General features: G+C 38.8%; 1 protein-coding gene across 1 annotated transcript; it reads right to left on the bottom strand.

Annotated features, from left to right (window-relative positions):
* Positions 1 to 65,195: 65,195 nt before the first annotated feature.
* On the bottom strand, positions 65,196 to 228,126 carry tcerg1l (transcription elongation regulator 1 like). The gene is made up of 12 exons (XM_063003929.1): positions 227,905 to 228,126; positions 210,087 to 210,233; positions 207,615 to 207,789; positions 98,824 to 98,949; positions 92,736 to 92,818; positions 88,946 to 89,034; positions 77,600 to 77,751; positions 73,839 to 73,920; positions 72,791 to 72,923; positions 70,789 to 70,878; positions 68,131 to 68,249; positions 65,196 to 65,665 (listed from the first exon to the last, which is right to left on the bottom strand). The coding sequence occupies exons 1-12, from the start codon at positions 228,112 to 228,114 to the stop codon at positions 65,509 to 65,511; spliced, it is 1,563 nt and encodes a 520-aa protein (XP_062859999.1). The 5' UTR covers positions 228,115 to 228,126; the 3' UTR covers positions 65,196 to 65,508.
* Positions 228,127 to 288,358: the final 60,232 nt, after the last annotated feature.

Here is a 288,358-nt window from a genome sequence, read left to right as displayed (position 1 = left end):
AACATCTGGGAGAACTAACCATAGATCTTCTGTGGATGTAAGCTTGCTCAAATCCTTCTGTCTCTTTATATAATCCCAGACAGACTTGTTAATGATGAGATCAGGGCTCTGTGGGGGCAATATCATCACTTCCAGTACTCCTTTTTCTTCTTTATGCTAAATAATGTTCTTAATGACATTGACTGTATGTTTGAGGTCGTTGTCCTGCTGCAGACTAAATTTGGAGCCATACAGACGTCTGTGTCTGTCTGTCTGAGTGTGTGCGTGTGTGTGTGTGTGCAAAACCTTCATATATAGAAGAAGAATCATATATAGCCCTAAGGACACACAGGGTGTGTGCAAGATTAAGCAAGGGTTAACATTTTGTCTAATGTATTTTTTGCCTCGTAGCCAGTGTTTCTGGGTGCTGGAAGAGACACAGTGACACTGTCCAGGATACTGTGATTAGTGATAAATGATCACTATCATTTATCACTAATCACTGCATATGTGATTAGTCATTTATCACTAATCACTGCATTTAATCACATAAATGATCACTGCATACCAATGCAGTATCAAATCCCAATTAATACTTTATTATGTAACTATTTCATTTTCAGTAATATTAACATAATTCATGTAATATTGCTTAATCATATTAAAGCTAAATCATATTAAGCCAAAAAGACCAGGCAGCTCTAATTACATTCATTCTGCCATGGATATTTTAGCTTCTTTATCTTAGATGCTAATTGGGATTAAAAATTGCAAGGTTGTGCCAAGAGAAAGGGTTTGTGACTTTTCATATTCTAATACACACCTACACCAATGAGGCATAACATTATGACCACCTCATTGTTTCTACACTCACTGTGCATTTTATCAACTCGACTTACCACATAGAAGCACTTTGTAGTTTTACAATTACTGAGTGTAGTCCATCTGTTACTCTACATACTGTTTTCGCCTGCTTTCACCCTGTTCTTCAATGGTCAGGACCCCACAGAACCACTACAGAGTAGGTATTATTTGGATGGTGGATTATTCTCAGCACTGCAGTGACACTGACATGATGGTGGTGTGTTAGTGTGTGTTGTGCTGGTATAAGTGGATAAGACACAACAGCAGAGTAATATCCAGTCAACAGCGCCCTGTGGGCAGCATCCTGTGGCCATTGATGAAAGTCTAGAAGATGACAAACTTAAGTAGCAATAAGTGAGCGATCGTCTCTGACTTTACATCTACAAGGTGGGCCAACTAGAATGCAGTGTCTAATAGAGTGGACAGTGAGTGGACACAGTATTTAAAAACTCCAGCAGCGCTGCTGTGTCTGATCCACTCACAACACAAGCTAACACACCACCATCATGTCATTGTCACTGCAGTGCAGAGAATGATCCACCACCTAAATAATACCTGCTCTGTGGTGGTCCTGACCATTGAAAAACAGGGTGAAAGCAGGCTAAAAATGTATGTTGAGAAATAGATGGACTACAGTCAGTCATTGTAGAACTACAAAGTGCTTCTATATGGTAAGTGGAGCTGATAAAATGTACAGTGAGTGTAGAAACAAGAAGGTGGTTTTAATGTAATGGCTGATCAGTGTATATCAGTCTGAACAATGCTAAAGAAAGAAAAATAAGACATTATTCGTCTGTAAATGATATCATCTGAGAACATGAGGCATAAGCTGATTAGACCTCTGTTCTCACGCCACTCCATCTAGATTGATTGTCTGCTGTAGATTGTCATCACTTTTATTGATATAGTGCTGTTCTCATGCTCAAGGATGCTTACATTTACTTTAGTTTTTCAAAGAGGCTTACAATTTTCAAAACACAGAACAATAAAGACAGACATGCATACAAAAAAACACAAAATGTTTCGGTATAGTAGCATAGCAGCAGTAAATGCAGCCACACACAGCCAAAGATCAGAGCATTGTAGTAGTGGCATTTTTGTAAGGATTTAAAGATTGACAAATTACTAATCATTGTTATTAAAAAAGCATGGAACTGCCTAAATCATTCAAACATTTGCTTTAAATCAGTGATGTCTGCTAGGAGGTTACCAAGACTATGAATGAACTGAACCAATAGAAAAGCTGGTGTAAGTTCTAACCAACCAGTGAGTACCACCAAATTGATATATAAAAATATTAGTTTGTGCTTAAACATTATGATGTTTGAGATCACCGTCTGATTCTAAATACCCTGTATAACAACCATAGATAAATATCTGCACACCCCTTTCACCTTCTCCATGTTTTATTATGTTACAGTCTCATGCTATAATAGATTGAGCTCTTTTTTTGCCTTAAATATCTACACACAATTGCGAAAACAAGGTTTAGAAAATATGCAATTTTATTTTACTGACAAAAATAATTTATTCAGGGGTTACATATCTGTACACACCCTTAGCCTAATACTTGGTTGATGTACCTTTGCTTCAAGGCGTCTTGGGACAGAAGCTACGAGCTTGGCACACTTGTTTCTGGACATTTTTGCCCATTCCTCTTGGCATATCCTTGCAAGCTCCGTCAGGTTGGATGGGGAGCGTCGGTACACAGCCATTTTCAGCTCCTTCCACAGATGTTCGATTGGATTCAGGTCTGGGCTCTGGCTGGGCCACTCAAGGACATTCACAGACTTTCTCTGAAGCCACTACTTTGTTCACTTGGCTGTGTGCTTCGAGTCGTTGTCATGTTGGAAGGTAAACCTTCTCCCCAGTCTGAGGTCCAGAGCGCTCTGGACTAGGTTTTCTTCATGGATCTTGGTGTACTTAGCTGCATTCATCTTTCCCTCTATCAGAACTAGTCGCCCTGGTCCCGTTACCAAAAAACATCCCCACATCATGATGCAGCCACCGGCAAGCTTCACTGTAGGGATGGCATTAGCCAGGTGATGAGTGGTGCCTGGTTTCCTCCAGACGTGACGGCCAAAAAGTTCAATTTTGGTTTCATTAGACAAAAGAATCTTGTTTCTCATGGTTTAAGAGTCCTCTAGGTGCCTTTTGGCAAACTCCAAGCGGGCTGTCATGTGCCTTTTACTAGGGAGTGGCTTCCGTCTGGCCACTCTACCATAAAGGCTGATTTGTGGAGTGCTTCCTGGATGGTTGATCTTCTAATAGGTTATCCCATCTCCACAAGGATACACTGGAGCTCTGTCAGAGTGACCCTCTGGTTCCTGCTCACCTCCCTGGCCAAGGCCTGTCTTCCCCGATCATTCAGTTTGGCAGAGTCAGTGAAGGGCCTTGCTCAAGGGCCCAAAAGTGGCTGCATGGCAGAGCTGGGATTCAAACTCTCAGCTTCTCAGTTAATAACCCAAAGCTCTACTCACTAGGCTACCACTGTCCCTATTTTTATTTCATAGTTCAGCAGATGCACACAATTGAAGAGAAGCTTGGGCTTCTTGTGCAGTTAAACTGTTGAAACCAAAGGCAGCTAATAAGCTTAAAGCCATACCTATGTCAACTGGTTCAGTAAGCAAAAGAATTGAGGATTTATTGACAGAAATTCAGTCTCAGCTCTTTGACATTTGATGCATGCAGGCGGTTTTCAGTTCAGCTGGATAATTCAAGGGCTAGAGCGAATGTTGCTAAATTAATTGTTCTGGTGCAATACACATTGAATAGTAAGAATTCTAAAGCATGTCTGTTCTGTAAAAGGGTTTCAGGTAAGACAAGAAGTAAGGATTTTTAGTGTTGGATTAATTTGTAAGAGAAGCTGAACTAATCTGGGAAGATTCTACAGATGGTGCAGCTGTGATAACTGGTCATTAAAATCAGATTACTGTAGAAACCAGAACATCACTGCAACACATGATGTTACATGACAGGCACTACACTGAAGAAAAAGTGTCTGAAATGTTTTGTTTACAAAACATCTGTGCTGACTGTAAACTGTGTTAAACCAAGAGCACTACAGACACACTTGCTTTAACATTTAACATAAAAAAGAGATGAAGCTGTGCACGAGGTACTTCAGGTTTATTCTCAGGTGTATTGGCTCTCTCGTAACATATTGCAGCTGTTTTTTTCTCAGTATGGACTAAAATAAAAGAGCAGCAATGTTTTACAACCTGGTCTGTGTAGCCAAAGTAGCCCCAGCTGACTGATTTATTCAAAATTATTCAACAGCTTTAGTCTGTCTGTCCAAGGCAGCTATGTAAACTGAAAGTCAGTGCCACAATCACTGTGTTTATTAGGAAAATAAAGCTTTGGGGCAAACAACTAAATAGAAGTTCTGCAGTTTATCAGACTGACTGTATAATTATAAATTACATAATAATTACTGCATGTATACACACAACCAGCTTTTCAATTCATGTAGGGAGACAGAAGTTGGCAACATGTACCTCAATGCTTTGTGAACATTTTTGTTAATACCTCTCTGACTACATTGAGGATTGTATAGAGGATAATAGAAATTCTCAAGATGTCCTGTGATAGGGCCGCTCAGGTGGTGCAGCGGTAAAAACACACGCTGGAACCACAGCTGGGATCTCAAATACATCGTATCAAATCTCGGCTCTGCCTGCCGGCTAAGGTTGAGTGGCCACATAAACAACAATTGGCCGGTTGATTGATGCCGCCTGCACAGAGATGAGAAAAGAGAGCTCTCAGGGTGTGTGTCTCCGTACACAACACTGAGCTGCACTGCACTCGTCAAAGTGTAGGTGATAAGATGCATATGGCATGCTGCGCACAAGTCAGAGGGGGCATGGGTTAGCTTTGTTCTCCTCAATCAGAGCAGGGATCAGCATTGGTGGAGAGGAAGCATGACACAATCAGGCAATTGGACGCGTTAAAAAAAAGGGAGAAAAAGAAGAGAAAAACTAAAAAAAAAAGCAAACAAAAAAGATATCCTGTGATAGAACATTGTAGAACTACTGAAGGGAGTTTTACCTACACTGCAAAAAATGTGGAGTAAGTAAAATGCTATATTATAAAATGCAAAATAATTTTACATTATTCAATTCATCATCAATGATTACCATATACAAAAACCACTATAACCGACAGACAACATTTTTTGTCAAACTTTTTTATTTGTTTTGCTCAATTAATGGAAATGCATTTTTTTACTTACAGTTCAGTGTACAAAGTGTCTTTCAAACAGCGTGTTTTCTAAAGTCTCACTCGCTACACAAAAGTAAAAAATGTAAATGGAAAACAAACTATAAAAGTGTCACAGTGTAAGGACAAAATAAATGATATCAATCTGTCAAAAACATTTTGAAAACTTGCAGTAAAAAATAAAAATAGATGCAAGTAAAAGTTTGTCAGAAACACTTGCTCCAGGTGGACTGACTGTAGTTATCCTCCTGAACTCATCTTTCACCTAAGACAAAGAACTAAAAAATAACATAAATTAGTAATTATAAAGTTTATGTAGACCTCAGAATGTTATGTTACATATTATAATTCAGTTTTACTTTCTCAAGGTTTGCTCACAGGTTGCCTAATAAGGCACATTTGTATTTGAAAGACCTGGGACTATACAGCCTCAGACAGATTTATTTTTAAGTAGCAAAACAGGCTTTCATAATCATTAGACAAAAGAACTATTTTAGAACCAACGTTTTAAGCCCACGTTCTTTAAACGGAACAAGTTATCCCGATTAATATAACTACATAACATTCATTCTGCCATGCTAACGGATGCTAATTTGGAGTCAATAGTGTAGAAAGTTAAACAAATTTTAAATATTTATAATATTAACTGGCACGGTAATACTGTATAATTTCTTAAAAAATGACAACTTACCATAAAACAGTCCCCTTTGGCCAAAGTATGTCCTCAACAACCGAAAAACCTTGTGGTGAGAAGACTTGAGAAGATTCAAAAGTCTCAGCTGCTCGTTTTGCACTCCGTGTGTGAAACATGTTCGAACTTGCCAGGCAATGCGCATGCGTGGAACATAAAGTAATATTTACTAGAAGTTTTTAGTTTTGCTTTGCTTCAATCCAAGAAACAAAAAACATAGTTAATTTTACTTGGTATTTAGAATAAAATTTACTAATGTATTTGATAACAAATAATTACAAAGAAACACCAAGTAACACACTAAATTATATGTGACATTCTTAAGTAGCAAGACTGTACTAGAATATTCTTGTATAAAGTACTTTAAAAATCTTCACTCTATTTACTAAGTCAAAAAATCATTTTTTGCAGTGTACTACTCCCCTTATACATACCTCTGTAAACTATCATTCTAAGCAATAAATGCCAAAAAGAACACATGATGTTTTGGAAAAACACTATTAATATGGTCACCAGGAGTCTGAATCAACTTTACAGCACTTAATTAAATATGTAAAATACACATGCACATTTTCCACTAAATTGTTTCATTCCATGACATCCAGTATTAATTTAATTAATTAATTTATTAAACATTTAATTGACATGTTTGGTGTAACATTCTTTCACTGGCAGGACAGATTATTTTACTTCATTAAACATCTTCTTTTCTTTGCCCATAATGATCTTTATGTGAGGAAGTATAAGCACCACTTAGCACTAGGGTCTTAAGAGTCTGACTTTAGACCTTTCCCTTGGTTGTGGTCTGAGAAAAGTTTGGCATGTTGTCATAAGTCTGCATGGTTTTACTTTAGGATTTTACTCACCATGCCCAAAACATATAGGTTGGTTGGATGCTGTAAATGATCTCTGAGCTGCCCTGATGGATTGGTACCCTGCCCAGAATTACAGTTTTTTTTCTTTGCTAATATGCAGTGTTTTAGGTAGTGCTGGCCCACCTTAGAATTTAATGCCATCATGAGTAGAAGCTTTGCTTAGAACCACATTCAAATGGGGTACAATAAAATTGCTAAAATTTTTATTTTACAATAAAAAAACAACAAATATTCAGAATTATTCCAACTCCTATGAATATCTATGAATAATTGTATATGATTACTTTTTAAAAAATACAGCCTTTTTTAAAAGAGTCAAAAGCAATCTTTTGTTGCATTACTTCATCTACAGCCTTTTAATTGCTGCTCAGGCATTTACTGCATCTTTAGAAACCCAAAATAGGAACCCAGATGCAGCTCTCCCTCCAAATACAGCTCTATAATAATCAAGCTTCATATCCTATTGTACGCTGCAGAGCAGTCCACAGAGACGTGCTTTATGGAAGCCCTGGCAGAACATTAGAATGGGCAAACATCCATAAACCAGAGTGCTTGGCAGCCTACACACACCTCTGCTGCTGCTTTTTTTTTTTTTTTAATGCCTGACAATTCTGCCAGCAATCCTATGTGATTCTTAATCAGTCATGTGCTATTTCAGATTTCAGGTTGTTGAAGAGCGTGTGAAACATGTATGACAGCTGTGCACAGGCTGCCCACAAGTGCGACTCAAAGTTACCTTTCAGGAAAACAAGAAACGAAACCAAAAAGTGAGAGAACAGAGAAACGCAAGAGTGGGAAACTGTTTAGAATGCAACATTCAGGGTAGCTGAACAAGCGTTTACTTCTAGTTGTAATCAGAATTCTCAAACAAAAAAAAAGAGATTATCTAATCATAGTAAATTACAAATGATGATGTAAAAAGGTGGCAGTATTGTTCAGGACCTTGTGTTTTTGCCACAAACCTCTGAAAACCTGGGTCAAATCTTCTCATATGTCTGAATCCACATTGCAGTATGGCTATATATGTCTAAATCTTTCACATAAATTGAGTAAAACAAATTAAAAATGCCTTTTTATTTTATTCCCTTCTTTCAGCTGCTACCTTTTGGGGATGCTACAGTGAATCATTGACCACATCTGACTTTGTTTTTATTTGACTCAGTGACTTTAATTTCCTTTCACATCTTAAAAACTTGGATTGGCTGCTCCAATTAGGCATTTAGTTCTTCTACATATACTTTGAAGCAGAGAGTTTTCTGTAAGTCACCCTAGATAAGAGTGTCTGCTATATAATGTAAATGTACATTGCCTAGAGAAAACCATCATCCCTTTTGGCACATAAAAAGAAAAAAAAAAAGCGAACTGACACACGCCCATCTTTTCACCTGCACAAGGCGAATTCATATGCGGATCAGCTTTGTGTACAGAGAGCCACATCCTGATTGCATTATTCCTCTACTCTGTGCAGACGCTATCAATCAGCCAGCATTGGTCATTATTGCATCAGTTGTGAGGTCCCTATCCGGCTCCCTTCCTGGATGAACAACAGCCAAACGTTGTTTATATAGCCGCCTAGCCTAGCTGTATTGCGATGTATTCGAAAGCCCAGCTCTGGTGTGCTAGCATATTTTACCTTTCTTTCTTTTTTCATCTGTAAAATGACATTATAACCACCATCATCAAAGTGAAAATTTCACTTTCAAAAAGTCTGTAAATTGTTATAGTTAATTAGCAATCTGGATAACTAACCAGCCATGTAGAGTAACCATTATAAACCTAGTCAGGTACAACCAATCAACTTCCAGATCACACCAGGCCAATTTGCCTACTCATGACATCAGTTGTAGTGGTTTTGATTTATTCAGAATAAAACCAGCTGTTACTTGGGAATTCCAATACTAGTAGTGCATGACAACACAAAATGTCACCAATGGTTGGAAAGATGCTTTTAAACAGGCTCTGGGATAAAGTTGTGAAGAGGTACGAATCAGGAGGATACAAAAATATTTTAGCAGCTTTAACTATCCCTCTGGATACCATTCAGAGTGTTATCAGGATGTGGAAAGAGACTGATGGCTGTAATTTAACCACAAGGTAGCTCCACAGTACTAAATCAGGGAACTGATCACTTTGCAACGAATTCATTCTCAGAACTGTTTCTACAGTTTTTTCTCATTACCTTAATGTTGTAAGGCAAATGTGTAAATAAAGATAAAAATGATATTTTTAGCTTTTATTACAGACTGTACAACAAAAAAAGTGACAGGTTGATTTTGAAGGTTATAAAGATATCCTATAGACACTGTAAACAAGTCTGTCTTGTCATGTAATAGAATGGCACCCTTATCAAGTTGTGTATTCACTTTAAGCCCAGGCTTCAGTTCCACTCTAAGTTTGACGCAGATAAAGAAGTTATTAAAGAGAAGTGTGTCATAAATCAGGATTTCATGAAATGTCTTTACAAAGAATAAGCTAATGCATTTCTGATGCATTTCATTGGGTTACAAAATGCTGTATTATTTAAGCATTCCTGAATAAGAGTGCACGTAGGCAAAAACCTTGAGGCATGGTCTTGTGTCTGGTATGTGTTTTTCGTCTTGTACCATTGTAGTGCTGCTTTCTGTGTGCTGGCTGGATTTACTAACATCAGAGAATGTCAGAGAACTAACACACAAGATTGCACATGCATTCACTGAATCTCATGAAAGTGAATTACTGTGTAAATGATTTACAAGTTTCAAGATGAAAAGCAATACATTGAACAGAACATATACAGGCTCATCAATAGCAAGCCTGGAATCCTTTTATCACATTTCCACTATTGATATTTGTAGCCTAGCTATTATGTGCATTGATGAACATGGTTAATTGGTGTATTCCATAAGATATAATACCTTTCATCTCTCCCTCCCATAAATACCACCTTGAATAACTAGAACAATTAGTAAAACAAATCATTGCGGTTAGTAATGCCAAACTAATACTAAATCAAAGATGATAAATTAGCCGCTCAGGTAGCGCAGTGGTAAAACACGCTAGCACACGAGCTAGGATTTCGAATACATCATATTGAATCTCAGCTCTGCCATCCGACTGGGCTGGGCGGCTATATGGACAATGTTTGGCTGTTGTTCATCCAAGGAGGGAGCCAGATAGGGACCTAATAACTGATGCAATTACGACCTCTGCTGACCTCTAATTGATGGTGTCTGCAAAGAGTAAAGGAATAATGCCGTGCACAAGGCTGATTGCATATGAACTTGTCTCGTGCAGGTCAAAAGATGCAGTCAGCTACTGCTCACATGTTGAAGGGGGTTCAATTGGGGTGGGAGTCAGCACCAGTAGAGAGGAAGCATAACACAATTGGGTAAACAATTGGACGCGCTAAAATCGGGAGAAAAGGGGAGAAGATGCATAAAAAAAGATGATAAATTAAACCTTTAATTAAATTTGGTGTTGGTTTTCCTACCAATTAGGTTGTTTTAAATACAGTCTTCTGCTTTGGATCTTCAAATGAAAAATAAGATAAAATAAGTGATCTTCCGACACGACTAAGATTCAAAGAATACATCCAAAATCACACAGAAATGGTTCAAGTGTATGTCATGGTAAACTCAGTCCTCTGACCTAAGCCCTGTAGAGAAACTGTAGGGTGTGTGTAGGAGGAAAGTTTACCAAAGAGAATCTTAGAGCCTAAATAGATTGCAGTGCTTTTTTATAGGGCAGTGCTCTTAGAATTCTTGTTTTGTTCTCACCAGTTTCATCCAACATTAGGAAAAGACTTTCTATTATCTTAGATGTCAGATTGGACAATGTATTAAATAAATTTTTTAACAAAGATAAGAAAACCCTTTACCTATTTATCAATAATTCTGATTAAATAAAAGCTGACTGTATTTATCAGAGAAATTAAATACATCTCCCTGAATTGTATCACTAAAGCAAATCTTGGATTCATTAGCTGTCTGTTACATTTAGTCTTGAAGCAGGAAGCATAAACAGACTTCAAATCTCAGAAGTTGTAGCACTAACGAGTGCTAATGTGCCACACCTGATTCCAGGGCTATTTAATATAAGCCTGGAGATCAGTGCAGTGCTGAGTCATTAAACTAAGCTCACCCAGGAAGGTAGAAGGCTGATGTGTGTCCGGCCTACTTTTGAAGAGAGTATTCCCGGCGATTCTTGTGAACGCTGCTAACTGCTTCTGCATTGCTTCAATTTTAAATCTTCATGAATCTCCATGACCGTTCCTCTCATTTTCTGTGTGTTTCTATTAGCTCAGCCTTTAGAAAGGGGGATCGATTTGACATTGTGTCAGTGGGTTGGTGGACTGAGTAGCTAGCTTACTGGTCATGGTTGTGGTTTCACCTAGCCCTCTCTCCTGTTAGTTATATTTTGGACAGTGAAAGTGCCATTGCTCTGGCAGAGTCGACTCCTCAACTCGTCCTTGCCTGCTTTTGCCAAGTTCACACTACATGACTTTCCAAGTCGTCAGGTCGCTGTAGAGTTCATACTACACAACTGGATCTCTTGTAATGGGGAATCTTTCAAGTCGGTGTGGCTTTCACGGCGATAGGGGGTTTCACACTACACAATCTATCCCCAACTGGAATCACAGGCAAGCTTCTCTGGTCCCCCAAACTACATTTTTTTACGAAAACAAACGCAAGAAATGACGAGGGGTTAAATGATACCACGTCCAAAAATGCACGTCAACAAGTAGCGGGCAGTCAAAGTTTGTGCGCTGATGTGCAGCGTAAAAAACAAGTAGGAAAAAAAAGACAGCATGGATTGTTCTGAGGTTAATAAATATTTTTTGCAATGCAACGTTGGTGTTTTGTAGAGAATAATAAGGTCAGAAATACTGTAAAACTTGTGTGTGCGCCAATGTATTCTGATATAAACTATATTATGCCCCTGTTCAACATAGCACTCATTGCCAGTCAGGCAACTTGGATCCAGATATCTGACAAGCTAGAAATCTCGCTTCGGTCGGATCTCGAGCCGCTCAGATCGAGTTGTTGAGTAGTTCACACATAGCGATTAAGAGCCGAGTTTGAATCGCCGAGCAAATGCCGAGTTGCTCCTGAGCCGGCAAATCTAGCCAGACGGCGAGCGACAATCAGGGCAAAAGTCGTGTAGTGTGAACTAGGCATCGTCCAGTCGAGACTATAAAGCGTTCTTCTCTAACACTCTGCAGTCTGATATTGAATCCTGCTTCTGCTGTTTTTCCCCCCCTTCCCCTTATGTTTCATGAATAGTCTTCCTCCTTATTTTGATTCAGCCCAGCATCTGCACTTGGGCCCACTATCAGTCTGGTGTTAAGTCGCTGTGATCCCCACCACCCCTGTTACACAGTCATTTGCATGCCATTTGCTCAGTTACACTGTATTCACCAGCCATAATGGCTTCACTAATTCACTAAGATTTAATTTGTTTCTTCTTAATTGTCAGGGATTCTCATTAAGTCCAATGAGCCACAATATTACACCAATTAATGTGTTTGGTATAAATGGGGTAAAAGCCACAGTATGACGTACATCAAAATTAGATTACATTTGCTGCATATGTTATCTGAATATGGAAAGATAAATGAAAAGCACAGTTAAACAGAAAACTGACGCAAAGCAATTAATTCTGAAAGTAAAACCTACTGCAGCATTTTCTGACTCAGTAAGATAAGATTTTTGAACATTTTAAGCAGGAATATGTTTTCTGCTGCATCACTTCCATTTGTATAAAATAATGGATTTAGCAAATGATATTAAATACTTATTTCCACCTCATTTAACCTTTTAGTGCTATTGTTAAGTGATATATTATTCTAGTTACACACACAATTTAACCAGATTTGAGGAGCTTTGAAATTCTCATATATTTGCATAATACAATATGAGCCAAAATATTAAGACTGCTCACCTTATATGCTGCCAAAACAGCATGACTGAGGCATTGCCTTCACAAAGTATCTGAAGTCCTGTGGTATCTAGTACCAGGACTTAAGCAGCATGTACTGTATGTCTGTATATGTATATAAGACAAATAAAGTCATTCTATTCTAAATACAGTTCAAGCAATTAAGGGTTAAGGGTCTTGCTCAGGGGCCAACAATAGCAACTCAGCAGTGGTGGGGCTGGAACTGGCAATCTTCTCTTTACTAGTTCAGTACTTTAACTGCTGAGCTACCAGCTACCATGACAATGGCAGCTTCTTTAGATTCTACTTCTCTCTAGCACTAGCGAACAGTCACTAAGAGTGCTGAGTCACTCTCACCTAGTACTGAGGAAATTCATCAGTTTGGTCAATTGTTAATGATAGTGGTGGTAATATTATGGTCATTATTAGGTAGTATATATAATTATGAAGAGATTAAAAAGTTAAAATAGTAAAAATACAACATCATGCTCCAGCAGAATTATTACCAAAACACATTAAAACTGGTTTTGGAAAATTTAAAGTAAGCTAAGTAAACATTTTGAAGTCAACCCTATTAATAACATGTGAACCTAACTAAAATATCATAGCCAGAAAACCCACAAAAACTTTTGCAAGTAACATGAAATAAGTATAGTTTCAGAAACTTGTTTAATAATCACAGTGTTTGTACTGTCTGAGGGATAGAAGATCATGGGCGTTCAGCTTAAGCTTGCACCCTTGGCCTTTACGCACTGAAATTATTCCTGATTCCATGAATCGTTTAATGATATTATGCACTGTAGAGGGAGAATTATGCAAATCCCTTCCAATCTTTATTTGAGGTACATTGTTTTTAAACATTTCAATAGTTTCTCACACATTTGTTCTCAAACTGGAGATCCTCTGACCATCTTTGGTGGTATATTAACAAATTAAATGAAGCTGAGCAGACAAAACATGACATATCTCAGGTTCATCCTGTCTGCAATCAAATAAAAGTCAAAGTAAATGTAAGGAACACTGCATTTTTTATTTTATTTGCATTTTCCATACTGTCCCAACTGTTTATGGTTTGGGGTTGTAGTATTCCACACTTATGTGCTTTTTACTGTTTGAAAGCTTTACTTGTAAAACAAACATTATCCTTTTTTGGTGGATTACTAAAACGTTTCTTTGGGTTTATATTTTTTGTGGTGAGTCAGTGAGCCAACATTTTTAGTGCGTGTATTGCTATGAGGACTCATGAGACATAGAAGTGAGACATTACAGAGGCATGAGTTTATTACAACCTAAATAAAAAGATTTTGCTCCAGGCTTTATAGCCGTTGGCATATCCAGACATTGAGGTAAATAAGCTTACAGTAAATAACATTGGCTTTAGGCTGTCAAAAGCATTCTGCTACACCAAAACCACATTTAGAAGCAGCATTCATATTTAACAGAAACACAACAGTAATCTTATCTGAAATATTGAACTGGAATGCTTGTGAAGCCATAATTTAAATAAAAAAAACATGGGTCATAGCTGTGTATTAAGAATTTAATCAAAATATCAGCAGATGGGAGTTTTACTTAGAGAAATGTGTTCTGAAGGCAGAAAGAAAAATGATTGGTTCAGAGAAATAACCAAAATGTAGAGGAGGCGGGCAGTAAAAAGGTAAAAAAAAATAATAATTACTATTATTTGGTTTATTTGGTTATCTGGGCTTATCTTGTTGAACTTCCTTGAACCAAGAGAGTGCACCTTTAGTAGGCTAGCTAATGCTAAGTTACAACCTTAACCTTACAGTTAACACTCTTACAACCTTACAGTTTCACTATTGTCAGCCAGAATTTTGAATTTTCTGTTTGCTAACATAATTTACAAATTAATATAATCTACCTTGTAATCTCTCAGGGCATCAGAAGTGTACAGTATAGTGTAGAGCCACTCTCAGGACATCAGAAGTGTACTGTATAGTGTAGTGCTGCTCTCAGGGCAGCGGAGGTGTATTGTATAGTGCAGTGCTGCTCTCAGGGCAGCGGAGGTGTAATGTATAGTGCAGTGCTGTTTTTGGGGCAGGGTAAGTGTACTTTATAGTGTAGTGCTGCCCTCAAGGCAGCGGAGGTGTATTGTATAGTGCAGTGCTGCTCTCAGGGCAGCGGAGGTGTAATGTATAGTGTAGTGCTACTCTCAAGGCAGTGGAGGCTTATTGTATAGTGCAGTGCTGCTCTCAGGGCAGCAGCGGAAGTGTACTGAATAGTGCAGTGCTGCTCTTAGGGCAGCGGAAGTGTACTTTATAGTGCAGTGCTGCTCTCAGGGCATGGGGAGTGTACTGTGCAGTGTAGTGCTGCTCTCAGGGCAGGAGGAGTGTACTGTATAGTGTAGTGCTGCTCTCAGGGCAGGGGGAATGTAGTGTATAGTGAAATGCTGCTCTCAGGGCAGGAGGAGTGTGCTGTATAGTGTAGTGCTGCTCTCAGGGCAGGGGGAATGTAGTGTATAGTGAAATGCTGCTCTCAGGGCAGGAGGAGTGTACTGTAGAGTGTAGTGCTGCTCTCAGGGCACTCCCCCTGCCCTGAGAGCAGCACTGCACTATACAGTACACTTCCGCTGCCCTGAGAGCAGCACTGCACTATACAATACACCTATTGCTGCTGTTTGAGTTGGTCATCTTTGAGATCTTCATCAGTGGTCACAGGACGCTGCCCACGGGGCGCTGTTGGCTGGATATTTTTGGTTGGTGGACTATTCTCAGTCTAGCAGTGACAGTGAGGTGTTTAAAAACTCCATCAGCGCTGCTGTGTCTTATCCACTCATACCAGCACAACACACACTAACACACCACCACCATGTCAGTGTCACTGCAGTGCTGAGAATGATCCACCACCCAAATAATACCTACTCTGTAGTGGTCCTGGGAGAGTTCTGACCACTGAAGAACAGGGTTAAAGCAGGTAAAAAAGTAGGACTGATGAAACAGATGGACTGATGGACAGTCAGTAATTGTAGACTCTACAAAGTGCCTCTGAAATGAAGTTATAGGACACAGTAAAGTAAAATTTAGTTGTTTGTTTGTTTATTTATTTATTATTATTATTTTTTTAATGGTGGGTTTGGGGTGGGGTCAGAGGGCCAAGAAGTCACGGTTCACTACAGATTGCTGGCAGTGTGAACTAGTGCGCTTGTGCTAGCTTGTGTTATTTTTATGTAAAATTTATTCCTCATCTGTAGGCATTGGTGCTGTTCTCAAATATCAACCCCCCAAACAACAAACTGGCTATGAGCCAAAAATATTTCTTACCAATATTCAGGATTCAATTCAATGATTATGTACTGTCAGCAAATCTACAGTCTACCACCTCAGCAATCCTCATGTATTATAAATGCAAACAGCCTGCTACATTTTTCAATTTACTTGACATATTGAATTTAAAAATGAATACATTATTTGAGTTTACCCATATCCTCAGACTGTATGATGCTCAGGTGGCGCAGCGGTAAAAACACACACTGGAACCAGATCTCGAATACATCGTATCGAATTTCAGCTCTGCCTGCCGGCTGGGCTGAGCAGCCATATGAACAACGATTGGCCTGTTGTTCAGATAGGGGTGAGATTAAGCCGGATAGGGTCTCTCTCTCATAACTAATGCAATTACGACCTCTGCTGGCTGATTGATGGCGCCTGCACAGAGATGAGAAAAGAGTGCTGTCAGGGTGTGTCTCTCTGTACACAGTGCTGAGCTACACTGCACTCGTCAAAGTGTAGGTGATAAGATGTATACGGCATGCTGCCCACGTGACAGGGGGGCGTGGGTTAGCTTTGTTCTCCTCAATCAGTATATAAACATTTTTAAATGTATGCATGGATCTAAATAATGTTATGGCTTGACTTACATTTAGTAAAATGCAACAAAAAGAAGAATCTGTGAACTGTTAATTCTCTTGAATCTTTTTTAGTTGATAAAATCAGAAATAAAAGATTTTTTGAGATACAACTTCATTGTAGTTTATAAATATAAACACATTTAGAATTTAATGCAGCATGCAGCATTCCTGTGGTGTCAGACTTTTGTTTGGTTGCATAGAAAAGTCTGAATATGTCCTCTGGCTTTGCCAATCCCCATGGTCTTCCGGAGTGATTAACCATTGTTTGGTAGCTCTCTTCTTACTGTAATTAGGTGACTCTGGTTCAGTGCCATTAAACCAGACCCAGACAGAGCAGGGGAAAAAAGATGCTGGGAAAAAAAGGACTGTAGCATCAATCAACTGATCAGAAGTGCCATCATTCCTTTACAGTGCATCACCATGGATATAACTTTTTATAGTTATTATCCAATCACATCCAGTAGTTAAATAAATGAATAGTAATAAATTAATATAAATTAAGACCTTCATACTGAAATTGGAAACCAGAGCACCTGGAGGAAACCCACACGGACACAGGGAGAACGTGCAAACTCCACACAAAAAGGAGTCAAACCCAGGCCCTTCTTGCTGAGAGGTGGCAGCAATACCCACTGCACCACCTTGCTGTATAATATATAAGGAGGATTATATATTTAAATTCTTGTTTGTATTAGTAACAGATATGAGCTAAAGTATTTTATCTTTAGATAAAGGACTAACCTGTTATTACTGGATAACAGGTGGACAATGAAGTTGGTGTAACGTTAACTCCAATTTAAATATTGATATTTATAGATCCCGGCATTTTAAATAAGGGTAAAGATGCAGGCTGTCTTCAAAATGGCCTTCTGCCACATAGCTGCAGTATATACTGTATATTGCTCATGTGGTGCTGTGCTGTAGGCAGATTATGTATTCCTTTGAGAACATAACAGTAAATATAGTAGCACTGCTTTTGAAGCGTATTTTTCCATGTACTACCCCTATAATAATAATAATAACACTAAAAATAGATTTAACGCAGGTTAATGAGCATTTAATAATGTGATACCTTTCATTACCTGACCAAAAAGTCGCTTACACTAATATATTGTTAGATCGTCTTTAGCTTGGAAAAGTAAAGTCTTCTCCAGCACATTTTAAAGATTTCCAATAGGGAATGAGTCAGGACTCTGTGTTGGCCAATTCATGTGTGAAAAAGTTTCCTCACGCTCGCTAAAGCACAGTTTTAACAGGATGTATTGTTATCGTTCTAGAATTTGCCCAAACCATTGGGGATTAAAAATTAATGGTATAACCTGTTCATTCAGTACATTCACATAGTCAGTTAACTTCTTTGTCTTGCCACATTACACTGTTCAGCCTAGACCGTACCAACTGAAACAAGCCCAGATCATAACACTGCCTCAAGAGGCTTGTAGAGTGGGCACTATGTATGATGGATGCATTCCTTTATTGGTTTCTCTTCTTACACGCTTGTCACTGTAGAATAGTGTTAATTTGGACTAATCAGACCATATGACCTTTTCCATTGCTCCAGAGTCTAATCTTTATGCAAATTGAAACCTTTTTTCCACTTAGCCTCATTAACAGGTGCTTTTCTTATTGCCACACGGCTGTTTAGTCCTAATTATTTTCTCTTCACATTTCTCGTCACATTGTGTTCCTATCACAGTGTGCATGTGAAAAAGCTTTTACTTTCACTGTTAAACAAAGCCGTTATCTTTGCTTGTTGATTTTTCTGAAACATAAAAAAAATCACATATTTTCCACAACCAAGGGACACGTCCTCCAATACCCATACGGAAATGTAATATATGACATACACTGATAAGGCATAACATTATGACCACCTTCCTAATATTGTGTTGGTCCCCCTTTTGCTGCCAAAACAACCCTGACCCGTCGAGGCTTGGAGTCTGACACCTTTCTGTCAGAACCAACATTAACTTCTTTAGCAGTTTGAGCTACAGTAGCTCGTCTGTTGGATCGGACCACACGGTCCAGCCTTCGCTCCCCACGTGCATCAATGAGCCTTGGCCGCCCATGACTCTGTCTCCGGTTTACCACTGTTCCTTCCTTGGACCACTTTTGATAGATACTGACCACTGCAGACCGGGAACACCCCACAAGAGCTGCAGTTTTGGAGATGCTCTGACCCAGTCTAGCCATCACAATTTGGCCCTTGTCAAACTCACTCAAATACTTACACTTGCCCATTTTTTCCTGCTTCTAACACATCAACTTTGAGGATAAAATGTTCACTTGCTGCCTAATATATCCCACCCACTAACAGGTGCCGTGATGAAGAGATAATCAGTGTTATGCACTTCACCTATCAGTGGTCATAATGTTATGCCTAGTCGGTGTATATGCCCATATATCAATAATGGTTTTTCCACATATGTTACCTGTAAGGTGATATATTATTATAACATATATGTATCATCTGTATATATGTAGATATAGGTTTATAACATATATGAAATACCCATAATAAAATGTGTGTATGTACTGTACATACACTGATCAGCCATAACATTAAAACCACCTCCTTGTTTCTACACTCACTGTCCATTTTATCAGCTCCACTTACCATATAGAAGCACTTTGTTGTACTACAATTACTGACTGTAGTCCATCTGTTTCTCTGCATGCTTTGTTAGCCCCCTTTCATTCTGTTCTTCAATGGTCAGGACCACCACAGAGCACAGAGAGGTATTATTTGGGTGGTGGATGATTCTCAGCACTGCAGTGATGCTGACGTGGTGGTGTGTTAGTGTGTGTTGTGCTGGTATGAGTGGATCAGACACAGCAGCACTGCTGGAGTTTTTAAATACTGTGTCCATTCACTGTCCACTCTATTAGACACTTCTACCTAGTTGGTTCACCTTGTAGATGTAAAGTCGGAGACGATCGCTCATCTATTGCTTCTGTTTGAGTTGGTCATCTTCTAGACCTTCATCAGTGGTCAAAGGACGCTGCCCACTGGGTGCTGTTGTCTTATCCACTCATACCAGCACAACACACACTAACACACCACCACCATGTCAGTGTCACAGCAGTGCTGAGAATGATCAACCACCCAAATAATACCTACTCTGCAGTGGTCCTGGGAGAGTCCTGACCATTGAAGAACAGCATGAAAGAGGGCTAACAAAGCATGCAGAGAAACAGATTGACTGACTACTCCTATATGGTAAGTGGACCTGATAAAATGGACAGTGTGTGTAGAAACAAGGAGGTGGTTTTAATGTTATGGCTGATTGGTGTACATGAACATACATATTTCTATGAACATACATATTTTCCACACATATATGTCAACATGAAATTGTTCCAATTTTTAATAGGTTTCATATATAGTTTGGGCATATATTTTTTTATATAAAAATCAATAATGCAGTAGTCTAATCAATCTAATAAAATGCTTTTAAGTATCCAAACAGCAACCTTTTTGGCTAGCTAGTGTATATACTAAATATAAATATAAGGTGGATGTTTGGGTGGCATAGCGGTTTATTATTCTAGCCCACCACCATTGAGATCCGTGTTTTATCAGCCAGCTGGGCGTCTATGCAGTCATGATTGGCTATATCAATTTCATCATTATAAACAACAAAGAAGATGTTGGTATTAAATGTTCTTAGCTATTTTTACAGTATTTGTATACAGGGTGAGGCAAATAAACACACACAGAGAAAATTATCCATGTAAAGTTAGTGAATCCAGACACAGATATGCTAATATGTATCACTTGTGTATGCCTAAATATTCAGCAAATGAGATTAATGAGATGTCACTGATCTCATTTAGCATCCTTACCAGAGATAGTATGTGCTATTCAATATGTATGTTCCCCAAGCTTCAACACTACATCAGTGGTTTCTTTTAAATATAGTTTTTGGGTTTAGTATAAAATGTATAGCATTTAACAGCAACATGTTCCTAGACCTCTTATAATATATTTTAGGCTTGAGTTCTTAAGTTATCTGTAGTGGTGGGTTAGCACATTAAACTGCTGCGCCACCTAAGCTGACCATGCAATATAAATATGCAATATAAAAAACTAGTGCCTACTGCTTTATTAAGATCATGAATATTTACTGCGGTCTTAAAATGCTAATCTCGTTACTCATGGCCATGTTTCACTCTAATGCACATGCGGACACATACATGCATACTAAAGAAGGATTCGTTCCAAGGTGCCATGCACAATCTATAAATACAAATGTAACCACTATTTTGCAAGAATAGAAAATAGATTTTAGAGTAAGAGAATAAAATACATCGCACACATCAACAGGCAACCATTTCAATTTAATTTAACAACTTTATATACAAGATTGTTATGCAATATTGGGTGAAATGGCATGCTTTTCTTTAACTCTACCTTTTTTTTCTACCATATCATACTTGCTCGACTAGCAGAGCAAAAGCTGCATATAAATCAAATACTAGCTATTTTCTGCTGCTACAGTTTTTCAATTATTCTTCATAGCACATTCTCTACCTGCATTGTTGGCAGTGGTACACTATACAATACATACACAGATCAGGCATAACATTATGATCAACTCCTTGTTTCTATACTCACTGTCCATTTTATCAGCTCCACTTACCATATAGAAGCACTTTGAAGTTCTACAATTACTGTTTCTCTACATACTTTTTTAGCCTGCGTTCACCCTGTTCTTCAATGGTCAGGACCCTTACAGGACCACCACAGAGCAGGTATTATTCGGGTGTTAGATCATTCCCAGCACTGCAGTGACACTGACGTGGTGGTGGTGTGTTAGTGTGTGTTGTGCTGGTATGAGTGGATAAGAGTTTTTAAACACCTCACTGTCACTGCTGGACTGAGAATAGTCCACCAACCAGAAATATCCAGCCAACAGCGCTCCATGGGCAGCATCCTGTGACCACTAATAAAGGTCTAAAAGATGACCAACTCAAACAGCAGCAATAGATGAGCGATCGTCTCTGACTTTACATCTAGAGGGTGGACCAACTACAGTAGGTAGGAGTGTCTAATTGAGTGGACAGTGAGTGGACACGGTATTTAAAAACTCCATCAGCGCTGCTGTGTCTTATCCACTCATACCAGCACAACACACACTAACACACCACCACCATGTCAGTGTCACTGCAGTGCTGAGAATGATCCACCACCTAAATAATATCTGCTCTGTAGTGGTCCTGTGGGGGTCCTGACATTTGAAGAACAGCATGAAAGGGGGCTAACAAAGTATGTAGAGAAACAGATGGACTACAGTCAGTAATTGTAGAACTACAAAGTGCTTCTATATGGTAAATGGAGCTGATTAAATGGACAGTAAGTGTAGAAACAAGGTGGTTTTAATGTTATGGCTCATTGTAGCGCAAAAACTAAATCTTTATTTATAAAACAGAGTATATGGAACATACAGTTAAGATCAATTTTGTCTCTGTGCCAGCAGATATTAATAATATACAGTAGTTCTGGTATACTGATAATTTTGTTTGGTATAAGTTAACTTATGCTGTATCTATGCTAATAGTGCCAACATAGTGCAGCTACAAAACAAAATTACTATTCATTTGAAATCTGCTTGTGCATTGGATTTTAAGTTAATCCTGAAAATTGTTGTCCCTGATCTAGTGACTGTGGGCACTGTACAAACGACCCTGGTCATTAAAGTGGTGTCCTCACACCTAACCTCTGTAGCTACGTATGTCTCCACTCTTCTGGAAAAGCTTCCCATAAGTTTCTTTTTCTTTCTTTTTCCACCTCATTTACTCGAAGCATTTTTGAGGTCAGTCAATGATGTTAGTCAAGAAGGCCTGACTCGCAATCAATATTGCAATTCATCCCATGAGTGTTAAGTGGAGTTAAAGCTGGAGCTCTGTATAGGTCTCTAGAGTTGCTTCTCACCAAACTGATCAAACTATTTACAGACCTTTTACAGATTCAGTGCCTTATGTCTATTAGTATAAAGTAGAAATGGTTACAGGACAGTACAGCGGGGGAGGGTATTTTTGTGCATCCCTAAATAAGAAAAAAAGTTGGGACAATATGGAGAAAAACCTGCAGTGTTTCTTATCTACTTTGACTTTATATCATTGCAGACAGAATGAACCAAATATATTTGGTTCTGTCAAACCTAGTAAGCTGCCTTGATGTCTACTGCCTACATAGGCAGCTGCCTAAGTAGAGAGGATTCAGGTTGTCAGGTTATTCGGACGCGCTACCTCATGCTGTTCAAACCAATGGGATGAGGTGGCACAACATGCTAGAATGTCAACTAACATCTCCCTCAATGATCAATCAATGTTAATTTATTTACTTTGATAGCATTCGTCCCACCATATTTGTTTGAGCAATATGTTGTGCCATACTGAATGCTGGGATTGTCCTCACTACAGAAGCATTGGATGCTCCCTCATTATTCAGTTGAATTATCTTTCAAATGTAGGGTACCTTACTAGAGAGCATTTTAAGGTATTTAAGAATTTGAACAGCCTTCTTCTCAGGAGTGCACGTAGGATGACGTAAAATGATGTCTATGTAGAGAGACACATCCTTCATGTTTTATCTGGTCAACATCATTTCATCCCACAAAATGTTTGAACGATTAAGAATTTACCACTTTGTAATGTTGCCATTCCTACCCAGAACCCTTAAAAGCTGTTTTGGCACCCAGAATACCAGGCAATGAAGTGTTTTAGGTGTAATTAAGTCTTATTTTTCTTGCAAACACATCTTAAAATGTGCAACAGTGCAGGGTTGTGGTTGTCACATTCTTTGTTTCATAATTCTCCACACATTATCTATTGGGGACAGGTCAGGAATGCAGGCAGGCCAGTCCAGTACCCATACCCTCTTCTTCTGCAGCCATGGCTTTGTAATGTGTGCAGCATGTTTTGCATTGTCTTGCTGAAAAATGCATGGACGCCCCTGGAAAAGATGGAAAACATGTTCTCAATGTGCTTTTCTGGCCAAAGTGTGTTATGACAATTGTTTTTAAAGTAATTTAAACATTGATTGTAAAACAGTTTACAATATGTAACTTTTATCTTACTACTCTCCAAGGTGCCAAATCTTCACCTCAATAACTTAACAATTTGATTTTCCACCTTACTGTTGGATTAATTTCATTGCTGCTCACATACTGGCTGACAATAATAAACTGCTGAACCCTTCTCTCTAATTGCACATAATTATACTTCAACTTACAACAGATGTAACAATAAATGATAAGTATTCATGTGTGTCTGCTCTCTAAAGAAATATGTAAAGGGTATATTTTTCTTCTAACATTCTATATGCTGGTAATTACTGTTGAACAGTCTACACAACACAGTGGAAATACTCATTGTTTTTTTTACATCAGACATGAACAAAGTAATTTTCCAGGCATGAAAAACATGCCTCTTGCTGGTGACACCATCAATCACAAAACAGGCCCTATTCAAGCAGACTAATACAACCATTTTCACATTTTTGTTTGTCTCATTTCCACTTAAGCACAAAATCTCATATATTTTGTGTATATACAGCTTGTACACGACCATGGATTTTAATACACCTACTGTAAACTGCCTTTAAAAAGTAGCTTTAAAAACATCTGATCATTTTTAAAAGTGAAAGTTATGCATTTATGTTCAGCATACTATTAATAACTGTCTGTTTAATTAATAGCAATGCCAGCTGGGATAATTAGGAGGACCAGTGAAAAATAATAATGTATGTAATAATTCTGTTTATTTCTCACAAGCAGGGTTCTGAAAATGAACTATTTTTTAAGGTTACATTTTTATGGATCAGTGGTGTAAGTTACTTCAACACTTGCTCCAACACAGCCAACTGCCTGCAAAAATATGCACAAAAATACCCATACATGAATCTGCTATGTGCGACATTTGTGCTGTTACTACTCACTTTATTTCTCACTTAATGTGTCAACACAGAAATGCTTTTCATCTGAATGTATCACATTTGTATTTATAGTAGTAAGTATGTGTGTTTCTGTGCGGTTACTGCCTATTCCATCAGAATAAAATACACGTTTTCACTTTATATATGGAAACTATACACAATACCATCAGAATAGCCACAGTGTGATGATTTGCTCTAGACACTTGAAGTTTCAGACCTGACTGTGTAAGATCAAAAAATCATAGCACAATGCATCTCTTTAATTGTTTAGGTAATGTAACCTAATTTAATTATTATTAATCAGACATGTTGTATTATTAATATAATAATAATAATAATAATTTTTTTGTATGCTCTGTTAGGCTCATTTTAACCCTCCTATTACCTTTGGGGTCAATTTGACCTCATTCAATGTTTAACATCTTTAAATAAATGATGGACATCATTTTTTTCGCTTCATATTTGATGACTTTTCCTAATTTAATGGGGACAACTGGGTAAACATAAAATTAACATGATGTTATGTGTTCAATGTCCTGTACACATGTTGTACGCATCGGTGTTCTTTGGGGTCAATTTGACCCCAGTCTGTTTTAGCTGTATAAAACATATAAAAAATATCAACATTTTACACACATTTGTTTTGGTTGTTTAGGAAGATATTGAGGTCACTATGACATGCAATTTTATAATCTTCAAAAAACGTTAAGGCCCTAACCTCACATAACCATAGCTGTAGTAGTGCGAGAGCCACTAATAGTTCACACAACCTGGAGGAGGGGGAAACATCATCCTCGCAAGATTTTTCATATTTCCCATGCTGTGGGGACAGGAAAATATGGTTTCTGCGAATAGAGACAGAGGATGATGTTGAGGAGGACCCGGATTATTAGGCATGCTCCTCTGATAAGAATGAGACCCTCAGTGTTGACCCTTCTTTTGTCTCTCAACCACCAGCAAACACACTACCTTCCAAAACTGAAAAGTTATTATGGTCTGTCTCCCCACTGGAATAACAAGGCAGACTTAGTGCTGCTAATGTCAACAAAATGCTTCCAGACCCCACCAGATATGCTGTCAGTCACGTCCAAGACATAAAATCAGCATTTGAGCTCTTCATGACACCATCAATTGAAAAGGATATACTTGAGATGACAAAGTTAGAGGGGAGGCACGTGTATGGGGACAGTTGGAAAGACTTGGATGTGACCCACTTGCAAGCCTACATTGGGTTGCTTATTTTGGCGGGAGTGCACAAGTCAAAAGGCGAAGCAACAGCAAGTCTTTGGGCTGCTGACACTGGAAGGGCAATATTTCCAGCCACCATGTCTCTAAACACATTCCATGTTTTCTCCCGTGTCATACGCTTTGATGACAGAGAAACAAGGCAGGGCAGACGAGAGCGTGACAAACTTGCAGCAATATGGGATGTATGGGACAAGTGGGTTCAGCGATTACCCTTTCTTTACAATCCAGGCCCCAACGTGACCGTGGATGAATGTCTAATTGCATTTTGTGGGCTCTGTCCTTTCAGACAATACATGCCCATAATGATGATCTGTTTTACAAATAAAATCCTTCAAAATTTTTGAAATTGTGTGTGTCAAATTGACCCCAAACAGGTTACTATTCCATATAACAGAACTTGTTTTTCATTCCAAATGTTATAGATAACAAAAATAGTGATAGCTCAGTGGTTAAGGTACTGGACTAGTAAACAGAAGGTTGCCGGTTCAAGCCCCGCCACCACCAAGTTGCCACTGTTGGGTCCCTGAGCAAGGCCCTTAACCCTCAATTGCTCATCGTGTTCAGCTCATTGTGTAAGTCGCTTTTGGATGTTTATTTTTTAAAAGGCTATTTAGGTGGTAAATGAACAAACAAAAAGTATGTGACATAAATTTGGGTAACAATTTTAATTATAATCATTTTCTGGAGATTTAAATTGCTGGGGTCAAATTGACCCCAAGCATAAAAGGTGTTAGTAAATTTGAAGGTAATAGGAGGGTTAAACATGCTAATTATTTTAACAGCTAATAGCAACAATATATGATATATTAAAAACTGCTTTTGCCGCTCAGGTGGCGCAATGGTAAAATATGCTAGCACACCAGAGCTGACATTTTGAACTCGTCGGTTTGAAACTCAGCTCTGCCATCCGGCAGACTGGACAGTTACATGAACAACACCACCTCAACCCCCATACAGTATAAATTGGCTCAATGACACCTATTGCATTCACACTTCTGACTTCTCTAAAACCTTTTACACTATTTAGTCTTTAGTAGCTGCAATTAATAATAATTTACGTAGAAATATCAGGAAAACAAACAACATGATAAGCAGTTATATTAGCAATCTTGCCGAAACATGGAAAAAGTGTATTGGCTTCTTAAATTGCCCCTAGGTCTCAGTAAATGGAGTGAATGGGTCATTTACTAAGATGGATTCCTGCAATGGATTGAAGCCATGTCTGGAGTGTTTTTCTTTTCTGCAGCATGTGTTTCCAGGTAACACTGGATTTACTGCAACCATGACAGAAAGATGTTGGTAGAAATAAATAAATAAACCTTGTCTGTTTAAAGCCCAAGGTGGCACAGTGATGCAGTAGGTAGTATCATCGCCTCACAGCAAGCAGGGTCTGGGTTTGATTCTTTCTGTGAGGAGTTTGCATATGACATTTTTGTTTGTGACAGTGGGTTTCCTGTGGGTGCTCCAATTTCCTCCCACAAGTCCAAACACATGCACTTACGCCAACCGGAGCAGCAAAAAAAAAAAAAAATGCTATCAACCAACCAGCATAGGCTGTATTTGCAGCAGTGATGAAAAATCCTTTCAGCTCTCCTACTAGCACACAATAGCCAATCACGTCTGCGTGCAGGTGCCTGTCCAGCCAAGAGCAGAGCACAAAATTTCAGCACTGGTGGGCTAGTGTGTTTGGTGGTTTTCTTTTTATGTAAGGGTGCATTCACATGAGAAGCGTCTTGCGCTTCGCTCACCACAAGCCTCTGCACAAATTGCTGCTTGTCTCAACACTTGCCTTTGACGGGTGCGGTAAAACGTCGTCAAAGTGTTCCATGACATTCGTGTGAAATTACTATCAAATCCACTTTGAAAGCATCCACATACATTTGTGGTTAGCTGTATTTTCCTCACAGTTGTTGAACACTGGTGTAATAGTTCAGGGTACAAATCAGCTTTTTTAATAGAGTCTATATGGAATTACTTTGCCTCTCTTTAGCATTTCTTCTTGAAGAATTCCCCAGACTCACATTGTCCATTTGGGTTCCTTTCACCTGGAATCTGTTTTTTTTTTCTACGTCCTACAAATGCTAAACATGTAGAAGGTGAGCATGGTGGTATTTAATTATTAGGATTTTACTGTCATGTTCTACACACTTTGGTTACATTCATGACAAACAATAGTTACTCAATACACAAGATTCATCAGTTCACAAGTTTAATGTCAAACACAGTCATGGACAATTTTGTATCTCCAATTCACCTCAATTGCATGTCTTTGGACTGTGGGAGGAAACCGGAGCTTCCGGAGGAAACCCATGCAGACGCAGGGAGAACATGCAAACTCCACACAGAAAGGGCCTAGACTGCCCCACCTGGGCATCGAATCCAGGACCTTCTTGCTGTAACGTGACAGTGCTACCCACTGAGCCACTGTGCTGCCCAGCAAGTGTGCAATGCAATTGTAGCAATACTGGAGTCCTGTTTAGGATGTATTTCTGCCCTATGTAGAATTAATGTCAAACCTACCGCAGCCCTAAACAAGATAAAGTGATATTTGTAAATAAATAAAATAACAATTCTTTGTTCAGAACTTGAATAAACACTAAAGTGTTCATTTAACTATGTAAAAAATTGATTCACCGTTTACCCACAGAGACTAACAATATCAGCTTTGTTTTGGTGTCTAATTGCTCCCTTTAGGGCTCGCTGTATGGTCAGCTTTATTCTTTTTGTTACCTGAAACTAATCAATTAAACACACACAAACACACACACACAATGGTGGCTGATTACTTTTCTGTCTCTGTAAAACATCTGATTAATTAGCCAGTCAGTGTGGCACATCCCTTATCCCTTACCATACAGAGCATGCCAGAACTGAATGAGTCACAGATAAATGGGAAAGGTGAATCTGGTGAATATTTAAAGAACCGGGCATCCATTTGCTACCCAGCCAGACTGGCAATTTAGGATCTTGGCGGAGATTAGATGTTGCATCATTCCCAAAAAACATGAATAGATTCTTTAGTATCGTTTCATTTAAATGATTTATGTGAGGTAGAGTGAGTACGCATTTAATGGTCTGTCTGTCTGTCTGTCTGTCTGTCTGTCTATTGTCTGTCTGTCTGTCTATTGTCTGTCTGTCTATCTATCAATTGTCTGTCTGTCTGTATCTATTGTCTATCTTTCTATCTATCTATCTATCTATCTATCTATCTATCTATCTATCTATCTATCTATCTATCTATCTATCCTTCTATCTATCTATCTATCTATCTATCTATCTATCTATCTATCTATCTATCTATCTATCTATCTATCTACATCTATCTATCTACATCTATCTATCTATCTATCTATCTATCTATCTATCTATCTATCTATCTTCTGTCTGTATCTATTGTCTGTCTGTCTATCTATTATCGGTCTGTCTGTATCTATTGTCTGTCTGTCTCTGTCTGTCTGTCTATCGTCTGTCTGTCTGTATCTACTGTCTGTCTATCTATCTATCTATCTATCTATCTATCTATCTATCTATCTATCTATCTATCTATCTATCTATCTATCTATCTATCTATCTATCTATCTACAGGGGTTGGACAAAATAACTGAAACACCTGGTTTTAGACCACAATAATTTATTAGTATGGTGTAGGGCCTCCTTTTGCGGCCAATACAGCGTCAATTCGTCTTGGAAATGACATATACAAGTCCTGCACAGTGGTCAGAGGGATTTTAAGCCATTCTTCTTGCAGGATAGTGGCCAGGTCACTACGTGATGCTGGTGGAGGAAAACGTTTCCTGACTCGCTTCTCCAAAACACCCCAAAGTGGCTCAATAATATTTAGATCTGGTGACTGTGCAGGCCATGGGAGATGTTCAACTTCACTTTCATGTTCATCAAACCAATCTTTCACCAGTCTTGCTGTGTGTATTGGTGCATTGTCATCCTGATACACGGCACCGCCATTGGATGCACATGGTCCTCCAGAATGGTTCGGTAGTCCTTGGCAGTGACGCGCCCATCTAGCACAAGTATTGGGCCAAGGGAATGCCATGATATGGCAGCCCAAACCATCACTGATCCACCCCCATGCTTCACTCTGGGCATGCAACAGTCTGGGTGGTACGCTTCTTTGGGGCTTCTCCACACCGTAACTCTCCCGGATGTGGGGAAAACAGTAAAGGTGGACTCATCAGAGAACAATACATGTTTCACATTGTCCACAGCCCAAGAGTTGCGCTCCTTGCACCATTGAAACCGACGTTTGGCATCGGCACGAGTGACCAAAGGTTTGGCTATAGCAGCCCGGCCGTGTATATTGACACTGTGGAGCTCCCGACGGACAGTTCTGGTGGAAACAGGAGAGTTGAGGTGCACATTTAATTCTGCCGTGATTTGGGCAGCCGTGGTTTTATGTTTTTTGGATACAATCCGGGTTAGCACCCGAACATCCCTTTCAGACAGCTTCCTCTTGCGTCCACAGTTAATCCTGTTGGATGTGGTTTGTCCTTCTTGGTGGTATGCTGACATTACCCTGGATACCGTGGCTCTTGATACATCACAAAGACTTGCTGTCTTGGTCACAGATGCGCCAGCAAGACGTGCACCAACAATTTGTCCTTTTTTTAACTCTGGTATGTCACCCATAATGTTGTGTGCATTGCAATATTTTGAGCAAAACTATGCTCTTACCCTGCTAATTGAACCTTCACACTCTGCTCTTACTGGTGCAATGTGCAATTAATGAAGATTGGCCACCAGACTGGTCCAATTTAGCCATGAAACCTCCCACACTAAAATGACAGGTGTTTCAGTTATTTTGTCCAACCCCTGTATCTATCTATTGTCATTAGTCGTCACAGTGGTGACAGTGAGGTGTTTAAAAACTCCATCAGCACTGCTGTGTCTGATCCACTCATACCAGCACAACACACACTAACACACCACCACCACGTCAGTATCACTGCAGTGCTGAGATTGACCCACCACCCAAATAATACCTGCTCTGTGGTGGTCCTGTGGGGGTCCTGACCATTGAAGAACAGCATGAAAGGGGGCTAACAAAGCATGCAGAGAAACAGATGGACTAAAGTCAGTAATTGCAGAACTACAAAGTGCTTCTATATGGGAAGTGGAGCTGATAAAATGGACAGTGAGTGTAGAAACAAGAAGGTGGTTTTAATGTTATGGCTGATCGGTGTATAATGTGGGTTTATGTAGAATGAATAATGAACATGTTGTTGCAGGTGCAGTGTGATTTTGCATCAGATGTAGGATGAGACTGGAGGAGAGTAAATTAGTAGGTTGGTAGCTTAGCATCTAATCACGGCTCTGTTTCTTCCTGTATACCCTTCCTGTTGTGTGTGTTCTGGTAATGCAAGCATATAAAGTGGCCAGGAAAGCTTTTAAACCCTTCTGTGGTGAGCTGCAAAGAGAATGAAACTGCCTCAAGAAAAAAAAGCAAACTCACCGTGGGTCATTTGTTCTCCTTGATGCCTGCCAGAACTTGTCACACTTACTGATAGAAATAATATGTGCATATGTCCTTGACAACGCTTTTGTCAAGTGCATGTACTGCAAGGATGTGTGCACAAGAATAACAATATGTTTGCTTCTTCTTTCTATAAGTTTGTCTGTTATGGAGTCTCTTAATTGCAGAGCTGGTGCTTTATTAGCATTTTTAGGCTTTGGGATGAGTACTAAATTTAACTTGTCTTGTTGAAATAACTACAGACTTCCAGAGAAAAGATGACACGAAATATACACCCATCAGTGGTACCTTCACACATATGCAAGTCACCCCTGTTGTGGTCACTGATGCACCCCCATACCATGACAGTTACTGTTTTTTGTAGCTTTGGCTGATAACAGTCTGAATGGTCCTTTTCATTGTCCTCCAGAAAACAAGTTGAAACATACTGTAGGATCATGTGACTACAGAGCACGTTTTCATTGTTCCTCCAGAGAACTCAGTGATGTTACTGCAAAGAATTGATGTCTGGTATCAGGTCGCATTTCTTTTTTTTTTTTTTTTCTCCAATTTTCCCCCAATTTTCTTCCCTAATCTAGTCGTATCAATTACCCTGATTGCGTTATGCTTCACCTCTACCGATACGACCCTCCACTGCTGACTGAGAAGCTTTGCAACTGACACACGCCCCCTCAGACACGTCTGCAGTACCGACAGCCTTGTGCACAGAGAGCCACACCCTGATAGGCTTTATTCCTCAACTCTGCACAGGCGCCATCAATCAGCCAGCAGAGGTCATAATTGCACCAGTTATGAGGAACCCTGGTCCGGCTTACCCACCCTTTGAACAACAGCCAATCGTTGTTCATGTAGCCACCCAGCCCAGACGGATGGCAGAGCTGAGATTTGATATGATGTATTCAAAATCCCAGCTCTGGTGTGCTAGCGTATTTTACCGCTGCACCACCTGAGCGACCATCAGGTCACATTTCTTGATGCAGTAGCAGATTCTTACACATTGTTGTATGAGGGCTCAAAGGTCATGCACATCTAATAGTGGTTTCCATTATTGCCCTAAACAGACTGAGATTTCTCAGGATATCCTGAATCTTTTCATGTTATGTGTGGTAGATGGTAAAAGATGGTAAAAGATGTAAAAAAAAATTGCAATCTTGCATTGGCTTGCTCTGACTTTCCCTTTGGAATTATGAAAGTGATAAAGTAATCTATCTATCTATCTATTGAGAAATATTCTTTATGAAGTGATTGACAATTCTCTCATGAAGTCTGGAACACAGTGGTGAGCCATGACGCATCATTGCTTGTATAGACTGAGCCTTTGGTGGATCCTTCTTATTTACCCAGTTATGATTTCCACACCTGTTACCAATTCACTTGCTTATTGTGGAATGTATTAAAACTGTGCCTTCAATTATCAGTTTCACACATTTTGCCTCTGTCTGTTTCAGACTACAATGACAGTGATCAGTGAAAATACTGGAAATATTTTTTTTTTCTACTTTTGTCGGTTAAATAAAGATTCAAGAGAATGACCAAATCACAGATTCTTTGTTTTCCTGGATTTTACAAAATGACAAAAAAGACCAAAAAGTGTACAGGTGGCTAGTAAAAGCTGGCACAATGATTCATAGTGATTATATTACTGGTATAAAATGCAGGGATTGATTTAGAGCTTAAGACATGTGGGTGTAATTTTGTGACTTTGTATAAGCTGGCTGACTAGTGTCTCTGCGTCTGTATAATCCCTGTTGGCAGGATTGGGAGTGTTTTAGTTATCGTAAAGATGACAGAGACTGCACTCTGTAACTGCCTCTAAGCTTCAGGCTGCAGCCCTAGCTGTTATACATCAGAGACTAAGGGCCGAGTTTAATGTTGGGCTCTTCAGAGGAAATGGCCTGTACAGTGATAATCATTTATCTCAACTCTGTCCTTTCGAGTCCAAACACTCCCCTACAGCAGCAGTAAGACACAACAAACAACACAACTCCAGCTTGTTTAAGATTCCTTGGTTCTCGTCTGCAACACTCCCAGGAGTTCTATGATTCCGACACTTTTTTTTTAGACAAAAAGATGTGGGCGACTGACCAAGAGCTTGATTGCAAAACTACAGGAGTTACTATGAAGCTACACTCTGCTTTATAACAGCTTCCACGTTTCTACAAGGAATTGTGCCAATTTATTAAAGAACATTTTTAGGTTCAGTCATTGATGTTGGACAAGTAGGCATATCTTACAATCCACACCCTAATAGGAAATCCTATTGGTGTTACATTTACATTTTCAGCATTTAGCAGAAGCTTTTGTCCGAAGCGACTGAATCAATTGAAGGTTAAGGGCCCTGCTCAAGGGCCCAACAGTGGCAACCTAGCAGTAGTGGGGTTTGAACCAGCAACCTTTTGCTTACTGCTCCAGTACCTTAACCGCTAGGCTACAACTTCCCTAAACAAAGAGCTAATCAGGATGCTACATTGAGATTTTCAGCATTTAGCAGACACTTTTATCAAAAGCGAATTGAGGGTTAAGGGCCTTGCTCAAGTGCCCAACTGCAGCAACTTGGCAGTGAGGGGGCTTGAACCAGTGACCTTCTGGTTACTAGTCCAGTACCTTAACCACTAGGCTACTGTTTGGGTTTTTTTTGGTGTTAAGTGGTTTTGTGTTCAGGGCTCGGTCCAGGCCACTAGAGTTAATTCACATCAAACTCACATCAAACACAGGGGCACAGTCATGTAAAAATGGGAAAATGCCTATCCCTAACTGTTGCCAAATAGCTGAAAGCATACACTATATGGACAAACATATTAGGACACCCCTTCTAATTATTGAATTCATGTGTTTTAGCTACAAAAGTTGCTAACACATAAAATAAATTAATTATATATTCGGAAATTATATCCTTCCAACTTTGCAGCAACAGTTTAAGGAAGGCCCATAAATCAAGGTTTGTAAAGGCATGAAGAAAAGCTTGATTAAAAGAAACACCAGTGGCCTGCACAGAGCCATGGCTTTAGCCCCACTGAACAGCTTTAGAATGAACTGGAACAACATTTGAGGCTTTCTTGACCAACATCAGTGCCCAGCCATACAGATGCTCTTTTGACTGGATGGGCACAAATTCCCACAAACATACTTCCAAGTCTTACAGAAGCCTTCTCAGAAGAGTGATTGTGATAATGTTTTCTAAAAGGGGTTGATCAACAAGCTTTGGCCTATAGTGCATAATGTACAGTGGTGTTCAAAAAAATAGCAGTGAATAACAGTAAAATGTATTATATATTTGTTATTATTTATTAAAATTAAAAAACAGATATGCACTACTTATATGTTAAACAAATTAATGAGGGCGGCAAGGTGCTACCTCGCCTCACCACGGTGCTACCTCACCTCACAGCAAGAAGGTCTTGGGTTCGATCCCCAAGCGGGGCGGTCCGGTTCCTTTTGTGTGCGAAGTTTGCATGTTCTCCCTGTGTCTGTGTGGGTTTCCTCCGTGAGGTCTGGTTTCCTCCCACAGACCAAAAACATTCAGTCAAGTTAATTGGATACACTGAATTACCCTGTAGGTGAATGGGTGTGTGTAAGTGTGTGTGTGTGTGTGTGTGTCTGCCCTGCGATGGCCTGACACCCCATCCAGGGTGTTACTCTGTGCCTTGAGCCCAGTGAAAATCTGGGATAGGCTTCAGCACCCACCACCCCCACCCCCCGCAATCCTAATTGGATAAGCGGTTAAGAAAGTGAGTGAGTGAGAACAAATAAATGAATATCCTCATCCAGCCATGGCACAAATCAGTGATACATGGTACTGTAGGGCACATATTATATATTTTTCTTTTTCAGATATATGCTCACAGCTGCTGTCAAATAAAATATTAAATAAATTTTATGTACAAAATTACACAACCTTACAATGTATGCAAGGTGTGTATTTACCTTTTAGTAAACACAAAAATTAATAATGCAAACTGTTTCACAATGTGTTTAAATGTTAAATATTTCACTCTGTGTTAGATATGCACATAAGCATAAACAAAACAACCTAAATTAATTATTACTATTATTGTTTTTTAGTTACCAATACATCTGGAATGCTGCCTTTGCTGACATTATCTTATCTTCATCTATATCATTATCTTATTTTAGTCCTGATGCAGTTTTTCATTAATCTTTCATCATTAATGCAACAGGAATGCATCCATTACACTCTCCATCAGTTTTACTTCTTGTCAAGGCCCTGCTTTCCTTGCGTGACAAATTACTCAGGTTTTGCATGGAGGAGGAAAAGCTGATCGCCCTACTTTGCTGGTGTAGAAAGCTGTTTTATCCCTCTGGGCTTCAACTGGTTTTCCTCGGCCAGCCACTCTGCTACCTTTATTGTCAAATTTATCACCAGAGCTTATATACCTGATCATGTTAGCCCCACAGTCTTGACACTTCTTACATTGTAAGTCTCTTTTTTTTTTTAACATGAAAGGCATCTTTCAAGGCACTGCAATATTTTATCACTTGCCTGCTCTGCAATTTTGTGCTCAGTTCTGGGTTTTGTAGCCAGCTTTTGTTTACTGATACAATATTGTATTGATTGATTGATTTGATTTTACTACAAACCCCATTTCCAGAAAAGCTGGGACATTTTGTAAAAATGCAGTAAGAAGAAGAATCTGTGATTTGTTAATTATCTTGAATCTTTGTTTAACTGATTAATCTCATTGTATTTGTAAACACATTTAGAATTTGAAATTTAAAACTCATTTATAAAATAGGACAGAAGCAAAATAAAAGTAAGAAGTTAATTTTAAGTTACAGCATTCTGAAACATTCTACAACAAGCAGGTCAATTGGATGATTGGATAAAAAGGTAGGATCCACCAAAGGTTTAGTCTTTGCTAGCAAGATGGGTCGTGACATACCACTTTATCATATCAAAAAAGAAAATTTCTCAGTGCAATATTGCAAATCATTTACATTTGTACATAATTTAGATTGGGCGGCTAGGTGGGTAGCACTGTCGCCTTACAACAAGAAGGTCCTGGGTTTGATCCCTAGGTGGGCTGGTCCAGGTTCTTACTGTGTGGAGTTTGCATGTTCTCCCCGTGTTTGCGTGGGTTTCCTCCGGGTGCTTTGCTTTCCTTCCTCAGTCCAAAGACATGCAAGTGAGGTGAATTGGAGACACTAAATTGTCCAAGACTGTGTTCGATATAACCTTGTGAACTGTCATGAATGTAACCAAAGTGTAAAACATGACGTTAAAATCCTAACAAGCAAACACAATTTAGATCACCATCTACTGTGCATAAAATTGTAAAAATAATTCAGGGAAACAGAAAAATCTCAGTCCATTTATGGCAAAGCTGGAAATCACTTTATGTGTGTGGGCTTAACACAGAACTACGTGAGAAACTGCCATTGCCATGCTGCTTTTATTATAGCCATGGCCACAGGAGTATTCCGGAAAACCATTGTTACTTAACACAGTTTACCACTGCATTGAGAAATGCAACATAAACGAATGGGCTAACTTGACAAGAGGGGGCGGACGCACACATAGAGATGTTTTAATAATGTTTAATATTAACAAAAGGCAAGACAAACACAAGAACTAAGCTAAATGCTAATGCTAATCTAAACACACAAGAAATCTGACTAACCTATACTAGACCCTAAGCTAAGCTAACAGGCTAACACAAAACTTGAACAAGACAATAACACTAAAGAAGGTTTTTAAACAAGATTCCTTAGCATAAACAATCATGCTCTGGGAGCACAGAGGGGCTGAATTTGTGACAACTTTATTCTGTAAAGATTAAGCCATACATCAATTTTATGTAGAAACAGCGGCAAGTTCTCTGGGCCTGCGCTCATCTCAGATGGACCAAAAGACAGTGGAAACATAGTGTAGCCAGATAAGTCCACAAAAAGATGAAAAAAAAACATTCAGACTGTTATCAGCAAAAGATGCAAAAGCACACATCATCATGGTATGAGGGTGCATCAGTGACCACAGCATGGGTCACCTGCATATGTGTGAAAGTTTCATTGATGCAGAGGCGTATGTTGGGATTTTACAGACACATGCTTCCATCCTGGCAACATCTATAATTATTTCAGCAAGACAATGCAAGTCCTCATTCTGTACATGCGACAATGGTGTGACTTTGTAGACACAGAGTGCATGTGCTTGACTGGTCTGCCTGCAGTTTCAATCTATCTCCTATTAAAAATGTTTGACACTGTGATAGAACACTGTGTTTATTTTTAATTCTTAATGTGTTGATTTTACAAAATACAATGAAACTGATCAGTGAAAACATCGGAAATCTTTAGAATTTTTTCAACTTTTGATAATAAACAAATCACAGAGTTTTCTTTTTATAGCATTTTACAAAATGTCCCAACTTTTCTGAAAATGGTTTTTTTATATGCAAAATCCAAACTAGTCTTGGAATGGGTGCTCAGCTAGCACAGCTATCACTGTTATTGATCTGGCTGGATGTCCAAACTGGCACATTTAGCTGTTCCTGTGGGAGGTCTAGGGAGCTCATTACTGGTGCAATTGCAGGACCTGCAGGCTGGTCAAGGTGCCTTCATGATGGGTGGATGATTCATGGACAGTGGTATAAGACTGTATGTGATATTGCTCTCTGTGGGACTGCGACTTTGTCTGAAGTGTCAGAGGCGCATTATAATCTGCAGCTCTTCTTGGTTGTGGCCAGGGTTGTGCAGCGACGGGAAGTTACAACTAAGGAATTGGATACACTCAGACTAGGGAGGCAAAAAGGGAAAAATAGAACTAAAAAAGTTGTGATGTCCATGACAGTCAGCAGGTTAGATATTTGTAATTAAAACATTGCTCCAGCTTTAAGAAACATTTTAACTCATGTACCAAGACTTTGTTACCTATATATTTTGACCCAGAATGTTTTCATTTTGGGAAAAAAAACACAATAAACTTATGACAGAGCTAAAACTAGAAATTAAATTTGTCATCAGGACCAATCAGAAGACCGAATGTTCTGGAGAAACACTATCCATATGGTTGCCAAGAGTTAAAACTGACTTGACAGCACTTAATAATAGCAGTAGTAGTTTTGAAATTATTATTTTTAATAATTATTGTATTTATTTATGACAGAGAGGTATGGGTTTCAGTTACTGAGTAATAAAAAAAAAATCTTAAAATCTCAAGACCAGGCGCCCAGGTGGCGCAGCACACCAACACCGAGATTGTAAACTCCTCGGTTCGAAACTCAGCGCTGCCTCCGGTCGACTGGGCGCCATCTAGTGGGCATAAATGGCAGTGCCTGCAGCAGATACTAATTGGCCACCATATCTGCAGGGTGGGGGCTGGACTATGTGTGGGTGGGTGGGCCTTCATTCGCTGTGTAAGGACCCAGATTTGAAGAAGAGACTGATTTCCTGTGCAGAGTGCATGGGTGAGAAGAGGAGGGCTGTGCACGTGTCAGAAGAGGGGTGTGCAGCGACGTGCTCTCCTCGGATGCAATCTGGTATCCCTCAGCAGCGGAAGACGAATTGAGTGTGCTAAATCAGGAGGAAAATGGGGAGAAAATGCATTAAAAAAAAAAATCATTCAAGACCTTTAAAATGTATGTAAATCACATGTATGTTGACCGTAACTATAAAAAAAACATACCCTGTTTGATCTGTTATGCCTCTTATTTTGATATTAGTATAGGATAGTCTTCCTTGAGTATAAAATAGTCTGATATGATTTTATTATTATTTTGATGAATAACTTAATAAATGCTCAGATTTTTCCCCTATCCAGATAGGACAAGGACAGTGTTTACTAAAGTGACTTGACAGCACTTAATAATAGCAGTAATAGTATTATATTTTTTAAATAGTTATTTATTACGACAGATTCAAAACTCGACGTTGCCTCTTGTCGGCTGGGTGCCATCTAGTGGGCATAAATGGCAGTTCCTGCAGCAGATACTAATTGGCCACCGTATCTGCAGGGTGGGGGCCGGACTATGTGTGGGTGTGTGGGTCTTCATCCGTTGTGTAAGGACTCTGATTTGCGGAAGAGACGCCTGTGCAGAGTGGATGGGTAAGAAGAGGAGGGCTGTGCACGTGTCGGAAGAGGGGTGTGCAGCAACGTGCTCTCCTCTGATGCAATCTGGTATCCCTCAGCAGCGGAACACAAATTGAGTGTGCTAAATCAGGAGGAAAATGCATATAAAATACAGAAAAAAAACATTCAAGAACTTTTGACTGTAACTATACAAAAAATACCCTGTTTGATCTGTTATGCCTCTTATTTTGATATTAGTATAGGGCAGAGTCTTCCTTGAGTATAAATAGGACAAGGACAGTGTTTACTAAAGTGACAGAGGAGCTTTGGTATCTCATTGACTCAAATTCACAGGAAGAAATATGAAATATATGTTGACTAAAGAAATCATTTTTGGCAGTCTGTGTCTAAATGCAGCTGTAGCACTCTTAGCTTTCTCTAATTAGTATGACAGTGCAGGGACATTCACCTCAGTTAATGCTGGTCAGATAAGTTCAGATTTCAGTCTAGAATGCTCATGATCAATTATTTAAACTACTAACGTTGCATCACACAGCAGACTCCCCACCTGGCAGCCACCCACAAACATATATTTACAAATGGTCCTGTTTTTTACCACACAGATGCCATGTTAATTATCAGGAACATTTTAAATAAACTGTAAATAATGACATACAAAACCATAGCATGTAGTGTTAAAGGAAATTCAAAGCAGTGTTCACAAACTGTACTGTGTTTTTATTCATTTTTACTGAAGCATTTTTATTTTATGTGTAGTCTAGTAGTGCAGATGGAAGGGTGGGTTCTTCACACCCTCAAGGGTCCTGAGAACTTGGGTTTAACCCCTACCCTAAGTTTCTTTGTGTATGTTTCCCACCCACTGTCTAAAACTTGCAAATGGGAACCCTTGTCCCAGGTATTTCTGAGTAAGTAAATGTGTGAGTGATTACATGTGATTAATTAGTACCCTGATTAAAGTGTATTCAATGCTTTGCACTCAGTGTTTCTGGGTGGCATGAGACCAACCATGATCCTATTTAAGATTAACTGGACAATGAAAATAAATGAATCATTATTGTCTTCATCACCATGACAAAAAAGCATACATTATGTTTCATGTTTTTTTCTTTTATTTAAAGTTTTAATTAAGCATATTTATATGATTGGCTGGCATACCCAACACCATCTGCTGCAAAGTTGGAATTTGGGTATTTTGCTTGTTTCTTCTCATCTCCAAAAAACATGCCATTAGGTGAATTAACTTGTCTTTAGGTGAACGTGATTTCATGCAATGAATTGGCACACTGTCCAGGGTGAATTTCTGCAGTGAACCCAGTGTTTTAGGATAGGCTCCTTCCCCACCACAAATTTAATTAAATAAAGGAGGGCCACCTCAACTTAACATCCATTGTTTTGGAATTGGATGTCTAAAAAAGTAATCAGGTGTCCACATACTTTTGGCCACACGCCATGCCCGACCTGCTTACTCGGAATGTGTAAATAGAACTGTGATTTATTGAAATGAGCTGCACCGAGCACAAAGAAGTGCACCTCCCAGCTGCCAAATGACCAATGCACTGTCAGCTAGAATAATACTGCCAGTCAGCCAGATGAAGTGTCTTCATTTTAAGCAACATTAAGTTCAGGGGCTTTAATTTATCTTTTACTGCCAGAACTTTCAACACAGTACCGCTTCCATACGATGCATAGTGATGCAGAAATGGAAAATTCATCAAGTGAAAATAATGTGATATGCTTCCCAAATTTAGACTAACATTAGTCACAAAGGGAGGTGTTGCAGTCCACCTGGCTCCCCTGTCAATCATTTTTATGCAGTGTACTACTCTTATTGACTATTTATTCACTCAGTCACTATATGCTGTTGTGTTGATGTCAAGTCATGGCGACTTAAATATATCATCTATACAGATTTCCTTGCAGAATATCAAGACGATTTCCAGGCCCTTCCTCTGTACATGCACATTTATTCATTTATGTTAACACCTATAGATAATTTAAAGTACCCAACTAAGAGACAGTTTTCAGTTGCCGATCCACTTACAAGAATGCCGCATTTCACAATGCAGCAGTGAAGGCAGCAAAGGGTCGATACCCTATCCTGGTGCAGGGTGGGAATTAATCATGGACATGATACAAATCAAATACAGGGCTCATTCTTCAACGTGGGGGATCAAAGTGTGGCCCAACAGATGCAATAATTGAAAATGAACCCAAGTGCAATATGCTTGACCAAGGTAGAACAGTGTCTGAAAAGCATAATGTGGCCAAAACATTGGAAACAAAGTAACAAACGAAAGACACAAAACCCACAATGAAAAAAAAGTGGATAGAAAAAGGACAGAACAGAGATGAAAACTGGTTGTCACAATATGACAGGCTGCTCCGGCCTTCTTCGGCAACCCAGTTATCAACAGAAAAAGATAGGGAACAGTCAAAACAAGCCGAGGACAGCAATAAATGAACAGCAATCCAACCCAAGTGAGGTCAGGCACTAATGTTGGAAGAGACGGCCTGGCTTACAATCTAAGTTTAATTTATTCCAAAAGTGTTCATCAGGGTTGAGACCAGGGCTCTGTGTAGGCAACTTAAGCTCGTTTGCAACACCTAGTCAAACCACGTCTGTATCAGGCTGAAAACATTTACATTTTCAGCATTTAGCAGACGCTTTTATCCAAAGCGACTTACAGTACTGTGACAGTATACAGTCTGAGCAATTGAGGATTAAGGGCCTTGCTCAAGGGCCCAACAGTGGCAACCTGGCAGTGGTGGGGTTTGAATTAGTGACCTTCTACTTACTAGTCCAGTACCTTACCTGCTAGGCTGCCCTATAAGTACAGGTAGACATCAATCAAGCAACAGTTTTTAATCACTCAAACAGATAAACAGCAACCTAAACTGTTGCTACACTGTTAAAACAAATCATTTGCCTTCTATAATGTATTATACACCTGATACCAGTGAATGTGGCAGTATTAACTAAATTTAATCATTAGGAGGGGTGTCCACACACTTTTGGCCATATAGCATATCTAACTCCACACTAAAATTAAACTAAAATTAAGTCCTTACACCAGACAACCCAGATGCTGTACAGCTGTATTACTTACTGTGCAATTTAGAAACCAGAATACATTTAATACAAACTATATCCTGGAGCATTTTCAGTAAAAATATGGCAGAACAGGAAAGCTGCAGCATAAATATGAAACAATTACATACTGCAAGCTCAACATGTACAGAATTTTTAAACAGATGCTTTTAACATCTTGTTAAACCCATACCACAATAAATGAAAGCCTCTCTAAAAGCAAGTTATGTATGAGTGTGGAGTTCCCAATGGAATTGCAAGTGAGTGTATCAGATATCCTCTCCCCCATACACACACAAAACAAACAAACAAACAAACCAAAGTCTATCCCTTACTTTTGTATGTGTATTTGTGGTAAAAGAGTAGTGGGTATTGAAATAGCTGGCAAGCAAGCTAAAAAGTTTTTTTTCTTCACATTACTTTGCCCCTTGTCAATAAAACTGTTGATTAAACACTTAACTCAAGCATGATGTTTTGTTCTGCTTTCGAGCGGCACAGGAAGAAGGTCCAGGGTTCGATCCCCAAGTGGGGCGGTCCGGGTCTTATCTGTGTAAAGTTGCATGTTTTCCCCGTGTCTGCATGGGTTTACTCTGGGAACTCCGGTTTCCCACAGTCCAAAGACATGCAAGTGACATGAATTGAAGATACGAAATTGTCCAAGACTGTGTTTGACATTAATCTTGTGAACTGATTAATCTTGTGTAACCAGTAACTACCCGTTTCTGTCATGAATGTAAATAAGTGTGTAAAACATGACATTAAAATCCTAATAAATAAGTAAACATTCTTCTTTCCAGTAATTTAGAGTGGCTCTTGACCCACTAGAGCTCAGCAAGAATAATTGCAGTAAAATGTACCCACTGAAAAATATAATAAGAAAAGAATATTATAAAACTTACATTATAAAGGCATAACACAGCAATGACTTCACAGTCCATGTAATTACAACTGGTGTCCAGAGTATTCCTAGTTCTATAGGGTAAAATGTAAAAATGATTCCCTACACCAGTAAATCTCTATGTAAAAGATTTGTGTTACTTGTATAAGGATGCAGAGAAGTTGCTGTTAAATGCTAATTTTGGCATTTGAGTTTTGTAAAAACCTGTATATTGTATGGTCTTAAGGTCTTTTTATTGGTCATTAAATAAATGTGTAGGTGTGTAGGTTTTTTGAATTGACATGTAACACAGAGGTAAAGGTAGAATGAATAGGCTAAGAGGGAACTAAAAGCCAGGGGTAGGAGAGAAGTAATAGTAATAGTTGAAAAGTAAGAAACAGACTGTAAGTGTGTAACATATAATGTGTTGGTTTTGAATAAATTATGTGGAATAAAAGGCCGAAAAAGAGTTGTCGAAAAATAATTATGTTGTCAAGGTACATTTTACTGTGAATAAAACTCTTTATTTTTGGGTTGGTGCGTAAAACGCCTGCCAAAAAAATGCAAATGCAGTAAAAGACTGTGGTAATGTCTTTTCACACAAAGTGTTATAGTTTTGCTTTATGGACAAAAATGTTTTATTAAAGATGTAATATATACTGTGTACTGTGGACATTTTTGTATATAATAACTGCTTGCACCACAATTAGTAGCAGCAGTGCTTTATTGACTCAATGTTTTTGCAGTCCAGCCAAAGCTTCTAATTGGTGTTGGAGGAAATTAAGTCTTACTGGGGTAGAGCCAATCTAAACTTTCTAAATATGGAGCACAAAGAAAGGGTAGAAATTTAAATGGATTGTGTTTTAAACTGTGCTCTATCTTACTAAATATAATGTCTAATCGATGTGTTAAAAATTGTAGTGACATACCTGTACTACCTGTACTTGATAACAATCAATGCTGGATGAAGTTAATAACCGGTGCTGTGTAAGCAAATTTAAAGGTCAAAACTAAGCTCTCATGGCTAAGAAATCACCAGATTGCCCATTAAATATGAATTTGTATTTTATGAGTGGACATTACTAACTGCTTTATCTTGTTCAGAGTCATAGTTGGTCTAGTTCCTCTTGGATAAACCAGCTACAAGCCAGGAACACACCCTGAATGGGGATTGGGGGCTTGTCACTGGCAACACATACTTACACATGTACTATATTAAATGTTAAAAAAATAAACAGTGTTTGTAAGACATAATGTACAAAATCCAGCTAATCCCGGTTGCAGGATCTTGCTTCATTGAAAAATTGAGGTGAATGGCATATAATGTATCAACAATATGTACAAATATGGAGTGAGTCTCACAGAGTGTCTTGAAATTATAAAGTACGTTTGTTGAAGTGTCATACTTAAGGTTTTTGATCTGAACCTGCAATCTTTCTATCATTAATGCACTAAGGCACTATGCCCTCACTACCAGTTGTATAAACAGCCTCACGATCAATATTCACCACAGGGTACCTGCAGGCAGATCAGGTTTATAAACATAAACTGCACTTATTCCAGCGCACTAGGAAAGCATTAACCTTTGTGACATTTGAAGGTTTCTCTTTTCAACTCTAACATTCAGAATACTTAATAGGAGCAGGTGTTACAATCACTGACTTTTACTTTGAGTGGGGTTAGAGATGTCCACTTGGGAGTAATTTAGTGATCTCTCAGTGATGTTTCCAGCACTATGACATTTCACAACATCAACCTTAGTCTTGATGTCCATTTCTTTTTGTGAATGTTAATGAACTCACCTCCTTGTTTCTATACTCACTGTCCATTTTATCAGCTTCACTTACCATATAGAAGCACTTTGTAGTTCTACCATTACTGACTGTAGTCCATCTGTTTCTCTACATATATTTTTAGCCTGCTTTCATCCTTTTCTTCAATGGTCAGGACCCCTACAGGACCACCACAGAGTAGGTATTATTTGGGTGGTTGATCATTCTCAGCACTGCAGTGACAATGACATGGTGGTGTGTTAGTGTGTGTTGTGCTGGTATAAGTGGATAAGACACAGCAGCGCTTATGAAGTTTTTAAACACCTCACTGTAACTGCTGGACTAAGAATAGTCCACCAACCAAAAATATCCAGCCAACAGCGCTCCATGGGCAGCATCCTGTGACCACTGATGAAGGTCTAGAGGGTGACCAACTCAAACAGCAGCAATAGAAGAGCGATCGTCTCCTGCTTTACATCTACAAGGTGGACCAACTAGGGAGGAGTGTGAGGACAGTGAGTGGACATGGTATTTAAAAACTCCAGCAGCGCTGCTGTGTCTGATCCACTCATACCAGCACAACACACACTAACACACCACCACCATGTCATTGTCACTGCAGTGCTAAGAATACCACCTAAATAATATCTACTCTGTGGTGGTCCTGACCATTGAAGAACAAGGTGAAAGCAGGCTAAAAAAAGTATGCAGAGAAACAGATGGACTACAGTCAGTAGTTGTAGAACTACAAAGTGCTTCTATATGGTAAGTGGAGCTGATAAAATGGACAGTGTAGAAACAAGGAGGTGGTTTTAATGTTATGGCTGATCGGTATAGTTCATATAGATTTATTCTGTAAAAATAGTCGTCTTGATGTCTAGTAGCTGTGGCGCAAAACATGGATCAGATTAACATCTGCCCTTTCTCTTTAATAATATATTTGAATAAAAACCTAAGGCCTAATAAATCAATATGGTAGGTAAAAAAAACATACATAACTTTCTGTATGCATATTAAACACAGTGCTCTGTAGTGACTGTATGTCATCTAGTGTATGTCAGTGTAAAGATTTGTGTGTGTGTGTCTTATTATTACATTTTAAATTTTTAAACTAAGTATGTTTTAACACTGATTCTGACTGATTATTAATCTTTAACACTGTAATGAGCTTTTCAACTCTCTTTGCTAAAAACTCCTAATAAAAGAGGAAAAAACAACTCCCAATTCACTTACCAAGAACCAAAAGCCAGAACGTGTGATATAGTTTATTTCACCAAGACTGCAGTCATTAATTCCACTTGTAATTAACACCACAGACACCTTGTCATTTCAAGTCTAGGAGATAAATGAAACATTTGTAGTTTGGATGACACCACATTCATATGCTTTTTCTTTAAATGAATTAGTCACTTGCATTAAAGAGGGTCTTTTAATCAAGACGTTTTCTTAACGGTACACATTTATTTAAATTATTTCATACAGGGAGGGTATCTGGAGAGGCAAGATAAGCTGTAGAAATGTTTCTGAATGAAGGCTTTTCTAAAGGCATCATGTTTAAATGTAGCAATAATGCATGAACACATTGTTCATTGAGCAAAATATTTGACATGCTTAACCACTCTTCTGCTAAATCTCTAATCCACTTTGTGTTTGTGCACTAGGTATGTGATGCCCTTTCAGTTAATCATGGCTAATTACATAGCACAGTAGCAAACATGGGTTTAAAGGATTACTCTTCGGGAACACAGGGATCAGTGGCTCCTAGAGCAAAGTCTTTCAACCATCAGCAGCAATACAGGGACCAGAGGCTTATAGAGGACAGTCTTACCACCTTCAGCATGCAAACCACATGTCAGGATAGAATTACACAGAAAGCAGATTGTTCCTGTGCTTTAAAGAGATATACAAGGACTCCATAAATCTCAACCACACAGATCTGTCACACGTTTTAGGCAGCACCTGAATTCAGTATGATTTTACTGTGAAACTAGATAAATGGAATCTATTCAGCTGTGCACTACTCGTAAAGAGTCCACAAAGTTGAATCAGTTCATCTGGACACAAGTTTGTTGTAGAGATACATTTCGTCACTCATCCAAGTGATTTCTTCAGTCTGAGCTGGTGGTGAATACCCCAACCTTATATGCAGACGATTTGCATAACGACTGATCACCGCCCATTGCATAACAATGAAACCAGTGATCAGGTCCATATGCAAATCACAATGACCTTTCAGTTAATAGAGATAAATCTCCTGTCAAGAAGGCCCGGGGTAAATGTGGTTAACCCAACTGGGCATTCGTAAAAGCTGGAAAAATGCCCAAACACGGCTCCAGTGGATCGAAGGGAGGAGAAGGACAACCGCTGTCTAAGCGCAAACCAGTGGTGATTCCGTATGTGGCGGGAGTAGCAGAACAATTGAGACAGATATTCTCCAAACACCGTGTTTCAGTTGCTTTCAAACCCCAAAACACGCTACGCCGGAAATTAGTTCACCCTAAGGACTGGGTCCCTCGACACAAACAGAGTAACATCCCTCACCATCTTACAACGTCGTAATAGGAGCTATACCCCAATCATGTGTGAAAGGCACACATGGCCATTGTAATTAATGGTCATTGTGATTTGCATATGGACCTGATCACCGGTTTCATTGTTATGCAATGGGTGGTGATCGATAGTTATTTAAATTGTCTGCATATAAGGTTGGGGTATTCACCACCAGCTCAGACTGAAGAAGTCACTTCGATGAGTGACAAAACGTATCTCTACAACAAAGTTGTGTCCAGATGAACTGATTCAACTTTGTGGATTTTTGTACCTGGATTATTGAACATGCATCAAGATACTCATAAAAAGGATAAAGGGAAACACTTTCCTCTCATCGTATCTAAAATATTTTTGTCTGGCTTAATTTAAGATATGTTTCTCTTTTCCCGATTATTTTACCAATTCTACCACTAAAATGCTTCAACTTGAATTCTTAACACTTTAAGGATTACAGCTACTAGAGACTGTTTGGGCATTTGGTTATTTCTAAATGTAAAACATTGTAACATCCATCCATCAACTGTTTAACCACCGCTTTATTCTATTTACATTTACATTTTCTGCATTTAGCTGATGCTTTTATCCAAAGCGACTTACAGTACTGTGACACTATATTATCTAAGCAATTGAGGGTTAAGGGCCTTGCTCAAGGGCCCAACAGCAGCAACCTGGCAATAGTGGGGCTTGAACCAGCAACCTTTTAATTACTAGTTCAGTACCTTAACCACTAGGCTACAACTGCCTTTTTTAGGGTCACAATGGTTCCAATTTACTGGGTGAATTACAGGAAACACCCCAGACAGGTTGCCAGTCCCTCATAATATATTACTAGTGTAATAAAATGCATTGTGTTGCATTTATGACACATACCAGTTGACAGGCAATACAAATACCTAACGCCAAGCAGTGTACACACACTGGTCACTTTTTAAGGAACATTATACTTTATAGAAACCCAGTATGCTATTAGAAGCTTCTAAGTTATTTGTGGCATAAATTCCACAAAGTGTTAAAAGCATTTCTTTATGATTATGATCCAGGCTGGCATGATTGCATCATTTCAGTGCTGCAGATTCGTCAACTAAACATTCTGCTGCTGTTGTCTTGCTTTATTAAATCCCATAGAAATCTAAATCTATCTAAACAACAGGCCAATCGTTGTTCAAGTGGCTGCTCAGGCCGAGCCGGCAGGCAGAGCTGAGATTTGATACGATGTATTTGAGATCCCAGCTCTGGTGTTCAGCGTGTGCCACCTGAGCAGCCTTACGCACTGGCCACTGTATTAGGAACATTATACCTAATAGAAACACAGTATGTTATGAAAAGTATTTAAGTTAGTTGTGGAATGGATTCCACAAAGTGTTAGAAACATTTCTTTATGATTGTGATCCAGGTTGGTATGATTGCATCGTGTTAGTGCTGCAAATTTGTCAACTGCACATTCATGCTGCAGATGTCTTGGTTAACCAAACCCCATAGGTGCTGTATTAGACTCTGTGATTGAAGTCACTGTATCATTATGCTTTGTGACATGATGCATAATTATGCTTTAGGTAGCCATTATAAGATGGATAAATTGTGGCCATAACATGATGAAAATGTTCAGCAACAATAATTGGTATTAGGGGGAAACATTTCCATCATAATTACAACACCATTAGCAGCTTGAACAGTTGACCTAAAACAAATTGCATCCATGGGTTTATGCTGTTTAGATCAAATTCTAATCTCACCATCTGCGTGCCACAGCAAAAATTAAGATTCAAACAACGTATTTCCAGAATTAGGCAGCATCTTTTTTTTTATCTTCAGCTGTCCAGTTTTGGTGATCTTGTGCCCAATGCACCCTCATATGGTCCTGGTCTTAGCTGACAGGAAAGGAGCCTGGTGGCTTTTATAGTCTGTGTGCTTGAATGTTTAATGTGTTTTGCATTCTAAGATGCCTTTCTGCTCACGACTGCTGTAAAGAGACTCTAGCCTTTCTGTCAGCTTAAACCAGTCTGGCCATTCTTATCTGGCCTCTCTTATCAACAAGATGATTTGTTCCCTATTTAATTTTATTTGCTTGTTTGTTCTTTGCAGCATTTTGAGTAAACACAGGCTATAGTGCCTGCAAATCACAGGAAATCAGAAGTATTTAAAGTATTTACAATACATAAGCAGGTGTACAGGTTATTATCCCAATAATAAATAAACTTTCCATTGAAAAAAGATTATACACTGATCAGCCATAACATTAAAACCACCTCCTTGTTTCTACACTTATTGTCCATTTTATCAGCTCCACTTACCATATAGGAACACTTTGTAGGTCTACAATTACTGACTGTAGTCCGTCTGTTTCTCTACATACTTTTTTAACCTGCTTTCACCCTTTAATGGTTCTTTAATGGTCAGGACCACCACAGAGCAGGTATTATTTAGGTGGTGGATCATTTTCAGCACTGCAGTGACAATGACATGGTGGTGGTGTGTTAGTGTGTGTTGTGTTGGTATGAGTGGATCAGACACAGCAGCACTGCTGGAGATTTTAAATACCCTGTCCACTCACTGTCCACTCTATTAGACACTCCTACCTACTTGGTCCACCTTGTAGATGTAAGGTCAGAGATGATTGCTCATCTATTGCTGCTGTTTGAGTTGGTCATCTTCTAGACCTTCATCAGTGGTCACAGGACGCTGCCCACAGGGCGCTGTTGGCTGGATGTTTTTGGTTGGTGGACTATTCTCAGTGCAGCAGTGACAGTGAGGTGTTGAAAAACTCATCAGCATTGCTGTGTCTTATCCACTCATACCAGCACAACACACACTAACACACCACCACCATGTCAGTGTCACTGCAGTGCTGAGAATTATCTACCACCCAAATAAAACCTGCTCTGTAGTGGTCCTGGGAGAGTCCTGACCATTGAAGAACAGAATGAAAGGGGGCTAACAAAGCATGCAGAGAAACAGATGGACTACAGTCAGTAATTGTAGAACTACAAAGTGATTCTATATGGTAAGTGGAGCTGATAAAATGGACAATGAGTGTAGAAACAAGGAGGTGGTTTTAATGTTATGGCAGATCAGTGTAAGTTGTTCTTTTTACATTGTCTCAGTTATATGTAAGTGTGAAAGAAAATCATGAGTTTATGGTTTGTTGTTTTGAAATGGATTGCAGCCTGTCCATGGTGTATTTAGGTGTTAGGCCTGTTGTTTCATTCACTCTTTTATTTTACTAATAACTTTATGCTGACCAGTGTCAGGTAGGGTCCAGCACTATCTGGAAAAACAGCACAAGGAAGGAACACATTCTGGATAGAGTGCCAGTCCATTGCAGGGTTACACACTCATACATTTACTCACTTACACACACAATTTAATCCTCTCAGACAGTGACTAAAAGTGAGAATCAGATCCAGTGTACCAAACAAGTCTAGCAGATGTGCCTAATTTGTATACTAACAAATGACTTGACTGTAATAACCAACACTTTGCTCATTAATCATCTGTTTTAAAACTAAACATTATCACTATGGTGCTCTTTGATATAAGCATGTATAACAGCTGGAAAGCACAGAGCAGACCAGCAGCACTTACAGAGTGTGCCATGAATCACTACGTCAACTACAGCTTTGTCGAGGGAGAAAACTCACAAGGGAAATTAAATCAGGTTTCGTCTGAAAGAGCAGCTCAGAGGTGATTTACACATCTTTAAAGCATGAAATTTACCAGTGTTTGGTTTGGCTGGATTCACACAAAGGTACAGAGGGAAAGATAAGAAGAAAAAAATCATAGATATCTACAATGTAGGTAAAGCAGCATTATCATTAATTGAAAAAAGAAATAGTGGAAACACACACATATTAGGCAGCAAGTGAATATTTTATCATCAAAATTGATGTGTTATAAGCAGGAAAAATGGGCAAGCGTAAGGATTTGAGTGAGTTTGACAAGGGTTAAATTGTCATGGCTAAGCGACTGGGTCAGGGCATCTCCAAAACTGCAGCTCTTGTGGGGTGTTCCCAGTCTGCAGTGGTCAGTATCTATCAAAAGTGGTCCAACAAAGGAACAGTGGTAAACCAGCGACAGGGTCATCGGCGACCAAGGCTCACTGATGCATGTGGGAGCAAAGGCTGGCCCGTGTGGTCTGATCCAACAGACGAGCTACTGTAGCTTAAATTGCTGAAGAAGTTAATGCTGGTTCTGATAGAAAGGTGTCAGAATACACAGTGCATCACAGTTTGTTGCGTATGGGGCTGCATAGCTGCAGACCAGTCAGGGTGCCCATATTGGTACGTGTCAAAGTAATATCCACATGGATCCACAGGGGTGTCCACCGCCGAAAGCGCCAACAATGGGCACGTGACCATCGGAACTGGACCACGGAGCAATGGAAGAAGGTGGCCTGGTCTGATGAATCACGTTTTATTTTACATCACGTGGAAGGCCAGGTGCATGTGCATCGCTTACCTGGGGAACACATGGCACCAGGATGCACTATGGGAAGAAGGCAACCTGGCGGAGGCAGTGTGATGCTTTGGGCAATGTTCTGCTCGGAACCTTGGGTCCTGCCATTCATGTGGATGTTACTTTGACACGTACAACCTATACCTCAGCATTGTTGCAGACCATGTACACCCTTTCATGGAAACGGTATTCCCTGATGGCTATGGCCTCTTTCAGCAGGATAATGCGTCCTGCCACAAAGCAAAAATGGTTTAGGAATAGTTTGAGGAGCACAACAATGAGTTTGAGGTGTTGACTTGGCCTCCAAATTGTGGGATGTGCTGGACAAACAAGTCTGATCCATGGAGGCCCCACCTCACAACTTACAGGAGTTAAAGGATCTGCTGCTAACATCTTGGTGCCACAGCAGGACCAATACAATATTAGCACTACACTGTTATGCCTGGTTGTTGTGTGTATATATATATATACAGTGGGGAAAATAAGTATTTGATCCCCTGCTGATTTTGTAAGTTTACCCCCTTACAAAGACTTGAACAGTCTATAATTTTTATGGAAGGTTTATTTTAACAGAGAGAGACAGAATATCAACAAAAAATCCAGAAAAAAAACATTAAATAAAAGTTATAAATTAATTTGTATTTAATTAAGGGAAATAAGTATTTGATCCCCTACCAACCAGCAAGAATTCTGACCCCCACAGACACAAAAGGCACACAAATTAGTCCTGTCCCTGTATAAAAGACTCCTGTCACAGAATCTTTTCTTCCGTTCAAATCTCTCGACCACCATGGGCAAGACCAAAGAGCTATCAAAGGACGTCAGGGACAAGATTGTAGACCTGCACAAGGCTGGAATGGGCTACAAGACCATCAGCAAGAAGCTTGGAGAGAAAGAGACCACTGTTGGTGCGATAATTCGAAAATGGAAGAAATACAAGATCACAGTCAATCACCCTCACTCTGGAGCTCCATGCAAGATCTCACCTGGTGGGGTAAGAATGATTCTGAGAAAGGTGAGGTCAGTCCAGAATTACACGGGAGGAGCTTGTCAATGATCTCAATATATATATACAGTATATATACTGTATATATATATATATATTTTTTTTTTTTTTTTTTTTTTTTTTTTTATATATTTTTACATACTCTTCATAACTAAATGTTATTGCTCAGTATGACTGTAGGTCCAAGGCATCTGTACACAGTACACATAAAGCAGAAACAACCAATGTCCACTTCATCACAGTTCAGCATTGGCTGGCAAAGTTCCAGTTAATTTCAAAGGTGTTTAATGGGGTTGAGGTCAGCTCACAGGAGTTTATTTCACACCAAACTTCCTCTAATAAAATGTATGGCCTTGTTTTTTTCACAGGGGCGCAGTCAGTCTGTCTGATCAGAAAGTACATTTTACAGTACATCATACAGTACATTTTATATAACTGATTTTTATAAACCCAGTAATTAGCCAGGGTGCCCAAATACTTTTGACCACAGAGTTTGTAGTTTAGAAAATAATTAGCCTCCTTTGAAAGTTGCTGCTATCTATTCTTCATCCATTCTGGTCCAAACTGTAAACAATCAACGGAATTATGTTTGAAAAAAACAAACAAACATATATATAAGGATTTGTAAAGGCAGTACATTATTAGACTGCAGTGCTATTTACATGAGAATATCTAAAATCCCATTAGCGCTGAAATATGCAGGAAGTGATGCAGCACACTCCTCTTCATTAGAGGCATCTGTTTTCGTACTATTCTGCCAGAGCTGGGAGTATTGTTGAGGTTTGGGATGCAATTCTGATGCTCATGCATATTTTTTTTTCCACTCAGGGGATGTTTCAAATTATTCAGTGCTTATTTCCAAAGAGTTCAGTTTAGTCTCATGTTTATAGCTTATTACTGCTTATCCTTGTCTGAGCATACACTCGATTCTCACATATTTTGATTTAAAAGGAACTGGGTTGATGATGGGTGGCATGGTGGCTCGGTGGGTAGCACTGTCACCTCACAGCTAGAAGGTCCTGAGTTCGATCCCCAGGCGCCCGTCCATGTCCTTTCTGTGCAGATTTTGTATGTTCTACTTGTGTCTGTGTGAGTTTCCTCCAGGAGCTCCGGTTTCCTCCCACAGTCCAAAAACACGCAGTCAGGTTAATTGGAGACACTACATTTCCCTGTAGGTGTGTATGTGTGTGTGTGTGTGCCCTGCGATGGACTGGCGCCCCGTCCAGAGTGTTACTGTGTGCCTTGCACCCATTGGAAAGCTGGGATAGGCTCCAGCACCCATTCTGTGCTGTGTGGTTTCTTATTTGCTTACAGCTTATTGACATTAACAATTATTAGAAAATTATAGTATTGATCTTTTCTTTCTGAAAGAGACTTTCCTTAATGATAATAGTTTTGTAACCCTCAAAGCCTCTCCTCCACATATTAGGTACCTAAAGAATGGTGGTGTGGACTATATATAACTGCACCCTTGATTGTAATCAGATCTCAAATAGGGAATTGTCCACCCTTTGAATACGGTACAACTTAAACGGCCTGTGATCGTCCTGTTCTTTTACTTGTCATATACCATCCACCTTGGTATCATTCAGACTTTCTTAATGCATCTGGAAATACGCTTTCTAGGGTGACCATAGATTTTGACAGTATTTTAATCACTGGAGACTTTAATACTCACAAGGACAGGCTCACTCATCCAGTCATTTCTAACTTTATTACACAGGTAATGTCATTTAATGTTTTACAGCATGTGTCAGGTCCCACACATAAGCATGGGGATATCCTAGACTTATTTTCAGTGGTGGCTGGTGTTTTTAAAAGTAGAAAAGGAAGGTTAGCTTTATGACAAAGGTCTTTTTTAGTAAAAAGGAAGCCCCCTGGAGAAACTCAATTAAAGCTTTTAGCTTATGTTGCAAATTTAAATATAAAAAAAACAATGCAAATAGTAAATCCTGCCGCATCTAGCTCAGCAGAATTTCTCTGTCCTGCTGAATGTAATAATTTGCAGCATTTTTTAATGATGAGGTTGAATATATTAAGCTGAGGACACTGAGCATAAATAGTGTTGGTCTGATTGAAATGCAGGTTGGAGAGTCATTTATTGTTTTGTGTTATAGCTTAGTTCATGTTTAGTGTTAGTTTTGTGTTAGCTTTCAGGTTATGCAGTATAGGGTTGAGAATAGTTTAAGTTAATGTTTTATGTGTGTTTAGATAAGTGTTAGCAATTAGGTTTTATCATAGTAGTTAGCATAGTGGGTAGCATAGTTTGTGTGTCTTGTTTTGTCTTGTCCTGTGAAACCTAGTCTTGTCCTTTGTAATCATGAATAAACATGAATAAATAATATTTCTGCATGTATTTCCACCCTCATCTCTCATCTTGAGCCCAGGGTTACATAGTTAAGCTTTGAACTGACTGGATCAGATACAGGTGCAGTTTCATTACTAAACCCTGTGACCTGTGCTTTTTATTCGTTAACAATTACATTTTTCAAACCTTTTTTAAGCTTAGTTTATGCTGATATTGTGCATGTTGTCATGACAGCAGTTATTAGGCCACTGTTGAAAAGCAGCAGTTTTGATCCCACTGTTTAATAGTTGCTGGACCAATCTCTACATTCCTATTCCTTGGTAGATTTATTAAGAAATATTTGATCATATTAAGTGATCGTGACTACTAAGCTACACTGAACAACTGTTCCAAACATCATGCAATTACCTATGGAATTCCTCAAGTATGAATCCTGGGCCCTTTGCTATTTAATCTGTATGTTTTTCTCTGCTTGCTGTTAAGAGACATAACATAGCACCAAATTGTCTGTTTAATAGCATTAGTTACATCAATATGTGGATGTCTTGCAATTTTCTGCAGTTAAACAAAGATAAGGCACACATTCTGCATACTGAGAGAGACGGAAATCATACAGGCTTAACTGGATTCTATACATTTAGAGGCCAAACAAGAATCTTTGATTGTGAGCTTAGTTTTAAATACCTGCTGACACTAAGAAATTAGTGCATATTTATTTCATTGGTTTTTAAATGACTTTTTTCTTACTCCTCCTTATTAGACATGTTACAACCAGGACTCTTGGATCATCCAACAGCAATATTATAGTGGTTTCCAAAACATGATCAAAGAGCGGGGAATCTGCACTTAGCCACCATGCCCCAAAGCTCTGGAATTCTTTCTACAAGTAGCTGAGAGCCGCTCAATCTTTACACACATTTATAAGGGTGAAAACATCTCTTTAAATGAGCATTGATATGACAGTATAGAGTTTATAGAATTTTATAGACAGTATAGAATTTTCTAAAACGAGTCTAGGGTTTTATTCCAAGCAGATTTCCTCCAATTTTAAGTTTTCCTCCTAGTGAGATGGTTATTCTCCATTTTTCCATCCAACAAGGAGACAGATCTTATACAGATTTTACATGAGAAAACAATCATAACTCAAATACAAGTTATCAGTCAGAATACAGGGTTCGAAAAAAGTCGTTATATGTGTGGGGTTAAATCCTCTAGAATAACACAATACTGTAAATGGAACAGGTTAAAGCTCTGCTTTATTTAAAATTCTGTTCCAAAAATTGGTGGGCCAAAGTCCCAATCTAAGGAGTACTGACCACTGCATGCAATCTACCAATGTTTTTGGTCAATGCTGTGTGGGAGACATTTCTCCACAAAGCAAGACTAGCTTGAAATCCTGGGGTGTCAGTGACATGCTAATTTAAGTGCATTCATTCATTCATTCATTCATTCATTCAGTTTTAATCAAACATTTCTTGTTACTTGACTCTATATTATTTTAATGAATCTGTAGTTTCTTTGCCATTTTCTGTCCTGTAAAGCATTTTAAACTGCTGCTGTATGAAAGGTGCCATATAAATAAATAATAATTATTATTATTGTGCCTGCAGGCCCATTGTAGGTGCTTTTGATATGCACATGAGTTGAAATGGGCTCTTTAACCGGTGTGCAACTACACAGTCCCATATGCAGAAGCACTGTGATGTGTTATGACACATGAGGTGTCATCACCAGTATTAAAATTATCTGCAATGTAATCCACACAAGTTCTGCTGGTCTGTAGCCCTAATTTCTTCTGGTATAAATGAGGCTTGGCTGCCCAAAAACTCAGTGGTTTGTGGCTTGTGCCTTTTTGGACAGCTGTTAGTAGGTAGTCACCACAGCTGCCTGTAAGTAACTCTTGTTGTTTCAGAAATACTTCAACCAAGTCGTCTGCCTGTAAAGTTTTGACCCATATCAAAGTCACTCAGGTATTTATGCTGCTCATAACTGCTGGATTCAACAAGTTAAACAAGTCAACATGTTATTAACATGCAATAATCATCAGCCCAATATTTAATATATCCTCGACTGTGACACAACTGTTACAAATTAGGCATTGGTGGTGTCTGGCAGTAAAATTGAATGCCTGTCATTGATTCAGAGATGCTGATTGTATTACTTTATTGCATTATTTTATTTTTTCAAATGTATATGAATTAAAACTTTTTCAAGGAGAATCTGTAATATGTATTTCCACATGTTTTCACATAGCCATGGAACAGCAATTTATTGCTCAAAGAAATGATTAAAAAAACAAAAGGTTCTCATTGCCAAATTCCACAGGAATGTCTCTATCTCTCCTGCCCTCGTTTGTATGCCATTTAGAACAAATGCAATTGCTGTGTGAAAGGAGATATGATCTTTCTTCACTGCCAGCTGTGCTCCACTGTTTCTGCAGTATACATGTTGAACCACATGGTGTTTTAAATAGGACCTTGATAGATGCATAAAATTAAATCGAAGGGTCTGGTGGCCTTCCCGAAGAACCTCAATAGATTTCCATTGCACACATTGCCTACAGCACTTGCTTTACTTAACGCTTTGTTATAGAAAGCTTGCAGTGATTGAGAGGACTTGATGTTTTCTATGGTTGAAAATAGTTTTGATCAGTGTAGGCTGGCTGCTGTATCTCTCTGTTCTTTTTATGTATCATTTTGTCCTGTTTCAAAGCAAGAGAGAGAGATGCTATACCACTTATTGCCAGTGTATTTCCTAACATCTTGCTGATAGTTGTTTGTAGTCAAACTTGCCAGGCATCTTGCCTATTAGAAAAGTTTGTTGTTGTAGATCATTATTCCTTCTAGAGTATTTGTTGCTAAAGCATTAGGTTAACCAGTAATGAAAGGTAAAGTTACACTTCAAAATAACCTTTTAGTGGTGCTTGGGAGACACAGTGGTAAACAGTGCTAGGCCACTACACCTGAGATTGAGCAAATAACATAAAAATGCAATGTTCCTTACAATTACTTTGACTTTTATTTGATTGCAGACAGTTTGAACCAAAGATATTTGATGTTTGTCTGCTCAACTTCATTTCATTTGTTAATATACCTCCATTCCTGCATTTCAGGCCTGCAACACATTCCAAAAAAAGTTGGGACTTTTTTAAATAATTATGTGATTCCAAACAGGTGATGTCAACAGGTGATTGTAATCATGGTTTGTTACAAAAGCAGCATCCAGGAAAGGCTGAGTCTTTGATGAGCAAAGATGATCAGAGGATCTCCAGTTTGTCAACAACTGCAGAAAATGTTTGAAATGTTTAAAAACAATGTACCTCAAAAAATATTGAAGGGGTTTTCCATATTTCTCCCTCTACAGTGCATAATATCATTTAACCATTCAAGGAATCAGGAGGAATTTTAGCGCGTAAAGGCCAAGGGTGCAAGCTTAAGCTAAACGCTCGTGATCTTCGATCCCTCAGACGGCACTGCATCAAGAACCACCACTCAACAATATCTGATATAACCTCATGGGTGAGGGATTACTTTGGCAAACCTTTGTCAAGCACTACAATACAGAGTTACATGCACAAACGCCACTTAAAACGTTACTGTGCAAAAAGAAGCCTTATGTTAACCATGTCCAGAAGCGGCGTCGACTACTCTGGGCTCTGAGGCATCTAGGATGGACCAACACAATGGAAACGTGTATTGTGGTCAGATGAATCAGCATTCCAGGTCTTTTTTGGAAAAAAATGGACACCGTGTGCTCCACCATGACCATCCAGATTGTTATCAGCAACAAGTCCAAAAGCCAGGGTCTGTCATGGTATGGGAAAGTGCATTGAGATCTTAGAGCAACATATGCAAAATATTACAAAGTGGTAAATGCTATGCTGTCCCAACTTTTGGAATGTGTTACAGGCCTGAAATGCAGGAATGGATGTTTATTAATAAATGAAATGAAGTTGAGCAGATAAAACATGAAATATCTCAGGTTCATCCTGTCTGCAATCAAATAAAAGTCACTAATGTAGGAAACTTTGGAGCCTATCCCAGCTTTTCAATGGGCACAAGACACACAGTAACACCCTGGACAGGGCGCCAGTCCATCTCAGGGCAGGCACAATACACACACACATACACACACCAATTCACCTATAGGGCAATTCAGTGTCTCCAATTAACCTGACAGCATGTTTTTGGACTGTGGGAGGAAACCAGAGCTCCTAGAGGAAATCCACACAGACACGGAGAGAACATGCAAACTCCGCACAGAAAGGACCTGGACCGCACCACCTTGGGATCAAACCCAGGACCTTCTTGCTGTGAGATGACAGTGCTACCCACCGAGCCACCGTGCCGCCCCATTAAGGAATTCATTATCTTATAATTATTATCTAAAGCTTAATAGAAGCTGAAAGATGAAATGACAAGTTATCTTTAATCTAAAAGCCTAAGAGAATCCAAAATACTACAGTCAACATTTTGACCTTCTCCAGATCTGGGATGCTTGACCTGTTGCTACTCTGTTTATACTAATATAAGTAATTTCTCTGATGTTAAGAAGTAGCTACATTTGAGCTGAGGTAAATTACTGACCTCCTAATGTGAAGAAGAAATATGAAATCATTATTTGGCCATAATGATGTTTTGTATTCACTCATCTATTATGATCAGCCGGTCTTTTTATTACGGGATGCTATTAAGTCAAGCTTTTGAAAAAAATATTATTTTAGTCTCCAGTAATAAAAAATGCATTTTGAATTTCCATCACACAATAAACATGTCTCATGGTTTCTTTTTAAAATTATCAGATGTTGGGAGGAATTGTTGGCTGGATAATTGGAAAATTACATTTTGACAGTCTGGTTTGACAGTCATTTTTTAATAGGAAAAAATATTTTAAAGGCAAACGTTTTCAACATGAAAGTAGTTTGTTTTCCAGCCTTATTCTGCTGTCTTTACAGCTTCAAAGCTCAATTAACCAAAGTTAAAGCATTAAGAAAGCATTTTTTAATTAGTGCTCTTTTTTAAAGTCTAAACATTTAAACGATTGAACTATACCAGCATTTTAATCACATTTATTAACCATTCTACCATTTTTTCTCTTTAATAAAATTTTTTTTTTGTTTTGTTTTTGGGGGATGGTGGCTCAGTGGGTAGCCCTGTCTCCTCAAAGCAAGAAGGTCCTGGGTTTGATTCCCAAGTGGAGCGATCTGGGTCCTTTCTGTGTGGAGTTCTCTACACTATGTTCTCCTTGTGTCTGCGTGGGTTTCCTCTCACAGTCCAAAAACATGCGGCCAGGTTAATTAGAGATACAAAATTGCCCTTGATGTGGACGCCTAGGTTCGAATCTCGGCTCTGCTACCGGTCAGCTGGGCGCCATCTAGCGGGCACAATTGGCAGTGCCTGCAGCAGACACAAATTGGTCACCGTGTCTGCTGGGTGGGGTAATGACTGGACCAAGCGGTTGGGGTCTTAAAACGCTGTGCAAGGACCCTGGTTAGCAGAGTGTTTGCCTTGTGATGGACTGGCGATCTGTCCAGGGTGTTTTCTATCTTTTTCCACACCCAGTGCATTGCAAACTCTATGACCCTGATCAGGGTAAAGCAGTGGTAAAACAGACAATGAATAAATGTTTTAGATGTTGTAGTAAGTTAGTAAGAAAGCTGTTTATTAAAAGTTCAAGTGTGTATAAGTGTAGGTGTGCAGTTCAGTAGAAAATAAACTTAAATGGTAACATTGGGAGAGAAAGTGTCATGGGATGGAAATGGTAAGCTAAATGGATACTGTTAAGTAAGCAAAAACAACACATTTACTCATTACACAAAGTTTATCAGTTCACAAGGTTATATCAAACACAGTCATAGGCAATTTAGTATCTCTAATTCACCTCACTTGCATGTCTTTGGACTGTGGGAGAAAACCGGAACACCCAGAGTAAACCCACGCAGACACAGGGAGAACATGCAAACTCCACACAGAAAGGACCCGGACCTCGAACCCAGGACCTTCTTTCTGTGAGGCGACGGTGCTACCCACTTAGCTGACACTAAATGAAGTTGTGCATACATGGTTGTCCATCCAACAGGCTCTCCAATATCTGCACTGGACATTAAATGCTCATGTCCTTACTTTGATCATAGGTTCTTGCCCTAATTTATATATCTTGCCATAACTTCATTGGTTTAGTTCATGTTCTGACAATGCAGTGTAAATTGTGGTCTGTTAGATCAGATGTGTGCCTTCCAGTCTATGACCTAGTTGCTAGAGGTGGATTCCAATTCAGTTCTAGAACCGTCTTGAGGATTTTTTAATCAAATGTGATGATAATAATCATAAAAGTAGACCAAAATTTCAAAAAGTAGACCAACATTTGGAGTGCCACATGTAAGCTAAATGGATACTGTCAAGTAAGCATAAACAGCAAATGTATGGGTCTTAACAGCAGCTTCCATGATGACACTAAATAAAGTTGGGCATAAATGACTCTCCAATATCTGCACTGGATATTAAATGCTCATGTCCTTACTTTGATCATAAGTTCTTGCCCTAATTCATATACAGTATCTTGCCATAACTTCATTGGTTTAGTTTATGTTCTGACAATGTAGTGTAAATCGTGGCATTTTAGAACAGGTGTGTGCCTTCCAAACTATGTCCTTGTTGCTAGAAATGGACTCCAATTGAATTCTAGACCCATTTTGAGGATTTTTAAAGCAAACTTGATGATAATAAACATAAAAGTAGATCAAAATTTCAAAAAGTAGACCAAAATTTGGAGTACCACAGGAAAGGTCAAAACAGATTTATGAGTAAGAGATTTTAGTGTTTGATTGTTAATTCATTATTGTAAAGCTCTAAAAGGTTTTATTTCACCATAATGGGTGATTGTGTAATTTGTAGGGCTGGCCCGATACCACTTTTTTATGTCCGATACCGATACTGCAAACTGAGTATCTGCCGATACCGATCCGATACCGTCATTTCTCCTCTCAAACAACTAAGCAGTAATAATTCATGTCTTAATGCACCATGGTTAAACTAGCTATCTAAATAACAATGCTCAGACTGTGAAACAAATATTCTAAAGGAATAAATACAGAACCTACAACATCACACTTATACAAAACTGTTGTTTTTATTTTAATATTTACACACAGAACATTGAGCAGCGTTTTTGGCTTGTTTAACAAAAGTCTCTACAATTGGAAGATGTGGATGTCAATCAAACGCGATGGACCAATTAGAATTGACGCAGAGTTGAGTTTTTTTCAATAAAGTTTTGTCACGTTTTTAGATTATTAAAAACCAAAGTGCGCTTATTAAAAAACCCTGCTGGATTTTGAAGAGGAAAATGGGAACCGGTGTAGTTTGTTTTATTTCATAACACTAATGTATTAATCGTTCAGGATGTGAGATTTCTTCAAGCCAGGACAAGACGATTTATCCAAGTCAGATTTATCATTTATAAAGCGATTTATAAAGTGATTTTTATTGTGTTTAAACAGTGTTTTTAGATGTGGCAGAAGAAGATGATTTTTTAAAATGCTAAAAGTTTAAGTAGATCAGTGTGTTTTAATTTTTGAATGGCTGTTGCGGATGAGCTGTGGATCAGTGGCACATGTTAATTATGTCATCAAGCATGAGTGGCAATAAACGACAATTACATATACAGTGTATCACAAAAGTGAGTACACCCCTCACATTTCTGCAGATATTTAAGTATATCTTTTCATGGGACAACACTGACAAAATGACACTTTGAGACAATGAAAAGTAGTCTGTGTGCAGCTTATATAACAGTGTAAATTTATTCTTCCCTCAAAATAACTCAATATACAGCCATTAATGTCTAAACCACCGGCAACAAAAGTGAGTACACCCCTAAGAGACTACACCCCTAAATGTCCAAATTGAGCACTGCTTGTCATTTTCCCTCCAAAATGTCATGTGATTTGTTAGTGTTACTAGGTCTCAGGTGTGCATAGGGAGCAGGTGTGTTCAATTTAGTAGTACAGCTCTCACACTCTCTCATACTGGTCACTGAAAGTTCCAACATGGCACCTCATGGCAAAGAACTCTCTGAGGATCTTAAAAGACGAATTGTTGCGCTACATGAAGATGGCCAAGGCTACAAGAAGATTGCCAACACCCTGAAACTGAGCTGCAGCACAGTGGCCAAGATCATCCAGCATTTTAAAAGAGCAGGGTCCACTCAGAACAGACCTCGCGTTGGTCGTCCAAAGAAGCTGAGTGCACGTGCTCAGCGTCACATCCAACTGCTGTCTTTGAAAGATAGGTGCAGGAGTGCTGTCAGCATTGCTGCAGAGATTGAAAAGGTGGGGGGTCAGCCTGTCAGTGCTCAGACCATACGCCGCACACTACATCAAATTGGTCTGCATGGCTGTCACCCCAGAAGGAAGCCTCTTCTGAAGTCTCTACACAAGAAAGCCCGCAAACAGTTTGCTGAAGACATGTCAACAAAGGACATGGATTACTGGAACCATGTACTATGGTCTGATGAGACCAATATTAATTTGTTTGGTTCAGATGGTCTCAAGCATGTGTGGCGGCAATCAGGTGAGGAGTACAAAGATAAGTGTGTCATGCCTACAGTCAAGCATGGTGGTGGGAATGCCATGGTCTGGGGATGCATGAGTGCAGCAAGTGTTGGGGAGTTACATTTCATTGAGGGACACATGAACTCCAATATGTACTGTGAAATACTGAGCAGAGCATGATCCCCTCCCTCCAGAAACTGGGTCGCAGGGCAGTGTTCCAGCATGATAATGACTCCAAACACACCTCTAAGACGACCACTGCTTTATTGAAGAGGCTGAGGGTAAAGGTGATGGACTGGCCAAGCATGTCTCCAGACCTAAACCCAATAGAACATCTTTGGGGCATCCTCAAGCGGAAGGTGGAGGAGCGCAAAGTCTCGAATATCCGCCAGCTCCGTGATGTCGTCATGGAGGAGTGAAAAAGCATTCCAGTGGCAACCTGTGAAGCTCTGGTAAACTCCATGCCCAGGAGAGTTAAGGCAGTTCTGGGAAATAATGGTGGCCACACAAAATATTGACACTTCAGGAACTTTCACTAAGGGGTGTACTCACTTTTGTTGCCGGTGGTTTAGACATTAATGGCTGTATATTGAGTTATTTTGAGGGAAGAATAAATTTACACTGTTATATAAGCTGCACACAGACTACTTTTCATTGTGTCAAAGTGTCATTTTGTTAGTGTTGTCAAATGAAAAGATATACTTAAATATCTGCAGAAATGTGAGGGGTGTACTCACTTTTGTGATACACTGTATATTGTCTGGCCCTTTAAGAATGTTAAGTGTACAATGCTAGGGTATAGGGAGCGAGTGTGTAGGGAAGAGATTAGAAAATGATAGTCTCCGGCTATCCGGAGTTTTTGTGACATTAAAGTAGCGTTCTCGTGAAACCCCACTCGAATGTTTGAACATTTTACAACACCCTGTTGGAACGTATCTTCGTGTGTTATTTGCTTTACACACAAACAATGGCCTTATTTACTTTAAGTGTTATTTACATTAAGCAACAGTATCGTATCGGACTACATGTTTTTTTCCTTCCGATATCCGATCCAGTGATTTGGGCCAATATCGGACTGATACCGAGTATCGGATTGGTGCCAGCCCTAGTAATTTGATGTTGAAAAATTATATTAATTTAAAATCAAATCAAAATTTTAAAACCTCAAATTTTACTTGACTGTCTGCCTCACAGGTATCTGAATAATCAATAAATTAAGAGCATGTAATTGTGATATGAAGAAATTCAACATATACATTAGATTTTACAATAACAACGATTTTATTCACAATGGACGTTCTATACAACTTGAAAAAAATCCACCTAAACACAACTTTCTAACTCTCACAGACATGGTAAAGAATGTGACATTCCATATACTGATCACATATCCACAAAACCCGATATATTACAGTGCATGTATTTACAGTCTTTAAAAATCATCATTTTGTGCTCAGGTTGATGGCTTCAAACAGTACAATGTACATTTCTCGGAATACAGTTTTTCATTATTATGATGACATCTTGTAATGTTGAGTTTTAAAAGCTTCAATATGAAACAGAATTGGTCTCAGACTTGTATCACCCTTAAGGTCAAACAAAACTGGCACTAGAACAGCTTGTTAGTCTGTGCTTTCTTTATTTTTTGAATCCAGTGTTAAAACTGTTTGCTTAGTTAGACCCAGTGGGCAGATTGTGCCATCATGCACCTGGTCTCACTGTGAGCTTTAAGTATCAGGCTGAAGGCAATCCAGTTTCAGCACTACTTTTTTCATCTCATTTTCCTGAGCCTCATTCTGTTCTCCTTATCACGTTTCTTGAGCCCGTTGACAAACTGAGAAAAAAGCAGCTCCTGGTCCTTCTGTTTCGAGACTCGTTTGAAGCGTGGGTCCTGACCATACTTCTCTGAGAACTCTTTGAATGTTGACCTACATGGAGAAAGGGAGGAATAAATTACCCAGGTTGTCACAGGCCACTAGAGCCATCCAATTTTCCATTTCGGTGCGGTAATGATACACGGCTGCTCTTTCAAACATGCACTGCTCATCACCCTGTGCCACCTTTGTGATTTAATACTGGTTTGGTAATAGACGATTTGGCAGCTGGATAAAAACTAAGCCAAGTTATGATTTATCTTCATTTTTGGAACTGAGTAAACAACTGCAAGCAAGCAGACACACTAGCAATTCTCACCATAGCTTACTCTGCCAGTCTTAAGCTTTAGAGCCTGGTGTACTGCTGACATAAACATTACACTGGATAATAACTATTTGAAGATGGCATGTCTTCGTTTCTCAAAGGGTAGAGTGAATTTCTTCTCTCTCATATTTCCTCTTATTTTTATGAATTGGATTAAGTTAATTTTATCTAGATATTCTCACACAAGCTGCAAGCTCTATATGGGAAATGTGTCATGAGTATAAATGAATCACAAAAAAAGAGCATTGTGAAAGCAGGACTTCCACTGTGCAAAAGGAAACTTCAAACAGACTTAGATTTGATCCTTCGAGAACTAGCTAAAGGAAACATCATCAAACAGCCAAAGTCAGACAAGCATACATCAGCATAACATCCAAATTGCATCCTGTATTCTAAATTCATGAATTTAAGATCAATGTATTTTTTAGCATTTTATATAGCATATTTATATAGCATAAAGGTTGTAGATACTGATCTTATTCATTGACTTAAGATATTCAAATCACATCTATTGCAAATAGGTGTGGAAAATATAATACATAAAACAATATATTGTATGCTTCCAATGTCATAGCAACTGGAAGAACCCCAAAGGCCTGCATAGAGCCCTGGCTCGAATGAATTTAAACATTTAATGGCAATCAGGCCTTCTTGTCTAACACTATGCCTGACCATTCAAAAAGTCTTTAACTGCATAAGCAAACATTCCCAGAGACACAGAATTATGTGGAATCTTGTGGAAAGAGCAGAGGTTGTTATTGCTGGAAAATATATATTTTATATATTAGTGGCACTGGTCCAGTGTTAGGGTCTACAATATATACTTGTAAGGGACATGTGTGTCATGGCAGTACTTGTATTTTTATAGTTTTCACAGCTATCACTGGACCATACACCGACCAGGCATAACATTAAGACCACAGACAGGTGAAGTAAATAACACTGATTATCTCTTCATCACAACACCTTAGTGGGTGGGATATATTAGGCAGCAAGTGAATTTTAGAAACAGAAAAAAATGGGCAAGCGTAAGAATTTGAGCGAGTTTGACAAGGGCCAAATTGTGATGGCTAGACGACTGGGTCAGAGCATCTCCAAAACTGCAGCTCTTGTGGGGTGTTCCCAGTCCGCAGTGGTATGTATCAAAAATGGTCCAAGGAAGTAACAGTGGTAAACCGCCAACAGGGTCTCGGGCGACCAAGGCTTATTGATGCACGAGGGGAGCGAATGCTGGCCTGTGTGGTCCGATCCAACAGACGAGCTACTGTAGCTTCAATTGCTAAAGAAGTTAATGCTGGTTCTGATAGAAAGGTGTCAGAATACACAGTGCATCAAGTTTGAGGTGTTGACTTGGCCTCTGAATTCCCCAGATCTCAATCCAATGGAGCATCTGTCCGATCCATGGAGGCCCCACCTCACAACTTACAGGAGTTAAAGGATCTGCTGCTAACATCTTGGTGCCAGATACCACAGCACACCTTCAGGGGTCTAGTGGAGTCCATGCTTTGACGGGTCAGAGCTGTTTTGGCAGCAAAAGGGGGACCAACACAATATTAGGAAGGTGGTCATAATGTTATGCCTAATTGGTGTATAATAGGCCATCAGCTGAGATCAACATTATTAATTTGGTAGTAAAGAAAGTTTCATAATATTTAACATCATCACATGGCCTTCTTATTCATCACTAGTGATGATGGGGGACTTTCTGTGCCCATATGAATAGGGCTAGCACAAGCATCACAATGGGAACAGTATATGGAGCTCTGTACAGACATTAAAAAGCAGATTATCACAAGCAAGCAATGTCAATTGCTGAGAATAGGTTCTAATATTTACAGCTTCTTCAAATCATATTTTAGTAGCCATTTTTGCTAACTGTTCCAGTATTCAGTATTCACATGTTTGTAGATAACCTTGTTCTAATTGACCAAGTAGAATATGAATAGAATACAAACACTTGAAATAACCTACAGATTTATGTATCCATACAGTTCACTAATTTCTAAAATGAATAGTACCACAAGCTCAGCAGGAGATAAAGTATCAAGTAAAATCATTCTGTGCATGAATTGATCCCATTTATGCTCAGTAGGGTTCTCCACTTGGAAAATCAACTCCTGGGAATCACTTTTCATATTGATATAAATTGACTAGTCGATGCATCTTAAATGAGGCATGCACCTGCTAAATGTACCTGTATGTGATTTTGGATTCTTCAAGTAATTTCCTGAACTCCTCCTTAGCCTGCTGCAGTTTGTTTTTTCTTTCTTTGTACTCTTCTTTTATTCTGGCTTTCACAAACTGATCAAAAATCTGTGAAGGGAAAGTAAGAGAACCCAAATTACTCTGATTGAAAATAAGTAAAGCATTTTCATAAAAACAGTGTCTGGACTAAATCCAGATTTGGATTATTCATATATGTAAAGGTGTACATTTATCTTAATTTAAGATACTTCATGCAAATTGGGTGTGCATTCAAAACAATGTATATTGTGTTTACCAAAAGTAACTTTTAGCAAAGGTGGGCTTTAACAGACTATTATTACTACTATTGCTACTACTACTACTACTATTGCTACTACTGCTACTGTTACTACTACTACTACCACTGCTACTTCCTTTGCTGCTACTGTTACTATTACTACTACTGCTACTACTTCTTTTACTGCTACCATTACTACTACTGCTACTGCTCCTGCTAGTACTGCTACTACTTCTACTATTGCTACTGCTAGTACTGCTACTACTACTACTATTACTGCTGCTGCTGCTACTACTACCACTATTACTGCTATTACTGCTGTTACCGCTACTATTACTACTACTAATACTACAACCCCAAATCAAAAAAAGTTGGGACAGCATTGAAATATAATTAAAAAACTAGTGTCTTACATTTACTTTGACTTTTATTTCAATGCAGACAGGATGAGATATTTCATGTTTTATCTGCTCAACTTCATTTCATTTGTTAATAAACATCCTTTCCTGCATTTCAGTCCTGCAACACATTCCAAAACAAGTTGGGAGAGTAAAGCATTTACCACTTTTTAATGTTGCCATTCCTTCTCACCACTTAAAAGATGTTTTGGCACCGAGGATATACCATATGATTTAGTGTTTCAGCTTTTATTTTGTCTCATTCTTCCTGCAAACACGTCTTAAGATGTGCAACAGTATGGGGTCGTCGTCAAAGTTTTCCACACATTCTCTATTGGGGACAGGTCAGGACTACAGGCAGGCCAGTCCATTACCCGCACCCTCTTCTTCCACAGCCATGCCTTTGTAATGTGTGCAGCATGTGGTTTTTGCATTGTCTTGTTGAAAAATGCATGGACGTCCCTGGAAAAGATGACGTCTTGAAGGCAGCACATGCTCTAAGATCTCACTGTACTTTTCTGCATTAATGTTGCCATCACAGAAGTGTAAATGACCTTTGCCAAGGGCACTGACACATCCTATACCATGACAGACCCTGGCTTTTGGACTTGTTGCTGATAACAGTCTGGATGGTCATTTTCATCTGTGGTCCGGCAGACTCGACATCCATTTTTTCCAAAAAAGACCTGGAATGCTGATTCATCTGACCACAATACACGTTTCCACTGTGTGATGGTCCATCCTAGATGCCTCAGAGCCCAGATAAGTCGGCGCTGTTTCTGGACATGGTTAAAATAAGGCTTCTTTTTTGCACAGTAAAGTTTTAAGTGGCATTTGTGCATGTAACTCTGTATTGTAGTGCTTGACAAAGGTTTGCCAAAGTAATCCCTCACCCATGTGGTTATATCAGCTATTTTTAAGTGGCGGTTCTTGATGCAGTTCTGTCTGGGGCAGATCACGGGCGTTCAGCTTAAGCTTGCGTCCTTGGCCTCTACCCACTGAAATTCATCCCGATTATTTGAATTGTTTAATGATATTATGCACTGTAGAGGGAGAAATATGCAAATTCCTTCCAATCTTTCTATGAATCTTTCATTGTTTTTAAACATTTCAATAACTTTCTCACGCATTTGTTGACAAACTGGAGATCCTCTGATCATCTTTGCTCATCAAAGACTCAGCCTTTCCTGGATGCTGCTTTTGTACCAAACCATGATTACAATCACCTGTTGCCATCACCTGTTTGGAATCACATCATTATTTAGTTTTTTTTACCTCATTACTATCCCTAAATTGCCCCCGTCCCAACTTTTTTGGAATGTGTTGCAGGTCTGAAATGCAGGAATGGAGGTATATTAACAAATGAAATCAAGTTGAGCAGATAAAACATGAAATATCTTGGGTTCAAACTGTCTGTTAAATAAAAGTCAATGTAAGGAATACTGAATTTTTATTTTAATTGCATTTTCCATACTGTCCCAACTTTTTCTGATTCGGGGTTGTACTACTGCTACGGTACTATGATTACTATAATACATTTGTATTATTAATAATAATAATGATAATAATAGCTCAACAGTGGTAGCTTAGTGGTTAAGGTACTGTTCTATTGATCTGAAGGCAGCAGACTAAATCCCCACCATCGATGAGGTGGCATTTTTGAGCCCTTGAACAAAGCCCTTAATCATCAATGGCTTACATTGTATTCAGTTTGGAAAAGTGTCCACTAAATTCCTGGTAATGGATCTGTATATGATTTATCATCCACACAGTATATTAAATATAGTTTAAAGTGTAGTGTATAGTAAAACAACAATCAACTTTTAATGTAACTAATCAGAGATACATATGACTAAACACATTGGTAATGTCTAACAGAAATACAATCCAGATACTAAGAAAACACTAATGGGCTGCAATAGGAGTTTTGGTAAATTTAAAGTTCAAGGTCAGACCTAAAATCCTTTCTAACCTGTTTACGCTCGTCTGGACCCAGCAGAAGGTATCGTGGATCAAACACAATTTTGTGTAATTCTTTCTCCCATGTTGAGAACGCAGAGACCTGGTTTTGATGAGAAACACACATGTGCAAGTGTAAGTAATACTGAAAGCAATAATACCACATGCCGGGGTGTCGGCTCAAATCTGTTTACAACTATTCAATTCAAATAAAGTGTCTGCTGAGCAGAATCACATAAAAGGATCCTCTACACCAAGAGAAGATTACTGACCTGAGATTTTAACCCTTCAAATGTGTTTAGGTCCTCAGAGATTAGTGCTAGTGACCTTCATTTTACCACTGCAATCATCTTAAGAATATCAATATCACCCTGGAGCTATACTACATGCAATTTGGAGCTCATGTAATGTAAAGACTTATCCACAAAATATTAAAATATTTGTTTGTGCTTTGCATGGCAGCTGGATTGATCTCGCCATGTATTTTCCCCTGTGGGGGAACTTATATTGAGGACAGTAGAGGTGACACATTTTATGAGCCAAAAAACCTGTGCTGATTCAGCCTCATACCAACATTAGCAAGGAACTTTTGTTTGTTTAACTTCATTAACAGCTTTAGTCTAAGTCTACAATGGCTATAATGAAAGGTAACCAATCCATTATAGTCCACACATCCATAAACTTACCCACTAAAACTTAGGTAGAGCAGTCAATAAACCTACTGGCATGTTTTTGGAATGTGGAGGAATCCAACATTTATTCATTCTACTAGTTATACAAAATTTTATTTAATAAGATCCCAGAAAAAAGTGATCACTTGGTGAGAATGCACCCTAGACTCATACACTATACTGCCAAAAGTATTTGAACACCTGATCACATAAGCTTGTTGGGCATCCCATTTAAAAACACTCACTCACTTTCTTAACCGCTTATCCAATTAGGGTCGCTGGGGGTGCTGGAGCCTATCCCAGCTTTTCAATGGGCACAAGGCACACAGTAACACCCTGGACGGGGTGCCAGTCCATCACAGGGCAGGCACACATACACACACATACACACACCCATTCACCTATAGGGCAATTCAGTGTTTCCAATTAACCTGACTGCATGTTTTTGGACTGTGGGAGGAAACCGGAGCTTCAGGAGGAAACCCACACAGACACGGGGAGAACATGCAAACTCCGCACAGAAAGGACCCGGACCACCCCGCCTGGGGATCGCACCCAGGACCTTCTTGCTGTGAGGCGACAGTGCTACCCACTGAGCCACCGTGCCGCCCCCATTTAAAAACAAATGGTATTAAAATTGAGTGACCGCTATGTGATTTTTTTCTCAGCTATAACAGCCACTCTTTTGAGAAAGCTTCTGTCTGTGGGGATTTGTACCCAGTTAATCAGTATTTGTATGGCTAGGCACTGATGTTGGTCAAGAATGCCTCAATTTATGTCTTTCCAAAGCTGTTCAGCATAGCTGAGGTCAGGTCATTGTGCAAGTCACTGAAGTTTCTTTAAACCAAGCTTTTGGTTTAAGGTTTTGGACACGGTCATGCTGAAAAAAAGAAAGGGCCTTCACTAAACTGTTGCTGCAAAGTTGGAAACATAATTTTCTTCAAAAAAATTGATTTATTAAACCTGTTAGTGATTGTCTAATCTTGATTTATAATGTTTTCAGGACAACCTGACCTGTTAATGTCTGTATTCATGTGTCAGCACTGTTCTCTTATACTGTATACTGGATATTATTTTAACCCCCCAGGCACACAGCTGTATGCTCACATGTATGTGCTTTACTCCACCAAGTATAAACTGGCTTAAACTGGGTGAATATTAGGGAGAAGAAAACTCCTGGCACAAGAAGCACATGCTTAATATGCATTTTCTCATTCAGATACATAAGAATGTCACTGTGGATTAAAAACGTGCTGAAAACAAAAGCTTGGCAATATTAAAATGTTAAAAACTAGTCTGATTTTGTGCAGATGCATACATTCTGAGTTCCATTATTGTGCTCACCCCTCTTTCTAAGAGCATATCTCTAAAATGTGTGATCCTCAGTTCTAGTGGCAGGACCATCTGATTAGACATGCACTTCACTTCATTCTTCTCATCACTGGCATCCGCACAGTCAGTAGCTGGCTGCTCCAATCTTAAAAGGAATCGAAAGAATAAACCATCTGTTTATTTTGTAGACAGAGTAATGGGTGTTTACTTTATCTGTTGCCCACAATCTTTTATGCCCAGCATGATATTCAGATACTACAGGATTCAATCAACATTATTTCACTCTTAGTCATTCTATTAAAGCATTCTAGTCGCACACACAAAAAGAATTAAAAAATACAGAATACAAATGCGAGCAGCATCTCCCAGATCTATTTATAATGCAAATATTGGGAACTCGTTGCTCTCCCCTGGCTATAAACTCATTTTCAGAATGCTCCTAAAGGCCAAATATGAAATGGAATCATTTCTTAAAAACTAGCTTGAAGAGTGTGCAATAAGCCCAGATGGTGCAAACTTAATCACAGAGGCATGCCAAGCTTTATTAATAATAATATTCTGGAAAATAAAACCTTAAATAAATACATAAATGACTAGAGATGCTTAACAGGCACTTTGCTGGCATGGGTTAGGTCCACAACACCCTTACAAGCCCGATATAAAGAAAGCTCACAAAGCAATACAAAGCTATTCTGACAGATTATTATGATGGAGCGTTTTTGGTTAATAGAAGTGGACTCTTTCTGAATAAGAGCCCACATTACAAGGGCAAAGGTCTCGCAGAATGCTTTAATAAGAAAGAAAATGGTGTTAACCCAGGTAAAATAAACAGGTGATTGTTGAATAGGGCTCTTTACCACCTTCAAAACATCAATGAAGTGAATATCTTTTTAAAAGAATGGTGTTCCATTCGTCCAGTACAGTTCCAAAAATGTATAGTCTATGCCAAGCTGCTATGAAGTCGTCAATAAAGCATTGGTGGCTAACAGAATTGTATTTGTTCACTAATCACTATATTTGCATTGTTGTTTCTCGTAGTGTAAATTCATTAGGGACATACTTGTTGCGTTTAGATTTTAAAATATGGTCTCCCTCATCATCTTCATTCTCCTCGTCAGTAGAGGGTAAATTAGAGTCATCATCTGTAATGAAAAAAAAAAAAAAATATATATACACCAATCAGCCATAACATTAAAACCACCTCCTTGTTTCTACACTCACTGTCCATTTTATCAGCTCCACCTACCATATAGGTGCACTTTGTAGTTCTACAATTACTGACTGTAGTCCATCTATTTCTCTTCATGCTTTGTTAGCCCCCTTTCAAGCTGTTCTTCAATGGTCAGGACACCCAAAGGACCATTACAGAGCAGGTATTATTTAGGTGGTGGATCATTCTCAGCACTGCAGTGACACTGACATGGTGGTATGTTAGTGTGTGTTGTGCTGGTATGAGTGGATCAGACACAGCAGCGCTGCTGGAGTTTTTAAATACCGTGTCCACTCACTGTCCACTCTATTAGACACTCCTACCTAGTTGGTCTATCTTGTAGATGTTGGCTGGATATATTTTTGGTTGGTGGACTATTCTCAGTCCAGCAGTGACAGTGAGGTGTTTAAAAACTCCAGCAGCGCTGCTGTGTCTTATCCACGCATACCAGCACAACACACACTAACACACCACCACCATGTCAGTGTCACTGCAGTGCTGAGAATGATCCACCACCCAAATAATACCTGCTCTGTAGTGGTCCTGGGAGAGTCCTGACCATTAATGAACAGCATGAAAGGGGGCTAACAAAGTATGCAGAGAAACAGATGGACTACAGTCTGTAACTGTAGAACAACAAAGTGCTTCTATATAGTAAGTGGAACTGATAAAATGGACAGTGAGTGTAGAAACAAGGAGGTGGTTTTAATGTTATGGCTGATTGGTGTATGTATATATGCATTATAAAATAAAGTATTTATTTATTACTAGTATTTTTATACATTAGGTATTCACCACATGGCCATAAGTTTGGAAACTGACACATTCAGACAATCAGACCCAAAATATCATCAATGCCCAGATCAAGGCATTAAATTAGAATAAAATAGATTTGGTCTCTTTCTTTTGCTTCTATACTGTACCAGCCTCCATTCTTCTTCTTCAATAAAATAAAATAGTCAGAAGTCTATCGTATCCCAAAAGTCAAGGGTCGACATCTTGCCATTTAACTTTCTCTGTACCAAAGTAGAATGCTTCTAAAGGCCAAAAAAGAAATGGAATCTTTTTTTTTTTTTTTTTTTTTTTTTTTAATAGCTTGAAGAGTCCAGACGGTGCAACTTTAATCACAGAGGCATGCCAAGCTTTATTAATAATAATATTCTGAAAAACAAGAAAAGAAGAATAAACCCTTAAATAAATACATAAATGACTAGAGATGCTTAATAGGCACTTTGCTGGCATGGTGTATGTCCATCAAAATATATTTATATATATTTCGGCATTTAGCTGACACTTTTATCCAAGGCGAGTTACAGCTGTGACAGTATACAGTCTAAGCAATTGACGTGCCTGTCAGTGGTAAGGCCTCAACCGGCAACCTTCTGATTACTAGTCCAGTAACTTAACCACTAGGCTACAGCTGCCCACACAAAAACATGTAAATGTGGGGGCAACTGACACATTTACATCAGACCCAAAATATCATCAATGCCCAGATCAAGACATTAAAATAGATTAGGTCTTTTTCCTTTACTTTTATACAATACCAGCCTCGATTCTTCTGGAAAGGCTTGTCACTAGATTTTGGAGCTTGAATTGCTGGATTTACTAACAGGAGCGTTAATAAGGCTGGCAATAAAATGTAGTATATAGTCAGAAGTCTATTGTCTTCCTAAAGTCAAGGGTTGACGTCTTGCCATCTTACTTTCTCTGTACCAGACTAGCCAAACCATTACTTTATTGTTCTGCACAGGGGTTTCGTTCTGCTAAAAAAGGTAAGGGGATTCCAAAAAGTATTGACAGGGAGTTGAAAGCATGCAGTTTTTAAGAATTTCTCTGCATGTTCTATCATACTAAAGTCCCAGACTAGAACCTCAAAAACAGACCCAGACCCAAAACAGACCACTATTCGTCCTCCATTGCACTTTACAGCATTATGCTGTTTGGCATCAACCAATTCAGAATTTATTAATCTGACTACTAGACATGTCATTCATTACTACTGTTCCAGAGTCCAGTACTGGTATGTTTTACACCACCATCATTGACCAGGGATGTTGCACATCATGATTTGTGATTTATGTGCAGCCGATTGGTCATGAAAAACCTATGGTGTCTGTGGTGCTCCACATAATTCTTGCACTGTTTTGCTCCTAGTAGACAGAATTATTAATAAATGAATAAACTCATTGCATGGGTGGTATCTCATGACAGTGCTACAGTAAAAGTATTGGAATCAAAGAGTTAAACCCATCCTAATGGGAATTTACATTGTATTGTTTCTTCGCCCCTTTAATTATACAAGGGATATTCAAAAAGTTTCCACACTTTTATATTTTGGTTGGAAACGGTGATGGTGGGAGGAGTAGTAATTGGTCGTGTCTGAGAGACTGAGAGAGAACTTATAGTCCGGATTTAACGCCATCTGATTTCCTTTTTGGACCGCTCAAAGAAGCTTTAAGGGAAAGAAGATTGTCATGTGATTACGATGTGAAAGCAGCAGTGCATTTTTTGCTGATGGCATTAAAAAGTTGGTATGACACTGGGAAAAATGCATCAGAAGGTGACTATGTAGAAAAGTGATGTCATTTGTTTTATAAATTCTTAATAAATAGAGTTAAAAAAAACTTTATGAAGAACCCTTGTATGTACTTTTTTTAGAAGATGAAGAAGAAGATATACTCTATTTGTCATATATACATATACAGTTGTGCAGTACAATGAAATTCTTTCTTCGCATATCCCAGCTTGTTTGGAAGCTGGGGTAAGAGCGCAGGGTCAGCCATCGTACAGCTCCCTGGAGCAGAGAGGGTTAAGGGCCTTGCTCAAGGACCCAACAGTAGCTGCATAGCAGAACCTGGATTTGAACAGCCAATCTTCCGGTTGATAGCCCAAAGCTCTACCCACTAGGCTACCACTGTCCCTAGCAATTACAATAAATAAATAAATAACCATAATGCACAAAAATTACACATATTTAAGTTTTTCTAGTTAAAAGTTTTTCTAGTTATCCATAGCAGAATATGCTATGGATGCTACAAATACCTTCTTAAGCTTCTTTAAACATTCTTTACTTATTAATAGTGATCAAGATAAGTTATTGGCCATCTTATTTACTCATTCTGTCAACGCACTACATTAACATAATGTACAAATCAATTCCTTCTATATTGGATATAAATAAATAACAATTCACCTCTTTCACCTGTTATAAAATACAAACATCAATAGTTAATCACCTAGCAACTGCAATAAGCCTAAATCAATAAACTCATAAAATCTTTAGGGCGATGTAGTCAGCCGGGTAATAACTTCAAGACACAATCCCAACTAATTAAATATTTGCAAAGGCACTGACACCAGATTAGTATATATTAGCTAATCCACAGGAACACTGTTTGGCAAGCAGCTTCATGATTATGCAGGGATTACGATAGGACACATTTATCAAATAGTTATCTGCGGTACAGAGTTGATGTTTAAAATTAGCACCCACTTATCAAACAGATAAACACACCGGTCTGTGAAACTAATCTGTTTCTAATCTGTCCTTAAATAAAAACATTTAGCAATGACAAACTCAAACATCCAGTATGCCTGAACAAGGTTACCCAGTGAGTCCTTCTTTCGTTTATGTGGTGGGTCCTCGATGATTTTGTTGAGATCCCCCCGGTCTTTTAGATCCACTGGTTTCTCCCATACAGACAGATGCATGGTGGGGTTGAAGAAGAACACCCTGTCATCACCGGTCCAAACCACACACCTGTAATGACACAAAGACAACTGCAGTGACTTATTTGACACACACACAGAAATTGAATACTGTAATTAGACAATGATTACAAAAACATAATCAACAAAATCCTTTGAAAAATTAATGATTAAAATTATTATTATTTATTATTATTTAGTTTTTTTATGCATTTTCTCCCCTTTTTATCCTGACTTTTAGCACGTCCAATTGCCTGATTGGGTCATGCTTCCTCTCCACTAATGCCGGCCCTGGCTCTGTTTGAGGAGAACAAAGCTAACCCACGCCCCCTCCGACACGTGGGCAGCAGTTTGCATTTTGTCACCCACACCAGACAAGATCAGCTGCGGACCAGCTTTGTGTACGGAGAGACACACTCTGATCCACCTCTGTGCAGGCGCCATCAATCAGCCAGCAAAGGTTGTAGTTGTATCAGTTATGAGAGAGTCCCTATCCGGCTTAACTATATGAACAACAGGCCAATCGTTGTTCATGTGACCGCTCAGCCCAGCTGGCAGGTAGAGCTGAAACTCCATACAATGTATTCGAGATCTCAGCTCTGATGTGGTAGCGTGTGTTTTTTTTTACTGCTGCGCCACCTGAGTGGCCAATAATTAAAATTATTAATGATGAAAAATTATTTAATAAGCACAACTTGCTATTTTTGTTAAAATAAAATAACAATAATACTAACAATACCAATAATAATAATAATAATACAAATAATAATAATATCAACACAAATAATAATAATAATAATACCAATAATAATAATAATAATAACAACAACAACAACAACAAAACAACAACAATAATAATAATAATCACAGTAATAATAATAATAATACCAATAATAATAATAATAATACCAATAATAATCATCATTTTTATTAATAATAAATGTAAAATACAATTTAAAAAAAAAAAAAAAAAAAAAAAAAAAAAGTATACCTCTGCACCACCAAACTCCTGATTAATATGCTGATCTTGCCATATCAAGGACAAGCTAAGTGTTCAGATAAAAAACTTCAGTGTAAAAAATGCATAAGCATGTGCATGATATGTAAACCTTTAACTTTCATTATATGCTAATTTGGTAACGCTATGTTTGAAGAGCTGCACTATACAGCCAAAAGACAGTAATTGACTTCAGGTGTTTTAATCTCACCCACATGCTTACTTAAACTTAGAAAACTCATTAAGAGACAGACCTTCATGTCTGACCTTTTTAAACTAAATGATTAGAAATTCTCATATACACACTTGAAAATCTCTTACAGCCATGAAAGGTGTAGGTGTAGGGAATCCAGAATAATGCACATGGTTTTGGGATCTCTAACAAGCTAATGGCCATACTTTCAATTTAATTTAATTAATAATAGAAAAACAATTTTTAATAAATGACTTAAATTTGGTTTTTAATGATACAATAAAAGAACAACATTTTGGAAAGTAAACAATAAAATGGAGTTTACAGTTCCCTAAAATATCTACAGTCTGTGCTTCCTCTACCCCTTAGGCATCATCATTCCTCGGGGGTGCCAAAAGTAATTTAATCTGACTTCATGCCAAGCATGACAAACAAATTCTGACATTTTATTTAGACTCCTATCAGAACTGAGCAGTCTGCTGAACCAAGTCACCAGGTTTTCGATTAAATCCCACCTAGCAATAAAGCCCTTATATTCTATTTGTGGCATTTTTTTCTATTGCAAACAGATGACAGATGCCAATCTAATGGACTGTTTGTCCTCCGTGTAACTTTGTCGATAAAATTTCACATTTTACCTAAAACATCTGAGCTAAAAAAGAGCTTAAGGAGCTGGCGTTTCACACGCTGAAAGGCCTGGAGGCTTTGTGCTATATGAGCAATGCAGGAAGTCGATAAACACACTGCAGCTTTGGTAAGAGGTTTTTTTTCTGAGCCTCTGTCTTCCACAACATGTTTAATGTAAAGCCCTATCGAATGAATTTAGCTCCCAGAGTCAACAAGTGACAGAGATAAACCATGTTGCCTGGCCTGTCGTTTATGTGTATGTGTGTTTTCTGCCAAGTGTGATGGTGGGCTTGCATAATGGCTACACTGTTCTGGTGGAGGTTTGAGATCGAGCATTAAATGAGCAGGAGTCTGGTGCTATATACACTGATCAGCCATAACATTAAAACCACCTCTTTCTACACTCACTGTCCATTTTATCAGCTCCACTTAACATATAGAAGCACTTTGTAATTCTACAATAACTGACTGTAGTCCACCTGTTTTTCTGTATGCTTTGTTAACCCCCTTTCATGCTGTTCTTCAATGGTCAGGACTCCCCCAGGACCACCACAGAGCAGGTATTATTTAGGTGGTGGGTCATTCTCAGCACTGTAGTGACACTGACATGGTGGTGGTGTGTTAGTGTGTGTTGTGCTGGTATGAGTGGATCAGACACAGCAGCGCTGCTGCAGTTTTTAAACACCTCACTGTCACTGCTGGACTGAGAATAGTCCACCAACCAAAAACATCCAACCAACAGCACCCCATGGGTAGCGTCCTGTGACCACTGATGAAGGTCTAGAAGATGACCAACTCAAATGGCAGCAATAGATGAGCAATCGTCTCTGACTTTACATCTACGAGGTGGACCATCTAGGTAGGAGTGTCTAATAGAGTGGACAGTGAATGGACATGGTATTTAAAAACTCCAGCAGCGCTGCTGTGTCTGATCCACTCATACCAGCACAACGTGCACTAACACAGCACCACCATGTCAGTGTCACTGCAGTGCTGAGAATGATCCACCACCTAAATAATACCTGCTCTGTGGTGGTGCTGTGGGAGTCCTGACCATTGAAGAACAGGGTGAAAGCAGGCTAAAAAGATATGCAGAGAAACAGATGGACTACAGTCATATACGGTATATACTGGTGCTGGTCATAAAATTAGAATATCATGAAAAAGTTGATTTATTTCAGTAATTCCATTCAAAAAGTGAAACTTGTATATTATATTCATTCATTACACACAGACTGATATATTTCAAATGTTTATTTCTTTTAATGTTGATGATTATAACTGACAACTAATGAAAACCCCAAATTCAGTATCTCAGAAAATTAGAATATTGTGACAAGGTACAATATTGAAGACACCTGGTGCCACACTCTAATCAGCTAATTAACTCAAAACACCTGCAAAGGCCTTTAAATGGTCTCTCAATCTAGTTCTGTAGGCTACACAATCATGGGGAAGACTGCTGACTTGACAGTTGTCCAAAAGATGACCATTGACACCTTGCACAAGGAGGGCAAGACACAAAAGGTCATTGCTAAAGAAGCTGGCTGTTCACAGAGCTCTGTTTCCAAGCACATTAATAGAGAGGCGAAGGGAAGGAAAAGATGTGGTAGAAAAAAGTGTACAAGCAATAGGGATAACCGCACCCTGGAGAGGATTGTGAAACAAAACCCATTCAAAAATGTGGGGGAGATTCACAAAGAGTGGACTGCAGCTGGAGTCAGTGCTTCAGGAACCACCACGCACAGACGTATGCAAGACATGGGTTTCAGCTGTCGCATTCCTTGTGTCAAGCCACTCTTGAACAAGAGACAGCGTCAGAAGCGTCTCGCCTGGGCTAAAGACAAAAAGGACTGCTGAGTGGTCCAAAGTTATGTTCTCTGATGAAAGTAAATTTTGCATTATCTTTGGAAATCAAGGTCCCAGAGTCTGGAGGAAGAGAGGAGAGGCACAGAATCCACGTTGCTTGAGGTCCAGTGTAAAGTTTCCACAGTCAGTGATGGATTGGAGTGCCATGTCATCTGCTGGTGTTGGTCCACTGTGTTTTCTGAAGTCCTAGGTCAACGCAGCCGTCTACCACGAAGTTTTAGAGCACTTCATACTTCCTGGTGCTGACCAACTTTATGGAGATGCAGATTTCATTTTCCAACAGGACTTGGCACCTGCACACAGTGCCAAAGCTACCAGTACCTGGTTTAAGGACCATGGTATCCCTGTTCTTAAGTGTTGTGAAGAGGAAGATGCGATATGCCAGACCCAACAATTCAGAAGAGCTGAAGGCCACTATCAGAGCAACCTGGGCTCTCATAACACCTGAGCAGTGCCACAGACTGATGGACTCCATGCCACGCCGCATTGCTGCAGTAATCCAGGCAAAAGGAGCCCCAACTAAGTATTGAGTGCTGTACATGCTCATACTTTTCATGTTCATACTTTTCAGTTGGCCAACATTTCTAAAAATCCTTTTTTTGTATTGGTCTTAAGTAATATTCTAATTTTCTGAGATACTGAATTTGGGGTTTTCATTAGTTGTCAGTTATAATCATCAACATTAAAAGAAATAAACATTTGAAATATATCAGTCTGTGTATAATGAATGAATATAATATACAAGTTTCACTTTTTGAATGGAATTACTGAAATAAATCAACTTTTTCATGATATTCTAATTTTATGACCAGCACCAGTGTGTGTATATAAATATACTGTATATATACAGTATATATATACTGTATATATATATATATATGTATATATATATATATATATATATATATATATATATATATATATATATATATATATATATATATATATATATATATATAGGGGTAACCAGATGGACACAAATAACTTGTGCACAGTAACTACACAATGACCACAAAAACATAATTAACAAAATCGTTTAAACAGTCTTTTTAATTTAACAATTTTTTATTCTTTTCCTGGGACTGCAAATGATTATCCAATTCATTAAATGATTATCTAATAAGCACAACTTGCTATTTAAATAATAAAAAAATTAATGAAAAACAAAATAAAACAAGGAAAAAAAAAATAAAGTACACCTCTGTGCCACCCAAACTCCTAATTAATATGCTGATCTCATTATGCCAAGGACAAGTGTTCAAAAAATGCAACTTTAGTGTAGAAAAGGCATAAGCATGTGCATAATTAATGAAATGCCCTTTAAACAGATTTTATTGTTGACTCTGGTGTCAGAGAGAAAAAAGCTGTGTGTGCATGTTTTAATTAGAAGACAAAAATATGAACATACAAATATGTGTGCAAACCTTGTAATGAAAAAAAACATGTACTTGTCATTGTCACTGCATAATTAAGCGAGTTGAGACATTTATGTTCTGGTGCATTTAATCAATAAATAGCATAAGGAGTAGAAATCAGTGGTGCTGATAATTTGTTCATGTACGTGTCAGACATCTTTGTGTTTTTATGTATGCATGTGAGCAGTAGATACCCAAAGTAGTGCCATGTAGATTGTGAGTACGGTGGCCCGCTGAGTCAAAACACAATAACATTTACAAAACAAACGAAAGCTGACAACACAACCACAATAAGGAAAAACGCAAATACAATAAGACAACACAACAACAATAAGGAAAAACACGAAATACAATAAGACAACAAAACAACAATAAGGGAGAACGCGAATATATTAAGACAACACAAATGCTTTAAGGTGGAACGCAATTACATTAAGGGAACACAACGAAATTAAGGAAACACGAATACAAATCTACAACGGAAATGCTCCCGGTCACTAGAGGGCGTCTCTATCATTTTTTATCTGTATGAACACTGCAGCAAAAGAAGCAAGAAGAAGAGCAGCGTAGCGCAGAGCATCTGGCTTCGGTTTAACTTTAACTTTCAGGGCTGTAATTCTAAATAAAATTCAGCTTTTGATAAATTCACGTCAAACCATTTTTATACAAACACATCAATGTTTCTCACCTACTACAAACTATTTTTATATTAATTTTAAATAAATATCAATAAATCTGATCATTTTATATTGGAGATGAATTATGCAGGTCTCGTATAATTTCATTTATTAGTACAAACATCAATGTTTCCCATTTACTAACAACTTTTTTTAGTTACATTTTTAGTTGTATTTTATTTAAATTTATAGTTAAGATGTATGATCATTGTACTGCACATCTGTATAGGTATATATGACAAATAACGGCTATATTACCTTATTTCATATAGGATAATTATAAATTATGGAATTATTTGATATGATTAAATTTATTAATGTAAACTATTTTATATTTACACATACAGTACATACCCCTCACCTACAAACTTCTTTACATTATTAAATCATTTATTTTAGTTTCTAGTTAAGATCAATAATTGTATAATATTTATATTTTACAGTTATCTGTTCATTTATGTCTATATAAAAATGGTTTGACATTAATATAATCAAATAATACAAGACTTGTATTTATTTATTTGCACAATAAAATTATTATAAAAGAAAGACAATTTTTGTATTGTTAAATTTGAAATTGTTAAAAAAATTAAAAGTTTTTTTTAAACAATAGACGTAATCTTAAATTTAAAATGAAATTGCTTTTTAAGTATGTTGCCTATTTTCATGTGTAAGAATTCATAAAATAAGTCTAAAATAAGTTTTTCAAGCACTTATTTAAACTAGAATGCCGAATGTCATACGAACGTAGAATATTACTAATGGGCATGCATATGTACGCTTAAAATGATTAATGATAACTAACTAATACATTGTGAATATACTGTTAAATGGTTTATGACATTAAAACATGTTAAACTGTAAAAGCGTGGCACAATATGACAGTCCGTTTAAAACTCAAGTTAGTTGATTTTGCAAATATGTTAGAAATTTGGCAAGCTAATAGCTGCCTGATGTTTAAAAAACAAAAAAGCGTCAAACCACCGACACTAAAAAGCTCGATTTTATTTAGAATTATATCACTGAATGTTAAAGTTAAACCGAAGCCAGATGCTCTGCACTACGCTGCTCTTCTTCTTGCTTCTTTTGCTGCAGTGTTCATACAGATAAAAAATGATAGAGACGCCCTCTAGTGACCGGGAGCATTTCCGTTGTAGATTTGTATTCGTGTTTCCTTAATTTCGTTGTGTTCCCTTAATGTAATTGCGTTCCACCTTAAAGCATTTGTGTTGTCTTAATATATTCGCGTTCTCCCTTATTGTTGTTGTGTTGTCTTAATATATTCGCGTTCTCCCTTAATGTTGTTGTGTTGTCTTAATATATTCGCGTTCTCCCTTATTGTTGTTGTGTTGTCTTAATATATTCGCGTTCTCCCTTAATGTTGTTGTGTTGTCTTAATATATTCGCGTTCTCCCTTATTGTTGTTGTGTTGTCTTAATATATTCGCGTTCTCCCTTAATGTTGTTGTGTTGTCTTAATATATTCGCGTTCTCCCTTAATGTTGTTGTGTTGTCTTAATATATTCGCGTTCTCCCTTATTGTTGTTGTGTTGTCTTAATATATTCGCGTTCTCCCTTAATGTTGTTGTGTTGTCTTAATATATTCGCGTTCTCCCTTATTGTTGTTGTGTTGTCTTATTGTATTCGCGTTTTTCCTTATTGTTGTTGTGTTGTCTTATTGTATTCGCGTTTTTCCTTATTGTTGTTGTGTTGTCTTATTGTATTCGTGTTTTTCCTTATTGTTGTTGTGTTGTCTTATTGTATTTCGCGTTTTTCCTTATTGTTGTTGTGTTGTCAGCTTTTGTTTGTTTTGTAAATGTTATTGTGTTTTGATTCAGCGGGCCACCGTATGTGACGGCCTGGGTTAGGATGGTTTTTAGTCCATAAGGTTTCTTTTAGATTCTCTGTCCCCCATCTCCCAAAACATGCTGAAAATGAATATGCTTCTTTAAATTGCTTCAGGGTGTGACTGCACTGAATAAATAGGTGAACATCGTTTTCATTTGCCACTGGACTAAATGCAACCTTGACACATGAAAATATTTTTGGGTTCTTATTTTATGCAAGGCAGGATTACCCTGGACAGGGCACCAAGGTTTTTAAAGGTTTTTAAAGGTTTTCACTGTAACACCTAATTGTTTTTTGTAAATACACAAATATAGAATTTGCTGCCTGCAACACACTCACTGTGTTACATCACCTTTCCTATTGATGAAATTTTTTAATACTTGCTCAATACAAAATCTTGGCGGCACAGTGGCTTGGTGGGTAGCACTGTCGCCTCACAGCAAGAAGGTCCTGGGTTCAATTACCAGGTGGAGTGGTCCGGGTCCTTTCTGTGTGGAGTTTGCATGCTCTCCCCGTGTCTGCGTGGGTTTCCTCCGGGAGCTCCGGTTTCCTCCCACAGTACAAAGACATGCAAGTGAGGTGAACTGAAGATACTAAATTGTCCATGGCTGTGTTTGACATTAAACTTGTGAACTGATTAATCTTGTGTAATGAGTAACTACCGTTTCTGTCATGAATGTAACCAAAGTGTGTAGATTTTACCATTGTCTGATTAGTCTCTACATGATGCACCATACATTTCTAATAGGTGACAGATCTGGATGGCAGGCAAGCCAGTCGTGTACACCCCACCTGTGTCTATGAAGCTCTGGCTTTTTGCTGACAGAAGCCTGGACAGTCCATTTTATCTTTGACTCGATATCCAGTTTACCCAAAAACAAGCTGAAACATGAACTCATCTCACAACAAGATTTGTTTCCAATGTCTCTAAGTCTATCTGAAATGTGCTCTGGCCTTGCATATATATATATACAGGGGTTAGACAAAATAACTGAAACACCTGTCATTTTAGTGTGGGAGGTTTCATGGCTAAATTGGACCAGTTTGGTGGCCAATCTTCATTAATTGCACATTGCACCAGTAAGAGCAGAGTGTGAAGGTTCAATTAGCAGGGTAAGAGCACAGTTTTGCTCAAAATATTGCAATGCACACAACATTATGGGTGACATACCAGAGTTCAAAAGAGGACAAATTGTTGGTGCACGTCTTGCTGGCGCATCTGTGACCAAGACAGCAAGTCTTTGTGATGTATCAAGAGCCACGGTATCCAGGGTAATGTCAGCATACCACCAAGAAGGACAAACCACATCCAACAGGATTAACTGTGGACGCAAGAGGAAGCTGTCTGAAAGGGATGTTCGGGTGCTAACCCGGATTGTATCCAAAAAACATAAAACCACGGCTGCCCAAATCACGGCAGAATTAAATGTGCACCTCAACTCTCCTGTTTCCACCAGAACTGTCCGTCGGGAGCTCCACAGGGTCAATATACACGGCCGGGCTGCTATAGCCAAACCTTTGGTCACTCGTGCCAATGCCAAACGTCGGTTTCAATGGTGCAAGGAGCGCAAATCTTGGGCTGTGGACAATGTGAAACATGTATTGTTCTCTGATGAGTCCACCTTTACTGTTTTCCCCACATCCGGGAGAGTTACGGTGTGGAGAAGCCCCAAAGAAGCGTACCACCCAGACTGTTGCATGCCCAGAGTGAAGCATGGGGGTGGATCAGTGATGGTTTGGGCTGCCATATCATGGCATTCCCTTGGCCCAATACTTGTGCTAGATGGGCGCGTCACTGCCAAGGACTACCGAACCATTCTGGAGGACCATGTGCATCCAATGGCGGTGCCGTGTATCAGGATGACAATGCACCAATACACACAGCAAGACTGGTGAAAGATTGGTTTGATGAACATGAAAGTGAAGTTGAACATCTCCCATGGCCTGCACAGTCACCAGATCTAAATATTATTGAGCCACTTTGGGGTGTTTTGGAGAAGCGAGTCAGAAAACGTTTTCCTCCACCAGCATCACGTAGTGACCTGGCCACTATCCTGCAAGAAGAATGGCTTAAAATCCCTCTGACCACTTTGCAGGACTTGTATATGTCATTTCCAAGACGAATTGACGCTTTATTGGCCGCAAAAGGAGGCCCTACACCATACTAATAAATTATTGTGGTCTAAAACCAGGTGTTTCAGTTATTTTGTCCAACCCCTGTATATATATACATGAAGTGTGTTTTTTCTTTGAGTAGCAGGGTTTTAGGTTGCAGTACTTAATGCAGTAGTGGACTGTGGAAAAGTAACCACAAGTACTTGTGAGCCTACGTCGGTAAATGTATCCTAGTAGCATGATGATTTCTCATCCAATGCTATCTGAAAGCTCGAAGGTCTATATTGGTTTCTGCCCTATATGAGAGATTTCTCTGGATTCTCATAATCTTTTCACAACATTATATACGGTAGATTGTGAAAGGCTTAAATAATTTGCAGTCTTGATTATTTGATTGACAATTTTCTTATAAAGTTTGGCATAAAGTGGTGAGCCACAACCCATCTTAGATTGGAAAGACTGAGCCTTTTGGTGGATCCTTCTTTTATTTCTTTTAGTATCAGGCATAACATTAAAACCACCTCCTTGTTTCTACACTCACTGTCCATTTTATCAGCTCCACTTACCATATAGAAGCACTTTGTAGTTCTAAAATTACTGACTATAGTCCATCTGTTTCTCTACATGCTTTGTTAGCCCCCTTTCATGCTGTTATTCAATGGTCAGGACCCCCACAGGACCACCACAGAGTAGGTATTATTTGGGTGGTGGATCATTCTAAGCACGCAGTGACACCGACATGGTGGTGGTGTGTTAGTGTGTGGACTACAGTCAATAATTGTAGAACTACAAAGTGCTTCTATATGGTAGGTGGAGCTGATAAAATGAACAGTAAGTGTAGAAACCAGGAGGTGGTTTTAATGCTATGGCTGATCGGTGTATATTCAATCATGATTCACTTACCTGTTATCGTGGAGTGTTTCAAAACTTGAATATACTAAAACGTGTTACTTTTATTTTGCCCAGTGTGTTCAAGTCATCATATCTAAAAAACTGTTTATATTTAAAAATACATCCAACTTGATCAGTAAAAACACTGTCATTTTTTATACTTTTGTGAGTAAAATCAAGTTTTAGGATAAAAAAACAATCGCAGACTCATTTTTATTGCATTTCACAAATTGTAACCTTTCTGGGCCAGTTTTAACTTAATTTTTCTGAGTTTGGCTCCATATTTCCCAACACTGCTGTTATTTTTTGTGTGAAATAAAATTGCACCAATACCATTTGTACCACAGGGTGCATGTGCTTACAAAACAACAACAAAATGTGCACTTTCACTCTCACTGTTTACTACCTAGGCTTTTATTGTCACACAGCTAAAAATCCCCCACCGTTCTGAAAAACATGAAGGTCCCAGGAGCTTTCTGAAGCATTTCTCATGAAGTGTACACAAGTTGAGTTTTAATATGTAAATTTAAAAGCATGGGTGAATTTAGAACTAAATATACAGTAGAAACAGAAATTTATAATAATAATAATAATAATAATAATAATAAGACTTACCATGGTGATCCAGGCACATGTGTGGAGGCAACTGGCCGATTGTCTTTGGGAGAGCTGTCAATATCCATGCTGACCTTAAACTGTTCATCCTGAATACACACACACACACACACACACACACACACACACACACACACACAGAAAAAGAGAAAGAGAGACAGAGAGTAAACATTTTTCCATAACCATTAAAGCACCTATTCTTTTTATAAACTTTTATAATGTAAACAGGGAGAATCTGAAATATTCAATGCCTTACCATACTAGTTATTGTGTACAGAATTGAAATATTGATTGATGCAACCAATTTTGATTTTTTTTTTTTGCAATTTATCCCACAATTTTTTGCCTAATATAGTCGTATCCAAATACCCTGATTGCATTATGCTTCCTCTGTACCGATACCACCCTCCATCGGTGACTTAGGAGCACTGCAAGGCAAGTTCATATGCGGATCAGCCTCGAGTACAGAGAGCCACACCCTGGTCAACGCATTATTCCTCGACCTTGCGCAGGCGCCATCAATCAGCCAGCAGAGGTCGTAGCTACATCAGCTATGAGGAACCCTGGTCTGGCTTTCCCACCCTGTGTGAACAACAGCCAATCATTGTTCATGTAGCTGGATGGCAGAGCTGAGACTCAAAACGATGTGTTTGAAATCCCAGCTCTGGTGTGCTAGCAGGTTTTACTGCTGCGCCACATGAGCAGCTTGACTACATTATTCATTTTCTTTGTTCATTTGCTGTATGATTGAATCAAAAGAGCTCTCCAGACAAGTTTACGGTAATAAAACCTTTTTTTTAAGGTTAAATATTTCCAATTGCATCTGTACATGTAAAACATCAACTTTATAAATTGTGTTAGAGGTCTAAAGAATCAAATAATTCCTCAACCAAAATTACCTTGCTGAAATGTAATTGTTTTGGTGGGGCAGCAGTCTAATACACTAGCCGATGACCACAAAAACTCAAATCTTAGGTTTGAGTCTGATCTGTGCCATGGGAGCTTAACATTCTACCAGCACCACAACAGCTTCAATGTATGTGCATAACTTTAACACAAGGCTAAAAGCAGATAAATGGGCTAAAGTGAAGAAGTCCTGGGTAAAAATAAGTAAAATGTTCAGGTCTAACTCAGGTTAGTATAGTTACATTCTTAACAATTTATTTGATAAGATAAGATATTACACAAGGGAAGACAGACATTATTCAACACAAGTAAACATAACAGGGCATATGCAAAAGGTGAGACATTAGCAAAATGCATGTATTATTGCACTAAAGAGACAAAAATATATTGCACTAAAAGAGATAAAAAGACATTGCACAGAAAAAGGAAAAAACTCAATCAACACTGTTCGGGCGGCAGGAGATCCGTAGTGTTCCTGGAATAAAGAGAATCATTGTAAAGTATTTTTGCAGTGGGAAGAAAAGATCTCACACGGCGCTCTTTAGCACAGCGCAGCTGTATCAGTCTACCACTGAACGTGCTTCTCTGTTTCTCCACTGTAGTGTGCAGGGGGTGTGATGCATTGTCCATAATGGCAAGCAGCTTATTGAGTGTCCGTTTTTTTGCCACTTCTTCCAGAGTATCCTATCTGACTCCTACAACAGAGCCAGCCTTCTTAATTAGTTTGTTCATTGCACTTTTGTTGATGCTGTTGCCCCAGCACACAACAACATAGAATATGGCACTAGCAACAATAGACTGGTAGAATGTCCATAGGAGTTTAGTGCACACTCCAAAGGACCTCAGTTTCCTGAGAAAGTACAAACGACTCTGTCCTTTCTTGAACACTGCACAGGTGTTAAAACTCCAGTCCAGTTTGTTGTCCAAGTGCACACCCAGGTACTTGTGTCAACCACCTCCACTTCCACTCCATTGATTTAGTAGCCAAACCTTTAAAAATACACTAAAATAAACTAAAAACCATGTTTTACTGTGTGTACTTCTTCACCATGTAAAGCAGAGTGTGTGATCGAAGAGGTTATCAAACAGCTCACTTTACTGGCTGGCTAGTTCATAAGTGCAGTTTCACCAAGTAAATATTTACATTTTAGTACCTTTTTTTACATTATTTAAATAGTAAAGAATTTTAAAATGTAACAAATTAACTACAATTTATGTTAGCTTATGATAATATTAGCTTATATCCAGCTAGTCTAGAATTAATTAATATGGGTAAAAACAATCATACACACATTAGATGGCCAAATTAATAGAAACAAAAACATCCACAGTCTGAAGCAGAGAAATTGAATAGAACAGGGATACTGTTCTTTCTGAGAACTGGTTGTCACAATATGACATGCTGTTCTGACAGTCTCTGATGACTCAGTTCTCAGAAAAAAGGGATAAAAATAAGAAAGTCTCAGTATCTGCCAGTTCCTACAATGCATGAGCAACACTCCAACCCTACCAATTGTCACACCTCGTGCATAATGCGGATTTATGGGTGAGGTCCACTCTGAAAAAGAGACATTATGCCGCCTCAAGGGCAATCCGCTCTCCCAGGGTGGTTCCATTGTGAGGCCCAAAATGCCGCAACACTGGGGTGACTATCCAGAATGATAATGAATGATGGCTTACACACCAGCAGAAAAACCAGACTTGATCGAGCAACCTGGCATCACGGGTCCAGTGAATAGCAGGTTTGCCAGACAGAAAAGCTGGTGAATTTGAGAGAGAGAAACCATGATATATAGAAGAACCTCCACCTGGAGGGAATAAATGCTCAAAAGGCGTAGGTAATTAAGAGAAACTGATACATTAATCATCCACACCTCTGTGTCCCTTTTACGAGCCAAAGAGGCAACACAAAAAGATACGACACTTAATGTGTTGAATGTATTTAGTAGATGAGCTACTTTACACCAATTTTAATTAGAATTTTTTACTCACTTAACCACTTATCCAATTGGGGGGCGACAGTGCTACCCACTGAGCCACCGTGCCGCCCAATTAGAATTTTGTATGACAATATCAGTATTTTTAGATGGTTGTTGTATTTTGTTGGGCAGAGGAAGCAGAATTTTTTTTTTTTTTTTTTTTTTAGTAAATCTGCACATTGCAGTCTTGTCTAACATAATTTGTGTGGCACTTCTTGGCTGAAGTTTCTTTTTTTTTTTCCTAAAAAAAAATTATAATCTTTTATACTTTAAATTTACTACAACTAGGCAAAAAGCCAAATATATCATGACTCATGTTGTCAAGAAGGGAGGCCTTATCTGATGTTCTACATGTTCTACAATATTTTACTGCCTGTAATACAAATAAAAAATGTAATTAACTCTCATGAAAAAAATGTGTAGGTTAACACTGAAATGTAAAGATATTACTGCATGATAAACATTTTAGATGTGCTCTGCTCTTGACAACACAGCAGTCAGTTACTCACACCAGCCTGACCAAGTGACACACATTACTAATTCTTCACACTGTCAGCTGCTGAGCATCAATGTGTCTGGCCAAATGATTTAGTGTTTTAGGTGTTTTTAACAAATCACCATGGCTGAAAATACTTTCAAAAGCCCACCCTATAGGGAACGTTGTGTTACAGTGTGCACACAATAATTTAACCATCCCTAAATCTGAGCCTCTCTAGGTTTCCAGCTTTTACTTGCAAATCAGTCTGGATTTTTTGTATGAACATTAAGAATCAATTTATGCTGGAGCCCAGATGTGGGAATTAAATGAGCTGCATGGTTATGTCAATTAAGATGCTGTTTCTGGATACAAAAATATAATGATCATGCTAAAGTAATGAGAGAGAAAGTGACTGATGATCACAAACCTCACTTTTTTCCTCTGGGGTTGAATCAGAGTGTAGCACCAAGGCTCCCGAGCAAGATGGCTTCTTCACTTCCACTTTACTTTCTAATGGAGAGAGGCAGATGTTAACTTTTCGCTTGGGTTTTTCATTTTTCTTTTCCAGGTTCAAATGATCATCAGTTATAGACAATCTGTGTAACAAGCACTGTGCTTACATCTTTAACCAGTTAATGACTATATCAAAAATTGGAGTCAAGTATGTTAATTAAAGTACTAAAGCATTGGATTGTTCTAGCAATCAAATATTCATTTACAAGCAACTGAGGCATTGTGAACAGAATTTAAATAGCATGCATTATCTATGAAGTTGAATTGTCTTGCTCAACCAGTCAAGTGCATTAATACACATAGTTGAGAGTTTGAATAAGAACATCTAGTTCTCTTGATAAATGTGATGTCTTCTTCACTCTTTTTGCCTCTTTAATCTCATTGCTCATTCATGAGCTTCTAGCTCATTGTGCATTTTGTGCTGTAAACCCAACCAAAGATTTTGTAAGGAATTAAAATCTGGAGACTGAGAAAACCACACTAGGATATTCCAGGACTGATTCCTTAACCAAGCTTTGGTTGACCTGGAGGAGTGCTTTGGATCAGTGGTGTATAAAGTAGCTGAAAGCCATACTTGAGTAAAAGTACAAGTATCTTACCAGAAATTTACTTTGATAGAAGTAAAAGTCACCTTTAATAATATGACTTAAGTAAAAGTCTTAAAATATCTGATGTTTAATGTACTTAAGTATCAAAAGTAATTTTATGATATTAAATGTACTTAAGTATTAAAAGTAGAAGTAAATGCTGTTATTAAAAACGGAAGCGGTCAGAATTTGAAAAATATGAAGATGTTCTTTTAAGCCTGTAAACCACCTTAACAATAAAGGCAACCTTCCACATACAGAAAAAAAACAGGTCTTTACAACATAGGAATTTACAGAACTAAATACATTTTCTTTCTTTCCTCTGAACATGATTTGTGCCAAATTCAGCTGTTGACATTACCTGTTTGAAATCATGTCATGATTTAGATTTTTACCTCATTACTTGCCCTAAATTGCCCTGTTCCAACTTTTTTGGAATGTGTAAAATATGCATGTTAAGAGTTAAAATAAAGTTGACCAGACAAAACATGAAATATATTGGGTTTATATAAGACCCCACTTTTAGCCCTTTAATAAACCATTAGTTTAAATCAAAATATTTGTTTAAAAATAAGCTGTATTTAAATAATCTTGTTTGGGCCGTGTCAACCAGGGAGTAGATATGTGTTAAACTCTAAACCATTGGTAGATCACTCAGATGTTATTTTAGGAAAACACCATTTCTAACTTATATGTCAACAAAGAAATAAATTTTTTTTAACATTATTTTCTTGCTGAGACCATTAAAGGGTTAAAGACGTGTATTTCCCTCAACACCATGATTTTTTCCTCTGCCAGTGTAATTTAGAAGTTAGTTGAAGAAATATTAGTCGGCAGGTGAGTTTTTAGAAATTATGGACGTGTCTTCATGAGTTTTGCACTGAATTAATTCCAATTTAGTGAAACGTATATCTGTGGTTCAAATGTAATAAAAAATGTTAGCTAAATATCTGAACAACCTTAATGCTAATTATAAGAAATAAAAAACTATGATGTTGCAGCTTTACTTTGTACTTTGTTGGGGAGTTCTAAAATGCCGATATTTCCATATCTTTGGGTAATAATAAGAGGCGCTTCACTCTTTTACTCATTTTTTGAGAACTGGTTTGCACTTGCGCATTAATGTGTTTAACCAAACACATTAACACACCAAACCTGCTTGCAGTTTGTGACACATCTCACATCATTTAGCTAAAAAAATCTTGTCGTTTTATTTTGTAGTAACGAGTAACGAATTTACATACGGCAAATGTATCAGAGTAAAAGTATACATTTTCTTTAAAAAATGTAGTGGAGTAAAAGTAAAAGTTGCCAAAAAAATTTATACTCCAATAAAGTACAGATACTCCAAAAAACTACTTAAGTACTGTAACGAAGTATTATTACTTTGTTACTATACACCACTGCTTGGGATCATTGATGGAATGGCCGAATATTAACAATGTTTAATTTCACCACAGAAAGCAGAACATTTATCCTCAAAATGTATTGATAATTTTTTGTATATGTATGACATGAAACATGAATTAAAAAAAATAAAATAAATAAGTAAGAAATGGTGTCCCAATACTTTGTCTATGTAGTGTATTTCATACATCTGTGCCATAAGTTTGGAACTTCTGGACAATACTCCCAGTGGTGTCTCTAGGAATGTGGTCTTTTGAGGTTGTAACACACCTTGAACAATTGAATCTCTGGGTGTTGTATATATTGAATAACACATCACAGCTGAAGCAAATGAAGGGTGCTGAAGGTAAAATGAATAATTTTATCTGGGGATTGAACTTATCTGCTTCCTCTCTACGGATGTTGACCTCCACTTTGATTGAGGAGAGCGGTGACTCTCCTTGCATTGCACAATGTAAACTGAAGCCATCGTTAAGTAGCATCATTTAGCCTGACTGCATGTTTTAGGACTTGTGGGAGAAAACCAGAGCACCCGGAGGAAACCCACATGCACACAGGGACAAGATGAAAACTTCAGCAAAAAGAACCCAGGTCGCCTGGCCAGGAAATTGAACACATGCCATTCTTGCTTCAAGGGATGGCGCTACTCCTGGTTTGTTTGTTTGTGTGTTTATTTATGCAGCACACTATGTGTACAATTTTACTTCATTAACTATCTGTTGGATCACAGTAAATCAATACAGTGGCAGTGCCATTGGGCTGCAATTGATCTGTAGCTCGACCTTATGCACTACAACCATTGACTTAATTTTCTCAAGATTAAATTGCTTTAGCTTTAACATTTGTTTTGCAGCAATTCAACATAATAAATGATGTTTTATGCTAAAAAGCATATGCTTAGCTTCATCTTTGTCTCTTTTAAAGCTGAACTGAGAATACACAAATGTCACTAGCTGAATTTCACTGCTAAAAATAGACATTGAAAAAATCAGAGCAGTGGCTACGGTAGTGATGACTGCACACCTAGAAAAAGTCTGTGGTGACAGGGAGGGATGAACTTAACCCTGAAATAGAAATACAGTCATGGATTACAATAGCAACAGCTTAAATTGACAACATAATATGCTGCCATTACTATATAACAGTAAAGCAATGTGTAACCTTGCCTTGCTATTGAGGCAGCAGGTATAGCCTGGTACCTGCAAGAGTGGGAAGAGTGAATCCAGCATTCAGGATGCTTAACAGAAATAAATAAAAGAAAATAAAAGCCGAATAAAATCTGCATTACTGGAGTAGGGGATATCAGACTCCACATGTTCACCCAGAAAAAAACAGGCACATAAGCCTATGCTGTCTCCAACAAACATGAAAAACTCAGAACCAACAGGAATGTTGACAACAAGTTGGCAGGAACCTATCGATTTAAAAGAGCATGTCACTGAGGCATGCACCACACAATGCCAGTGAGCCAGCAACCAAAAACCCAATTAAAGTGGTGTTTAAATGGCTCATTCAGGTGCAGCCCATTACCGTTCATGAAATGCAGAGACTGTCTTATTAAAGAGACCCCCACAGACAGTCATCTGCGCCTCCATGACCCCCGCCGGCCACTGGTGGTGTGATCCAAGGCCACTGACCTCAATGGCAAGTGTGCCCATTACAGGACAGTTGTAGCTTAGTGGTTAACATACTGGATTAGTAATTAAAAGGTTGCTGGTTTAAGCCCCACCACTGCCAGGTTGCCACTGTTGGGCCCTTGAGCAAGACCCTTAACCCTCAATTGCTTAGATTGTATACTGTCACAGCTATAAGTCGCTTTGGATAAAAGCATCTGCTAAATGCTAAAAATGTAAATGTAAAGCAATGTAAGATCTGACTCATCAGAAGGCTAACTGACTGTGGTGTTCTTTAGTGTCTATAGTCTCTATTCAATTTGCAGTCTATTTGTATAGTCACTTTGGTCAGTGTTGCGTTCTGTGTAATTGGCTGTGACCCCCACTGTGTGTTTGTGTCCAGTTGTAAATATTGCACCCCGTCCACTGTACAGCACCTCTTTTCATTAACGTATAAAAAGTCACTGCACTCGTTATGACTCAGTTTCATCTGTTCGTGTTTTCTTTTCATGTTACGACCCGACCCCTAGACGGCATGTAACATATCTTAAGCCTTTTTACATTCTTTTATGTATCTGTAACTGTTTTAGTGCTTCTTGACACAAAGTTCTTGTTAGCTTAACATAACAGTTGCATTTTCTTCCTGACCTTGGCAATGTTTCGTAGACATTGTTACAGTTGCATAACAAAGAATGAATACTAACCTTATAATATATAAAAACTAACCCTATTTATATGGATACAGAAGGTTCATAAGCACATACATACATGAGGAGGGATTGGGCAATCAGTAAGTCTAGATATTTAATGTAATAATAGCTTTATGGTGTTTTTATTATTTTTTTTTTTTTTCAAACACTGAATGTGGTCACATAAAAAAACACCCATCTCTGACACCCCATCTCACATTTCTTTCACTGTGACAGTTTTCCGACTCAGTTCGCATTACAAATACATTATATTGCCAAAAGTATTCACTCGTCTGCCTTCACACACATATGAATTTGAGTGACATCCTATTCTTAATCCATAAGGTTTAATATGATGTCAGCCCACCCTTTACAGCTATAACAGCTTCAACTCTTCTGGGAAGGCTTTCCACAAGGTTCAGGAGTGTGTTTATGGGAATTTTTGACCGTTCTTCCAGAAACACATTTGTGAGGTCAGACACCGATGTTGGACGAGAAGGCCTGGCTCACAGTCTTTGCTCTAATTCATCCCAAAAATGTTCAAAGGGTTGAGATCAGGACTCTGTGCAGGCCAGTCAAGTTCTTCCACACCAAACTCGCTCCTCCACGTCTTTATGGACCTTGCTTTGTGCACTGGTGTGCAGGCATGTTGTAACAGGAAAGGGCCATCCCCAAACTGTTCCCACAAAGTTGGGAGCATGAAATTGTCCAAAATCTCTTGGTATGCTGAAGCATTAAGAGTTCCTCTCACTGGAACTAAGGGGCCGAGCCCAACTCCTGAAAACAACCTCACACCATAATCCCCCTCCACCACACTTTACACTTGGCACAATGCAGTCAGACAAGTACCGTTCTCCTGGCAACTGACAAACCCAGACTCATCCATCGGATTGCCAGACAAAGAAGCGTGATTCTTCACTCCAGAGAACACGTCTCCACTGTTCTAGAGTCCAGTGGCGGCGTGCTTTACACCACTGCATCCGACGCTTTGCATTGCGCTTGGTGATGTAAGGCTTGGATGCAGCTGCTCGGCCATGGAAACCCATTCCATGAAGCTCTCTACGCACTGCTCTTGAGCTAATCTGAAGGCCACATAAAGTTTGGAGGTCTGTAGCGATTGACTCTGCAGAAAGTTGGCAACCTCTGCTCACAATGCGCCTCAGCATCCACTGACCCCGCGCTGTCATTTTACGTGGCTACCACTTATTGGCTGAGTTGCTGTCATTCCCAATCGCTTCCACTTTGTTATAATACCACTGACAGTTGACTGTGGAATGTTTAGTAGTAAGGAAATTTGACGACTGGACTTGTTGCACAGGTGGCATCCTATCACGGTACCACGCTCGAATTCAGTTCCTGAGAGCGACCCATTCTTTCACTAATGTTTGTAGAAGCAGTCTGCATGCCTAGGTGCTTGGTTTTATACACCTGTGGCCATGGAAGTGATTGGAACACCTGAATTCAATGATTTGTATGGGTGAGTGAATACTTTTGGCAATATAGTGTATAAGTGGTTACTGTTAGGGTTAAGCCAGAGTGAGCAACTTTTTCTATGTATTGAACTTTATAAAATTAAACAGCATCAAAGCACATTACTGCTGCTCTTTTAAAATGGATTTTTATTAGATCAGCTTTAGTAGCTACAAAAAGCAAAGACTGCAAGCGAAGAGAGGTTCACACTCTTTGATTATAGGCACAGAGCTCACCTGGAGCTTTGCGTGCTTTCCAGTCTCCAGTCAGAAGGGTCACAGTAGGAGAAGGGAGAGACCTTACAGCAGTGATCTGTGTGGGCAGGCAAGAGCTCAGCAGGCCTTCCCAAGAGCGTCGAGATCCTAGAAGTGAAACAGAAAACAACATCAGATAATCCATTAGCATGAAGTGCCCATAGCATTGCAGAGCGGAAAGAAGATAAATGAAGCTTACAAATTGGATTTTATTAGAATAAGATAAAAGTCCTTTTAAACACTGTGCAATGCTTAATGTCTGAAAAGGTTTTTATTCCCTAACCTTTATATACTGTATACACCGATCAGCCATAACATTAAAACCACCTCCTTGTTTCTACACTCACTGTCCATTTTATCAGCTCCACTTACCATATAGAAGCACTTTGTAGTTCTACAATTACTGACTGTAGTCCATCTGTTTTTCGACATACCTTTTTAGCCTGCTTTCACCCTGTTCTTCAATGGTCAGGACCCCCACAGAGCAGGTATTATTTAGGTGGTGGGTCATTCTCAGCACTCCAGTGACAATGACATGGTGGTGGTGTGTTAGTGTGTGTTGTGCTGGTATGAGTGTATCAGACACAGCAACACTGCTGGAGTTTTTAAATACCGTGTCCACTCACTGTCCACTCTATTAGACACTCCCATCTAGTTGGTCCACCTTGTAGATGTAAAGTCAGAGACGATCGCTCATCTATTGCTGCTGTTTGAGTTGGTCATCTTCTAGACCTTCACCAGTGGTCACAGGACGCTGCCCATGGGGCACTGTTGGCTGAATATATTTTTGCTTGGTGGACTATTCTCAGTCCAGCAGTGACAGTGAGGTGTTTAAAAACACCATCAGCATTGCTGTGTCTTATCCACTCATACCAGCACAACACACACTAACACACCACCACCATGTCAGTGTCACTGCAGTGCTAAGAATGAGCCACCATCCAAATAATACCTACTCTGTGGTGGTCCTGGGAGAGTCCGGACTATTGAAGAACAGCATGAAAGGGGGCTAACAAAGCATGCAGATAAACAGATGGACTACAATCAGTAGTTGTAGAACTACAAAGTGCTCCTATATGGTAAGTGGAACTGATAAAATGGACAGTGAGTGTAGAAACAAGGAGGTGGTTTTAATGTTATGGCTGATTAGTGTATGATAGTCAACAAATTTGTATCAGTTTGACTGGGATTATAATAAAATGTCAACAGTTAATAAGTATTCATACCCTTTTAGTATCTAGGTACGCCACCTTTATCTGCTAATGCAACCATAGATCTTTTTGAATTAGTTTTGTAATTTTGTCCTAATCCCCTTTATAAAAAGTGGTGGTGAACTAATGTAATGTTGAGTTAGTATCATAATTCTGACCAAGCCCCTCTAAGACATCAGTTTTTTTTTTCATTTTAAACCAATCCAGCATTGCTGTGGCAGTGTCATTACATTTGTCAAATTAATTGTCATTGTGTTAAACATGTTTTCCAGTGTAAGCGTTCTTGAGGATAGAGACCATTTTGTTGTCTCTATACAGTACACCATTTATTTATACATTAATCCTAATCAGACTGTCAATCCCAGTTGCTAAAAAGCATTCCCATAAGATGTTGCTATCTCCTTTTTGTTTGTGTTACTTGACTAATCAGGGTGCTCGGGTGGCTCAGTGGTAAATGATGCTAGCCCACTACTTCTGGGATCCAGAATTCAAATCTCCAGTGGTGCTATGGGCAAAAGCTTGAATTAATGGTCCAATAAACAGTCAAAACAAGCCCAAACAGCCCAAAAAAGATCTATCAAAATGCCTGTTTGAGTCTCTTTGAATGGCTTGTTTAACATTGTGTACTGACGGCACTGTGGATGAACAATGTTTATTTTTAGGGGAAATCCTTTGACAGAGACGTACTGTATATGGCTGTTTATATACATCCTAACCTTTATAATAAATTATGCAACATGATTTAAATTAGTACTTAGCAAGTAGTACATACAAGTACAAGATATACAAGTATTACATCTTTACACCATCGTTGTAAAGATTGGAGACGTTTCTTTAAGGAATTTCTTTTAAGGAAAAGTCAGTGTTAACATGATTGCATTTTATAATTGCTGCAATAATAATTTAAATTTTTTATATAAATCACTGTCACGGATTCAGCGCCTCTGTGCTCCCAGAGCGTGTTCTATGTGCACATGCCACACCCCTTTTGTGATTGGGCTCCAGCTAAGTAGACACAGCTGTACCTCATCTGAGCTAAGGGCATTTAAGAAGGCAGCTGGGGAACAGTCACTGGAGACTATTTTGATTTTTCTCCCAGTGCATGACTTTGTTTGTAAGCTTGCTCAGCTTTGTTTGGTATCATTTGATTTGATTTGATTTGATTTGACTCGACTCGACTCGACTCGACTGTCGGTTTGGTTTGGATTTTCTTGTTCAGTTTGTCAGGTTGGTCCAGTTAGTTAATGTTCCTGTTTGTTCATTGTTAAAAGTCTAGTTCAGTCTTGTTCATGTTCCTGTTTGTTCATTGTTAAAAGTCTAGTTCAGTCCTGTTCATGTCTAGTTTATGTTTAGAGGGTGGCTCGGTGGGTAGCACTGTCACTTCACAGCAAGAAGGTCCTGGGTTCGATCCCCAGGTGGGACAGTCTGGGTCCTTTCTGTTTGCATGTTCTCCCCGTGTCTGCGTGGGTTTCCTCTGGGTGCTTCGGTTTCCTTCCACAGTCCAAAGACATGCAAGTGAGGTGAATTGGAGATACAAAATTGTCCATGACTGTGATCGATATAACCTTGTGAACTGATGAATCTTGTGTAACGAGTACCTACAGTTCCTGACATGAATGTAACCAAAGTGTAAAACATGACATTAAAATCCCAATAAACAAACAGTTCATTAGCATTAGCTAGATTAGCTTTAGCATTTAGCTTAGCTCATATGTGTTTAGTTTAGTAGTTAGCTTAGCAGTTACCATACATCATGTGTTTGGTTTTGTGTACCCTTGTCTTACCATTAAATATATTTTTGTTAAACATCTCTGTGTGTGTGTGTGTCCGTCCCATCTTGTCCAGTCTAGCCCTAAATATGTTACAATCACTTGCTTGTTTACAATCCAAAAGATGCCCTATTGGGTATAGATCTGGTAACTAGGAAGGCTGGTGAACTACACTAAACTTAATATCAAGTTTATGAGATGATGTGCTTGGTGACATGGCATATTGTTATGCTGAGAAAAGCCATTGTGGCCATAAAGAAATGCACATCATCAAAAACAATACTGATATGATATACATGCCAAAAGTTCACTATTTTATGATTTTTTTTTGTAACAGAAGTCAAGATTTATTAAACCAGCTAACCAGTTTTTCTCTATTTATATCCTCAATCATCGTTTTCCTTACACCACCATTGAATGTCAGAATCATGCTAGAAATTTAGTGACTTAAAATTTTGAAACATCCAAAATTGTGCAAGTCCAGCCTTTGGGAGCCTAATAATACGAATCAATTAATAATAATGTGAAACATCACAGTTATTATAGATTTCACATAACACCAGCAAGAAAGCTGAATGCATCCTGAAGGAGGATATTTATCATCAATCTTTGGACCATTATGCAGAGAGATGCAGAACGCTGGCAGGTAAAAGAGATAAACAGAGGACTATATGAGAGATACACAGAGACAGAGAGAAGATGCTAGCAGGGCTGTTAAAGCTTGTGAACATGGAGTGAATAAATGATGTGAAGGAGGAAATTCTGGGTTTCTGAATGAAATAAAACAAAGGGAAGGTGTTGTATTGGATCCTGCTGTGAGTCATCTCATCGGTTGGTCAGAAAATGTGATCTGTGCCAACAGCAATATTTTTTAATATGTCAATATAATATAATATAATACATAACTTGCCTCATCAGGTTTACTGAACATGTATGCATATAAGAACGTGTAAATACAGTCTGCAGATGTGCTGTACAATTGCTACGTAACCCTTCTGTTGCCACCTACCCAATTTCATCAGTAAAACTGGATCACTATAAGACTGGAACCACTACTGGTGGACCACTTGTGTTTTTTTCCCCTGTAAATGCTTGTATAGATTTAGTTGTTTGCCCTACCAAAATATGTCCAATCAATTTACATTGCAACATGTGGTCTCTAGTTGTGTTCAAGCATAATTAAAGGAAATAAGATTACTTTTAATTTAGATTCCAAAATCTTGTCTTTTAGTGTCACAAATTAAGCCTCTTTGTGCTCCTGGAGCTCAGGTTGAGGTGCCACGCCCCTCTCTCCAGGAGCACATGTTTGGTTATGAAAGAAGCCAACACCTCCTCAATTGTGATTGGTCAATGAAGCTACTTCATTGATCCACAGCTGCTCCTCATTTCAGGTGTAACGCTCAAGGCATTTAAGGGAGCAGCTGTGGTGCCTTTGACAGAGTCAATTTTGGTTTGGTTTAGTATGGTCTGTGATTGTCATTTAGTCCACACTCTTGTTCATGCTTAGTGTTAGTCTTGTTTAGTTTTGTTCATGTCTTGTGTTAGTCTAAGATCATGTTTAGCTTAGCTTAGGGTCTAGAATAGTATATTCAGGTTTAATGTGTGTTTAGTTTAGTAGTTAGATTAGCACTCAGTGTGCAAACATTGGTCTTAATATTTTTGAATCCACTGTAGATATAGAACATTTGTTACATACAACTACTTGGGTCATTAATTATTAACTTTGTGGCAAAGCCTACAAACTTAAGTGATTATGATTTGACCGCACCGTTCAGTCTTAGTGCAGATCTCAGAAAGTGGATCACTTAAAGCTCTTTCCAAGTAAATGCAGTTCTCAGAATGATCTGTACAAACAACTGTTAGCAAGTACAAAGTGCATAGAACAGTGGTCTCGGAAAGAAACCAGTACAGTCATAAAATGTTGAAAGGAAATTTAAATATTTGGATGTAATTCAAAAACTACAGAAATCAGATTTGTCTTCATTAAAAGCTGCAGAGACCCATGTAACTGTGATTAGACATCTGGCTTGGAGTGGCACCTTAAAGTTTGGCTAATGTAGTAAGTTTTGCTGATCAAACAATGGTGGACAAAGAAAAAACAAAACAAGGTTAGTGGTTATGTAAAAGCAGTATTATGCACTAGTTGCCAGTTGTTGCCAGTTGAATTGATAAACTGCAAACAAAGTTGGAAGGAATAATGAAGGAAGTTTTCAAGGCCCAATGATGGATTAGCATTTGTTAGGGGTGTGTTACAGCCACTGATGTCAGTAACGCGTTACTCTAATCTGACCACAATTTTCAGTAACAAGTAATCTAACGCGTTACTATTTCCAATCCAGTAATCAGATTAAAGTTACTTATCCAAGTTACTGTGCGTTACTATTTTTGCGTCTCGGAGAGTGACGTCTGGCCTATGCGACAATTAAGTCACGAGCTGCATCCGGAATCGCATACTTACAGAGTATGCACTAGATTGGAGGAAGTCTGCACTACTCGGCCGGTAAAGAAGTACATACTTTCAGTACAGAAGTGTGCAGTATGCACACAACACCGCTACGTACTACACGTGGGGACGTGATGACGTAATATCACCATAGTTACAGACTCATTACAAACCCCACTCGCCAAAATTTTGGATATTTATCGTCTTTTTGTTATTTATTTGTCTCTAAAAATTTTATTTTATTTATCTTACTTACACTTGTGAACAGAGGACTTAGTTTTCCGCTATCTTTCTTGTTTCTTATTCCGCTTCAATCGCCTACGCAGCTCCAGTTGCATTACGGCAGCTGCTGAATGTAACTAATAAAGTAACTTGTAATCTAACTAAGTTACTTTTAAAATCAAGTAATCAATAAAGTAACTAAGTTACTTTTTAAAGGTAACTATGCCATCACTGGTTACAGCATTGTGCCCAGGATAACTGGACCCACTATGGACCCGCCATGACCCTGATAAATAAATGATTATGCTTTCATTGGAAAGGTTATTTAATGCTCCAATATAAGTGACCTTGTGCACCATGCAGGGAGTGTGGAGGAATTCCACTGGCCTTTCTGAGCTAAAAAAATCCTTTAAAAAAGGGAGACTGTTATAGCTGCAATGGGAGGCCACCTCATTATAAATGCCATGGATTTAGAAAAATATGTTCAACACGATAATACATGTGTCCATGTATCTTTACATGTACCTTCACCTCTTTCCAGTATCTATTTTGATGTTCAACAAGCTAATGGTCATGTGTCCATGTACCTATGTACCTTTACCTATATATATGTGTGTATATACAATATATATATATTATATATATATATATATATACAGTGTATCACAAAAGTGAGTACACCCCTCACATTTCTGCAGATATTTAAGTATATCTTTTCATGGGACAACACTGACAAAATGACACTTTGACACAATGAAAAGTAGTCTGTGTGCAGCTTATATAACAGTGTAAATTTATTCTTCCCTCAAAATAACTCAATATACAGCCATTAATGTCTAAACCACCGGCAACAAAAGTGAGTACACCCCTTAGTGAAAGTTCCTGAAGTGTCAATATTTTGTGTGGCCACCATTATTTCCCAGAACTGCCTTAACTCTCCTGGGCATGGAGTTTACCAGAGCTTCACAGGTTGCCACTGGAATGCTTTTCCACTCCTCCATGACGACATCACGGAGCTGGCGGATATTCGAGACTTTGCGCTCCTCCACCTTCCGCTTGAGGATGCCCCAAAGATGTTCTATTGGGTTTAGGTCTGGAGACATGCTTGGCCAGTCCATCACCTTTACCCTCAACCTCTTCAGTAAAGCAGTGGTCGTCTTAGAGGTGTGTTTGGGGTCATTATCATGCTGGAACACTGCCCTGCGACCCAGTTTCCGGAGGGAGGGGATCATGCTCTGCTTCAGTATTTCACAGTACATATTGGAGTTCATGTGTCCCTCAATGAAATGTAACTCCCCAACACCTGCTGCACTCATGCAGCCCCAGACCATGGCATTCCCACCACCATGCTTGACTGTAGGCATGACGCACTTATCTTTGTACTCCTCACCTGATTGCCGCCACACATGCTTGAGACCATCTGAACCAAACAAATTAATCTTGGTCTCATCAGACCATAGGACATGGTTCCAGTAATCCATGTCCTTTGTTGACATGTCTTCAGCAAACTGTTTGCAGGCTTTCTTGTGTAGAGACTTCAGAAGAGGCTTCCTTCTGGGGTGACAGCCATGCAGACCAATTTGATGTAGTGTGCGGCGTATGGTCTGAGCACTGACAGGCTGACCCCCCACCTTTTCAATCTCTGCAGCAATGCTGACAGCACTCCTGCGCCTATCTTTCAAAGACAGCAGTTGGATGTGACGCTGAGCACGTGCACTCAGCTTCTTTGGACGACCAACGCGAGGTCTGTTCTGAGTGGACCCTGCTCTTTTAAAACGCTGGATGATCTTGGCCACTGTGCTGCAGCTCAGTTTCAGGGTGTTGGCAATCTTCTTGTAGCCTTGGCCATCTTCATGTAGCGCAACAATTCGTCTTTTAAGATCCTCAGAGAGTTCTTTGCCATGAGGTGCCATGTTGGAACTTTCAGTGACCAGTATGAGAGAGTGTGAGAGCTGTACTACTAAATTGAACACACCTGCTCCCTATGCACACCTGAGACCTAGTAACACTAACAAATCACATGACATTTTGGAGGGAAAATGACAAGCAGTGCTCAATTTGGACATTTAGGGGTGTAGTCTCTTAGGGGTGTACTCACTTTTGTTGCCGGTGGTTTAGACATTAATGGCTGTATATTGAGTTATTTTGAGGGAAGAGTAAATTTACACTTTTATATAAGCTGCACACAGACTACTTTTCATTGTGTCAAAGTGTCATTTTGTCAGTGTTGTCCCATGAAAAGATATACTTAAATATCTGCAGAAATGTGAGGGGTGTACTCACTTTTGTGATACACTGTAGTGTACACCCCTCACATTTCACACTACATCAAATTGGTCTGCATGGCTGTCACCCCAGAAGGAAGCCTCTTCTGAAGTCTCTACACAAGAAAGCCCGCAAACAGTTTGCTGAAGACATGTCAACAAAGGACATGGATTACTGGAACCATGTCCTATGGTCTGATGAGACCAAGATTAATTTGTTTGGTTCAGATGGTCTCAAGCATGTGTGGCGGCAATCAGGTGAGGAGTACAAAGATAAGTGTGTCATGCCTACAGTCAAGCATGGTGGTGGGAATGCCATGGTCTGGGGCTGCATGAGTGCAGCAGGTGTTGGGGAGTTACATTTAATTGAGGGACACACGAACTCCAATATGTACTGTGAAATACTGAAGCAGAGCATGATCCCCTCCCTCCGGAAACTGGGTCGCAGGGCAGTGTTCCAGCATGATAATGACCCCAAACACACCTCTAAGACGACCACTGCTTTATTGAAGAGGCTGAGGGTAAAGGTGATGGACTGGCCAAGCATGTCTCCAGACCTAAACCCAATAGAACATCTTTGGGGCATCCTCAAGCGGAAGGTGGAGGAGCGAAAAGTCTTGAATATCCACCAGCTCCGTGATGTCGTCATGGAGGAGTGGAAAAGCATTCCAGTGGCAACCTGTGAAGCTCTGGTAAACTCCATGCCCAGGAGAGTTAAGGCAGTTCTGGGAAATAATGGTGGCCACACAAAATATTGACACTTCAGGAACTTTCACTAAGGGGTGTACTCACTTTTGTTGCCGGTGGTTTAGACATTAATGGCTGTATATTGAGTTATTTTGAGGGAAGAATAAATTTACACTGTTATATAAGCTGCACACAGACTACTTTTCATTGTGTCAAAGTGTCATTTTGTCAGTGTTGTCCCATGAAAAGATATACTTAAATATCTGCAGAAATGTGAGGGGTGTACTCACTTTTGTGATACACTGTATATATATATATATATATATATATATATATATATATATACAGTATATATACTGTATATACTGTGTATCACAAAAGTGAGTACACCCCTCACATTTCTGCAAATATTTTATTATATCTTTTCATGGGACAACACTATAGAAATAAAACTTAAATATAACTTAGAGTAGTCAGTGTACAACTTGTATAGCAGTGTAGATTTACTGTCTTCTGAAAATAACTCAACACACAGCCATTAATGTCTAAATGGCTGGCAACATAAGTGAGTACACCCCACAGTGAACATGTCCAAATTGTGCCCAAAGTGTCAATATTTTGTGTGACAACCATTATTATCCAGCACTGCCTTAACCCTCCTGGGCATGGAATTCACCAGAGCTGCACAGGTTGCTACTGGAATCCTCTTCCACTCCTCCATGATGACATCACGGAGCTGGTGGATGTTAGACACCTTGAACTCCTCCACCTTCCACTTGAGGATGCGCCACAGGTGCTCAATTGGGTTTAGTCCATCACCTTTACCTTCAGCTTCCTCAGCAAGGCAGTTGTCATCTTGGAGGTTGTGTTTGGGGTCGTTATCCTGTTGAAAAACTGCCATGAGGCCCAGTTTTCGAAGGGAGGGGATCATGCTCTGTTTCAGAATGTCACAGTACATGTTGGAATTCATGTTTCCCTCAATGAACTGCAGCTCCCCAGTGCCAGCAACACTCATGCAGCCCAAGACCATGATGCTACCACCACCATGCTTGACTGTAGGCAAGATACAGTTGTCTTGGTACTTCTCACCAGGGCGCCGCCACACATGCTGGACACCATCTGAGCCAAACAAGTTTATCTTGGTCTCGTCAGACCACAGGGCATTCCAGTAATCCATGTTCTTGGACTGCTTGTCTTCAGCAAACTGTTTGCGGGCTTTCTTGTGTGTCAGCTTCCTTCTGGGATGACGACCATGCAGACCGAGTTGATGCACTGACAGGCTGACCTCCCACGTCTTCAATTTTTTAAAGCCAACCTCTGGATATGATGCCGAACACGTGGACTCAACTTCTTTGGTCGACCCTGGCGAAGCCTGTTCCGAGTGGAACCTGTCCTGGAAAACCGCTGTATGACCTTGGCCACCATGCTGTAGCTCAGTTTCAGGGTGTTAGCAATCTTCTTATAGCCCAGGCCATCTTTGTGGAGAGCAACAATTCTATTTCTCACATCCTCAGAGAGTTATTTGCCATGAGGTGCCATGTTGAATATCCAGTGGCCAGTATGAGAGAATTGTACCCAAAACACAAAATTTAACAGCCCTGCTCCCCATTTACTCCTGGGACCTTGACACATGACACCAGGGAGGGACAACGACACATTTGGGCACAATTTGGACATGTTCACTGTGGGGTGTACTCACTTATGTTGCCAGCTATTTAGACATTAATGGCTGTGTGTTGAGTTATTTTCAGAAGACAGTAAATCTACACTGCTATACAAGCTGTACACTGACTACTCTAAGTTATATCCAAGTTTCATGTCTATAGTGTTGTCCCATGAAAAGATATAATGAAATATTTGCAGAAATGTGAGGGGTGTACTCACTTTTGTGATACACTGTATATACAGTGTATCACAAAAGTGAGTACACCCCTCACATTTCTGCAGATATTTAAGTATATCTTTTCATGGGACAACACTGACAAAATGACACTTTGACACAATGAAAAGTAGTCTGTGTGCAGCTTATATAACAGTGTAAATTTATTCTTCCCTCAAAATAACTCAATATACAGCCATTAATGTCTAAACCACCGGCAACAAAAGTGAGTACACCCCTTAGTGAAAGTTCCTGAAGTGTCAATATTTTGTGTGGCCACCATTATTTCCCAGAACTGCCTTAACTCTCCTGGGCATGGAGTTTACCAGAGCTTCACAGGTTGCCACTGGAATGCTTTTCCACTCCTCCATGACGACATCACGGAGCTGGCGGATATTCGAGACTTTGCGCTCCTCCACCTTCCGCTTGAGGATGCCCCAAAGATGTTCTATTGGGTTTAGGTCTGGAGACATGCTTGGCCAGTCCATCACCTTTACCCTCAGCGTCTTCAATAAAGCAGTGGTCGTCTTAGAGGTGTGTTTGGGGTCATTATGCTGGAACACTGCCCTGCGACCCAGTTTCCGGAGGGAGGGGATCATGCTCTGCTTCAGTATTTCACAGTACATATTGGAGTTCATGTGTCCCTCAATGAAATGTAACTCCCCAACACCTGCTGCACTCATGCAGCCCCAGACCATGGCATTCCCACCACCATGCTTGACTGTAGGCATGACACACTTATCTTTGTACTCCTCACCTGATTGCCGCCACACATGCTTGAGACCATCTGAACCAAACAAATTAATCTTGGTCTCATCAGACCATAGGACATGGTTCCAGTAATCCATGTCCTTTGTTGACATGTCTTCAGCAAACTGTTTGCGGGCTTTCTTGTGTAGAGACTTCAGAAGAGGCTTCCTTCTGGGGTGACAGCCATGCAGACCAATTTGATGTAGTGTGCGGCGTATGGTCTGAGCACTGACAGGCTGACCCCCCACCTTTTCAATCTCTGCAGCAATGCTGACAGCACTCCTGCGCCTATCTTTCAAAGACAGCAGTTGGATGTGACGCTGAGCACGTGCACTCAGCTTCTTTGGACGACCAACGCGAGGTCTGTTCTGAGTGGACCCTGCTCTTTTAAAACGCTGGATGATCTTGGCCACTGTGCTGCAGCTCACTTTCAGGGTGTTGGCAATCTTCTTGTAGCCTTGGCCATCTTCATGTAGTGCAACAATTCGTCTTTTAAGATCCTCAGAGAGTTCTTTGCCATGAGGTGCCATGTTGGAACTTTCAGTGACCAGTATGAGAGAGTGTGAGAGCTGTACTACTAAATTGAACACACCTGCTCCCTATGCACACCTGAGACCTAGTAACACTAACGAGTCACATGACATTTTGGAGGGAAAATGACAAGCAGTGCTCAATTTGGACATTTAGGGGTGTAGTCTCTTAGGGGTGTACTCACTTTTGTTGCCGGTGGTTTAGACATTAATGGCTGTATATTGAGTTATTTTGAGGGAAGAATACATTTACACTGTTATATAAGCTGCACACAGACTACTTTTCATTGTGTCAAAGTGTCATTTTGTCAGTGTTGTCCCATGAAAAGATATACTTAAATATCTGCAGAAATGTGAGGGGTGTACTCACTTTTGTGATACACTGTATATATACATACATACATACATACATACATACATACATACATACATACATACATATTGGATAAAAAAGCTGAACTAACATCAGAAGCCTTACTAATAAGAGTAGTTCATCACAATAGTTCAGACAGCTCGGAAGCAACTTGGTGTTCGCTTGGAGATCGAAACTCACCTCTCAATCATTATGTCTGAACTGTTGCGAGTGCTATGTTGAACTACAGCCAATGAGAACACAAGACAGGGGTTGAGGGGAAACCCGGGGAGGAGTTGTAAAAACGTGGGACAGGGGCGTAATATAGTTTCTATCAGAATACATTTGCAGGCACACAAGCTTATCGTACACGCTAAACCATAATATCAATGCTGCATTGCAAAAATTATTTATTTACCTTCAACTCACTACAGAACAGACAATCCCTGCTGGTTAAGTAGCCCAATCAACTCAGATTTATTTATTGTTCCTACTTGCTTTTTATGCTGCACATCAGCACACAAACCTCGCCTATTGTTAATGAGCATTTTTGGACATGGTATCATTAAACCCCTCGTTACTTCTCACGTGTGTTTTCGTGACAAAACGTAGTTTGGGAGAGCGGACAGACTCATCTGAGATTCCTCCTGGTGATAGATTGTGTAGTGTGCGACCCCCTATCACCAATCAGTCATGTAGTGTGAAATCCACGACTTGGACTCCCAACTGCAAGAGATCAAGTTGTGTAGTGTGAACTGTACAGCGATCTGACAGCTCCGAAAGACGTGTAGTTTGAACTTGGCATAACATCCTAACCTAGGTCCTCAGGACCCATGTGGCGCTACTTCATGTGTCTACTGCCCACATGCATACATAAAAACACAATGATGTCTAACACGTACATGAACATATTATCAGCACCAGTTATTTCCATTCATTAAGCTGTTCATTCATTAAATGCAGCAGAACATAAGTGTCTCAACCTGATTAATTATGCAGTGACAATGACTAGTACAGGCTTTTTTTTAATTACAAGGTTTGCACACACATTTGTATACTCATATTTCTATCTTCTACTTACTGTAGTAATGATATGATGAGATCAGCATATTAATCAGGTGTTTGGGTGGCGCAGGGGCCAATTACGCTTGCACATCACTGCTGAGATCACTGCTGAGAGTTTAAATTTGGCTGACATGTCGTCTGTTCAGACACGATTGCCAGACTGAAGGATTGGTGGCCAAAGCCCTGCTATGGATTGGCACCCTTTTCAGAATAACCCTGCCTTGTGCTCAGTGTTTCCTGGTGAAACTGGACCCATCATGACCATGACAAATTAAATTTGTTGATGAAAATGAAATGAAAGCTTATAAGTCAGTTAGTCAGACACTTTGACACTCTCTTTCTAACTTATATTTACATTTCAGAATCTAGAGAAAGAAATAAAGTGTTGTTAGAATGATAGTTCCAGATGAGCATATTCACACCAAAAGTACAAAATGTGCAAACATATGTTGTCATCCTCTCAGGTGTGAAGCAGCTAGGAAAAATAGCATGATATAGCAGGGTGTCTACATATTTTTACAGTGCCATAAAAAAGTATTTGCATTCTTACGGATTTTTCATATATAATTGTTAGTAGTTTCAGATATTTAAACTAAATACTTATAAGACAATGTAAGTAAACTTTATGCAGCTATGTGCACAAGGGTGAAATCAAAATGTCTTTATGTCTTATCTTAAGCATGTCCTGCCATAAAGATCTCATACACTTATCAGCCATAACATTAAAACCACCTTGTTTCTACACTCACTGTCCATTTTATCAGCTCCACTTACCAAATAGAAGCATGTTGTAGTTCTACAATTACTGACTGTAGTCCATCTGTTTCTCTGCATATCTTTTTTAGCCTGCTTTCACTCTGTTCTTCAATGGTTAGGACTCCCACAGGACCACCACAGAGCAGGTATTATTTGGGTGGTGGATCATTCTCAACACTGCAGTGACACTGACATGGTGGTGGTGTGTTAGTGTGTGTTGTGCTGGTATGAGTGGATCAGACACAGCAGTGCTGCTGGAGTTTTTAAATACCGTTTTTAAATACTAGTCACAGGACACTGCCTACGGGGCGCTGTTGGCTGCATATTTTTGGTTTGTGGAGTTTTCTCAGTCCAGCAGTGACAGTGAGGTGTCTAAAAACTCCAGCAGCGCTGCTGTTTCTGATCCACTCATACCAGCACAACACACACTAACACACCACCACCATGTCATTGTCACTGCAGTGCTGAGAATGACCCACGACCCAAATAATACCTGCTCTGTAGTGGTCCTGGGAGAGTCCTGACCATTAAAGAACAGCATGAAAGGGGGCTAACAAAGCATGCAGAGAAACATATGGACTACAGTCAGTAATTGTAGAACTAGAGGAACTACAAAGTGCTTCTATATGGTAAGTGGAGCTGATAAAATGGACAGTGAGTGTAGAAACAAAGAGGTGGTTTTTATGTTATGGCTGATCGGTTGGTTTAAATTTCTGTGGAAAAGACAAGGAAGTGTGTTCAAAGGGAAAAACATCTAAGACACTTTCCGTTATACAAATCTAGGAAATGAACAGGACCTTCAAAAGCCCTATGCTTTAACGTATGTAATTTGTAAGATAAGATCTTAGAACTTTAAAACAGGTTTGTGTACACCATGCCACATTTATAATATAGACACGTTTAATAATATTGACTCCATCGGCCCTTTGTAAAAAGTGTGAAAAGGGGTCAAATTCCACACTTCTGGACATTCCTTGACCAATCTAATTAACTATTTCTTCATTAATTTGACTTAAATCTTCATTTAAATCAGTGCGCTACATTTTTTAAGACTTTTTCTGTGATTTCCAGGAAAACAGACTCATCAGATGCCAAAATCAACAAGGATTGATGCACCCAAAATCAGTGCACCTGAGAATACTTCATCCACAATTACTGGACAAGCAGACTGATTTTGATGCCAGAGCTATTCCCAAGTAATGCAACAAGTGGACCCCAAAAAAACCCAAACAAGTAAGGACATATCGTCTTGTCATTTCACATGCTTTTAGTCTGCTTATTTTCTTTTATTATCATAAGTAGTAGCAGTAGTATTTACTAAAGATCCCAAACAAACATTTAAGAAACTGCAAGCTGTGCTAGAAAGAAAATGAGAATAAAATTGTTTTTATTTTGGATCAGGACAAGAGCTTGTCTTTATAGGATACTCTTCTGTATAATAATAAGTCAAAAGTGGAACATTTTGGAAGAGTGCATCTCCCAAAAAGAATATTTAAATAAAAATGCTAATGAGATGCTACTGAAATGTTGCAACTTGCATTAGGACCTGGCAGCATAAAAAAAAAGTCCACTTTTAAATAGCTTAAGTAGAAGGGTTTGTGATTTTGTGATGTAGTGCTATCTTTCACTGAGATGCACTGGCAGGACCTTAAACATGCAAACAAAGATCAAAAGCTCTTCATGTAATACAAGATTGCTCCACAGCAATGTAAAGACTGATTTAGTTGCAATTGCTGCTGCTGAAAATTACTGCTTATTATTTTTGTTTCTGCTATTTTTGGCACAGCTTTTATTTCCTTAAATTTTTTTGTTTGTAACTTTTTAGCCATAGTATTGTGCTCTTGATTAGGCATCCTGCAAATTGGATTTATTTTAAATTCTACACTGTGCCTCAGTGGCAAGCTACGAGGAGGTTATTGCTGTTGTTCATGCTGCTTTAAGTCATCCTGCAACTCAACAGGGAAATATTAACAATTAAATTATTACAAATTTTGTATAATACAACCAAATGAAAATTAACATTCTTTAAAACTTCTTGAAAACTGTTTTCCTTCTTTATTTGATGTGATGTAACGCTCATAAAAAATGAATAAATTCTTCTTTTAAGATTAATCAGTATTGGGCTGCTCAGGTGTGGTAACAACATACGCTGGAACCAGAGCTGAGATCTCGAATACATTGTATCGAATCTCAGCTCTGCCTGCCGGCTAAGGCTGAGCGGCCACATGAACAACGATTGGCCTGTTGTTCAGATGGGCGGGACTAAGCTGGATGGGGTCTCTCTATCTCATGACTGATGCAATAACAACATCTGCTGGCTGATTGATGGCGCATGCACAGAGATGAGAAAAGAGTGCTCTCAGGGTGTGTCTCTCCGTACACAATGCTGAGCTGCACTGCACTCATCAAAGTGTAGGTGATAAGATGCATACGGTATGCTGTCCACGAGTCGGAGGGGGCATGGGTTAGCTTTGTTCTCCTTAATCAGAGCAGAAAATGCATAAAGAATATATAATTATTCAATATTATAATGTAGTATATTAGACTTGTATTTTAATAAATGATGGACATTTTTTGAGGGTGGATATGTATTTCATTGTGGTTAGCACACATGATTGGATACATTTAGTCATTATAAAATATAGAATTGGTATGGCAATCTGACAGAGCAATCAAAATCCAAGCTCACTGGACTAATGCACAAAGCTGTGAAATATAGGAAGAAATGAATAAGAAAGAACAACCATCTATTTAATTACTGTAAAAGCAATCTGTTCTTAAGCCATGTGAAACAAGGTTTTTTTTTTCATGCAGAACAAATTATTTTAATCAAGAAATCAATATTTGAATAAAGATTAAATATCAGGAATCATGTAAAAATGTTTCAAATATAAAATAAATGATTTTATATATAGACTACATGCATTATGTTTATTTGAAGAGGGGGTGGCACAGTGGCTCGGTGGGTAGCACTGTCTCCTCACAGCAAGAAGGTCCTGGATCCCCAGGAGGGGCGGTCCGGGTCCTTTCTGTGCGGAGTTTTCTCCGGGAGCTCAGGTTTCCTCCCACAGTCCAAAAACATGCAGTCAGGTTAATTGGAGACCCTGAACTGCCCTATGGATGAATGGGTGTGTGTATGTGTGTCTGCCCTGCGATGGACTGGCGCCCCGTACAGGGTGTAACTGTGTGTCTTGCGCCCATTGAAAAGCTGGGATAGTCCCCCCCCCCCCCCAATTGGATAAGCAGTTAAGTGAGTGAGTATTTAAAGAGGGATTTTGCATTAAAGTTTAAAAGACTAAGTGTTATTATTATTATTATTATTATTATTATTATTATTATGTAGGTGATGGCATGTGATCAACTGACAACCTTTCTAAAATATATTCCTGCCTTGGCCCCAACATTTTCAGGTAACACAAGGTCCAGAGTGATCCTAATCCTATGGTTAGTCAAAATAAAGAAATACATAAAACTCAACGTACACTTTACCCTTGTCAGTGTGATCTGACAAGCAAGTTTTTTAAAGTAAATTGCATGGTTTTTTTTGTTCACTAGCAAAGAAGTGTGACAATCCCAACCTTCATTCAGCCAACATTGTGTTTTAGACAGGATAATACTTTAAATGAGTGAATGCATGTTGGAAAAAAAGGGATACTGCCAGTGCTGAAAGGTCAATCAAGCACCTATGGTTCTGCTAAGCACCTGATATTTTCCCCTGGCTCAGACAAATTTGGAAAATAAAAGGTGGCAGATTGTCTTTTAAGGGCTAAGTGGCTGCTGGAATTTCTCCTGTCCCAGTTGGAGTACTATTTAAAGAGCTTAATAGGCGGATCTTGCCTTAGAGAGTTGGTCTTTTGATGTAATAGTGCTTTTGTAGTATGTGTCGCAGGCCTGAAATGCAGCAACGGATGTATACTGTATTAACAAATGAAATATACATATATTTTTTTCATGTGTGTCTGTGGGAATTTGTGCCCATTCAGTCAAAAGAGTCAGTGAGGTCAGGAAGTGATGTTGGAGGAGAAGGCATGACTTGGGTTGAGACCAAGGTTCTGTGTAGGTAACTCCTTTAGACACAACTAGTCAAACCATGTTGTTTAACAGACCTTACTTTATGCATATTGGGTAAAATCATGCTGAAAACGGAAGAGAATTTTCCTTAATTGTTGCCAATATTTAAAAGAATATCATGTATCTTATAGTACTTTTTACTTAAGAAATACAGGCCCAAATCAGGACAGACCCTCAACCATAGTTCACTGAAGGCTGCAAGCACTCATACTTCAATCTCTCTCCAACTCTTCTTCCAATATATTGTTGACAACTGAACCCAAAAACTTGAAGATTTGTCACTCCATAATACTCTTTTCCAATGATCCTTATTCAATGTTTGTGAGCCTTTTCACCCCGTTCATCTTCCATAAAAGTAGTTTCTTGGCTGCTACCCTTCCAAAAAATACTATTCTTTCTTCGGACTGTTTTATCCTGACTCCAACAAACTTTACAACTGGCACGATGCAGTCAGGCAGGTAATGTTCTCCTGGCATTTGCCAAACCCAAACTTAGTCATCAGTTCCCAATACAGTATGGGAGTAGGCAGTAGTAGCCTAGTGGTTAAGGTACTGGACCAGTAATCAGAAGGTTGCCGGTTCAAACCCCACCACTGCCAGGTTGCCCTTGAGCAAGGCCCTTAACCCTGAGTTGCTTAGATTGTATAAAAAAGCATCTGCCGAAATAAATAAATAAATAATAAATAAATAAATGCCGAATGTAAAAACATTATTCATCGGTGAGTGAGCTCAGTGGTGGGGTGCTTCACACCACTCCATCTGACGCTTGACATGCAGCTGCTCAGCCATAGAGACCCATGTCATGAAGCCCCTGCCACACAGTTTCTGTGCTGCTGTCAATGCCAGAGGAGGTTTGGAACTCTGCAGTTATTAAACCAGTTGAGTGTTGGTGACTTTTATGTGCTGTTCGCGTCAGCACTCAGCAACTTTACTTTGTAACTTTATGATCTGCCATTCGTGGCTGAATTACTGTGGCTACTGAATTACTACACACACTTCCACTTTTCATTAATACCACTCACAGTTGATTGTGGAATATCTAGATAGTAAGAACTATTACCACATCCAAGTACCACACTCAAATTCAGTGAGCTCCTTAGAACAACCATTATTTACAAATGTTTGTAAAGGCAGACTGCATGGACAGATTGACATTAGAAAAATCTGGGGGATATTCTGGTTCAAAGGTAAAACCAATGTACTGGGATGTAGTCATGTTCCATTTCAGTGCCATTAAAACCCAAAATATTCAATGACATTCCACAAACTCATATTTTGTTAGAAGACTAGCGACTGGTCTAGCAAGACCAGCTCCATTTCAATGTCTGGCCAGTTTCCAGTGCTCCACTTTGATGAGCTACAAAATCACTGGCACAGCCCAGATAATTAAACAGTTGTTAGCAATTAGCAGGAGAGTATTTAAGCAATGTGAACTTGTTTTGGTTTGGCACGGCTTGTTCTTGCTCTAGTGTTTAATACTAATTCTTTATAACACCTGTAGAATGGGAGAACAGATCTAAACACTGCATTATTTCAGTTCTTGCAAGAAATTGCACTTCATTTTAAATCAATAGTGACATGAAGCTGCCTTTATGTACAACCCCAAATCACAGGACAGTATGGAAAATGCAAATAATAAAAAAAAAAAAAAACACTGAGTTTCTTACATTGACTTTTATTACATTGCAGACAGGATGAACCTGAAATATTTCATGTTTTATCTGGTCAACTTCATTTCATTTATTACTAAACATCCATTTATGCATTTCAGGCCTGCAACACATTCCAAAAAAAGTTGGGGCAGTAAAGCATTTACCACTTTGTAATGTTGCCATTCCTCTTCACCACACTCAAAAGACGTGATTTAGTGTTTCAGCTTTTATTTTGTCCCATTCTTCCTGCAAACGCGTCTTAAGATGTGCAATAGTACGTGGTCGTCGTTGTCTATTAGGGAGAGGTCAGGATTGCAGGCAGGCCAGTCCAGTACCCGTACCCTCTTCTACCGCAGCCATGCCTTTGTAATGTGTGCAGCATGTGGTTTTGCATCGTCTTGTTGAAAAATGCATGGACATCCCTGGAAAAGATGACGTCTTGAAGGCAGCATATGTTGCTCTAAGATCTCAATGTACTTTTCTGCATTAATGCTGCCATCACAGAAGTGTAAATGACCCAGCCCCATACCATGACAGAGAGGGCGACACGGCTTCTGGACATGGTTAACATAAGGTAGTTTAAGTTGAACAGATAAAACATGAAATATCTTGTGTTCAAACTGTCTGCAATCAAATAAAAGTCAAAGTAAATGTAAGGAAAACTGCATTTTTATTTTGTATGCATTTTCCATACTGTCCCAACTTTTTCTGATTCTGAAATACCAAACCAACTCACTTTAAATGTCTTAATTTATCTCAAAGAACCAGAGTTGTGAAAGAAGGACTTCATGAGTATCCTTCAGTGGTCAGCACAGAGTCTTTGATATATTCTGGTCATTTACATAATACATCTAAAAGCTAACAGAACACACTTTATCTAACTACATTATATGACTATTATGCAGTCTCAATTTGCATTGTATATATTAGTGACAGTGTCTTGAGGGAAACAGTTTATTGTTTTGTGTGGCGAAAATCTCACAGTACAGGTGTTTCACCAGAGACATCCATAAGAAAGCATTTTACAGGGATCATGAAAGGCACTAGTTGTCACTTTGTAACTGTGAAGTTATGGTGCCAATTACAGGATGGTGCCAATTAAATAAAAAAAAAAACATTTTTATCTTTCCTTAAAACGCACTCCCACTATATTTTATACCAGCCTTATGATATAACTAGGGCTGGCTCGATACCACTTTTTTATGTCCGATATCGATACTGGTACTGCAAATTGAGTATCTGCCGATGCCGATACCAGTGTGATACCATAATTTCTCCTCTCAAAAAACTAAGCAGTAATAATACATGTCTCAGTGCACCATGGTTAAACTAGCTATCTAAATAACAATGCTCAGACTGTGAAACAAATATTCTAAAGGAATAAATACAGAACCTACAACATCTGTTGGAATGTATCTTTGTGTGTTATTTGCTTTACACACAAACAATGGCCCTATTTACATTGTGTTATTTACATTGTGTTATTTACATTAAGCAACAGTATCGGATCGGATTACCTGTTTTTTTTTTTCTTTCCGATATCCAATCCAGTGATTTGGGCCAATATCGGACCGACACCGATACAGAGTATTGGATCGGTGCCAGCCCTAGATATAACTGTATCAAAACTTGAAAGTTACTGAGAAACTCAGTGATCTTAAACATGACACTGTCAGAGATTTCTACCTTTCCTAAGTGAGTTAGTCTATCAGATTGCTGCCCAGCTGCTCCTTCTCAGCAGTGTTAATTTCGTTGACGAATGATTTTCGTCATAGTTTTCGTCAACGAACCTTTTTTTCATGACGAAAACGAGACGATGACTAAATAAAAACTACAAAAAAAGATAAAAACTATGACGAAATGAATCGACACTTTCGTCAACGAATAAAAACGAGACGAAAATGTTTGGCAGGGACGACATCCAATAACTGATTTAGTTTTGTGGAAGGTAGGGACAAGTTAGAAAGAGATCCAATCAGAACTACTTTAGCGTATGTGGAGGGGCGGGACAAGCCGATTAGCCATCCAATCAGTACTAATCTTTTGCAGTACCGCGTTAGGAGCACACTCGCACAAGTTTGATCTAAACCCGGGAAGACCAGACTAGCCTGTGAACTGTCTTTACTCATGGAACCAGGTTAACTCCACAATGTCAACAGGGAGAAAGAGGAGAGACGATATCTGGACACATTTCTCATTTGACGTCGTGAAAAACAAGACGATGTGTAAACCATGTGGTGCGATCTCGGGTAAAAACAAATCTGAATCAACAAACAAATCTGGCACTGCTGGCAGTATAATGGAAACATAATGTCACAGCTGCTTTTTTGGTACCCAGTTTTATAAAGAATGTAATATGCAATTTGTTATGAACAATGCATATATTTTTCAGGCAGAGCAGGCTTACTGGTCATTAATATTTTGTTATTGTTATGCTCAATAAGCAAGGTCAGTTAAATAAAGATGTTTGAAATAAGTTAAATCTGGTTTTGTGTGTATTGCACATTCAAACATTAATAATATTCCATAACAGGTTAAAAATGTTTCATTTTGTGTAAGTGTATATAATGACTTAAATAATTTAAGGGAAGTGATAAAAAAGCATTTACATTTTACACCCTTTACATTTATTATAGGGCGGCACGGTGGCTAAGTGGGTTGCGCTGTCGCCTCACAGCAAGAAGGTCCTGGGTTCAAACCCCAGGTGGGGCGGTCCGGGTCCTTTTTGTGTGGAGTTTGCATGTTCTCCCTGTGTCTGCGTGAGTTTCCTCCGGGTGCTCCGGTTTCCTCCCACAGTCCAGAGACGTGCAAGTGAGGTGAATTGAAGATACTAAATTTGTCCATGACTGTGTTCGATATAACCTTGTGTAATGAATAACTACCGTTCCTGTCATGAATGTAACCAGTGTAAAAACATGACGTTAAAATCTTAATAAACTAACAAATATGTATTTTAGTCGACTGAATCGACTGTAGATTTAGTCGACTATATTCTTATGATAATTAGTCGACTAAAACTAGACTAAAACTAAAACAATTCAGATGACTAAATTATGACTAAAACTAAATTACATTTTAGTCAAAAGACTATGACTAAAACTAAATCAAAATTTGCTGTCAAAATTAACACTGCTTCTCAGTATGGTAATCCTTATACTACCCCTTACTATGCGACTAGTGCTCAGACTAGTAAATATGGAAACGTGAATTTTCCGACTGCATCTGACTGTTAACTGTCAAGGAATAATAGTCTGTGTGGTTTGTAATGGACTGGTTCGATTATTTCCAGCTAAATGTAATCTTAATGCTACAGCAAAATGACTATGGAATAATTTTGCTAACTTTTGCACACCACTGTATGTACTGAAAGCAGTGCTAAATTACAGCTATTTGACCAAGAGAGAGAGAGAAAACATGCTTACTTTGTCTTTGCCAGCATGTGAAAGCTGGTGTCCTTTTAGCATAAAGATGCTGCAGGGTACCTTGCTTATATATTCAGTTACTTAAAATTAATCTTTATACAGACAAGCATAAACTTTAACCACCCATTTTTGTGAATGTTTGACCTCCTGGTTGATTTGGTACTTCTGTGATTTTTTTTTTTTCTTTTGGTTTTTAAAAGAACGTATAAAGCTGAGTGCAGGGAATATATTATAAGTGTACTTTTCATATGTCAGCATTAATATTCTCCTAAAAGCTGTCTGTGTCAGACTATTTTAGCATATGCAAAGATGAGGTTATGCAAAAAGTAGAGGAGGAATGAATATCACAAAAGTCGCAAAAGTAAAATATAGCAAATGAAAGTTAAGTAGTAAGAGAAACAGTCATTTAGAAGACAAGGTAATATTTAAATCTACTGCACTAATAAGTAGTTTCATTTTCAAGTACAATGAATGAATTAATGAAGTACAGATTAACATGGATACACACACTTAGGTCAATTTTATTAGCTCCTATTGGCCCCACTGCATGGATTTGTGGAAGAAAACCAGAACATCAGACAAAACCCACATGGACACAGGGAGAACATGCAAACTCCACAAAGAAAGGACCTTGCCCGTCTGGCCTGGAAATCAAGTTAAGTCAAGTTTATTTGTATAGCCCTTTTTTTTTTACAATGGACATTGTGTTAAAGCAACTATACAGACTCCAGGACCAACGGACCAAAACCCCCTGTTTAGCAAGCCGAGGGCGACAGTGGCAAGGAAAAACTCCCTTAACAATACAGGAAGAAGCCTTGAGAGGAACTAGACTCAGCAGGGACCCTATCCTCCTTGGGCGGCCTGGAGGACAACTTAAATGAACAGAATCCACAGAGATCTTCATTATTCAGTTCAGTTTGTGATAAAGTCTGCAGTCAAACCCCTGTCCTTGTTGCTGTGAGGTGACAGAGCTACCCACTGCACCACTGTGATGCTTCATAAAATCTTTAAAAACTATTAATTAACTATTATTTTTAGCATTAAAATAAACAAATGCATTTCATTAAATGGGATATACTTTATTGGTGGGCAGTCCTTACCAAAAATGTATTGTTCCTGCTGTTAACCATATAATTAATATTATTACTATTATTATTATTATTATTACTATTATTATTATTATTATTATTACTATTATTATTATTATTATTATTATTATTTTATTATTACTTTTATTACTATTACTATTATTATTATTATTATTATTACTATTATTGTTATTATTATTATTATTATTATTATTATTATTATTATAAATTTTTAAATAATTACATTTTATTTAGTAGGACCAAATTAGATTTACAAATTGTTTTTATTTGCATATCACTAAATGTTTTAACCCTTAGAAATGAGATTAAGGTTATTACTTTGGTATTAAAAAATTACTATAATAATAAATAATTAATGATAATAATAATAAAATAAATAATGAACTTGAGACATGGCCCCATAAATCCTCATTATGATTAAGATTTATCTTAGCTCGCAAGTTTGAATCTCAGCTCTTAACAGACAATGATTGGTTCATCGAAGAGTAGGAGTGCTGTTGGGGATTCCTCATAACTGCTACAATTACGACCTTTGTGTTGATCAATGGCACCTGCTCAGAGACGGGGAATAAAGGGGATTGGTGCATGACTCTCTGTATGTGATACTAATCTTCATATAAACTTGCCTCGAGCAGGTAAAAAGAAGCAACATGTCAGAGGTGGCGTGTGTTAGTCATGCCTCCCTTTGCTCAGGAGTGGATTTAAGCAGCCGTAGAAGAAGCAAAATGCAATCAGGTAATTGGATATGACTAGATGGGGTACCTCCCATGTGGGTAAATGTATTAAAAAATCTTAGCAATTTGATCTTAAATTGATCTTAGCTAGCTGACCCATCTGTGCAGCACAGCAATAACTGCATAGTGACATGACATATAAACAGGGCTAGTTTGGCTGTACCCATTAAAAAAGTACATGGGATTAATTTTTTTTTAAAGATTTTCCAATATAGTTTACATCACAGCTATAGTATAAGAAGCTAGGATGTTCGCTTTGTATCTTTCTCTACATCTCTGTCCCAAATAAAGTTAAAACATTTAATTAATTGATGTTTAAATTGTTATCTACTAAAAAGAGCTGTGGAAGATGAAGCAGAAGGTGTTTAAGCAGAAGCCTATGGCAGACTGGCTATTTAAATCCAGTGCATTATGTGTTGTCTGTTAAAAAATTAATCTAAATCAATTAAGTCTCAGTGGGACAAGCTGTCGTCTGTCTCGTTAGCTACCATCAAGCACTGTAACCAGCAGGTGCCGCTTAGCCTTGCATGTTACACAATCAAGCTAAATTTCTTACCTTTGATCAAGGTGGGAAAAGCATACACGCTTCAAAAATCATACCTTATACTGGCAAAATTATGTGGACACCTGAATATGAGTTTGTTTGACAAAATACAAAAAGCAACCACTATCCTACAAAGGCTTTCCTTAAGATTTTGAAATGTATTTGTATTCAGTCAAAAGAGCATTTCAGAGGTCAGGTACTGATGTTGGTAGAGAAAGCCTGACTTTTAGGCTCAATTCATACCAGATGTGTCCAATGGGATAGTGGACAGTGCTCTATGCAAACCACATGTGTCTTTACGGGTATATACACTGATCAGCCATAAAATTAGAACCACCTCCTTGTTTTTACACTCATTTTATCAGCTCCACTTACCATATAGAAGCACTTCGTAGTTCTAAAATTACTGACTGTAGTCCATCTGTTTCTCTGCATGCTTTGTTAGCCCCCTTTCATGCTGTTCTTTAATGGTCAGAACCCCCACAGGACCACTACAGAGTAGGTATTATTTGGGTGGTGGATCATTCTCAGCACTGCGGTGACACTGACATGGTGGTGGTGTGTTAGTGTGTGTTGTGCTGGTATGAGTGGATCAGACACAGCAATGCTGATGTAGTTTTTAAACACCTCACTGTCCCTGCTGGACTGAGAATAGTCCACCAACCAAAAATAGTCAGCCAACGGCGCCCTGTGGGCGGCGTCCTGTGACCACTGAGGAAGCTCTCAAAGATGACCAACTCAAACAGCAGCAATAGATGACCGATTGTCTCTGACTTTACATCTACAAGGTGGATTAACTAGGTAGGAGTGTCTAATAGAGTGGACAGTGAGTGGACACGGTATTTAAAAACTTCACCAATGCTGCTGTGTTTGATCCACTCATACCAGCACAGCACACACTAACACACCACCATGCCAGTGTCACTGCAGTGCTGAGAATGATCCACCACCTAAATAATACCTACTCTGTGGTGGTCCTGACCATTAAAGAACAGCACGAAAGGGGGGTAACAAAGCATACAGAGAAACAGATAGACTACAGTCAGTAATTGTAGAACTACAAATAACTTCTATATGGTCAGTGGAGCTGATAAAATGGACAGTGAGTGTTGAAACAAGGTAGTGGTTTTAATGTTATGGCTTATCAGTGCATATATAAATGGCAAAATGCTAAGTATGTATTACATTCTGTTAAAACACTATGATAATAATAATAATAATGATAATAATAATAATGATAATAATAATAATGATAATAATAATAATAATAATAATAATAATAATAATAATAATAATAATAATAATAATAATAATAATTTGTTATTGATATACATTCACTGTACAATAGAGATGTAAATTGTCAGAATTCAGTAAGCACTCTATTCACTCTGGATAAACCACATCCATCCACTTTTCATTTCTGACTGTATTCTGACAAAATTTTAAGAAACAAAGGAACAAAAAAATTTGACTCGGTTTAGTCCCAAAGCACATTCTAAGCTGCACATGAATGAATGAAATGAGACATGCGTTGCATCCGTCTGAGATGCCAACAGTTATGCTCCTCAGAGTGGTAAGCCCCCTGTCAGAACCCCCAAAGTTACTGGAAGAAGGAGGCTTCTTTTGTGAGAATGTTCTTAATTCCCTTGTGAAATTACAGAAGAAAAAGCCTTAAGGTGGGAGGTTTTTTTTACCATGTAAATGGCATTTTCGTAGTGGTACTTAAACTCTTTCCCTAATTAATTCTAAAAGAATCAAAGTCAGAGCCTTTTGAGGGGTGCCACTTAAAAGTGTTAATGTCTTTTGATTGCCTCTTTGGATTTTTCTTCCCTTTTGAATTCCTATATTATCTTATGCATTGCTAATGTGTTCCTCTGTGTGGGAGCTTTACTTACTGAAATGAATACTGGTACAGTATGGCAAAGTTTAAACACAGACGATCAAAAGAAGGGAAGGAACTTAGGTGTTTAAATAGCAGTTTATTTAAATGTATAAAATGTGGCCATAAATGAACATTCTGAACTCCTTTTATTACATACACTTAAAGTCAAAAGTTCAGAATACACTCGTAACTCGTAAAGTGTGTGTGTGTGTGTGTGTGTGTGTGTGTGTGTATGCAAACATTCAGTTGGTGGTGTCCAAATACTTTTGGTCATACAGTTGGTTGCGTCCTGATACGTTTGGTCATGCAGTTGGTGGTGTCAGACTACTTTTGACCATGCTGTTGTTGGTGTCTGAATACTTTTGGTCATGCAGTTGGTGAAGTCAGAATACTTTTGGTCATATAGTTAGTGTATACTTTTGGTTTATGCAGTTGATGGTGTCAGTTTACTTTTGGTTTATGCACTTGTTGATGGTGTCTGAATAGTTTTGGTCATGCAGTTGGTGACCTATATTATCTTATGCATTGCTAATGTGTTCCTCTGTGTGGGAGCTTTACTTACTGAAATGAATACTGGTACAGTATGGCAAAGTTTAAATACAGACGATCAAAAGAAGGGAAGGAATTTAGGTGTTTAAATAGGAGTTTATTGAAATGTAAAAAATGTAGCTATAAATGAACATTCTGAACTCCTTTTATTACATACACTTGAAGTCAAAAGTTCAGAATACACTCGTAACTCGTTGTCATGGCAATCGTGCAATTTCTGTCATTTTCACAACCTCCATCTCCTTCCTTTTACAAATCCCCTGCTCCTACTTTGTATTTGTCTATGTGATCAGCAAAAATCTTAGCTAAGCTTTGAAGTGCAGATCTTCTCAGGCATGGCATCCTTTAAGCCCATGAAGGTCTAAAGCTTGCTTGACTGTGGACAATGTCACTTGTGTTCCAGCAACTGAAGCACTGTGTTCTGACCATCTGGACAAACTTTCTCTCAAAAGATTTGGGACAGCTTTTTCTACCTGACCTTGTTAAACACTTTTGTTAAATGTACCGTTTAATGGGTGCATAAATGTAATTGGCCTTATGGAACTTAGATTACTGTATTTATACTGTGTTACCCAGAGGGTAATTTAATCTCCCACTTTCGCTGAGATCCATAAGAAAAGGCATCCAGCGTAAAAACTGTGTCTGTTATGTGAACTAGATAGAGGAGCTGACAGAAGAAAAAATAATGATAATGATAGAGCTAGAAAACTAGAGAGGTGCATTACCTGAATAAAATGTATGAGTGTGATTGTAGCTCAGCAGTGGTAAAGTATGTGGGGTGTGAATACTTTTGCTTAGCAGGTGATTCTGTGTGTCAAGTCGGGTTTATTTATAAAGTGCCTTCAAAGACCTTAAGTGTCATCCAAAGCGCTGTACAACATAATCAGAACAATAATAAAGCAAATCAATTACATAAAATACAGTAAAAGACCTGGACCGATCAGCCATAACATTAAAACCACCTCCTTGCTTCTACTAATGTCCATTTTATCAGCTCCACTTACCATATAGACGCACTTTGTAGTTCTACAATTACTGACTGTAGTCCATCTGTTTCTCTGCATGCTTTGTTAGCCCCCTTTCATGCTGTTCTTCAGTGGTCAGGACTCCCAGGACCACTACACAGTATGGTGGTGGTGTGTTAATGTGTATTGTGCTGGTATGAGTAAATAAGACACAGCAGCGCTGATGGAGTTTTTAAACACCTCACTGTCACTGCTGGACTGAGAATAGTCCACCAACCAAAAATATATCCAGCCAAAAGTGCCCCGTGGGCAGAATCCTGTGGCCACTGATGAAGGTCTAGAAGATGACCAACTCAAACAGCAGCAATAGATGAGCGATCGTCTCTGACTTTACGTCTACAAGGTGGACCAACTAGGTAGGAGTGTCTAATAGAGTGGACCGTGAGTGGACACGGTATTTAAAAACTACAGCAGTGCTACTGAGTCTGATCCACTCATACCAGCACAACACACACTAACACACCACCACCATGTCAGTGTCACTGCAGTGCTGAGAATGATCCACCACCTAAATAATACCTGCTCTGTGGTGGTCCTGTGGGGGTCCTGACCATTGAAGAACAACGTGAAAGCAGGTTAAAAAAAGCATGAAGAGAAATAAATGGACTACACTCAGTAATTGTAGAACTTCAAAGTGCTTCTATATGGTAAGTGGAGCTGATAAAATGGACATTGAGTATAGAAACAAGGAGGTGGTTTTAATGTTATTGCTGATCAGTGTATCAAATGGTAAATAAAACAGTTGGCACAGAAAAAGTTAAAATGCTAAAACCCAAAAGCCAGAGAAAACAAATAGGTCTAATAGTTGGATTTAAAATGATCAGTTGTAGGGGACGCCTTAATAAAAAGTGGCAAGCACAGAGAAAGCCTGGTCACCTTTGGACCTCATCCGAGTGCGCGGGACAGTTAAAAGGAACTGGTCAGAAGATTAGACATGTAGGATGGGGCTTCATTGTGGGGAGTCTTAAATACAATTAAAAGAACCCTAAACTCTACACAGTATTTTACTGGGAGCCAATGGAGGGAGGCCAGGATCTGTGAAATGTGCTCCCATTTCTTCTTTCTTTGTTCCAGTGAATAACCGAGCAGCTGCTGTTTTGCTCAAGCTGCAAACGGGATAAAGTGGACTCTTAGATCCCAAGATAAAGGGAATTACAATAGTCGATTCGAGAGGAGATAAAAGCAGGGGTAACAGTCTCCAAATCTTTAAAAGACAGGATGTTTTTTTTTTAGTTTGCTGATAGTTTCCAGCTGATAACAACTTCCTCTCACTACAGTGTTTATTTGTTCATTAAATTTGAGTTCGGAATCAAAGATGATACCCAGATTTCTCAAGTGGCTGTGTACACTTGCAGAGAGTGGTCCCATCTTGTTAGCTATTGAAGTGGTGGCATTGGTATGGCCAAATATGATGACTTCTGTTTTGCCATTGTTTAACTGAAGGAAGGTTTTTGACATCCAGCATTTAACATCCCTAGGACAGTCCAGAATATGGTTCATGGCATTGTCGTTGTCAGAGGAAGGTAAAGCTGTGTTTCATCTGCGTAGCAGTGATAAGAGAAGTGTGTCTGTGTGTGTGTGTGTGTGTGTGTGTGTGTGTGCAAACGTGCAGTTGGTGGTGTCCAAATACTTTTGGTCATACAGTTGATTGCATCCAAATACTTTTGGTCATGCAGTTAGTGGTGTCAGAATACTTTTGGTCATGTCGTTGGTGGTGTCCAAATACTTTTGTTCATGCAGTTAGTGGTGTCAGAATTATTTTGGTCATGTCGTTGGTGGTGTCCAAATACTTTTGGTCATGCAGTTAGTGGTGTCAGAATTCTTTTGGTCATGTCGTTGGTGGTGTCCAAATTATTTTGGCCAAAAGCTGTATACAGGTCATGTCATCCACGTGACGGACGATGTAGAGTTGGAACAGCGTTGATATCTTGCTGATATCTCTGATAATAATGAGACTAATGAATAACAATAGTGTGATTGCCTACTGCAATCATACAAATAATAACAATAATAACAATAATAATGACAATAATGACAATAATAATAATAATAACAATACTAATGACAATAATTATAATAATAATGACAATATTAATAATAACAATAATAATGACAATAATAATAATAATATAACAACAACAGCAAACAACAATAATAATAATAATGACAATAATAATAATAATAATAATAACAATAATAACAACAATAACAATAATAATAATAATAATAACAATAATAACAATTTCAATCAAAGAATAAAAAAGTTACACTATAAGGCCAAAGGTGCTTGGACATCTTTGTTTTGCAGAGTAGTAACCTATGTACTTGAATACTAGTTACATCCAGGGCAATGTTAGCTAAGGGGTTAAGCCTTAGTAATCTGAAGGTTCCTGGTTCAAGCCCCACTACTACTAGGTTGTCACTGCTAAGCCCTTGAGCAAGGCCCAAATTGTATTCAGTCATAATTTTAAGTCGCTTTGGATGAAAGTGTCTGCCGAATGCTGCAAATGTAAACCATTAGACTGTATAATGCAACCATATTACTGATTTATTTTTTGTGACATTCTGAGTCCTTTGGTCTGAGAATTTTGTTTTGTTTATGGTTATCTAGCCATAGTGATGACAAGGATGCAATTTAAAAATGCAATTTAAAAATGCAATCTTTATGGTATAGGACATGACATGGTCATTTGTGGTTTCATGTAATAGCACAAAAAAAATATATGAAAACACGTCCTTAGGCTGTCAGATAATTATTGCCTTCTCAAAATTCCAAAGAAAATGTGTTGCTGATGTTATTGCCCTGTCTTGGCATGATGATGAGACTATTGCGTGTGTGTTTTTTAGCAGCACTTTAGCTGCACATAACCCCTCAGATGTCTGCCTTTTATATTCTCAAAGTTAAATTGTCCCCAAAATAAATGTCCCTGGTGAACCCAATGATCTATTCTACACATCATTTATACTACCAGCTTGGTAGCACCATTTAAGAAAGGTTCCTTCTTGTTCCAGCATGACTATACCCCTGTGCATAAATGAGGTCCATAAAGAGGTGGTTTGACAAGTTTAGTAAGGAGGAAAATATTAACTTAATATCCTTGTTTACATGCAGAATGATAATCCAGTAATAATCTGAGTAATAGCTTAATCGGAATAGAATATGTCCATGTGAACACCTCATTTGGAACAGATTAGTCTGATTGAGGCCATTCTGAATCAAGCCTCTTTGTGCTCCTGGAGCCATGTTTACATTCCACGCCCCTCTCTCCAGGAGCACATGTTGGAGAAGGTTTGTTTAGGCTGTTAAGCCTACGCCTCCTCTCTTCTGATTGGACTGAAGCCAACGAACCACAGTTGCTCCTCGTTTTAGGTAAAATGCTGAAGGTATTTAAGGAAGCAGATGTATTTGGCAGAGGCTATTTTGACTTTTCATGATTGTGGCTTGATGCTCATGTTGGTTTGTCATGCTTTTGGTTTTGTCATGTTCAGAAGTCTTGTTAAGTGTTAGTCCTGTTCATGTTCTTTGTTAGCTTAGATTAGAGTTTAGGTTTGTCAATTAAATTAGCAGTTAGCTTAGTTCATGTGTGTGTTTAGCTTAGCAGTTAGCATAGTTTGTGTGTACCTCTGTCACGTTAGCCCAATTCGTTACACCATGTAATCAAAAAGTTAAAGTACGTTCAGCGCATGTGCACTTGCATCATAGCAGAAGTTTACTAATCTCAACATGGTGGGAGTGAAAAACTGGTCTCCAGAAGAGACTAAATTTATGCCACAAACTTTAAAAGACTAATTATTAAAAATAATTAGCAGGATGAACAGCCGTAAAGCACTCAATACCGAGTTGTTCAGAAAAGTATTCGAGCAAGTGACAAACCGTGGGTTCAAACCAACTACTGAGCAAATTAAAAACAGATGGAATGTTGCAGAACATGGCATCTCACTCTTGACCCTTCTTTAATAACCGAATGTGAAGTACATTTTTCTAAGCAAATAATAATAAAGAATGATTTAGAAATGAAGGACCTTGTACACCGACCAGGCATAACATTATGACAACTGACAGGTAAAGTGAATAACACTGATTATCTCTTCATCACAGCACCTGTTAGTGGGTGGGATATATTAGGCAGCGAGTGAACATTTTATTCTCAAAGTTGATTTGTTAGAAGCAGGAAAAATGGGCAAGCGTAAGGACTTGAGCGAGTTTGACAAGGGCCAAATAGTGATGGCTAGACGACTGGGTCAGAGCATCTCCAAAACTGCAGCTCTTGTGGGGTGTTCCCAGTCTGCAGTGGTCAGTATCTATCAAAAGTGGTCCAAGGAAGGAACAGTGGTAAATCGGCGACAGGGTCATGGGCGGCCAAGGCTCATTGATGCACATGGGGAGCAAAGGCTGGCCCGTGTGGTCCGATCCAACAGACGAGTTACTGTAGCTCAAATTGCTGAAGTTAATGCTTGAAGGTTGCATTATATGCACATGAATTATATGAAGACGACACAGTACCATAAAGGTATGGCAATAATGTCCCATATTTTAAATATACAAGTCTTATCATCTATATCAAGTCCTATATTTTACATTAATGTTACATCATAGGTGAAGTTAAAATTTTGCATACATTTGTCCAGATGCTTTGATAAGTAATCCTAAAACGCATCTTTTGTGAACTAAAAGCTCCTAAAAATGCACGACAAACGAGAGTTAAGTTCATACATGACCTTGTGCTTAAAAACATGCAACAATTATGCCCCCACTCTTGCTTCTTTCTTTGTCCATGTAATCAGCAACAAACATCAGTCAAGCATTAGGGTGCTTGATTGACTGTAAACAGTGTAACCCATGTTGCAGCTGCTTCTAATATATAATAGATATATATTAGTAATGGCTCGTGTAATGACCATTTCAACAAATTTACTCTCAGCATAGCGTAACAATCTAGATTTTTTTTCCTGACAGCTTCAAAAGACCACATTTACATACAATTTGTCATAAGGCAAAGTCAAACTAGTCCTAAAACAAAGTGACCCAATACTTACAGAAGGTAACGCCACAAAGTTAAATAGTATTACAGAACTTTCTATATATTGCATTTTTAAATGCCAAGACTGCTATGATATATACACAGTCGAGTCACATTATTACGACCACCAGCTAACATCCAGAGTAACCGCAGTGTGCAGCACAGACAGCAGCTAGACGGACTGAGACTGACTCAATAAGATCCCGGTATCACAGGTATCTGGAGCCATGCTGACTGCAGTGCATCCCACAGCTGCTGAATGGTGCGTGTGGGAGGATCCATAGAGTGAACATGACGATCACGGTGATCCCACAGATGATCAATTGAGTTCAAGTCTAGGGAATTAGGGGGTCAGGGTAGTACTTAGAAGTCTTGGTCATGCTCTTCCAAGCAATGTCGGACATTTCTAGCCGTGTGACGTGTCGCAATGTCTTGCCGGAAGATCCTATCCACCCCAAGGAAAGACAATTTTACCCATGGTACTTTCACCCATGGCAGCAACATGGAATATGTGTGCAGACAGCTTATCGCACACCTTATATATCCACCTAGCCAGCTTACATTTGACATTTTTAGCATTTAGCAGACACTTTTATCCAAAGCGACTTACAATACTGTGACAGTACATTGTCTAAGCAGTTGAGGGTTAAAGGCTTTGCTCAAGGGCCCAACAGTGACAACCTGGCAGTGGTGGGGTTTGAACCGGTGACCTTTTGATTACTAGTCCAGTACTCTAACCGCTATGCGCAGCCGCCATCGAAAGTAGGAAGTGGTCATGATCATGTGGCTCAACTGTGTATGTTCTGTACATAAATTTGTAATCATTTTAATTGTACACGGTTTCTGTCTGCAACTGAGCCAACAACCCATTTTAGACTTCAAATTTTAGGATTTACTTCATCCCAACCCCTCAAAGTCTGCACTGAGATTAACTGGTGCACTAATCAAACTTGAGGTACTGAGACCAAACCACTTTCATGATGTAACTCTCTGAAAGAGTTACAAGTTGCAAGTTACAAGACATCTGCAGGTGTCATAGCAATGTCACGTCAATGTCATGTTAATGTATTATCACTCAAAACAGCTAGACTTTAACTCTTTCTGTGGCTTTTTCAAAGCTGTCACATTACCTGACATGTTGACAATGTTGATAACTGTCAGTTATATAAACATATTTGCTACTATTTTTGTTGTGACAGGTTTTATTTATGATAATGTTTTATGCAAATATACAGCAAGGAACTGCTACAGTATAGTAAACATGTATTATTATTATTAATCTTATATTTATTAAATTTCCCCTTTCAATTCTCTTACCAATAGTTAGGTATCACATGCTAAGAGCCACAAACTGCCATCCGTGATCAGCCACCCCCTGTGCAGCCTCTTCTACTGACCAGCAGAGGTCGTAATTCCTGCACTGACACAGAACCCTGCTTTGTCCACTGTTCCACCCTCTTTATATTATCTATTAGTAATCAGTTATTTAGCTGATAAAAGTAGAAGGAAAAGATTTTCTATTGTATTTTGTAAATTCAAACACATTTAGAATTTGATGCCTGCAACACACTCCAAAAAGAGTTAGAGGCAGATAAGAATAAAAACTTTACTTCACATTAAGCAGGTAAATAGGTAACAGGTGAGGAAATCATGATTGGGTATACAATGAAGAGCCAACAAAGAGTCTTTACAAGCAATGGCAGGTTGTGGCTCACCACTTTGTGCCAAACTTCAGGATACAATTTTCAATTAATTTAAAAAGAGCTTTTCACGATGCACCATTTACTGTTCATTATATTGCGAAAGATTCAAGGAATAAGATTAGATATCAGTCCGTGTAGGGCAAAGCCAGAAACCACTGTTGAGTGTGCATTACCTTTGAACTCTTAGATGGTATAGCATAATAAACCGCTTTACAAAATGTTCCAACTTCTTTGGAAATGGGTTTGTAATACTGATAATTATTTTACAATTTTATTTATAATTATTTTCAGCTTTATTAAATGTATTAAGCATTACAAATAAATAAATTACAAATAAATATAAATTCTGAGACTACTACAGAGCTACTTACTATACATTTGTTAACTAAGCTCATTTTTGACAGTTTTTGGACAAATAAACCCTCTTGTCATTGCTGGCCTAGATTCCTATTCACATAAATGCAATACATAAACAATATTTGCACCCATTAATCAAATGATGAGGATTATTATTATTATCATCATTATTATATAACTTCATGACTTGCCATTGCCAAGTTAAAATAGAAAGTATTTACATGTCCTGCACAGCAGTGCTCAGCAGGGGTGCCATGTATTTGCTCTGCTTTAAATCAATAACACTTTGGCCTTGTATATAATACATGCAGCACCCCAGAACACAGTTTGTAGCTCCATATGTTCCTGCCTCTATCCTTTCCAGCCATTCATTGAAACATACCAGCAGATGTGTACACCAAAGCCTACCAAGCCCCTCTGACATGTGCAGTCACTGGCTACTTCTGTTCACTTACCAGTTGTGGATTGTTTTAACTGTTTGGTAATTTTTTTAATATAGAGGGACAAGCAGGGGCGGCTCGTTCCTTAGGGCGATCGGGAAGAAATTTTTCTATCACATTCAACCAGTGTTAAACTAGCTGTGACTGTTCTGGACAGTCTGTCTTGCCTCGGAATATCGTAGTCCAATCAGCGTCGAGTTGTGTTTCGTACAGTACCGCCCCTTTTGGGGCGACTGCAGTCTAACTGAAAATCGCCCCGGATTGCTCTCATAGACTCATGTTAAAGCTCTTTTTTTCGAACTGCAGGCACTGCAATGCATTTTGAATAACTTCCGGGGAAGGCACGCACTTACGTCCTTGCGTCACACGTAATCGTTCCTTATTTTGAAACTAAACGTGGTGTTCTGTATTTTTATCAGTGGGAGAGAAATGCTGCAGATTAGACTGAGACGGGGCGATATGTATAAAACAGAAGGAAACTGCTGCTACCGTGGGAATTAAAAAGCGTTTGGTTATTATTTTAAGTAGTGTTCACTTTTAGTCTTAGTAACACCGTGTGGGCGCAGGGATATCAGCATAACAACCTGTTATTACTTCACTGTTTGAGTAGTGCAGTGGGTAGAGCGCGTCGCGTGTACTCTTCCGCCCTAGGTTCGAATCTGAAGTAAAGTAACACAAGCAGGGCTGGCACTTTTCTCACTGCCCCCTAAGCAACGCAGTCCAGAACCGGGGCTGCATGTCAGTGTGAAGATGGATTATGTAAAAATATTGTTTGCACTATTGAGAAAAAATGTTACATGATGTTCTTTATGTTGTTTTGTCTAAAATATGGTTCTGATTTATTATTATAAAGAATAAAATAATAAATGTTAAACAGCCTAAATAAAACATTTTGATCATGTTCCTATGACTGTGTAAGACTTGTTATATTTGTATAGGTGCAAACCTAACCGCCTACCCCCCGCTCCCGCTCAGGTAAACACCCGCCATACCACCCCGCACCCTATGCCTTCCACCAACCCATCAGCCCAGGGTGTTCCTTATTTCCAGTTCTGAAAGTTGGCAACCCTAATTGGAGCAGCTAGCGATCTCGTCAACATGACTACCATGACCTCAGGATCTGCTGCACCTAAAATAAAATGCTGATGATGACTGAATTAAATTGTTAGTGTGAAGGCTTTATTTAATTTTATGATTAATGGTAAAGCTGGTCTCTCCACATGTTCAAAGTTATTTGTGAGGGCAAACTGACAGATGACTTAAGATGTTAATTATTTAAGCTTTAACCCATTGAACGGGTCACCTTGGCCGTCATCGCAACAATTGCCCCCCCTGAGAGATTTGGCAGGAGCCGCCACTGGGGACAAGATACAGTTTGTTACTTGTTTTTTACCTTTGCTCATGTCAGCACCTCCGCCAGACAGCAGGCATTGTTATTGCAGCAGGAAAAAGGTAACTACTCCCTATCCAGCTTTTCTTCCCTCAGACATTACCATGTGTCTCCTAAGAGCTTAACCAGGCCAGAGGCACTGCTAGCACCTTACACCCCTGAGTAGCTTGTTATGGACTAAAATTAACACAACACAATTACTATGGACAGCAAAAATAAATAAATAAATAAATAAAATAAATAAATAAATAAATAATAATAATAAATAAAAAAATAATAAAATAATAAAATAAATACATAACAATTAAAGTAATTAAAACAAATACTGTTAAATATTATTGAGTCTGTAAATTTAAATGTTGACAAAATAAGTTAACTTATTTTTACATTATTTACAGACTCCTGTCTTCAATTTTCCAAAAGATAATGAGGTGAATGTTTACATTATAGTGGAAATATATATATAGACAGACAGACAGACAGACAGACAGATAGATAGCTATTAATTAGCTAAAACCTGTTTTCATGGCAATATAAAAGAATGGTAGCATGTACAAAACCACCGTTAACCAAAGCATACAATTTGACGGCACAGTGGCTTCGATCGGGGCAGTCTGAGTCCTTTCTGTGTGGAGTTTGCATGTTCTCCCCATGTCTGCGTGGGTTTCTTCTGGAAGCTCTGGTTTCCTCCCACAGTCCAAAAACATGTAGTCAAGTTAATAGGAAACACTGAATTGCCCTATAGGTGAATGTGTGTGTGTGTGTATGTGTGCCCTGCACCCATTGAAAAGCTGGGATAGGTTCCAGCACACACACCCAACCCCGTGACCCTAACTGGATAAATGGTTAAGAAAGTGAGTGAGTGAGTGAGTGAGTGAGGAAGTAAGTATACAATTTGAATAACTACTTTTAAAGTGGACAAAATCAAGCTGATGTAGATGTGCCAGGACATCAAAACAAGAGGTTCATGTCCAAAATTCTAGCACTGTGTGAGATTTAAAGTCATTTTTCAAAGAAAAGTAGGCTAAAATTCCTCCAGAGCTGATAGAAGTCATTACTGAAACCAGCTATTAAGCTAAGAGGACGAATACACTAAGGTGCACACAGGTCGTGCTGAAAACCTGAATTGTTCTGGAACAAGAAAGACCCTGAAAGAAAATTATGTTCAAAAACTGTGATGTGTCTGATACCTGCAGGATTTGCTGGAAATGTTTTTCCTTTTTCTTTTTTTCCTTCCCTGTCTGTGTAGTTATTTGTGAGCCATTTGCTTTGGCTTTTATGTGTCTAAAACCTATTTTATACAGCATTTTGTGTACCTAAGAAGTCTGACAAGTAAGACAGCACGCTTTATCCACTGTGTGTAGGTATTGAAAATGTCAATGCAAACTAGGTAAACAGATGCATATCCATTCTGTATTTTTGTTTTGGGTTGCCATTTCCTATTGAAGAGCCTACACAAGGTTGGAAACATGCCTTTACTTAATGTTTCTGTTATATCATGTTTAATGAGACAGAATCAGAATTTAGGGGGAATTAACTTATTGACAGTGCTGTATTTAAATACACAGTACAACAGAACATCAACATGTAGAATCAGCCAAATATTAGCTTTAGCCTCAGGGCTCTAGACTAACTTTTTGCACTGGTTGCACTGGTGCGCCTAACTTTTTTTCTTAGGTGCACCAGCACAAAAGTTAGGTGCACCCAAATTTTCAACCGCATCGCATTCAACACAGGTTCACTTTTTTTTTTTTTTTTTTTTTTAAATCGCTGTCCATATAGGCAATATTGACTTGTAAATGATTAACTAACAATCTGGTCAACATGGCCTCGTCTGATGATCTGTTTGCTGCTGCCTGCCGCTGAAAGGCAGTGGGGAGAGGGGACATTCGAGCAGTGCATTTATCGTGGCATGTAATGTGTTTTATAGATGCATTGTGCTTTTTCAGCCTTTCAATTCGAAATGTATTAGAACCAGTCACAAATACACTATTGCAGGCCATGGTCTTCCCATGCTCTTTACAGTTAATTATAGTATTATAGTCTAATTATAGTACACTATTATAAAAATTATAAAAATAATAATAGAGTAAATGTGTGTGCATGTATGTGTGTATATTTAAAATTATATGTACAGTATATATATTTGTGTGTGTGTGTGTGTGTGTGTATGGGGCTCTAGCGTGTTAGAGTGTAATCTTAAATGCAGTGCATTATATTATCGGCTTTACTGTATCTTTTACACAGAATCGCTTGCGGTGCACTCACTGTGTATTTTGATTATATGTATTCTAATATTTCATGGTCTTTTAGTTATTTTTATATTTTATTTAACGAAAATATTGTCGTGTTTTTACTTTCGCTATCGCGGCACTTTATCGTTAGCATTAGCCACTTGCTACTAGAGGGTCGGCTCACCTAGTCACTGTCCGGGATGTTACGGGTCTTTTGCTGCGTGTGGTGGTGGAGGTGTGGGAATAAAGGCACACAACAGGGTAGAGTCACTTCAAGAGTCACTTTAACTGTTTAGTCAGGACTTCAGTGAGCGTAACAACACTTTAGACTGCCTAGCTCCAGCACCCGAACTTCAGTTCTAGGGCCATCCGACGAGTCTCATATACAAAACTAACTGCAGAACGTCCGAACGCACATGTATAAACCGGGTGCTGCATTCTGATTGGCTGAGCTGAATGTCGCTCACATATCGCTGCTACAATATTGTCCCGACCCCCTCACTATCTCTGATTGGTTTAGACCATGATATTGGCCTGATGTGTGTCTGTTGTTGAACCTGAGACTTAAGTTTTCAGAGTTGCGGAGACCGTTTTTTTTCCCCTCTAACGGCTGGTCGCACCGGTGCGACCTCAGATTTTTTTTAGTGTTTCATTATCCATACTTTTAACTAAATGACTGTTGTTTGCACATTAAAAATAACTGGCATTCTTTATCCGTATAATTGCAGGACTTGTCTTTCTTATACAATTTGCTCATCTAACAGCTCTTGCATAAGATGAAAAGATCAGGGTCATCTGCCTCCACCTCGTTCATCTACAAAAGGATGCTATTTATTGTCTTTGTCTTTCAAAGTTCTCTTTCATAACAAAGCTTTGCTCATGACACACATTTCCTTCTCTGTAATTCTGAGGCTAATTATTTTAAATGTCAATTTCTGTGATTTCATTTATTCTGCATGAGCATACAGCATGGAAAGGTGACACAATTAGAGAGGACCTGGTTTCATTTCTCTCTTCTGGCCCTGTGTCTGTGTGGATCTTCTTTTAAGTACTCCCCAGAAATGCTCCAAACATTTTTCTCCAAGATATGAGAGAATGGATGTCTGGCCTTATGCCTAGTATTTTTATGATGCCAGAAGCATTGTAACCCTGACTAAGTTCAAGCAGTTAGTGAACATGAACAAATAAATGAATTATTTAGAATATCAGGGTTGTCCAGTTATATCCACAAGAGCTCTACGTTTTTTTACCAACCAGGCTTAAGCTACACCTATTACAATGTCTTTGAAGACCAAGTGCTTTTCACTAAATAGACAAAGCTCATGCCTGGTAGATATGATGTACTAGAATTCCAGAGGTGGAAAGTAACGAAGTACATTTACTCGCGTTACTGTAATTGAGTAGTTTTTTTGTGTACTTGTACTTTTTTGAAGTAGATTTTACAACCAGTAATTTTACTTTTACTTAAGTATGTTTTGTATTAAGAATTGTAATTCGCTACATTTTAAATAACATCCGTTACTCAGTAAAAAAACGCTAAAAAATCGCATCTGGGAAACTAGCAGCGTTTCAGGCAGCGAGAGGCACTACTGGATAACTATGACAGCTCTGATATGAATACCAATGATGAACAATCATGCAAATTTTGCTACCTTGCCTTAAATGTAGGCCTAATTCAAACAACACTTAAATGAGAAAAAAAGATTGTTGTCAAAAGTATACAAATTCACAAGTATATTTTAATAACAAAAATAGTTTAAAATAATTGCAATAAATCATCTGTTGTATAACTTGTAGCCAAACTGGGCTTACATTTCAAGCATAAAAAACATAAGAAACACAAAAACAATGTAGTAAAATTTACATAAATTTGCATTCAGGGCAAGTATGCATAAAAAAAAAAGAAGTTATTTGACTTTTGAAGGTCCGCTCGGTAATACGTGATAGAGAAAAAACTACAGGGAGGAGACATTCTGTGGTTGCATTTCATTTAGTTTCAGAAAAATCCTCTCTTGTGCAGAGATGTGCCTGTGTTTGTTTCTGCTAAGCGGAATGGGTGGATTACCGCCTACAAGAACTGCGCACAAATAGAAATATATATATATATATATATATATATATATATATATATATATATATATATATATATATATATATATATATATATATATATATATATATATATAACGGCTCCCAGAGGCGCGACTCGGTTTCTTACATTCATTTTAAAGGGTCGTTCAATAGAATTGGATCGTTTGCGAACGACCCATCACCAGTGGTTATACAGTTTGAAAACGTTTTATGGAATGGTCTGTACTAAAATGACACATTACACATCCCTAAATGTTTTAAATGTTCTGTCAACATGTTTTTTTCTATTATATTTTAATTAAAAACAACTATTGTGAGATTATTACACAAGAGACACCCTCTCCTGTTAAAAAAGTAACTAAGTAACGTTTAACGAGTACATTTTAAATGAGTTACTTTTTACTTTTTACTTGAGTAGATATTTAGACTAGTAATTTTATTCGTACTTCAGTAAAAATTATTCATTAAAGTAATAGTACTTTTACAATATTTTAGTACTCTTTCCACCTTTGTAGAATTCACACAATTTGTGAATTGTACTGTACATTCCTGACATAAATACATACAAATGTAGTAAGAAAGTTCTGTACTGCATGCTTTGATGACACAAAAAGTCTCATAAAAGCATCCAGTTTCTAGTCATTATTCATTAATGAAGAAATCATGAAACAGTGGAGAACCTTTCCAGAAGTGGCTGGCCAACCAAAATTTGTGAAGAACCCTAACCAGGAGCTCACAAAATAACTCAGCTAAACAGTTACAGAACTCTAGGCCTCACTTTTCTCAGATAAGAACAATGTATACAAATTTCTGATAAGAAAGGCACTGGGCCAAAATAGCATCTATGGGAAAAAGCAGAACACAAGGCTCATCTCACATTTGGCAAAAACATCTATATAAGCTCTTAGATTTTGGAATTTGTAATGGTTGCATGGTAGATATGATGCACTAGAATCCACACAATGTTTGTGAATTGTACTGTACATCCCTGACATAAATACATACAAATGTAGTAAGAAAGTGCTGTAGTGCTTGCTTTGACACAAAAAGACTGCACTGAGAATGACAAAAATACATTTCACCTGTCAGAAGTAACAACAGATAACATGCCAAGCAAAGTTTAGCTTGAATGCCTTCCATCTAGACATCTAGATGAAACAAAATCACAAGTTCTCCCTACAAGTGCATTACTCCTCACATCAACTACTGCATTGACATTACTGCTGCATGGTTTCCACTACCTGTTTTCTGTAATGCCACTGTCATGATCAAATATACATAAAAAAAGAAGAAACACATTAAATCCAGATGGGTGACAATCCAACTTATATTGGATCGCATATATGCTACACATCTGTAACTGTACTAGATAAACTAGATGATTTTATCAGACTAAGGTATCCTATTACTGTTTAACTGGGTTAAGATTCACAACATTTATATACTCTTCAAACCATTAATGACCTTACATGCAAAGAAAGTGTGATAGAAATTAATATGACTAAGGGACTTTTTATAATCATATAATTGTTGTTTCACATATTTAGTAATTATTAAGTGTAGGATGTAAAACACATATTGAGTAAGACGGTTTTTAGAGTGCTGCGACCAAGGTCACGGAAGAGAACAGAACAACCAGATAGAATGTGCAAACAGAAACATAACAAGGATGTAAAAACAAAGTATATCTAAGAAAGACAAGCTATCACATCACAAGACCAGAATTATTTACAACATAGCAGACTCTGTGGCACTATGGCACCAAGATGTATTTTCTTATTTTTGAATAACACATGTGTATGTTTCATGACATCCTCTTGATGATTCTCTTGTGTCCGACTCCGAGGAGGAGGGGTTGGCAAAAGGGTATAAAGGACCTATGTAAAATTACTTAGTAGTTCTAAGAATCTCTCGTGTCTGAGTTTGCTTTCTCACACAAAAGTTCTACCACAAAAGCCACTCCCATCAAGATAAACATGTTTAACTGAGCAAGTGATGAGTCATAAAAACTTCATATTCATCTGTAGTGAGGAGGGCATGTAGTGCCAAACCATTGTGCCTGTACATCCATAGCATTACAGAACCACCAGACTGTATCACTGATCAAGCATTTAGGCTTGGAAAAGCTGTTCTCTGTTCTCCTAGTATATGCCTCTCATGCACTTTTCCACATTTGGAGCCCATGGACAATGACTCAAATGCTTTTAATTTGTGCTTTAAAAGACAAATGAATAAAAGTAAATTTATGGACCCCAAAACAAGATGGTGACATGATAAAAAGAAAAAGCCCAGGACTAAAATAAAATAGTGTTATTTGCACAACAGCATTCCGAAAACAAGCAATGTGTATAGCTTGACCCATACAGAATAATTCATGTTATTTACTGTATATTGTATAACCACAGCACTAGCTCTAATGTCAGTAATTTATCAGAGCAACATATTTAACACCTTGCGCAGTGTGTACAGCATGTTACAGAAATAACCACCTGTAAACTGTAAGCATCTGATGCAATCCACTGCAAAAGAAAACAATACAACTGAAATGGGACTAGATCTGTTTCTAATCTTAGAGTCTTAGGGTGTCTCTTGAGAACAATTTTTTTTAAATTCTAAATTAGATAAAGTAAATTGGCACATGCAACTCATTCAGTCTGAGAGGAAACACATAAAACAAAATAAAGTAAAAATATAGTAATAAATATAAGCATATATAAGCATATTTGCAACAAGATGCAGAGTGTGGGTTCAAAAAGCTTGAAATGGAGTTGGGATAAACAATCGTCAAATTTGTGATCTATGTAATCTATGTATTAAGCATCAATTTAACAATGATTAAGCTGGTAGATGTACAGTGCTGTAAAAAAGTATTTGTCACTCATTCATCATATATGTTAGATAATCACACCATTACTGGTACTATCAGACACATGATAACTCAAGTAAACACACACACACACAGTTGTATATGGCTGATATATGTACATCAACCATATACGCATGGCTGGATTACTGACCGGGCCAGTGGGGCCAGCGCCCAGGGGCCCTTGAGGTCAGGGGGCCCCGGGGGGGCCCTGGCCCAAAACATTTTGCGATGCCTATCAACATTTATGATACAATATATTTTTATTTCCGAGGGCCCTCCATTTTAAGGATCCTCTGACTATTAGGGACTTTGACCCCAGGGCCTCTTGGGGGCCCTAGCCATGCTTTTGGGGCCCCTAGCCATGCTTTTGGGCCCTAGCCATGCTTTTGGGCCCTAGCCATGCTTTTGGGCCCCTTATGAAAATGGATGAGGCGTTGTGGCACTGCTCTGACTTCGACTTCTGGCTATTAGGGGTCCTAGGAAAGAGGGGGCATATTTTTAGAGGGCCCTGGTTATGAGAGCCCCTACCAGGGGGCCCTAGAGAAGAGCAGGGCATACCATTAGAGGGCCCTTGATCATGAGGGCCCCTGCTATGGGGCCCTTGACTTCCATAGAAGTCGTTTACCATGGCTCCTTGACTTTCTAGGGACCTACAAAGTAGTAGTAGTAGTAGTAGTAGTAGTAGAACTTTATTGTCACTATAAATTGCAACAAGTACAATTACAGCGAAATTAGCCATCCAAAATTAGCCGTCCAAACATTCAATATGACAGGGGGGGGGGGGACAGGACGGGAAGACAGGATAAGAAACAAGAAATAATAAACACATTGGGAGGATAGGAGATAAAAAAAAAACAGCAACCAGATTGTGCTCCCTGAGGAGCACATTATGGTAACACGAAAAAAAAGCTCCTTAAGCACACAAGCACATGTAAACAAAACATAACATAGTCACACAACCAGCCACGGGTAGGGATGAGGGGATCAAGAGTAACCAACTGCGACAAGCAGCCATCTGGTGATTCGCAGCCAAACCAGCGCGCACTACAGACCTGTCCTGCCGTGTTGGTGGAATTAAGCTAAGAGTGGAAAACGTTGGGTTGGGGGTTGGGGAAATAATCTGTCAGTCATTCATTCCCGTAGCAAAAAGTCTGTACAAAGTTCGCGATAAGATGGCGTTTGCCCAAGGGCCCAGACTATCTTTAATCCGTCCTTGCATATACGTACAACTAAATCAATCATTTATCCACATTTTTCCAAAACTGATGTAATCGCTGTCTAAGTAGTGCGTTCAAATAACCTTACTTATAAGTTGATGACTTATTAGAATCCTCTCTACTTAGGCAGCTGCCTATGTAGGCAGTACGACAGCAAGGCTGCTCACTAGGTTTTCGAACAGACCCAATAAATGGAATGATCATTAACCAGCTGCATTTTGTGTTTACTTGCGATGTCTTTCTCTTATAACAATATTAGTTGGAATATATGAAAACATTTAATGTAGCAATTGAGAAACTATAAGAATATAAGAAATTGGGTGAGGGGCTACTTTTTCTCCTGTATACGTGCACTATATATGATGTTATTAAAAAAGCAAAGAAGTAACACTAGCTTGAGAGCAAAAGTCCAGTTTATTGACATATTTCTTAAGGGAATAGTAAAATGCAATTGAGTTGAGTTTCAATTGAGAAGCTGTTTACTGTAAAATGTTCTTGCTGTAAGTACTTACCAGGCATAGATTTGAATTTGAAATGTCAAACTAAAACGAGATGTTCAATTCTTACTTCTTTCAGCTTTGAGATATCATACACCAATCAGCCATAACATTAAAACCACCTCCTTGTTTCTACACTCACTGTCCACACTTTGTAGTTCTACAATTACTGACTGTAGTCCATCTGTTTCTCTGCATGCTTTGTTAGCCTCCTTTCATGCTGTTCTTCAATGGTCAGGACTCTCCCAGGACCACTACAGAGCAGGTATTATTTGGGTGGGGGATCATTCTCAGCACTGCAGTGACACTGACATGGTGGTGGTGTGTTAGTGTGTGTTGTGCTGGTATGAGTGGATCAGACACAGCAGCACTGATGGAGTTTTTAAACACCTCACTGTCACTGCTGGACTGAGAATAGTCCACCAACCAAAATATATCCAGCCAACAGCGCCCCGTGGGCAGCGTCCTGTGACCACTGATGAAGGTCTAGAAGATGACCAACTAAAACATCAGCAATAGATGAGCGATCGTCTCTGACATCTACAAGGTGGACCAACTAGGTAGGAGTGTCTAACAGAGTGGACAGTGAGTGGACACGGTATCTAAAAACTCCAGCAGCGCTGCTGTGTCTGATCCACTCATACCAGCACAACACACACTAACACACCACCACCATGTCAGTGTCACTGAAGTGCTGAGAATGATCCACCACCTAAATAATACCTGCTCTGTGGTGGTCCTGACCATTGAAGAACAGGGTAAAAGCAGGTTAAAAAGGTATGTAGAGAAATTGATAAACTACAGTCAGTAATTGTAGAACTTCAAAGTGCTTCTGTATGGTAAGTGAGTGTAGAAACAAGGAGGTGGTTTTAATGTTATGGCTGATCAGTGTATGCCCACTATACATTTACTGTTCAGAACTAGAACGTCTTTCTAAAACTGGCAGATAATTTAAGATGGCTAATTTCACATGGTGCATTACCTCATTATTTATTTCAGTAAGTACACTATTGCATTCATTAGCATTTACTTATTTATTCCCTCTATGGGGGCATCAAACGATGAGGTCACAACAATTTAAGGAAGGGGTGGTTTTCATAACACTTAGTAGACAAAAGAAACAGAAAAGCATGGATGCAGTATGATTGAGCTTTGTTGAGGATGGACTGAAAGCAAGGTAATGAGGAGGAGGAATTTGGAAAGATGAAGCAAAAGATACACAGGGGAGACAACAATTCAAAAATCCAACTATTTCTGTGGTTAAATTATGTAGAGCTTTCAAGACGTTTTCATTTTCAATGAGTGTGTGAACTACTGTATATAGGTCATCTTAAAATCCTGAAGGCAACTTCTCAGAGCGGGAAGTGAAAGTAAATGAATAAGAGATAGCTGTAAGAGGGAATGTTCAAAGCACACTTATAAGATCTGATGCAATCAGTCCCGTAGTTTAGTAGTGCAGACTTATTAAAATAAAGTTTGTAGCATACTTTCCTGCCTCAGGATTGGAATAAATAAGCAGAGACTTGGTACAAGAAACCAGTGGAAAATGACTGTATAATGTACCATGACCACGCCTGTGTTGTCCCCATTTCCAATTAGTAAGTTCGGCAATTCAAGCCACAGTTACTTTCAAATGGTGCATGACATCCAGCATTCAGCCTGACTCACTGTAGTCCAAAAAGTGCATCCAATTTCTTTAATGTCATCTCATTTACTTGCTTTGATTCCTAATTTCTCCTAAAGGTACAAGGAAAGGAGACAAAGAAAGAAAACAATGACACTAAAACCAAGACAAAGTATTTGTGATACAATATGGCATGTTTATTTAACCATTACTTTATATATATTTTTTATTTATGCATTTTCTTCCCTTTTTCTCCCTTTTAGCGCGTCCAAAAGCGCGTCATGCTTCCTCTCCACCAATGCCGATCCCTGCTCTGATTGAGGAGAACGAAGCTAACCTACGCCCCCTCCGACACGTGGGCAGCATGCCGTATGCATCTTATCACCTACACTTTGACGAGTGCAGCGCAGCTCAGCGTTGTGTCAGCTTTCATCCTTCTGTGATGTGGTTTGCAAAAAAAGGCATTTTTTATCTCATATTGTATAAATGGAGCTGTACTAAACCTTTGCCCTATTCTCTCCTGAGCAATATGCAACCAGATCTTTTCACTTCACTCGTGACAATTCAATGGAAGGATGTCTCTGCTCAAGTGCAAATTACAGTGTGGCTTTCATTATTTATATCTATTCTCCTTACAGATACTTTTCCCCTCTCTCGTTAACTGCCCCTTTTAATCCCCAGTGACACCAGTATATAGTCCAAAAAGGGTTAATACCAGGCTTTGGTGAATAAGCAGCAAATTCCAAAATTAAATGGCACAAAGTGCACCCAGGACAGACTACCAGTTAATTTCATGCCAACACACATATTTACATAAATAAGTTACAACCACAAATCAGAAAAAGTTGGGACAGTATGGAAAAGGCAAATAAAATAAAAATGCAGTGTTCCTTACATTTACTGTGACTTTAATTTGATTGCAGACAGTTTGAACCAAAGATATTTTATGTTTGTCTGCTCAACTTCATTTCATTTATTAATATACCTCCATTCCTGCACTTCAGTCCTGCAACACATTCCAAAAAGAGGTTGGAACGGGGGCAATTTAGGGCTAATAATAAGGTGAAAAAAACTAAATAATGATGTGATTCCAAACAGGTGATGCCAACAGGTGATAAATCATTGTAATCATTGTTTGGTACAAAAGCAACATCCAGGAAAGGCTGAGTCTTTGATAAGCAAAGATGATCAGAGGATCTCCAGTTTGTCAACAACTGCATAAGAAAATTATTGAAATGTTTAAAAATAATGAACCTCAAAGAAAGATCGGAAAATATTTGCATATTCCTCCCTCTACAGTGCATAATGTCATTGAACGATTCAAGGAATTAGGAGGAGTTTCAGTGCCTAAAGGCCAAGGACGCAGGCTTAAGCTAAACACCTGTGATCTTCGATCCCTCAGACGGCACTGCATCAAGAACCGCCAGTCAATAATAGCTGATATAACCACATGGGCGAGGGATTACTTTGGCAAACCTTTGTCAAGCACTATAATACAGAGTTACATGCACAAATGCCACTTAAAACTTTACTGTGCAAAAAAATGAAGACTTATGTTAACCATGTCCAGAAGCGGCGTCAACTTCTCTGGGCTCGGAGGCATCTAGGATGGACCATCACACGTGTAAACATCACATGTTTATAAAGCATGCTAGTAAGTGCACTGGATAAGTGAGGAGAGCATGAATAAGTAAGTCAGCAAGCCCTGCAATGGGCTGACAGTATGTATTCCCATCTTTGTGCTCAGAGTTTCTAAAGGCTTGAAACTCATCTGAAATACTGACTTAAATAAAGCTGTTATTATAAATTATTCAAAAAAAATGAATTAAATGAATCTTTTGGTCACTCACTCACTTATGCCAAACTCAATTTCAGTTACACTCAGCTTATCCAACTAAAACACACTTTCTCTGAAATTACTTTTAATATGGTGTGTGTTTGTGTGTGTGTGTGTGTGTGTGTGAATTCTGCATCTAAGCCAGTGTGAATACAAGAACTCCAACTGTAACAAGCTATCAGGTACTTCAGTCTCTAATCTACACCCTGGTACGGAGCCAAAAGCATCCATATAGAGATATATCCCCTCCTTCCCTCTCTAATTACTTGTCAGAACAGCTGTAACTTTCAAGGACAGAATGGGGCATGATGGGTGAACACTTAGTTCCCACTCTGCTTTAATGAGATGGAGTAATAGCTAACTGTACATACACAGAGGGGGGTAAAATATTTTACTATTTTAAAGGAAAGACTGACTGATAAGCTTTAGTGTAGCTTTAGCTTGGTCAAAATTGCCATGGATCTGGTTTCCCCGGAAACGCTGGACGGAAGGCAGGCATCCATCCCAGACTTGCTTCACCCCCTCCCGGTCAGATAAAGCCAATCCTGTTTGCGTATTCCCCATGGCCAGCCGATAGCACCTGATGGGTTCACATCCCTGCTAATTACTGAGCTCAGGTGTTTCGGCCACAGTGATTGCTAACAGGCATAAAAAGTTGGGACAGCATGGAAAATTCAAATAATAAAAAAAACACAAGAGTTTCTTACATTTACTTTGACTTTTATTTGATTGCAGACAGGATGAATCTGAGATATTTCATGTTTTATCTGGTCAACTTCATTTCATTTATTAATAAACATCCATTCCTGCATTTCAGGCCCGCAACACATTCCAAGAAAGTTGGGACACTAAAGCGTTTACCACTTTGTAATGTTGCCATTCCTTTTCACCACACTTAAAAGACGTTTTGGCACCGAGGATACCAAGTGATTTAGTGTTTCAGGTTTTATTTTGTCCCATTCATCCTGCAAACACGTCTTAAGATGTGCAACAGTACGGGGTCGTCGTTGTCGCATTTTTCCTTTCAAAATTCTCCACACATTCTCTATTGGGGACAGGTCAGGACTGCAGGCAGGCCAGTCCAGTACCCGTACCCTGTTCTTCCACAGCCATACCTTTGTAATATGTGCAGCAGCATATGGTTTTGCATTGTCTTGTTGAAAAATGCATTAATGTCCCTGGAAAAGATGACGTCTTGAAGGCAGCACATGTTGCTCTAAGATCTCAATGTACTTTTCTGCATTAATGCTGCCATCACAGAAATGTACAGTGTATCACAAAAGTGAGTACACCCCTCACATTTCTGCAAATATTTTATAATATCTTTTCATGGGACAACACTATAGACATGTAACTTGGATATAACTTAGAGTAGTCAGTGTACAACTTGTATAGCAGTGTAGATTTACTGTCTTCTGAAAATAACTCAACACACAGCCATTAATGTCTAAATGGCTGGCAACATAAGTGAGTACACCCCACAGTGAACATGTCCAAATTGTGCCCAAAGTGTCAATATTTTGTGTGACCACCATTATTATCCAGCACTGCCTTAACCCTCCTGGGCATGGAATTCACCAGAGCTGCACAGGTTGCTACTGGAATCCTCTTCCACTCCTCCATGATGACATCACGGAGCTGGTGGATGTTAGACGTTAGACAATTGAGCACCTGTGGCGCATCCTCAAGTGGAAGGTGGAGGACCTTCCACTTGAGGATGCGCCACAGGTGCTCAATTGGGTTTAGTCCATCACCTTTACCTTCAGCTTCCTCAGCAAGGCAGTTGTCATCTTGGAGGTTGTGTTTGGGGTCGTTATCCTGTTGGAAAACTGCCATGAGGCCCAGTTTTCGAAGGGAGGGGATCATGCTCTGTTTCAGAATGTCACAGTACATGTTGGAATTCATGTTTCCCTCAATGAACTGCAGCTCCCCAGTGCCAGCAACACTCATGCAGCCCAAGACCATGATGCTACCACCACCATGCTTGACTGTAGGCAAGATACAGTTGTCTTGGTACTTCTCACCAGGGTGCCGCCACACATGCTGGACACCATCTGAGCCAAACAAGTTTATCTTGGTCTCGTCAGACCACAGGGCATTCCAGTAATCCATGTTCTTGGACTGCTTGTTTTCAGCAAACTGTTTGCTGGCTTTCTTGTGTGTCAGCTTCCTTCTGGGATGACGACCATGCAGTCTGAGTTGATGCAGTGTGCGGTGTATGGTCTGAGCACTGACAGGCTGACCTCCCACGTCTTCAACCTCTGCAGCAATGCTGGCAGCACTCATGTGTCTATTTTTTAAAGCCAACCTCTGGATATGACGCCGAACACGTGGACTCAACTTCCAACTTCCAACTCAACTTCCAGCGGAAAACCGCTGTATGACCTTGGCCACCATGCTGTAGCTCAGTTTCAGGGTGTTAGCAATCTTCTTATAGCCCAGGCCATCTTTGTGGAGAGCAACAATTCTATTTCTCACATCCTCAGAGAGTTCTTTGCCATGAGGTGCCATGTTGAATATCCAGTGGCCAGTATGAGAGAATAGTACCCAAAACACCAAATTTAACAGCCCTGCTCCCCATTTACACCTGGGACCTTGACACATGACACCAGGGAGGGACAATGACACATTTGGGCACAATTTGGACATGTTCACTGTAGGGTGTACTCACTTATGTTGCCAGCTATTTAGACATTAATGGCTGTGTGTTGAGTTATTTTCAGAAGACAGTAAATCTACACTGCTATACAAGCTGTACACTGACTACTCTAAGTTATATCCAAGTTTCATGTCTATAGTGTTGTCCCATGAAAAGATATAATGAAATATTTGCAGAAATGTGAGGGGTGTTCTCACTTTTGTGATACACTGTAAATGACCTTTGTGAAGGGCACTGACACAGCCCCATACCATGACAGACCCTGGCTTTTGGACTTGTTGCTGATAACAGTATGGATGGTCCTTTTCGTATTTGGTCCGGAGCACACGGCATCCTTTTTTTTTTTTCTTTTTTTTTTTTTTTAAAAGACCAAGAATTCATCTGACCACAATACACGTTTCCACTCTTTGATGGTCCATTCTAGATGCCCCTGAGCCCAGAGAAGTCGACACCGCTTCTGGACATGGTTAACGTAAGGCTTCTTTTTTGCCCAGTAAAGTTTTAGGTGGCATTTGTGCATGTAACTCTGTATTGAAGTGCTTGACAAAGATTTGCCAAAGTAATCCCTTGCCCATGTGGTTATATCAGCTATTGTTGAGTGGCGGTTCTTGATGCAGTGCCGTCTGAGGGATCAAAGATCACGGGCGTTCAGCTTAAGCTTGCACCCTTGGCCTTTACGCACTGAAATTCCTCATAATTCCTTGAATGGTTTAATGATATTATGCACTGTAGAGGGAGGAATATACAAATCCCTTCTAATCTTTCTTTGAGGTACATTGTTTGTAATCATTTCAATGATTTTCTCACGCATTTGTTGACAAACTGGAGATCCTCTGATCATCTTTGCTCATCAAAGACTCAGCTTTTCCTGAATGCTGCTTTAGTACCAAACCATGATTACAATCACCTGTTGGCATCACCTGTTTGGACTCACATAATTATTTAGTTTTTTTCACCTCATTACTAACTCAAAATTGTCCCGTCCCAACTTTTTTTGGAATGTGTTGCATGCCTGAAGTGCAGGAATAGATGTTTATTAATAAATGAAATGAAGTTGAGTAGATGAAACATTAAATATATCAGGTTCAAACTGTCTGCAATCAAATAAAAGTCAAAGTAAATGTAAGGAACACTGCATTTTTATTTTATTTTCCATACTCTCCCAGCTTCTAATTTAGGGTTGTAAATCATATAAAATCATATGATTCAAATTTTGTGGCAAAGGTTTAGAAAAGGCCTTTATTCTGTTTTAGCATGACTGTAAACAAAGCAAGGTCCTGCTAAAAACTAATCAATGTGTTTATAACTTTAAGGTTAGATTATTGAAATGCCCTTCTCACTGTATGCTCTGGTAGATCCATAAAAACCTTCAGTGTATTAAAATGCAGCAGCTCAATGTCTAACTATTTAGTATGGTAACATTATTTAAGTATTTTTAAACAACATATTTGCCCATAACTAATTTTTTACTGTGGATGCAGACAGGCAGATAAGATCTGATCTTTTTCAGAGAAGAATTCTTACCAGCTTCCTCACAAGACCCTCATTACCTGGCAATAATTTGATCAATACATTAAGTGCACTTAAGTAATCTGTTAATGGTAAGTCTGGTTCTTTAAGAGTCAATCAATATCTGGATTTCTTTTTCAATAAGTAGCAGTACATTTTCCAGCAGAGAGGTAGTAGCAACTTTTTTAAGATACTTGCATTGTTTCCTGTTTAGAAAAAAAATCCCCATTTGAACCCTATCCCTAAGTCTGAGACATGAGACTTTGAATGTGATAGATAATGTACCTTTACCAATAGTATTAATGGAAAAGGTCAGACCTTCAATGAAGCTGGCAGTCTTAGTGACCAGGGTTTGATCCTGAGCTTCTGTTCCATTTTAAGGTTACTGTTTGTATGGTGTTTTGAGGGTACTGTCTGTATGTTCTTCTCATGAACCCTCTATTTTAGTTTTATCCCAACTCCCAAAAACATACCAGTAAATAAACATAAACAGTTTGCATTATTAGACTGGGAATAAAACAGCAGCAATATTATAGTGTAATGCTATATACAGTAAGTGCATATATATACAGTGGACCCTTTTAACTCAACACCCTTTTTATGGGTGTTATTGTCTCCAATCACCCCTAGGTGGGAGCAGTGTAGTACAGATATTCTGTTTAAAATCTCCCCGCCCTTGCCGGTCTGTGAAATTATATTGTATATGAAACCGGTCCGTGGTGCAAAAAAGGTTGGGGACCGCTGCTCTAAACTCAAAATCTTTGAAACTCAGCGTCCGTCGAGAAATTTGTACCCTTAAACTCAACGTTTCCCTTAAACTCAGATTGTTTTTTAAAAAGGTATTCATTTAATTTCAAATTAACAATGAACAGTCACTTTGTTCAGCTTTCGGCTTGAGCGGTGCAGTAAAACATCATCAAAGTGTGCATATGAGGCGAATCTGCATTTGTGTGGAATAACCGTCAAATCCACTCTGAAAGCTCCACATGTATCTGTGTTTAGCTGGATTTTTCTCACTGTTTTACTTTTAAACTTGTCTTACAGATCGGGGTTCTGAGAAATTGTAAGAATCAGTGTTATTGTTGTGTAATGTGTTATTTTCAGTGTATAAGTGTCAAAAACAACCCCATTATTTTGCATTAGCCTAAAATATATGCAAGTCCATGGAACCATGGAATGCATTGACAGGTTTCCCATACATCCTTATGGGAAAAAATACCTTGAAACTCAACGCCTTTTAAACTCAACGCCAGTCCCAGAACCAATTGACGTTGAGTTTCAAGGTACCACTGTATACACAATTCTTACTTTTCGGTAAGAAAATTAAAAGTAAGTGTATGGACTTACTTGCTTCTTACTCTCAAGACTTGTCTGTTTTACTTTGTATAATTTGCAGTTGAATTATTAGATCTATAGTTTTCTATCTGTTTTATAAGAAATATCATCCATCCACTGGCTGTGTAGTGTAGTGGATTCAAAAGTTTAGCTTTATTTACCAAAAGTATTTAAACTATAAGCTTGATGTTTCTGTACTTTAAGGTTGTACTGACAAGGCCGGTAAATGTTATTTTCAAGACAGGGAAATTTAAATATTTCAAGGTCAGTAAGCTAGAGGAAAGCAGTGTGTTGATGTACTTGAACAGTGTGTGCAGTCAAGTATTAAATTATTTGCCATTTTGATGTCAGTTACACATGTAGGCAAATAACAGAACCTGGAAACCTCAGACTGAAGACACATTTTCTTTTAACCAAAGTGATTAATCCAATTCCCTATTATAATTACACTGCCACTTGCACTACCCCCATGCTGGCTGAGGAAAACCACAGTTTAGAAAATGAGTAGAAAAAGCCACATGCCCTCTGCGACGTGTGCAGTCGCCATTTATTTCTTTTCATCTGTCTGATGATTTTCACAGTGAACTATATCATTTATTAAAATTTATTCCATGCACCCTGTGTATTATTCACCACATGTGCAGGCTCCTTGACCAGACAGTGGAGGTTGCATTCTGCAGCAACCAGGAAACCTACCTCACTTAGGCATGGCCAGTTGTGTCTGGTCAGGTTGATAACACAGCTGAGGTTCAAACCAGAGATGTTCACAAGTCACAAAATATGAGTCCAAGTCAGGTCACAAGTCTTTAGGCTAGAGTCCGAGTCAGGTCACAAGTCTTTAGGCTAGAGTCCGAGTCAGGTCACAAGTCTTTAGGCTAGAGTCTGAGTCAAGTCACAAGTCTTTAGGCTAGAATCCAAGTCAAGTCATGAGTCAATATAATATACACAAAACATATACTGGAAATGTAGCATAGAAATAAACAAATAATATGTAAGTTCAGATAAAAAAAAAAGAACAACAGATTAGCAACTGTATTTTGCCATTTTACTTAGTGCCTTTACTTTCCCAGTGATTGTGCAAATGAATGTAATTTCCCTAACAAGAAGGTACCAGTTAAAAGCTTAAACTGATATGTTTTGTTTTCAATGCAAAACAATAGCACACAATAAATCACGGCACAGTGGCAAAAATACAAAACACAGCAAAAAAATCATAACCACTGCTTACCTTAGCTTATGTTCTTCCAGATGCTATTACATTTATAACCGTGTGTTGTCCCATTAGAAATATAATCTGTTATTTTGTAAATGTGTGCTCATAATTAAAAACCTCCAACCTTCCCGAGTCTTGATGTAAAACACTAACTCGTTAGACGACCAATCAAGCGTTTTATTGACATCATCTGTGTGATGCAAACTGAATAAATGCAAATAACAGCATTTCTTACCGAAAAATAAAAACAGGTCTGATTGGTTCAGAAAGCGGTCTTTCAACCATTAGCGCCAATTCTGTAGAAGCGTTCCATTCACCCCAGTTGTTCCTGTGAAGTGCACTACATAGGGTATTCCACTATTTTAAATGAGATCCCAATCCAAAGGTAACAAAAATGTTCAAATGAAGTGAACTTCAAACTATGTAGGGAGTAGGGAGCGACGCTTCATCACTGCAAGGTGATGGACAAGTATATAACATTGGTTCATGTTTTAAGACCAAACACATTTTAAATGTGTGGAATATAATACTCATTCTTTGACCTAAGTCTTTAACACAGAACTGCAACTAGATTAGTTGGATTATTATGTACAGACCTTTGCTATTTGAGGATTCACTTTCCCATATTAGCTTCTATTCTTGCTTGCTATTTCTTTGTTACATTTAGCAGATGCTCTTATCCAGACTTACAGAAGTGCTTTCATAGTGAACATTAGCCTACTCGAGTTTAAGTAGACATATATTAAGGCCAGTTGCTTTAACATTTTGATCCATTTCCAGCATTTAGCAGACACTTTTATCCATACTTACAAGTATGTTACAGTTTGAGTAATTAAGGGTTAAGGGCCTTCAGGGGCCCAACAGTGGCAACTTGGCAATGGTGGGGCTTGAACCGCCAACCCTCTGATTACTAGTCCAGTACCTTAACTTTTAAGCTACTACTGTTCTTTGTTGCTTTGCAGATGAAGCAATGTCATGGCATATAAATCCAATTTGATTTATCACTCCAGTGTATTAAGTGTCCAGCATAAAAAAAAAATGTTCCACTTCTATTAACCTCAAGTAATCCACACTAGATTTTAACATAAATAGTTCAGACAGCATAAGTGGAGACTTCAGTCCAACAACTTCTGCTGAATGATTTCCTTTTGTTTTCCTTCACAGCAAGATCTCATACAGAGATTTGTTTACCAGGTCAATAAAGGAGCTCTCAATAATGGAGCCCCAGTGCATGATTGAAATTTACTTACATATCAAATAACATGGTGAGGCATCATGGGGAGATATGGATTTATTCCTTCATGCAGCAATGGATTTTCATTTATATTTATAGTTATGGAATTTAGCAGATTCTATCCAAAGTGACTTACAATTGTGTTTGAATACAATGCAAGTAGCTGATGGTTAAGGGCTTTGTTCAGGGTATTAACACCTGATATCTGACAGTGGAGGGGCTTGAGGGTTAAGGGACATGCTTAGGGACATGCTTAGATTTGGCATCAAAGGCAGACACTGCTGTTGACTGTTAAAAAAGAACAAAGCAGCGCTATGCTGCTACAGCAGAATATATGCATTAGACAAGAGAATATGTGGCAACAGGAGTTGGTGACTCACGTCAGAAATGTATTCTACTAAATGTCAGTGGGTTTGTAGAAACAGATCTGCTTTATGTATTTGTTAAAATGAATGTAAATAGACCTCTTGACTAAAGAAACACATACACTATGGTCTAAACTTTGTGGACACCTTATCCTGAGCCTGACCTGGACCTGGACCATTTTTTATTTAAATATGCAAAAATATTGGAAGAGGAAAAACATTAAAATTTTTTATGGCACTGTAGAAAGTAATGGATGATAAATGTTCTTTATTTGTGAGTGTTCTCATTAAGACGGGTATAAACATTATGTTATGTCAATAGGATGTAAACCCAGACATGATTATTCCATTTATTTTATTTTTTGTCTGGTACAATTACAATTTAAGATGTTCAGACAGACTGTTATGTGACTGAAGTAATAGACTTGGCAGGCAAATATACTGTATATGAAAGGCCAGGGGGCTGTGACATTAAAATATGTTTTTTACTTCTAAAACTAAAGCAATTTATTTTTTACCCACAGGTGACATATTTGATTAGTCTCGCCGACCACATACACGTTCATTGTTATCCAGCCCAGTCTGAAAAAAGGACCACTGGCAAGCAAAACTTAAAAACTGGGCAAACCTTGAAGATAAATCGGTGACAAAAACAATGACTGCTGTTATAGGACGTGTGTGTCTTTAAGAGAGGTATATAGTGGGAGATGTTCACAAGTCACAAAATACAAGTCCGAGTCAAGTCACGAGTCTTAAGGCTAGAGTCCGAGTCAAGTCACGAGTCAATATAATCTACTGTACACAAAACATATATTGCAAGTGTAGCATAGAAATAAACAAATAATTTGTAAGTTAAAGATAAAAACAACAACAGATTAGTGGCTGTATTTTGCCGTTTTACTTCGTGCCTTTCCTAGGTACCAGTTAAAAGCTTAAACTGACGTTTTGTTTTCATTGCAAATTACTGCACAGCGGGCAAAATCCCAAACACAGCAAAAAATCCATAATACTGCTTACCTTAGCTTATGTTGTTCCATATGCTATTATATTTATAACCGTGTTGTCCCATTAGGAATAGAATCCGTTATTTTGTGAATGTGCTTATAATTAAAAACCTCCAAACTTTTCCCGGTTGTGAAGTAAAACACGAACTCATTAGAAAGCCAATCAAGCGTTTCATTGACACATCATCTGTGTGACGCTGCAAACTAAATACATGCAAATAACAGCATTTCTTACTAAAAATTACAATCAGAAGGTCTGATTGGTTCAGAAAGCGGTTCTTACAATCATTAGCGGCAATTCTGTAGGCGCGTTCCATTCACATTATCTGTTACTGTGAAGTGCACTACGTAGGGTATTCCACCATTTTAAGTAGGGAGCGACGATTCATCACTTCGCCGGAAGCTGGAACACCTATTGCGTGCGTTGCGGGTTAAGACGGCCGGAGCGTTTTTAGAGAGCAGAAAATGACACAATCAGAATGATGTCGGATCTCATATATATACATATATACTGTATATATATATATATATATATATATATATATATATATATATATATATATATATTTATTTATTTATTTATTTATTTGCATTTTCCATGCTGTCCCAACTTTTTCTGATTTGAGGTTGTAGAAGGTGATAGGAATCCAGAGTATCTGGAGTAACCCAAATACAGGAAGAATATTTAACACCCATCCCAGACACTAACTGGAAGTACGCATTTACTTGACAGTGTTTTTCCATAGTGTTTTTCTCATATAAGCATCAAGCTACTGACCGCAGTACCCACACTACTTAATGTCCATATGCCTAAGATGCCTATCTGTTATGAATTCCAGAAGAAACACTACTAAGACAGTCCCATTGACACCACAATACATAACTGCAAGCACTTACATGCACTGTGTTTATGAACTCACACTTCTTGGTCTTGCAGTGTAATAAATAAATGGTAATGGTTGCAAAAACAAACAGCTGCAGTCAATAATGTGCTTTACAAAATATGATCTGTGTACAAGAATGTTATCTACCACTGGCCAGGGAAAACACAGGTTGTAGATCCTAGCTGCCAGGAGTGTAACTTCTGATAGTACTTGCTATTAAAAATGTAAAAGCAAACACAATATTGTACTTTAAAAATAAAGAATCTAATATAAAATGAATCCTATTGTACTTACTAAATAAACATAGTATCCTTAAAATGAAATAAAGAAAATAATTATGTTCCTACTTGTGCAAAATGGGCAAACAATGCAATTAATAAGTAAGAAAAGATAGATTTACATTAACAGCATTTAGTAGACGCTTTTATCCAAAGCGACTTACAGTTGTGACGGTATACAATTGAAGCAATTGAGGATTAAGAGCCTTTCTCAAGGGCCCAACAGTGGCAACCTAGCAGTGGTGAGGCTTGAACCGGCAACCTTCTGATTACTAGACCAATACCTTAACCACTAGGCTACAACTGCCCTAGCACTGTTGCTTTACAGCAAGAAGATCCTGGGTTCGATTCCCGAGTGGAGTGGTCCGGGTTCTTACTTTGTTGAGTTTGTATATTCTCCGTGTCAATGTGGGTTTCCTCCAGGAGCTCCGGTTCCCTCCCACAGTCCAAAAACATGCAATCAGGCCATCTGGAGGTACTAAATTGCCAATTGCCCTCAGTGTGAATATGTGCGTGTTTTGCCCTGTGATGTTGCCCTGTCCAGTACAAACCTCTGCATGCATAATGTTACGAATCAAGCCTCTTTGTGCCATGCCCCTCTCTCCGGGAGCACATGTTAGGGGTGGTTTGTTTATGTTGTCAAGCCCACAACTCCTTATTGTGATTGGACTGTAGCCAATGATCCACAGCTACTCCTCGTTTCAGGTGAAAGGCCCAAGGTATTTAAGGGAGCAGCTGTGGATTATTTGGTGGATGCTATTTTGACTACATGTTTTTGGATTGGTACTTTGTCATGATTTTGACTTTATGATTTATAGTTCAAGAACTGTGATTGTTCATGATCTTGCTTAGAAGTGTTTAGGGTTATAGTCTTGTTTATGTTTTGTGTTAGTCTGAGTTCATGTTTAGCTTAAGCATTTGTGTTAGTGTTCAAGGTATATCGTAGCTTAGGTTCAGGATAGTTTAGTCATGTTGTATGTGTTTAGATTAGCATTAGCATTTAGCTTAGGTCACGTTTTAGTCTGTCTTGTCTCGGAGTGTGTGTCCGTCCCTCGTCTGTAGCCCTTTCGTTACACATAGATAATGTACAGTGGAAGGTATTTATACCCATCATGACCCATAATATTTAATATAGTATTTAAACACATTAGTCAATACAAAAATTACAGCTTCAGGTCATCTTGAATGTGTCTTTATAAGATTTGCACATTTGGATTTGGGCAGTTTATCCAATTATTTATGGCCTTTGTGAACTGCCTTCTTCGGGTCTTTTTACAGATGTTTTGTGGGTCTTAAGTCAGGGCTTAGGCTGGGCCACAATAACATTTACAAACTTTCTCAAAACTACTCAGTGTTGTTTGGCTGTATGCTTCAGGCTGCTGTCATACTAAAAGGTGAGCTGTCACCTCAGTGCTAGTTTGTGCGCTCTAAAGGACGTTTTTTTCTAAGGAATTTTCTATATTTTACTGAATTTATATGTTCCACATTCTTACCACTCTCACTGTCTCTAAGACGCCTCCCAGTATCATGATGCTGGCACCACTGTTTTATCAATATGTGTGGACATATTGCTTGCTGGTTCTTCCATTTCTTTCACATAACTTTTGAAGCTCTTATAGAGTGGGGATGTCCTGACCAAAGCCCTTCTGCCCATATTCCCAATTTGGACAGTCAATTGTAGGAATGTTAAAAAAAAAACTACTGTAAAGGGTCCTGGGAACATTTAATGCTAATGAATAATTCAAAAGTGTAATAAAATACATTTAATGTATATACTTGTCAAGTTTTCCCATTAAATGAGACAACAGTGTTACCTAATTGACCTAGGCTCATAAATCTATATACTCAACATATTAAGCAATTTATCATAAGCAATAAATATTCTATGCTAGGATCACATTGTGTTCCAATGCAATAATTACAGAACAGCTGTTGTACTGTAAAATCCATATCTTTACTTGATTTGCAACTCATCTTTGCCTGCCCATCCAGAAATATGTTGTTACAATATCAGAGTAGAATGAAATTACCATACAACACTGTTAAAATTTCATTATACTGCATGACACATAAGAAAATAAAAGTGGCAGGGAACTTATTTGTTCTGCATTAATTCAGCTAAAGGAGCGACAAGAATACAAATGTCAAACTATCAAATAGTGACTAAAGGTTAAAAAACCCTTCATATCAATGTTAGCCTTTAATCATTAGAACTTCTCACACATCAGTGGGTAGCTTTGAATTATTGTATATTGAGGAAAAAGTCCAGCATCTAAAACGACTTGACGTACATTTTTAAATATATACACAGATCGGTCATAACATTAAAACCACCTTAATTTCATCAGCTAACGGGGCACTGTTGACTGGATGTTTTTGGTTGGTGGACTGTTCTCAGTCCAGCAGTGACAGTGAGGTGTTTAAAAACTCAAGCAGCGCTGCTGTGTCTTATCCACTCATACCAGCACAACACACACTAACACACGACCACCATGTCAGTGTCACTGCAGTGCTGAGAATGATCCACCACCCAAATAATACCTACTCGGTCCTGGGAGAGTCCTGACCATTGAAGAACAGCATGAAAGGGGGGTAACAAAGCATGCAGAAAAACAGATGGACTACAGTCAGTAATTGTAGAACTACAAAGTGCTTCTATATAGTAAGTGGAGCTGATAAAATGAACAGTGAGTGTAGAAACAAGGAGGTGGTTTTAATGTTATGTCTGATCAGTGTATGTCCACTGTGGACACTGATACACCCCCATACCATAAGAGGATTGAATTTCACAACCCTTTCAGTGATAAAAGTCTTGATGAAGGTTTTCAGACTTTCCTCAATCCAACTGAGCCTCCATTCCTCCAAAAGCTATTCTACTTAAACATGTGGATTTAGTGTGACCCTATCCTTAAGTAACTAGTCCTGTTTCCCACAGCAGCAACAGGAAGGAACTGTGTCCTTTGACACCTGATCCTGACTCTCAAGCAGACTGCATGGGAACATTTTTGGTGGACTTGATTTAGTGTGTTTGTGTCTTTTTCATATTCAGCATGGAGCACTTAATGTCTTTTTTTTTCCAAAAACAAGCTGAAACTTGAACTCTGACCACAGCACATTTCCACTGTCATATGATGTATGAGACAACCTTGGACCCGGAAAACTTTTTCACCATTTTTTGCACCATTTCAGAGGTGGACTTGCTTGTGCATTTTGGAGTATTGTATGGCTGCATAATCCAACTGCATTTGAGCTTTATGTCACAAACTGACTGGCAGACATTCTCCTCCAAAACAGGTCTGGAACATCACACTACCACCACCGTGTTTGACTGTTCCTCTTTTGACTTATCAGTCCACAGAATATTATTCCAAAAGTAGGCCTTTGTGTTCCTTTTGATCAGCAATGGTTTGAACCATGCAGCTCTCCCATGGATGCCATTTTTGCCCAGTGTCTTTCTTATTTTACTGACGTCATCTGAGGCAGATGAGGCCTGTAGTTCTTTAAATGTTTAGATTAATTGTCAATGTGTACATCAAAATTTTAGTAGGTTGGACACTTCTGGAAGGGTTTATCGCTGTTCCAAGTTTTATTCATTTGTGGATAATGATTCTCATTTACCACTTTTCATCGACGCGGATCTGGCTCCGTTCCTGTTCGCAAACTTGATTTTGACCCGGTTCCGCATGTTTCCACCAAAAAAAGAGGTTCCACACAGCAAACTAGCATTCTAATCTGGCACCACAGAATACTTGGTTTTTCAGCGCGAACCGTGACATCATCTGTGGGCGTGTCACAGTGTAGAGGTTTGGACGCTTTCACAAGACATTATAACATTTTATAGAATTTAAACCACTTTCATCTTTTCAAGTTCACCTGATTAAATGTTGAGCCAGTTTGCCGCTGATATTCACTGACATTTCTAAAGAGATAAACTGTGTGATATGACATGGTAAAAGTGACCCGGACAGTATAAACGCTTGACATGGCTTGTTGTACTAAAACAATGACCAATTAATTTGGCCAGTACAGAGAGCTTATAACCAGTAATAACAGAGAGAAATAGATTGTTTCTGTGTTGTACTTTTAGTACATTAAGCCACGTTACGCTTTTTTAAGGTGAAGCTTTTTGCGGATTCAGAATCCCGAGCTGCATAAACACCACATGTAAATATGGCTAAACACATATCCATGTGAAGCTTTTAGCGTGTATTTGATGATTATTTTACACAAATAGATGTTCGTGGAACTTTAGTGATGTTTTATCGTTCAAGCCGAGCGCTGAGCAAATCGGCTATTTGCGCCGAGGGTCGCGGTGACATCGAAGTGCAAACTGTTTCTCACGTCAATGAACTAAAGAAAGCAACAATGGCACCAAACATGTCTACGTCTTCTTATCACCAATAGTTGAGCGATGCTTTTTACATAAAAATGAACATCTGTAACAACAGCACAAATGCTCGCAGTTAATCTACATGCTCCGCCATCATGTTACTACTCTTCACTTTTGTTGCACAATGCCCACCGTTGATGACACGTGTTTGGTTCCCCAAAACTGGTGGAAACGTGGGTCCGGTTCTCTACAAAACACCAAGGTTCAAAGAAACCTGAACAGAACCGGTTCAAGATCTAGAGTCCTTTTGGTGGAAAAGTGCTAAAAGTGGTGAGCCATGACCCATCTTTACTTGTAAAGACTACCAATTCACCCGCTTATTGTGCAATGTTTTAATAAACCTTTCACTCATTTCCATTGTTCCATATTTTTTAACTGCAATCCAGACATTTAAATTCACAACTTGTTTTTATTTACAATGAAGTTAGTAAGCCAAAACTTTTCATTTTTTAGGACTTTTAAAGGACGTTTTTAGGCTGATTAACATGCTGTATAGTGGTTTCTGCTTCTACAGAGCACCTCTGTTTTTCTCTAAAACTATCTTAAGAAGGTCACTTTCAATGTAAACTCTATCCTTTATATTTTTTCTTGTATTGTAGCCTTCTGCATTAATATTCTCTTTTAAATTTCAGTTAATTCAGGAGGAAGTTTCCTGCCTTTGATTTGCAGTCAAGATAGATTTAATCCTCGGTAGTAAAAAGCTGATCTTCTAGCTGCTTTGGCTGAACATCTGGAGTTTCTCATCAGAGTGATCATCAAAAGCTTAATCCATGCCTCTTATATGCAAATTACTCTATAGGAGAAATGTCTTTATTGATCGCCTTCACACACACACACACACACACACACACACACAGACACACACACAGAATGCATTGATGAGGACATTCCTGTTATAGACTAATGTATATACAGTAGATATACAGTGGGGCCAAAAAGTATTTAGTCAGCCACTGATTGTGCAAGTTCTCCTACTTAGAAAGATGAGAGAGGTCTGTAATTTTCATCATAGGTACACTTCAACTATGAAAGACAAAATGAGAAAAAAAAATCCAGGAAATCATATTGTAGGATTTAAAAAAAAATTATTTGTAAATTATGATGGAAAATAAGTATTTGGTCAATAACAAAAGTTCAACTCAATACTTTGCCAACAAACGTTATGTTACAATGACAGAGGTCAAACATTTCCTGTAAGTCTTCACCAGGTTTGCACACACTGTAGCTGGTATTTTGGCCCATTCCTCCATGTAGATCTCCTCTAGAGCAGTGATGTTTTGGGGCTGTCGCTGGGCAACACGGACTTTCAACTCCCTCCACAAATTGTCTATGGGGTTGAGGTCTGGAGACTGGCTAGACCACTCCAGGACCTTGAAATGCTTTTTACAGAGCCACTCCTTCATTGCCCGAGCAGTGTGTTTGGGATCATTGTCATGCTGGAAGACCCAGCCACGTTCCATCTTCAATGCTCTCACTGATGGAAGGAGGTTTTGGCTTAAAATCTCACGATACATGGCCCCGTTCATTCTTCCCTTAAAATGGATCAGTCGTCCTGTCCCCTTTGCAGAAAAACAGCCCCAAAGCATGATGTTTCCACCCCCATGCTTCACAGTAGGTATGGTGTTCTTGGGTTCTTCTTCTTCCTCCAAACACGACCAGTTGAGTTTTTACCAAAAAGTTCAATTTTGGTTTCATCTGACCACATGATCTTCTCCCAATCCTCTTCTGGATCATCCATATGCTCTCTGGCAAACTTCAGACAGGCCTGGACATGTACTGGCTTAAGCAGGGGGACACGCCTGGCACTGCAGGATTTGAGTCCCTCTCGGCGTAGTGTGTTACTGATGTAGCCTTGTTACTTTGGTCCCAGCTCTCTGCAGGTCATTCATCAGGTCCCTCCGTGTAGTTCTGGGATTTTTGCTCACCGTTCTCATGATCATTTTGACCCCACGGGATGAGATCTTGACCCCAAGGGAGATTATCAATGGTCTTGTATGTCTTCCATTTTCTTACAATTGTTCCCACAGTTGATTTATTCACACCAACCTGCTTATTCACACCAACTCTTCCCAACCTGGTGCAGGTCTACAATTTTCTTCCTGGTGTCCTTCGACAGCTCTTTGGTCTTGGCCATGGTTGAGTTTGCAGTCTGACTGTTTGAGGCTGTGGACAGGTGTCTTTTATACAGATAACGAGGTCAAACAGGTGCCATTAATACAGGTAACGAGTGGAGGACAGAAGAGCTTCTTAAAGACGAAGTTACAGGTCTGTGAGAGCCAGAAATCTTGCTTGTTTGTGTTTGACCAAATACTTATTTTCCACCATAATTTACAAATAAATTCTTTAAAAATCTTACAATGTGATTTCCTGGATTTTTTTTTCTCATTTTGTCTCTCATAGTTGAAGTGTACCTATGATGAAAATTACAGACCTCTCTCATCTTTCTAAGTAGGAGAACTTGCACAATCAGTGGCTGACTAAATACTTTTTGGCCCCACTGTACATAATGGAATATGAACACCATTCACCATTCTAATTAATGAATTCAGATGTTTCAACCACACATACTGTTAAAAATATAAACAATTTTAACTATGTCTGTAAAATAATGTTACATGTTCACCTCCCGCCCCTTACTTTAGTGTTCCCGGTCAAAATTGACCGGTCTGTTTTAACTGCTCTTAAATTAGCACAAAAAACATTTTTCACCACCAAATTTTTATTCAACATTCTTTAGCTGTGATCAATGTCTCAAAGTAGTGTTTAACATGAATTTATAGAATTAGACATAAAATAACTGCAGTGAAAATACAAAATGAACATGTAATGTAAAAAATAAATTGAAAACCAAAGACCAAACTCAACATGAAGTCGTGTGTGTGTGTGCATGTGAATTCATGCACATGTGTGGCATGTGACACTCAGGTCAGAGTGGGCCTTGCAAACATAGGCATCACATTTGCAGCATCTCAGGCTTGTTTTGTTGTCTCTAGGGGCACAGAGCTCACAGCGCTTCCTTTTCTGCCCATGTCCTTGTTGGGGGAGAGCAGCCAGGGCAGCGGCTGGGGCTGGGGCTTGCACACTCCTAACCAGACTGGCAGAGGCTGGTGTGCGGGGAATGTGCTGACGCCGTTGAATAAGAGGAGTCACCTAGGCTTTTCTCAGCTCTGCTATGAAAAGTCTCCTCTTGAAACTCTTCCCCTGATTCCAGGTTGGGTCGATGGCTGACACCACATGCATTGTAAGCAGACAGATCAAGGATGTTGTGGAACAGTGCCACAGGCCAGCGGGCTGTCATTCGCTTGCAGGTGTATGTACCAGTAAGCTTGAAAGGACATGAAACTGTTGTAAGGACATAGTTGCCCGGAATATAGGCCTGCCAGACTCTGCATCCCACAGACTTTTTGTAGCATCATTGTTTGAGCGATATACTCCTGCTAAAATCAACAGACCTAAGTAGGCTTGGAGGTCTACCAGGTCGATTTCTCTCCAGGTGTCCCCAAACACACGCTTCGCCTCCAGGTTTGTCATCTCCAGTATAATTCCCTCAATGGACTCTGGTAAAAAGAGTTGGAAGCTGGACTTGATGTCATCCACACGAGATGTCGCATACCGTGTTGGCCCTGGCGTCATCTTTATGATGTTTTCCACTCTTGCTCTACTTCCTCTGTCCTGGGGGGATGAAGACCAGAGCAAGTGTCCACTCTTGGACTGGAATCTCTCCTCAGGTGCCTGTTCTTCAGGTGCCTCTCCCTCCCCATCTGACTGGTCAGTCTCCTCAAAGTTTGGATCTAAATCTGTGTTGTCTTCCACTTCCGAGACATCCTCCTCTATCTCTGGTTACATTTCAGTGCCCTCTTCATCATGTCCAAAAACCTGGACCAGAACCTCTTCGACAGATAACCGCTTGGTCAGTCGCCTACTCATTGTGCTCAGAGTAAAAGGAGTGCAAGGCAAACATCAAGCTATATATATGGGGTCTGTGTGAAGATGATACATTGATTAGTCTGGAAGGTGTGGTTAACGTGTGGTTCACGTGGGGGATAGGCACATAAGCACGGGAAAGAGATGGGTTCACATAACAGACACCTGTTTAGTCTAGTCAAGATATGATACATTGTTTCATCAGGAAGTTGGTTCACGTGGGAGGATCGGCACATAAGCGCGGGAAAGAGATGTGTACCCGCAAAAGACATTGTTCAGTCTGAAATGTGTGTGTGAGTGAGTGAGTGAGTGAGTGAGTGAGTTTGGGTGGTGTGTATGGGGATGTTTTCTGTCTGATGGATGAATATAGTCTGGATACCCATTCATTTCCTATGGCGGTCACTTTTGACCGGGAACACCACAGGTGTAACAAGGCTGACTAAAACACTCAAAATTCAATGAAAGAGGTGATCATCACTTTTATATGTTCAAGTGCATATTGTGGAGGATATCATGAGGCCTTGAGGCAATCAGATGTAAAACACAATATTTATGAGTGTTTTAAGTTGTAAATCGGTCAGATTTGACCCGAACACGACAGGAGGGTTAGTTTAAAACATTTAAAATTTAAAAAGGGCTCTTAAGTGTTCAGGCATGGCCCAGTCCATATACAGTTGTACCTTGGAACTCAACGTCCCCTAAACTCAAAATCTTTGAAACTCACTGCACTTTAGGGAGACATTTGTACCCTTAAACTCAACGTTTCCTTTAAATCGATGTGTTCAGCCTTTTTTTAAATTTATTTATTTAATTTCAAATTAACAACGAACCATCGCTTTGTTTAGAGCTCGGCTTGAAACGCAGTGAAACGTCATCAAAGTGCGAATATGAGATGAATCTGCATTTGTGTGGAATAACCATCAAATCCACTCTGAAAGCTTCCACATGTATCTGTGTTTAGCTGTATTTCCTTATTGTTTCACTTATAAACTTGTGTTATAGCTCAGGGTGCTGAGAAATTGTGAGAATCACCTTTTCAGAGTCTAAAACGCTTATCGTTAAAACATGGACTAATGTACTAATGGATTAATGTACTAAAAGAATGACACAGAAATACTAAACCCCTCTTTACTATTACTGCTCATAAGTTCTCTCCACTAATGAAATTCCTCGCTCGTTGTTTTATTACAATAAAAAAAAAAGCGGAAAAGTGCAAAAACTATTTTGTCACTTCTCATGTAAATGTGCCTTTACCAAACGGAATACGGTATTCCAAGATCAAGCATCTCCATGATTAAGAAGCATAAGGAAACAATAAAGAAGTAAAGCTAAAGTGCAGGTTTTATTGTATTTTTATATTGATTTCTAATGTTTTTCAATTGTATTTCAGTGTTTTTATATTTGTCTTATTTTCAGTGTATAAGTCTCAAAAACACCTACATTATTTTACATAAGCCTAAAATATATGCAAGTCCACGGGACCATGGAACGCATTAACAGGTTTCTCATACATCCTTATGGGAAAAATACCTTAAAACTCAACACCTTTTAAACTCGACGCCAGTCTTAAGTATTGAGGAACTCCAGTGACATGTACTATGCCCTGACCACTACTTTATAGAGCACCTTTGAAATCAATTGGCACATACGGAAAAAGTGCTTCCTAAAGCATGTTTGGTGCTGATTTGAAATAAGGCACACTTAGCACATGAGTGTAACCACAAAATGCTATTACTAGTTATGTTTTCATTTAATTGGTCAGCTCCATTCTTCAAATCCTTTCTGCAGCAATGATAAAGACATTTAAAAAAAAAATTACAAACTGTGACTAAATCTAGCAGTATTCTTATACCTTCTACACTGCATGTTTTCCTTTTCCTCTCGCCTTAAGCAATTGTTATAAACAAAAACAATTCTTTCTTCTTGTGTGGCTATTCCCGAGGACAGTCTGAATCTTAGCCCATTTAAATGCACACATGGTTTGACTAGAAATTCACTGGTAGTGAGGCTGATGTATAATACATGGAATAGTCTAAAATACTGTCTGCTTCAGAACAATGGTCTTATATTCCTGCCAAGACTATTTCAAGTTCTGGAGTTTTTTATGAATACTAGCCACTAAATTCTGGTCTAACACCACATAAAAACACTTGACACTCACACAATCACTCACACCTTGGGGCAATTTGGAGTAGCCAATCCACTTTTTGTCTTCTCTGGGGTCATAGACTCAGCACTGAATTAAGTTCCAAGTACACTTATGAAGCATCAGAACAGACTTTCTTGCACTAAGTCTGTGAGGACAATGACCAGAGGCGAAAAATTTAACTTAGGTCCCCTGGGCTCAAGTAGCTGTCTGACACCCACACTACCTACAGCATCACATGCCTAATACATAGATGATGAATGCTGCACCAGCATGATGTAGTAAAATAAAAAGTGGTGAATAATAACCACTCTTTCCAGGTCTTTTTTATTGGGTAAAAAATAAATCAGATTTTTAATATTGTATACAAGGTAATGTTGTGTGTATAAATAAATAACATCAATAATTCACTCTATGTGTTGGGTGAAGTTTTGCAAATTACAGTTGGTTAAATTATAAAAGATGCTGCCATTTGTTAAAAATGTATCAAGCAACAAGTAGTAATCAAGCATTTGGACAAATTCAAACAACACATTTGGGTTCTCTCAGAGCAACCTTCTTACCCTTAAGAAATAGAAGACAATATGTCTAGACGAATTGGTCAGACATTTATAATCTACAACAGCTTTACAACAAACCACTAATGTCATTACTGTGGTGTCTAAATACATTATTTATTTATTTTATTTTATTTATTATCTTATTTATTTGTTTGTGCTTATAAAAGCATACAATATGTACAGTTTTTGTTTATATTCACATACCCTATTTATGGATAAATAAAATAAGAGTTATAAGAATTAGTGATTTGTTAATTCTTGTGAACCTTCATTTAAGGAAGATGAGCAGCAACAAACCTGTCACGAATCCAGCCTATTTGTGCTCCCAGATTTTGTTCATGTGCCTTGCCCCTCTCTCCGGGAGCACATGGAGGTGGTTTGTTTATGGGGTAAGCCAACCTCTATTGTGATTGGACTGTAGCCAATGATCCACAGCTGCTCCTCGTTTCAGGTGAAACGCTCAAGGTATTTAAGGGAGCAGCTGTGGATGGCATGGTTTTGACTTTGTCATGTTTTTTAATAGATCTTTGGTTGTTGTCAGGTCATGATTCTGGCTTATGCTCATGTTCTTGCTCACACTCATGCTCATGATCTTGCTTAAAGTCTTGTCTAGTGTTTTAGTCTTGTTCATGTTTGGTGTTAGCTTAGCTTAGGGTCTAGTATAGTTCAGTCAGGTTTCATGTGTGTTTAGTTTAGCATTGGCAGTAAGCTTTTTATTGTTAAACATAGTTAAAACATCTCTGCGTGTGTCATAACACAAGAGACGTACAGGTTTTTCGTCTTGAAGCACAAACTTGTATTCACTTTCCCATCTTTCAATAAATTAACTTCCTTCTGCTTCAATTTTCTCTTCTTGTACATTCTGTGATTATTTGTAAATATTTCTCAACATCACCTGTTGGGAAACTTTGCAGGTCACAAAATCGGCATGCATTGTGGAAGATGCAGTTTATGTATGATTTTACAGTGTACTTAAAGACAATCATACGTCTTTTAAGCTCTTGTGGGCCACATAAAATTATGTGGTGGGCCGCATTTGGCCTGTGGGCCTTAAGTCTGACACACGTGATCTAAGACCATTTACATCAACATTCAATTCATGTTATCTGTTTCAGATGTCTCCAGCAGGAAAGCCTTTTAAAAGTTTTACTATTCATTTTTACTTTAATTATTATTATTAATATTATTTTCGACTTACAGATAAAATATCAGGATATTTAATGGAAAGCTAATAATGCTTTCCATTAAATAAAGTCAAAGGCTCAAAGATATAATTTAGCTGTATTTTAAATCCGTACATCCATTATGTCTTTAAAAAAATGTACAACAGCACTAAAGTACTATGCTTCTCTTAATTGCTGATTCAATCGTTATCTCTCATTGTGTCCAGTCCATTTTTCTGATATCATCCCTCGCTGAGGCACTCTTTAGATCATTTCAAATTACTCTTACATAAATTATAAATATGCCTAGCTTCTGAAACAAGAATCATTTGTATTGCAGAATACATGAATGAATGTATAAAGAATTAATGCAGAGTATACTTATGAAGTAATTATGGGTTATGTGTGCAAGTGCGTGTGTGTGCATATGTATGACATAATGTGCATTTGTCTCTCCAATAAATTAATGTCCACCACATATGATTCAGCTCACCAGATAAATACCAAGCACATACTGGTCTTAAGGTACAAGTAGGGTACTTCAGGAACAGGGCTGAAAAACACTGCATTTAATAAATATAATACCTCCTATAAATATGTATTTAATTATAAATGCATACATCCAAAGTCAAAACAATTTGAAGTGACTAAATGCAGTGTAACTGTCCCAAATCAAGCCTCTTTATGCTCTTGGAGCACTTATGTTGATGTGCCATGCCCCCCTCTCCAGGAGCACATGTTGGAGAGGGTCTTGTTTATGTTTCCAAGTTGACACCCTTTCTCAAAGATTGATCAATGAGGATAATGATCTACATTTAAGGGAGCAGCTGTGGATCCTTCAGGGAGGACTTTTATGTAATGATGGGCTGTGACGTGACGAGGGGGCGGACACACACACACACACACTCACACACACACTCACTCACTCACACACACACACACACACACACACACACACACAGAAAGAGAGAGAGAGAGAGAGAGAGAGAGAGAGAGAGAGAGAGAGATGTTTCACAAAGTTTAATAATAACAAAACACACAAGACAGGTTTGCACAAGACGAGACACTAACACAAGACCTAAGCTAAATGCTAATGCTAACTGCTACTGCTAATCTAAACACACAAGAAACCTGACTAAACTATACTAGACCCTAAGCTAAGCCGTACATCTTAACACAGAATATGAACAAGACTGTAAAACCAAACAAGACTTCTAAGCAAGAGCACAAGCACAAGCAAGAACATGAACATGAGGACGAGCAAGAACGTGAACATGAGCACGAGCATGAACATGAGCACAAGCAAGCATGTGAACATGAGGACGAGCATGAGCAAGAGCAATCAAAATTCTCGACCAGTAAACCATGACAAAGTCAAAACCGTAACAATCCTAACAAACCAAACTAGCCTTCACCGAATGATCCACAGTGACTACAGTCCAATCACAATGAGGAGGTGTAAGCTTGACAAGATAAACAAACCACTGCCAACATGTGCTCCTGGAGAGAGGGACGTGACAAGTCAACATGAGCTCCAGGAGCACAAAGAGGCTTGATTCGTGACAGTAACACTGATTACGTTCCTTATTGTTTAAATTTTTTTATATTGTATATACCAATATCTGGGTATGGTTATATCTAACTACAATTTCATAATAAATCTGAGTAGTTACATGTACCAGACATGTCACTGCGTATGTTTGTTTCATAACAAAGTTAAATAAAACGTTCCCTTTTTTGTACTAGTAATAGGGTCCTTTTTTATTGTCAAATTATGCCTCCAGCACAATTTACTAAATCAATTTTCCTCTCTGGAATGCTTCTGGCTGATCAGTTATTGCTTTTAAAACCTTGCTCAGATGTCACACTGCTTTCTAAAAAACATCTGTTTTATAAAAACTGCTAATGTGATATGAAGTAACAGTGCCAGTCTCATTGTCACAATTAGAACTAAACTGTCAAAAACTACTTTAGCAAGCAGTGAGTTGTTCTTATTTGAATGATAAAAAAGCTTAGAAAGGACCTATTACTGCCTGCTAATCTTATTCACACTGTAAGCACATTTAGAAAAATATAAAACTTTTACAAGTAATCAAACACACACACACACACACACCCTTTCATTTTTTTGTTTCTTACATTTACTTGGACTTTTATTTCATTGCAGACGGAATGTAACTGATATATTTCATGTTTTGTCTGCTCAACTTCATTTCATTTATTAATAAACCCCATTCCTGCATTTCAGGCCTGCAACACATTCCGAAAAAAGTTGGGACAGTGAAGCATTTACCACTTTGTAATGTTGCCATTCCTTTTCACCACACTTAAAAGACGTTTTGGTACCGAGAATACCAAGTGATTTAGTGTTTCAGGTTTTATTTTGTACCATTCTTCCTGCAAACACGTCTTAAGATGTATAACAGTACGGGGTCGTTGTCGAATATTTCGTTTCAAAATTCTCCACACATTCTCTAATGGGGACAGATCAGGATTGCAGGCAGGCCAGTCCAGTACCCGTACCCTCTTCTACCGCAGCCATGCCTTTGTAATGTGTGCAGCATGTGGTTTTGCATTGTGTTGTTAAAAACTACATGGACGTCCCTGGAAAAGATGACGTCTTGAAGGCAGCATATGTTGCGACGCCGCTTCTGAACATGGTTAACATAAGGTTTCTTCTTTGCACAGTAAAGTTTAAGTGGCGTTTGTGCATGTAACTCTGTATTGAAGTGCTTGACAAAGATTTGCCAAAGTAATCCCTTGCCCATGTGGTTATATCAGCTATTGTTGAGTGGCGGTTCTTGATGCAGTGCCATCTGAGGGATCGAAGATCACAGGTGTTCAGCTTAAGCTTGCGCCCTTGGCCTTTACACATTGAAATTCCTCCCGATTCCTTGAACTGTTTAATGATATTATGAACTGTAGAGGGTGAAATATGCAAATCCCTTCCAATCTTTCTTTGAGGTACATTGTTTTTTATCATTTCAATCATTTTCTCACGCATTTGTTGACAAACTGGAGATCCTCTGATCATCTTCGCTCATCAAAGACTCAGCTTTTCCTGGATGCTGCTTTTGTACCAAACCATGATTATAATCACCTGTTGACATCACCTGATTGGAATCACATCATTATTTAGTTTTTTCACTGTATTAATAGCAGTAAATTACCTCCGTTCCAACGTTTTTTGGAATGTATTGCAGGCCTGAAATTAAGTTGAGCAGATAAAACATGAAATATCTTGGGTTCAAACTGTCTGCAATCAAATAAAAGTCAAAGTAAAAACATCCAGGAACACTGCATTTTTATTTTATTTGCATTTTACGTACTGTCCCAACTTTTTCTGATTTGGGGTTGTACCATGTTTCAAGAAGGAACCCATCAAAACACTTTGGACAGCAGCTGGATCACTGGAAGCAATCAGATTCATTAAGAATCAACTTTGTCAGATGGAGATTAATAACAAAATCAGATTAGTCCAAACATCTCCAATGCAATTAGATCATATTCTCTCACATACACACACATACCCAACTGTTCTGACCTTTTCAAAGAGCAGCATGTTTATCTTTAGTACAGATCTCAGGTCAGTGTTGGATCAGGTAAATGGCACTGAATCTTCAGCTGGTTCTCAGCAAGCACTCTTCATCCTCTCAGGACCAAATGACAAACATCCTCAAAATGAGGAACCCCCCCATGTCCCTCTGTCTAATAAGATTCACATTGAGTGAATTAAGATCTATGAGTTTGTCCAGACAGGCTGAATCTCACATGAGGAATCCTGACATTTTGTTCATCATGGTGAATTTTATCTCTCACTCTGCTGTTGGAATTTACTCTCTTTATTAGGCTAGTTGTTTATATGTACCACTTCCTTTTTAATTCATTAATTGATTTTGAATACTTAAACTTACACCACTGATGACCTACTGTGACTGCTGTTATGTAATGTATCAGGGTTTAATGAGTAACCTGATTTCGACTAAACATTTGACCGAAGGCTCAACATTTTTGTGAGTCAGACATTGTTTACACACTAATTAATGCCATCATTGGGTAAGGCAAGGCGTAACATTTTTTCCTCTCAATCTATTTAAGTCTAATTCCTTGATTATAACTTTCACTTTTCCTACCCACCCCCACCCTGGCTGAATTTATTTATTTCTTAGAATTTCAATTTTAACTACCATCATAGGTTATTTTGTATCTCCAGTTTACCTAACTTATGCCAAATTCACACTACACGACTTTCGAGGCTTTCAGATGGCTGTACAGTTCACACTACACAACTTGATCTCTTGTAATCGGGAGTCTTTTAAGTCATTGTGGATTTCACACTACATTACAATAGGGCAATAGGGGGTCACACACTACTCGATTTACCATCAGGAGTAATCACAGATGAGTCTGTCCGGTCTTTCAAACTACATTTTGTGACAAAAACACACGTGAGAAGTAACAAGGGGTTTATCAATACCATGTCCAACAATAAGCGAGCGATCAAAGTTTTTTGTGCGCTAATGTGCAGCGTAAAAGCAAGTAGGAACAATAAATGAATCAGAGTCTGTGAGCACTCGGCAAGCTGCTTGGATCGAGTCGTTGAACAGTTCACGCATAGCGATCAAGAGCCGAGTTTCGATCCCTAAGCAAACGCCGAGTTGCTTTCAAGCTGCAACATCTAGCGGTGACTGCAGAATTACTCAGCTGCACTGTACATTCACATGCAAATCTTCTCTTCTTTCACATCCCACGGGTGCTTTATTCGGTGCAAATCTGCTAACTAAGAAGATTATTGAAGTTTTTTGATGCACCGTTTTGAATCCCAGGAGATTAAAATCACAGGAGATCAGCAGTTTCTGACATACCCAAACCAGCTGGCATCAACAATAATGCCATGCTGAAAGTCACTCAGATCACATATTGTGCCATATGTTTATAATTTACAGTTGGTACGGTGGCTAAGTGGGTAGTGCTGTCACCTCACAGCAAGAAGGGCCTGTGTTCAATTCTGTGTTTTTTTCTGTGTGTAGTTGTCATGTATCCACCCTGTCTATGCTCCTGGAGTTTGTATATGTACCATGCCCCTCTCTCCAAGAGCACAGGCTGAAGCCAACGCCCACCCACAGGCATATAAGAGGACAGCTGTGGCCCCGCCAGTGGGGACTATTTTGATTAGCTTTGCCTTTGTCATGTGTTTGCTTCCTAGCTTTTGGTTTGATTTTGACTTGGCTCTTTTTGCCCTTGTCCGTTATCCCTTGTCCGTATGCTTCTGTCCATGTTTAGAAGTCTCATTTAGTCTTGTTCCTGTTTGTATTAGTTGAAGTTCCTGTTTAGCTTTAGCATTCTTAGCTTAGGGTCTACTGTAGTTTAGTCTGGTTGTAGGTGTTAGCTCAGCATGTAGCATAGGTTGTGTGTTTGTGTCTTGTCTTGTGTAACCATGTCATGTCTTTAATAAACTTTTGTTATAACATCTCTGTGTGTGTCCGCCCCCTCTTGTCTTGTCTAGCCCTAATACGTTACAGTAGTTTACATGTTCCAGCTGTGTCCATGTGGGTTTCCTTTGGGTGGTCTGGTTTTTGTGTGTGTGTGTGTGTGTGTGTGTGTATGTGATCTGTGATGGACTGGCAACCTATGCTTCCCCCTTCCCTGTGCAGGCGCCATCAATTAGCCAGCAGAGGTTGTAATTGCATCAGCCATTGGAGAGTCCCTATCCGGCCTTTCTCACCCTGTATGAAAAACAAGCCAATCGTGTTCATATAGCTGGGAAGGCAGAGCTAAGTTTCGAACTGATGGTGTTTTATTGTGTTTTATCCTTTAAACAATGTGCCATGTATTATTGTAGCCTAGAATTATAGAATGACAAGCAAATTAAATCCTATTTTCAAAAGAATGAGAAGATCTCCAAAGATTTGGAAGTGTGGGCTAACTGGCCAGCAGATAAGCTATGGTCAAATAAAATACTATTAACATTTGTAACTTTATACATGTTTCACTTTTCAGTTAGCCTGTTAGCTTTATGGTAACTTTTATGTAATATGTTTAGCTTCTATAAAAATAAAAATGTGCTTACATACATACATAAAACTTAAAATTATCGTCTCAAACATGTAGCTACATTAAAATAAATGACAATTCAATAATGTATCTCTTGACTTACATCATAAAATAAGACATTGTGGCCCTGCTAGCAAGCTTGTGAAACAAGTGTTATTGCTGAACCAGCTTACATTACACACTGTGTACTACCTAAAGTACCAATAATAACATTGATGGTACATTTATGTACATTAATGTGGTTTTGAAAAGTCAAAATTATGTATGGTGTGTTTAATCTTTTAAACATGTTGGCCTGCTGGCCGGCTTGTATTGGCTAGATCAGTTTAACCGTAACTTTGTTCCTGACACTTTTAATGCTATTTATACAGCAGTTATACATACAGATTATACAACATTTATACATACAGATTTAACGATGAGTGAAGACTAAAGCTGCCCTGCTCAATGAAGGATTTGTCCTTGCAATTGCAATTAAGATGGAAATATCTGCAAAAAATGATGAAACAGAATTGCCAAAACATTATCATTAAAGCAACTGTGTGCCAGAAAGCACATGACCTACCGTAACACCACTTAAAGTTATTAGAATAATGAATGAAATGTTATTTTACTGTAGACTGCATTATCCTTCCTTGATCTGACACAAAATTGTTGAATTTCCTCAAAAAGATGAAAATACCAGAAAATCACATGATTTTGTTGAAAAATCTGTACACTGATCAAGAAGTTGCATTCATGACAGAATGGACAAACAGATCATATGCACAGGAGTTAGACAAGGCTGCATTTGTCACCATTTTTGTTCAATATTATGAGAGAAGTAGGACTGGAAAAAGACGCCTGAGAATTTAAGATGGGCGGCATGGTGGCTCGGTGGGTAGCACCGTCGCCTAACAGCAAGAAGGTCCTGGGTTCGATCCTCAGGCGTGACAGTCCGGGTCCTTTCTGTGCAGAGTTTGCATGTTTTCCCCGTGTCTGCGTGGGTTTCCTCCGGGAGCTCCGATTTCCTCCCACAGTCCAAAAACATGCAGTCAGGTTAATTGGAGACACTGAATTGCCCTATAGGTGAATGGGTGTGTTTGTGTGTGTGTGTATGTGTGTCTGCCCTGCGATGGACTGGGTGTTACTGTGTGCCTTGCGCCCATTGAAAAGCTTGGATAGGCTCCAGCACCCCCCCCACCACCCTAATTGGATAAGCGGTTAGGAAAGTGAGTGAGTGAGAGTGAGGATTTAAGACTGGTCAAAGGAAACCTTTGATATGTGTAAAATACCTTAAGGCTTTTATATTACAAGTTAAAGAACAGTGTGATATTCAACTCAATATGAAGTAGACAAAAGTCAGGACAACAGGAAGGTCCACTAATTTTACCATTGATAGAGATGTTAGTGGTGGACAGCTTTTGCCTACTTGGATCATAAAAAAATGGAAAAGGTCTTTAGATGTAAAGATTTGTCTATCCAAACAAAGATCAGAATTGTGATCAAGATGATCAAGCTGGACAGTAAAAAAGCAGCTTATCTTTGATTTTCGGTGCTGGGAAGACTTTTGACTGTCCTGTATGGCAAAGAAGACAAACAATTGGATCCTTGACCAAGTCAAACCTAACCTCTCACTTAAAACCCAAATAAACAAACGGAAACTTTCATTTTTTGCATGCTAAGAAGAACCACTTAATTAGAAAAGATAATTTTGCTTGGAAGCCAGCAACAAAATGATCCAAGACCAAACCAGAAGACAGAATGTTCTGGAGAAACACTATCTATATAGTGTCCTGGAGCCTGAATTGACTTGATGACATGTCTTCCAATTATTGGATTCAGGAATTTACAGTGGTCACAATGTGTTAAACAGCAGTCTTTTGTGCTCAGAAATAAATAAGACATTCTGCACCCTTGTGTTTTCACATGCTTTAAAGACGTGTTAAAGTTTAACATTCCTGTGGAATGTGAAAGAAATAACAGAAGTGATGGTACAACTAATGTAGTTCAGAGCTATGAATAAGACCTGTCTTACTAACACACACAGGCACAGAGACAAACATTTGCATGGTTGCACTCATCAAAGTCCTTGCCTCCACTGAGAAGAAGATGTGCGTACACATATCCACCCACACAGAAAGCTTGTTTCCCTCCGAGGGACTCACACAGTTGTACTGGTTCCTGTCTTTGCACATTGATGTGTACAAGGTAGTAAATTCATTTTCTAAATGCACCATTTATGTAATCATTTTCAATAACTGGTTAATTCTAATCTGAGTTAGTGGTACAACTGGTGTCCTCGTAAACAATGGCCACAAAAGAAGGAAAACACACTGAACAGGGCATCAATTCATCACTTTTACTTTGGAGGCAAGTTTAAAAAGCCTGTACCTTACTCGCATGTTATTAACAGGTGGGTGGAAACTGGAGTACCTGGAGAAATTCATGTGTAAAAGATGTGTAAACATGCATTGACCAAAGGCAAGTGTTAAACCTAGTTTCTTAGGAGACTGATGCACCAACTCTACTCTTACTCACTCACTCACTTTCTTAACTGCTTATCCAATTAGGGTCGCAGGGGGCAGGGGGTGCTGGAGCCTATCCCAGCTTTTCAATGGGCACAAGGCACACAGTAACACCCTGGACGGGGCACCATTGCAGGGCAAACACACATACACACACACCTATTCACCTATAGGGTAATGCAGTGTCTGTAATTAACCTAACTGTGTGTTTTTGGACTGTGGGAGGAGAAAACCCACGCAGACACGGGGGGAACATGCAAACTCCACACAGAAAGGACCCAGACCGCCCCGCCTGGGGAACAAACCCAGGACCTTCTTGCTGTGAGGTGACAGTGCTACCCACCGAGCCACCGTGCCGCCCGCACCAACTCTACCTGCTGTTTTCACACTTTTAACAAATACTAAGAGAAAAAAAAAAAGCAATCAAAAATTAAAAGAGAAAATGTGAAAGTACAAAAGGAGAAAAGCTAATCTGCTTCCTTCAAATAAACCTCATTTCTGTCTATTTTCAGTTCTATTATTACAACTGACCCTCGATTCAAACCATTTCATTTCATCAAAGTGAGTTTCTTTGATGTGTCAGTCAAAAAATAAGTACCAAAGAAAACCCGGTGAACTTGGCCAGTAAAAGAAAATTGAATTAGCAACATGCTTTAAAAACTGTAAAGCAAGAACAGTCTGTTATAGAGGTCATGCCACTAATGACAGCAGGTGATGTGGCATAACTCAAGCACCACTGTGAAAATCAAAATATGAAATTCACTAGCTGGCTACTGTGAAAATAATTAATTTGATATATTAATGGATATATTTGCAGTATTTCCCCAGCACTTCACACTGTGTCTACACTTAATCACTGATAATGATTGTTATGGAAAAAATAGATATGTTTGATATCACCTGAAATATTAGTATTTTGCTGCTTGTGCATTAAATACCTATAGTTGTTAAATCCTTATGTGGCTGCTTGAGATGTGACTGGGAGTCTAAAGTACAGATATAAGCAATGTCTGTCATTAACATGTTGGAAAGCTGTTGCAATTAGATAAGAAACCACATTTAGCACAAAGTGGAGGTTCAACACCCAATGTCTAATATAAAGATGGGGCCATAGCATCTGTTCCTGGTTCTTCTTTAGATACACTGCTGTGAGAACCCACGATCATGCTAATAAATTCTCCAATCCCGTCAAGTGTAATCTTTGTTTTCATTTATTATCTTACCTTTTTTTCCACAACATGATAACGATTTTAATCAAAAACTAAAATCTCTCATTAATTAATTATAATCTGTTACTGTGGTCAGGTGCATCTGATTTGCTTTAATTACTCTTGAGATATGTCTAAAAATCAACAGCAGTCCACCTGTCGCAATTTGACTTGACTGGACATAATCTGAAAAAGCACACACCAGGGTCTGTAAGGTTCCACTATTTACACCTTACTGTTAGGACAAAAAACAAGTTATGAAGTCCAAAGAACTGTCCATAATTAAACTGTGGCAAAGCAAAGATCAAGGCAAGAATATAAAACAATATACATGAATTTGAGTGTTCCCAGAATCACACTGGCCTCATTTATTTTTAAATATAAGAAGCTTCTTTTATGATTTGAAATACAAGAGGCTTGGTCCAGCTTTGAATCTTATTAATGTTGGCCTTCTCACCAAATTGGGCATCCAGATAAGAACAGCCTTGGTCAGGGAAGTAAAAAAAAAAATCTATGGTCATTATTAAAGACCTCCAAAAGCCCTGTGCAGAGAGGGGATAATCTGGAAGGACCACCTCAAACAATTGTTAACCAGAACTCCATAAATTACACTTTTTGGCAAAAGCAGGGCAAAAAGGCATATGGAAACCAGTGTAGATTTGCTACATGGCATGTAAACAACTCTGGCAACATATAATAATAATTAAAATAAATAAATAATAACAATAATAAAAACAATAATAGTAATAATAAAACAAAATAATAATAAAATAATAATAATAATAATACAAAAATAATAAAAGAATAATAACAATAATAATAATAAAATTTAACAATAAATAAACAAATAAACAAATAAACAAATAAATAAATAAATAAATAAATAAATAAATAAATAAATAAATAATTTTGTTTGATTACTCCTTACACCTTTTCTGGTGCAAAGCAAGCATTGCTTATAACCTGGCTAATACCATTCCAAACATGAAACGAAGATAGCACCATGATATGGGTGGTGCTTCTCAGTGAAATTAATAAATATAATGAAATATGTTCTAACTAACGTAGAACTGTAATTTTATTTGTTAAAAGTGACTCTGATGGTAAGATATCATAAAGACTGTGTCTTGTATGACCCAGCAGCCATACAAGATGTGATATTACTGTAGGTAATTTAATGGTCCAAACATTTTTAGACGTTTAAAATCACAGATTCTCAATATCATTCCTAAAGGCCCATTGCAGAGTTTTACATTTTTGCTGCACCTATAATGAGGTGTTCATTAAGCTCATGCATTAATTGTCTGTACCCTTTATAAGTGGGATCAAGTGTTTCTATAGCAGTGAAGGATAAAAACACTTGGGTATGTGAAAGATGCATCATAAATTGAACTGTTCACTGATCATGAACCCCGTGTGGGCCTGCTGCAAATGCTCTATATGGTCAAAAGTATGTGGACATTTATATGGACGTACATAGACCCACAAAAAGGAACAAAAGCAGCATCCACATCTGTATTCCCCTTTCCTACGTCTCAAGCTCAAGACCTACAGTATATTCTTTCATGTTTGCATAATACATGAGCAAATCTCCATTCAGACCACTCTTAAGGACAGTTATCTTATACAAGTTTCTACAAAGCTGTATGATGTTGTACACAAATGTTGTAAAATAAAAACATCGTTATATCATTTTATTTGTATACATAGAGCTTACATAATTTTTCAAAGATAGCCCTTAGCTATTAATGTGCAAAAGCAATGCAAATCAAACACTTACTTTTAAATAGAAAAAACCATGAATAAGATGAAGAAATTAAATAATCATTTTCATGTAACATTTTACTGCCCAATGCATTTGCAATCACACTTCATTAATTACAAAATTACAACCATGTCCTAATTGTAGAGCCAAAAATGTCATTAAATGAGTCAGAAGAGATTATGAAAAATAAGTGGGTTTGATCTCATGCCAGACAATAAAGAGAGATTAACAGAGAAAAAATGAGAGACATTATCTGGCTTAGAGGGGGGAACTTAAACTAGTGATTGAATATAATTCTAATAGATGCGTCGTTTTTAGCATGGTAGTGATTTGGTCAAAGGCCATGTAGAAAATGGACTTCAAAGGGGTTGGAGAAACAAAAATACTGTATTTGCTAGAATATCTGATGCCAGACAATACAGATGCCACACAATTGAAATCTGACTGAATATTATACTCTTTAGATATAATTCTAGGTATAATTATTTAGGTATAATTCTATTAAGTAGTAAATAGGTCTTTTTATCATATGAGCATTTAATCTATGTTTGGTTTAACCTCCTGAGACCAGCAATTCATTTTTGTCCTCTGTGGTGGACATGTGTCTGAGATCTCTAACACAAGCACCATTTATGCAATCCATTTGAGTACTACTGTTCTATATAGAGTACATCCTGGACTTTTCAGTAATGTCACATTTGTGGGGGTGTGGCAAACATAGCTCACGAACTTCTCATATTTCACATTTTATGGCAACAAACAAGCCGTTTTTTTGCTGATATTATGTTTCTGTTGCTAATAATCAAATTATTTCATCAATATGAAATTCTTAACTTCAATTTAGAAAAATTTCAGAAATGTACAGCAATTTTACCCCTTTCAAAACACAACATTTATTCAATGTCCTTTGTAGTGGACAGTAGGACTTACTACCTCCTTTTTTTTTTAGGTTTTTAGCCTATTTCTGTACAAGGAAGCAAATGGCTGAGTAAAGCAGAGAAGATTTTATTCAGAAATGATACAGATTTAGAGCTGTCAGGAGATGAGGAAAAGGAGGGCCAGACTGTAGAGAAGAGGAGGCCTAGATATCAAAATATCTAAACCTTTTTTCTCTGGGTCTCAGGAGGATAATAGATGTTAATTGGTTTAGGAAGTAAAATATCAGAATTTTATGTGAATAAGGAAAAAATACAGGTTTATTGTAAATAACATAACTGAACAAATATTAGGGTCCTGATAAACTACCTTTTTTTTAAATAGTGTTTGGAATACATTGTGCATGTGCTCTATTTCTAGACAAATGCAATTAAAAGAACGAATCTCTAATGTGTTACTCTCTTGAGCCTTTATTTAACTGACAAAAGCACAAGGACAATATAAAAATTTTAATTTAATGCCTGCAACAGCATAAAAAAGCTGGGACAGAGGCATGTTTACCACTGTGTTACATCACCTTTTCTATTAATGACACTGTTTAATCTTTTAGGACTTGAGGATACTAACAGTTTTACAAGTCTATTCTTGCTTAACACAAGAACTTAGCTGCTCAACATTCTGCAATCACTGTTGTCTGATTCTCCTCGTCATTATGCATCATACATTTTCAGTAAGATAAAGATCTGGACTACAGACAGGTCAAGCATATGCAGTCTGTGTCAATGAACCCACACTGTTATAGTGCAGAATGAGACCTGGTGTTGTGTTGCAGAGGTTTGATACTTATTAATAAAGAATAAACAAATCACTATCAACTAATTGTTTTTATTGCATTTTACAATTTTTCTGGAAATGAGGTTTGTAGTTTGTAGTAGTTAGCAGATGTTTTGGTAGTAGAGCCAAATAACTAACTAACTAAATAACTATTTAAATAAATAAATACTAACACAACAACAATAATTATTATAATTATTATAAAATTTTGACTATTTTAAGACAAGTGTGGCATGGTGGGTAGACCTGTTGCCTAACAGCAAGAAGGTCCTGCGTTCGATCCCCTTGCTTGTGCTGAGTTTGCATAATCTGCCCGTGTCTGCGTGGGTTTCCTCCGGGAGCTCCGGTTTCCTCCCACAGTCCAAAAACATGCAGTCAGGTTAATTGGAGACACTGAATTGCCATAGAGGTGAATGGGTGTGTGTGTGTGTGTGTATGTGTGTCTGCCCTGCGATGGACTGGCGCCCCATCCAGGGTGTTACTGTGTGCCTTGCACCCATTGAAAAGCTGGGATAGGCTCCAGCACCCCCCGCGACCCTAATTAGATAAGTGATTAAGAAAGTGAGTGAGTGAGTATTTTAAGACAATATTTAGTAGGATATTGTTTACAGTTTAGGCAGTATCTGCAGCCATGGTGTAAACTGCACATTAGATTAGTACCTGCACTTATTCATTTACACACAAAATTAAAAAAAGAAGGAACACTGAATACTTATAGGTACTGTAAAATTTTTTTACACTGTCCCACTGCATGACAAAACATAAAATAGTATATAGAGACGGAGGGAGGGAGGGAGGGAAGAAAGGGGTCATTTTTACTTAAATTACATAAGAAAATAAGTTATTTTTCCCAGCTTTGGTGTAAAAAAGAGACTATTTTTTTACCTGGGTTTGGTGCTGTTAGTAGTGGAATCTTAATGGGTGACCGTGTAAACAGGTGAAGAGGATGAGCTGATGACCCCTGGGTCACATCTGATTCCATGGTCATTAGAGCAGCCGTCGCAAGAGCCATTTGTTTGTTATTCCGCACTCGTTTTATAGCCACTGGACAACCTAGAAATAAACAATAAATAAGTAAGTAATAAAAGAGCATGGTCAATCTAAATTTATCGTCATTTTATGTCTACAGCTTAAACATTTAGTTTTTACTAAACGTGAATGAATATGCATTTAGATCAGAGTTACGGTGGTTAATTCCACTAATACTAAGTAACAAAATAATAATAATAATAATAATAATAATAATTTGGTATAGTTACACTGTATGAACTTTACTGTATACTATTTTATACTTATACTTAAAATATAAATAAATAAATAACAACTAGTAAATACAAGTAACAAATAACTAAATACATGAAAAGCCCACTGTAGCACAAACGTTATTGTTTGTGCCATATGGCTCAGGACACAGTTTGGGATGTTCTCTTGTATATGTACATTTCACTCACTCACTTAACGGCTTATCCATTTAGGGTTGCGGGGGGTGCTGGAGCCTATCCCAGCTTTTCAATGGGCGCAAGGCACACAGTAACACCCAGGACGGGACGGGGCTCCAGTCCATCGCAGGACACACACACACCCAAACACATACACACACCCATTCACCTATAAGGCAATTCAGTGTCTCCAATTAACCTGACAGCATGTTTTTGGACTGTGGGAAGAAACCGGAGCTCACGGAGGAAACCCACACAGACACGGGGAGAACATGCAAAATCCACACAGAAAGGACCCCGCCTGGGGATCAAACCCAGGGCCTTCTTGCTGTGAGGCGACAGTGCTACCCACCGAGCCACTGTGCCGCCCTATGTACATTTCTTCCAAGTATTTCTGATACCCTCATGTCTTTTAAACAAGTCAATGGGTAAAATAGACACTTTAAATTGCCCATAAAGGTTAGCATTTGTGAATGGACAAGGTTTGTGTGTTTTTCCACTCCTCAAAAACGTTTAAGTAGATGGATTGGGTATAAATTACCACTTAGTGTGACTAAATAATGATGCAGATTTTTATGTAATAATGTTTTAGTAAAAATGTCTCTTTTTGCCCTCAGAGTAAATAAAAAAAGAGTGAATGCAAGATAATGTTGAATAATAATGAATCTCTTTGAATTTGGGCTCCTCCTAGTCATCTGTCTATATCCATTTAATCACATATGCATAGATGTCCTTGTTCTTTAATCTTATTGGCTGCTAAACATGCATTTATAGAGCTTCTTTTATCTTTAAATTGCGGTCATGGAGCAGCACTATCACAGCACAGTAAATTTATGAGCCAGTGAAGAACCAGTAGCCCAGGGGAAACTTAATCAGATTTATCCACAAACGTTCACATTCACAGAGAGACAAATGTCATAGTGGGTGAACACTGCACTGCACCCAAGCACCAGCCCACATACTTTTACACAGCGGGCTGGGATTGATAGAACACTGAACAGATTTGACTCTATCTCACCAAAACACACAGCGCTTTATCTAACAGCTCTGAGTGGGAGGATCAGACACGGCGGTTAACATACACAAGTACCACTCAGGAAATCAGGTCAAAATAATCATATTAAATTATTTCAGAAAAGCTCTATTCTAATACTGATAAAGAGAATAAAATGTTTTATCAGACATATGGGTCTGATATAATTAAAAAAAATTTAATTAATAGATAATAATTAATAAAATCTTTAATTAATAAAATCGTATTAATTTTTTGAACTCTTACATTTATATTTTCGGCATTTAGCAGACGCGTCTATCCAAAGCGACTTACAGTACTGTGACAGTAAACAATCTAAGCAATTGAGGGTTAAGGGCCTTTAAATATTATACAGTATATATTTATGTATTTATATACCGATCAGCCATAACATTAATACCACCTCCTTATTTCTACACTCACTTTCCATTTTATCAGCTCCACTTACCATATAGATATACTACAATTATTGATTGTTTTAACCTGCTTTTACCATGTTCCTTAATGGTCAGGACCACCACAGAGCAGGTATTATTTAGGTGGTGGATCATTCTCAGCACTGCAGTAACATGGTGGTGGTGTGTTAGTGCAGTGTTTCTCAACCTTTTTTCAGTCACGGCACCCTTTAAAAGTATTCAAAATCTCAAGTCACCCCAGTCTAAAATGTATTAAAAAACTTACACTTTGCATCCCTCGGACTGCTAACAAACAAAAACCCTACAGGGATGAGACGTACTGTGGTTGCATTGCATTAAGTTTCAGAAAGATCCTCTCTTGTGCAGAAATGTGCCTGTGTTTGTTTCTGCTTTAAAACATACGCGCCATGAATCAATCAGATTTAACATCATTAAACAAGTTTATAGTTTATTTCTCAATTATTTGTCATTATACCACTAGTACTGCTCATTGTCTGCATGGTTTTTCTGTAGCTCGGTCACGGCTCTCAAACTTAAACTCAAAAGAAGCTTTATTGGCATGACAAATAAGGACATTCGTATTGCCAAAGCAAGTTAGAGAAAATTAATAATAAAAATAACAATAAAAAAGAACAAATATATACAAAACAGTTACATGTGCAAAAATATAAAATAGAATAAAATATTAATAAAAACAGTGCAAAATAATAACAATAAAAATTATAATATTTACATTAATGAGGTAATTACCTCTCTCTCTGTGTGTGTGTGTGTGTGTGTCGCTTGCTCTCTCCGCGATACTGAAAGTGATTTGAATTTCGATAATAAACAGCTCTTATTATGACTGATTAATTCCCTCTACTGATGGAAGCGGAATGGTTGAATTACAGCCGATAAGAACTCTTCATTTTAAAGAGCCGTTCAATAGAATCGGATCGTTCGCGAACGACTCATCACTATAGGCAACGCACGCAACCCGCGTTGACGTTGTAGCATGGGGAAAGGGGCGTGTGAGACAAATTTAGATGTTTGAGGCGGCTAATGGTCTACATTTTCATGATAAGTTGACTTTTTTGTATTTTAAATTTATTTCATTTTCAATATCAGTAACGTCAGAATATTTTTGACGGCACCCCTGACGAAGCCAGACGGCACCCCAGGGTGCCACGGCACCCCAGTTGAGAAAGGCTGTGTTAGTGTGTGTTGTGCTGGTATGAGTGAATCAGGAGTTTTTAAACACCTCACTGTCACTGCTGGACTGAGAATAGTCCACCAACCAAAAATATATCCAGCCAACAGCGCCACGTGGGAAGCGTCCTGTGACCACTGATGAAGGTCTAGAAAATGACCAACTCAAACAGCAGCAATAGATAAGTGATCGTCTCTGATTTTACATCTACAATGTAAACCAACTAGGTAGGAGCGTCTAATAGAGTGGACAGTGAGTGGACAGGGTATTTAAAAACTCCAGCAGCACTGCTGTGTCTTATCCACTCATACCAGCACAACACACACTAACACACCACCACCATGTCATTGTCACTGCAGTGCTGCGAATGACCCACCACCTAAATAATACCTGCTCTGTGGTGGTCCTGTGGGGATCCTGACGATTGAAGAACAGGGTGAAAGTAGGCTAAAAAAATTACTACAGTCTGATCAGTGTATAAATAAAAGAGCTGAAATAAATTCATAGTGAATAAGTTTTATATCCAAAACATATCTTAAAATAAATAAACATCTTCAAAACCTCTGTAAAATGCTTATGATGAAATAAAGTATTTACAATACTATTACAGGTATCATGCATTTAAATTGTATTAATTTGTCACTGTTAAACTTGTAGTATAAGTTGGAGGAAAAGGAAAAAAGAAGGCAACCCATTCATGGTTATAAATACAATAAGTAATATAAAAAAAATCTATATAATAAATATCACAGCCACGGCCTCTATGTGACTCCAGGGGCTTTTTGTTTCTCTAGAGTTGCCATTACCACTCACCATATTTTTAATAGCCTCCACAAACGTCTAAACTGTATTTCAGAGATATATGTCTTCATTACCTGCATTGACAATTGTTGCCATGTGTCGCTGTTTTAATTTAATGAGCATATCTAAGCTGTGGGTAGAACGCTGGCTGGGGTAAATGTATGACATGCTGTTGGGATGCTCACTCTCCAGGGGCACATGTTTTAAATAAAGAAAAAAAAAAGCTAAAGTTCAATGGGAGTGTAAGTGCAGTAAATGGTAGAAAAGCTTTCAGCATTTTGGAGCTGTCCATTAATAGGTGGTGCTGTAACAGCAGACAACTACAGCTGTTTGTTCAGTTAGACATACAGTACATTACATCACCATATGTATGTTGAGCCTCTTTTCTTATTTTACTACTTAAATGAATAATTAACGTTAACTGTTGTAAAGGTGCAGGATAAAATTAAGCATACAATTTTGCATGCTCCTTAGACAAGCATTAGTGGAATGGTGGAATAGTAGAGTAGTAGAATAGATCAAGATACCCCCTTTCTTAAGGATTGGTTCTCATGGTGCCCTGACCTAAACCTCATACACTCATACTGGAATAAACTGGAACAAATCTTACAGCTTTACATCAATGCTGATTCCTACTAATGCTTTTGCTGGCAAGCAATTTTCCAAATGGATATTCAATAATTAAAAATGCATTACCAGAGGAATAAAGGCCATGCTAGCAGAAAAGAAGAACTTTATATTGTCTTTTTTATTTATTTATTTATTTATTTTACCTGTAAATATTCAGAGCAGAGAGTTCTCTGTCTTCCTCCCAATCTAGTCGTATCCAATTACCCGATTGCATTACGCTTCCTTTTTACTGATGCTGATCCCCACTGCTGATTAAGAAAAGAGCGAGACTGACACGTGAGAGGTCGTAATTGCATCAGTTATGAGGAACCCGGTCCAGCTTTTCCCACCCTATGAACAACAGCCAATCGTTGTTCATGTAGCCAACCAGCCCAGCCGGATGGCAGAGCTGAGATTCGATACGATGTATTCGAAATCCCAGCTCTGGTGTGCTAGCGTGTTTTACCGCTGTGCCTCCTGAGCAGCTGTTAACCTGATAGTTTTGATCCTTATCTTAATGGCAGGACACTTAAGTTGAATAATCGTAAAACTTAGGACATCTGGATTAGTAAATCAAGTGTGGTGTATTTTTTGTGTTGACCCACAGTTACTACACTTTTCTCTAAATAAAAAGTGGATGAAGTACTTTTACAGTATAACTAATGTTTAACTTCTTTTGAACTGTTAGTTGCTTTCATCATTTTTAATCAAATCAAATAGTGAATCGGAGCTCTTTTATAGCTAATAAATGTTGTTTTAAAGCAAATCCATGTGCTCTCCCCCAGTGATTTGTCAAGATTTACAGACAGTTATAAACATTTAGCACACACTTAAAGCATTAATATAGAATTCATATCAAAATCTTTAGACCATAACGACTCACGATCCCAGGGGCTACATATATGACTGACCGGCAATAACCATCCCTCATCACTTCACTGCACTCTTCCCTGAAGTCCATTTTACAGATGCTTGAATATCTCACTACAGTGACTTTCACACTTCATTAGATCCCATCAATATTATTCAGTCATGAAAAATGAAGTTTTTGTGGCCAGCTCTATAAAGCAATAGTACAAAGTTAAAGGTAATTCTTCTTCTTTGATTTCAAATGTCTAAAAGCCACACCATGTCATGTCACTATGCCATCATCTCTTTAGCTTTTTCCAGTGTCCTGTCATGTGCTGCTTGTAGCAGAAGAGGACCTGATAATGCAATGCATGTCACAGTGTTGTCAATGCAGTTAATTCTTGGTCTTCCCTTGGTCTTTCCTGTCATATCACTGCATTCAAAGTTGTCATGTTCGCACCTCATCACATGGCCAAAGTAACTTCACTTGTGTGACTTGTTGTTCAGTAGCTCCTTGTCTGGGGTGCGTTTTCCAAAAAGTTTGTAATGATAAGTACTTCGTAACCTCATACCTAAGAACATTCTTAAAATTTACAAGTGTTTCCCAAAACCCTTCAAAAATAAAGTGGCACTTAAACTTTTTCATAAATTAAGAGTAGTCTGACCCATTTGTAACTCACTAAGTACTTTCTTTAATTTGAAGGTTGTGTGCACAAAAAGGATAAATTCAGCCAATTTGTCTTTTAAAAAACTCACAGACGCACTGGTTCTATGCATGACAGCATCACCTTTATAAAAAAAATATTAACTAGCACGATATACTGTATATATATCCTTGTTTCTACACTCACTGTCTATTTTATCAGTTCCACTTACCATATAGAAAAACTGTAGTAGTTCTACAATTACTGACTGTAGTCCATCTGTTTCTCTACATACTTTGTTAGCCCCCTTACATGTTGTTCTTCAATGGTCAGGACCCCCACAGGACCACTACAGAGTAGGAATTATTTGGGTCGTGGGTCATTCTCAGCACTGCAGTGACACTGACATGGTGGTGGTGTGTTAGTGTGTGTTGTGCTGGTATGAGTGGATAAGACACAGCAATGCTGATGGAGTTTTTAAACACCTCACTGTCACTGCTGGACTGAAAATAGTCCACCAACCAAAAATATATCCAGCCAACAGCGCCCCATGAGCAGCGTCCTATGACCATGAAGGTCTAGAAGATGACCAACTCAAACAGCAGGAATAGATGAGCAATCGTCTCTGACTGCATTGCAAATGAAATGTTTTATACCAGTAATTTAAAGGCCTATTGGTTATTAGTTTAAACAAATGTTTTCTTAATGAATGATTTGCTTTTTGTGATATAATAATGAGAAATTGTATGGTAATCAGTGATTCTGTGCCTTTTCAGAGGCGGAGTCAACAAAGAGCAACTTAAACCTTGTTCGTAGTTGTGGAGACTCAGGAGGGTCTTTGGGAAACACTCGCAAAATTGGCATTCTTAAAATTAGTCGCCCTTAAAGTTATTCGTAAATCGCTAAGGTCAATTGTTATCTGGAAACGCACCCCTGTTCTGGCCATCTTGTAAACTTGCTCAGTGATCATCATCATCTTCCTCCATGAGATTTAAGCAGTTTACTGATGCACTTGTTTTCAAAAGCCTGAATCTGTCTTTCTTCCTTTTTCTTCAGTGTCCTGGCTTCACATCCATACGTGGCTACTAGCCTTACCAATGCTTTCATTAAGTAGCTTGGCAACGGTGCTAAATGGCTTGTTTTTCCATTTACCCATCACTACAATGCTAATTGCCATTCCTGACTTCAACAGAACATTCTACTTTATTTAATACTTTACTTTCCAAATATATATCCTAATTTTCCACCATAATATCCAGTACGTCTTTAGTGTTCATTGTCACTTTTGTGACTTTAAGCTGTATTTATCAGCATGTTATATTACTCCGCAGTCTGAGATTACCAATGGTCTTTTCACTAATCCTAAATTCTCTGGCCAATCCATGTAGAACCTTTCTCATGATTTGTCCTCCAATGATGTTAAACAAATATGGCAAACCATTACATCCTTGTCGGACACGCTTTCTTACCCTGAACCACGCAGATGTGTGATTAACTGTTCTGGCAGCAGCATGTTGTCAGCTATACAAATTTCTCACTAGGTGGAGGTGTAAAGAAAAACCATCTTAAGCGTGGTTATCCATAATTGGTCATGCTGTACCATGTGAAATACCTTTGTGAAATTAATGAAACATGAATATAGTGCCTGGTTCCTTTCTTTTGCTTTCTCCATGATGATCGGGAGGTTTGTGATCTGTGATCTGTGTCTCTTCTTGGCCTAAATCTAGCTTGTTATTGGGCAATCTCTTGATTGATTGTTTTATGTTTACTTACAACAGGATCTTGCTAGCATTTTAGACCAGTGCAATAGTCATGTAGTTGCTGCAGTGGAGCAAATCACCTGAAACCACCTGGAAGTAACCCACCAAGTACTCGGAAAAAGTTAATCACTGCATTCACAAATAATAAATGAATACTAGCACTGACTAAAGGCTGAAAGCTAAACTCATGTTATACTAAAGACTGAAGTGGCCTTTAAAGTTGCGTTGCACATATTTTTATTTAAAAGAATTTGTTTTGCCAGTCCATGTTAAAATTCACAGCGTGTTGCCTAACCCTTGGAGTCAGCGAATGCTCCCCTGCTTGCCAGCCTTGGAGTGTAAAAATGTAATGAGATGAGAAAAAAATGCAGGAAAAAGCAGGGTTTATGATTGTGCATGCTGCATGGCAATGCAGCACTGTTTATACACTATATGGCCAAAAGTAAGTGGACACCAGACCATGAGCTTGCTGGGCATCTAATTATAAAACCATATGAATTCATATAGAGTTGAATCTTGTTTGTTACTATAACAGCCTCCGCTTCTTTTGTAAGCATTCCACAAGAAAATCTGTGCCTATTCTGTCAAAAGAACATCTGTAAGGTAAGGGATTGATGTTGAACAAGAAGACTTGGCTCACAATCTATGTTCCAAATCATTGTCCAAGGTGCTCAGTATGGATGAGGTAAAGACTCAGTGCATGTTACTGGAGTTTCCTCACACCAAACTTAGGTGGTGGCTCAGTGGGTAGCACTGTTGCCTCACTGGGTTTGATCCCCAGGTGAAGCAGTCCGAGTCTTTTCTGTGTGGAGTTTGCATGTTCCCCCTGTGTCTGCATGGGTTTCCTCCGGGAGCTCCAGTTTCCTCCCACAGTCCAAAAACATGCAGTCAGGTTAATTGGAGACACTGAATTGCCCTATAGGTGAATGGGTGTGTGTAAGTGTGTGTGTGTGTGTGTGTGTGTGTGTGTCTGCCCAGCAATGGACTGACGCCCCGTCCAGGGTGTTACTGTGTGCCTTGTGCCCATTGGAAAGCTGGGATAGGCTCCAGCACCCCCCGCGACCCTAATTGGATATGCAGTTAAGAAAGTGAGTGAGTGAGTGTGTTTGACATTGAACTTGTAAACTGATTAACCTTGTGTAACGAATAACTACCAGTCCTGTCATGAATATAACCAAGGTGTGTAAAACATGATGTTAAAATCCTAATAATAAATAAATATTAAACCTTATATTTATAGACTTTACTTAATGCACAAGGCTACAACCATACTGGGAACACTTAAGAGCTTTCTTTAAACTGTTGTCACTAAGTTAGCAGCAATGACTTATTATTATTGTACATTGTTAATTTGTATACCTTTTAGCAAAAGGTATCTGGAATTATTAATTAGAATGGTGTCCACATACTTTTGGCTACACAGAGTAGACTGATTCATGCCATGAACTTAAATCTGCTTTAAGTTTACAACAAAAGTTCAGGTTTGTCTGTATTCATCATCTGAGATGTTTTAAGTTAATGCATCTATGCACCAGGTATAACGATTACAATTTTGGATGCATTACATACTAGTATATAAACTGTATGGCTAAAGGTATGTGGATACTGTTAATACTTGAATCCTGGTGTTTCAGTCCCACCCATTTCTAAAAGGTTTATAATTTTCTTTTTTTTATATTATTATTATTATTGTTATTATTGTTATTACCATTATCATATGTTATATAAAACCAGTTAATTGATGACAATGATTCCAACTTTGTGACAATGTTTTTTAAGCCTCTTTTCTGGTCCAACATAACTGTTCCCCTGTGCACAAAGCGAGGTCGATAAAAAAACATGGTATGACAAGTTTGATGTAGAGGAACTCTAACCTCAACCCCATTCAACTCTTGAAATTTTAAAGTTTTTCTTTTTCAGCATCAGTGCCTCACCTCACAAATGCTCTATTCACAGAATAGACACAAATGTTCACAGACACGCTCTAAAAAAAAGAGTAAAGTCTTTCCAGAAAACATCTGTAGTGACATGAAAATGCTATGATTAAAATTGGGCATGAACAGAATGATATTATAGACCCGACCTGTCTCATTTTAATAGCACATACACTATGCACTAGGCTGGTGGTGTAATGGTGTATGGGATGTTTTATTGGCACACATTGAGCCCCCACATTCTAATCAAGCACTGTTTAAAAAGAACATCTATCTATCTAAATATTGTTACTGATCACGTGCGTGTCTTTACAGTCACAATTTAGCATCTTATAATGACACCTCCAGAATGATAATGTGTTATGTTAAGAAAACAAGTCATCTCAAACTGCCTCCATTAACATGACAATGGGTTTAGTTTTCTTTAATGGCCTCGCCAGTCACTCCCCAGTCATTTGGGATGTGGTCAAATGGGGAATTTAAAATATAAATGTGCAGCTGGCAAATTTGCAGCAATTATGAGATATGTCAACCTGGACCAAATTCTTAAAAGAATGCTTTTAATACCTTATGAATTCCATGCCACGAATAATTAAGACGGCTCTAAAAGCAAAGTATGGTAATTAAAATAAAGTGACCACTAAAGGTTATGCACACATGCACAAATGCACAATTAAACTTAAGGACAGCTTATCACCCACAATTACCTCTAATCACACATTTCGTAGCATATTTTTATATGCTTATGCATTTGTTCATGTTGAAAACTGAGGGACCCACCTGCTTTGAAAACTAAGTGTTGACAGATGGCTACATTTCAATTTGTTTAAGCAACTGCCTGTATTTTACACAGTGTTATAGCTGGTCATGCTGTTCTTTGGCAACTGATACAAGAATTAGATGGACAAACTGTTCCAACTAGACACTCGCAACTTTATTTAGCAGAAGGAAACAGGTCCCACAAAACTACATTGCATAAAATACATTTTAAAAGAAGCATCTGACATATTATATTATATTATTTAGCTTTTTATATACACTGCCTGGCCAAAAAAAAGGTCATACACTCTAATATTTTGTTGGACTGCCTTTAGCTTTGATTACGGAACGCATTCGCTGTGGCATCGTTTCCACAAGCTTCTGCAATGTCACAACATTTATTTCTGTCCAGAGTTGCATTAATTTTCCCCCAAGATCTTGTATTGGTGATGGGAGATTTGGACAACTGCACAAAGTCTTCTCCAGCACATCTCAAAGATTCTCAATGGGGTTCAGGTCTGGACTCTGTGGTGGCCAATCCATGTGTGAGAATGATGTCTCATGCTCCCTGAAGCACTCTTTCACAATTTGATTCCAATGAATCCTGGCATTGTCATCTTGGAATATGCCCGTGCCATGAGGAAAGAAAAAATCCATTGATGGAATAACCTGGTCGTTCAGTATATTCAGGTAGTCAGCTGACCTCATTCTTTGAGCACATAACATTGCTGAACCTAGACCTGACCAACTGCAGCAACCCAAGATCATAGCACTGCCCCCACCGGCTTGTACGGTAGGCACTAGGCATGATGGGTGCATCACTTCAGCCACCTCTCTTCTTACCCTGATGCGCCCATCACTCTGGAACAGGGTAAATCTGGACTCATCAGACCACATGACCTTCTTCCATTGCTCCAGAGTCCAATCTTTATGCTCCCTAGCAAATTGAAGCCATTTTTGCCGAGTGGTTTTCTTAAGGCTACACAGCTGTTTAGTCCCAATCCCTTGAGTTCACTTCACATTGTGTGTGTGGAAATGCTCTTACTTTCACTATTAAACATTTCTCTGAGTTCTACTGTAGTTTTCTACCATTTGATTTCACCAAACGTTTAAGTGATCGCCGAGCACGATCATTCAGGATTTTTTTCCGACCACATTCCTTCCTCGAAGATGATGTTTCCCCACTGTCCTTCCACTTTTTAATAATGTGTTGGACAGTTCTTAACCCGATTTTAGTAGTTTCAGCTTCTCCTTAGATGTTTTCTCTGCTTGATGCATGCCAATAATTGAAACAGATTAACATCTTTTCCACGACCACAGGATGTGTCTTTCGACTTGGTTGTTTAACAAATGAGAAGCCACTCACTGCATCAGTTAGGGTTAAATAACCTGTTGCCAGCTGAAACATAATTACCCATGCAGTTATTATCCAATGGGAGGCTCTTACCTATTTGCTTAGTTAAATCCAGGTGGTATATATACATATCAGAAAAAAGAAATTGCACAACAGGATTCAAGGCAAATCCTCAAAAAAATTATGAGCATATGTGAACTGCCATCTAAAGGTCTATCCACTAATGTTGATGGGGTTTAAGTCCTGGCTTTGTCTGGGCAACCCATAGTCATTAAAAAAAAAAAAAAAACTCTAAAAGCATGTTTCACCACGTCATTAAAAATGTGAATTGTGGTGCTCGGTTGACGCAGTAGTAAAACACACTAACACATCTCAGACTCATAAGTTTAAATCTCAGTAAACGTATAATGATATTCGGGGGTAGGAATGCCGGAAGGGATTCCTCATAACTCCTCATGATTTCCATATGAGCCCACTTCGTGCAGGGGAAAAGAAGCAGTTGACTACTGCACGTGTCAGAGAGGACGTGTGATAGTCGCAGCTTTTTACAGTCAGTTCCTGTGAGTAGCAGTACAAGAAGTCAAATCTGGTCAGGTTATTGGATATGACAAGATTGGGAGGACAAATTAGGAACAATGCACAAAAATAAATAATATGCATTTAAAACCAAATCCACAACATAATAAATTGTGTAAAAAAAGTATCCACTATGTATAACGTTTAACAGCAGCACCAGTAAGATTTGTGGCTTAGTCACTGGCAGACTTATCCACAGAAGCACCAAATAAGACATGATATTTTTGTAATGTGTTCATTCAAAAACCCAAATCAGACAAAGCAGCAATGATTGTTAAGAACAATACAAGTAATATCTTTTACAGAACAAAGTTAGCAGTAGGGATGTAACGATTCACCACAAGACTGTTAATAACCGATTCAAAAATTCCACGATTCAAATCGATTTGACGTGTAAAATGATTTGATATTCACTTTAAACAGCAGAGGGCACTGGCACTATACACCTCGCCTTGTTGACGTCACTGGCGCTATATGCCTGGTTGCCAAATTCTGTTTTTTTTAGCCAAATTGGGCTTAATTCAAAATTGTTTTGCATAATTTGTACCTACCTCAGAAATAAAAGGGCATTCATTATTATAATTTTTTTTTCCGTTTTTCTCCCCCTTTAGCGCATCCAATCGTTCAATTTGCATTGCGCTTCCTCTCTGTCTATGCCAAACCCTGCCCTGACAGAGGAGATTGAAGCTAACCCATATCCCCTCCGAAACATGAGCAGCAGCCAGATGCATTTTTGCCACCCGCACATTGATGAGTTTGGCGCCACCTAGCGTTGCATGCGGAGAGACACACCCTAAGGGCACTCTTCCTCATCTCTTGTGCAGGTGCCTCTAATCAGCCGGCAGAGGTCATAATCGCATTCTGACAGACAGAGACCCACATCCGGTTCTTTGTCCCACCCCCCAACTGAGCAACCGGCCAATCGTTGCTCATGCAGCCGCCCAGCCTTAAACCGGGGAGGCAAAGCTGGATTTGAAACGATGTACTCAGAATCCAGCTCTGGTTGCAGCATGTCTTTTTACCGCTGCGCCACCTGAGCGGCTAGGGCATTCATTATTTAGATAAATTAAAGGATAAGCACAAATACAATATTTTACTTTCTTTTTTAAGAGAAATAATAAAAGGAAACTTTGTCATAATTAGTCTTCAATTTGAGTTTAAAAAAATCGGGAAAAATCATATCATGAACCCAGTATCGTGAATCGCATCGCATCGTGGGTAGAGTGTATCATTACATCCCTAGTTAGCAGCATTTCTAAGTAAGAATTAATCCATGAACCCCAAATTCATCATATGGATCATACAGAAAGTTACAAATAAACATATTTGTCTAAAGCCTTTGTCCATCAAAATCAAAGGGCCAGCTGTAGCCTAGTGGTTAAAATACTGGACCAGTGATCAGCGGGTCGCTGGTTCAAGCCCCACCACTGCCAGGTTGCTGCTGTTGGGCCCTTGAGCAAGGCCCTTAACCCTCAATTGCTCAAACTATATACTGTAACTGTAATGTAAGTCGCTTTGGATAAAGGCGTCTGCTAAATGCTGAAAATGTAAATGCTTTTAGACCAGCCATAATAAACTCAAATTCCAACCACATTCACCCACACATTAATTCCTATCATTCACTTTCAACCTCCTGATAGCTAGAGGCACAAAACTTTATCCATTGTATTAGAACATCTTAGGCTCTAATTCCAATCCCAGCAAAACAAGCCAGTTAACTCCCTCCCTCACACGCTGACAGTGATTTAATAAAGGTGGCAGACTTCTAGTGAAAGACACATGTGGTTGTTAAGCTATTGGCTCCCATCAACCTTCACTGAAGTGTTTCTGTCTGACAGCTATTCAATCACACTCCAGTAATTGATCAGTTAAAGGAAACGTAAAGAACACAAATGCATTTTCTTTGCCAGATCGCAACTTAGAAGTGATGTATGCCTGGCAGCCATTACATTTAAATGTTGGTGTCTCAGTCATTGTGGCATAATTTGCTCGAACCGAAAACAGAGTTCTCTCTTCCCAGCATAAACTGCAGTTTGGAGAGTCGAAGACTGGCTTAAGATAGTGGAACAAAGTATTTATCTCAGGGTTGGTAGCTGTAATGTGGTAGGAGGACTTAAATAGTGGATTAGAATTTTTATTTATAAAATTACAATAACGTTTAAAAACAACTAGTGGCTAGGGAATAAAGTTAATAAGCCAGTAGGTATTTTATAGTAATCAGGCATTAAAATAATATACAACCCCAAATCAGAAGAAGTTGGGACAGTATGTAAAATGCAAATAAAATAAAAATAAGAAAATTATTGAAAGGTTTAAAAACAATGTACCTCAAAGAAAGATTTGAAGGTATTTGCATATTTCTCCCTTTACAGTGCATAATATCATTAAACGATTCAAGGAATTTCAGTGCATAAAGGCCAAGGCCGCAAGCTTAAGTTGAACGCCCATGATCTTCGATCCCTCAGACTGCACTGCATCAAGAACCGCCACTCAACGATAGTTGATATAATCACATGGGCAAGGAATTACTCTGGCAAACCTTTGTCAAGCACTACAATACAGAGTTACATGCACAAATGCCACTTTAAAGTTTACTGTGCAAAAAAAAAGCCTTATGTTAACCATGTTCAGAAGTGGCGTCAACTTCTCCGGGCTCGGAGGCATCTAGGATGGATCATCACACAGTGGAAACGTGTATTGTGGTCAGATAAATCAGCATTCCAGGTCTTTTTTGGAAAAAATGGACGCTGTGTGATCTGGACCAAAGACGAAAAAAGGACCATCCAGAAAGTTATCAGCAACAAGTTCAAAAGCCAGGGTCTGTCAAAAAATGCAACAACGACGACCCCGTACTGTTGCACATCTTAAGACGTGTTTGCAGGATGAATGGGACAAAATAAAAGCTGAAACACTAAATCACTCGGTATCCTCGGTGCCAAACCGTCTTTTAAGTGTGGTGAAAAGCAATGGCAACATTACAAAGTGGTAAATGCTTTACTGTCCCAACTTTTTTGGAAAGTGTTGCAGGCCTGAAATGCAGGAATGGATGTTTATTAATAAATGAAATAAAGTTGACCAGACAAAACATGAAATTTCTCAGGTTAATCCTGTCTGCAATCAAATAAAAGTCAAAGTAAATGTAAGAAACTCTGTGGTTTTTTTTATCATTTGCACTTTCCATACTGTCCCAACTTTTTCTGATTTAGGGTTGTACCTTCTAAACAGTAGTTGATAAAGTAATGATACCATTTGTGTACCAATTTGTCCTATATTAAGAACATAGTGATTTAGATTACAACACAGGAGAAGATGTGATTGACTTTCCAGTATACTGGATTTGAGAACTGGAAACACACTTTTTTAATCCATAAAGGGTGGCATTGATATACCCACAGATTTGCTTCTCCTTTAAATCCTTTAAAGACTTAGATAAACAAAGTTTTTTTCTGTAATTGGCTGACACATGATTTCATCATGCTGTCTAAAAGATGTTTGGCTATATGTCAATTTGTCATCTAATCATTAGTCATGTCATGTCACTATGTTGCCATCGGTTTGCAATGGTTGGCTGCACAGATGTGTCAGCTTTCTCCAATGTCCTATGTCTCGTGTCACCTGTAGCAGACTAGCCCTGATACTGTAATCCTAGTCCAATCATTTTAAGCAAAAGCAACTGCAGAAGCAGAAGTTTAAATCTGAGGTGTTTATCATTATTTTTATTATTATTATTGGTACAACCCATACTATTACTATTGGTTTACACCCCCACAGAAATGTAATATATGACATACTGCATATGCCCCTATTTCAATAATAGTTTTTCCATATACTGTATGTAACCTGTAAGGTGGTATATTATTATAACATACATATGTCCTCCTACATCAGTGGCGATTTCTCTAAGACTGCAAGGGAAGCTCAGCTTTCCCTAAAATGTCCAAAATTAAATGGTCAAATACGTACAGTTGTGTTAACATTTTATTGACTACAAATGCGTTAGAACACATATATCTTGAAGACGAGTTCGTTCAGAATCAGCTAATTATCACAAATCGACTCGATTTTCTTAACTTAACTCATACATTCCCGTAGCGTCAATGCATTTGCCCGCAGAAGCTTAGCGTCTCTTCACCTCTATGGGACTGCGTTGAGGTTTTTTTTTAATGCTCCGAAACTCGCCGGTCATTGGATAAATGCCTCGATTTTGTCCCACCCCCGGACGCTGAGCGTATCTGGGGGTGAATGGAGCTGTGGGCGGGTGTGGACGGGTGTGGACGCTGAGCTTCTGCAAGATGATTGGAGGATCAGTGGAAAGGCTGAATCATGTTTTGATTGACAGCTCGTTTGAGCGCTACACCGTCACTTCTCAAACTCAAACTCAAAAGAAGCTTTATTGGCATGAAAAATAGGGACATTCGTATTACCAAAGCAATACACTTCATTAGTCACTTAATCACTAGGAGCTTCAGGCCCATCGCGGATTTTGCAAGTGAAGTCGAAAGACAAACTGCAACCCATTTCAGGCCATTTTCTTGTAAAAGGAACAGAGGGCAGAATTTATGTGTAAATAAATTGACAAATTTTATGATGTAAGCCGACAATGAGCTTCCCCTCTTTGAAAGACCAGCAGCCGCCACTGTCCTACATATACCCCAATCAGCCATAACATTAAAACCACCTCCTGTTTTTTACACCTACTGTCCATTTTATCAGCTTCACTTACCATTTAGAAGCAGTTTGTAGTTCTAAAATTACTGACTAGTCCATATGTTTCTCTGCATGCTTTTTAACCTGCTTTCACCCTGTTCTCCAATGGTCAGCAGCACTGCTGGAGTTTTTAAATACCGTGTCCACTCTATAAGACACTCCTACCTAGTTGGTCCACCTTGTAGATGTAAAGTCAGAGACGATCGCTCATCTATTGCTGCTGTTTGAGTTGGTCATCTTCAAGACCTTCATCTGTGGTCACAGGACGCTGCCCATGGAGCCCTGTTGGCTGGATGTTTCTGGTTGGTGGACTTTTCTCAGTCCAGCAGTGACAACGAGGTGTTTAAAAACTCCATCACAGCATTGCTGTGTCTTATCCACTCATACCAGCACAACACACACTAACACACCACCACCATGTCAGTGTCACTGCAGTGCTGAGATTGACCCACCACCCAAATAATACCTACTCTGTATACTTGCACATGTAGTGTGCGTTTCCGGTGGTACGCACGCTGAGGCTGTAGCCTAGTTGTTTGTAGCTTTTAGCTAAATAACTTTTTATATACGTATGTTTTAAACGTATAATTTAAACGTTAATCCTTCGCGTGTAGTTGATATAGAGTGTTATTTTGTCTATCGTAAAAAAGCGCTTATGTTTACGCTTGTGTTTACTAACGTAAATCCGTGCTTGTTTTCGAAGTCTGTTACTAGGAAACTTCTGCTACCGGCATCCGAACGAAGCCGGTTTTGTTTGTTTGTTTTGTACTTCAGCGCATAAACATCTTATTCATCCAGAATTAAAAACGCTTTCTGTCCGCACGAAGCGCGTTTGTGTTTGGTTGTTTTTGTACTATAGCACTTAAACACCTTTGTTTTGTGGGGAGTTATAACTGTTTTCTCTCCGTAGGAACCGCGTTCTGTTTATTTATTTTGTACACCAGCACATAAACACCGTTTTCCTTTAGAATTACAGCCGTTTTGTCGGAAACGAAGCGCGTTTGTGTTTGTTTGGTTGTTGTTTTTTGTATTTCAGCTTATCAACGCCTGTTTCGTCCAGATTAAAGCCGTTTTTCTGTGACTACCAGCAGAAGCACCGCTGAATCCAACTTAAACAGCAACTTCAACTCATCTTCTAAAGCTAAGTACATTTCTTTGTAATAATGGCCCCAGCAGGAGCTTTATATCCCTGTTCTGAGTGCAACATGTTCAGTTATTCCTTCTCCGTGATTAGTGATAATTTTATATGTGATAAGTGTAGATTAGTTGTTAGTCTGACGGAGTAGATCTCAGTGTTAGGAGGGCGCATTCGGGCGTTAGAACAGACTACTACTAGTGAGGGCTTAGATACAGCTGTAGCAGTCCCAAATGCCAGTAGTTCAGGTGTAGAACCCCAGACTCCGGCATTAGAGCCCTCACAGCGGGACGACTGGGTGACGTCTCGGCGACATAGACGTAGGGCAAAGCACCAACCATCTCAGTTGCAAGTGTCCAACAGGTTTTCCCCACTCAGTGACCCACCCGCTGAGAAGCCTGTTAATGTAAGTGCTCTGGTTATAGGAGATTCTCAGCTCCGACACGTGCGTATTGCAACCCCCATAGAGACACCAGCGACCATAGTCACTTGTATTCCCTGGTGTCTCTATGAGAATTTCAATCTGGATTTAGACCCAACCATAGTACCGAAACCGCATTAATTAGAGTAGTTAACGAGTTGTTAATGTCTTCTGATAATGGATGTGTCTCTTTTTTTGTTCTATTAGATCTTAGTGCAGCGTTTGATACGGTCGAACATAACATTTTACTGGAGAGGCTAGAAAATACAGTAGGTGTTAAAGGACTTGCACTCTCTTGGTTCAAATCATATTTGACTGACCGCTCGCAATTTGTTTATGTAAATAATAAATGCTCAGAAACAACAAAAGTAAAGTGTGGTGTTCCACAGGGGTCGGTACTGGGACCGCTATTATTTACACTCTATATGCTTCCACTAGGAGAAATTATTCATAAACATGGCATAAATTTTCACTGCTATGCAGATGACACACAGCTGTACATATCAGCCAAACCAATGATACTGACACAATCAGTAAGATAGAAGATTGTGTAAACGACATAAAAAACTGGATGTCAGGTAATTTTCTGTTACTTAATTCAGATAAAACAGAGCTTTTACTTGTTGGCTCTAAAGCTGCAAGAGACAAGTTGTCTAACCTGGTGCTAAACCTAAACACTTTCTCTGTTACTCCTAGCTCTGATGTAAAAAACTTAGGTGTCACAATAGATTCAGATCTCTCCTTTGATACACACGTTAATAATATTACTAGAGTTGCTTTCTATCATTTGCGTAATATAATCTGTTAATGACGCTGAAAAACTGATCCATGCGTTTATAACTTCTCGGTTAGATTATTGTAATGCTCTTCTAACTGGATGCTCTGGTAGATCCATACACAAACTCCAGTTAGTTCAAAATGCAGCAGCTCGAGTGCTAACTAAAACTAAAAAATTTGCTCATATTAGTCCTGTTCTAGCATCTCTTCACTGGCTGCCAGTTAAATTCCGCATTGATTACAAAATACTTCTACTAACCTATAAAGCACTACATGGTCTGGCTCCACAGTATCTGAGTGAACTTATTAATCACTACAGCCCAGCACGCGCGTCCACTTCGCTCACAAGATGCAGGGTTACTTATAGTTCCTAGAATTAAAAAGATCACAGCTGGTAGAAGAGCATTTTCTTACAAAGCTCCACAACTTTGGAATAATCTTCCTGCCTCTGTTCGGGATTTGGACACAGTCTCAATGTTTAAGTCTAGACTGAAAACATATTTATTTTCTCAGGCTTTTGATTAGTATAGACAAAGGCGCAGAGCTTGGGGGTTCTTGGTCATAGAAACTTGTGGTGATCAGGGATGTTGGGTTGCTGTCGTTCTGCCTCTCCTGTCCAATCACTCAGGTTTGGGTAGGGGAGGTGGGCGCTGATGTCCTGTGAAAGCCTTCATGACCTTGTTACCTGCTCGCTCTCCCTTTTAGTTATGCTGTAATAATTAGGGCTGCCGGAGTCTAAAACTCTCTGTAAAACTGTTTTACTCAACTAGCATTGTACATTATTAACTACATTCTCTATTGTTTTACCCCAAGGGCATTCTGATGGAAACCTGTTTACCCGCCGAGGTTAAGGATTAAAGTCGAGACTGCAGTGCCAACGATGCTGCTTCTGCCAGATGTGACGGGTCGGGAGTAACTGCACCAAGAATGACAAGAAATTTAATAAAGAAACTACAGACTTTATTAAAGACTAGACCGAATAATAACTCTATTATTATTTATTTATTTATTTATTACCAGTTATAACTTTTAGTTCATTTAATTCTGTGTTTGTATGATTTGTGTAAATCCTATTTATTTAAAGTATCCTCCAGGCCACCCAAGAAGGATGGGCCCTGCTGAGTCTGGTTCCCCTCGAGGTTTCTTCCTGTAATTTTCAGGGAGTTTTTCCTTGCCACAGTCGCCCTCGGCTTGCTCAACAGGGGTTTTTGTATCTGTTGGTCCTGGATTTTGTAAAGTTGCTTTGAGACAATGTCTATTGTAAAAAGCGCTATATAAATAAAGTTAAGTTGACTTGACTTGACTCTGTAGTGGTCTTGGGAGAGTCCTGACCATTGAAGAACAGCATGAAAGGGGGCTAACAAAGCATGCAGAAAAAGTGGACTACAGTCAGTAATTGTAGAACTACAAAGTGCTTTTATATGGTAAGTGGAGCTGATAAAATGGACAGTAAGTGTACAAGCAAGGAGGTGGTTTTAATGTTATGGCTGATCGGTGTATATTAAACATACCTATAGGATTAATTTTTATATGGTATAATATCATATTAAATAATATAAAAACTATTTTAACTACATTAAAACTTTAAAATTATATCTATTCCAAACACAGGTCCAGACTTTTACATGCACAGTTTAAGTAAAGTAATAGTTCGTTTTACTTTATAAACCCTTATGTACCTAGACAGTATTATGTATTATGTTAAATATTACATCAATCCTTGTGCCCCATTATTTTTAACAGATAAGAAAGTGTTGCTTTTTGTGTGACCATATTTAAGTGTGCATGATCAGACAACAAATTATTCTTATTGAAATAAGTAACAACAGTATATTTTGAGAGCTGTAAATGTCCTTGTAAACACTGCCTAGATGTGCACAAAATTCTTTTGACGTTATCTCGTATTTCATAAATGATGTGGGTATGTTGTACTGTCATGTAAAATAGAGATAAAATTATTATAAATATAAAATATGACCGATTTCACTTTGATTTAGCAAACATAAATCACACAGCCTGTTCTCCTACAGATTAATATGCAGATGACATGTCAACCCTAATGGTGTTTTTACGAACACCATAAAATGAATGTTGATAGCACGCTGATAGCTCAACATGCAGTAACATAGAACAGGGAGTAAATAAAAAAGGGAATTGTTTTAAAAGCTTGAAATACAGCAGGAAAGCAATAAAGCAATGGAATAAACGGCATAGCTGAAAGTGGGCCAACACGCCAAGAGAATAAAGAATTAGAAAATCCTTCCTCCTACCTGAAATGCGCCTGGGTGTCAGAAGCAGAGTGTGGAAATTCCTGGAGGCGGCAGCTGGCCTGGATATGCTCATTGCCACTTGATTTGTCATCAGTACCGGCTTTTCTTGCCTCTGAAAAATTCCTATTTCTTCTGGCCCAATCCAGGTGGTCTTCAGAGTGTTATTCAGATAAACCTGTTAGAAAGAGTTTGCAAAATGCTTAACAAAAAGCACACAAATTCTACTTTTAGTTGATATGGTTTATAGCCCAAATAAAATTACTAGAGATGTGCAACAGGGGAAACATTTAACTTGCATTTGGCATTGTTGTTTTAAATAATAAAAAATAATAATCCCTTCCACCCAAAAAAAAAGGCCAACCAGCTTGCAGATGTTGGCCACAGGATGGTTTGTGGCATCGTCGTAACTCCAGGGTGTTTGTTAGTTTGCAAAATAACGTGTGACACAGCTTATAAAGATGTCCTTGCAGGGTGACACAGATCTCTAAGTAAACACCTGCAAGCCCTCACACTTCCAGATTCCACTTTCTCACCCTACTGTGTCACAGGAGAGATTTTAAAATGAGTGTGTTTGCTTGTTGTAAAGAAAATGGTGACACCAGTCAATCTTGGGTGTCTCTGGAGCAGTACATACATCAACAGGCATTGTATAGTTTTAGCATTGCCTTAAAAAACAGTTTAAAATAAAGTTATGGTTGGTTTAACAACTTGGAGGAAGCATGTTTTCGCCATTGACCTTCCAGGCCAATAGTTATTTTAGTGTAGATGGGACAACTGGAAAGTGTACAGTGGTACCTTGAAACTCAACGTTAATTGGTTCTGGGACTGGTGTTGAGTTTAAAAGACGTTAAGTTTCGAGGTATTTTTTCCCATAAGTATGTATAGGAAAACCATTAATGCGTTTCATGTTTTTTCCACGACAAGTTTTGTGCATTGTGAAGGCGCCTTTACTGAACGGAATACAGTATTCCAAGAGCAAGCATCCACAAAGTGCAAATAAACAATAAAGAAGTGAAGGTAAAGTGCAGGTTTTATTGTGTTTGTATAAATTAATTTTGACTATTCTTTAGTTGTATTTGAGTGTTTTATATAGACTTATTGTACTAAAACAACGAGTGAGGAATTTCATTAGTGGAGAGAACTTATGAGCAGTAATAATTAAGAGAAGTTTAGTGTTCCTGTGTCGTTCTTTTAATATATTAATCCATGTTTTAATATATTAATCCAAGCTTTATTTTTTACGATAAACATTTTAGACCCGGAAAAGCTGATTCTTACAATTTCTCAGAACCCCCAGCTATAACACAAGTTTGTGTTAATACTGTGTGGAAAATACTGTACAGCTAACTGCTTTTACTTGTATATTAGCTTTAATACATGCAAAATTCCAAGTTAAGCTGTTCTCATTTATTGCCTCTTGTTTTATCAACCACCTTATTCTAAACAGGGTTGTAGTGGGTACGGTGGCTCCCAGAAAACACTGGCGCATGGCTGAAACACACCCTGCATAGGACGCCTTTATTACTGTTATTAGTACCACATGGAGAAAAATATTTGGCTTCTCAGCAAATATGTGTGGATAAAATCAATTCCACACTGATGTAATATAACTACAGGAGACACAGCATCAGGATTTTAGTGTTTGTTGGTTGAACCAGACACACTGTGACTCTGATTAGGATGCTTATTAAAAACGAATGATTTAATGAATGAATAAATTGATAAATGTAAAAACATTAAGTTATTTCTTGAGGGAAAAATTAAATTAATGAATAATTGCCATACTAAACCAGTTTGGCTTGCTTAAAACGTCTGTTATGCTATTTATTTATTTATTGTTTGTATTGTGTGTGTTTGGGATAGTATATTTTTTCAGGTAGTCCTTCAGGCTTAGAAAAGGGGGCCACTGGCAAAAGTCAGTTGTGACTAGTAATCAAGCCCCACCACTGCCAGGTTTCCACTGTTGGGCCCTTGAGCAAGGTCCTTTATCCTCATCTGCTTATATAATATACTGTCACAGTACTGGAAGTCACTTTGGATAAAAGTGTCTGCTAAATGCCAAAAATGTAAATGTAAAAGCAAAATGTAAATGTTTTTAAAATCTAAAATAAATGTAAAATTTCTGATTTATAAATACCAAAAAGTAATTATTAATTAACAGGCAGACTCATATTGCAAAACTAAGTGTATTAATAAGGGTAGGATTGGATCATTTATCATTTGTTTTATACATTGATTTTATATATGCCTTAAGTAAAGTGTAATTGGGTGTGTGGAAAGCTGCTATATAAATTGAACTCTAATAATTAGGAAATGTGTTTTGGCCATACAATGTAGCTTCATGAATGTATAATTAATGCTTTGCTTTGCTTTCACAAACAGACAAAATATTTTGCTGTAAGTGGGATTTTAATCCACAAACTATTATATTATAACTTAGCTTTATAGATGTCTTCAAGATGAAGATTTTACCTTGTAGTCTGGTACTCGTTTCTCCAGCCAAGCTTTACGATAGTGGGGAGGCAGTATGGTTCGATACACAACAGGGAACATAGGGACCAGATCAACACCTGCAGAGGGCTGAAATCCCAGCATGGCGGGCCTGGATGGAAGCTCCCACTGAAAAACACAGAAGAAAGTCCATATTAATAATAATAATAATAATAACAATAATAAAATAACTGAATCCATATTAAATAATAATAATAGGAATTACAATAATAATAATAATAATAATAACTGAATCTCTATTAAATAATAGTAATACTAATAATAATTAAAAACCTTAGACTGTAATGCCATGCACTATACGCTAAAAAGTATGCGGACATCTGTCCATGAGCAAACTATAAGCAATAAAATGAAGTTTACACACACACACACACACACACACACACATCTTCACTATTACAACGTTTACTGTTCTGGCAAGACTATCACCAAATTGTGTAGTGTGTCTGTGTGAAGTGTTTATTTACTCAGTGGAGTATTTGAGAAGGCCTGGATTATTATCAGTCCTAATTCATCCCAAGTGTGTTCAGTGAGTGGCGGCACAGTGGCTTGGTGGGTAGCACTGTCGCCTTACAGCAAGAAGGTTCAATCCCCAGGCAGGGTGGTCCGGGTCCTTTCTGTGCAGAGTTTGCATGTTCTCCCTGTGCCTGCGTGGGTTTCCTCTGGGAGCTCCGGTTTCCTCCCACAGTCCAAAAACATGCAGTCAGGTTAACTGGAGATACTAAATTGCCTTATAGGTCAATGTGTGTGTCTGCCCTGCGATGGACTGGCACACCATCCAGGGTGTTACTGTGTGCCTTACGCCCATTGAAAAGCAGGGAAAGGCTCCAGCACCCCCGACCCTAATTGGAAAAGCGGTTAATAAAGTGAGTGAGTGAGTCTGTAGTTCTTTAACACCAAATTTGTTAAACTTGATACTTATGGAACATTGGTTCATGCTGGAACAGGAACGAACCTTCCTTGTAATGTAAGTTAGAAGCATGTAATTGATTTTACACAGCTGTTAGCAATAGGTGTGACTGAAAAAAACAAGTACAAGAGGTGTCCACCTACTGTACTTGTGGCTAATATATTGGAGGTAATGTTAAAGTAATGTAAAGTAAAGTAAATGTGTAAGGGTGGGAAAGGCTTTGTTGTCCTGTTTTTAGAGCAAAAAGACTTTAAGAAAATACAATAAATAAATCAGCTTTGTAAGGAGTAAAATTAAAGCAATAAATATAGATTGGAAGCACTCAGACAGAATGACACATTAGCTAGCCCTGTGAGAAAATTGCGTTTAGCTAGCTGGTTTTCTCCCAGAGCTGTTCATTGCATCTCTTCTCTCTCTTTTAGCTTTGTTCACACTTTTATATTACAAAAGAAAAAAAGACTTAAAAGGACTGAATGTGCTGAAAGATGGAATAGTACTTGTTTACAACTTTCATCTCTCTCAATATCGCCCAGTCAAAATAAGAGTTCAGTGTTTCACCAGTAGGCACTAACATCATATTGCTCACAATATTTTACCTCAGGGATTTTATAGTTTAAAGGTATTGAAACTAATGACACAAAGTGAACATAAACAGCCTACTGTGTGGATAAACCTCCGGTCGCCAATAGTGAGTGAGTGAGTCTGTGTCTAGGGCCTGTGATAGACTGTCGTCCTGCCAGTATTGTGACTGATGCAATAAGGCATCAATAGGAATAACCACATCTGAAAGGAGCTATGTAAAGGTGTAAGATGACATAAGGAGCTGTTTAGTAAACATATAGCTTGTGTATTGCAGCTATTCATGAGGATAAAAAAGGAGAGACTTTCTTTTTACAGCCTCAACAATAGTAACTGAATTCAATACCAGCTGACCACTCTCTACAGAACAATTTACTACAAGCCACAGTTTCCTAGGGTGATAATCAATTTTGCATAAGCTTAAATATTTCAAGGCCCATTTAACTGATCATTAATCAATATTTATCTAAACAAAATAAAGTCTTTGTTTTAAGCCATTTATCTCACAGTAATAAGATACTAACACTGCTCCATGATACTATTTAGATCAGTTCTTTACAGAACACTCAGCCTGGCAGTCTCTTCATTTTAGAGATTTAAACTGTCTAAATACTAAAATGGTGCAACCTAAATTCCACCGGAATGTTTCCATACCAACCAGGAAAAAAACATGCTTGACTGTACACCTATCAGGCTTAACATTATGACCACCTCCTTGTTCCTACACACACTGTCCATTTTATCAGCTCCACTTACCATATAGAAGCACTTTGTAGTTTTACAGTTACTGCCTGTAGTCCATCTGTTTCTCTGCATGCTTTGTTAGCCCCCTTTCATGCTGTTCTTCAATAGTCAGGACCCCCACAGGACCACTACAGAGTAGGTATTATTTGGGATCATTCTCAGCACTGCAGTGACACTGACATGGTGATGGTGTGTTAGTGTGTGTTGTGCTGGTATGAGTGGATCAGACACAGCAATGCTGATGGAGTTTTTAAACACCTCACTGTCACTGCTGGACTGAGAATAGTCCACAACCAAAAATATTCTGCCAACAGCGCCCCATAGGCAGCGTCCTGTGACCACTGATGAAGGTCTAGAAGATGACCAACTCAAACAGCAGCAACAGATGAGCGATCGTCTCTGATTTTACATCTGCAAGGTGGACCAACTAGGTAGGAGTGTCTAATAGAGTGGACAGTGAGTGGACACGGTATTTAAAAACTCCAGCAGCGCTGCTGTGTCTTATCCACTCATACCAGCACAACACACAATAACACACCACCACCATGTCAGTGTCACTGCAGTGCTGAGAATGATCCACCACCTAAATAATACCTGCTCTGTGGTGGTCCTGTGGGTGTCCTGACCATTGAGGAACAGGGTGAAAGCAGGCTAAAAAGATATGTAGAGAAATACTACAGGACTATACTGTCAGTAATTGTAGAACTACAAAGTGCTTCTATATGGTAAGTGGAGCTGATAAAATGGTCAGTGAGTGTAGAAACAAGGAGGAGGTTTTAATCTTATGGGAGCAAGGCAGTAATACACCTTGGACAGGGCACCAGTCAAACAAATGACACCACTGTGCAGCACCAATGCTACCTGCTGTGCCACCATGCTGAACATAACAGTTTATGTCTAGTCACATTATGTTTTATAGTCAACAGAGCTGCTTAATTAAACAATATAGATTTGATGATCTCAAACAGAATGATATATTTGCTACCATTGAGACCTGTATGTCCAAAGAGCTACAGTTCCATTATGTGACAAGCTTAATCTCTCTTGATATGGTATGATCAGTAAATGTGTTTCATAGTCATACTGGAACAGGAAAGGGCCTTGCACAAAATGGCAAAATGTTCACCTAACCATACACTTTAATGAGTGACTGAAATATTAAAATATAAATTCATAAAAACTAGGGAGAGGGGTATCCACACAATTTTGGCAATATAGTGTATATTTGAATTATAATTTGCTGAAAGCTGCCTTAGTACTAATATAGTATAGCCAGATTATTTAGATATAGTCTTAAAGTGTACTTAAGGCATCTGTTCTGCTCAGAAAGTTCAGCTAACAGTTGTTCTGCACCAGAAAGACTCCAAATAATGGGGCTTTGATGATGAGTAAAATTCAGTACTTTCCTACCAGTGAGAGTCTAATTTTACTGGTTCAAAAAGCAATGACTATATTCCGGCCAAAGTTATTTGACACACTTGAAGACCTATTTATTTTTACAGGTTTTTGAGTTTCAGCGTGGCTTTCTTTAAACTGTTTTATTTACAGTGAGGTTTTTTTTTAATTTTGCTTTACTGTATTTTATGGTATTGATTTGCCTTATTACTGTTCTGTATATTGTAAAGCGCCTTGGATGACACTTGAGGTCTTTCAATGCGCTTTATAAATAAACCTGACTTGACTTGACTTGATACACATGTCTGGAGAAAAAACAATCATTAACAATTATTTAAAATATATCCAATACATTTGACAGAGCTACAATGTCTATTGTGCTTTAAAGTCAAATCATATTTGGTCATAATTTGCTTAAAAGCTGTTATAAAGTAGGTAATACACAAACATAAGAATTCCATAAATGTTTTATTAAGCCCCATGCTCTTATAGTTAATAATATGAACCAACCCTTTGTAATATAGAGCTTCTGCATCTTTATCCCCTTAATGGTCTCCTCAACCATTTGGTTGAGCTTACTTTGAGTCTTAATTAGGGCTGTCGAAGTTAACGCGATAATAACGCATTAACGCGATCTCAATTTAACGCGATTTAAAAAAATTGTGCCGTTAACGCAAATTCTAGTTCATGTTGAGACTTGACTGGTAGAACCAACGTTTTAATGTCGGACTTGCCACCGTTGTTCATTTGCGGTTTGTTAAAATAATATAACTGAGCGTCGTAGGGATGCACTTGCATAATAAAGAAATAAATACACGGTATATTCACAAGTTGTCGGGAGCAAAACACTTTATTAACTTAATCTGTTACGGCACTGAATACCGGAGTCAAGCACGCTAGTCCATGAACTATGGAAGTCCCAAAGGGTCAAAACACACTCACTTCGTGTAGAAACGTCCATCAAACCATTGTCACGATACAAGCACAGAAAAGTCTGTTACAATAACTACGCCTTATCCCACCTAAAGCACCGCTGATCTACAATGTTTGCTGATGGAGAAATTCTAACCTACAATCTGACATATATACGAAGTCAAGGGTCTCTGCTGGATAGTATTACTGCCTAGTATGTGAGTGAATAAAACTCCCTTACAGTTTTCTCTTGTCCCATCAGTTTTTAACATGAGTACATTTAGCATAAAATGTGTTCACCATTTTAATGGTAACATTTCACTTAAAAAAACCTTGTTTTCTATAACATTTACACAGATTTTATTTAATGCGATTAATCGCGATTAACTATATGAAATTCTGAGATTAATCGCGATTAAAAATTTTAATCGTTTGACAGCCCTAGTCTTAATACTTGGGTAAAAATAAGCTGTATTTAAATAATCTTGTTTGGGCTGTACCTGCTCCTTGGTTGACGTGTTAAACTAAAAAATATTGGTAGATGGTGTTAAGAAAACAGCCTTTCTAACATATATGTCAACCTGAAGCTAGCAGCTAAAAAATCATCAATGAAAAGTTGCATCATTTCTGTGATCATCTCAACTGTTTGGTAGAGGCTCATTTTTGTTTGTTGTTGGTGTTGTCCCAAGAAACTAAGAAATGCAAAGAAATGCTTTTTTAACATAAATTTCTTGGTGAGACCATTAAAGGGTTATGGAATTGAAATGGCCTCTTCAATAATCTTCTCAAAAAGTCCAGCAGACAGCTACAGCTTATTCAGAAAACTACAGGGATTTGTTTTCCAAAACTTAAGAACTTACATGTAGAAGTCGGCTGCAGAAAAGACTTTAAAATGTAAGTACAGTGGACCCTTGACTTACGAATTTAATTGTTAAACCTATTTTTCCCATAAAAAATAATGTAAATAGAATTAATCCATGCCAGACCCCCCAAACCACCCCATGTCTTGAATGGTCTATTTTATATACAGTGGGGGAAATAAGTATTTGATCCCCTGCTGATTTTGTAAGTTTACCCCCTTACAAAGACTTGAACAGTCTATAATTTTTATGGAAGGTTTATTTTAACAGAGAGAGACAGAATATCAACCAAAAATCCAGACAAAAACATTAAATAAAAGTTATAAATTAATTTGTATTTAATTAAGGGAAATAAGTATTTGATCCCCTACAAACCAGCAAGAATTCTGACCCCCACAGACCGGTTATGTGCCCATGAGGCACACAAATTAGTCCTGTCCCTGTATAAAAGACTCCTGTCACAGAATCAGTTTCTTCCGTTCAAATCTCTCGACCACCATGGGCAAGACCAAAGAGCTATCAAAGGATGTCAGGGACAAGATTGTAGACCTGCACAAGGCTGGAATGGGCTACAAGACCATCAGCAAGAAGCTTGGTGAGAAAGAGACCATTGTTGGTGCGATAATTCGAAAATGGAAGAAATACAAGATCACAGTCAATCGCCCTCACTCTGGAGCTCCATGCAAGATCTCACCTGGTGGGGTAAGAATGATTCTGAGAAAGGTGAGGTCAGTCCAGAATTACACGGGAGGAGCTTGTCAATGATCTCAAGGGAGCTGGGAGCAGAGAAATGCTGGATATGACCCCAAGAACACCATCCCCACCGGGCATTTCTTTGCCTCCAAACACGGCGAGTGGAGTTGATGCCAAAGAGCTAAATTTTGGTCTCATCTGACCATATCACATTCTCCCAAGCTTTCTCTGAATCATTCAGGTGTTCATTGGCAAACTTCAGACGGGCCTGTACATGAGCCTTCTTGAGCAAAGGGACTTTGCGGGCACTGCAGGATCTCAATCCATTACGGCGAAGTGTGTTACTAATGGTTTTCTTGGTGACTGTGCTCCCAGCTCCCTTGAGATCATTGACAAGCTCCTCCCGTGTAATTCTGGGCTGACCTCACCTTTCTCAGAATCATTCTTACCCCACCAGGTGAGATCTTGCATGGAGCTCCAGAGTGAGGGTGATTGACTGTGATCTTGTATTTCTTCCATTTTCGAATTATCGCACCAACAGTGGTCTCTTTCTCACCAAGCTTCTTGCTGATGGTCTTGTAGCCCATTCCTGCCTTGTGCAGGTCTACAATCTTGTCCCTGACGTCCTTTGATAGCTCTTTGGTCTTGCCCATGGTGGTCGAGAGATTTGAACGGAAGAAACTGATTCTGTGACAGGAGTCTTTTATACATGGACAGGACTAATTTGTGTGCCTCATGGGCACATAACCGGTCTGTGGGGGTCAGAATTCTTGCTGGTTGGTAGGGGATCAAATACTTATTTCCACTAATTAAATACAAATTAATTGATAACTTTTGTTTAATGTTTTTTTCTGGATTTTTTGTTGATATTCTGTCTCTCTCTGTTAAAATAAACCTTCCATAAAAATTATAGACTGTTCAAGTCTTTGTAAGGGGGTAAACTTACAAAATCAGCAGGGGATCAAATACTTATTTCCCCCACTGTATACAGTAAATACAAGTATATTTTCCCTTAAATCTTAAATTATAAAATAGACATTCCTGTAATAAACAACAATAAACAGTAGTACTGTACATAAAAAACACACATCACATTTCAGTACAGTACGTGTGCTGTACCATACACCATAATACATTTCCTTCTTTTTTTATGAAATGTATCTACAAGAAAAAACAGTAATCCTCATATTTCTCTATCATTTCCTTCTTTATTTCAATAGTGTGGTATTTTGCAGATCTAATTGCACGAAAGAAAGAATACTTTACTGAGCCGAATTCCTTCTTCTCTCTCACTCACTGTCCCCTCTGTCTGATACACAGTGACAGCTACTGGCAGGAGTAATTATACTGTACAACAACAAATGTAACAGATTTTTCTCAACACTATGCTTTTTCCACACCTTATTTTGGGGACATTTTAATATTAAATTTTACAAAATGTAAAGAAAATACCGAAAAAACACAGTACGCTGTCTGAATGTTCGCTCACTGTATATATACTTGTTCGTGACGTCACGTGTTTCCCAAATTCGGTTTGTAATCCGAAATTTGTTTGTACGTTAAGTTGAAAAAGATCGTTCATAACCCAAAATGTTCGTATGGTGAACCGTTCGTAACTCAAGGGTCTACTGTACTTGTTTACAAATCACTAAATGGTTAAAGAACAAAAAAACAAACCCTGTTTCTAAAAGACTTAATTGAGTTCTGAAGGTTATGTTAAGGTAAAGGTTAAAAATACATATAATATTTAAAGTTGCTTGTTATTTGTAATATTACAATTTGTGACCGTAGGCCTATGTGACATCAGCATTAGTGTATTTATGACATGTTGGTATAAAGTGTGGATTTATACTTTATAAGCTTATATACTGCATGTCAGTCATGTTGCAGTAATGTTGCTGGAAAGTAATGTGGGCGTAAAGTGGATCCTCAGTGGTCTAGAGTAAAATCACTTCTCTGCACTATAGCTGATCTACAGTATTTCCACAGTACTCATTATTAACCACACTTAGCTGCTGGAAGTACCACTTTGTGACACATACCCCTTCCCAGCTGAGTCATTTCCTCACTACAGTGTGAGTCAATCAGAAACTCAAAGCCATGTGTAATGCAATGTACACGTGTCTTTATTTTCCGAATCTTGTTTGGCTCAATTACATTAATTAATTACAGTACATTCCTTTTAATAAGCAAATGGTTCACATTATTACTTCATTTTAAACATATTTAACGTTATTGTATAAAAACTGGCAGGTTATGCAAATTACTATACTTGCAAATAAATTATTTGACAAAAATAGTAATGTAACTGAAAAATAAAACATTAACAACGTTACATTTCAAAATATTTAATATCATAACATGGTAAAACATTTTTAAAAATATTTTTCTTTATGCATTTTCTCCCCTTTTTCTCCCTTTTTAGCACGTCCAATTGCCCAATTGCATCATGCTTCCTCTCCACCAATGCCAATCCCTGCTCTGATTGAGGAGAACAAAGCTAACCCACACCCCCTCCGACACGTGGGCAGCATGGCGTATGCATCTTATCACCTACACTTTGACGAGTGCAATGAGCTCAGCGTTGTGTATGGAGAGACACACCCTGAGAGCACTCTTTTTCCATCTCTGTGCAGGCGCCATCAATCAGCCAGCCGAGGTCGTAATTGCACCAGTCATTAGAGAGATACCCCACACTGTAAGCCCGGACTTTATATTTAATCAAACATTTTTAGTACAACATACAGTGTATCACAAAAGTGAGTACACCCCTCACATTTCTGCAAATATTTTATTATATCTTTTCATGGGACAACACTATAGACATGAAACTTGGATATAACTTAGAGTAGTCAGTGTACAGCTTGTATAGCAGTGTAGATTTACTGTCTTCTGAAAATAACTCAACACACAGCCATTAATGTCTAAATAGCTGGCAACATAAGTGAGTACACCCCACAGTGAACATGTCCAAATTGTGCCCAAAGTGTCAATATTTTGTGTGACCACCATTATTATCCAGCACTGCCTTAACCCTCCTGGGCATGGAATTCACCAGAGCTGCACAGGTTGCTACTGGAATCCTCTTCCACTCCTCCATGATGACATCACGGAGCTGGTGGATGTTAGACACCTTGAACTCCTCCACCTTCCTCTTGAGGATGCGCCACAGGTGCTCAATTGGGTTTAGTCCATCACCTTTACCTTCAGCTTCCTCAGCAAGGCAGTTGTCATCTTGGAGGTTGTGTTTGGGGTCGTTATCCTGTTGGAAAACTGCCATGAGGCCCAGTTTTCGAAGGGAGGGGATCATGCTCTGTTTCAGAATGTCACAGTACATGTTGGAATTCATGTTTCCCTCAATGAACTGCAGCTCCCCAGTGCCAGCAACACTCATGCAGCCCAAGACCATGATGCTACCACCACCATGCTTGACTGTAGGCAAGATACAGTTGTCTTGGTACTTCTCACCAGGGCGCCGCCACACATGCTGGACACCATCTGAGCCAAACAAGTTTATCTTGGTCTCGTCAGACTACAGGGCATTCCAGTAATCCATGTTCTTGGACTGCTTGTCTTCAGCAAACTGTTTGCGGGCTTTCTTGTGCGTCAGCTTCCTTCTGGGATGACGACCATGCAGACCGAGTTGATGCAGTGTGCGGCGTATGGTCTGAGCACTGACAGGCTGACCTCCCACGTCTTCAACCTCTGCAGCAATGCTGGCAGCACTCATGTGTCTATTTTTTAAAGCCAACCTCTGGATATGACGCCGAACACGTGGACTCAACTTCTTTGGTCGACCCTGGCGAAGCCTGTTCCGAGTGGAACCTGTCCTGGAAAACCGCTGTATGACCTTGGCCACCATGCTGTAGCTCAGTTTCAGGGTGTTAGCAATCTTCTTATAGCCCAGGCCATCTTTGTGGAGAGCAACAATTCTATTTCTCACATCCTGAGAGAGTTCTTTGCCATGAGGTGCCATGTTGAATATCCAGTGGCCAGTATGACAGAATTGTACCCAAAACACCAAATTTAACAGCCCTGCTCCCCATTTACACCTGGGACCTTGACACATGACACCAGGGAGGGACAACGACACATTTGGGCACAATTTGGACACGTTCACTGTGGGGTGTACTCACTTATGTTGCCAGCTATTTAGACATTAATGGCTGTGTGTTGAGTTATTTTCAGAAGACAGTAAATCTACACTGCTATACAAGCTGTACACTGACTACTCTAAGTTATATCCAAGTTTCATGTCTATAGTGTTGTCCCATGAAAAGATATAATGAAATATTTGCAGAAATGTGAGGGGTGTACTCACTTTTGTGATACACTGTACATAAATTATTTATAAGTTTTTTTGCTCTACTATAAAATGCAGAGTACATTGTACTAATTTGAGTACACATTTAAATGTGCTAAAAGATTTAAGTTTACTAAACAAAAAAAATTACTTTTCTATGAGATTAACTTAAAAAAGTTAAGTTAAGGTAATAAAACAGAAAAACGCCACCATTTACATGTAAGTCCGCCTTTTTTCAGCTTGCTGTTGGTGAATCAGGCAGCCATTTGTTTTAACTTTTGAAACCTGTTGTTGCAAATTACTTTTTACTTTTCATTGAAGGCTTTTTGCAAAAGTAAACTTGTCTTCCTGAAATGTCTTTTGTGAAGTGGAACCTTTGTTAAACTAAGTGGACAAACATTTTCTTCCTCATTATGCTATTTTTGAGTAGCATGTACACCAGTCTGATGGGGCTTTTTCATCTTCCGTCTAATTTTGGTAAGTGTTGTACTTAACTTAACAATTTTGTTTAAAATAAATGATCTTAATGTTGACACTAAATAATCAAACAGTGCTGCTTTATTTGCCGTATTTAGGCTACATGCTAGCATGTTAGCATGCTAGCCTTCATACGAAGCAAAGAGTGTGCTGGCTTGCTTTATTTTAATCCTTAAATTAATGCTATTAATGTTGATTTTAATACTTCTGTTTCTTGTTTCTTTGTGTTTTACAGGTTCATGGTTACTGTGAGGAGCTGTTTGTGTTTCATCAGAACTTTATATACAGTTTGTACAGTTTTAAAGATGTTTTCTTGACATGTTGTATTTTAAGTAAATACTTCTGAAGTGAAATAAAGAAAAATAATTTTATAATTGTGTCTGTTTCTCTATAAACATTTGTCATTCATATTTAAAATGTAATTAACATGAAAACTAAGAAAAAATCAATAGTTTTTTCCATTGAGCTCAAGATATTAAGTAGAATTATTGGGAAAAGCAGTTGGTATAACAAAAAAAAGAAAGTTTAATCAATTTGCCTTTTAGGTGTAATAACTTAATGTTTTAAGTTATGCTAACTCAAGTTCTCATTATACATTACTTAACTTTTTTAAGGCAACCGGTTTCCTCAATTTTTTAAAGTAGATTGAACTTATCCGGGCTTACAGTGCATCGGGCTTAGTCCAGCCCATCTGAACAACAGGCCAATCGTTGTTCATGTGGCCGCTCAGCCTTAGCCGGCAGGCAGAGCTGAGATTCGATACGATGTATTCGAGATTCCAGCTCTGGTTCCAGCGTGTATTTTTACCGCTGCGCCACCTGAGCGGCCTATAACATGGTACAACATTTAATGTATCTGACAATACCTACTTAACCTTGATAAGGGTTGCAGTTCCATCAACACTGTGGTAAGGTGGGTACACACATTGGACAGGGTGCTAGTCCATAACAGGGCTTTACACAAGTTCATTCACAATTATGGTCAATTTAGAACAGCCAGTTCTTTAACTGTAATGTTTCTGGAAGGTGAGAGAAAGCCAAAGTGCCAAAAAGAGACCCACACAGACGCATAGAGAGCATGACAGACAATAGAGCCTAGAGCTGTGCATTACTACCAGCTGTGCCATCTGTTACAAAATCAGATTTTTGCAACAAGTTGCAGTATTACAATCAAAGCAAAGAGATCGTATTTGAAGTCAGTTTGAAATAGGGTGGGTCTTTAAAAAGGTACAAGATATTTTAAAATGTTATTTCAAAAATACATTTATGACCCACAGTTGTTTCTCATGTTTCAATTATTGTCCTGTGTATTAAGTACCCTTGTGTTCTAAACTATTTTGATGTCGGTTGCAGATGTTGCTATCCTTATTTACTCTGGCTGTTTGAGAGGCATGTGCTTTAACTGGTGTCTGTTTAACCACAGCCATAGTTTAGCCTTTGTCTTGTCCTTGTATCCACTTGTGTTTGGTCCTTGGTTCCTTCTCAGTGTTAACAATTAGCTTAATATGGTTTAGTATTCTTGATTTTGTGTAGATTAGTGATAAAGATAGTTTAGGGCTCTATGTGTGCATGCTGAGATTACCATTAGCATCAGGTTAGCATTAGTGTAGCATTAGCACTTTATCATGGGGTTTGTTTCCTGGTTCCTTGTGTAAGCCCTGTTTCTTGTCCAATTATTATTATGTATTCCTGCCATGTCTTTATTGTACTCTTAGTTTGTGTCAAGCTTCATGTTTAGAGTGGCCTGCTTGATACCTGTTGTTCATTGTTTGGTCTTGTTCATTGTTAAATAGGGCTGGGCGGTATGATGGTAGATTAGGTATACCGTCTTTCATTCCTCATACAGTATGGATTTTTTTTTATATACCGGCATACCGTAACATACTTAATTTTAACAGCTGCAGGTTTCAAAAGGCAGCAAATCTTATAATATTGTTCGCCACTAAAAGCACTATGGAGCATTGTGCAGATTAAATAGTTAGCCAGTTAGCGTTAGCATGACAGTGTTAACAGATAAAAAAGGTTTCCCCAATATGGTGAAAAAAAAAAAAAAAAAAACAGATGGAAGATGAAGAGGGGAAGACCAAATATGCACCGGAAGAAACTGCCAAAGAAATGAGGCGTGTCAAAGACATTTTAATGAAAGTTTTATGAACAAGTTCGACTGTAGAACTATATTTATTTTAATTGATTTTCTTCCTCTGGGTGGTGTCAGGTGGGATGTGAGCATGGGGTCTTTACAGTGCATTTTTTAAAGCAATTGTTTTGATTTTATTCATAAATGGCACTTTTTTCCACCCACTATTAACCTCCACTTGCTTTGATTATTTGCCTTGCTGCATGGTAGGAGGTAATGTGAAGCACCTCTAGTGGCCAGACAGAAAATCTGCATGAAGGATAACTGCACTCTTTAAGCTTTGCACCCTATCTAACCCCATTTATAATGCTTCGTAATTGTAATGCCCTGTATGCTAATGCTGGCCTGAAGGGCAGCCTATTACCAAGAGTGGCACTGTGCAGTGGTCTAACTCACTAAGTCTTGCAAAGACTATGAAACATGACAGGAAAATATGAGATTTAATGAGGTTTAATGTGGAGTTTAACAAAGACTCACAATGAGCAACGATCCTTGAATGATGAAAATTAGAAGAATTTTTCACTCCATCTAGTAATGCCAGTTTTAGTTCCTTTGGTTCTGACTTTAGGACAAGGTGCCAAAATAACACATACAAAGTGAACTCACATGCTTAAAGAATTGGACAAACTCCTACTTTGTTAGATCACTTTGGATAAAAATAGTATACAAGATTTAGCCAAAATTATGTGGACACCTGACTACAAGCTTGTAAGACATTCTATTTTGAAACCATAGCCATTAATATAGTTAGCCCTGTATTGTGAATGTAAGGGTGCATTTACATGAGAAGCGGCAAAACCACTTATGCGCAGACCGTGCCCTTTTTTCTTATAGATTTACATCTACATTTTCGGCATTTAGCAGACGCTTTTATCCAAAGCGACTTACAGTACTGTGACAGTAAATTGTCTAAGCAATTGAGGGTTAAGGGATTTGCCTTGCTCAAGGGCCCAACAGTGTCAGCCTGGCAGTGGTGGAGCTTGAACCAGCAACCTTTTGGCTTACTAGTCCAGTACCTTACCCACTAGGCCACAACTGTCTCTATAGAGTGGAGCGGTGATGCTTAGCTTGCCGCTGCATCTCCCTAAGATTTGTGTGCTTGCCTAGGCGCGCAAAGTTCACCTGATTGAACTTTGACCCAGTTTGCCGCTGACCTTTTCAAAGCGCCTCCAATTAGATGAACTGTTTGATATGACGTGGTGAAAGTGACTCAGGCAGTACAAACAATGCTTCACATAAACAAAACCTAATGTGACTTATCATATTCAAACAACAACAGAGGATTTTAATTAGTGGAGAAAACATATGACCAGTAACAATTAAGAGAAGTTTAGTGTTCCTATGTTGTTCTTTTAATACATAAAACCATGATAAACTTTTTTACAATGAGCGTTTTAGACTCTCTCGGAAAAGCTGATTCTCACAGTGTATAAGCACCACAAGCTATAACACAAGTTAACACAAGTTTAAAAGTGAAACAGTAAAGACAATAAAGCTAAACACAGATACACCGATCAGCCATAACATTAAAACCACCTCCTCGTTTCTACACTCACTGTCCATTTTATCAGCTCCACTTACCAAAGAGAAGCACTTTGAAGTTCTACAATTACTGACTGTAGTTCATCTGTTTCTCTACATACTGTTTTAGCCTGCTTTCACCCTGTTCTTCAATGGTCAGGACCCCCACAGGACCACCACAGAGCAGGTATTATTTAGGTGGTGGATGATTTTCAGCACTGCAGTGACACTGACATGGTGGTGATGTGTTAGTGTGTGTTGTGTTGGTACGAGTGGATCAGACACAGCAGCGCTGTCGGAGTTTTTAAATACCATGTCCACTCACTGTCCACTCTATTAGACACTCCTACCTAGTTGGTCCACCTTGGGGATGTAAAGTCAGAGACGATCGCTCATCTATTGCTGCTGTTTGAGTTGTTCATCTTCTGGACCTTCATCAGTGGTCACAGGACGCTGCCAACTGGGCGCTGTTGGCTGGATATATTTTTGGTTGGTGGGCTATTCTCAGTCAAGCAGTGACAGTGAGGTGTTTAAAAACTCCATCAGCATTGCTGTGTCTTATCCACTCATACCAGCACAACACACACTAACACACCACCACCATGTCAGTGTCACTGCAGTGCTGAGAATGACCCACCACCCAAATAATACCTACTCTGTAGTGGTCCTGGGAGAGTCCTGACCATTGAAGAACAGCATGAAAGGGGGCTAACAAAGCATGGACTATAGTTAGTAATTGTAGAACTACAAAGTGCTCCTATATGGTAAGTGGAGCTGATAAAATAGACAGTGGGTGTAGAAACAAGGAGGTGGTTTTAATGTTATGGCTGATCGGTGTACATGTGGATACTTGGATCCATGGATAGAGTGGATTTGGTGGTTATATCAAACAAATGCACATTCGTCTCGTGGTTCACTTTGATGATGATTTACCGCACTGCTCAAGCCAAGCACTGAGCAAAGTGGCTGTCTGTGGAAATCTGTGCCTGTATATACAGTGTATCACAAAAGTGAGTACACCCCTCACATTTCTGCAGATATTTAAGTATATCTTTTCATGGGACAACACTGACAAAATGACACTTTGACACAATGAAAAGTAGTCTGTGTGCAGCTTATATAACAGTGTAAATTTATTCTTCCCTCAAAATAACTCAATATACAGCCATTAATGTCTAAACCACCGGCAACAAAAGTGAGTACACCCCTTAGTGAAAGTTCCTGAAGTGTCAATATTTTGTGTGGCCACCATTATTTCCCAGAACTGCCTTAACTCTCCTGGGCATGGAGTTTACCAGAGCTTCACAGGTTGCCACTGGAATGCTTTTCCACTCCTCCATGACGACATCACGGAGCTGGCGGATATTCAAGACTTTGCGCTCCTCCACCTTCCGCTTGAGGATGCCCCAAAGATGTTCTATTGGGTTTAGGTCTGGAGACATGCTTGGCCAGTCCATCACCTTTACCCTCAGCCTCTTCAATAAAGCAGTGGTCGTCTTAGAGGTGTGTTTGGGGTTATTATCATGCTGGAACACTGCCCTGCGACCCAGTTTCCGGAGGGAGGTGATCATGCTCTGCTTCAGTATTTCACAGTACATATTGGAGTTCATGTGTCCCTCAATGAAATGTAACTCCCCAACACCTGCTGCACTCATGCAGCCCCAGACCATGGCATTCCCACCACCATGCTTGACTGTAGGCATGACACACTTATCTTTGTACTCCTCACCTGATTGCCGCCACACATGCTTGAGACCATCTGAACCAAACAAATTAATCTTGGTCTCATCAGACCATAGGACATGGTTCCAGTAATCCATGTCCTTTGTTGACATGTCTTCAGCAAACTGTTTGCGGGCTTTCTTGTGTAGAGACTTCAGAAGAGGCTTCCTTCTGGGGTGACAGCCATGCAGACCAATTTGATGTAGTGTGCGGCGTATGGTCTGAGCACTGACAGGCTGACCCCCCACCTTTTCAATCTCTGCAGCAATGCTGACAGCACTCCTGCGCCTATCTTTCAAAGACAGCAGTTGGATGTGACGCTGAGCACGTGCACTCAGCTTCTTTGGACGACCAACGCGAGGTCTGTTCTGAGTGGACCCTGCTCTTTTAAAACGCTGGATGATCTTGGCCACTGTGCTGCAGCTTAGTTTCAGGGTGTTGGCAATCTTCTTGTAGCCTTGGCCATCTTCATGTAGCGCAACAATTCGTCTTTTAAGATCCTCAGAGAGTTCTTTGCCATGAGGTGCCATGTTGGAACTTTCAGTGACCAGTATGAGAGAGTGTGAGAGCTGTACTACTAAATTGAACACACCTGCTCCCTATGCACACCTGAGACCTAGTAACACTAACAAATCACATGACATTTTGGAGGGAAAATGACAAGCAGTGCTCAATTTGGACATTTAGGGGTGTAGTCTCTTAGGGGTGTACTCACTTTTGTTGCCGGTGGTTTAGACATTAATGGCTGTATATTGAGTTATTTTGAGGGAAGAATAAATTTACACTGTTATATAAGCTGCACACAGACTACTTTTCATTGTGTCAAAGTGTCATTTTGTCAGTGTTGTCCCATGAAAAGATATACTTAAATATCTGCAGAAATGTGAGGGGTGTACTCACTTTTGTGATACACTGCATATATTTGGGAGGTCAAGCACTGATGTTAAAGAAGAAGACCTGGCATGCAATTTACATTTTAGTTCATGCCAGGATTGAGGATGAGGATTAAGACAATGGCTTTTTACAGGTCAATGAAGCTCATTTACACCAAACAAGGTGTGCTTGAGACAACAACTGATTTGCAAAATGTGGGATTCTATTCAGGTGGTTCAATAATTGAATAATTAGTTGTGGTGAGCTATTTAAATTGTTCTTGTTGGATTGGTTTATTGCAAACAGCCTAGTTTGCAATGAAGGTTAAATAATTTTGATTGTAATACTGCGGGTTGTATTGATAGTATTGTAAACTAAACTTTATAATTTAAATGGTATGCTAAAGGGTGAATCTCTATATGTAGTATTTATCATTCACCTGGGAAAGACTAAAATGTACCTTTAAAATTCAGCAATATTACATAAATGCACTTTGGATGATGCATTTACATTATACACTTTTAATGACAGTAACAGGTAATAATAATTACAAGGAAGAACAATGCTGTAGATGTTTATTAAACATGGGTTTTTAGCGGTGTATGTGTGAACAACGTGACTCTTAAGCAGCAGTAAAAAAAAGTAACTCTTTACCTGAATACTTGGCAGTGGAATCGGGCTGATGAGTTGAGGCAAAAAGGGATCACAGGACAACTGCCAGCTGGTGAGAGTACGCAGAGGAGGGGTTGGAGGTCTTGGGGAGGCAAGCAGAGGTGCGTGATGAGAGGAGCTCAGAGTACATAATCCAGAAGCACTGGGGATTGTCCATACCCACTGAGGAGATTCTGTGCCCAGGGGCCACATATGTGGCTGAGCTTTCACGCGCCGGACAGGCATCATCCCTGCATCCTACTGCAAGGATTCGTTTGCTGGTACACAGATAGAAAATGGTACCAAATCATCAGCATCATGCATTTGAGTGTATACTGTTAAGCTTTTTAATTACATGAGGCATTTTAGGCTGCATGTAGATTATATCAAATATTCTGAATAGGGCACACTACTGATCTACTGTCCAAGCCAGTGTTACTGTCTCATTTTTACTGATTATTTCAATTATTGATTCATTTTCAGTGATGGTTGTCTCCTGATAATGGCTACTGTGGGACTGGCACCACCCAGAAATGCTGAACACAAGGCAGAGCATGACACATTAACTTATTCACTCACTGCTCAGGAAAATCTAAAGCAGCTGTTCAACCTTCTGTATGCAATTGAGGGTGAGAGAAAACCAGACTGCAAGACTCTTTAAAGACAGTGACTTAGAGATAACGATCCAAATTAAGTCTCCAGTACCCTGGTGCTATGTGGCATCTACACTGATCAGCCATAACATTAAAACCACCTCCTTGTTTCTACACTCACTGTCCATTTTATCAGCTCCACTTACCATATAGAATCATTTTATAGTTCTACAATTACTGACTGTAGTCCATTTGTTTCTCTGCATGCTTTGTTAGCCCCCTTTCATGCTGTTCTTTAATGGTCATGACTCTCCCATGACCACTACAGAGTAGGAATTATTTGGGTGGTGGATCATTCTCAGCACTGCAGTGACATTGACATGGTGGTGGTGTGTTAGTGTGTATGAGTGAATAAGACACAGCAATGCTGATGGAGTTTTTAAACACCTTACTGTCACTGCTGGACTGAGAATAATCCACCAACCAAAAATATTCTGCCAACAGCGCCACGTGGGCAGTGTCCTGTGACCACTGATGAAGGTCTAGAAGATGACCAACTCAAACAGCAGCAATAGATGAGCGATCGTCTCTGATTTTACATCTACAAGGTGGACTGACTAGGTAGGAGTGTCTAAGTGAGTCGACACGGTATTTAAAAACTCCAGCAGCGCTGCTGTGTCTGATCCGCTCATACCAGCACAACACACACTAACACACAACGACCATGTCAGTGTCACTGCAGTGCTGAGAATGATCCACCACCCAAATAATACCTACTCTGTTGTGGTCCTGGGAGAGTCCTGACCATTGAAGAACAGCATGAAAAGGGGCTAACAAAGCATGCAGAGAAACATATATATAAAATGGACAGTGAGTGTAGAAACAAGGAGGTGGTTTTAATGCTATGGCTGATTGGTGTATACCACAAACCACATTCCAAAAAAGTTGGTACATTTTGTAAATGCAGTAAAAAAAGAGGGATTTGAGATGTGTTCATTCTTTCTAGTCTTTATTTAACTGACCATAGAAGTAGAAAAACTTTCCAATGTTTTCACTGACCAGCTTCACTGTAATTACTGTACTGTAGTTAAATAGAAGCACATTTAGATACGATGCCTGCAACACACATGTGTTTAGCATTGTGTTCCATTCCTATTAATCAGACTTTTTAGGGGTTTGGGAACTAAGGACACTAATTAGTGAAGTTTTTCAAGTGGAATATTTCTCCATTCCTGCTTGATACATGACTTCATCTGCTCAACAGTATGCGGTTGCAGTTTTCTGAATTGCAGCCAGGCTAGTCAAACACACACACACACACACACACACACACACACTCTGTGTCTACAGTATGGAGCCATGCTGTTGTAGTGGATACAAAACATCTTGTCTTGTAGAAATAAACACTTCCTGGGAAAAGACGTCACCTTGATGACAGCATGTGTCTCTTGCATCAATAGTACAAACGCAAGTCACCTTTGCTGTGGGCACTGATGCACCCTCAAAATTTGGCTTTGTAGCATTCACTACTAGCAGTCTGGATGCTTCTTTTTTGTCTTTGTCACATTAAACTTACTAATAGTTTCAGGTAGGATTTCTTGATGCAGTGGTGGACTGTGTTAAATGACAACAGTTTTCTGAGGTGCTCCCGAGGCCATGTGCATTTTTAATTGCAGTAGCATGACAGTTTCTTATGCAACCATTCTACAGGTTATTGGGGTTATCTTAATGCTTTAAGTTAAAAACTCTTTTGGAGGGGCTAAATCTAGATTGAAGAAGCAAAGAAGCCCTACTTATTATTTTTATTATGTAGAAATAAACACATACTTCCTGGGAAAAGACGTCACCTTGGTAACAGCAGGAGTCTCTAAATGTAAAATATATACCTTTACATTAGTAGTACATATGCAAGTCACCTATGCTGTAAGCACTGATGCACCCTCATACCATGACAGTATTTGGCTTTGTAGCTTCCACTAATAACAGTCTGGATGCTTCTTTTCGTCTTTGTCACAGAAAACTCAACAAGCTTAAACATGTAACTCATCTGACCACATGATATGTTGCCACTGTCTTTCAATCCATCTGAGATTAGCTTGGGCCAGATAACTGCAGTATTTCAGCATAGAATTGATGTCTGGCTTTCTCTTTGTGTAACAGAGTTTCAGGTAGCATTTCTTGATGCAGTGGTGGACTGTGTTAAATGACAACAGTTTTCTGAGGTGCTCCCGAGGCCAAGTGCAATTTTTATGATGGTTTCTCATGTAATTTTACAGGTTCTTGGGGTTATCTTAATTCTTTAAGTCAAAAACTCTTTTGGAGGGGCTAAAGAAAGGGCTTCTTATGTTTAAGAAGCAATGAAGCCCTACTTATTATTTTTATTATGTAGAAATAAACACATACTTCCTGGGAAAAAATGTCACCTTGATAACAGCCCAAGCCTCTAAAATGAAAATATAAACCTTTCCATCAATAGTACATATGCAAGTCACCTATGCTGTGAGCACTGATGTGCCCCCATACCATGACAGTATTTGGCTTTGTAGCTTACACTAATAACAGTCTGGATGCTTCTTTTTCGTCTTTGTCACATTAAACTTACTAATAGAGTTTCAGGTAGCATTTCCTGATGCAGTGGCGGACTGTGTTAAGTGACAACAGGTTTTTTACTGCAATTTTTATAGCAGTAGCATGACAGTTTCTATTGCAACCATTCTACAGGTTTTTGGGGTTATCTTAATTCTTTAAGTCAAAAACTCTTAAGGAGGGGCTTAATTTAGGTTTAAGAAGCAATGAAGCCCTACTTATTATTTTTATTATGTAGAAATAAACACAGACTTCCTGGGAAAAGATTTCACCTTGGTAACAGCATGAGAGTCTAAATGTAAAATATATACCTTTGCATTAATAGTACATATGCAAGTCACCTATGCTGTGGGCACTGATGCCCCCCCCCCGCATATAATTGATGTCTGGCTTTCTTTTGTGTAACAGAGTTTCAGGTAGCATTTCTTGATGCAGTGGTGGACTGTGTTAAGTAACTTTCTTACACAACCATTCTACAGGTTCTTGGGGTTATCTTAATTTTTTAGGCCAAAAGGGGAGGGGCTAAATTTAGGTTTAAAAAGCAATGAAGACCTACTTATTATTATTATTATTATTATTATTGTTGTTGTTGTTGTTGGACATTTATATCAATAAATTTCTAGTTGTGTAGTTCTGGATGTATTCCCTGCTTGTCCATGTGATCCTGGAATAATCAATGAATGAATCATTTTGCTAGTCGTCCACATGGATAAAAGTTGCCAGAACTCTGCTTGCCCTCTTGCTAAATGTTATTGATAAGTGTAAGAATTCCACTGAGATGTAACATTTTAGATAGCTGAAGACCTAAAGGGAAAGTCACTGCAGCTCCATTCAGACCATTTTGCAACAATCGATTCAAATATTTATCCACGGAATAACCTCAACATCAATTTCCAAGTTATGGATGGTATCACTTTACCCATTATCTCTGCAGCAGATTGCAGTGAATTCAATTTAGTGGATTAAATAAAGAAAGAAGTATGTATTTCAGATGAAAATATTCTGAAACAGCAGAAGCAGGGCTTAAATTTAGTAGAGAAGCCCTTTTTTTTAGAGAAGATTTTTAATATTGACTTTTCAGTACGTCTCCAAATATCTATCTGGACTACAGTCAGTATAACTACAGTGAGAATAATTATATACAAACATCCAAATGCAAACCAAAGGGTTCTCTCTTGCTTTACTGCTAAGTCAAAAGTTTACATACATAAGGCCTAGGTCTCATGGCAGTCTCTGAATGAGAAACAAATAAAATATTGTACACAGGCAAGCGAGCTGTACATGGGCATAGAGGCTGCAGCACATAATACAAATATATTGGGCTATCAACTGAAAGTTTGAGAGTTCAAATACCAGATCTGCCATGTAGCCCTTAAAGCAAGGCCCTTAACCCTCTCTGCTCCTGGGGCGCCATACAATGGCTGACCCTGAGCTCTGACCCTGATATGTGAAGAAAGAATTTGGTTGAACTGTACGCCTGTATATGTATATATGACAAACAAATGCATTCGATTCTATAATTAATTAAATAAACAAAGCTTTCCTGTCCTTGGTAAAAGAACATTTACATGAGTGCTATATATGACACATTAATCTCCAGCTATAGTCATAATCACTAACAAGACATTAGCCAGTAAGGCAACCAAATTAGAAATCTATATATTCTATGCATATTTTGTCCCAATGGACATAAATAGTCAGAAAACCAACAAACAATGTTTATCAATTCTTAACTGATTCAATTCTTAATTGAATTAACTGTTCAGTTACATTGCTACATAGACATTATATCGCCAAAAGTATGAAGACACCCCTCTCACTACGCCCACTTAATACTAACAAGTGTATAAAATCACTAAAAAAACTGATATACTTCTAAATTTGTGGCCTTTCCTGGTCCAGCATAACAGTGCACCTTTGAACAACGCAAGCTCCATTAAAAACATTGTAAAAGACAAGAAAAATGACTGACTCTTGATTGTGTTGTACCGCATGCCTCCTATTCACTAAGTGTGGCTTTGTCTCCTATTGAAAATGTATGCTGCAACAAGAAAAGAATCAGACAAGCGTAACCCCATACTATCAACCAACTGAAGTTTTCCATCAAAAATGTCACTTGCAAAACTGCAACAGTTAGTGTCCTCAGTTCCCAAACCAGTAAAAAGTCTCAATAATAGGAAAGGTGATATAACACAGAGGTAAACATGCCTCTGTCCCATTTTATATTTACAAAATACAATAAAGTTGATCCGTAAAACCTTTTGTTGTATTTAAAAAAAATATATATATATTCAAATGAATTAACAAATCACAGATCTCTCTTTCTTCTGCATTTTACAAAATTGCCCAACTTTTCTGAAGATAGGTTGTATTTTGCATTAATAATTTCAATTCAGCTTAACTAAAAATGCATAAATGAATTAATATAGTATGCAATTAAATTAAATAACTTGGGTGCTTGTTGTTTAATGTTCTAACTTAAATAATTACTGATATCTACAGTCAGCTAACTTAAAAATTATGATTGTCATAACATAGATTACCTTTTAGCCCATGGTTTAACTGTAAAAATGAGTAGCAGATCTTTCCTCATTTAGATTTTATCACCACCTCATCTTGGTCAGGATTGTGGTGAGACTGGTAATCTATAGATTACTGTTTAGCCCTTGGTGAAACTGTATAAATGAGTAGCAGAACTTTCCTCATTTCATTTTCATCAACACTTGGTATCCTGGTCAGGGTTGTGTTGGGTCTGGTAATCTATAGATTACCTTTTAGTCCATGGTTTAACTGTAGAAATGAGTAGCATATCTTTCCTCATTTAGATTTTATCAACACTTTATCTTGGTAAGGGTTGTGGTGGGTCTGGTAATCCATAGTTACTGTTCAGCCCTTGGTTTACCTGTATGAATGAGTAGCAGATCTGTCCTCATTTTTTAATCACCACTTTATCCTGGTCAGGGTTGTGGTGGGTCTGGTAATTAATAGATTACTTTTCAGCTCATAGTTTAACTATAAAAATGAGGAGCAGATCTTTTCTCATTTCATTTTTATCACCACTTTATCCTGCTCAGGGTTGCGGTGGGTCTGGTAATCTATAGATTACTGTTCAGCCCTTGGTTTACCTGTATAAGCACACAGTGTCAATCCATTGCAGGGTTTTGGGTGGAGTGCAGAGTCTTCTGCTGATTGTAGGTTTGAGTGACAGATGTCAGGTCTTGTGCTCTCCTGCACTTGGCATGCAAAGGTTCAAACCCAACAGCATCTACTTAAGTCTATATATGATCTACCAGTATATTAATATTAACCCAATTAAATCTCTGAATGTTTACAATGTCCTTATCATTCACTAAATTATATCTTTGTCTGAATTAATTCTATGCAACTGCAACCACTGTAGCAGGTTTGACACTATAACACCAAATATACTGAATTCTTATTAGATTTCTTTATTTTGTATTATTATATTTAAGTACTATGGGTTTTCTTAACTCTGAAAAGAGATGTGTATTGGCTACTCCAAATTGCCCTTAAGTGTAAGTGTTAAGTGTATGCAACTGATTCCTACCTAGCACCCAGTGTTTAGGGGTGGGCTGACCAGAATAAAGTGATTTTAGTATTCAGTAAAACATCTGCAAAGTGTTCAGACTAATATAAAGAGGATTAGGTAATAAGTATGAATAAAATTGTTATTTATTTGGACTTGCAGTAACTAACACCAGTTATTAAATAAAATCACTACTATATGCAATCAGTAATGCTCGATTAATCGCAAAATCCAGAAATCGTGATCGTGATTAATTTATAGTATTGTGTAGACCTTACATAGACTGTCAAACTCACCTAAGGAGGAGATGCGCAAATTCCGTTAGAGTGCAGAACACATTTCTTTTTCATTCCATCACTTATAGGCATACATGCAGTGTCAAAATGACTTTAGTCCTTAAACAGGTTTAAATCCAGTTAAAATGTTGAGATGGTCCGGAGTAAGGATGAGAAGAGCTGGAGAAGATGTTGCGGCTCACACGCACACGCACTCACCGCAGGTGCGCAACCGCGATCAGACCTGCGGGTCTAATGTCACTTTCTCCACCATGCGCGGAACATGTCTTATTCTGTATTCTAATAGCGCAATCAAGGAATTTAAAGTGGCTGACAGCGAGAGCGCAGTCAAAACAGCTCGTAGCCAGTGTGAACAATGTATTCACCGCTTCTTATCTAAAACCCGCGCACAATATCATTCGCTCAGCGCTAACTTTCTCTGTGACGTCCACTCAATCTATACCGAGCCCTTATGACGTGATCAAAGCGTCTCTCTCTCGCTCTCTCGCCCGCGCTGTCTGTTGAGTACGCATGCGCTGTGTGTTCAAGCGTGTGGCGGCTTGGTTGCGCGAGCTCTTTTCTTTGAGGTGGCACCGGTGGCTTGGTGGTCCTGGGTTCCATTCCCAGATAGAGTGGTCAAGGTCCTTTCTGCGTGGAGTTTGCCCATTTCTGCGTGGGTTTCATCCTGTTTTCTCCTACAGTCCAAAGGCATGTAAGTTAGACATGTAAACAGACAGTAGAAGCTCAATGGTTAGGGTACCGAACTAGTAATCAGAAGGTGCAAAGTGGCCAATGTTGAGTAACCGTTAACTACATGTCGTGTCATATACACCGATCAGCCATAACATTAAAACCACCTCCTTGTGTCTACACTGACTGTCCATTTTATCAGCTTTACTTACCGTATAGAAGCACTTTGTAGTTCAGCTTCCTGTGACCACTGATGAAGGTCTAGAAGATGACCAACTCAAACAGCAGCAATAGATGAGCGATCGTCTCTGACTTTACATTTACAAGATGGACCAACTAGGTAAGAGTGTCTAATAGAGTGGACAGTGAGAGGACATGGTATTTAAAAACTCCAGCAGCGCTGCTGTGTCTGATCCACTCATACCAGCCTAACACACACTAACACACCACCACCATGTCAGTGTCACTGCAGTGCTGAGAATCATCCACCACCTAAGTCATACCTACTCTGTGGGGGTCCTGACCATTGAAGAACAGGGTGAAAGCAGGCTAAAACAGTATGCAGAGAAACAGATGGACTACAGTCAGTAATTGTAGAACCACAAAGTGCTTCTATATGGTAAGTGGAGCTGATAAAATGGACAGTGAGTGTAGAAACAAGGAGGTGGTTTTAATGTTTAATGTTTTAATGCTTTTTTACCTATGCACTCTGAACAGGCGCCTCTATCTGCCAGTCATGGTCCTTACACAGCGTTTGAAGACCCCACCCACTTAGTCCGGTCGTCCTGCCCTAGCAGAACCGTGTCTGCTGCAGGCCTGCTAGAGGGCGCCCAGCCGACCAGTGGCAACGCCGAGTTTCTAACCGAGGAGTTCAGAATCTCGGCACTGGTGTGCTAGCGGAATATCCTGCTGCGCCACCTGGGCGCCTTGAGAACTGTTTAGTAGCAGTTGGAGGTGGGATAGTGGTATAAAAATATAATTTGTCTGAATCAAGATTGAATAAGGCCTTTGTCATCTTTCTTTAAAAAGAGCATATGGTTGAATTTAAACTGTTCTAACAATAACTTGTTTTCCCTGTACTGCCATTGTCTAATCCTTCAAAAAATGTGATCGTGTCAAATGTATTTGCTGTTTATACCAAATAAGAGACTTGAACGTATACTGCATTACAGTAAAGTAGTGGGTCTGATAAAAATGATTGCAATGATTACCAAAATATGTGTCTTTAAACACCAAGTATTCCTGATAACCTGCAATTTGAACTGCTGAAAGTAGCTATAAAACTGACACTAATCAGAAAGGACTATACAATATTTATAAACACAGCATCAATAAAATGTTTCTCCTGCAGTGACTTTGGACATTAAAAGCATGCTTGCCCTCTGGGAGCATCAGCACAAATTATAAACACATTAGGATCAAACACAGAGCAGCGAGACCCCGCTCTGAAAAGTGATAGACCCACTGAGACAAATAATGTTGACCCTGTTCTGTAGATGAAAACAAGTCATCTGGATGGAAATCCGGGACATTGCACTTTAACTGCACAAAGTAACAACACTGATACCACAGAACAGAAGTTTTACGGTGCAATGAATCTGAATGATGCAAGAGGTGGAACTGATTCATGTGGGCCAATCAAAGGCCACTGGTGCAGCTGTGGATATACTGGAGCCAAAGACAACCCAAACACCAGCCATCATTTACCCCTTTTCCACCGACGTGGATCCGGCTCCGTTCCGATTTGTGAACTTGATTTTGACCCGGTTTCACGTGTTTCCACCGAAAAAAAAGAGGTTCCAGACAGCAAACTAGCGTTCTAATCTGGCACCACAGAATACTTGGTTTTTCAGCGTGAACCGTGACGTCATCTGTGGGCGTGTCACAGTGTAGAGGTTTGGACGCTTTCACGAGACATTATAACATTTTATAGAATTTAAACCACTTTCATCTTTTAAAGTTCACCTGATTACATTTTGAGCCAATTTGCCGCTGATATTCAATGATATTTTTGAAGTGATGAACTGTGTGATATGACGTGGTAAAGTGACCCGGACAGTATAAACGCTTAACGTGACAAATAACGCATAACAAGGCTTGTTGTACTAAAACAACGACCGATGAATTTTGGCAGTACGGAGCGCTTATAACTAGTATTAATGGAGAGAAATTGAGTGTTTCTGTGTCATACTTTTAGTACATTAAGCCACGTTACGCTTTATTTAGGTGAAGCTTTTTGCGGATTCAGAACCCTGAGCTGCATAAACACCACATGTGAAGTAAATCCAGCTAAAGACAGATACATGTGGAGCTTTTAGACTGGATTTGATGGTATTTTACACAAATGGATGTTCGTGTCTTGGAACATTAGTGATGTTTTATCGCTTAAGCCGAGCACTGAGCAAATTGACTATTTGCGCCGAGGGTCGCTGTGACAGCGAAGCACAAAACGCTTCTCACGTCTCATGAACTAAACAAAACAACAACAACGTCTTCTTCTACATCACCAATAGTTGAGCGATGCTTTTTGCATAAAAATGAACATCTGTAACAGCAGCACAAATGCTCGCAAGTAATCTACACGCTCTGCCATCATGTTACTCTTTACTTTCGTTGTGTAACGCACACTGTTGATGATGCATGCTTGGTTCCCAAAAACTGGTGGAAACGCAGGTCGGTTCTCTACAAAACACCAAGGTTTGAAGAAACCTGAACAGAACCAGTTCAAGAACCAGGGTTCTTTTGGTGGAAACACGCTGTGTGTGGCTCAGAAAGAAGCAGACTCACTACTGGATAAAACTTCAGCAGATCGATTGAGTGTGAGTCCAGCGGAGAGTATTATGACATTGTAGATGACCTAACTGATGAGTGCTCCCAGTGAGAAAATCCATGAAGTCAATACAGTTTAAGACAATAAACATAATTTTTGAGAACACACAAAAATCAGTGAGAACCAGAGAGTAAATGGTTCTTTCTCAGTAAAAAGCTGTTTGTTAAGTTGGTTATTCTTATTATTATTATTATTATTATTTATTCTTATTATTATTTTTTTACATACTTTTTTTTTTACCTCAAAGGTTTCTCAAAATCATATTACTGTACCACTAAAACGGCATAACGCAAATTTATTAAAGGAATAAATTATTACTTTAAAAAAAGAGATTACCGAATACAGCAGCCACAGTGAACACCTACAATTCACTCAAGTGAATAATATGGACACCTTCACTTTCTTCTTTGGACAGAAAAAAGAGACAAGCAAAACTTCCAGATCACCTTATTTGCATTTTTTTTATTTTATGAAAGACTTTATCACACATAGGCTTCTATGTGCTCCTCTGTGATCTAAGGACAAGAAGAGATATCTGAAAGACCCCTGATGTTTAGCGAGATATCAAGAGCAGTACAGGAACTTAAAAATGAGGCAAGTTCATATGTGGATCAGCTTTGTGTACAAAGAGCCACACCCTGATCACATTATTCCTCGACTCTGTGCAGACGCCATCAACCAGCCAGCAGAGGTAGTAATTCGCTCAGTTATGAGGAGTCCCTATGCAGCTTATCCTACCCTATGAACAACAATCCAATCGTTGTTCATGTAGCCGCCCAGCTCAGCTGGATGGCAGAGCTGAGTTTTGAACTGCTGAGTTTGAAATGTCAGCTCTGGTGTCAGCCTTGAAACTTTTACCAAAGAAGCGGGACCTTGGCTGTCTAAAGAACTGTTGTTCTGTTTCTCTACTTATTGTTGAGTGCAAGATACTGTTCAAAGCTCTGACCAACAGATTGAAAATGTGCATATTCTTCATAATTCATGAGGATCAATCCTACTGTGTCTCTATACAAACAATATATGACAATCTATTCTTACTAAGGAACTTAAACACAGTTGCCAGGAGTCTAGATCGGGAAAATGTCTTTGACATGGTTGATCACCTATATCTTTTAAAAACACAGGAAGCCTTTGGTTTCATATCACAACTTGTTCCCTATGTCAAACTGTTGTACAACAACATATTCAGTATGTTAAGAATTATTGGTTTTTCTATTACCAGAGACATTTGCCTCAGCTGCCCTAAGCTTTGTATACTACAGCTATTATTACTGCTGGTTTTCTCCCGATGTCTAGCACATACAATTTTTACTCAATTGCGTAATGCTTCCTCTCCACTGGAGCTGACCTCCGCCCCGACTGAGGGGAGCAAGACTGACACACGCCCCCTCCGACACGTGTGCAGTAGCCGACTGCATCTTTTCTCCTGCACGAGGCAAGTTCATATGCGGAGAGCCACACCCTGATCGTATTATTCCTCGTCTCTGTGCGGACGCCACCAATCAGCCAGCAGAGTTTGTAATTCGCTCAGTTATGAGTAGTCCCTATCCGGCTTATCCTACCCTATGAACAACTGCCAATCGTTGTTCATGTAGCCGTCCAGCCCAGCCAGATGGCAGAGCTGAGTTTCGAACTGACGAGTTTGAAATGTCAGCTCTGGTGTCAGCCTTGACACTTTTACCAAAGAAGCGGGACATTGGCTGTCTAAACATCTGGTGCTCTGTTTCTCGTTGTTCATGTAGCCACCCAGCCCAGCCGGATAGCCAATGTAATGGTGTTAATCGGGAATAAAGAACACAGTCACCTTGACCTGTGTTTTAGATCAGTACCAAAAAGCATCTGCTTGCAATGAGGTGGAAGTGGATTCTTCTACAGTTATAATAGAGAGAATGATTCTTGTAGCCAACAACCATGCTGTGTCATTGCTCTGGCATAAACTTACTTCATGACTTACCTAAGGAAGTGTGCTCAATAATTCAAAAGGCCATTGTCTTTTCTTTTTTTTTTTCTAGGACAGACATCACTGGCTTCCTTTTAGAATTTTACATCTCTCATTGGCTGAGGAAGGACAATGTGTGATCCACATAGAGTAAAAATTAAGGTAATGAAGTTAAAGACAATATGTAAATTTTTGTACTGGCAAAACAGTGTGCCTATTGGTAAAAAGTAATTACTAAAAGTTCAATTTTACTTTAAAAATAAACACATTTCACACTTTCATACATCTGTTTTTAAATCATGAAGGATGTTAAAATATTAAGAGCTGATGAGCAACATTATGGGTTTGCAGAACTTTGTTTTTAACCAGCTTTTTACTGCCAAGTCAGCTATTTCAGATTCAATGGTTAATAGTTTTTTAAAGTGGTAAACTAAAGTAACTGCTCGATTTAGCTGAAGGACAATGGTTGCCTGCAGCTCCTGTTTCTAATCAGGCTAAGATTAGATCAGCAAGGCATGTAAAGACAACAATTAGAAGCTTTAAGTCCATATTTACCTAAACTGTATTAGACTTAATAAACATTTGTTTGACAACTGGAGTTACATTACGAAATTTTCCACAGCCAAAAGCAATGCCTAAAGTTTGAACAGGAAAGCATACACCAGTTTGTAATGTTGTCATTCCCTCTCACAACAAACACTTAAAAGACACTTTTGCACCAAGGATACCAAGCTATTTAGTGTTTCAAGTGTTATTTTCTTCCATTCTTCCTGCAAACACATCTTAAGGTGTGCAACAGTATGGGTTCTCGTTCTCTCATTTTTCATTTTAAAGCTCTACACACATTCCCTGTGGAGCACTGTAGATATCCACAGAACCCATTAAGTTTTGGTATACTGTAATTACTGTAGAGTACTGTAAAACTACTTAAATGGTTACTTACCTCCTCTCTTCTATAAATGCCTGGATAACTGAGGCTACTGTAAAGGCCAGTGTTTCTAGGTGACCAAAGTGTGCTAAATGATGCAGTTTGTGTTTAGAAATTTGCAAAACTATGATTTAGAATAATTAAAATGAGAATAAATGGAATTGTGCTTATAGTTTAGCATTTTGCAGTCATGTTGTTGATTCACAAGCTTCAAGTTTTCAGAATTGTTTGCATAGTTCCATTTTTGTGTGCATAAAATGTGGCAAAAATGTAATGTGGCAAGTCTGTCATGCCAACAGGGGGCGAACCGTTTTAACACTGTTCTGCGTAGTTGATTAGTACAGTATTTGTCATGTTTTCCTGTGTTCTGGTTTCCTTTCACCTCATAAGACCTATTAATGGTGGATTGGCTGCTATTGGTTGAGAGTAAGTGAAGGGGTGTGTGTGTGTGTGTGTGTGTGTACATTGAGATGGGTTGCCACACTGTTTAGGGTCTTGTCTCACCTTGCACGCACTGTTGTCCTACTGCAACACTAAACAGTAGAACAAATCGGTTGGTAAAAATAACTTAATAAATACATTTATTTTGTCACACCATTTTTTTTAAATCTCAAAGTATTTTATATGTATTTATTTGTTTGTTTGTTAATTGGTTTATTTCTTTAATTAGTTATGAAATATTCACTGCATAACTAGGTTTGGCTTTAAATTCATTCATTATCAGCTGAATGATACAACAAATATAACCTAAAGTTTGATTACAACAAGGATAAACCAATGGGAGCTCAAAAACTACCTTAGTTGCCACTCAGGTGGCACAGCGGTAAAATGCGCTAGCACACCAGAGCTGGGATTTCGAATACATCGTATCAAATCTCAGCTCTGCCATCCGGCTGGGCTGGGCGGCTATATGGACAATGTTTGGCTGTTGTTCATACAGGTAGGGAGACGGATAGAGACCTCATAACTGATGCAGTTACGACCTCTGCTGGCTGATTGATGGTGTCTGCACAAGGAATAATGAGGAATAATGCTGATCAGGGTGTGGCTCTCCGTGCACAAGGCTGATTCACACATAAAAAAACACGTGAAAAGATGCAGTAGGCTACTGCTCACGTGTCGGAGGGGACGTGTGTCAGTTCGCTCTCTTTAATCGGGATGGGGGTCAGCACCAGTAGAGAGGAAGCATAACGCAATTGGGTAAAAATTGGACGTGCTAAAGATTGGGAGAAAATGTGTTAAAATGCGTTAATAATTATTTATTAAAAGCTGACTGATATTTGCGAAAACCTAAAGTTGGATTACAAAAAGAATACACCAGTGGCAGCTCAAAAATAACATTTTTCTCAGTTGTGATGTGTTATATAAACTTTACAGAGAGATTTAAGGGTTCAAGGTGTGTTACAACCATGATAAAAACTAAGGAGCTGCCACAAAAAGCTGAGAGAGAAGATCACGTCATTGCAGCGAAAGGGGAATGACTGTAAGAAGTGTAAGAGGTTTAGAGACACCATTGGGAGTATTGTCCAAAAGTTCTAAATGTGTCACACAGGAGCGAACCTGCCTGACCATGAGAGAAAGCCCAAAATGTTATCCAGAGGCCTTCTGAAGTAATAACATCAGGACAATGAAGAAAAAAAAACCCTTACAGGCTGACACGAGGAAGTCTCGTACACATATGTCAGTGGCAGACTTCCAGCAGTGCCATCAGCTCATCTACTGTTCAGAGAAGTCTGGCCAGAAGTGGTTTTCATGGGAGAATTGCAGCCAAAAAGCTATACCCACGACACGGAAACAAGGCCAAGCTACTCAACTATGCACAAAAACATAGTAACTGGGCTGTGGAAAAATGGCAGCAGGTGCTCTGAAGTGATACAAAAGGCAGCTTGTTCGCCACAGGGCTGGAGAGTGATATAATAATAAATGTCTGCAGGTACAAGAAAGCATGGTGGAGGCTCCTTGCGAGTTTGTGGCTGCATTTCAGCAAACAGAGTTGGGGATTTGGTCAGGATTAATTGTGTCCTCAATGCTGAGAAATACAGGCAGATAATTCATGCAATACCATCAGAGAGGCATCTGATTGGCTCCAAATTTATTCTGCAGCAGGACAACAACCCCAAACATACAGCCAACTTAAATCATTAAGAACTAGAAGTCCTGCCGCTCAGGTGGTGCAGCTGTAAAAACACACGCTGGAACCAGAGCTGGATCTCGAATACATCGTATCAAATCTCAGCTCTGCCTGCTGGCTAAGGCTGAGCTGACACATGAACAACAATTGGCCTGTTGTTCAGATGGGCGGTACTAAGCCGGATGGGGTCTCTCTCTCTCTCATGACTGGTGCAATTACGACCTCTGCTGGCTGATTGATGGTGCCTGCACAGAGATGAGAAAAGAGTGCTCTCAGGGTGTGTGTCTCCGTACACAATGCTGAGCTGTACTGCACTCGTCAAAGTGTAGGTGATAAGATGCATACGGCATTCTGTCCACGTGTCGGAGGGGGCGTGGGTTAGCTTCGTTCTCCTCAATCAGAGCAGGGATCGGCATCGGTGGAGAGGAAGCATGATGCAATCGGGCAATTGGACGCACTAAAAACAAAGGGAGAAAAGGGGGAGAGAAGGCATAAACAAAATATATATATATATATATATATATATATATATATATATATATATACAGTGTATCACAAAAGTGAGTACACCCCTCACATTTCTGCAGATATTTAAGTATATCTTTTCATGGGACAACACTGACAAAATGACACTTTGACACAATGAAAAGTAGTCTGTGTGCAGCTTATATAACAGTGTAAATTTATTCTTCCCTCAAAATAACTCAATATACAGCCATTAATGTCTAAACCACCGGCAACAAAAGTGAGTACACCCCTTAGTGAAAGTTCCTGAAGTGTCAATATTTTGTGTGGCCACCATTATTTCCCAGAACTGCCTTAACTCTCCTGGGCATGGAGTTTACCAGAGCTTCACAGGTTGCCACTGGAATGCTTTTCCACTCCTCCATGACGACATCACGGAGCTGGCGGATATTCGAGACTTTACGCTCCTCCACCTTCCGCTTGAGGATGCCCCAAAGATGTTCTATTGGGTTTAGGTCTGGAGACATGCTTGGCTAGTCTATCACCTTTACCCTCAGCCTCTTCAATAAAGCAGTGGTCATCTTAGAGGTGTGTTTGGGGTCATTATCATGCTGGAACACTGCCCTGCGACCCAGTTTCTGGAGGGAGGGGATCATGCTCTGCTTCAGTATTTCACAGTACATATTGGAGTTCATGTGTCCCTCAATGAAATGTAACTCCCCAACACCTGCTGCACTCATGCAGCCCCAGACCATGGCATTCCCACCACCATGCTTGACTGTAGGCATGACACACTTATCTTTGTACTCCTCACCTGATTGCCGCCACACATGCTTGAGACCATCTGAACCAAACAAATTAATCTTGGTCTCATCAGACCATAGGACATGGTTCCAGTAATCCATGTCCTTTGTTGACATGTCTTCAGCAAACTGTTTGCGGGCTTTCTTGTGTAGAGACTTCAGAAGAGGCTTCCTTCTGGGGTGACAGCCATGCAGACCAATTTGATGTAGTGTGCGGCGTATGGTCTGAGCACTGACAGGCTGACCCCCCACCTTTTCAATCTCTGCAGCAATGCTGACAGCACTCCTGCGCCTATCTTTCAAAGACAGCAGTTGGATGTGACGCTGAGCACGTGCACTCAGCTTCTTTGGATGCCAACGCGAGGTCTGTTCTGAGTGGACCCTGCTCTTTTAAAACGCTGGATGATCTTGGCCACTGTGCTGCAGCTCAGTTTCAGGGTGTTGGCAATCTTCTTGTAGCCTTGTCCATCTTCATGTAGCGCAACAATTCGTCTTTTAAGATCCTCAGAGAGTTCTTTGCCATAAGGTGCCATGTTGGAACTTTCAGTGACCAGTATGAGAGAGTGTGAGAGCTGTACTACTAAATTGAACACACCTGCTCCCTATGCACACCTGAGACCTAGTAACACTAACGAGTCACATGACATTTTGGAGGGAAAATGACAAGCAGTGCTCAATTTGGACATTTAGGGGTGTAGTCTCTTAGGGGTGTACTCACTTTTGTTGCCGGTGGTTTAGACATTAATGGCTGTATATTGAGTTATTTTGAGGGAAGAATAAATTTACACTGTTATATAAGCTGCACACAGACTACTTTTCATTGTGTCAAAGTGTCATTTTGTCAGTGTTGTCCCATGAAAAGATATACTTAAATATCTGCAGAAATGTGAGGGGTGTACTCACTTTTGTGATACACTGTATATATATAAAAGAACTGGAAGTCCTGGAAGTGATGATATTGCCCCCACAGAGCCCTGATCTCAGCATCATCAAGTCTTTCTGGGATCACATAAATGGACAGAAGGATTTGAGCAAGGCTACATCCACAGAAGATCTGTGGTTAGCTCTCCCAGATGTTTGGAACCACCTTCCTGCCAAGTCACTGTGTGCAAGTATACCTAGAAGAATTGATGCTGTTTTGAAGGCAAAGGTTGGTCACACCAAATATTGATTGGATTGAGATTAATCAATTGTTTATTCCCATTGCATTTTACTAATTTGTCTTGCGAGGTGGGTATATTGCGAGGTGGGTATATTGCTGCTCATGCCTCCTCCGACCCACGCACAGCCCTTAGCGGAACCCTTTTTCACCTATGCACTCTGCACAGGTGCCTCTCTATCTGCCAATCAGGGTCCTTACACAGCGTTTGAAGACCCCACCCACATAGTCCGGTCATCCCCACCCTAGCAGAACCGTGTCTGCTGCAGGCACTGCCAATTTTGCCTGCTAGATGGCGCCCAGCTTACCGGTGGCAACAGCAAGTTTCAAACCAAGAAGTTCAGAATATCAGCGCTGGTGTGCTAGCAGAATATCCTGCTGCACCACCTGGGTGCCTGTGAAAAAGTGCCTTTTTTCTTTTTTTTTTTATGATTTTCCAAAAGTCACTTGTATGCTTGAAATTCTGCAACTGGTTGTGTAGTGTGCAGTACCAGAGGAGCATATAGCATATAGCTAAGTTATGCTTTGTGTTAATAATAATAATAATAATAACAATATTAGTAATAACAGACTTGAGCGTGACAATATTCACCTGCTGCCAATTGTCTAAATATTGTAGTACTCATCCTACATTCCGTGCACTTTATTATTATTATTTTTAAATATTTCACAAGCTGCTAGCTTACATTATCTGTATATTACTGTATTTTGGCATTGGTATGTTACCATATATTGTGTACCTCTGCTTATATGTACATACATACATTGGTCACTGAATACTGTACATACATACATGCACACGTCTATATACTGTCTATACATTGCCTGTATATAGTCTTATAGTTTGTATACTTTTGTGTTTAATGTTTAATTTTCTTGTGCATTGTCTGCAACTTGTACAGTAGACCCTTGAGTTACGAACGGTTTACCATACGAACATTTTGGGTTATGAACAATCTTTTTCAACTTAACGTACGAACAAATTATGAACCGAAATTCGCGAAACACGTGACGTCACGAACAAGTTAACTCTGACCATCTCTCTCTATATATACTGTATATACAGTGAGCGGAGAGCGGACAGTGTTTTTTCGGTATTTTCTTTATATTTTGTAAAATTCAATATTAAAATGTCCTCAAAGAGTGTGCACAGAAAGCGTAGTGGTGAGAAAATTAAAATATCTATTATTATTTCTTGTTGTATAATTACTCCTGCCAGTAGCTGTCACTGTGTATCAGACAGCGGGGGCAGTAAGTGAGAGAGAAGAAGGAAATTGCAAAGTAAAGTAGTCTTTCTTTTGTGCAGTTACACCTACGAAATACAATACTATTGAAATAAAGAAGGAAATAATAGAGAAATATGAGAGTTGTTTCTGGTAAATACTTTTTATTAAAAAAAAAAGAAGGAAATTTATTATGGTGTATAGTACAGCACACGTACTGTACTGAAATGTGATGTGTGTTTTTTATTTACAGTACAGTACTACTGTGTATTGTTGTTTATTATTGTTTATTACAGTAATGTATATTCTATAATTTAAGATTTAAGGGAAAATATACTTGTATTTTTAACAAAAAAGACTATTAAAGACATTAGAAAGGTTATGTAAGGGGGGGGGGTTTGCAAGGTCTGGCATGGATTAATTCTATTTACATTATTTCTTATGGGAAAAATAGGTTTAACTAACGAACATTTTGACTTAAGAACAGCCCTTCGGAACCAATTAAATTCGTAAGTCAATGGTCTACTGTACATTGCTTGTATACTGTATTTATACTAGAGAGGCACCATCAGTCAGAACCAAATTCCTTGTGTGTATCCACATACTTGGCCAATAAATCTGATTCTGATAATAATAATAATAATAATAATACATTTCATATAACTAACTGAAATAGCTTACATATAGATGCATACAGAGACACGCAGAGCATAAACGTGGACAATAAATTGAGATAACCATAAAAGCAAAAGGACAGAGGAGAAAAGACCCAGCCATTAAACCAGCATAGCAAAACATGGGATGATTATAGGAGTTGGGAAATAAATAAAATACACTGTATTGTATGTCAAGCACAAATTAGCCTGGGAGAACAAAAAGGTGTGTGTGTTTTGGCCAAGGAGACAAAATATCACAGATGAGGTGCAATTTAGGAAAGACACAATCACTAAGGCTGTGAAGGCAGGATAAATACATTTTAATCAGACCAGCAGATGACCTAGGGGTTGCATAGTATCATATAGGCTTTAAATTCTTAAAATCATATCTAGGTCTGTCTTTTTAATAGCATCTTGATCCATAGACCTAAATACAAAGTTAGTATTATTAAACAATGTATTGTTATGATTATTTATTTCCTTTGGTTTTCGCAGTTACTGACATAGCAGCACAATGCATAAATCATGCAGATACATGTCAGAAACTTCAGTTAGTCTTCACATCAAAGTGATGTGAACACACCTGTGTGTTGAACTAGGTCAAAAAGGATTGAGACAGGGAGGCTACACTAACTCAAATAACCACTGGTAAGCATGGTGTACATCTCACCAACAAACCTTGAGGTGGATGGGCTTCGACACAAAGTCAATCAGGTTCAAATCCCATCAAACAAGAACAGTTGACACATAATTACCCAAAATAAAATGCTGAAGATTAAAAAAGGGTCCACCCAGGGTTAGTGTGATGTTTTAAGTCTAATATACATCGATCAGCCATAACATTAAAACCACCTCCTTGTTTCTACACACACTGTCCATTTTATCAGCTCCACTTACCATATAGAAGCACTTTGTAGTTCTACAATTACGGACTGTAGTCCATCTGTTTCTGTGCATGCTTTGTTAGCCCCCTTTCACCACAGAGTAGGTATTATTTGGGTGGTGGGTCATTCTCAGCACTGCAGTGACACTGACATGGTGGTGGTTTGTTAGTGTGTTGTGCTGGTATGAGCGGATAAGACACAGGAGTGCTGGAGTTTTTAAACACCTCAATGTCACTGCTGGACTGGAATAGTCCACCAACCAAAAATATCCAGCCAACGGCACTCCATGGGCAGCGTCCTGTGACCACTGATGAAGGTCTAGAAGATGACCAACTCAAACAATCGTCTCTGACTTCACATCTACAAGGTAGACCAACTAGGTAGGAGTGTCTAACAGAGTGGACAGTGAGTGGACACGGTATTTAAAAACTCCATCAGCGCTGCTGTGTCTGATCCACTCATACCAGCACAACACACACTAACACACTACCACCATGTCATTGCCACTGCAGTGCTGAGAATGATCCACCATCTAAATAATACCTGCTCTGTGGTGGTCCTGACCATTGAAGAACAGTGTAAAAGCAGGTTAAAATGATATGTTGAGAATCAGATGGACTGCAGTCAGTAATTGTAAAGCTACAAAGTGCTTCTATATGGTAAGTGGAGCTGATAAAATGGACAGTGAGTGTAGAAACAAGGAGGTGGTTTTAATGTTATGGCTGATCAGTGTATCATTTCTGTACAAACCACTGTGTGTGCTTCTTTAAAATGCTAGTACGTTGATTGGTAACTCTTAATACCCCCAGGTGTGATTGAATTATTGAGGAAGATTACATTTTCCATTTGATAAACTTCAGATTAGTTATTAATTATATTGCCATGTTGTTCAAACAAGCAGTAGACACAAGTTCAATGTGGTTTGTGTGTATGTATAATCTCGTTTAATAATTTGTGAGCTGTTGCTGCTGTTTCCTTCATTTACTCCCAGTGTGAGTCAGAGGGCCAGTGGTTTCCGTAAAAGCAGTTCAAGGCAATTAAGATGAGATTTTAAAAGCCTCTGAAGCTTTTACCAAAGCAGACCGTGACCAGTGCTGACTCATTTTCCAGTTAGCAGGGTGTAAAATGCCAAGTGGGCACCATACACAACACATAGCTAACCCTGTGAATGTGAAATATAGAAGTTGGGTTTTTTTTTTTTTTTTTGCTCTTAAATGTTCCTTAGTCATTCTGCTACACTAATGTATTTTATCACATGTCTATTATAGTTATCACTAGTGCTGAATAAATGGTTTTAGCTATTGTGTGAGGCTGGTTGGCATCATTCAAACTCTGTAAATATTGAGTCTTTGCATGAACTTGATGTATTAGTACAACTAGGGCTGGGCGATATATCGATATTTTAAAAATATCGATATATTTTCATACGCGATATAAGATAAGACAATATCGCATATATCGATATAAATGTTGCGTTCCAGTTAGATCCGACAGTTCGTCTTTCTCTTCTCCCAGTTTGTCTCTGCACATGTTCACCTGCCCCGCCTCTCTCCCTCACTGCCCCGCCCCTCTCCCTCACTGCCCCGCCCCTCTCCCTCACTGAACACAACTCGCCCCTCCCCACCGCTTCACCAGTAATTCCTGCAGGCAGCGACAGCATGGAGACGGATAAAGACATGACAGAAGCTATCGAGGAGGAGCTGCTTACTAAAAATAAAAATAATGACTATTTTTGGAATTATTTGGAGATGGTTCGAATTCAAAGTGTCAGATGAGCAGCAGAATAATGTATTCTGTAGAGAACGCTGAAAACAAGTCCAGACAAAAGGTTCCAGCTCCGTGTACCTTCATTCGTTTTTCACTTCAAATCCCAAAGTTAAAAAACAAGAAAACGAGTCGTTATTCGTTTCAAAAACCAATACAAGCGCATGCACGCGCTGACATGCACGTATTTACTTCATATATAAACAGTATAAATCATGCAAGTGTTGAGAAAGTAATAATAACGTAGCGGTGCGTCTCCTGTTCTAACTTGTGTTTGTATATGTGATGTGCATATATTTGCTCTATCTGTAAAAATCAAACATTATGGGAGTGATTTCTGTACTGGATGTTGTACGTGGTCGTGTTAGTTTATACTGGACGATCGCCCGACGTCCGACACGTCATTTATTTATTTATCTTCTATTATAGTATTTCTTGTTGTCGGCCAATAAACAACCAAACATTATTAAATTGCATGAACTAACTCTGCAGTAAACAAGGAGCAAACAGCAATTAAACAGCAAATAAAGCTGTTAAATAATAATAAAGTGCATGAAGCATAACGCTGATTAAAATGCATTAAATGTTGTAATAGTTACACAGTAACATGAACGATTAGTTCTGCCTGTATTACAGAACTGAGTTCTATACAGTAATGTAAATGTTAATGTTGTGGCGACATATACATAAAATAATGTATAAAGTCCAAACATGTGGGGGTGGGGGGTTAAAGAGGGGTTTACTTTAACGGGGTTTTACTTTTAATGTCGCACAAGCTCAGCCGGAAACCGTGTCATTCCAACATCTTCCCTACACACTCGCTCCCTGTGCCCTATAGTACACTTAACATTCTTAAAGGACCAGACAATATATTTGTGATTCACATTACACAACAGGAGATGCCTTAGAAAACTACTTTTTTTTTTTCTTAAGGAACAATAATTCTTGTGTGAAGCTTCCCCAGCATAAATATTAATAAAAGTACCTGTAAAAAAATTTGAAAATGTAGCTTTGTCTCAGAAGTGTCTTTTTGTTATTACCTTATGGGATAAAAAAAATATCGAGATATATATCGTATATCGCCATTCAGAAAAAAATATCGAGATATAATTTTTGATCCATATCGCCCAGCCCTAAGTACAACCATTAAGTTTTCACTCTGGTCAGTGTTGACCCATCTTTTTTTTTTTAAGCAGTTTGCCCTGGCATGCTGGATATCAGCTTCTGGACCAAATCCTGACTGATGGTAACCCATTCTTGCCTAATTAGTGCTTGGAGCTTATCACAATTTCTGTGTTTATGTTTGTCCATCTGCTTTTTGAGTATTGACCAGGTTCTCAATAGAGTTTTTCTTTGGCCATGGACCCAAAATTTAAAGAGCCACTTAGTTATCATGTTTGCCTTGTGACATAGTGCTCTATCATGCTGGAAAAAGCATTGATCATCACCATATTGCTCATGGATCAGTGGGAGAAGTTGCTATTGGAGGATATTTTGATACCCTTCTTTATTAATGGCAGTGGTCTTAGTAAAATGGTGAGTGAGCCCACTCCCTTCGATGAGAAGCAACCCCACACTTGAATGGTCTAAGAATGCTTTACGGTTAGCTTGACACAGGACTCATGGTAGCGCTCACCTTTTCCTCTCAAAGGCGTCATCAGAGAAAACAACTTTACCCCAGTCCTCTGCAGTCCAATCCCTGTACTTCCTGCAGAATGTCAGTCAATCCTTGGTGTTCTTCTTGAAGAGAAGTGGCTTCTTCAAGAAGCTGCCCTTCTTGACACCAGGCCATCCTCCAAAAGCCTTCACCTCACTGTGCGTGCAATTGCACTCACACCTGCCTTCTGCCATTCCTGAGCAAGCTCTGCACTGGTGGTGACCCAGTACCGTAGCTGAATCCTCCTTGGGAGGCGGTCCTGGCACTTGCTGGACTTTCCTGGGTGCCCTAAAACCTTCTCTCCTTAAAGTTCTTGATAATCTGATAAATGGTTGATTTAAGTACAATCTTACAAGCAGCAATGTTCTTGCCTGTGAAGCCCTTTTGATGCAAAGCTATGATGACTGCACACGTTTCCTTGGAGGTAACCATGGTTAACAGAAGAGGACAATGTTTAAAGCAATTAAAAAAGTACCCCCTTTTAAAGCAAGTCTTCTCTTCTAATTTAATAAGCATGACGGAGTGATCAGCTGCCTTGTCACTCTTAACACTTTCTTCTAAGCTTACGAAGATCACTGAAATGATGTGGAAATGTGGTTTTTGTGATTAAGTTAATTTTCATGGCAAGGAATGACTTTATAGCAATTTAGAGTTAATGCAGATTGCCGCCATAGAAACGGAAGCAGCAAACTTTGTGAAAAGCAAAATTGGTGTCGATCTCAAAACGTCTTTAACTTTTACTTTAATTTCTGTACCTTTTAAATGCTTTTGTTGTTTTTACCTAGAATCTTTAGACAAGACTAGTCTCTAGACAAGTTTATGCCAAGTTCACACTACACGAATTTCCAAGTTGTCAGGTCGCTGTACAGTTCACACTACACAACTGGATCGCTTGTAATCGGGAGTCTTTCTAGTCAGTGTGTATTTCACACTACACGACTGATCGCCGATAGGGGATTACACACTACACGACTGATCACCGATAGGGGATTACACACTACACGATCACCAACTGGAATCGCAGGCGAGCTTCTCTGGTCTCCCAAACTACGTTTTGTCATGAAAATACACGCGAGAAGTGACGAAAGGTGTTATGTTTTGTAGAGAATGATAAGGTCAGAAATACTGTAAAACTTGTGTGTGTGCTGATGTATTCTGATATAAACTATATTATGCCCCTGTCCCATCTTTTTACAACGCCTCCCCTGTGTTTCCCCTCACACCGTATCTTGCTCCCATCCCCATCTCGTGAAAAAAAACCAGAAGGGCTTTTCCTAAATCTGTTGCTTTTGCATGATTAATGTCTAGCCAGACTGTATCCAAACATTCACCAAAGTTCCTCCCAAGCCTTCGCAACTAGGGACAAGTAAAAAAAATTCAAAGGTTAAAAAGATAGTATGGCTATAGGCACATATCCTTTTTTATTTCTATTGTGAAAATGAAAGCAAATATTGGTAGGCATTTCAACCCCTCTTCGGGATCACTGTTCTCTTCCCTGTTTTTAAATCTGCCATTGTAATTAGGAAGCACAGTGCTGTTCGTTGAGCTGCCTGAATGTTTAGAGAAAGATAAAAGGCATCTGAGACTGGCCAACAAACTGCACTTGGCTCTATCTAGCTTGAAATAATTGGGAGTCTTAAATCAAAACAAGATCTGGCATCAGAGATTTTGGAACAGCCCCCTTCTGTATCTCCCAAGCAGCATGTTTGGAAGTTAAAATAATGGATTTAAGGCTATGTTTCTGCCTTGCTTTTTAATGAACTTCATTCAGCATTTGTGTACTGTTTCAAATAAGAAGCTTTTTGAGCCAGACAGAGCATAAGGAGCATATTGGCCAGCTCACTAAAAAATCAGCAATCACAATGAAAAGTGTTTTCATTTGGTATAAACAAGAAGTAATCATTTATTTTTGGACTGTGCTGATTAATAAACTAAACCTTAGGGCTCAAAACAACAGAATATGTTTCACTCCCTTTAGATTGAACATAAGACACTCTTGCTAAACTTTCAGTCTAGTGCTGATGATTTAATTATACTCTCAAAAAAAGCAGAACTAGAGAAGCAAAAGCTCATGAATAAAATATAATAACCTTAGCAGGCAAAGGTGATATGGTATATAATATGGTCTTCATTTTGATACAAATGAAGCTATAAGAAAAGTAATAAGCAATAACCTTGCCACTGACCCTAACTTAACTACATATAACCTTAAAAATAATTAAGTCATAAGAATTGACAAATTAATGCACTGTAGGGTTCTCAGTAACCTTACTCAGGCTGAGGATTACAGGCTAAAACAGCACTGTGGCCTAGCACTTTGCTCTGCTTTTGGCCACCTCAACAAACAAGTACATAAATTATTGACTGAGATGCTGTGCAAAAAAGAGGTCCACAAAGAAATGCTTCAAGTTCAGTGTAAAGGAACTTAGATGTCTACATACTTTTGGCGATGTATTGTACATAGTAATATACTGTACATAAATACAACGATCTGGCATAACGCTTTTGCTGCCAAAACAGCTCTGACCCGATGAGTCATGAACTCCACTAGACGCCTGAAGGTGTGCTGTGGTATCTGGCACCAAGATGTTAGCAGCAACTCCTGTAAGTTGTGAGGTGGGGCCTCCATGGATCGGACTTGTTTGTCAAGCACATCCCACAGAGGCCAAGTCAACACCTCAAACTCATTGTTGTGCTCCTCAAACCATTCCTGAACCATGTGTTTGCTTTGTGTCAGGGCGCATTATCCTGCTGAAAGAGGCCACAGCCATCAGGAAATACCGTTGCTCAAAGCATCACACTACCTTCGCCAGCTTGCCCTCTTCCCATAGTGCATCCTGGTGCCATGTGTTCCCCAGGTAAGCGACTCACACGCACCCGGCCATCCACGTTATGTAAAAGAAAACGTGCACATTATTGTTGGAGCTTTCGGCGTTGGACAGGGGTCAGCATGGGCACCCTGGCTGGTCTGCGGCTATGCTGCCCCATACGCAACAAACTGCGATGCACTGTGTATTCTGACACCTTTCTATCAGAACAAGCATTAACTTCTTCAGCGATTTGAGCTACAGTATCTCGTCTGATGGATCAGACCACACAGGCCAGCCTTCGCTCCCCATGTGCATCAATGCCTGTTCCTTCCTTTTGATAGATACTGACCACTGCAGACCAGGAACACTCCATAAGAGCTGCAGTTTTGGAGATGCTTTGACCCAGTTGTCTAGCCATCACAATTTGGCTCTTGTCAAACTCCCATTGTTCCTGCTTCTAACACATCAACTTTAAGGATAAAATGTTCACTTGCTGCCTAATATATCCCACCCACTAACAGGTGCCGTGATAAAGAGATTATTAGTGTTATTCACTTCACCTGTCAGTGGTCATAATGTTATGTCTGGTCTGTGTACACGCAATACTGGCTAAGTATGGCAGTATATATTATGGCATTTTGAGCACAGTCAGCAACTGATATTGACACATCCCTTTATCCTCTTTTAATTAGTCCACAGTGGCTTGGCTTTGCCGTGTCATCGCCTAATTACTACAGCCTGCATCTTGTTCAGGGACTTATCAAGACTTACTTGTATACAACAGTTTTAGATGCTGCTGATCACAAAATTTGGCTACCTCTTAGAGATTCATAGGATATAGGACCTGTTTCCACCTTCACCTTCATTTCGAAGCTATAAAGGTAGAGTAGCTAAGAATGTTTTGAAGATTTGTCTTGCTTGTAAGAGGTACAAAAGAGTAAACCAACAGTTTAGCATCCAATATAAACAAATTGATGCCATCCTGCTTGTCACTCTATATATGTTTGAAACATAATAGGGAAAAAGCATGCCTAATTCTGGCACTTCTATAAAAATAAACTGCTAAATTTGGGCTATATTTTATCCAAGTCTGGTTTTATATTCTAAGTGGGAGACATTCTCCTTGAAATAGCACTTAATTCTGCATTTGAAGGCATTGCCGCGAATATCCAATTTTTGTCTTGTCCATATCTTAGGTCATATCACTTATTTAGCTGTCACCATTGTAAGCCCAGCAGGTGTTTTATATTAAATTGTTCTGGCTATGTATTGCAAGCAATAAATGCACAATTACACAGGAATAGGGCATAGTTCTGGGAAGGTGTGTTTGTGGCAGATAAATGCCACAGCAGGCTCTTGTGCCTGCCAGCATATTGAGCAAAACTGCAGTACAATTTAGTTTTCACAGCGAAGATGTAGGCCACTTTGATCTGAGTGCTACTCCACAGAATTATCTACATTTCTAGTCACCCAGCCAACTCAAAATGTTTCCTGACTTTACAGAAACCCTTAGTGTGAAGGTAGCTGCATTTGTTATTGTAGCCATTAAGGCAACAGAACACAAGCTATTTTGATGAGGTGAAAGGAAAGAAATTATTTAGAGTTGGGGGGGATTGAGCGTGCCAGGAGGTGCTGGATTTAGGAGATACATGCTGGCATGTCTGCCTGTGTTTGTGTCTGAGCAAATGGCAGGTGTGAAAGTTTGCAGAAACATCATCTGCTGGCAAAACAATCACAGCATCAATGCTGCAACATTAGTTATGTTACCTCATGTTGAAAGTTAAACAGCATGGTCACTTGCTAATCAATCATTTATTTATTGTCATCATCAACATTGTCAACCAACATTTAGCAGTTTAGCAGCTCATCATGGCAGCAAAGATAGCACATAAAACAACACACCAAACGCCGGCCTGTGTATATGTCTCGGGGGGGGTTGGGCAGTGTGGTCCCGATAATTTTCTCTGCCGCCCTCACCACCCGTTGCAGGTCCTTCCTGTTCTCAGCGGTGCAGCTGTCAAACCACACTGTGCAGCAGTATGTCAGCATGGACTCAATGGTGGCCCTGTAGAAGTTAAGGCAGTTGAGCCTGCTTTAACTTCCAGAGGAAGTAAAGTCGTTGATGGGCCTTCCCCACCTGATAAGAGGTGTGGACGGACCAGGTGAGGTGGGCTGAGATGTGGACACCAAGGAACTTGAAGCTCTCCACCCTCTCAACCTCCTCTCCTTTTATGAAGAGGGTGAGGAGCACAGTTTTCTTGGCTTTCCTGAAATCCACAATCATTTCCTTGGTGTTGGTGATGTTAAGATCTAGGTTATTGTGTGAGCACCAGTTCATCAGGTGTTTGACCTCCTCCCTGTAGGCTGACTCGTTGTTATCCTTAATCAGTTCTACAATGGTGATGTCATCAGCAAACTTGATGATGGTGTCTGTGGGGTGGATGGGGGAGCAGTCAGAGAAGAGGAAGGGGCTGAGGACACAACCTTGTGGTGTCCATACACACAGTGAACTGCTTAAGCCCAGGTTGTTCAATCAATATAGTATTTACACTATTACATGAATTTTGAAAACAGTGAATCAGTACATACTAAATATACTTTAGAACCCTTCCAGCAATATGAAGTAGGCTAAAATATTTTATCAACCAGAACACCATGTTGCAATACAAATAAATTCAGAAAAAATGAGATATATTAAAATATTTAATTCTGAAAATTTTTTTTTTTTTTTATTATCTATTTTTTCCCACTTTTTCCCCCCAACTTTTATCCCCATTCTAATCATGTCCAATTACCCTGATTGTGTCCTCTATACTGATTCGACCCTTTTGCCGCTGACTGAGGATGCCACTCAACTGACTTGCGCCCCCTCCGGCACGCAATCAGTACAGCCTGCTTTTTTCACCTGCACGAGCCGAGTTCATACACCGAGAGACACTGCGCACGGAGGATCACACCCCCCTAAATGTTATTCCTCAGCCCTGTGCAGGCGCCGTCAGTCAACCAACAGGGGCCGACTCTACCTCTAAGCCCCTGAACAACAGCCAAACGTTGTTCATACTGCCGCCCAACCCAGTCGGAAAGGTAGAGCTGAGTTTCGATACGATGCATCTAGAAACCCAACTCTGGTGCGCTAGCGTACTTTACCGCTGCGCCACCTGAGCGGCGGTCCAAATGAAGTAACTTAAAATAGAAATCATAAACAAATTTAGCTAAATATTATTACTAATAAAGAGATACTGGCCAACAATGCTATATTAAAACAAAGCTGAAAAGCAAAAATCACTGCAATCAACAAAACATAAAGAAAACATAAACATAATTAAATATAGCATTTATAACATGTTCATGTCATTGGAATGATGATGGTGTCTTTGAGGCTAAAATAAGGGTCATATGTATCTATGTATCAGGTCAAATTATAGAAATTAACCACTTTATTTACTTTAGTATTGATCAAGACTTAACACTTCAGTACGTCTTAACTGCAAACTATTGACTACATGTCCTCTAACTGATCTAACTTTGTAGCACAGTAGATTCACGAGTTGCTCTAGTAAGGCCCATCTTACCTCTGATTACACTCACTGCTTTGCAGGTCCTGTTACGTTAAACCACTAATCATGGAAGAGCTCTGATTGCACTAGCAGTTCAGCTCGAGTGCATATCACAAAGCCTCCAATCTAATCAGTCTTCAATTCAGTCAGACGATTCACTCGTCTGGCTCGTCAGACTTGACCTCACAGAACAGCTATCTGCTAAGAGTTCTACTAAGCCAAGCATGTGTTTGTAAGAACACCTGAAGCTTTTGCCTGCAAGCTAGATTTAGAAGACCCTCTATATTGATACAGATCTACTCATTCATTTTGGTCACAGAGATCTAGGAATCTGTATATTGTTAATACTCTTGAACCTTTACTAAAATGGTAAAAATACAAGTATTTCCAATGTTTTACTGACCAACTTAATTGTATTTTATGAATATAAACAAATATAACATTTAATACCTGCGACAAACAAAGCAGGGACAGAATTGTGAAAAGGAGTGTCTAATAGAGTGGACAGTGAGTGGACATGGTATTTAAAAACTCCAACAGCGCTGCTGTTTATGGTCCACTCATACCAGCACAACACACACTAACACACCACCACCATGTCATTGTCACCGCAGTGCTGAGAATGATCCACCACCTAATTAATACCTGTTCTGTGGTGGTCCTGTGGGGGTCCTGACCATTAAAGAACAGGGTGAAAGCGGGCTAAGAAAGTATGTAGAGAAACAGATGGACTACAGTCAGTAATTGTAGAACTACAAAGTGCTTCTATATGGTAAGTGGAGCTGATCAAATGGACAGTGAGTGTAGAAACAATGAGGTGGTTTTAATGTTATGGCTGAAAGCTCAATTCACATTATCTGAAAGACTGTGGGGAAAGTGAGGACATTGTTCTTTCTCAGATGAGTCCACATTTGGACTTCCACTTGTTTTGGGGAAAATATCACCGAGTTCTCTGTGCCAAGAACAAAAAGGACCATACAGACCATTAGCAGCACAAGGAGCATAAGCTGACGTGTCATGGTATGCGTGCACATCAGTGCCCCTAACATGGGTAAATTGCATGTGTGTGAAGCTACCATTAATGCAGAGACATACAGTATATTGGAATTTTAGAGAGACCTATGCTGCCAGCAAGATGATGCCTTTTCTTCAGTGATCTATAGTTATTTTAGCAAAACAGTGCCAGATTTAATTCTGTTTGCACTACAACAGCATAACATTGTAGACACAAAAGCCCCAATTTTTAAAATTGAATTATTGATGGGACCATCAAGGACTCTCAGAGATTTGCCACAAAGCCACTCCAGGTTTTTGTTTTTCATTGTTCTGTTAAAAGGAGTTTAACTGTCGCCCCAGTCTTTTTGCATTGCTCTGAACGATGTTTTTGTATTTGGCTGCATTCCTCCACCCCTTAGATCTTACCAGTCTCCCTGTTGTTGCTGCTGAGAAGCACCCCTATAGCATGATGCTGCCACCACTACAATTTACAGTAGGGATGATATTAGTCATGTGATATGTGGTACCTGATTTTCTATATAGTGCTTAATGTTCTGCCCAAAGAGTTCAGTGTTTGTCTCAACAGACCAGAAAATCCTTCTTCTCATTCCCAGAGTACTTTACATGCTGTTTAACAAACTAAAACTCAGTAGTGGCTTCCAAGAGCCCTTTTCCATAAAGGCCTGATGTATGGATTTTTTTAGGCTTTTTTAGAGTGATTGTTTTTTCTTACCTCCCTAATCAAGTCTGGATCAAGTCCTAACTTGCCTGGATGCCCACTATGGCTGGACGGCCAAATCTAAAAAAGCTTAAGGTTGTGCCAAATTTGTTTTTTTGGTCCTGACAATACATTGTAATGTGTGGGCCATTATTTAATAGAATGTGTGAGTGTGTTGCCTGTCTGGAGTGTATTTTTACCTTGCATTAAATGAATGTAGGATCAGTAAAAATACAAAATGAAGAAAAAGATCAAGGTGTATTTTATGAACTTTCTGTATAAACTTTCATTAAAGGTTAGTACAACCCCAAATCTGAAAAAGTTGGGACAGTATGGAAAATGCAAATACAATAAAAATGCAGAGTTTCTTACATTTACTTTGACTTTTATTTGATTGCAGACAGCATTTCAGGCCTGCAACACATTCCAAAAAAAGTTGGGATGGGGGCAATTTAGGGAAAGTAATGAGGTGAAAAAATAAATAATGATGTGATTCCAAACAGGTGATGTAAACAGGTGATTATAATCATGGTTGGGTACAAAAGCAGCATCCAGGAAAGGAGTCTTTAAAGAGCAAAGATGATCAGAGGATTTCCAGTTTGTCAACAAATGCATGAGAAAATGATTGAAATTATTAAAAACAATGTACCTCAAAGAAAGATTGGAAGGGATTTGCATAATTCTCCCTCTACAATGCATAATATCATTAAACGATTCAAGGAATCGGGAGGAATTTCAGTGCGTAAAGGCCAAAGGCGCAAGCTTAAGCTGAACACCCGTGATCTTCAATCCCTCAAACGACACTGCATCAAGAACCGCCACTCAACAATAGCTGATATAACCACATGGGCAAGGGATAACTTTGGCAAATCTTTGTCAAGCACTACAGTATGGAGTTACGTGCACAAATGCCACTTAAAACTTTACTGTGCAAAGAAGAAACCTTATGTTAACCATGTCCAGAAGCGGCGTCGACTTCTCTGGGCTCGGAGGCATCTAGGATGGACCATCAGACAGTGGAAATGTGTATTGTGGTCAGATACATCAGCAATCCAGGGAAAAATAGACACCATGTGCTCTGGACCAAGGACAAAAAAGACCATCCAGACTGTTATCAGCAACAAGTCCAAAAGCCAGGGTCTGTCATGGTATGAGGCTGTGTCAGTGCCCTTGGCAAAGGTAAATTTACACTTCTGTGATGACTGCATTAATGCAGAAAAGTACATTGAGATCTTAGAGCAACATGTGCTGCCTTTAAGACGTCATCTTTTCCAGGGACATTAATGCATTTTTTAACAAGACAATGCAAAACCACATGCTGCACACATTACAAAGGCATGGCTGCGGAAGAAGAGGGTACGGGTACTGGACTGGCCTGCCTGCAGTCCTGACCTGTCCCCAATAGAGAATGTGTGGAGAATTTTAAAATGAAAAATGTGAGAACGACGACCCCGTACTGTTGCACATCTTAAGAATATCTCAGGTTCAAACTGTCTGCAATGAAATAAAAGTCAAAGTAAATGTAAGAAACTGTGTGTTTTTTTATTATTTGCATTTTCCATGTTTTCCCAACTTTTTTTGGGTTGTATATCCATACTTAGGATGACTCCTCGTGTCTTACTTAATAAGACCCCTTCTGTCATGATGGCTTTGAAAATACATTTAAAGTTGTAAGAATGTATCAAAGTAAAAGTAGTTTCAGTACTCTACCTGCTCTCCCTCTTCAGGCTGAATCTTGTATGTTTTCCATTATCCTTAATTTTTTGTGTATTATAACAGCAATATTTTCATCTTATGATTGCCTGTGTCTTGTGTCTCTTGAGCACTTCAGAAGAGAAATTCAATTTCTGTGCCACATGAAAGCTTCTACAATAATCCAATCCAATTCTGACTCATCCGTTTTAGGCAAGCATACTGACACTGAAGCTACACTGGTGAAATATTTCCTCTTCTAAGCTGCAGGTTTAGAGAGCCTTTAAACCCGGTTAGCACCATTCCAAAGTGATTTCCATCAGCCGAACAGGGATCCACTGAGAACATGCTAGTGATCGATTACAATAATTTTCAGTGCCTAAGGCATACATTTGTCCTAGCCTTTCTATTTGCGTTCCCACATGACAGAACATTTGACATCCCCATACAAACTGCACTCTGCAGTTTCATAGCAAAAAGGCATCATACTGATGCCAAATAAACTCATCTTCTCAGAATGACAGGTCAAATCAGAGGTTTTACTTTGGTCATTTTTGGTTTATTTGAATATGTTTGTGTGTTTGCTCATGGCATAGGATGAAAAAAAACTGTAGGCACTTTTACTTTTACAGAAATAATTGCAGGAATTTGACTCTATTCGGCCACGTTAGTGAGGTTGGACACTGATCTCAGCTTTTTAGTCCTATCTAACAGTCAAGTTTAAATTATTCAGTAGTGTCTGATGGAATTGAAGTTAGGGCTCTCCTTTTACCCATGACTCCAAACTCAGTAAATCATTTGCTTAGTACATAGAGGCTAGAAGAAACTGCTACCACACTACACTCCTTTAGAATGCTAGTAATTTAGTATTTACATTTCTTTCTACTGCTATTAAAGGGTCTAGACCATCATTCCGTCTTCACCATACACTGTGCATTTGGAGAGATAATGTTTTTCTTGTGTTTGCTAAACCAAAATCGCCGCTCAGGTGGCGCAGCGGTAAAACACACGCTAACACCAGAGCTGGGATCTCGAATACATTGTATCAAGTCTTATCTTTGCCTGCCGGCTGGGCTGAGCAGCCACTTGAACAACGATTGGCCTGTTGTTCATATGGGGTGGGGCATTAAGCCGGGTAGGGACTCTGATGCAACTACGACCTCTGCTGGCTGTTGGCGCCTGCACAGAGGCGGGGAAAAGAGTGCGGATCAGGGTGTGTCTCTCCGTACACAGAGCTGATCTGCAGCTGATCTCGTCTAGTGTAGGTGAAAAAAAAAAGATGCATACGGCTGCTGCACACATGTCGGAGGGGGCGTGGATTAGCTTCCTTCTCCTGAAATCAGAGCCAGGGCTGGCATTAGTGGAGAGGAAGCATGATGCAATCGGGCAGTTGGATGCGCGAAAAGTCGGGAGAAAAAAAATCTATCTGTCAGATCGTCAGATGACGAGGGCTAATTCATCACTTAGCCCTCAGATCATATTTCCACTGCTTTGGGGTCCAGAGGAGTAATGATTGGCATTGTGCTAGGGCTGTTTAGACATGAAAGCCCTGATTCTTGTTGATGCTGCATTTAGAAGCAGTTTGGAATTTTGCAGTCATTGTTGAAACATATAACAGACTATCTTTATATTCTGTACGTCTAAAGTAGACTTTACAATTTGCACTTTACAAAATACCATTCATAGCCTGGGCAGCTTTAACCCGACAGAAATTTAGTAAATTGAATTGTGCGGGATTTTAAAATACTAATTGTTGCAGTTTTGCAAGTGGAATTTTTCCGTATTCTTGTTGTATGCAAGCACAACAGTTTGTGTCTGATTCTCCTCTTCATTATGTGACATACACTTTTGATAGAAGACAGATCTAGTATTCAGGCAGGCCATTTATGTCTATGACGCCACACAGTTGTAACTTGTGCAGAATGACACCTAACATTGTTCCTGGGAAAAGACGTCATCTTGATGGCAGTATATGCAAAATACCAATATAAGCCTCTGCATCAATGGTACATTCAGATGTATGCAGATCACCCATGCCTTGGGCACTTCCCTTGCCATAAGTCTCTATGACCTTTCTATCATGGCACATAGAATCTGATGTCCATTTTTCACAAAAACAAGTTGAAACGTAAACTTGTCTGACCACAGATCGTTTTCACTGTCATTTGGTCCATCTCAGATGACTCTGGGCCTAGAAAATTAGCCAGCATTTTTGCATACAATTAATATATGGCTTCCTCTTTGCATAGTACAGTTTCAGGTTGCATTTCTTTCTGCACTGGCAGACTGTTTTAAGTGTCAGTAATTTTCCGATAAGGCATAACATTATGACCACCTTCCTAATATTGTGTTGGTCCCCCTTTTGCTGTCCCATACACAACAGACTGCGATGCACTGTGTATTCTGACACCTTTCTATCAGAACCAGCATTAACTTCTTCAGCAATTTTAGCTACAGTAGCTCGTTTGTTGGATTGGACCACACAGGCCAGCTTTCGCTCCTCACGTGCATCAGTGAGCCTTCCGCCCATGACCCTGTCGCCAGTTTAGCACTGTTCCTTCCTTGGACAACTTTTGATTGATACTGACCACTACAGACCGGGAACACCCCACAAGAGCTGCAGTTGTGGAGATGCTTTGACCCAGCCCTTGTCAAACTTGCTCAAATACTTACGCTTGCCCATTTTTCCTGCTTCTTACACATCAACTTTGAGGATAAAATGTTCACTTGCTGCCTAATATATCCCACCCACTAACAGGTGCCATGATAATGAGATAATCAGTGTTATTCACTTCACCTGTCAGTGGTCATAATGTTATGCCTTGTCTGTATATATAGTTTTTTTCTTATCCAGGGCTTTTTTTTTACTATAGTTGATGAAACACAAATACCAAAGGATGAAATTAAAACATGTTACATCTAGTTTCAAATGGTACATATGGACTTCTGTGCTCCAGTGGGAACCATTTGACAGTGTCATAATGTTAAAGTAATAAACTATGCAGTTCATTGGGCTTTAGGGACTACAGGCTGACAATAATTCTGGTCTATTCAGTGCTAATGAAATAATTCCTTTCACAAGAACATATCTATTTAATTAGGTGCCTCTAGAGTCAAGAAAAAATGTTATTCCAATCACCAAATGACATAATATTACAAAATAACTATTTGAAAGACCCATATTTAAGAAGCAATAAATTGTTTTTAAATGTCACTTGAGGCAAATTAAATGATTAATTTGTTAATTAATTAATTTTCTCTAACTGCTTCATCCTGGTCAGGATGGATCTAATACCAACCAGAAACACTGTGACATTTTATATTGCATAAGGGCTTTCATCATTGTTATTATGTAATACATCACATGCTACAGGTTTGCAGCTGGTAATATTAGTGTTGTACAGCAACATAAGGACCTGGGTTTGAATCTTACCTTCTGAGTATTAAGTAGTCTTGCATTTCATGCCTTTGTGGTTTTTTTTTTTTTGATCCTCCAGTTTTTATCCACCTCCCTAAAACATGCAATAGGTAAAGGAAATTGTGAGGAAGTTGATGTATGAGTGTGTTGCCCTCTGATTTATTGGCTATCTTTCCAGGGTGTATTTATATCTTGTTTTCTGGTGGCACCAGACCCATCACAGACCTGAAAATAGAATAACACAGTTAGTAAAATTATGAACAAATACATTTTACTATAAACATTATACAATAATGTACATTAAATATCACATTGTACTACTTATCCATGGTTTGAAATTATATACCAAGTTAATGTATCAAGTTTCTGTGAATGTGTAAGGGGTTTTTGTATAACTGTTTTTGCATCTGCAGGTGTTCTTTTCATGGATTATGCAATGGACTGTCGCACAGTTGCAGTCCTATTGTTTAATGAAAGTGGCACAAGCTTTGCAAGATCTATCTTTGAAAAAAAAACTTAATAAGAGAGAGAGAGAGAGAGAGAGAGAGAGATGCAGAAACATTATGCTGTTAAGCATGGCATGTCTTTTGGTGCCAGGTTTGAGTATGTCAGAGACTGTTGATATGATATTAAAATGCACACAAAAAATGCAAGTCCACTAAGATAGTTGCCTAGTTTGTAAGAGATGTAATGAAATAAAAGTCAAAGTAAATGTAAGAAACGGTTGTAGTTTCCCAGATAGCATACGGATGTGGGCCACTTCTGGCTACGTTACGGCACTGCCGGCTCACTGCCGGCATCGGCAAACAGCATATGAGCCAAAAGTGGCCCACATATAGGAAATGCTTATATGGCCCACATGTCCCAAAACAGATCTGGGCCACATCAGGCAAAGACATGGCACCACTGGCAAACTAAGTGAGCCAGTAATACTGGCTCTTATATTAAAAATGGTAATGTCCCACTTTCTAAAGCATTCAAATGCATTAATTTGCAAATAAATAAAACAAAAACGACATTTGCAAAATTTATGAAAATTAATATTACTACTGTAACTAAGAATAATAAGATACACTGTAAAACATTTCAGCCTCAATAAGTTATGTGAACTCATTTCTTCTTTTCAACTCAAATTGTCACGACAAGTTTTGGATTTTGAACTCAGGTTATTAAGTTTTCAGAAAATCTAACGTAAAATAATCAGTTGTCTTGACTACTTGTGAGTTTTTCTATGTTGTCAATGTCAATGTTCATTTAACTCATGTCTGTAAGTTATCAGTTAAACAAAAGGTGGGGAAAGAGTGGGCGAATCCTATAGGTGGGACCATTTTTGAGTTAGACAGAACAACAATATTTTTTAAAACGTTTAAACCATGGGAGCATGGGGCTAACCAATTTTTTTCACAGACGAAAAGCCATTAATATTAATACTGATAAAAACAAGAATAACACACGTTAGACGATAGTGGACTACATTTAGCGGCGGAGGGACACACCTGACTCTGGACTACAGTTTGAGGCGGATTAATACACCGAGTGGAGTTTGGCAAGTTGGAGCGTTTACTACTGAAAGCATCAATGGCGGGAAGCAGGTGAGTTTATCAAAGTTTAAAACCTGTGTGATAAAAAGTGAAATTGTGTACGTCGACCATTAAATGTGACAGAACTGACGGATTTACTCATTTCGTTATATTTACCGAGGCCATGAACGCTTAACATTAGGTTAACAGTTAGCTACTACACCACTTGGGTCCATGGCAGATATTTTAAATAATGGTTGTGTTGGTTTGTGCTGTAATGAGTATAACGGAACGTTAACTGGGGTGAAATAAACTTTGGTTTGCTTTTAAACTAAACGTCTGCATGCGTGCTCGGGTAAGCTAATAGTGGAAAAGATTGTTAGCTAGCTAGCTAATTCGTTAGCCATCCACTTTCAAAAGTAAATAATGACTTGTAATAATGTGCGTTTTTACACTGTGTTGATCTGCTGAGCGTTAAAGAATTTGGTTTTCTTTTTGAAGTTGTAATTGGGTTTAATTGACCTATGTAGGGATGAATGAAGAGAGCTAAATATCTCCCTATCCAGATAATAATTTTATTCACATACATTTTTGAGAACACAATTTAGCAGTCTTGTTTTTTCTCTCTGCAGAGTTCTGAAGATCCCTTTCATGAAGTGGAAATGGTCAAGGAAGAATACTACTGTTTTTATTTTGGGTACACATTGCTGTTTTTAAAAGATGTACCAAGAGCCAAGGTGAAAACTTATGAAATATTTGTTGTTTAAATAAATGTTATTTATAAACAGAAGTTGTAAGTTGATTCATTATAAAGTTTAAAGAAACTGGGAAACATTTATTAGTCAAGTCTAGAAATGACGAACATAAGCACTGTTAACTTTAGACAATAATTTATGTGAATATAGCTGAAGTTTTATGAACTTAAAAGTGTGTTAAAATAGTGAGGAATTGTACGTTTGACTAGATAGTTCATTTTCTAAAATGGATAAAATAAACATTAAGTTATTTTGACTCAGTGCATCAAGTTGAAACAATGAATAAAGTGAGACATTTAAATGTTTGTTGTATTGTTATATTGATGGAAAACATGATTAAGTGATGATTATTAAATCACAGGGTGTGATGATTAATGGGATTGGGAGAGGGGCATCAGTAAAATTTGGATCTGGGCCACATATGGCATGGTAACAGCCCAGTTGTTTTACATGTGGTTGAGTTGTGGGTCATTTCTGGCCCTGCTGGTTTAAAGGTGGCTGAGATGTGGCCCTTTTATGGCTGTAAAACGGCCGAGTTCCGGCAACCGCATCTGGCCCTCATCTGTGCCATCATTCCATGTGGTATGTGGGCCGCAAGTAAGTGCCGGACGTGGCCCATATTCGGGCCATATCAATCTTTTTTTTTTTTGAGTTTTTGGATTTTGGATTTTGGATTATTCCTGGGTTTGTTAGCTGCACATTTTCTATAGCTGTGATTCACCTGTTTTACATCTCACAGCTGCTCTATTGGATTCAGATCTGGTGACTAGAGAGGCCACTGATGTACATTGAGCTTGTTGCCATTTTAATGGAACCAGTTTAAGATTACTTGAGTTTATTATAAGATGAGCTATTGTGGCCATGAGAGGATGCACATGGTCAGCCACAATACTTAAATGGGCTGTGGCATTTAAAGAATTGATGTTACATTAACAGAATTAGTTTAGAAAACTCAAGTTTTACAAAGCACCATATTTATTAGACTTTATAAGACTTTGTCATTGTTTGTTACCCATGTTTTATTCAGCATCTGAACAGACAATATAACCAGTGCTTGGGCTGACTAAGGCAGTTGGGAATTACTGCAGTGCTGCATAGACGCCAAGATTTATTACTGTACAAGGGATCCCACAATTATTAAATCCACACTACAAACACTACACTGTTAGGTTGGGTAAATAAGCAATTTGGTTAGATTTTACTAGAGCATAAGAGGCTTGGGCAATGTATATTTAATTAGGAGCAGTGAAGAAAATAAGTCTAACATGTATTCTGCATTAGTTTTTCAACATGAATGCAACATTTATGTAGCTTTTATTTCAAAGTTAGCTTAAGCTCTAATCAATTTATGATCTGAGGAGTAGAAACGGATATAGTAATAACTAATTGTATTTGCACATAGTATTTCTTGCATGAATGCATCAGGATGAAGTGCTTTAAAAATTCCAACACAATCAACTGAAGTTACAGTTTATTCTATGTTTTGTCACTAAAATATGTAATAATAAAAACTGTGATGTGTGCAATTATGAATTCTCTCTGCAAAAACACCCGGATATATTACAAAGCCTGCATAATGTAATACAGATATTCATGATGCAATTTGCTTCTCTGATCAGAACGTCTATGAATCAGTAACTTTCATCTATGCACTGATTAAATCTCTGATTCTGAATGCACAGCAAGACTCAGAAAATATGCCCACAGCGTAGAGTCATCTGAGCTCAAGTCTGCTTATGCATTTAGCCCAGGGTTTCTTTACTATAAAGAGAGACCAAAAGAGAGCTACAGACTGTCTGGAGTTCTAGAAAGGCCAGACTTGTGCTGTGCCTATCATGAGCTCAGCAGGACAAGGCTTATAGGTCAAGCATAACAGCAGCGGGTGGCACATTACAGCTGGAATTGTAAACAGAAAACCTAATGTGACCACATTCAAAAAATAATTATTTAAATAAAAAGTTCATTTAAAGCCTAAATTAGTGACATATGTCATAACTGGAGTATCACACAGGTATATACAGAATAGAACAATTAGTGTTTCCTCCAAGAGTTTTTTAGTTGTTGTAAGCAGAGATGTTCACAAGTCACAAATACGAGTCCGAGTCAAGTCACGAGTCTTAGGCTAGAGTCTGAGTCAGGTCACAAGTCTTTAGACTAGAGTATGAGTCAAGTCACGAGTCAATATAATATACGCAAAACATATACTGACAAATTAATGTAATTTCCATAACAAGAAGGTACCAGTTAAAAGCTTAAACTGATACGTTTTGTTTTTATTGCAAAACAAAAGCGCGTGATAAATCATGTCACAGTGGCCAAAAAATCAGGTAAGCAACCACTGCTTACCTTAGCTTATGTTCTTCCAGATGCTATTACATTTATAACCGTGTATTGTCCCATTAGGAATAAAATCCGTTATTTTGTAAATGTGTGCTTCTAATTAAAAACCTCCAAACTTTTCCCGGTTGTTAAGTAAAACACTAACTCGTTAGAAAGCCAATCAAGCGTTTCATTGACACATCATCTGTTTGACGCAAACTGAATAAATGCAAATAACAGCATTTCTTACTAAAAATAAAAAAACAGAAGGCCTATTTGGTTCAGAAAGTGGTCTTTCAACCATTAGTGCCAATTCTGTAGGAGCGTTCCATTCACCCTGAGATGTGCACTACGTAGGTTATTTACCAGTTAACGTTCAGAAACGCTGCACAATCCACCAAAAAAACAAATGTAGCTCATTAACTTTTACACCGTTAATCACAAACAATAAAACACCACATGATGACATAACAAAGTGGCTGTACGATGATAAAATCAGGATTATTCCCAGATGACATCACAATACGATAGCCGGCTGAGCTTCATTAGTGTATATATACGTATATTGTCACACGTAACTAATGTTAACACATGCAGGCGCTAGGGACTCTCGTTGTTTACGAGTCATTGTTTTGCGAGTCATGAGTCGAGTCCGAGTCATTTGAAACAAGTCCGAGTCGAGTCTGAAGTCGCTGTGTGTGCGACTTACGTGCGACTCAAGTCCCCATCTCTGGCTGTAAGGTATTACATGTTGTTGCTGGCTTCATGCACACTATATAATCAAATGTATGTGGACACCTGGCCATGAGCTTGCCGGAAATCTTATTGCAAACTAGTGGGGATTAATTTGGAGTCTTTTCTCTTTTTGTGGCTATGTGAAAATTTGTGTTCACTTTGGCTTTTAATTAACATTCCATTTCATCCCATTTCATGTTAAGTGGGGTTTAGGTCAGGGATCTGTGTTCACTGAAGTCCACACCGAACTCATCAAACCATGTATTTTTTTATTTTTCTTGCACAGGGGGTCAGTCGTGCTAAAACTAAAAACAGCCTTTCACAAACCTTATTGTAGCCTTTCCTATAAAATATAAATCTTACTTATTTAATCCTACCGTAAAAGTTTAATGTTTTAGAGCAACACTATGCCATAATCTATGACAATTTCAGAAGAGCCAGAACATCTTAAAGTATATTTGCCACATCTAAGGTCTGAGTTTTAACTCTCCAATAAAAAAGTTCTAACTGTAAATTTTCCCAGAGTGGTGGGCCAGCTAAAAGGGCTAAAATCTGGAAAGCCACACAAGATTCTTGAGGGACATCTAAAGAACTGTATATGTCCTTAGCCTCAGCTAGGGTCAGTGTTTATGACTTTACAATATACTGACTAAGCAAAATAGAACTTATGGCAAGGTAGAAAGGCGAAAAAACAGTGCCATTATTAATTCTATTTAATTTCATTGTCATGTTTTACCAACGCTTTATGCTTGTCAGGGTCACGGTGGGTCCGTAATTACTGGGCACCATGCAGGATCTTGTTTATACAAACATCTCCAATGTGTACCGGGCAGAGCCCCGTCCCCACCTTGGATTCTTAGACCATATGTCTTTAATACTGAGCCCAGCATATAGACCTCTTATCAGATGCTTCAAACCAGTTCTGAAGCAAGTTAAATCCTGTCCATCAAAAGCTATCTCTACTCCTCAGGACAGCTTTGAGCAGACAATATGGGGCATGTTTAGGGACGCTTTGACTGAAGGTGACACTGTCAACTTGGATGGGAATTCAGTATCAGTGACTGGCTACATCAGAAAGTACATTGATGATGTTACAATCTCCATGACCTTTACCACATGCTCCAACCAGAAGCTGTGGATGACTGGTTGATCACTGCTGAGGATTATCAGATGATGATTCAGAGATGGTGGACCTAAGAATAGTGAGGGCCAGAAATTTCACTATCAGACATACATGCCCAGATAATCCATAGCCACTTCCAGAACACTGGGTATACATACATGGTGCATATGGCAAGGCTTGCAGACCATCATTAACTACAGGACATCATAACCGGACAGTGGTAGCTCAGCGGTTAAGGTACTGGACTTGCAATCGTGAGGCTGCCAGTTCAAGCCCCACCATCTTCAAGTTGCCCTCAATTGCTTGAAATGTTATCTTTGATAACTGGAAGTCGCTTTGGATAACAGTGTCTGCTAAATGCCGCAAATGTAATGTAATCTTTCTGTGACAGTGATGCCTCTGTTAAAGATGTGGTGAATGACTACTATGTACAGTTTGAGGTGCAAAATGACAGGGTGGCAAGAAAGACCACCCCTCTGCCCAGCGACAAGGTGCTGTGTTTGACCACAGCTGATGTATGGAAAAACAACAGAAAGTTGCTGGACTCTGACATTATATCATCTCTCCTTGAACTCTGACACTTTATCAGACTCAGTTAGTCAAGTCAATTTTGTTTGTATAGCGCTTTTTACAATGGACATTGTCTCAAAGCAACTTTACAGAATCCAGAACCAACAGACCAAAAACTGTTGAGCAACCCGAGGGTGACAGTGGCAAGGAAAAACTCCCTTAAAAATACAGGTAGAGACCAGGAACCAGACTCAGCAGGGACCCCATCCTCCTTAATAGAATAGAATTTACACAAATCATACATACACAAAATTAAATTGAACTTAAAGTTATAACTAGCTAAAAAATATTTTATTCAGTCCAGCCTGTGATAAAGTCTGTAGTGAGTTCTTGACATTTTTGGTTACTGTATTCATAGGTTGCATTTGGTCTGTGGGACCATGGGCGTAAGGAATGTCGTTTTGTTTTAGTATATGCTGGTATATAACTAAAAAAGACAATAAAGCCACTTAACACTTAAAGTAACACAACCTGGACAGGTTCCTAATCCAATGCAGGATCAAATCCAGTATGGATAGTGTGATGGAGTAAATGTGATTTGCTGTGTCAGACCCTGGATGATTTTATTGGGAGAAGCATAGATTCTTGGGAAAATGTTGAGACATTTGTCTATGAGATGAAACTGAGACGTAAATGGGTTATGCAGCAGGACAACAAGAAGTCATTATTCCTAAAAGTGGTACAACCAGCTTTAAAGGTAACAGTAAAATCATTTTTCTATAAGCGTAATATGGGTGTTTGCTAACATTTTTCTTAAATAAATACATTGGTTTACATTGTTTTAAAATGTATTGTTTTCTTCAAGTGTCATTTGTGTAATATGTTTTATTAATCTTTGTGTCTTTGTGTCAAAAGGTGTCAGGACAATTCATAGTTCAAATAAAGCACAAGCTGCATACTAAGTGTTGCAGCAAGGGGTGCTAAAGCAATGTTATGTCTTCTTCTACACCCAGTGTCAGGTCTGTCATGGGTGAGCAGTTTAATAAAGACCTTGCCAAACCACAGATAGCTGAGCAGTGCAAACATTTCCATGACATCTTATTAGCTCCACATTTACTCTGACAAGAAAACTGTCAAATGAAAGTGGGAAAAGCTTGAAGACTTAAAGGTACATCTGTCGCCCCAGTGAGTACTCATGTCTTCCCAAACAGTGCATTGGTCACATGTTGCAATTTGCTTCTTTTTTGTATGGGTCAAGGTATTACTTACAGAATTATTTTTTAGAAAAAGCAGGATTCATTTACAACCCACACTTTAATCTTATTGAAATAACATAATTATCTGACTTTTTAAAAAGGTTATTAGGTTTAAATTTAATGCTGTAAATGTGTATAAATGTAGATTTTTAGGAATGGCTTGTAGATGTCACTGCTAATATAACAAATCAGGGAGTTACACCTATTATTTATAAGTCAATCATTCAACTAGTTCTACATCTATACACTGACCAGCCATAACATTAAAATTACCTCCTTGTTTCTACACTCACTGTCCATTTTATCAGCTCCACTTATCGGAGCACTTTGTAGTTCTACAATTACTGACTGTAGTCCATCTGTTTCTCTGCACGCTTTGTTAGCCCCCTTTCATGCTGTTCTTCAATGGTCAGGACTCTCCCAGGACCACAGAGTAGGTATTATTTGGGTGGTGGATCATTCTCAGCACTGCAGTGACACTGACATGGTGGTGGTGTGTTAGTGTGTGTTGTGCTGGTATGAGTGGATCAGACACAGCAGCGCTGATGACGTTTTTAAACACCTCACAGTCACTGCTGAACTGAGAATAGAAGACCAACCAAAAATATCCAGCCAACAGTGCCCCATGGGCAGCGTCCTGTGACCACAGATGAAGGTTTAAAAGATGAGCAACTCAAACTGCAACAATAGATGAGCGATCGTCTCTGATTTTACATCTACAAGGTGGACCAACTAGGTAGGAGTGTCTAATAGAGTGGACAGTGAGTGGACACGGTATTTAAAAACTCCATCAGCGCTGCTGTATCTGATCCACTCATACCAGCACAACACACCCTAACATACCACCACCATGTCAGTAACCGGGTTTCCATCCAAACATTTTGCAAGTGTAATGCGCATTTATGAAATATCGGCAGAAAAACATGTGGAAAATGTTGCGTTTCCATCAACTACAGTTATGCGAAAAATCCTTTACATGACGTGAGAGACGTCGGGCAGAACGAGCAATGGCCCGTCTAATGTAATCTCCGTGCCACGGCGACGTTCACCTCACATCTGGGAACGTAAACTCACTAAACAATTTTGGGAGCACATTGTGCAGAACCGTTTTTCAAACGGGCTTTGGATCTAGAATTTCAGAATGTCAAAATCAGCCTTTGATGAGCTATACACCATGATTGGGTCATCTGTAGAGCCAAAAGTTTACAGTCACCGGCCACCCGTGCCAACTGAAAAGAGGATTGCTATTGCCTTGTACAAGTAGTAGTGGACGAGAAGTTCGGTGTGAGCGTAACAACAGTTCACTGTAGTGTATACGCTGTATGCCAAGCAATAACATCAAAACTAATGAAACATTACGTTGTATTACCAAATGCGCAGGAGGCAGCAGAAGTAGCGCAGCGTAATTATGCAGCGCACCACATACCACAGGTGTACTGGATGGTACACACATTCCAATCCTCCCTCCAGCAGTCGGGTACAGAGACTATGTAAATCAGGATGGCCATCGATTGTTTTGCAGGCACTTCTGGATGACCAGTTGTTGATTCGTGATGTATGTGTTGGCTCTCTCGGCAGCGCACATGATGCAGCAGTCTTTAAAACATCACACCTTTTCAGGTACACTACACACCTTGACAGTATACGTGTGTGTGTGTGACTTAGAGCTTGAAACGTCATTGTTTATTCGCAAAACCCGTTTCCATCCCCTTTTTTCGCATTTCGGTGATGCGATATTCTAACTTTTCCACCTCGTTCAAGCGTGAAAACTTTTTTTGCGATATTTGGGTCTTTTTTCGAATTTTAAGCTTTTCCATCCAGGTTTTTTAATGCGTGTTTTCAAAATTCGCAAAAAGTTGGTTGATGGAAAACCGTCTAGTGTCACTGCTGTGCTGAGAATGATCCACCACCTACATTATACCTGCTCTGTGGTGGTCCTGACCATTGAAGAGCAGGGTGAAAGCAGGCTAAAAAAGTATGTAGAGAAACAGATGGACTACAGTCAGTAATTGTAGAACTACAAAGTGCTCCTATGTGGTAAGTGGAGCTGATAAAATGGACAGTGAGTGTAGAAACAAGGAGGTGGTTTTAATGTTATGGTTGATCGGTGTATAGTTGTAGTGGTGTGTGCTGTTTTAGTGGTCATCCTGTAAGTCCTTGCAAATACTTTGTTTACTAAATACTTTAAGCTAATTAAAACCAATACTAAAATTATATGAGTACGCAAATTTTACATGGACACCTGCAAACCTAAATTGATAAGCTAGCTATCTAAGTAATGTTAAGAACAAAAATCTCAAAATGCACTAAACAGTGGGGACACAGTAAAAAGACCTTACTTTACTTTGACTACTGTCCCATAAAGATACCTCTGCTCCTGTATTCTCTTTGTCCATGTGATCAGCAAATGTTAGTTGAGCTTTTTTGCAGCCAGTGGTTCCTTCCTTTTTGGCATATTAGATTAGTGTTTTTAGGTTTTTTTTTTTTCTTATAGTAGCCCCATGAACGTGATCATGATAAATGATCATGCCTGCAATGTGATGGTGCAAGTAAACAAACTGTCAACAAAATAATGAAAATCATATCATTTAGGAATTAGGTCTTTTTTGCAGACTGCATATACAGTATGTAACGCAACATTAAACATGTGGTTCAAATATTTCTAGACTTGCAGAAATAGGATGCTCACGGAGCAGTAAGAAGGTCTATGTTTTTATCTTCTCTCTGTCTAATTTAACACAATATTTTGTATATACGATGGCATTTGGAGCACTATAGTTTGAGCAGGCTGATACAGCGCGTGCATGTGAAGCTTCTTATCAGTTTCACTGCTTGCATACTCTCGTGTTGTCTATTTTTCTTACTCTCTCTACTCACTCAAGGTTTGGGGGATGCTGCAGCCCTGACATCTTCCCACTTCCCTTGCTGATACCTTTCAACTAAAAGCGTAGTCATAATGCTAAAATAGTCAACATTTCTAAAGTTATCAATTACAAGGGGGACCAGTTATGCAAAATAAATGCCCCAATCCACACATAATTGGAACATTGACAATAGTAAGTAATAACAATAGTAGGGAAAACCATTAAAAAGTCCTTTGTAGTTTTGCACTGTCTTGTTGAAAAACGGACGTCCCTGGAAAAGATGATGTCTTGAAGGCAGCATATGTTGCTCTAAGATGTCAATGTACTTTTCTGCATTAATGCTGCCACCACAGAAGTGTAAATGACCCTGGCTTTTGGACTTGTTGCTGATAACAGTCTGGATGGTCCTTTTCGACTTTTGTCCTGAGCACACGGTGTCCATTTTTTCCAAAAAAAAAACCTAGAAGGCTGATTCATCTGACCACAATACACGTTTCCACTGTGTGATGGTCCATCCTAGATGCCTCAGAGCCCAGAGAAGTCGATGCCGCTTCTGGACATGGTCAACATAAGGCTTCTTTTTTTGCACAGTAAAGTTTAAAGTGGCATTTGTGCATGCAACTCCGTATTGTATTTGCTAAAGTAATCCCTCACCCATGTGGTTATATCAGCTATTGTTGAGTGGCGGTTCTTGATGCAGTGCCATCTGAGGGATCGAAGATCATGGGCATTCAGCTTAAACTTGCTCCCTTGGCCTTGGCACTGAAATTCCTCCTGATTCCTTGAATCATTTAATGATATTATGCACTGTAGAGGGAGAAATATGCAAATCCCTTTTAATCTTTTTTTGAGGTACATTGTTTTTAAACATTTCAATAATTTTCTCACACATTTGTTGACAAACTGGAGATCCTCTGATCATCTTTGCTCATCAAAGCTTTTTAGTTTTTTCCACCCTTATAACTAGACCTAAATTTCCCCTGCCCCAACTTTTTGTGGAATGTGTTGCAGGCCTGAAATGTAGGAATGGAGGTATATTAATAAATGAAATGAAGTTGCGCAGAGAAAACATGAAATATATTGGGTTCAAACTGTCTGCAATCAAATAAAAAACAAAGTAAATGTAAGGAACACTGCATTTATATTTTATTTGCATTTTTCAAACTGTCCCAACTGTTTCTGATTTGGGGTTGTAATATCAGTTTTAAATTTTAATCCTTCATAATCCAATTTTATATGTTATAGCCACTATTTACTTGCAGATTTTTCTGCTTCTCTTTCCATACAGTCAACTGATGCTCCACAGGTGCATAAATAACAAATTATTAAATAAAACATTTAGTGCCAGTCTGCTTCAGACACATAAAGTGTCCAAATTATGAATTCACATATTGAACATATGGCAAATAATTATGGGACTGTGAGCCGGCATGATATGCTTCACAATGCATAACATTGAGTTAACTATGATTATACACTTATGTTCACAGCTCTGGATGCATATTAAAACACTTTGATGTGCCATTTATGAAAGGACCATTTGAATCCTTATAGCTGAGAGTCTAACAAATAAATAAATGTGTTTTTTATGTGTTTCAAATCCCTGTTTAAGACAAATTAAGTACAATTATTTTCTCTTTTATCAATGGAAATTGCACTTAAATGATGGATCACTTACCACTAAGTCTGTAAGCAAAGCCCTTAACTCTTAGTTGCTTGGATTGTATTCAGTCACAAGTACAAAATGCTTAAGATAAAAGCATCTGCTAAATTGCATAAATGTAAATGTTTATTTCTGTATTAAATGGTGAAAATTAATACATTTCTTTATTTGGATTTTAATGTCATGTTTTACACACTTTGGTTACATTCATGACAGGACAGGTAGTTACTCATTACACAAGATTCATCAGTTCACAAGTTTAATGTCAAACACAGTCATGGACAATTTCGTATATCCAATTCACCTCACTTGCATGTCTTTGGACCGTGGTAGGAAACCGGAGCGCCTGGTGGAAACCCATGCAAACATGGGGAGAACATGCAGACTCCACACAAAAAGACCTGGACCGCCCTACCTGGGAATTGAACCCAGGACCTTCTTGCTTTGAGGCGACAGTACTACCCACTGAGCCACTGTGGCGCCCCTCTTATGGTTGCCACTAAGACAAGATGTTTTTGTTCATGTATACAAAAACATATAAATCATACATTTCATTATTGTTCTTTTTGTTCTTTTAAATTACTAATTTGAAATACACTGATCAGCATAATATTAAAACCACCTCCTTATTTCTACACTAACTGTCCATTTTATCAGCTCCACTTACCATATAGAAGCACTTTGTAGATTTGCAATTTCTGACTGTAGACCATCTGTTTCCCTGCATGCTTTGTTAGCCCCCTTTCCTGCTGTTCTTCAATGGTCACCACAGAGTAGGTATTATTTGGGTGGTGGATCATTTTCAGCATTGCAGTGACTCTGACAGGTTTTTAAATACCTCACTGTCACGGCTGGACTGAGAATCGTCCACCAACCAAAAATATCCAGCCTACAGCGCCATGTGCGCAGCGTCCTGTGACCACTGATAAAGGCCTAGAAGATGACCAACTCAAACAGCAGCAATAGATGTGCGATCGTCTCTGACTTTACATCTACACGGTGGACCAACTAGATAGGAGTGTCTAATAGAGTAGACAGTGAGTTGACACGGTATTTAAAAACTCCAGCAGCGCTGCTGTGTCTGATCCACTCATACCAGCACAAGACACACTAACACACCACCATGTCAGTGTCACTGCAGTGCTGAGAATGATCCACCACCCAAATAATACCTACTCTGTGGTGGTCCTGTGGGGGTCCTGACCATTGAAGAACAGCATGAAAGGGGGCTAATAAAGCATGCAGAGAAACAGATGGACTACAGTCAGTAATTTTAGAGCTACAAAGTGCTTCTATATGGTAAGTGGAGCTGATAAAATAGACAATGTGTGTAGAAACAAGGAGGTGGTTTTAATGTTGTTGCTGATCAGTGTATATTAGGATAAAAATAAACAAACAGGAAACTACAATACTTGAGTACATACTAAGCTGCATGGACAATGAATAACAGGTTCCAAAAATCAACAGAAAAAAATATAATAAAGTTTATTCTAGGGAACAAATTGTGTGTCTAGAGGTCTGTTGTGTGAGTGACATCAAAATATATTAAAATAGACTTTACTGCGGTATAACTGCTTTTCAAGAATGTCTCAGCAGTATGTTCTTGTGAATTCTGCAAATCCACAGCACCCTGTGGTTAAATTATAAGGTAGAAAGATGTGCCGTGACATTTAAGAAATTCTCACGTCTAACAGCAATGTCAGGCTTATATACAGGAACTTTTAATATCTATCAGGGAACTAGCAAGGTCAGACAGCACTGCCACTATGCTGTAGATAAAGCCAATATCCATTGCTGTCGACACCACGCATTCAATCAAATTGACATGAGTGCTGAAAGGTTTCCCTGTATCTCTGGATGGAGAAATTTGTGCATTTGTTCTGTCAGGTGGCCTTACATTTTGTTCCTCAGCCCAGCCACCTGGCTGCCAGCGATAAAACAGGACTTGGATCTAAAGCCTGACCCGGGCATTAAAAGTGTAGTGAGTGTTGGAGAAAGTATAGACTGACAATCTATTTGCATTTGCCAAAGTGTCCATGAAAGGTGTTTTTTTTTAGACGTGGTGGTTTCTATTTATTTAAGAACAGAAAAGCTGCAGTTTTGAATTATGCATGTTGGAGTTCACATACCTATATTCAGACAATAACAGTCTCAGTTTAATACACTATATGCCCAAAAGTGTTTGGACATCTGACCATGAGCTTGTATGACATCCCATTTCAAAAACAAATAGTAGACGAATAGAGTGACCTCTGTGTAATCTTTACAGCTATAACAACAGCCACTGTTCTAAAAAGGCTTCCAACAAGACTTTAAAGTATGTCTGTTGAAGTTTGTACCAATTCAATCAACATTGCTGAGCATTGATGTTGGCCAAGAAAGCCTCAATTGATATTCAAGTTCATTTCAAAGCTGTTCAGTGAGGCTGGGATCAGGACTCTGTGCAAGCCACTGGAGTTTCTTTAAACCAAGCGTTGCTTCATGTCTTCATAGACCTTGCTTTGTGCACAGGGGTACAGTAATGCTGGGACAGGAAATAACCTTCTTTAGACTGTTTCTGCAAAGTCGGAAGCATATAATTTCTTTTTTTATAATTGATTTATTACACCTGTTAAATGCTGTGGCTGAAACACTTGAATTCAATAATTAGAAGTAGTGTCTCAGTATGTTTGTCCTTATAGTATATTATAGCTATTCTATACTAAAGAAGTTATCATCCTCCACTACAACCACACTTCCTAGGTCCAGCTGCCTTTTTTAAATTTTAACACATTAAAAGTGCACACATTGAAAAGAATTCATATTGACAACAACTGTAACTCTAACCAACTTGTGAATGTAGTGAATTTAGTGAATCTGTCTTTACATTAAAAGAAAAAAAATTTTGCCTTTCCACTTTCCCTTCTAGTTATTTCTTCTGCTGTTGCTGCAGACCTGCACCCTGACCAAAGAGAGTCACAGACTGTCACATGCCCTCTACAACACAGGTGCAGTCACCAACCTGCCATAGTCACACAAAGGCCAGTATCACTTATGGTCCAGTGTCTAAATACTTTTGTCCTTATAGAGTTCAGGTTTTTGAAATGATATTATATTCTTATCCACATCTGTTCATCTCTACTGTTTATATTAATTTATAATATAAATACATTATATGCATTTTGTTCTACTCACTCAAATCCACAAAGTTAAAGCAGTTAATCTGGACACAACGTCTGGTGTGGAGTCAGTCCATATAAACTGATTCAACTTTTTAGATTTGTGTACCTGAATTAGTAAGCATGCATCAGAAGATACTCGCTTTGTCCCATTTTCCTTTTAGTAGTAGTTTACTGTGGAAGCCTTCTCTAAGTCGCTCTGGATAAGAGTGTCTGCTAAATGCTGAAAATGCATATTCTGTACAAACCTTGTCTGAGATTTATAAAACTGTCACATGATCCTAGTTTACATGTCATGTACATATACAGTCATATATTGAGCATTTCTTCCTTATTCATATGTAAATAAGGGATGAATTCCCACAAATGGAGATTACTCATTAATTACTCTAATTACTCACAGAGGTTTGAACAGTTCATAGTGGACCCCTTTGCAAATTTTTTAACCTCTCTAAACCAGGTGTAGAGTAGTAGTAGCTTAGAGATTAAGGTACTACACTTCAATCCAAGCCCACAGACCACCAAACTGCCACTTTGAGCAAGGTCTCTACTTGCTTGGGTTGTATCTATTTGAGTTGTAAGTCAATTTGAAAAGCATCTGCCAAATGTCTAATTGTGAAACATAATCAAACAAGTAGGTGTAAATCATATGCAGCCATGTAACTGGAAGCTGTTGCCAGGTCCTTATTTATTTGGCTGAATTACTTATTTTATAGTCATGGAAACAGGTTCCCTGACATTGTAGTTTTGGAGCAGCACCTGCCAGGAGGGAGTTGCAGTAGTCCAACCATGATATTACAAGTGACTGGACAAGAGTCTGAATAGCTTCCATGGGAGAAATGGCTGAATCGTCTTGATTTTGTAGAGGAGGAACCAGCACGATCTTGTCATGTTGGCTATATAAGGAGAGAAGGTCAGCTGGTTATCCAGGACAACACCAAGGCTTCTTACATTATCAGATGGTCTGATCTAGGAGTCATCAAGAGAGATGACTAGGTCTTGGGTTGAAGGTTGATCTCCAGGAATAAGAAATATCTCTGCCTTGCTGGGATTAAGTTTTAGATGATGAGCTGACATCTATTGTGAGATATCTCGCAGACATACTGAGATGCGAGCTGACTTGTGTGTCTGAAGGAGAAAATGACAGAATGAGCTGAGTGTCATCTGCATAGGAGTGGTAAGAGAAGCCATGGGAGGCTATGATCTTACCAAGAGAGCGGGGGTAGATAGAGAATAGAAGTGGGCCAAGTACAGAGCCCTGAGGAACACCGGTTGAGAGACACTTGGTAGGAGCTCCCTTCCAGGTAGGCGGCCATCCATTGCCATGCCGAACCAGTTACTCCAAGGTTGGAGAGAGTAGACAAGAGAATGCTATGATTCGATGTGTCAAAGGCTGCAGAGAGGTCAAGAGGAATGAGGACCGATGACTGTTTGGCTGCTTTGGCTGCGTGTAGCTTCTCAGTAACAGCCACAAGAGCTATTAGACAGCTTTTAAAGGCCAGAACAGTTGTCCAGCTTTGTGGCTGACCATCTTTACCAGGGCTGATTTGTAGGAAAAGCAACACAGGCATTGAAAATCATATGTACCTTATACTAAACATCTCTGAACCAGAAAAAATACCCTAAAGGCAAGAGAAAAAAAGAAATTCACACATCCTGTTTTCTCTGAACAAAATTATAAGTGGAGAAAAGAATACGTTGTTGTTATGGCTTATTTTTTGACAGTTGCCATGCAGTACCTGTTATATATGATCTGCCATAAACATATGCTAACTACAATTAACTTAGTATTTATTATGTGCTATCAAGTCGATTTTGACTCCTGGCCACCATATGAATTGTTTTTGTAAAGAGCATTCTTACTACTGTTTGGGTCTTTAGGCTGTTTAATGGCTTGTTTATTATTTGTTTAGTTGTATCCATATTTTTTTGCTGGCTGTCCTTTTCCTTTTTTACTTTGAACTCTTCTAAGCATAACTGTTTTCCAATGAACTGGTTCTACCAAACACAATGCTGTTATTTGATTCAGCAAATTTGGAGGAATCTTAGTTTAGAAAAAACTGAATATGCATTACCTCAAAGCTGTCAGATGGCACTGAATGAGAAACCATCTTGCTACTGTGATGAATACAGCCAAAAAGCCTTATATTTATTATATGCAGAAACACAGCCGAGTTCTCAGAGTCCAAGTTTGATACAAAAGCAGTGGAGACATGTGCTGTGGTCAAATAAAAAAAGGACCATCCAGACTGTTATCAGTAAAAGGTGCAAAAGCCAACTTCCTCATTGAGTGCATCACTGCCAACGGTAGAGGTTACTTGTGTACCATAGACACAGAGGTGAATATTGTGATTTTAGAAAGACATACTGTATGGTGTCATTAAGGCCATTGCAGTATCGTTTTCATGGGGGTCCATGAAAATATCAGCAAGACATTGCCATGACGTATTCTGTATGCAGTACAACAGCGTGGATTTGTAGACACAGAGTGTGTTTGCTTGACTGACCTGCCTGCAGTCCAAATCTGTCTCCTATTGACAACAACAACAAAATTCTACTAGCAAAACTGCAACACTTGGTATCTGTAGTTAATGATTAAAGAGTGTAATTAATAGGAAAGATGATGTGAGAGAAAAATGTTAATTTACACTAGAAGTATTAACACACAATCAATTACTACTTAGAAAATATAGATATGCTTAGGGCATTTTTGCCAGTAGTCATATTCCAAGAATACTGCTACAATAGAATGTAGAATGTGCACATGGTGTACGTGATAAGAAGTGTGTCAATTGCATTGTATGACCTCCAAAGCCCAGTTCGAGCTGATTTAGACCAGCTCCTGTGTTAACTGTGGAATCTTCTACTGTCCTACAGGGGCAAATTTATCATACAAGTCTAATTTATCATTTGTGATCACACGGAGCCTCTGTGTGAGACTTTATTAAGGCATCAAATTCTAAATTTGTTTATATTTACAAAGTACAATAAAACTAATTAGTGAAAAAAATAAAAAATCATTTGTGATGTTTTCAGTTAAATTGAGCTTTTCCAGATATGTACAAGTATTTTAAAATGTGTACATGTTAGTGTGCACCACCCTAAGATGGACTGGTACCCTGTTCAGGGTATTCCTGCCTTGGGAACAGTGTTATTTTTACGTAGTGCAAACCCACTGCTACTCTGACAATGATGAAGCAGTTACTACATACACTGATCAGCCATAACATTATGACCACCTCCTTGTTTCTACACTCACTGTCCATTTTATCAGCTCCACTTATCATATAGAAGCACTTTGTAGTTCTACAATTACTGACTGTAGTCCATCTGTTACTCTGCATGCTTTGTTAGCCCCCTTTCATGCTGTTCTTTAATGGTCCGGACTCTCACAGGACCACTACAGAGTAGATAGTATTTAGGTGGTGGATCATTCTTAGCCCTGCAGTGACACTGACATGGTGGTGGTGTGTTAGTGTGTGTTGTGCTGGTATGAGTGGATAAGACACAGCAGCGCTGATGGAGTTTTTAAACACCTCACTGTCACTGCTGGACTGAGAATAGTGCCCCATGGGCAGCGTCCTGTGACCACTGATGAAGGTCTAGAAGATGACCAACTCAAACATTTTTAAATGTTTAAAAACATATTTAAAAACTCCAGCAGCGCTGCTGTGTCTGATTCACTCATACCAGCACAACACACACTAACACACCACCACCATGTCATTGTCACTGCAATGCTGAGAATCATCCACCACTTAAATAATACCTGCTCTGTGGTGGTCCTGAACATTGAAGAACAGGGTGAAAGCAGGCTAAAAAGGTATGTAGAGAAACAGATGGACTACCCTCAGTAATTGTAGAACTACAAAGTGCTCCTATATGGTAAGTGGAGAGTAATAAAATGGACAGTGAGTGTAGAAACAAGGAGTTTCTATGACATTAAGTAGTGTTAATTGGGAATAATAAATCCTTATTTATTAACTTTAACAGTAAAACATTCCATTAACAAAAAGTTTAAGGTTTGTTCTGCTGCTAAAAAAAGCAATATCCATTAGGGGAGAAAGTAAAATGTCTAATTTTATTACAAGCCAGCTTTAAAGTCTTTTTTTCCGCACAAAGAGCTGCAGCAGAGTGCAGGTTTCATACCAGGCAGGGGGGCATCTGATATCTGATTTCACTTTAATCAGTTGGATTTGTTTTTCAGGTGGGTGACTGGTTGTATCAGGAAAAGCTCCTGCCTGGTGGTTATAAAACCTACAGCGGCTGTGGTTCTTTGTGAATGAGAGAGTACCAGTGATCTTGTGCTTTATAAATGTCATGGTTACATTTCTCAGAAAATAAAGAGCAACATACAGCAGTGTTTGTTATAGCAGCACAAATGGAGGCAGAAAGGGACAGAAGGTTGACAGCTTTAAGGCTGAAAGGGTAAAGTAATAAATATAGAGGAATACACTGATTTTAACCAGCATATGGTCTAAAATACCAGCCTGACAGTCAATGACAGATATTTTGTACCATAACAACAGATAAGATGATAAAAGCGTGTTTCCTCTTTTGGCATGATTGTGTCCTTCAACTTGCACATATTTGGTATGAACTAGAACACTGATTGCAGGTCAGACCATCTCATCCAAAATCAAATCCTTGATCCCATTAAGTCTCTTTTGACTATTTTTTATCTTTTTTGGTACAAATTCCATCATACACACCTCAAAAGAGGACTCAAAGCCATTCTATTTGCACAGTAGGAGCTTACATAAATGTCCACGTCTTTCGAGTGTCCCACAGACTCATTGTCAAATAAACACATTCTTTGGACTATAACTTTGGAAGCTCTTAACATGCTATTGAAATGTACAAAATGATACACCCTGCATGGCTGATAGTAAATGTTTTATTATAAAATTATGTAATATACACAGATCAGCCATAATATTAAAACCACCTCCTTGTTTCTACACTCACTATCCATTTTATCAGCTCAACTTCCCATGTAGAAGCACTTTGTAGTTCTACATTTACTGACTGTAGTCCATCTGTTTCTCTGCATGCTTTGTTAGCCCCCTGTCATGCTGTTCTTCAATGGTAAGGACTCTCCCAGGACCACCACAGAGCAGGTATTATTTGGGTGTTGGATCATTCTCAGCACTGCAGTGACACTGACATGGTGGTGGTCCAACAACCAAAAATATATTCATCCAACAGCGCCCTGTGGGCAGCGTCCTGTGACCACTGATGAAGGTCTAGAAGATGACCAACTCAAAAATCAGCAATAGATGCGCGATCGTCTCTGACTTTACATCTACAAGGTGGACCAACCAGGTAGGAGTGTCTAATAGAGTGGACAGTGAGTGGACACGGTATTTAAAAACTCCAGCAGCGCTGCTGTGTCTAATCAACTCCCACCAGCACAACACACACTAACACACCACCACCATGTCATTGTCACTGCAGTGCTGAGAATGATCCACCACCTGAATAATACCTGCTCTGTGGTGGTCCTGTGGACGTCCTGACCATTGAAAAACAGGGTAAAAGCAGGCTAAAAAAAGTATGTAGAGAAAGAAATGGGCTACAGTCTGTAGCTACAGTGCTTCTATATGGTAAGTGGAGCTGATAAAATGGACAGTGAGTGTAGAAACAAGGAGGTGGTTTTAATGTTATGGCTGATCAGTGTACATAAAACACTCAAATCATAATTTGGAAGTGGGGTCAACACTGCTTTTGAAAGTCACTTCAGAAGACCACATTGTCCACAAATAAACAGAAACATAAATTTTCAGAACATAACTTTTTAAGAACATTATGTAGTGTTGCCCGCTCTCCTAAATGATAATTTGAGTGTTTTATGTATATTACACAACTTATAATAAAGCATTATTATAATAAAGTGTTTTTTACATTCCATTTTTATAGCATGTTAAACAACAACACTGGCCCTGAGGACCTGAATTTATTATTCAGCCCTGGTCATTTCGTGACCAAGGTTTTGCATGTTCTGCCATGCCTATGTGGGTTTTCTCCGGGGAGTAGTTTCCTCTCTGCCTTCTGAAAACATACATAATGAAAAATGGAAACTCTAAATTGCCAGAGATGTGAGTAAGTAAATAGGTCAGTGTGGGCTGCACTTTGATTTAATGGCCTGCCCAAAATGTATTCCTGTGTTGTTCCCAGTGTTTTTGGGTGGAACCAAGTTTGAAGTTGAAGATTTGGAGCAGATATAATGGGAATAATGTGGCATTTTAACAGAACGTATAAGCTGAGAAAATCAGCAAAAGTCTTATCTCAGCTGTTCATGGGCTGTTGCCAGATGTTTCCATACCAGCTGTGATATATAATTTCTCCAGTGGGTTCTGAGCCTTCTCCATGGTCTCTCTTTAGTGGGAAGGTTAGGAAGCACCCTTGTGAGATATATAAACCACATCTCATTCTCTTCTTTTTTATTACTTATTAACGTGGTCAGAAAGACTCTAAACCCCACCTGAGGCAGCTCCCCCTCTTATTTGAAAGGAGCAACTAATTTATTGTAAGTACAACCCCAAATCAGAAAAAGTTGGGACAGCATGGAAAATGCAAATAATGAAAAAAACACACAGTTTCTTACATGTACTTTCACTTTTATTTCATTGCAGACAGGATGAACCTGAGATATTTCATGTTTTATCTGCTCAACTTCATTTCATTTATTAATAAACATCCATTCCTGCATTTCAGGCCTGCAACACATTTCAAAAAAGTTAAAAGACGTTTTGGCACCGATGATATCAAGCGATTTAGTGTTTCAGGTTTTATTTTGTACCATTCTTCCTGCAAACACGTCTTAAGATGTGCAACAGTACGAAGTCGTCGTTGTCGCATTTTTCATTTCAAAATCCTCCACACATTCTCTATTGGGGAGAGGTCAGGACTGCAGGCAGGCCAGTCCAGTACCCGTACCCTCTTCTTCCACAGCCATGCCTTTGTAATGTGTGCAGCATGTGGTTTTGCATTGTCTTGTTGAAAAATGCATGGACATCCCTGGAATAGATGACGTCTTGAAGGCTGCATATGTTGCTCTAAGATCTCAATTTACTTTTCTGCATTAATGTTGCCATCACAGAAGTGTTAATGACCTTTGCCAAGGGCACTGACACAGCCCCATACCATGACAGACCCTGGCTTTTGGACCTGTTGCTGATAACAGTCTGGATGGTCCTTTTTGTCTTTGTTCCAGAGCACACAGCGTCCATT

The sequence above is a fragment of the Trichomycterus rosablanca genome, chromosome 10 (genome assembly GCF_030014385.1).
Source record: "Trichomycterus rosablanca isolate fTriRos1 chromosome 10, fTriRos1.hap1, whole genome shotgun sequence".
NCBI classification, from domain to species: Eukaryota; Metazoa; Chordata; class Actinopteri; order Siluriformes; family Trichomycteridae; genus Trichomycterus; species Trichomycterus rosablanca.
The sequence above is the reverse complement of the archived record's forward strand: the minus strand, read 5'-3'. Positions and strand labels throughout refer to the sequence as shown.

Coding starts and splice junctions, on each gene's coding strand:
- tcerg1l (XM_063003929.1), bottom strand. CDS start 228,114: ATGTGGCCCCTGGGCACAGAATCTCCTCAGTGGGTATGGACAATCCCC. Junction 98,950..207,614: donor GACACCCAGGCGCATTTCAG/GTAGGAGGAAGG, acceptor TTTCACTTCTAG/GATCTCGACGCTCTTGGGAA. Junction 77,752..88,945: donor CATGTGCCTGGATCACCATG/GTAAGTCTTATT, acceptor GTGTCATTACAG/GTGTGTGGTTTGGACCGGTG.